At 50.3% G+C, this 276,765-nt stretch overlaps 12 protein-coding genes, 3 non-coding genes and 3 pseudogenes across 40 annotated transcripts; 6 read left to right on the forward strand and 12 right to left on the reverse strand.

The window, feature by feature from the left end:
* Positions 1 to 1,149: 1,149 nt before the first annotated feature.
* On the forward strand, positions 1,150 to 15,057 carry RGS14 (regulator of G protein signaling 14). 2 transcript variants are annotated; one of them, XM_030846910.2, is made up of 15 exons: positions 1,150 to 1,380; positions 8,215 to 8,236; positions 8,425 to 8,603; positions 8,964 to 9,056; positions 9,142 to 9,285; positions 9,645 to 9,788; positions 9,905 to 10,016; positions 10,318 to 10,430; positions 10,891 to 11,094; positions 13,024 to 13,100; positions 13,348 to 13,474; positions 13,552 to 13,633; positions 13,736 to 13,782; positions 13,861 to 13,975; positions 14,257 to 15,001. In XM_030846910.2, the coding sequence occupies exons 1-15, from the start codon at positions 1,336 to 1,338 to the stop codon at positions 14,457 to 14,459; spliced, it is 1,707 nt and encodes a 568-aa protein (XP_030702770.2). In that variant the 5' UTR covers positions 1,150 to 1,335; the 3' UTR covers positions 14,460 to 15,001. The 2 variants fall into 2 exon arrangements, with proteins under 2 accessions (XP_030702770.2, XP_060151547.1); XM_060295564.2 differs by lacking the exon at positions 9,645 to 9,788 and having other exon boundaries at positions 14,257 to 15,057.
* A 9,817-nt stretch (positions 15,058 to 24,874) lies between these two features.
* On the forward strand, positions 24,875 to 36,122 carry SLC34A1 (solute carrier family 34 member 1). The gene is made up of 12 exons (XM_030846819.2): positions 24,875 to 24,983; positions 25,132 to 25,281; positions 25,367 to 25,495; positions 25,749 to 25,892; positions 26,829 to 26,940; positions 27,064 to 27,259; positions 27,343 to 27,438; positions 32,857 to 32,926; positions 33,208 to 33,375; positions 34,619 to 34,735; positions 34,836 to 34,960; positions 35,619 to 36,122. Exons 1-12 carry the CDS (start codon positions 24,875 to 24,877, stop codon positions 36,120 to 36,122), a joined length of 1,920 nt encoding a protein of 639 aa, XP_030702679.1.
* A 1,679-nt stretch (positions 36,123 to 37,801) lies between these two features.
* Positions 37,802 to 38,215, reverse strand: PFN3 (profilin 3). The gene has a single exon (XM_060295565.1). The coding sequence runs from the start codon at positions 38,213 to 38,215 to the stop codon at positions 37,802 to 37,804; it is 414 nt and encodes a 137-aa protein (XP_060151548.1).
* Positions 38,216 to 39,056: 841 nt separating this feature from the next.
* Positions 39,057 to 39,609, forward strand: LOC115847218 (mediator of RNA polymerase II transcription subunit 28 pseudogene; annotated as a pseudogene).
* Positions 39,610 to 42,058: 2,449 nt separating this feature from the next.
* F12 (coagulation factor XII) lies at positions 42,059 to 55,342 on the reverse strand. Its single transcript, XM_060295534.1, is given in 18 exon segments — positions 42,059 to 42,362; positions 42,454 to 42,504; positions 42,506 to 42,603; positions 43,167 to 43,316; positions 43,412 to 43,436; positions 43,438 to 43,549; positions 43,812 to 44,043; positions 44,141 to 44,370; positions 44,456 to 44,627; positions 44,774 to 44,878; positions 45,041 to 45,172; positions 45,312 to 45,422; positions 45,706 to 45,739; positions 45,742 to 45,778; positions 46,471 to 46,588; positions 54,648 to 54,671; positions 54,886 to 54,919; positions 55,286 to 55,342. Coding segments are annotated over 18 exon segments (1,890 nt in total). The 3' UTR covers positions 42,059 to 42,194.
* Positions 55,343 to 68,487: 13,145 nt separating this feature from the next.
* GRK6 (G protein-coupled receptor kinase 6) lies at positions 68,488 to 87,617 on the forward strand. 6 transcript variants are annotated; one of them, XR_009563516.1, is made up of 17 exons: positions 68,914 to 69,043; positions 72,708 to 72,803; positions 73,735 to 73,847; positions 73,966 to 74,043; positions 74,392 to 74,492; positions 74,828 to 74,920; positions 75,031 to 75,094; positions 75,234 to 75,374; positions 75,660 to 75,850; positions 76,641 to 76,678; positions 76,770 to 76,859; positions 77,860 to 78,068; positions 78,159 to 78,296; positions 82,405 to 82,542; positions 82,625 to 82,759; positions 83,411 to 83,682; positions 86,814 to 87,617. XR_009563516.1 is itself a non-coding variant. In XM_060296685.2 (17 exons), exons 1-17 carry the CDS (start codon positions 68,992 to 68,994, stop codon positions 83,517 to 83,519), a joined length of 1,788 nt encoding a protein of 595 aa, XP_060152668.1. In that variant the 5' UTR covers positions 68,914 to 68,991; the 3' UTR covers positions 83,520 to 84,649. The 6 variants fall into 6 exon arrangements, 5 of the variants coding, with proteins under 5 accessions (XP_060152666.1, XP_060152668.1, XP_030702640.1 ...); XM_060296685.2 differs by lacking the exon at positions 86,814 to 87,617 and adding an exon at positions 82,873 to 82,874 and having other exon boundaries at positions 83,411 to 84,649; XM_060296683.2 differs by lacking the exons at positions 68,914 to 69,043; positions 86,814 to 87,617 and adding an exon at positions 68,488 to 68,641 and having other exon boundaries at positions 83,411 to 84,647.
* Positions 87,618 to 88,459: 842 nt separating this feature from the next.
* PRR7 (proline rich 7, synaptic) lies at positions 88,460 to 97,454 on the forward strand. Of its 4 annotated transcripts, none has more exons than XM_030846870.2 (3): positions 88,460 to 88,612; positions 96,096 to 96,749; positions 96,973 to 97,454. In XM_030846870.2, the coding sequence occupies exons 2-3, from the start codon at positions 96,338 to 96,340 to the stop codon at positions 97,368 to 97,370; spliced, it is 810 nt and encodes a 269-aa protein (XP_030702730.1). In that variant the 5' UTR covers positions 88,460 to 88,612; positions 96,096 to 96,337; the 3' UTR covers positions 97,371 to 97,454. The 4 variants fall into 4 exon arrangements, with proteins under 4 accessions (XP_030702730.1, XP_060152670.1, XP_030702734.1 ...); XM_060296687.1 differs by lacking the exon at positions 88,460 to 88,612 and adding an exon at positions 88,695 to 95,626; XM_030846874.2 differs by lacking the exon at positions 88,460 to 88,612 and adding an exon at positions 88,695 to 91,385.
* Positions 97,455 to 98,211: 757 nt separating this feature from the next.
* DBN1 (drebrin 1) lies at positions 98,212 to 112,089 on the reverse strand. 2 transcript variants are annotated; one of them, XM_030846868.3, is made up of 15 exons: positions 111,851 to 112,089; positions 107,262 to 107,317; positions 106,570 to 106,682; positions 106,315 to 106,389; positions 106,089 to 106,235; positions 105,872 to 105,949; positions 105,483 to 105,634; positions 105,334 to 105,397; positions 102,032 to 102,091; positions 101,820 to 101,943; positions 100,898 to 101,035; positions 100,384 to 100,554; positions 99,320 to 99,999; positions 98,905 to 99,007; positions 98,212 to 98,726 (listed from the first exon to the last, which is right to left on the reverse strand). In XM_030846868.3, the coding sequence occupies exons 1-15, from the start codon at positions 111,934 to 111,936 to the stop codon at positions 98,656 to 98,658; spliced, it is 2,118 nt and encodes a 705-aa protein (XP_030702728.2). In that variant the 5' UTR covers positions 111,937 to 112,089; the 3' UTR covers positions 98,212 to 98,655. The 2 variants fall into 2 exon arrangements, with proteins under 2 accessions (XP_030702728.2, XP_030702723.2); XM_030846863.2 differs by lacking the exon at positions 100,898 to 101,035 and having other exon boundaries at positions 111,851 to 112,074.
* Positions 112,090 to 116,001: 3,912 nt separating this feature from the next.
* LOC115847269 (small nucleolar RNA SNORD97) lies at positions 116,002 to 116,119 on the reverse strand. Its single transcript, XR_004037240.1, has one exon. It is a non-coding gene; the product is annotated as a small nucleolar RNA SNORD97 (small nucleolar RNA).
* Positions 116,120 to 120,063: 3,944 nt separating this feature from the next.
* PDLIM7 (PDZ and LIM domain 7) lies at positions 120,064 to 135,816 on the reverse strand. 3 transcript variants are annotated; one of them, XM_030846899.3, is made up of 13 exons: positions 135,703 to 135,816; positions 134,644 to 134,749; positions 130,750 to 130,901; positions 130,639 to 130,669; positions 130,065 to 130,183; positions 129,246 to 129,382; positions 129,048 to 129,084; positions 128,028 to 128,089; positions 127,644 to 127,881; positions 126,467 to 126,647; positions 120,756 to 120,876; positions 120,544 to 120,659; positions 120,064 to 120,388 (listed from the first exon to the last, which is right to left on the reverse strand). In XM_030846899.3, exons 2-13 carry the CDS (start codon positions 134,737 to 134,739, stop codon positions 120,302 to 120,304), a joined length of 1,377 nt encoding a protein of 458 aa, XP_030702759.1. In that variant the 5' UTR covers positions 134,740 to 134,749; positions 135,703 to 135,816; the 3' UTR covers positions 120,064 to 120,301. The 3 variants fall into 3 exon arrangements, with proteins under 3 accessions (XP_030702759.1, XP_069901384.1, XP_030702763.1); XM_070045283.1 differs by lacking the exon at positions 130,065 to 130,183 and adding an exon at positions 129,645 to 129,661 and having other exon boundaries at positions 120,069 to 120,388; XM_030846903.2 differs by lacking the exons at positions 120,064 to 120,388; positions 120,544 to 120,659; positions 120,756 to 120,876; ... (1 more) ...; positions 127,644 to 127,881; positions 128,028 to 128,089 and adding an exon at positions 128,484 to 128,849.
* Positions 135,817 to 147,542: 11,726 nt separating this feature from the next.
* On the reverse strand, positions 147,543 to 152,051 carry DOK3 (docking protein 3). Of its 4 annotated transcripts, none has more exons than XM_030846806.3 (5): positions 151,866 to 152,051; positions 150,602 to 150,907; positions 148,826 to 148,925; positions 148,541 to 148,713; positions 147,543 to 148,442 (listed from the first exon to the last, which is right to left on the reverse strand). In XM_030846806.3, exons 1-5 carry the CDS (start codon positions 151,935 to 151,937, stop codon positions 147,744 to 147,746), a joined length of 1,350 nt encoding a protein of 449 aa, XP_030702666.1. In that variant the 5' UTR covers positions 151,938 to 152,051; the 3' UTR covers positions 147,543 to 147,743. The 4 variants fall into 4 exon arrangements, with proteins under 4 accessions (XP_030702666.1, XP_069901203.1, XP_069901202.1 ...); XM_070045102.1 differs by having other exon boundaries at positions 150,602 to 150,967; positions 151,866 to 151,954; XM_070045101.1 differs by lacking the exons at positions 150,602 to 150,907; positions 151,866 to 152,051 and having other exon boundaries at positions 148,541 to 148,627; positions 148,826 to 149,322.
* A 1,889-nt stretch (positions 152,052 to 153,940) lies between these two features.
* DDX41 (DEAD-box helicase 41) lies at positions 153,941 to 159,574 on the reverse strand. The gene is made up of 17 exons (XM_030846804.3): positions 159,212 to 159,574; positions 159,014 to 159,124; positions 158,577 to 158,736; positions 158,422 to 158,496; positions 158,233 to 158,293; positions 157,971 to 158,107; positions 157,467 to 157,539; positions 157,211 to 157,364; positions 156,997 to 157,133; positions 155,995 to 156,157; positions 155,702 to 155,833; positions 155,353 to 155,424; positions 155,152 to 155,248; positions 154,863 to 155,012; positions 154,707 to 154,778; positions 154,480 to 154,590; positions 153,941 to 154,300 (listed from the first exon to the last, which is right to left on the reverse strand). The coding sequence occupies exons 1-17, from the start codon at positions 159,236 to 159,238 to the stop codon at positions 154,164 to 154,166; spliced, it is 1,869 nt and encodes a 622-aa protein (XP_030702664.1). The 5' UTR covers positions 159,239 to 159,574; the 3' UTR covers positions 153,941 to 154,163.
* Positions 159,575 to 161,830: 2,256 nt separating this feature from the next.
* FAM193B (family with sequence similarity 193 member B) lies at positions 161,831 to 193,321 on the reverse strand. 11 transcript variants are annotated; one of them, XM_060296688.1, is made up of 12 exons: positions 193,031 to 193,152; positions 191,950 to 192,413; positions 186,799 to 186,859; positions 179,101 to 179,343; positions 178,051 to 178,282; positions 176,458 to 176,845; positions 173,641 to 173,842; positions 172,490 to 172,729; positions 165,202 to 166,225; positions 164,976 to 165,051; positions 164,030 to 164,127; positions 161,831 to 162,202 (listed from the first exon to the last, which is right to left on the reverse strand). In XM_060296688.1, the coding sequence occupies exons 4-11, from the start codon at positions 179,212 to 179,214 to the stop codon at positions 164,031 to 164,033; spliced, it is 2,373 nt and encodes a 790-aa protein (XP_060152671.1). In that variant the 5' UTR covers positions 179,215 to 179,343; positions 186,799 to 186,859; positions 191,950 to 192,413; positions 193,031 to 193,152; the 3' UTR covers positions 161,831 to 162,202; position 164,030. The 11 variants fall into 11 exon arrangements, with proteins under 11 accessions (XP_060152671.1, XP_060152673.1, XP_060152672.1 ...); XM_060296690.2 differs by having other exon boundaries at positions 191,950 to 192,141; positions 193,031 to 193,125; XM_060296689.2 differs by lacking the exon at positions 193,031 to 193,152 and having other exon boundaries at positions 191,950 to 192,141; positions 192,279 to 193,024.
* TRNAA-UGC (transfer RNA alanine (anticodon UGC)) lies at positions 174,404 to 174,476 on the reverse strand. Its single transcript has one exon. It is a non-coding gene; the product is annotated as a tRNA-Ala (tRNA).
* Positions 193,322 to 193,333: 12 nt separating the features above from the next.
* On the forward strand, positions 193,334 to 216,574 carry LOC115847245 (small ribosomal subunit protein eS8-like; annotated as a pseudogene).
* An 11,194-nt stretch (positions 216,575 to 227,768) lies between these two features.
* On the reverse strand, positions 227,769 to 228,856 carry LOC115847246 (leucine-rich repeat-containing protein 75B pseudogene; annotated as a pseudogene).
* A 1,177-nt stretch (positions 228,857 to 230,033) lies between these two features.
* TRNAK-UUU (transfer RNA lysine (anticodon UUU)) lies at positions 230,034 to 230,105 on the reverse strand. Its single transcript has one exon. It is a non-coding gene; the product is annotated as a tRNA-Lys (tRNA).
* A 26,141-nt stretch (positions 230,106 to 256,246) lies between these two features.
* LOC115847211 (transmembrane emp24 domain-containing protein 9-like) lies at positions 256,247 to 258,698 on the reverse strand. The gene is made up of 5 exons (XM_030846813.3): positions 258,567 to 258,698; positions 258,043 to 258,143; positions 257,584 to 257,709; positions 256,869 to 257,015; positions 256,247 to 256,743 (listed from the first exon to the last, which is right to left on the reverse strand). The coding sequence occupies exons 2-5, from the start codon at positions 258,109 to 258,111 to the stop codon at positions 256,594 to 256,596; spliced, it is 492 nt and encodes a 163-aa protein (XP_030702673.1). The 5' UTR covers positions 258,112 to 258,143; positions 258,567 to 258,698; the 3' UTR covers positions 256,247 to 256,593.
* Positions 258,699 to 276,765: the final 18,067 nt, after the last annotated feature.

Below are 276,765 nucleotides of genomic sequence, written 5' to 3' on the forward strand. Positions count from 1 at the left end.
GAGAGCCTGGGAAATTAAAGTTTAGCTGTGTGCCCAGGAGGACTAGGACATGAATTTGTGGTGAAGAATCACTCAGTTTCCACCTCTGAAGGTTTTGGGTCATGGCCCTAGAAGGGGGCAGTGGAGTAGAGGGTAGAATATGAAAGAGGGATGTCACCTTATCCTTGTAGAAAGAGGGGTCCAAACTGGAGTGGTGGGTGACTTGAGGGCTCTAAGTAAGCCCATACTTAGGTAAAATACAAGTCCCATAGTGGGTACGTGCACATGTAAGAAAGAGGCCAACTGAGGACTGGGCCAGGCTGAGGAAGCAGGGTGTCCCTCTTCAGTCGACAGTACTACACCAAGGTAGGACTTTTATGTGAATGACTATAAACGCACACGTGTCTTTGGGCACAGATGCACCTTATTTGTTCCCTGCCCAGGTGGGCGAGCGTGTGCATACTTGGTTGCACATGTCACTGGGGTGTCTGAGTTCATATGTGCCTGTGTTCATATGTGACAGGCAGATGTGCCTGTCACATGCACATGTCCGAAGGGCTGTGCATACATATGACCGAACGCTCAGGTGTTCCTGACGAGGGAGAACCTGTGTGTTTCTAACCTGTACACCTGAAGGGTCTGTGTGTGCATGACCATGCATGCAATGTATCTGTCCACACCCAGGAACAGGCCTGCAAAGGACAGCCTGGAGATGTCTCAGGACAGAGGTAGTAACTGCATGTGCACAACTGCCGGGGGAGGGGTGCTGAGTGTGCACATGCCAAGCACACAGCCGGTGTGGGATAGGTATGTGCTAAGTAAAGTACGTAAGTGGACACTTACATCACAGTACACATGTCCCTGTGTCTATGGTAGCCCCTGCAGGGTGTATGAAGTTGCCTAGGTGTGTGAATGTGTACTTCTGTGTGCCCAGATGTGCCCTTGGAACTCCCCAGGCTGGGCCAGACCAGGCTGGGCTCCTTGTTGGGCACACAGAGGCCTCTGCTGTGTGTTGGTGACTGCATGGGGCACTGCCAAGGGTGCATTGGCAGCATGTGTATGTGCGTGTGAATGTGTGTGTGCGCGCGCGCGTGCGTGCGTGTGTGTGTGTGTGTGTAGGAAGAAACATTCGCTCTCTTAGACCTTGCTTCTTTCTGTGGTTCGGTTTCTATAGAGACACTTCCTGTGGAAGAGAAAAGAGGTAGTGAGCTGGTGTTTCAGGATGTGAGGGCCCGCAGGAGCGGAGCTGGGCTCTCTCTCTGCTACCTGCCCTTCGCCGTGCAGGCTCTGGCCAGAGCTGCCTACAGTCCCCATGGTGGGCGCCCCCCGCAGTGGGGACCCGTGAACAGCAGCGGCATGCCAGGGAAGCCCAAGCACCTGGGCGTCCCCAACGGACGCATGGTGAGTGCGGGCTCCAGGCCAGGCCCACAGGGAGGGGGTGGGCACACCCAGGGTGGAGCCCAACAGGCACACCCGGCAGGGCTGGGCTAGAGCCTGCATGCTGCCATCGGGCGGGAGAAGTTGGGGAGAGGCAGCAGCAGGTGGTAGAACCTGGCACCCTCATCCCAGGACCTTCCAGATGGTTCTGATGGGGACCTGGGGCCACTCCGGTGATGAGGCCAGAGGAGAGCAGGCATAGGCTTCTGGCCCAGTCCCCACTGCTCTCTTACCTACTACTTTGGCACCATCTGGGGCTGACTGCATCCTAGGGTAGCAGGGAGTCCCGGCATGCCCTTTGCCCCCTGTATACCCCTACGGGGACCCAAGCCCCCATACCTCACTTAACCTCAGCCCCCTCCCTCACCCAGTGTCCTGATGCCCAAGGTCAGGTAAGGGGCAGCCTTTAATGGGTCACTGACCTCCACCTAGACCTACTCCAGAGGCTTCCTGCCAGAACTAGCCGTCCTTGGGCAGCCTGGGATGGGTCAGCAGGGTCAGGCCCGGTTGGCACAGCTTCTGTCTGTTCTATTCCTGGGCTACTAGGACGGGTGGGGGGAGCTGAGCACTAGGGTGCCCCTGGCTGCTGCTAAATCCTCTCCCTGGCTGCTTGGCATCCAGGTGAGAGCTGCCCTTGAAGAGACCTGCTTCAGCAGATGGAACTGGCTGTGTCGGTCTTCTCTTCTCTCCCTAGGACACCAGGCCACTTGGCAGAGTCCCAGCCCCTCCTAAAAACTCCAGAAAGTCCAGTGTCCTAGTCGCCTACCCAGCCCCAGCCTAGTACTGTGGGACAAAGCCAATGGGTCCAGAGAGACCTGGGTTCTAATCTCAGCTCTGCTGTCCTTTACTAGAGGGTCCTCTCTGACCCTCAGTTTCTTCATCTATAAAAGGAGGAGTTTGAAAGGGATTTCAAAGGCTTGCTGAGACGATTAAGTGGAATAATGAATATGAGCCCCCTGACCCACCATGGGGGTTCCATAAATGTCAGCCCAATGCCCCCCTTCATTCTCAGCCCCTTTTCAAGGATCCCCTGCCTCACCAAGAAGCTGAGCCACTCCCCACCCTTACTCCTCCTAATTCCCAAGACCTGTCTCCATACCTCTTCCTCCAGCATCTCTTTATTGGGCAGGAGAGAGGCAAATCCCTCCAAGCTGGCCATGTCCCCCACCTCACTATCTCTACCATCAAAATGACTTTGGAAGTTCGAGCATCCATGGGCCTCGCACTCCCTGGAGGCATGATGCTTGGCTCACCCCTCCCAAAGCATCCAGGCCAAGGAGGAACACACCCACTCCCGCGCCCACCCCAGAGGGCAACTGGGTTGCTGCTTCTGGGCAGTGCCCAGAACTGCAGGGCAGCTGAGGGGGCCCAGAGACAGACCCAGCCTCTGCCCATCCCACATCAACCTATAGCTTCTCTACTCAAGAGTCATTCAGAGCAGGGAAGGCCCCCAAGCTCTACCCCCAGCCCTGCAAGCCCATGGACTTGCTTTTCTCAGCGACGTTCACACACAGGTTTATCTTTGCCCTTTCCGGGCCCATTCTGAACTCTGTGCCACCTCTTGGAATCCCGAGGGTCACAGATTGGCCACTTGCTGGCCATCGGGCAGCCTTCTGAGGCCACACTCAGCTGAGACAGGGAGGGACAGACCAGCATCAAATGTGCATAGATGTAGGCCAGCTGTCAGCCTCCTTCCATGAGTCACCTCCTAAGGGAGGTTCAAAGGAGTACATGACATGCTAAGGGCAGCTGGCAAGAGAGGGACCCGCTTTTGAACCAGGCCAATCTGACTCAACGCCAGGTCTCCTCCACCTCCCAGAACTGCCTGGCTTCGTCCTCCCCCATCTCCTCCTGCCACCAACCCCACCCACCACCACCGTCATTCCCTGCTGAGGCAACTTCATTTGTCAGCCTCGTCTTTCTGCCACTCAGCTTGTCAGGGGGTTGCAATGAAACCTGTCACTTACAGATGGCTCCCAGCCTCCCTCCCAGAGATGCCTTCACAGAGTCCCAACTCCCACTTCATTTGTTCACTCATGCATTCATTCAACAATCCCTCCTTCGGGCCTGCTCAGTGCTGGCCCTGTCCCAGGCATCAAGACCAAGGCCCATCGCCCTAGGCCCTGCCCTCAAACAGCTCCTGGTCTGGCAAGGCACAAAAGGCACGAGCGCAAATACCAGAATAAAATTAAGGTTTGGATAAGAGCAGTAAGTCAGGAATAGAGAAAGCTTGAGGAAGACCGGGAGGGAGAACAAAATTCTCCACTCACTTCATGCATTGTTGGTGTGGAAGATGTCCTGAAAGGATGTGCCAGCTGGAGGAGGGAACAGCATGGGGAAAGGCCTACACGCAGGGAAACATGATGTGTGTACAGGGACAAGGCCCAAGGGCTGGCGAGCCTAAAGCCTGGAGAGGAGCAGTTATTGCATCCTGTCACTCTCAGGGTGCCCAGTTAGTCTCCCTGCACAGGAAGACCTGGAAAGCAGAGCCCACTGTACCTTGGCCTACATTCCTGGAGTCTAGCTCAGGGCCATAGGCCAGCTCCACAAAGCTGACTCAGGCTGAAGAGCCAGGCAGCCAGGGTTCTCAGTGGGTCTACCCAGAGAGGATCTCTGGGCCTCAGTCACCCCAAGCCAGGATGAAATAAGATGATGATATAGAGGGCCAAGCCCAGAAGACGCTCAGTAAATCAGCCCTCCCTTTGAAGTCACCCCTCCAGGGGGCAGAATTCATCCAGGAGCCCCTGAGCCCTTTACCCCAATCGACCTTGCCCATCTATGCCACAAGGGCTGAGGCCCTGGGGCTCCCAGGTCCCCGGTACGTCTGCTGTTCACCCAGGAAGGCAGTTCAGTGGAGGGGAGACCTTAGGTTTCCAGAGTCAGGCACACTTTGGCCCTAATTTCAGCTCAGGCACTTCCCAGCTGTGTGATTTCTTTGGGCCAAGGTTTCCATATCTGTAAAATGGGCGTAATAATACCTGCCACATAGGATAAGGATGTGAGGTTGGATGTGTGACATGGATGTGTGCCGTCCATGTTCTCTCTCTGTCGGAGAGCTCAGGAAATGTCGGGTCACCCTCATCTTTGTATTCTCAGATACCAGTGGCTCCCCCAGGGCCCATTTCCAAGGAAAAATGTTTGGCAAACTGAGTCCAGACCATGGGTTGGGGTTGCCACTTGGCCACCACACCCTTCCTCCTCCTTTCTTCCCCTTTTCTCCCATTCACTCACCACTTCTCCTCAGGCAAGCCAGGGTGGGGCAAGGCCAGCCCTGCTCAGCACAACTTCCCCAGACCCAGGAGCCTGGGCAGATCAGAGCCCCAGGCAGCGGCAGCAGCAGCATCCCACTCTCCCTGCTGCACACCTGCCACATTCACAAATGGGGCCTCGCTGACTCACCCTTCCTGGCAGCTCCAGGAGGTTGGGAATGCTGAGCCCTATGCTACCCAGGGGGAAATTGAGCCCCAGAGAAGGGAAGTTACTTGCCTCAGAATGGTCAATCTGGAATTGGACCCCATCCCCGCTCCCTGCCACTTCTGGATCTCCGTCCTGTCTCAGACCAGGTTATTAATATCTAGAGGGGCCCAGGAAGAACTGCATGGGGCATTCGGAGTCAAAGCATCCCTGGCAAAGGGGGTGCCAGCGCCTCCTGTGAGGGCAGGGGAGGGCAACTTGGGCCCTTGTGGCTGCTTGGGAGCACCTGGGCAAAGAGGGTGCTCTTTGAGGAGGGAGTTCAGGCTGATTCTCTCCTACGGTATAGGCCTGCCCTCCAGGAGCTACAGGCTGGTAGGGGAGAGGCCTACAAATAGGTGGGCAGCAGTGTGGTGGGCAGGGGGATTCGGGGCAACTGGAGTTTAGGGAAGACTGATGTCAACAGGCAGAGACTGGAGAGCTGTAAGGTGGGGGAAGCAGGAGCAGATACCAGGCAGAGGAAATAGTAAAGCAGGAAGCAGGAGTGTGAAGGGGTGTGGGGAAAATAGAAGTTTGATGAAGTGTAGGGTGGAGGTGAGGGGGAGGGCAATGGGGGAGGCTGAAGGGGTTTATTAGTCAGGCTCAGGCAGAGCTTCAGCGGTAACCCAGCAACTGCTCTGCCTCCCAGAGTGAGGAGTGGGGCCGGAAGAGGGCCTGGGAGCCAGTCCCACATAAAGACACAATCCATTCAACAGGATGTAAAGAACAAAACGAAATAGGAGTGAAGCCAAGCCCAGAGCCCTCTGCCTTCCCTGGGGTCCTGGGCTGCCCAAGAGCATCCCGTGCCCCACCCCCTGACACACGAAAAGTGCCGTGGAGAGCCCTGAGCAAGGGAGAAGCTGAGTCCTGGGTTGGAGGGTGGGCCAGCGAGAGGCCCGGTGTGTGCTGGGTGCGGGGAAGAGGGAGGGCCAGGTGGCCACCGCAGAGTGGGAGGGGAAAGTCAGGATGGTTCCCGGAGACCTGGACGGAGGGCAGTAACCAAGGCTGGGAACAGCCACAGAGCAGCCTGGGGAGGAAGAACGTGGGACAGGCAGGTGCAGGCATGAGGGCAGCGGCCAGGAAAGGGAAAGAACAGCTGGAAGGGACCTTGGGCTTCAACTTGTCCCCTTCACACACCCCAGGAGTTGAGACTTTGTCCTGCAGCCCCGGGAGAGAATTCCTATGAAGCTGTGAGATGGGCAAGTGCAAAGGCAGGAAGGCGAAGGCTGGGGCAGCCAGGGGAGGACGTGCAGGGTAGTTCCACGTCCAGCCTCCCTCTGCACAAGCTTTCCCTCCTCCTCCATAATGTCTTAGCCCTGTGCTCCAGCTTGGAGGCAGGCTCAGGGAGGGGCCCAAGGTTATAAAACTAGAAAAGGACAGGGCTAGGATTTGAATCCGTGTCTGACAGACCCGATCCCTGTGTTCTTCCCTCTACCACAGGGCTTGGCAAAATTGAAAGCTGAAGCAGGGCCAGACACCAATACTAATGCGACAACAATAATAGTAATGTTCCTTAAATATTTACCACATGCCAGACAGTGTTATGAGTTCTCTTTCTATGTATATTTAACTTATTTAATCACAGCAAGCCTTTGAAGTCCTGACCATTATTTGCCCCATCTGTATAGAGGGAGAAACTAAGGCACAGAGAGGTAAAGTACTCTGCCCAAGGTCACACAGCACAAATGTGAACTCAGGTAGTGTGGGGTCTGCCTCCATAAATAACATAAATGCATCAAACTGGCCCCAGAGACCTCTGAGGAGAGTGTGAAACCCTTCTAGGGAAAGCGATTGCTACTCAGGGCCAGCCAAGGTTGCCATGCTGGGAAGAAGCTCAAGGTAGCTGGGGTTTCATGTAAAACTCCTGACTTTCATATGTGGGAAACCCCTTTAAAGTTTAAAAAAACCAAAAACATTCTGATATTAATAATGTCCTACTTATTTGCAGGCCAGCTCTGGCCCACAGATGTGTGACCCGGGTGCTCCCAGGTTGGGGAACAGAGAGGGAGATTCCAGCTGGGAGGGCAGGGAGAAGCTTCCTGGGGAGGAGATGTTTGCAGACTTGTTTCCAGTAGGGATGGAACGAAGGGACAGGTGGCAGAAGCTCCTGTGACAGGACCTAGTGAAAATGTAGGAGGTGAGAGGGAGGAAGGAACTGGGGATCAGTCAAGCCCTGGTGTTAGGAGCCCAGGTGATGGGAGGAAAACCAGATTCAGGGAAGTTGGTTCCGTGCCCTGCTTTGGTGGTGGCAGACGTGGTTTCCAATTGGGACTGGCTGAGTTGGAAGGGCTTGTGGGGCATTTGGGTGGAGATGTCAGCAGGAAGTTGGCTATGTGTGTTTGAAGCTGGGGAGATGTGGGAGGGAGAAAGGGCCCAGAACAGAGTCAGAGAGGGGTAGAGACCACCTTGTGTGTATGAGGAAGCTGGAGGATTTGCTAGGAAGGTAGGAAGACCGAGGGAAACCACTGCAAGAGTCATTTTGAAAGGAGGGTTTTTCTGTTTCACTAATGGTTGGGATTCCCAGAGAAGCCAGAGTTGTGCATGTGGGGGAAGGGGGGATGCGCAGAGGAAGGGATTGGCCTCTACAGCTACTCACAGGGTAGTCCATAACCAGCAGCATCAGTGCTTGGAATCTTGTCAGAAACAGAGAGTCTTAGGCTCTCCTGAAACTGAATCTCTGGAGGTTCCCCCCCGCCATCATTCTAATGCACACTAAAGTTTGAGAACCACTGCTCTCTACTATAAAATAGCATCCTATGCCCTGCCCATGGTGGGGTGTTTCCAAGAGGAGGCAGTTGCAATAAGGAGATCATCAGTTACAGAGACACCTCTCCTTCCTCAAAGACAACAGCAAACATTGCTATAACACCTGCCACATGCTGGCCACTATTCTAGACGCTGGAAATATATTAAACTGATTTGATCCTCACAGCAGGCCCAGGAAGTAAGTTAACTATTATTATCATCATCCCTCACTTACAGATGGAGACAAACAAGTTACTTGCCCAAAGTCATACAACTAGTTAGTGGCAGAGACAAGATTAAAAGTTTGTGTTCCTACCCACCATGCTCTACACCGAGGCTCACCCAGTGGGTGCTGGGGGTCAACAGGGGTGACTGGGATGTACCTGGTGTAAGTCCCAGTGCACACAGTGGTTGGCACATGATGGAAGGGGAGCCAGGGGCAGCCTGAGCAAAACCCTGAGCAAGCAGTGACCTGGCTGAGAATGCCCAGTGTGGCCCTGCAGGCAGAGAACACAGCTCCAGTCCTGGGGGCTGGGCCTAGAACTATCCCTTGAGAATCCACCCTGGGCTCTACTCTGACTTTCTACCTCGGGTTTCTTGTAGGTTGTGGCTGTCTCAGATGGAGGTAAGTGACAGAGTATGTGGAGGAAGCCTGGCTGGGGTGGGGGTGGGGGCTGAGGGGGGTGTATGTGGAAACAGCGTGGGGATACCCCTGCCATTTGCTGTCTTTCCAGGAAAAGTACCTGAGATGGGATTGGGCCAGGGGCTGGGGAAGGCTGCAAGGCTCAGCTGCACTTGTCCATCCCCCTGCAGAGCTGAGCAGCACGGCGGGGCCCCAGGGCCAGGGAGAGGGCCGAGGCAGCTCCCTCAGCATCCACAGCCTTCCCAGTGGCCCCAGCAGCCCCTTGCCCACCGAGGAGCAGCCTGTGGCCAGCTGGGGCCTGTCCTTCGAGAGGCTGCTGCAGGACCCGCTGGGCCTGGCTTACTTCACTGTAAGCCCTGGGGTGGGATAGGGAGGGCAGATGGCAGTGGCCACCATGGGGGGAAGGGTGGGGGGCATGGGAGAGGGCATGGATGGAGTTTCAGGCTGGCCAGAGTGGGACTCCTCTGTCAGCTGCCTCATCTGGCCTTTCTTTGGCACTCTCTTACTCTTCTCCCAGCTGGGATGTTTCCTTCTCTCTGCCTCTTATTTTCTCTCTGTGCCTCCGGATCTCATCCCATCTGTCTGTCTGACCCTATCTGTCTGGCTTGGCCTCTTGGCCCTCTCTCTATACCAATCTCTTGGACCACATCCCCTGACTGGGTCTCTGTGTCTCGCCTCTGTGTCTGTGCCCCCTTCTCCCCACCCCCAGGAGTTCCTGAAGAAGGAGTTCAGTGCTGAGAACGTGACATTCTGGAAGGCCTGCGAGCGCTTCCAGCAGATCCCCGCCAGCGACACCCAGCAGGTGGGGAGAAGGGGGAACTGAGGTGGCGAGATGAGACCAGGGCCTGAGCCATGCCCCTGACCTTCTCCTGTCCGTCCTGCCCCAGTTAGCTCAGGAGGCCCGGAACATCTACCAGGAGTTTCTGTCCAGCCAGGCACTGAGCCCTGTGAACATCGACAGGCAGGCCTGGCTCAGCGAGGAGGTGCTGGCAGAGCCCCGACCAGACATGTTCCGGGCACAGCAGCTTCAGGTGAGCGGTCCCGGAGGCGCGGCCTGAGATAAGGGGCAGCGCCTTGGAAGGGAGCTCGGTGGAGCAGAGGCAGGGCCAGATCCAGCGGCGGACCTTGAGCGGCAGAGATGGTGGGGATGGGGTGGGGAAGAGTGCAAATCTGGATGCTGGGACCCAGCTAAACGTTGGGCAGGGCGCGGGTCAGAGGTAAGACTAGAGGAGACAGTGAAGGAGGGACTAGGGGCGGGACCTGGAGCAAGGAAGGGCTAGGGGCTCGCTCCCTAGGTTGCGGACGCCGCCAAGCCCCAGGGCCGGGTCTGGGACTCTGGCGGCTCGCAGAGCGCCCACTCCAGCTCACCGCCCCGGCGCCGGTTCCGCAGATCTTCAACTTGATGAAGTTTGACAGCTATGCACGCTTCGTTAAATCCCCGCTGTACCGCGAGTGCCTCCTTGCGGAGGCCGAGGGTCGCCCCCTGCGGGAACCTGGCTCTTCGCGCCTTGGCAGCCCTGACGCCACGAGAAAGGTGCGGACGACGGCCTGTGGGGGCAGGCGACCGGGTGCAGATCTGCGAGGGTGTGCCCACGGTCTGCCTGCGGGTGGGGCCCGGCCCAGTGCCAGTGGCTTCCTTGTATCTTGCAGAAGCCGAAGCTGAAGCCCGGAAAGTCGCTGCCGCTGGGCGTGGAGGAGTTGGGGCAGCTGCCTCCTGCTGAGGGCCCTGGGGGCCGCCCACTCCGCTCGTCCTTCCGCAGAGGTGAGGGCAGGAGCGGGCCGCAGAGATGAGCGGGGTCGGGAGTCTGGGCAAGCCTGGAGAACACCCCCTTCCTCCTACTGGTCCCGCAGTCTCTAAGACTGTGAAAATCGAAATGCAGGTCCGTGTGCCCCCCATGTTCCCCTGGTGGTTCGGTTCCCACGCTAGACCCCAGAAGTTTGGGAAGCCCCCCTCAGCAGCGAAGCTTCCAGGAACCCAAACCACGTTAGACCCCTGTAAAGGGCTCCAACAGGGTCCGCCTGGCTGGGGAGAGGCCATCCTGCTCATTCTCCCTCTCCCCTAGAACTAGGGGGCGGCGCGTCAAACTCAGCCTTGCGCCGAGAGTCCCAGGGGTCCCTCAACTCCTCTGCCAGTCTGGACCTCGGCTTTCTTGCCTTTGTCAGCAGCAAATCTGAGGTGAGCCCACTGCTGGGGGAGACGTGGTGTGGGCTCGGGCCACTACTCAGGCCCCTTTGTGTGACCACCCTCATTCCAAGTCACCGGCCCCACTTCATCCTCCACTTGATCCACATGGCCAACCACTCAGCCTCCTCACTTTCTTCCTGTCCTCACCACATTGGGCCCCATGCATGTTATGGGTGCACATCCTCTTCAGCTGATGTGTGTGCACATGTGGGTGCCCAGGTGTGTACAACACGTGTGTAGCAGTCAGTGGGTGGACCTGTCTCTGGGTGCCCATACGTTTGGGTGAGCATACATGTATTCCTGTAGGAGGATGTATCCTGCCTGCCTACAAGTGTGCCCTTGGGCATGTGTATGCCTGTGTGTGCCCCAGTGAGCTTACGTTGTCTGTGTACCTGTCTGTGTGTCCTTGCGTGTGTACACATCACCTCCCTTGACACCTGCTCTGAATCAGAGCCACCGGAAGAGCCTTGGGAGCTCAGAAGGCGAGAGTGAAAGCCGACCAGGGAAGTATTGCTGCGTGTACCTGCCTGATGGCACAGCCTCCTTGGCCCTAGCCCGACCTGGCCTCACCATCCGTGACATGCTGGAAGGCATCTGTGAGAAACGAGGACTCTCTCTACCTGACATCAAGGTCTACCTGGTGGGCAATGAGCAGGTGCGAACCTGGCCTGTTCCCCAACTCTAACTCCCTTTCTGATCCTGAACCCACCCCCATTCCTGTCTCTGCTCAGCCATGACCCCAACACCAATTCCACTTCTAATTCCAACCCCATCCCCTATCCCCACCCCCTTCCTAACTCCAGCCCCCTGCCCCATGCCCAACTCCAAATCAACCCAGCACCAACTCCTCACTCAAACTCAGATATCCACTCTCATCCCATGAAAATCCTGTCCCCACCCCATTCCCATCCTGGTTTCTAGCTTCAGCCATCATCCTCACTGTGATAGTCTCTGGGAGGAAGAGTAGGGGAAAACCACTGCTGGAGCTGAGTTTTTCCCTGTCACTCCCAGAGTTCAGACTGCCCATCCCTGAAATGGCCATTTGGGGATCCCTTACTTCCTCTGCCACCAGGGGCACCCAACTGCACCCAACCTATGAAAAACTTTCCTTTAGGTACAAACTAGCATAGCTTTAAAGAGGAGGCTAGGGCAAAATTCACTTAAACTAAACCATCCAATAAGGGGAAATCTAAAGGAAGGATGCTGTATCCCAGGGAGACGCGTCAGGATTTCATTCACCCAGTAACAGTCCTAAGCCCCTGCCAGGTGGGGGCAGAGGGAGCCAGGCTGAGTTCTGTCCTCCAGGTCCAAAGGCTGGAGGTGAGCTAGGCAGGAGGTGATCAGGAGGAGGAGTTGAAGTTCCAGAGAGTTTCTGGGTCAAGGAAGGCATTTCTGGTTGGTCCCAGGAGGCTTCATGGGAGAGGTGGCCGTTGATGAGGATGAGGACAAATTTGCCTGGCAGAGCTGTGGGGGGAGGACATTCCAGGCACAGGTGGGAAGAAGTGCAGTACAGGTTCAGGGGCCTGGAGCATGGGAGTATGAGGGCCACAGTAAGAGAAGCTCTGCCCACTTTCTTGGGCCACCCAGGCAGCCTCTGCAGCCCTGATGGGTTTTCATGTCTGCTAAATATAACTTCACCACCCACACTCCACCTGTCCCTGCAGCACAGCACAGGCCTATTGCCTGGAAGAGGCTGCCTCCCAGCCCCGGGCTGGTGCAGGCAGCAGGGCCTCCAGGGGTGGTAATTACTACAGCTACTTTTATGTACCTACTGTGTGCCAGGCACTGTGCCAGATACTTCGTATCCTTCTGGCCTCACAGCTGTCTTGCGGGGAAAAGCCCTTTTTGCAGTGAGGAGACAAGAAGTGTCCTTAGTAGGTGGGAATGGAGAGAAGTGGACAAGTGTAAAAAAAAGGGACAAGGCCTGGGTGGCTGACCAAAGGTAGGTGGTGAGGGAGGAAATGCGTCCAGCTGGTCCAGTTGGTTTTCCCATGCCTGAGGGACAAGGGGCAGCTGTCCAGGAGGCAGATCCTGACCTGGCTCAGGAAGAGGTGGCCCCCATGTTCCAGGACTTAAGCCTACCCCTTAACCAAGCAGCCCCATTACCATTTCGTGCCCACCCCACCTCCATGTTTCTCATAACTCTGTTCCTTTTCCAAGTCTGTCCAGCATTCTTTTTTTTTTGCGGTACACGGGCCTCTCACTGGCCTCTCCCGTTACGGAGCACAGGCTCCGGACGCGCAGGCTCAGCGGCCATGGCTCACGGGCCTAGCCACTCTGCGGCATGTGGGATCTTCCCGGGCGAGGGCACGAACCCGTGTCCCCTGCATCGGCAGGCGGACTCTCAACCACTGCGCCACCAGAGAAGCCCCATGTCCAGCGTTCTTGCCACTAGGCTCTGATCCAGCCCGGTCTTGTATTCTGTCGGCATCTCTATGGCTTACCCGACCACCGGCCCTTCCCTCTGGCCCTTAGGGAGCCTCAGTGGAGGCCCTGGGAGGAAGTGATGATTATTCCCTCAGACCCCGGGGATGGGGGACAAGGGAAGGAGAAGGAATTTTGAGACCCTGCCTGGCTCCTGCAGAAGGCCCTGGTCCTGGATCAGGACTGCACCGTGCTGGCGGACCAGGAAGTGCGGCTGGAGAACAGAATCACTTTCGAGTAAGTGTCTGTCGCTCCAGTCTAGGGTCCGGGGGTCCCAGCACTCGTTTGGGTCCCAGTTCTGGCTGCTGTTCTCCCTCCAAGTCCTGCCCCTGGTGCTAACCCCGCCCCTTAGGCTAAGGCCCCACCCCCAAGAGGTCCCACCTCCCCAGTTCAGGCTCCACCCTCTCTCCGGCCAGTCCCAGGTGGGTTGGGGGAGAGGCGCGGCGGGCTCTCCGACCTTCCGCAGCGCCAGGGTCCCGCGCAGGCTCGAGTTGGCGCCGCTGGAGCGCGTGGTGCGGATCTCCGCCAAGCCCACCAAGCGGCTGCAGGAGGCGCTGCAGCCCATCCTGGCGAAGCACGGCCTGAGCCCGCAACAGGTGTCGCTTCGTCGGGTGAGCCGTGTAGCCGAGGGGCAGGGGCGGAGCGGGGCGGACTGCCTGTCCCGCGGGCTGCTGACCTGTCCCCTCAGCCAGGCGAGAAGCAGCCACTAGATCTGAGGAAGCTAGTGAGTTCGGTGGCGGCCGAGAGATTGGTTTTGGACGCTCTCCCAGGTAAGGGACGTTGGCCCAGGGGCTCGTAAGGGACAGCTCTGGCCCAAGAGGAAGGGGGTCCAGGCGAGAGGCAGACAGGAACGGTGGCCCTCTCTGCCACAGGTGTGAAGATCACTGAAGCTGGCGACATATCGCCCTGCCTCAGCCAGGTGAGCGAGGGACTGGGCACCCTCTTTTGCCCGCCAGCCTCCCCTTCCGGTTGTGGCTCTAACCCCACATTCTCACAGGGTGGCCCGCCTACAATCCAGGACAAGGCCGCCCACCTCCCTCCACTGTCCCTGAACTCGCTGGCCCAGGCACCCAGTAGTATCACTGGGAAGCGGCAGACCTGTGACATTGAAGGTACATTGGGGATGATGGTGGCTAGGGACCAGAAGGTTGGGGACCGTTGAGGGTGGGTGGCCTTAGAGAGCCTTGAGCTGAGGCAGGGGCCTGGATGTCACTGGGGCTGGAACAGGGTCCACTGGGGTTGAGGGACCAGAAAGGCTGGGACAGGGGGTGGGATGGGGGCATTGGTGCTGGGGTCAGGGAGGCTGTGGCCATATTAAGAGCAGCAGGACTGTGGTAGGCTAGCATAGGTGGGTCTGCACCCATGGTCCCCTTGACTCTGTGGCCATCCCCAGGCCTGGTGGAGCTGCTGAACCGGGTGCAGAGCAGTGGAGCCCATGACCAGAGGGGCCTTCTGCGCAAAGAGGACCTGGTGCTTCCAGAATTTCTGCAGCTGCCTGCCCAAGGAGCCAACTCCCAGGAAGCCCCACCACAGACTGAATCAGCGGCCCAGCCCAAGGGGAGCCCCTCAGACTCCACTGCGCACTCGGCCCTCTGACAGCTGCCCAACCGTCCAGGCCGGCTGCATGGCACCTGGCGGGCCAAGCATGCCATGGGCCCGCTCTGCATGCCCTGTCTGTGCCATGAGTGTCCCTGGCCCCTTCCTGCCACGGGCAGGCCCGCAGGAAGAGCTGGGAGGGGATGGAGAGGCGAATCAGAGGAGTGACACTCCACAGCTGCCACCACTTGGTCCATTACAGGCTTGCTCATCCATCCCTTGCTGCCAGGCCACCAGGGGGAAGTGGGCCTAGCCCCCAGTGCAGGTGTGCCCAACACGGAGGGGCGGCGTTGGCAGTGCCAGCCTCCCCACCATGTGCCAGGCCTCAGCAATGAGTAGGAAGAGGGGCCGGCTCTTCCTCGGGGAGCTGGTATGAGTAAGGCCCGGGGGTGCAGGCAGGCAGGCAGCCCCTCCTTCTACCCACAGAGATGCTACTGAACTTTTGGATTTTGCAGTTGGCTTGGGGCAGCTGGGTTTGTCCTGGATGTATGATATTGTTATAATAATAATTATTATTCTGCCATAGGGCGTGTTCCTTGTGTGCCAGTCTACCCTGTGTGCCACCCCCACCCCCAAACTGTGTTGCCTCTGTCACCAGGGTCAACGCCAGGAAGCCCTTGGGGACCTCAGGATGTACCCCCTGACTTCCTGTTGTCAGAACCTGTCTTCCTGACTGCACAGAGTATGGGGTGTGAGTGTGAGAGACAGACAGAGACAGCCAGAGAGAAGGAGGGAGGGAAGGAGGAAGCAGGGGAGGGAGGGAGGAAGAGGAGGGAGGGGTAGACCCCTCTGGGCAGCTGTGCCTCTGCTGGTGTCATTGTGCTATTCTCTGAATCTGAGTACAGTGTCTGGTCACTGTCCTGTTTCTACTGGGGACTGAAAGTGTTTCTGTAGACATGGCAGTGGGCTACTTTGGATTCATCGAAGGCCTCGAGGAGGACACTGGTTTTTGTGGTGGGGGCAGGTTCTGCCCCCTGCCTGCTTTGGCTGGGTGGTCTTCTCTGTCCCCCAGTGGCCAGAGAAGCCCACAGCCCACACAGGGAGGAGGAACAGGGAGAACCCCAGAAGGAGAGCCCCAGCCTGGGGGCAGAGAAGCTAGACTCAGTCCCGGTGCTGCTGTGACAGAGGAAACAAGGGGACGCAGGAGCCTTGAGAAGGCACTGGGGGAGTGAGGGGCCCTCTTGACCACCTCCAACAGGTTGAGCTCTCTTCCCCACTCTAGCTCTTTGTACTTTCTGTCCCCTCTGCCAGGGGCTCCCCATACCTGCCCCCTATCTTGTAACTGGCTCCTCACCCTTGAAGTTCCTGGGAGAGATCAGTGCGGTTTGCTGGCCTTTCTCTAGAAGTCAAGCGCAAGCCTTCCTCAGGGGGCCTTCATGGCTTGTAAACAAGAAAAATTTATTTCTCACAGTTCTAGAGGTCAGAACTCCAAGATCAGGTGCAAACATGGTGGGGTTCTGGTGAGGACCTTGTTCCAGGTTGTAACAACCAACTTCTGTGTCCTCACATGGTGGAAGGGGTCAGGGAGCTCTCTGGGGTCTCTTTGTAAGGGCACTAATCTCACTACATCCTCATTACCTAATCACCTCCCAAAGGCCCACCTCCACATACCATCACCTTGGGCATTGGGATTTCAACATATGAATTCAGAGGGACACAAATATTTAGACCATAGCACAAGGTGACCAGGAAAGCTCTCCTGAGCTGTGTAAGCTGAGACCTTCAATGAAGCGGGACTTCTGTGTTTGTAAGTCTTAGAAATCCCACTCAGAGTCACAAGCACACACACTGAAAGAATGCATTGGCTTATCTAATGAAGAAGTCTAGGAGTGGCTGGGTAAATTTAGGAGTTTAGATCATTTTAGTCAGGAATCTCTGTCCATCTCAGTCCTGCTTTCTTGTGTTGGCTTCATTTGCACGCGTGTTCTCTCCCTGCATGTCCTTTCTGCAAATCCCCAAAGGACGGTAGAAAATGACCAGGATTGGGATTCTGACTGGGGTCAGAGGGTCATTCCTGAACCACACTGAGTAGCCAAGCCTGACTCATGAGATGACCTCAACAGCCAGAGGGCTGGGCCAAGCCAGCCAAACAAAATGGGCTAAGGGGGCAGAGGGCTGAAGCCTAGGTAGAAGAGCCTCCGTAGAGGTCAGCCCCTACAGGAGGAGGAATTCACATCTCCCGAGGTCCCCAAGTTAGGCATCCTCCATCCTTTATCTCATTTTGTCCTCACAACAAAACAGCCTGGTGGGGATGAAATCAAGGCTGCAGGGGGGTAAGTGACTAGTCCAGGATCATGCAGGGGATTGCCGCTGGGGTGTCACCAGCACTCAGGCTGTCTGACGCAGGGACACACACCAAGGAGGGCCTGGATGCTGTAGAAACCCCCACTGGGGAGCCAGGGCCCTCTCAGAGGAGGGCACATTGATGTGGCTACTCTGGGTTGGGGGGAGTTTGGGAATTTCTGCTAAAAATTAAAAACACACGGCATGTGACTCCAGCAGTGCCACTAGAGAATCACTCACTTCTGGGCACGTGGAGGCCCATCGCTGCAGGGTTGTCTATTGCCTGAAAACTGGCAAAAGTGGATAGGGGCGGGGGGTAGGGTAACACACACATGCTCTGCAATACCACACAGCAGATAAAGAATTGGGTACAGCATGTCCTGCCATGGAAGGTTCTCCAAGACAGTTTGGTAAGAGAATGCAGAGCAATGAACATGGCATGATACCTTTATATAAACCACAAACACACAGGCACTTATAAATGTACAGAAAAGAGAGAGAATGTTCTACAAGGATACATACCAAACTGACAGGGAGGTGGGAAGCAGAAGGGGTAGTGGCCAAAGGAGACTTTCACCTTTGCTTTAATTTTTTTTAAAGGATGCAATTAAAAATAATTATAATATCACAAAGAACTCCCCAAAGCCACTTCTTTGTCACTGCTGGCCTGCCATCCCTTTCTCCAGAAGTGGTACCCAACTCTTCCATTAGGGGCTTCAGCCCACTGCCCCCTCAGCCCATTTTGACTGGCTGGGTGTGTCCCTCTGCCACAATCCCCTTGTGATCTCCTCCCCATCATGCCCCCTGAAGCAGCCCTGAGCCCTCACTGTCCCAGCCTGGCCAGGCCCCAGCTACAAGGAAGGGGGCCAGGAGCACCAGCTGGTTAACCCCTGAGGCCATGTTTCAAAGTCACTGCACAGAGGTGGACTCCTGGGTGGTCGGGAAAGGTAGCAGAGCTGCTTCCCCTCATCCCACCAGGTGGGAAGCCCGGAGAGGAGTTGGCCTGTTCACCCAGCACCCAGTGTGAAGGAAGGGAGCGAACACACATCTGCTGACCACTCTGCAGCCTCCAACACCCCCATCCTACAGAGTTCACAGGCTGAGAGAGGAGGCGTGACTTCCTCAAGGACACCCGTGGGGCCCAACCCCATGTGGCTCCAAGCCTCTAAGAATCTGTCTCTTGTCCCCCCACCCACCTTAATAGCCTTGGGGTACAGGATGGGCGCAGGGCAAGAACAGGGCACACAGTGACCTTGGCTCTGGGCCAGCGTGGGGGCAGTTACGGGCATTGGCTGCTCACCTGGAGCTGGGCTGCAAGTGCTGATGCACTGTTCTCTGGGGACAGCCACCCCACCCCCAAGGGCGAGCACAGAGTGCACCCGGTAGGGGGCCTGGTCTGGTGATCAGGTGACTCAGACTTCTGGGGGATTAGAGGCTGGAATTCAGCTTCCACAGGGAAATGAAGGCCCAGATGGGGAGGAACACATATGGTTGGTTACAGTGAGTCAAATGTAGCCAGAGCTGGGCACAGGCCCGTACCACTGTACAACCACAGGGGTCGCCATTCATGTCCACCATGGTCCTGGGGGTGTCCAAGAAGAGCTAGGGACATGAACATGTGCATGTGTCCTGACTCCTGCAGGGAGGGACTGAGTGAGTGGTGCTCTGTGACCATCTCAACTCCTGTCTCCAGAGAACTGGCTTGGGGGTAAAGCGGAGACAGAAAGCCAAGGAGGTGAATGAGCGTCCTACCTGCAGTCCAGCCCAGAGTGCCAGCTGCTAGGACGAAGTGGCCAGCTAAGATTGGTGGACCGGGGTAACCCTACAAGCCGAGGAGGCCCCCATCTTCCTGCCCCATTGCCAAAGCACTGAAGGAACCCAGAACCCAGACCAAAAACCTGAAGCTTGGAGTGTGGAACTGGAGCTTGGAATCTGGAGAACAAAGCCTGGATCTGGGGCCTGAAGCACAGACCCAGAACCTGGAGGCAAGAGTCAGAAGCCCAACCTGGTGTCTGGAATCTGAAATTGAAGATTAGGGCTCAGAACCCAGAGCCCAGTGCCAAGAACCAGAGCTCCGAGCTTGACATCTGATGTCTAAAACTGAAGCCCGAGACTGGAACTCAGATACTGGAGCCCACTTGAGGCCAGAACCAGAGTGGGGACCCCAGAAATTGGAGACAAGCTCCAGGCCCAGAGCATGAAGGCCAGGACCTGAAGTCTGAAGCCAACCTCCGAGCTTCAGGTCTGGAACTCAGAAGCCAGAGCCTGGGACAACCAACTGGGAGTCCACAGTCTCCCGTTCAGGCCTGGTCCCTGAGGCCAGCAGGAAGGGCATAGGGCTGGGGCCATGTAAGGAAGGGAACTGCGGGGGAAGAGGTGATTTCTGAGAAAAGCCCAAAGCAGCCTCAGCTCTTTTGGCCACAGACTTTGGCCTTGTCAGTCAATGAGTGACCGGCACTTGGGCCACCAGGATTAATCATTACATGGGGCACTTATCCCCCAAACAAGGACAGGGCATCCTCAGGTCAGCCGCCCCTGCCCTGGACCCAGAGGATCTAATGTAGCCTTGGGCTACCCCTCTGGAAAGTGGGGCTCAGATGGGACAATGTCTCAGGGCCCTGCCTGATCTGTGCCAGGCAGCTCAGATCAAAATCCAGGCTCTCTAAGAGAGGACAGTCAAGAGGGCCAGGGGAGGGACTGCTCTGTTCCCAGAGGGAGGTGACAGGTGACCCCTACCGTGTCACTCAGCCTGCTGGTGAGAGTGGATGCTTTGACCACAGACACAGAGAGGATGCACCCATGTGTGCAATGCACACTCATGCTGTGTTGGTGTGCAGTTGTGCTGGCTGCATGCCGGGCAGGAATGTTGATGCCCATATTTCCGGTGTACAGCACCGTGCCGCCTCCGTGGGGCTTATATGTTGGTTGAATATTAAATAAACATATTGATGAGAAGAGGCACAAGTTTCTCAAACTGTGCTGATGGGAAACCCTGTTGTCATTAACCAGATCCCCTCAAAAAATCCAGGTCATGAACAGATGGTCTGGAATGTCAATTTTTCCTCCTTTGATTGTCGTTAAACTTTAGGTCCTGCAGAAAACTTACGTGCAGCAAATTGTGTGTATTTAAGGAGCAAATGGATCTTAACAGAGAATTGTAGAAAAGGAGAATAACTGGAGCTGGTTGTTCTCCCAGATTGCTGGTCCAGATTGTGGTCCAGATTGCTCCCTTTCTGGACCACACACTTGCTCTTGGGACCATTCTCTACTCCATTCAGCAATCATGCCGCTCCTGGAGAAATCCTTGTCGTCGGTGTGACGAAATTCAGTGTCTGTCAGCCTGTCCCATGCACGTTAGCCATGCTATCTCTGCTCCCACCTCCTTTTCCTTCCCCTCCTACAGCACTGCCCCGACTAGGCTCTCGAGGGCCACTAAATCCACTCTGTTCTCACGTTTCCTGACACCTCAGCAGCATTTGATCTTGCTGACCAGGGTATCTCTTTCAAAACATGGGCAACCCTGGCTTCTGGGGCATCTGCTTTTCTGCTCTTCCTCCCTATCCCTGCTGTGCCTCTTCCTGTGTCCTCCCTCAAATGTGGGTGCTCCTCTGGGCTTGGCTGGGTCTCTCCTCACTGTGCACACTCTCCCTGGGGGCACCTTCACCTGAGCCCACTCAGGCAGGAAGCCAAGTCACGCTGCGCCCTGAGGCTGTGACAGGATGCTGGTCTTTGGGCTAGCAGGGGTAGGATTTAAAAGGAAGAGGGGTGACATGGTGAGGTTTGCATTTTGGAAGGCTGGCTGGCTGCTTTTTTGGAGACTAGATTGAGGGGAGCCATCAGAGAGAAAGGCTACTACAATAACCCAGCTGAGAGATGGTGGCCAGACCGGGGAGGGGGCAAAAGGATTAGGGAGCTCCCAGAAAAGGAAAATTGGGAGAATTGGGGGATGAATTTGAGACCAAGAGGTAGAGAAGAAGCGTGTGTCAAAGATGCCTCCTCCATGTCTGGCTCCGTGTCTGGACCACATGCTGCTCACTGAGGTTGGAACATGCAAGAGGCCCCATTTGGGGAAAGGAGAACATCGCGTGCTTCAGACCCGCAGCTCCAACTGCTCGCGCCAGAGACACCTCAGACACAGTGGTACAGTTCAGTACAGACGGATCTTTGCATCTTCCCTCCAAAACTGCTCCTCCTCCTGGGTGCCTTTCTCAGTGTGAGACACCACCAGCCACCCAGGCTCCGGGCCCAGAGGTCTGGGGGAAGCCGTGGCCAGAGTGCAGGTGAGCAGACAGGGCAGGACTTACCATTCAGGGGAACACAGGGTCTGTCACAGACAGAGAGGAGGCAGGCCATGAGCAGGAGTGGGCTGAGATGAGCAGAGGGGCTGAAATGCTTGGGGTCTGGGGTGTGGCCACCTTCTCCACTGCTCTCAAGAGTCCCAAAGGCAGCTCTGGTCAGCTCCCAAGTCTCCATGCTTTTGCTAGGGCTGTGGCAGCCCCACTCCCCACAAAATATTTTTGCAAGTGGTGGAGATCCATAGCATTACATAATTGTTTCTCTTGCGATGCATTTGATTAATAACTGCCTCTCCCGCTAAACCCTGAGCTCCACGAGGGCAGGGAAGGTAGGCTTCAAAGCTGTCAAAGATCCAAACCTTATTAAAAAGGAGACACACCCCCAGCCCATAAGGAGTGCCTTGGATACCTCTGCTCCCGCCCGGGGTCTGACTGGAGCAGGCAGGGGAGAGGACGTACCCAGACAATCTCTGAGCCCATCAGCTCAAGGATGAATCCAACACAAGAACTCAGTAATAATTGCATTTCCCTGGATCAGCAATGCCCCTCCCACCCGTGCATGAATGCCAGTCTTACCCAAATCACTCCCTCCAGGTAGGAGAGGTTCTAGGACACCCAAGGGTTCACCATATAAATTAGGGTTCATGACAGAACGTGATGCAACCATTAAAAACAACATCTGTGCTGAGTGTAAAGACACAGGAAAAGGCTTATGTTATAATGTTAGATGAAAAAAAGCAAGATGCAATCTTCCAGAGACAATAAAATCCAAAGTAGATAGAAAAGGCACAGGGAAAAGGACAAAAGGCGGTGTTTTAAACAACACGGTGATGTTTTTGAGAAGCAGGATTGTCTTTATTTTCCTTTTTGATATGAATGGAGACCTTTCTAGCAAGCACTGCGTAGCTGATTCCCTGCCTTATTTCCCCAGAATCTTCCAGAACAAGCCATAAGACTATATGGCTTATTGTCCAAACCAGGGCACTTTGCAGAGTGAAAGGGGACTCTGGGCCAACAGTCATAAACCCGGACTTGGCCAGGCAAACCAGGACTTACAGTCACTCTCCTCAAAACCAATCCCAGCCGCACCTCCGCCCCCCCAACCCCTCTCTCCCCTGTGGGTTCTGTGGCCTAAACTACCACGGCCACAATGTGGTGGCGCTGGGATCCAAACCCAGGCTGGCCTGTTCTCTGCTCTTAGCCACTTCGACAGAGTCTGTTGTCTGTGTCGCCCTAAGATGTGTAAGATGTTGAGTAAGATTTGTAGCTCAGGGGACCCTGAGCAAACAGAGTAGCTGGTGAGCCAAGAGTTGTTGACCTGAAACAGGGCTGAGAATCTAGAGGAGATGGGGCCATTTCTTTGGCAGGGACACTTCAGCCATCCTGGAGACAGTGAAAAGGGCATGAGGGCATGAAGAGAACAAACATGCTGAGGGACTTTGTTCTAGGCACTGAGATGGGTCATTTATCTCATTGAATCCTACAACTCACTGAAAAATTCATGCTCATTGCCATTTTATAAGGGAAGGGACTAGGGCTCAGGGAGGTGAGTACTTAGAATCCCAGGCCGACTCAGGGACTGGACCATTTCTTGGATCAGGAGAGAAGCTGGCCTTGCAATCTTGGCTCAGCATGGAATAGGAACTCAACTACTGTGCTTAGAAATGGATGGATAGACACAAGGCTGGCTGGCTGGCTGGCTGGCTAGGTGGATGGATGGAAGGATGGATGGATGGATGGATGGATGGATGGATGGATGGATGGATGGGCCGATGGATGTTAGGTCACTCAGACAGTTGCCCAAGCTAGATCTTGAATGGAACTCACCACTCCTGGATCTGAGAAAATCTTAGTCCCTTAGAAGGGAAGCTCCCTTCTCATCTCTCTGTGAATATGGGCCCCAACTCAGGCTCCAAGGTCCTGTAAAGAGAAATAAGCTTCTCAAAGACTCCCTAAGACCCCTGTCTGGGTTTCAGGGACTCTACAACAGACCTCATGTTATCATCAACTTCCTGATCCAGAAGCCCAACTGTGATATATTTCCTCTCCCTCCCACCCTCCCAACACCAATTGTCCTGCCCAAGTATCCTTGGGATGCATCTTCTCCTCTCCATCCCTCTTCTTCCCACTTAGATTCAGACCTCATCCTCTCTCACCTGGACCATCTCATCACCCTTTTAACCGGTCTCTCTGCTTCCAGACTCACTCCCTTTGACACATCCGAACCCCACACACCTGGGACCATTCTAAAATGCAGACCAGGCCCTGCCCCATCTGGCCAGGGGCAGATTCTCTCAGGCTCACATCCTGGATCTGTGGTCTTGGACCCTCCACAATTCAGCGCTACATAGCTTCTCTGGGTTTGTCTTCTGTTGCTTCCTCCATCACACACTTCCTCTCCTCTAAATGCCCCTCAAGACACACAGAGAGACCCATAGACACTCAGATGCAAGGCAAGGCTGAAGGGTGTTTGTGTTACTCCTTGCAGAGTACTGTCAGGCCAAGAAGGAGGGAAAGGGGCCAGAGCCATGGAATCTCTGGGGACCCTGGGAATGAGGTGCCTGAGTGGCATCAGGGTCTCTGCCTGGGGGCATGGGATGCATCTGTGCCCTCCTTGCTGGGTCTGGGTCATGGTTCTAGCTGAGTATCTGTGTGGGGGAGGGGAGAGCCTGTCCACAGACTCCCCCTGCAGAGCTGACGATTAGCAATTAACCGGGAGGAATCTACGGGGGTGAGGTTAATTGGGGAACAGAGGGAGGGCAGCTAGGGTTCCAGGGACTTTGCCCTTGACCCGAGGGTATAAAGAAGAGGATCCCAGGTTCTCCTCAGGCCCCTAGGGCTTCCCTGAGCATCTGAGCAGGAGCTGAAACACAGAACACCAAGGTGAGTCCAGGGTCCCCACACCCCAACCCCATCCCCAACCCTTAGTAGGAAACAGGCACCTCACCTCTGTCCTTACTGTGCCTCTGTTTCCTGTCCCGTATAACATCTCAGTCCCAGCCCAGCCTGGCTCACTGCCCCAGAGTAAAACGGACTCATGCTCTTCCAGAGCTTGGAATTCAGCTCTGCATGCCCCACAACGTCACAGCCAGAGCCCTTGGAATAAGGTTGGGGGTGAAGGGTGGGGTGCTGAAGCAGACTGGGGCACTCCCACCCCAACAGCCGGGAACTCCTGTGGCAATTCAGGGGCAGCTAAAGCAAGTCAAGGGCTTCCCAGACTTGGGGACAGGATGGGGGCCCTCCTTAACTAAACAAGTCCTGGTCTGAGCCTCATTCATGACAGAAAGGCCCATCAGTGCTTGTTTATTGCTGGGGGCTAAGGGTGGATGGGGAAAGAAGTTCATTTGTGAGGATGAACCCCTGTGCCCCAGGGGCACTCTCGTGACACCTGTATCTGTCATTAGAACACTTGCTCCCATTGCCATGTTCCATCTATTTGAGGGATTATTTCATTGACATCTGATTCTCCACTAGACTTTGAGCTTCCTGGGGGAAGGAGCTGCATCTGTACTTAGCCAGCTGTACCCCAGCATCAAGCTCAGTGCCTTAGATAGAGTAGATGCTCAATAAATACTTGCTGAATGAATGAGTGAATGAATCCCCAAATCTGTGCTGAGATCTGAGTGTGCAGCTCTGGGGGTGTGTGTGTGGGGTTGGAGGGTGAGCTTCGCTGGAGGTATGTTTGTGATCACACACCATGGGTGTTTGCGCACGTGAGTGTATGGGTGTGGGTGTGGAGGGATGGGTGTGTGAGTGTGTGTGAGTTTCCAGGACACAGCAGTTCTCACTCAGTGTTGCTGTGCCCCTGATGTGCAGGGCCCACAGTGTGTACCCAGGATGATGTCCTACGGAGAGAGGCTGGAGAGCCGGGCTGTCTCCCCACTCCCAGTCTGTGGGGGGCACATGACGTGTGGGGCGGCGTTTGCCTATGTGCCCAGCCCACAGGGTGAGTGCTGCTCCCACCCCTGGACGCTGCTTGCCCTCAGTTGCCCACGTCCTGCCCCGGTGGGGAGGCCTCCACCCCTCTGCCCACCCCTCCCAACCTCCCCAGGACCTGGGGCCTCAGGGAACTGCTGACCAGCCTCGCTCCCCAGTCCTGCACAGGATTCCAGGGACCTCAGCCTATGCCTTCCCCAGCCTGGGCCCCATGGCCCTCGCCGAGCAAGGCTGCCCCTACGGAGAGGTTCTGGAGCACCATGACCCGCTGCCTGCCAAGCTGGCCCAGGAGGATGAGCAGAAGCCAGGTGGGCCTGGGTCGGGGTGGCAGGGGTGTCGGCAGTCACTGGCAGAGCCCTCCAGCCACTGTGCTCATGACTGGCCCCTCTCCAGAGCCTGGGTTGGCCCAGAAGCTGTGCCGGGCTGGCTTGACGCTCCTCAAGGTACCACTGATGCTCGTCTTCCTCTACCTCTTCGTCTGCTCCCTGGACGTGCTCAGCTCAGCCTTCCAGCTGGCCGGAGGTAGGGGAACAGAACCAGAGGAATTATAGAAACAGAACCTGCAGGAGATATATAGAGATCTATGATTTATTGCAAGGAATTGGCTTACGTGATTGTGAAGCACGCTGGGCCTCTTGGGCAGAAGCCAATACTGCAGTGCACAGGTGGAATTTCTCCTTCCCCAGGGAAGCCTCAGGGGAGAGGTAGGGCGGAGGGGAGGGGACCAGGGAAGGGTTTTGAAGGGTCTCGGACAACGCTGGCTCATGCTCCCCAGGGAAGGTGGCTGGCGACATCTTCAAGGACAATGCCATCCTGTCCAACCCGGTGGCGGCGCTGGTGGTGGGGATCCTCGTGACCGTGCTGGTGCAGAGCTCCAGCACCTCCACATCCATCGTGGTCAGCATGGTCTCCTCCGGCTGTGAGTAAGCCCACCAGGGCCAGGGAAGGAGTTGGGGGCTGGGATGCTGGACGCGCGGCTGGGGTGGGAAGAGCAGGAGTGGGGGCAGGGGCCGCGGGCAATGGGCAGCTCTGGTGTCTCCCACTTTGTTCTCCAAAGCATGGCCTGGAGTCTCAGCCAGGAGGGTCGCCCCAGGAGCTGGGAAGGGTGGCAACTAGGGAGTACAGCCTCAGGAAGGCTTCATGTCACCACACAGTCACTCATTCCATCAATCAAGGGAACAGAACCAGAGGAATTAGAGAAACAGAACCTGCGTGAGATATATAGAGATCTATAATTTATTGCAAAGAATTGGCTTACGTGATTGTGAGGCAGGCTGGGCCTCTTGGGCAGAAGCCAATACTGCAGTGCATAGGTGGAATTTCTTCTTCCCCAGGGAAGCTTCAGTTTTGCTCTTAGGGCCTTTAATCTCATGAGATGAGGCCCACCCAGATTATTGAGGTTAATCTTTTCTCAAGGTCAATTGATGGTTGAGGCAAATCCATCCACAAAACACCTTCACAGCAACATCTAGGTTAGTGTTGGACTGAATAACTGGGTACTAGCCAAGCTGACACATGAAAGTGACATCACACTTGTGTACACATGTGCACACACAAGCACAGAGACACATTTGAATTTAGGACCCGTGCCCTCGTGGACATGCACCCACACACTCGTTCACATATACACAGGTGCAGTACACATATGTGAACATCAGTTCACATGTACGCACACATGTAAACACACAGCATGTGCCCCCATGTACCTGTGATGCTGAGGCCGAGCAGAGTCAGCAGCATGGCAGGAATGCCTGCTGGGGGCTGGGATGAGGGCAGTGGGTCTGACAGGAGAGGTTGTGGGGCAGGAGCTGGGTGGCCCTTAACCAGTTAGTTAAGAGGCGCCCTCTTCTACCAGTGCTGGAGGTAAGCTCTGCCATCCCCATCATCATGGGCTCCAACATCGGCACCTCCGTCACCAACACCATCGTGGCCCTGATGCAGGCGGGGGACAGGACTGACTTCCGGCGGTGAGGGGGTGGAGCAGTGAGGGGCCTGTCCTTGTCGGGGGAGGGTGGTCCCAGACACCAGGAGCCCCCAGTCTGAGTGCATCCTGGCTCCAGCCTGCCCTGCAACGTGGCCTCCCTGCCCAGGGCTTTCGCGGGGGCCACAGTGCACGACTGCTTTAACTGGCTGTCAGTTCTGGTCCTGCTACCCCTGGAGGCTGCCACCGGGTACCTGCACCACATCACTCGACTTGTGGTGGCCTCCTTCAACATCCGCGGCGGCCACGATGCCCCTGACCTGCTCAAGATCATCACAGAGCCCTTCACTAAGCTCATCATTCAGGTGGAGGCAGGGCTGTCATGGGGTGGGGGCTGGGGGACTGTAGGACCCCACCCTCACTCCCCCCTCCCACACCTTACCCACAGCTGGACAAGTCCGTGATTACCAGCATTGCCACGGGGGATGAGTCCCTGAGAAATCACAGTCTCATCCGGATCTGGTGCCACCCAAACCCCATGGAGGTGAGTCCCAGGTCTGGCTTCAGTGAGAAGACTCCTTCTCCAGACAGCTGACTGCCAGTGTCGTCTGTTCAAAAGCTCTATGTAGACCTAGGGGATCATTTACCCTGGGAGGACAAACATGGGGCACTTTTGCGGTGATACTGTGCCTAGGGCAGATGTTGCTACACCCTGCCAGCCTCACACCAGCTTCAGGCAGCCATTGCCAATCAATTAGAGCTAGCATGTCATCGATCCAGCCCAGAGATTGGTTCTCAAAGTGTGGACCAGTGGCACACATACCACCTGGGAACCCATTAGAGATGCAAACTATCCGGCCCTTTCCTAGACCCACTAAATCAGAAAAAATCAGGTGGAGCCCAGCAGCCTACATTTCAACAAGCCCTCTAGGCCTGTTCCATGCTCAAGTTGAAGAACCACTGATATGGCTCAACCCTGTCATTTCATAAGTAGAGAAATTGGCTCCAAGGGGCTAAGAAACTCTCCAGAGCTTGTCCTACCGCTTCAGGGCCCCAAGCGCAGGTCTTGCAATCTAGGGCTCTCTCTTCTCCCGGGTGCCAGGGGGGTTAACGACTCACTTCTGCCGTGTTTGGGGGCCCAGGTAATGTGCGGAGATGGGCGGGGAGGGAGTGCTATAAGGATGCCTGGGAAAAATAGGACCAACAGGAAACTGGTCCAGGAGCAGGACAAGTGGGCCATGGAGACCTCACTGGAGACACAACAGCCACTTGTACTGATATTGGGCTCCTTCCCCTGGAGACTCCCACAGGCCGGTGTCTCTTTGTCCTGCTGCACTCTTCCTGCTGCTTTCTGGCTTCTAATGCCTGGAATGAGGCTCCGTTTGGATCAGTTGGACACTCATGGACCAGCCATTACACCAGGCTAACATGGAAGCTAACTATTAGCACACTTTCTCACTCAGCCATAAAAAGGAAAATGCTTCATCAAAACCATAATCCACAGTATTTGCTCCCCCTTGATTATGACATACAAGAAGTAACACCATTTAGAATGAAAGACAAGGAAACCGGAAGCCCAGCACACCCTCTTCACTTGCTACTTGATGTTCCCAGACTTTATCCCAGTGTGAACAGAGAACATTCTTTCAACTGGCCCTGCAATGTTCCTTTGCATCTGAGTGGCACACAGCTCCAGCTCAGTCCTTCTGAGTGTTCAAGGCAGTTTGACATCAAAAAGCCCATGCAGACAGCTTTCACGCTGGCTTTGTGACCCCTCTAACACATCTCTCCTTCTCATGAGCACTCTGGGCCCTCTCCAAGCTCTCTGAATGGCCAAAATCCCCTCTGCTTCACAGCAAAACCTGAAAGAGACCAAAGTCACACACTTTGAACTTCACAGAAAGCAAGCTGTGGAAGGGAGCTCCTCAGCCGTGGCGATTCTCGAGTCCTCTGAAATCCCTGCTGCCTGCCTGCAGCTGCATTCACCTGGTCTCCCCTTGAAGGATGCACCGGCAAATGTAGCTCTCACCCAATGGAATCCTCAGTGATGCTGGTCCTGAGGCCAAGGGACTGGAAGCAACCCACCCAAGTTCACTGGGCTGGGGCTGTCCTCACTGGTGCCTCCGCTGAGCCTGCTACCACTCGCCTGAGCACTGTTTTCTCGTCCCAGCTCTCCCGGGAAACCTTCCCTTGAGAGCAGGGTCCAGACTGGATTTCCTTGGCTTGGAGAGTAGCTGGGGGTGGGATGTGAGCTCCCTGTTCTGGCCCTCTCTCTGGGACAGTCCCCTTTGGAAAGTGGCTCACTCAGCCACGTGCACTGGCAGCTCCTGCACTGAAGACTCACGTTTTTCCTCTGGCCACCGAGTCTCCTGTGGCCCCTTCCAACCTGTTCTCATTGCTTCCAGCTTTCACCAAGCTAGGCCCAACCTCGCCTAAGCCAGCCTCCAGGGCACCTATGTGACTGACAGTCTGGGGTTTTCCAGATGGTGAAAGAAAAACCAGAGGCAGTGTTTGTTAGCATCCTAACAATTCTTGATGTTCCAGGGTCCTGACACTGTCCTGGGAATTACCTTCTTGTGTGGTCACAGTGTGGATTGTCAACCCTATGTACCTGGTTTAAACCAGCTTCTTTTGAGGACTTGCATCCTGGGAGACAGGGATTGTCACAACCCCATTTTAAACAGGTTCAGACAGGCTTGTCCAAGTCTATGTGATTGAGGTAGGACAAAAATCCTGGTGGAATCTGGAGCCCACACTCTTGACTCTCCATTTCGCTGTCCCTTCCAGATGTATATCCCACCATAGGTATCCATTTCCCACTCTGCCTATCAGGCGTGAATGCCACCAGGTGACCACAGCCACTTGAGAACCTCCAGGGGTGGTAGGTGTGGCCGTAAAAAAAATCAATTCTCCTCTTTGCCACCAGATGGCGCTGCTAGCAGAGCACTCACGCTCTGCTTCCAGAAAAGCAAAGACCCTAAAACACCTCTTCTCCTGGAGGGGAGACTACTGCGCACACCCACATCCTGCACGGTTTTCCCCAGGGGAAGGATTCTTGGAGCCCACATCCCTCTGTGAGCTTAATCATATGCTTCAGTTCCCAGAGGTGTCTCCTGAATTTGGGTTGTCTCTGCAAGCACATAAATCCCAAACTCTTTCTTCCCAGATTCCTCACAACTAGCCCCTGGGGAGAAGTGGGCAGCCTTATGGACCTCATGCTTCAGACAAAGAAACTGAGGCTTAGAGAGGTTATGTGTTTTGTCCAGTGTCACACAGCAGGGAGTGCTCAGCTGGGGTTGAGCCCAGGGCTAAGGCACCCCCTCCACATGCCCCTCCCTCTCCTCCACCCCCACCTACCCCAGGCCCAGGAGGGATGGGCATATCCTGGGGCTATGCCCCAGACCCTGGGCCTGGCAGCTCTTTATCTAGGCTGGAGCTCCCACCTTCCCCTCTGCTGGCCAGGGAAACCCCAGGGCCTGCTCCTTTCCCTCCCGTCTCTGCCCACCCAGCCTGGCAATGCAGTTGACCCCCTCTCTGCCACTCTTGCTGCCTCCACACTCCTCTCTTGCACTTTAGGGTCTCTGGACTGGCCCTTTGAGCTCAGCCAGGGCCACATAACCCCAGGCAGGAAGGTCAAGTTTCCAAACCTCAGAAGTCCTAGCCCCCAGCCTTGCCCTGCCCCGACATTGTCAGCACTGAGTGGGACCCCAGTGGAGCTCCTCTCCTCCTCTTCCAGCCTCCCCAGGTCCCAGAGAACCCTCCCCCAAGAGACCCCTAGACCCAGTGCAGTGCAGGATGGTCCACCAAGTTCCTTCCCAGCAGGGCCAGGATCTTCAGGCATGTCTGCAGGAGCCATTGATCCTGACCTAGGAAGTCAACCCGTACTCATACACCATGTGATACTAGATAGGCCCAGGGAAGGAGGGGGTCTAATCCTTATTTGGAGGCACAATTTATTGAAGGCTTGTCATGATCTAAGCCCTGTCGTGAGTGCTTCACACATATTTCCTCCTGTAACCTTTGCAACAGCTCTTTTCTTTTCCTGCTTTAGAGAAAACAGGCTCAGTGAGGCGGCATGACTTGCACAAGGTAGCTGAGATAAAAGCAGGATTTGAACTCAGATCTGCCAGACAGCAAACACCCGGCTGTCTCCCAGTTACCACCACTTTCCCAGCCGGCTTTTCCAATCAAGCCCATCAGAGACTATTTTCTCCTGGTTTCTCGGCCTGCAATTCTGGCCCAGGCTTGAGGATGCCCCAGGGCCCTGGTATGGCCAACTGGGTACACAGAGGAGCACGCTGCCCCCCTCAAGGGAGTACATGCCATTAAAATAAACCCCGATTTAAAGTCAGGTGCCATAAATGGTTCTTATCTCTAACACACATTTTTTTTTAAATGACACAGATTAGAATAAAACATAAAGGAGCTGTAAATCCAAGTGCCAGCACCACGCCTGAGCCCTTACCCTCAGCACCCAGGAAGGTCAGAGGGGTGTGAGATGGAGACCCCACAGGGGGAATGGGACCAGGGTCCATATCAGCTCCCAGAGGAGGCAGATGGTGGTGACGGGGAGAAGCTGTGACTCTTTCATTTTGCCTGGGGCCCAAGGAGTAAGGGCCCCTTTCTGCCGCTCAAGTCCTCCTTTGTGACATGGCTTCTTCCTAGCCAAGCCTGGCCCACTCTCTACTTTCACTGATGGGACCCTGGGGGAAAGGTAAGGAGCCCAGGTTGCATTTTTAAAAAGAACTCCTTAGGGAATTCCCTGGCAGTCCAGTGGTTAGGACCCCGCGCTTTCACTGCTAGGGGCCTGGGTTTGATCCCTGGTCGGGGAACTGAGATCCCACAGGCTGTGCCAAGGAAAAGAAAAAAACTCCTTAACCCAAGAAGGCTACGAATGAGCGGTTCCAGACTGGCCAGACTGGCCTTCACAGAATTGTAAAGTATGTCTTAAAGTGGTTGCCAACATTTACAGATTGGGAGATTTTATCTAAACCTTCAGAGTTGTGGTTTCTCTTGTAGAATCAGGCTCTTTGGCTAAGCTGGGCTAAATCCCTGGACAGTGACAGTGTCCTGGAGCTGAGTAGCTGCTGTCCCTTTAGGCCCAGGACACTCCCCACCACCCCCACACAAGGCTGAGCCCCTCACTTAGGCTACCTGCTTGTCCTGGGCCTTCTGATTTAAGGGCCCTCTCCAGGAACCCCCTCCTCTTCACCGATAGTAGGTGGGGCCCTCTGCTCCACCCCCTCCAGATAAGGAATTGAGCAAGAGGAAAACAGAACGTGGACTACGTGCCTGAGGGGAGAGGACAGGGCAAGGATGCTGGTGAAGAGGAGGCCCTGAGACAGGGATTGATAATAAAAGATGGGGAAGGGAGAGTTTTCAGAAGAAGTGGGCCATGGTCAGCAGCCTCCAATGCCAAGGAGAGGTAGAAGAAAACATGGACAAGACACCATCAGATCAGGAGGCCCCTGCGGGCCCCCGTGAGAGCCAGATCAGTGGGTTGATGGGGCTGAATATTCTGAGGGCCGACTACAGCCAGATTCTCCTGTGGCAGATATTTTCAACTCCATTTCATCATTGGAGGAAACAGACTCAGAGAGGGCAAGCAAAGCATTCAGGGGCATGTAGTCAAGAGGACCATCTGGGGCTTCCCTGGTGGCGCAGTGGTTGAGAGTCCGCCTGCCAATGCAGGGGACACAGGTTTGTGCCCCGGTCCGGGAAGATCCCACATGCCACGGAGCGGCTGGGCCCGTGAGCCATGGCCGCTGAGCCTGTGTGTCTGGAGCCTGTGCTCCGCAATGGGAGAGGCCACAACAGTGAGCAGCCCGCGTACCGCAAAAAAAAAAAAAAAAGAGGACCATCTGTATCCCCTCCATCCCCCATCTCTCCCTAACCCCTACCTTAGCCCCCATCCCAGGCTGCATTTTCCTGAATTCTCTAAGTCACTCTCCTCTTAATCTAGGTTCCCTCCCGCAGGCCCAGGGCAGAGGCCAGTACCAGCCAGATGCTCGGAAATGCCACCATGGAGAAATGTGAGTACCTGCAGCGTGGGAGATGTCTGGCATGGCAGGGCAGAGTCTGGCAGAGGCAGAGCCATCTCCCACCTGGCCACTGCTGCTTCCAGCCCCAGAAGGACAGCTGTCAGCCAGCCCAGCTCTTGGGCTTGGGTCTGGCCCTGCTCTAGAGGTTGAAGAGACATGAGGCAAGGCCTTTGGCTCTGAGCCCAAGAGGGTGGCAAAGGTTGGGGGCTAGGAGCTGGATTGAGGGGGTCAGCTCTCAGAAGCTTGATACCACTACCACCACCCTCCCGCAGGCAGCCACATTTTCGTGGACACAGGCCTGCCTGACCTGGCTGTGGGGCTTATTCTGCTGGCTGGCTCCCTGGTGCTCCTGTGCACCTGCCTCATCCTCCTCGTCAAGATGCTCAACTCTCTGCTCAAGGGCCAGGTGGCCAAGGTCATTCAGATGATTATCAACACTGGTGAGCCTCGAGCAGTGGGTGGGCAGGCCCCAGGATGGGCCCTTCTGGATCTTGCTGAGTCCTGCCACTGCCTTGGTGTATGATCTGGGTAAAGCCCTACCATCTCTGAGCCTCAGTTTCCCCATGTGAACAAAGAAGAGATTGGACGAGGTGATTTTTGAGGCCCCTGAGGTGCTGACAGCTGGGGATCTGTGGCTGCTTCCAGCTGTGGTTCCATTCTAGCAGGTGGCTCCAAAGAGATTCTCAGAGGCCATTGTTTGATTCAGTTAATAGTCATTAAGCCCCTACTGTATGCCAAGCATGGCCTGGTGCCAGGGATACAGAGGTGAGCCACACAGAGATGGCTCCTGCCCTCAGGGGGCTCACAGCCCAGAGGGAGAGACAAGCAATAAAAAAGTGATCGAGGGGGGATAAATTCAGACAGAGCAGTAACTGCCAAGGAGAAAGCAAAACACAGCAAATAGAATATGGAAGAGGCTGCTTTTGATGGGTGGTCAGTGGCTTCTGTGCAGAGGTGACATTTGAGCAGGGACCTAAATGTGGAGCAGTCAGATGTGGCTGAAGAGCTTTTTGGGTAGAGGGAACCTACCCGAAAGTGCAAAGGCTCCAAGGCAGGACTCAGCTGGGCAGGACTGTGGCACAAAAAGGTGGCCAGCAGTGTGGTGGGAGCTCAGTGAGGTGGAGAGAGGTAGGGAGAGGTCAGCGAGGTAACAGGGACAGAGCAGGTCCCAGGCTGCACTCAGAGCCTAGACTTTATCCAGGCTAATAGGGGCACTTGGGGGTTTGGGCAGGGCAGTGATACCATCTGACTTTCATTTAAGCCTCATTTTGAGCTTTTGGGACACTGCCTGGCACTGGCAAAGGCAGCATGACAAACGCCGGAATAAGGGGCATCCATGGATCTATGGGAGCTCAGAGGAGGGAGAAGCAAAGTCTGCCCAGGGGCTGGGGTCAGGGAGAGCTTTCCAGTGGCAGTGATATCCACGCTGAGTCCCGAGGATGAATATTTAGGAGTGAGGAGAATGTCCCAGGCAGAGGGAACAAGGGAGCAAAAGCATGATAGAAGCAGGCTGAGAAGGGCCTTTAATCCAAGATCAAAGAGGACCAGGAAAAGCCACCGCAGTCGAGCAGGGGACTGACAAGGTCCCACTTGGAAGCTGACATGGATTCCTCCTCCCAAAGGAAAGTCCCCGCCCCCTCCCAATGCCCTCCCACTGACCCTACTGGGACCGTTTGCTCGCAGACTTTCCCACCCCCTTCACCTGGGCCACAGGCTACTTTGCCATGGTGGTGGGCGCTGGCATGACCTTCGTTGTCCAAAGCAGTTCTGTATTCACCTCGGCCATCACCCCACTCATCGGTAAGTCCCTACGCCGAGGCAGGGTCAGGTGGGGCAGGGCTGACAGGAAAAGGGCTAAAGGAAGGAGCTGGGGAGACCATGTCCTCTCCTCTACCCCCAGGCCTGGGTGTGATCAGCCTTGAGCGCGCCTACCCACTCACACTGGGCGCCAACATCGGCACCACCACCACGGCCATCCTGGCTGCACTGGCCAGCCCCCGGGAGAAGCTGTCCAGTGCTTTCCAGGTGCGCTTGGGAGAGTAACCCTGGCCAGAGGCAGGACAGGGCTAGGACTGGTGCCTGGAGCCTGACCCAACGTAGGACAACACGTGCAAATTAGTTTTTGACTGCCTACTACGGGCCACCTGCTATGCCAGACTCTATGGGAACCATACGGGCAAAGTATACCTGGTGCTGCCCTCAAGACCTTAGTGTCTAACAGGGGAGAGACATTACTGAGAGCCACACCAATCAAACAAGAGTGAGAGGGATTTGTACTCTGAGGAAGGGGTGCTGGCTCAGTTTGGGGATCAAGGACTGGGGGGGCAGACAGCAAAGGGGTTGCTGTTCTAGGAGCAAAGGAGTAACTGATAAGCCAGGATGTTGCCCACTCAGAAGGCCAGAGCTCCTGAGCCAGAAACTGATGTGAATCTTTTAGCTACTGGATCTGGGCAGGATCTGCTGGGGAATTCCTGAGAGGGAGATCAGTGGGGGAAATGTGGAGAGTTCAGGGCAGCAGTTATTTACCTACTGGTCCAGAAGTGTTTCAGTATTTTACTGGGGGAATGTCAGCCCTAAGTGCTGACTTTCCTGCTGCCCAGACCCTGTAGGGCCACTGTTATCTATCCTGACTCAGGAGCTGGCACCCCTGCCCACCTCCACCCCTCCGCCCTCTCCCCTGCAGATTGCCCTCTGCCACTTCTTCTTCAACATCTCAGGCATCCTGCTGTGGTACCCAGTGCCCTGCACGCGCCTGCCCATCCGCATGGCCAAGGCGTTGGGCAAACGCACTGCGAAGTACCGCTGGTTCGCCGTCCTCTACCTCCTCCTGTGCTTCCTGCTGCTGCCGTCGCTGGTGTTTGGCATCTCCATGGCAGGCTGGCAGGCCATGGTAGGTGTGGGCACACCCTTTGGGGCCCTGCTGGCCTTCGTGGTACTTGTCAGCATGCTGCAGAGTCGCAGCCCCGGGCGCCTGCCCAAGTGGCTGCAGACATGGGACTTCCTGCCCCACTGGATGCACTCCCTGCAGCCCCTGGACCACCTCATCACCCGCGCTACCTTGTGCTGTGCCAGGCCCGAGCCCCGCTCACCCCCGCTGCCTGCCAGGGTCTTCCTGGAGGAGCTGCCCCCTGCCACACCCTCCCCCCGCCTCGCGATGCCCAATCACCACAACGCCACCCGTCTCTAGGCTCCAGCCCAGACTGCTGCCTGGAGTCAGGAAATGCCTGTGCCTGGTGCCCGGGGTAGAAGGGCAGAGGGGTGTGTCTGTGTACTCTGGGCATGCACCTGTCCTTGCACAGGTCCTCAGAGGTCTGGGCTTTTGTAACTGAGAGACAGTGTTATGTGCACATGTGGGCATGTTGGGGTGAGCCTGTGTGACAGCCTGCATATGCGTACTGATGCACCTGGGGGTGGAGTGAGGGGGTGCGTGCCAACTGCATGTTACTTGGGTATGGTTTGAGTCCTTTGCACATGTGTTTGGAGACCTGCACTGTGTCCTTGTGCACACACAACTCTGACTGGGCTGGGTGGGAGTAAGGGTGAGTCTGAGTTCATGACCTACAGCTGTTTGCTCGCGCACAGATGTGGGAGCCTGAGTCGCTGGCTGAATTCTCGCCCCCTCCCTGCCACCTTCCTTCCTCCATGATATCATTCTCCTCATCCTCACCCAGGTTTTCTGTATCATTGTTACAACCCTCTTCCCCAACACTGTTTGATTTAAAAAAAAAAAAAGAAATGAAATTCTCATTGTGCACTTGGAAGTCTGCTTGCTCTCCATCTAGGGGGGAGGAGAGACCATGGTTTGGGGTTCAGCAGTACTATCTCCCCTCCCAAAGAGAGCCTGTTGTGCCCTATCTGCCTCTTGCTCACCCACCTCATTGCCTCCCTCCCTCCCTCTCTCTGGGATAAAAATCAGTTCTCCAGAAAACAAGTGATAAATGGGGGCCTGTCAGGGCCACTCGGGGAAGGAGAGGCAGGGTGGAGATGGGCAAGAGAGGTCATGCCCTGGACCCCAGTGCACAGGGCGCAGAAACTAGCCACTCTCCCTCCCACCTTTATCCTCTACTTTTGGGCAATAAACCAGCCTTCATTTAAACCCACCCAAGTTTTTCAATTCCTCCTCCTCCATAGGGCCCCCTGAGCTGAGGCCTGCAGAGGGAGGGTCAAGGGGTGGGGGGGGTGCTAAAGTTCCTCCCTCTAGTCCAGGGACATATCCAGGGCCTTTGGACCCCAAGGAGGCAGGAACGCTGTGGGGCCCCAGACCTAGTTGTGATGGTCTGCAACATGTGCCTCCCCACCCCCACCTCTGTCCCCTATGAAGTATGTGCAGGGAGATGCAAGGGCCTGCAAGCCCTAGAGCTGCTCTCCAGGCTACCAGCCCCACCATCACCCACTCACAACCCTCACTAGTGCTTCCTCTTGCCATGTGGAGGGGGTGAGAAGTATCCTGGCCTCCAACTTAGTGAGTGTTGTGGGAGGGTGGGGATGGGACTTCCTTTGCAGTATGTCCCACACAGATCTGTGGAAAGTTTTGTGGGAGAGGATGCTCAGGCCTGAGTTAGAGGGTTTGAGAACTCCCTCCTCGGGTTGGCCGTCCTTAGGACCCTGAGAAGGGACCAAGGCCCTTGGACTCTGGCCTAGGGAGTTAGGCCACAGGCAGGGCACCCATGGGAGGGCCTGATGTAGGGCTCAGGAGGCTGGGAAGCCTCTGGACTCATAATACCAACCTCACCAGATACCCTTTCTGCAAGGATCTTCTAGTAAAGTACTTTCCGCATCTGCAACCCTCCCCGTCCCCCTCACGACCGGAGGGTGAGTCTGCCATGCCCAGGTCAGACTTTATTTTGGCGCTGTCTGGCTGTCCTGCTAGGTGCCCTGCGACCGCAGCCCATGGATCAGCTCGTGCATCGTCTTGTTGAGAACGCCCCCATGCACGCCCCGCCGGCCCATGAGCACGAGGAGTGCACGCGGCGTGTGGCCCACGCAGATGGCGCGCCCGTCCTTCCCCTTAGTGCGCGCGTCCAGCACTCCATCGCCCTCGGCCAGCAGGTGGTCTCGGATGACGCAGCAGCGGCGGCCCGCCACACTCAGGCCCGCCTGCAGGAAGGTGCGCCGGTCCGGCCCGGTGAGTACACCCACCTCCTGCGGTGAGATGGCCGCCAGCAGGCCACCGGGCCGCGATGCCCACACGCAGCGATTGTCCGAGTGGCCCACGATGGCCACGTCGTCGATGCGCTGGTCCCGCAGCACCGCACTGATGTAGCCTTTCCAGTCGCCCATTCCAGCTCAGAGTGCGTCCCTCGCCTCTCACTTTCGAGGGTTGTCCTGCTGCGCCGCGCACCTGGAACGCCCGGGGCACTATGACGTATTGGGGGGGGGCGGGGTTGTGACGTAGAGATGGCTGCAAGGTCACAGAACGGATACCTACGCTGGAGAATGGGGTGCGGGTGGGGCGGTGTTCATATCTTACACCTGATGAAGTTCTAACGTTAGTAGATAATGGCAGTTATTTCTAGATGGTAAGATACAGGTGATTTTCATTTCTTCGTACTTTTATCCTATATTTTTCAAATTTTCTACAATAAAAGTGTGATAAGCAGAAAAAAAAAATAAAGTTAGCCTGAAGGAGGGAATCGCACGAGTCAAAATAACTCTCAAAACAAACAAGCGAACACTTAAATGGCCCATCAAGCACAGCACACGAGTTTAAGAATAAAAAGAAAGGTGCCATGTCTAAACTGCCTGACCTCTCAGCCTGATAACCATTCAACTCCCAGAATGTGGTTCTCAAACATTAGGAGTATCAGAATCTCCTGGAAAGCTGATAAACAGATTGCTGGGCCCCAAGTCAGAGTTTCTCATTCTGCAGTATGGGATGCAGCCAGAGAATATGCATTTCTAACAAGTTCCCTGGCGATGCTGCTGCTGGTCCAGGAACCACACTTTGAGACCCACTGCCCTAGTGACAGTTGGGGCAGGGGTGAGGGTCTTCCACGCCATCAGTCTTAAGGGTCCACACCACTGATTTAATGTTAAGTACTTCTAACCATGGTTCTCAACCTCCGCTGCAGATAGAATCACCTGGGGAGGTTTTAAAACAAATGGCTAGGCCATTTTAGAAATGGCGGCTCCGCTGGGAGGCATGTTCTCCGGACAGCCACATGGACCCCCGCCACCCCCGCCGGGGTTATTGGGCTAGGCTTCGCTTCTTCAGGCCATACCCGGCATTCTGAGAACTTCTAACAGTACCTTGGTGGACGAGTCGGAGTCATTGTTCGAGGCCTGCTTTGCTTCTCTGGTGAGTCAGGATTATGTCAATGGTACAGATCAGGAAGAAATTCGAACTGGTGTTGATCAGTGTATCCAGAAATTTCTAGATATTGTGAGACAGACAGAATGTTTTTTCCTCCAAAAAAGATTGCAGTTATCTGTCCAGAAACCAGAGCAAGTTATCAAAGAGGATGTCTCGGAACTGAGGAACGAATTACAGCGGAAGGGTGCTCTGGTCCAGAAGCACTTAACAAAACTGAGACATTGGCAGCAGGTGCTGGAGGACATCAACAGGCAGCACAAAAAGCCAGCCAACATCCCTCAGGGTTCCCTGGCCTACCTCAAGCAGGCATCTGCAAATACCCTTTCACCGATGAAGCAAACCTGAGGAAAAGCCACCTGAACATGAGCTGGTGGCTGAGTCAGCCAACACAGTTTTGTCAAACATCACTTCTTGTAGACATGCCATTTTGGGAGAACTCTTTGCCAGAGAATATGATTTTAGTTTTGTGCTCTCATCTAAAATTTCCCCCCTATTTTTATAAGTGTTATTTCTGGAGTACTTTATAAAATGCTTATTGCTTTGGTAAACCAAGTATATTGTCTTTAGCAAAGTTTAAGACTGTTAGTGTGATGCCATTTACAGATTCCTTTTTATGTTTTTGGTTTTTGCTGCTTGTTATTATTTTTATTTTTGAATGAGTGTTAATCTCTCTGTTTCCAATTTTACATTACTTTGTATGATCTGAGGGGAAAAGCTTGTATGATCTGATCTGCATATCAAAGGATGAGGATTTCGGTTGTAGGCCTTTTATGATAATTTACCCATCAGTGGCAGTATATAAAAATATGTAAATTTGCTGTTTTTCAAGACTTTGAACTACCTCAAGAAGAGGAGTCTAATGCAACAGTGTAACACTTCCAGAACCTCAGAATAAGGATATTTTGTAAATAGGTTGGAAGAGGATTATAATATCGTAGGTTAGCGTAGTAACTTATTGTACTGCAGTAACCTAGTGCTATAGGAATCCAGTAGTATCCTTAAGTTAATGTTGACTTTTATTTGGGGTAAGTTTATATTTTGTGTAGTGTTTATTTACTTTTGGGGGTGGTAGGAGCAGTGATATGCTAGTGATATTCGTTTCCTCAATAATCAGTTTAAGTAACAGAGCGGACCCTGATCTCAATAGGGGCATAGGTGAAGTATGAGGGTTAAAGTTTGCTGTAATCATCTCTGAGTTTTGAGTTTTGTTTGTTTGTTCTGCTATTTGGAGCAGATTTTTCCATTAATGAATTTCTTGCTAATGGGTGGTGTTGATTCCAAGGGACTGGGGCCTCGAGGTGGGAGGCTGGCTGCAGGGTGCATGGGAGACCCGGTGTTTGGGAAGATATTTTACCCTCTGCCAGCCGCAGAGGCCACCTCAGATTCTCTGTTGAACCGCTGTTGAGAAATACAAACCAGCATTGTGCCTGGTCTCCTTGGATGAGGCTTTCCTTTCTCTGTTGTTCACATTCCCTCATTAGATTACACCCCTTCTCTCTCACCAAGTGCTGCACTGTCTCTTGAACAGGCAGTAATTCTGTGACTCGGTGTCTTGGCTCGCTTTTTCTCCAGCCTTGAAGGCCCTGTCCCACCCACCTTGACATCCACTCAAGTTCCCCTCTGGCCTGGACGCCACCTGGTCTCTGCAGCCTCCAAAGGCCCTCTCCGTCGTATCCACAGGACACAGGACTTCTTGTCTCTTCTGCCAGCCTTGCTTGATTCTCCCTCTGGAGTTAGTAATCTGTCTCCTTGTTCCTCATGAGAAGTAGGCATTATTCCGCTCTGAATATGCAGGGACCGTTTATTATCTTTTATATATAATAACTTAGTACTTATTTTTGTTTGTGTATGTGTGTGTATGGTACACAGCCGGAGGCAACGAATTCTCTCATTCGGAGTATATAGTTAAACAAAGCTTTTTTTTTTTTTTTTTTTTTTGCGGTATGTGGGCCTCTAGCTGTTGTGGCCTCTCCCGGTGCGGAGCACAGGCTCCAGACGTGCAGGCTCAGCAGCCATGGCTCACGGGCCCAGCTGCTCCGCGGCATGTGGGATCTTCCCGGACCAGGGCATGAACCCTGGCATCGGCAGGTGGACTCTCAACCACTGCGCCACCAGGGAAGCCCTAAACAAAGCTTTTAAAAGTTGTTTTTAATCACATTATCTGATTTCAAGGTTGTTAACCTGGTCATCTCATGCCAATTAGAAGCTCTGATTGGCAGCTTTAGATTTCTTGATTAAAAACCTAACTAAATTGATTACATTTTAGCATTCTTTCAGTAATGAAAGAGGTTCTTAGTGAAAAGTTCAGGAACTATTCTATTTGGTGCTTAGTAGAAATATTTTGAATTAATGTGTGTACCAGTTATTGTCATTTCTTTATTAACTTCAAAAGTTTTCTGCCAAATAAACATTTCACTTTTTTCTGTTTGTAAAAAAACAAAACAAAACAAATGGCTACCCACCCACCCCCCTTCCCTAGAAATATTGATTTAATTGGCCTGAGGTGGATGTTGGGCATAGGTTCCAAAAGCTCCCCATGGTGATTCCAATGTACAGTCGAGGTTGAGAACTCCTGTTCTATAAACTTAAAATATGAGTTTCATACATGTGGAGTCACCTTGCACAGGTTTGGTACACAGTGTGGCTTAGTAAATGTCAGCTGGACATGAATCTAAACCTTGCATCAGATCTCAATAGATTCTGTTCTCTGAAGGGGTGTGGAGAAGTTGAGCACCGGTATACTATCTTGGCATTTCCCGACGGGACACCTGAAGAGCTGTGCCTTTCAAGCATCTTCAAAAGCACTTTACTGATTTCTATGCCATGCCTGGAGCCGGGCTGGCAGCGCTGGGGGGAATGGAACACATTCCTTGCTATCCATGATCAAGCCTCAGCCACACTTCCATTCCAGAATTGCCCAGGAGGGAAAGACGAGTCCCGGGGCGGTCAGGAAGCGGTGTGCTCCCGGATCCAGGCTAGGTAGTTGGCCACGTCGGTGTATACACCTGGCATGTGGTGGTCGCCGCAACCTGAACCCCAGCTGACGATGCCTCGCAGGATGAGCTGGCGCTCTGCGGTCTCATCCTCACACACCAGAGGGCCCCTGGAGTTACCCTGGGTCGGGGACACGCGGCTCAGCGCCCTTGGCTTGAGGTCTGCACTTGACCGGGTTGGAGGAGGGCACCAAGTGGATCCAAGGGCTCACCTGGCACGCGTCAGTGCCACCCTCGAGGAAGCCAGCGCAGAGCATGCCGGGGGATGAAGGCGGCTCCGTGCACGTCGGGGGCGGAGCAACGCTCCGGATGGATGAGCGGCACCTGAGTCTACTGCAGGAAGCTGGAGTATTACCCTGGCCCTGCGAACCGAGAGCGCCTTCCTCACACCCCTCCCAACTCCTCTCCGCCCAAGCCATGGACCTGGCTGCGCCAGGCTCTTCCAAACCCGCTAATCTCCTGCCTCCCTCGCAACAAGCCCGAGAGAGAGTGAGTTGCCTTTAACACTATTTCATAGACGAGAAAACTGAGGCCAGAGAGGAGCGGTTATGTGAATGAACCAGGAGGAAGCAGGACTGCTTCGGAACCCCACCCCAACTTCCCATCCAGTGTCTCAAAACCTTGGTCCCCATCCAGCCCACCTACTGCTCCAGCGCGGGCCAGCGTCCTAGTAGCCCTTGCAGCCCTGTGCCCAGAGGGAATCAAGAGAAAGTGCGATTCTCCCGATACGCCTCAGATTTGGGGACGCCCCCCAACAGTGAATACCAAGCTCTTGGAGAAGCAGACTGCAGAGACAAGGGCCCTGCACGTCCTCACAACCCACCAGGTCGGCCCCACCTGTCCCTGGCGGTACCAAACCTGCGGCCTTCTCTTGCCTACACCGGTGGCCAGAGGTTTCCCTCCCACCCCTAGCGGTTCTGCCTACCTTCTAACTGGTGACCCCAGCCGGCCACTTCGCAGAGCGCGGCTTCAGATTCGGCCGGGAGGGCGGCGCTACTTGGCAGGCACACTGGCTGAACGAAAGGCGACGGGTGCGCGCAGCAGCCTTCAGCGCTCTCCTGCAGGCGCACCAGAGCTAACCCAAGCGGGGAGGAGCATGAGACCGGGACGCTAGGACTTCGAGCCCCGCCCACCCTTTCCCCTGATCCCCGCTGGGGCGCCCCCACGCACCCAGGTCGTGCTGGTAGGTGATAACGCGAGAAGGCCTCGTGCAGGGGGTAGGCACGCACGGCCAGCGTCTGGCACTGCTCATAGCTCTGGTTATGGCGGTCCTGGCCGAGCACCACTGTCAGCTCCTCTGGCGCAGGTCTGGGGGCAGGGTCGGGAAAAGGAAGCGTGCTCAGAGCCGGCCACAGGCATCCTGCGGGACCCTCCTCTTTCCGAGCCCCTTCTTGGGTTTCAGCTTCCTCCTGGGGAGCTCTGAAAGGGAGAAGGGGGAAAGGTGGGCGGGGACGCGTAGAGGTAGGGGACGCGTAGAGGTAGGGCACGTGTTCAGGTGTCGCGCGGAAGCTGGGCACAGGAGAGAGGAGCTAGGGATCCAGGGCCGGGAGCTGAGCGCTCAGGCACTCGCCGGTTCTGCAGGCAGTGAGCCGCGGTCAGCACTCAACAGGGGGCGATGAGGCTGCCGGTGCAGAAATTTTGGCCCTGTTACAGCGCGGCGATGTAGGGGTGCGCCCCGGGGAGCGCCATCAGTCCCCCGACGACGCGGCTCAGCGAGGACAGCCGTTTGTGGAGCCACCGTCCACAGCCCGCCGGGCCCGCGCTGGGCAGGGGAGTCCGCTGCTCGGGCGGCGAGCACCAGCCTGTGGGAGAAGCCCAGGCTGAGGGCCGGGAGACCCACGATCTTGGAATGTAGCTCGTCCCGTGCTTTCTCTGCTCGGATTCTTAACTTTTCCCAACAACCTGAGGTCAGGGGTCGAAGCGGGGTCTGGGTCGTGGACTGAGGTTTCTGCAAAGCCGAAAGCGAGGGCAAAGGGAAGTACTGGTGCCCAGATGAGATCCGGATCGGAGGAGGGATTTGGGGCGCCGCCGGGGCTGGGGCCTGGCACAGTGCCAGGCGGCAATAATTCGAGCTTAGTCGGTCGCCTCTCCAAACAAAGCACCACGGGCGGGTGTCGTTGTCCTGGTTCCTGCAACCACGGGGTGGGGGTGGTTGAGAAGCCCTAGAGGGCCCTGGGGCGGAAAGAGACGCCCAGCCCTGCCCCACCCGCGCACCGGCAGAAGGCGTGGTCGCCCAGTCTCCCGTTCAGCGCTTGCTCTGCGGTCACATTCCAGTAGGTGGCCTCGGAGGCCCACGGCTGACAGGGTGCACCCCAGAGCTTAGTCCGGGCCACGCCGCGGTAGCTGAGCCCGTAGTCGCGGTCGTCGTAACAGTTCGCCTTGTGGTCTGGGGAGAGAGAAGGTTCCCTACAGCTAGGGTATGGAACGGTCTCCTGCCGCTCTCTCACCCACTTCTCCACTCTCCCTCCTCCCTCTCTGCAAGCCCTTCCCACGTGGGGGCGGGGCTTCTGCTTCCCAGACACCCTAACTCACCCACTTCGCACAAGCGTCCAGCGTAGCCCGTGGGGCAACTGCACAGGCGGTGGCCCTCCGCCTGTAGGCAGCTGCCCCCATTGAGACATGGGTTGGTACGGCAGACTGGGAGAAGGAGCATGTTGAGCCACCCCTAGGCTCAAAGACCCCCGCCCCCCCCTACCCAGAGAGCTCCCTCTTACGCTGGCACACCACCTGACCTCCTGCCAGCCTTTCTTTCCCACCTTCTGCCCTCCTCCCTGGCCAGCTCCCCACCGATCTACTCACCCTGGCTGGCCAGTGGCTTGCACTGGGCATTCGGACCATTGCACTGGCACTTGGCTACACCTGCCAGCTCAAGCCTGTGCCATATTTCATTCTCCTGGAAGAACCAAAGAAGCTGGGGCTCAAAGCACTTCTCTGGGGACAAAGGGGTAGGGTAGTCTCAGGAGAGTGTGGGACCATGCCAAATCTCTGGGAATCCACAGGACCTCTTCAGTAGGCCCGTGGCTGCCCCTGTTCCCCAGCAGCCCCTCCCCTGGCCTCAGCATCTCCTTACCTCTCTGGCCGTGCTTCCCAGTGAAGTGATCTGGACAGATGCAGTGTGGGCCATTTGGCATGTTCACACAGGTCTCTCCTTTCTGGCAGGGTTTGTGTTTGCTGCAGTGATCTGAGAGATGAACACAGGGGGAGAAAGAGTGGGGAGCCTGAATCAAACAAATGGGGCCAAGTCCCTACCCAAACCTGCTTGTCTTTTGACCTTGGCCCTCCAAATTTCCAAGCCTTAGTTTACCCACCTGAAAAATGGGGCTACCCCCTCTTAGAACTTCTCCCTCTGGGAGGGAAGGAGATAGGTGGGCCCAGAGTCCCATATGTTTTAGATCTGATGATACCCAGGAGAGTAGCTAGGGTCGGGGAGAGGGCCCTGTGCCACGCCAAAGGTTGTGTGGCACCTTTCACTTTCTTTGGCTCCAGGCAGTATGCCCACATCGCTGATCCTTCTTGAAGTTGGGGGTGGTAGCACACCTGTAGACAGAGATAAGGCTTAAGACATGGAAGTGACCCAAGTGCCCATCAATGGATGATTGGTTTAAGAAGATGTGGTATATACACAACGGAATATTATTCAGCCATTAAAAAAGAATGAAATATTGCCATTTTCAGTAACATGGTTGGACCTAGGGAATACCATACTAAGTGAAGTAAGTCAGATGGAGAAAGACAAATATTATGTGATAGCATTTATATGTGGAATCTAAACAATAACACAAATGAATCTATATACAAAATAGAAACAGACTTACAGACATAGAAAACAAACTTACAATTACCAAAGGGGAAAACGGGGGTGGGGGTGATAAATTAGGAATATGAGATTAACAGATACACACTACTATACATAAAATAGATAAGCAACAAGGATTTACTGTATAATACAGGGAACTATATTCAATATCTTGTAATAACTTATAATGGAAAATAATCTGAAAAAATATATATACATAACTGAATCATTTTGCTGTACACCTGAAACCAACACAATATTGTAAATCAACTATACTTCAATAAATAAAAAAAAAAGAAAGAAAGAGATGAAGCTTCCTAGCTCTGCCCAAGAGGCTGGGCTGCCCTTCCCTATCACAGCCCCTTCTCTCCAAGCAGGGTTCCTTGGACAGAAGGATGGGCAGAGTCTACCTCCCCCAGACCCCTGCTCCAACCCTTCCAGGGTAGTCTTACCAGGGTCGGGGCCAGGCCAGCCTCTGTGGATAAATTTGTGATACAGCTACCAGTGGTACTGAAAGGGGAAGTGGCAGGGCTCCCCAGTGACAGTGAGAACTGCAGGGGTAACACACTCCTTAATGACTTTCCCCATGCCCCATTGCCCAGGTACCACCCCTCAGAGTCTGGTTGGAAAAAGGATAGACCTTTGAAAAGATCATTGTGCCTTCAAGACCACATCCTGCTTAAGAGTTGGGTTTCTGGAGTCAGTTGGTGGACTCCTGACTCCACCAACTACTAACTGCGTGACTTTAGACAAGTCTGCAGCCTCCAGGCCTAGAAGAGTGCTTGCTACAAAGTAGGCACTTAATAAATACTTGTTGAATGTTGAAGTCACTTGACCACTCTGAGCCTTAGTTTTCTCATCTGTTAAAAATGGCAAAAATCATACATAGTACAGATGAAGGGTTTCAGTTTTGCAAGATGCAAAGAATTCTGGAGATAGATGGTGGTAATGATTGCACAACAATACGAGTGTACTTAATATCACTGAACTGTACACTTAAAAATGGTTGAGACGGGGATTCCCTGGTGGCGCAGTGAATAGGAATCCACCTGCCAATGCCCGGGACACGGGTTCAAGCCCTGGTCCGGGAAGATCCCACATGCCGCAGAGAAGCTAAGCCTGTACGCCACAACTACTCAGCCTGCGCTCTACAGCCCGTGAGCCACAACTACTGAAGCACGCATGCCTAGAGCCCATGCTCTGCAACAAGAGAAGCCACCGCAATGAGAAGCCTGCGCACCGCAATGAAGAGTAGCCCCCACTCGCGGCAACTAGTGATAAACCCCGCGCGCAGCAACAAAGACCCAACTCCGACAAAAATAAATAAATAAATTTATTTATTTATTTAAAAACCCAGCATGTCAGTATGGTCCTATTTTTGTAAAAATATGTTTACATATGCATAAAAAGTAAATCTAGAAAGAAATCTCCAAAATTTGTAACAGTGGTTTTTGGAAGATAGTGGATTATGGGTGACTTTTCCTTCTTTTCTATTTCCGTAATTTATAAAGTTTTTACAATAAAAATATTGCTATTGTAATTTTTAAAAATAGTACAATTGAGCCTCATTCAGATTCTGTATTTGCTTATCTGCACTTCTTGCTAAAATTTATCTGTAACCCCAAACCAATACTCAAGGGGCTTTCACTGTCATTTGTGGACATGCACAGAGCGGTGAAAAATTTGAGTCACCTGAAGTGCACATTCCCAGCTGAGGTCAAACAAGGTGATGCTCTGCATCTTGTTTCAACTCCTACTGTAAACAAGTGTCTTTTTTTTTTTAATTTTATTTATTTTTTTATACAGCAGGTTCTCATAACTCATCCATTTTATACATATTAGTGTATATATGTCAATCCCAATCCCCCAATGCATCACACCACACCACCCCTGCCACTTTCCCCCCTTGTTGTCCATACGTTTGTTCTCTACATCTGTGTCTCAATTTCTGCCCTGCAAACTGGTTCATCTGTACCATTTTTCTAGGTTCCATATATGCATTAATATATGATATTTGTTTTTCTCTTTCTGACTTACTTCACTCTGTATGACAGACTCTAGATCCATCCACGTCTCAACAAATGACCCAATTTCATTCCTTTTTTATGGCTGAGTAATATTCCATTGTTTATATGTACCACATCATTATCCATTCGTCTGTCGATGGGCATTTACATTGCTTCCATGTCCTGGCTATTGTAAATAGTGCTGCAATGAACATTGGGGTGCATATGTCTTTTTGAATTATGGTTTCCTCTGGGTATATGCCCAGTAGTGGGATTGCTGGGTCATATGGTAATTCTATTTTTAGTTTGTTAAGGAAACTCCATACTGTTCTCCATAGTGGCTGTATCAATTTACATTCCCATCAACAGTGCCAAGAGGGTTCCCTTTTCTCCACACCCTCTCCAGCATTTGTTGTTTGTAGATTTTCTGATGATGCCCATTCTAACTGGTGTGAGGTGATACCTCACTGTAGTTTTGATTTGCATTTCTCTAATAATTAGTGATGTTGAGCAGCTTTTCATGTGCTTCTTGGCCATCTGTATGTCTTCTTTGGAGAGATGTCTATTTAGGTCTTCTGCCCATTTTTGGATTGGGTTGTTTGTTTTTTTAATATTGAGCTCCATGAGCTGTCTATATATTTTGGATATATTTGGAGATCCTTTGTCCGTTGATTCGTTTGCAAATATTTTCTCCCATTCTGAGGGTTGTATTTTCATCTTGTTTGTAGTTTCCTTTGCTGTGCAAAAGCTTTTAAGTTTCATTATGTCCCATTTGTTTATTTTTGTTTTTATTTCCATTACTCTAGGAGGTGGATCAAAAAAGATCTTGCTGAGATTTATGTCAAAGAGTGTTCTTCCTATGTTTTCCTCTAAGAGTTTTATAGTGTCCAGTCTTACATTTAGGTCTCTAATCCATTTTGAGTTTATTTTTGTGATGGTGTTAGGTAATGTTCTAATTTCATTCTTTTACATGTAGCTGTCCAGTTTTCCCAGCACCACTTACTGAAGAGACTGTCTTTTCTCCATTGTATATCCTTGCCTCCATTGTCAAATATACGGTGACCATATGTCCGTGGGTTTATCTCTGGGCTTTCTATCCTGTTCCATTGATCTATATTTCTGTTCTTGTGCCAGTACCATATTGTCTTGATTACTGTAGCTTTGTAGTATAGTCTGAAGTCAGGGAGGCTGATTCCTCCAGCTCCGTTTTTTTCCCCTCAAGACTGCTTTGGCTATTCGGGGTCTTTTTTGTCTCCAAACAAATTTTAAGATTTTTTTGTTCTAGTTCTGTAAAAAAATGTCATTGGTAATTTGATAGAGATTGCATCGAATCTGTAGATTGCTTTGGGTAGTATAGTCATTTTCACAATATTGATTCTTCCAATGCAAGAACATGGTGTATCTCTCCATCTGTTTGTATCATCTTTAATTTCTTTCATCAGTTTCTTATAGTTTTCTGCATACAGGTCTTTTGTCTCCCTAGGTAGGTTTATTCCTAGGTATTTTATGCTTTTTGTTGCAATGGTAAATGGAAGTGTTTCCTTAATTTCTCTTTCAGATTTTTCATCATTAGTGTATAGGAATGCAAGAGATTTCTGTGCCTTAATTTTATATCCTGCAACTTTATCAAATTCATTGATTAGCTCTAGTAGTTTTCTGGTGGCATCTTTAGGATTCTCTATGTATAGTATCACGTCATCTGCAAATAGTGACAGTTTTACTTCTTCTTTTCCAATTTGTATTCCTTTTATTTCTTTTTCTTCTCTGACTGATGTGGCTAGGACTTCCAAAACTATGTTGTAATAGTGGTGAGAGTAGACATCCTTGCCCTTGCTTGTTCCTGATCTTTCAGTTTTTCACCATTGAGAATGATGTGTGCTGTGGGTTTGTCGTATATGGCCTTATTATGTTGAGGTAGGTTCCCTCTATGTGCACTTTCTGGAGAGTTTTTATCATAAATGGGTGTTGAATTTTGTCAAAAGCTTTTTCTGCATCTATTGAGATGATCATATGGTTTTTCTTCTTCAGTTTGTTAATATGGTGTATCACATTGATTGACTTGTGTATATTGAAGAATCCTTGCATCCCTGGGATAAATCCCACTTGATCATGGTGTATGATCCTTTTAATGTGTTGTTGGATTCTGTTTGCTAGTATTTTGTTGAGGATTTTTGCATCTATATTCATGAGTGATATTGGTCTGTAATTTTCTTTTCTTGTAGTGTCTTTGTCTGGTTTTGGTATGAGGGTGATGGTGGCCTCATAGAATGAGTTTGGGAGTGTTCCTTTCTCTGCAATTGTTTGGAAGAGTTTGAGAAGGATGGGTGTTAGCTCTTCTCTAAATGTTTGATAGAATTCACCTGTGAAGCCATCTGGTCCTGGACTTTTGTTTGCTGGAAGATTTTTAATCACAGTTTCAATTTCATTATTTGTGATTAGTCTGTTCATATTTTCTAGTTCTTCCTGCTTCAGTCTTGAAAGGCTATACCTTTCTAAGAATTTGTCCATTTCTTCCAGGTTGTCCATTTTATTGGCATAGAGTTGCTTTTATTGGCATAGTAGTCTCTTAGGATGCTTTGTATTTCTGCGGTGTTTGTTGTAACTTCTTTTCATTTCTAATTTTACTGATTTCAGTCTTCTGCTTGTTTTTCTTGATGACTCTGGCTAATGGTTTATCAATTTTGTTTATCTTCTCAAAAAACCAGCTTTTAGTTTTATTGATCTTTGCTATTGTTTTCTTTGTTTCTATTTCATTAATTTTTGCTCTGATCTTTATGATTTCTTTCCTTCTACTAACTTTAGGTTTTGTTTGTTCTTCTTTCTCTAGTTCCTTTAGGTGTAAGGTTAGATTGTTTATTTGAGATGTCTGTTGTTTCTTAAGGTAGGATTGTATTGCTATAAACTTCCCTCTTAGAACTGCTTTTGCTGCATCCCGTAGGTTTTGGATCATCGTGTTTTCATTGTCATTTGTCTCTAGGTATTTTTTGATTTCCTCTTAGATTTCTTCAGTGATCTCTTGGTTATTTAGTAACGTACTGTTTAGCCTCCATGTGTTTGTGTTTTTTACATTTTTTTCCCTGTAATTGATTTCTAATTTCATAGCGTCGTGGTCAGAAAAGATGCTTGATATGATTTCAATTTTCTGAAATTTACTGAGGCTTGATTTGTGACCCAAGATGTGATCTATCCTGGAGAATGTTCTGTGCACACTTGAGAAGAAAGTGTAATCTGCTGTTTTTGGATGGAATGTCCTATAAATATCAAGTAAATCTCTCTGGTCTATTGTGTCACTTAAAGCTTGTGTTTCCTTATTAATTTGCCGTTTGGATGATCTGTCCACTGGTATAAGTGAGGTGTTAAAGTCCCCCACTATTGTTGTGTTACTGTTGATTTCCTCTTTTATAGCTGTTAGCAGTTGCCTTATGTATTGAGGTGCTCCTATGTTGGGTGCATATATATTCATAATTGTTATATCTTCTTCTTGGATTGATCCCTTGATCATTATGTCGTTTCCTTCCTTGTCTCTTGTACCATTCTTTATTTTAACGTCTATTTTATCTGATATGAGTATTGCTACTCCAGATTTTTTTTGATTTCCATTTGCATGGAATATCTTTTTCCATACCCTCACTTTCAGTCTGTATGTGTCCCTAGGTCTGACGTGGGTCTCTTGTAGACAGCATATATATGGGTCTTGTTTTTGTATCCATTCAGCAATCCTGTGTCTTTTGGTTGGAGCATTTAATCCATTCACGTTTAAGGTAATTATTGATATGTATGTTCCTATTACCACTTTCTTCATTGTCTGGGGTTTGTTTTTGTAGGTCCTTTTCTTCTCTTGTGTTTCCCACTTAGAGAAGTTCCTTTAGCATTTGTTGTAGAGCTGGTTTTGTGGTGCTGAATTCTCTTAGCTTTTGCTTGTCTGTAAAGCTTTTGATTTCTCCAACGAATCTGAATGAGATCCTTGCCAGGTAGAGTAATCATGGTTGTAGGTTCTTCCCTTTCATCACTTTAAATATGTCATGCCACTGCCTTCTGGCTTGTAGAGTTTCTGCTGAGAAATCAGCTGTTAACTTTATGGGAGTTCCCTTGTATGTTATTTGTCGTTTTTCCCTTGCTGCTTTCAATAACTTTTCTTTGTCTTTAATTTTTGCCAAGTTGATTACTATGTGTCTCAGTGTGTTTCTCCTTGGGTTTATCCTGTATGGGACTCTCTGCCCTCCCTGGACTTGGGTGGCTATTTCCTTTCCCATGTTAGGGAATTTTTTGACTATAATCTCTTCAAATATTTTCTTGGGTCCTTTCTCTCTCTCTTCTCCTTCTGGGACCCCTATAAAGTGAATGTTGTTGCGTTTAATGTTGTCCCAGAGGTCTCTTAGGCTGTCTTCATTTCTTGTCATTCTTTTTCTTTATTCTGTTCCGCAGCAGTGAATTCCACCATTCTGTCTTCCAGGTAACTTATTTGTTCTTCTACCTCACTTATTCTGGTATTGATTCCTTCTAGTGTATTTTTCATTTCAGTTATTATATTGTTCATCTCTGTTTGTTCTTTAATTCTTCTAGATCTTTGTTAAACATTTCTTGCATCTTCTCAATCTTTGCCTCTATTCTTTTTCCGAGGTCCTGGATCATCTTCACTATCATTATCCTGAATTCTTTTTCTGGAAGGTTACCTATCTCCACTTCACTTAGTTGTTTTTCTGGGGGTTTATCTTGTTCCTTCATCTGGTACATAGCCCTCTGCCTTTTCATCTTATCTATCTTTCTCTGAATGTGGTTTTTGTTCCACAGGCTGCAGGACTGTAGTTCTTCTTACTTCTCAAGAAGTGTACTTTTCATGCTCTATTTAGTGCCATGTTTTTCAAATTTTGTGCTTTTTTTTTTTTTTTTTTGTGGTACGCGGGCCTCTCACTGTTGTGGCTTCTCCCATTGTGGAGCACAGGGCGCGTATGCGCAGGCTCAGCAGCCATGGCTCACGGGCCCAGCCGCTCCATGGCATGTGGGATCTTCCTGGACCGGGGCACGAACCCATGTCCCCTGCATCGGCAGGCGGACTCTCAACCACTGCGCCACCAGGGAAGCCCTCAAATTTTGTGCTTTTGATACCTGATTTTGCTGTTGAAAATGGCCCCCAAATAGAGTGCTGAAGTGCTGTCCAGTGTTCCGAAGTGCAAAAGGGCTGTGATGTACATTATGTAGAACACTTGTGGGTTAGATAAGCTTCGTCCAGGCATGAGCTATAGTGCTGCTGGCCATGAATTCAATATCAATGAATCAACAATATATATTAAGTAAGGTGTCTTTAAACAGAATCACACATAAAACAAGGTTATATGTTGATGAAAATGTTGTGACCAGAGCTAACAGAAACCTAACCCTATATTTCCTCTAGGAGCAATGGTTCAGTTTTTGCTAATTCAGTGTTCATGGTGACTTTATAGAACATGACTACCACGAATAATGAGAATTGACTCTATTTCAGAGGAGTGTTGTGAAACTTAAATGAGATTGTGTCTATAAAACACTTACACAGAGTCTGGCACATAGTACATTAGCTGCTATTTTGTTATTAGAGGCCCAATGACGCTTGTGCTGAGGGCCAAATCAGGGACAGGACATTAAAGGAAGAGAGAGGGGTCTGAGACGGACCTTTAAGATGCAAATGGAATGGACACGGAAGAGTAGAACCCTAAGTAGGTGATTAGGCAAGGGCAGAGCAGCTAGGTTGAGTCAGGCTAGAGGGAGGAGAGCAGTTTGGCTAGGTGTGGAGTGCTGAGGAGAGGAGGTGAGGTACTCAGGATTGCCTCAGTGTCATGCTAAGGGGCTGGGCCTGATCCCATCAGGGCAGGCTTGCCAGGGCAGGCTCAATCTAGTTTACAATTCTAGGTAAATATTTAGTGCCTGGAAGAATACGGGAAATGAGGAGTTATGGCAGGGGGAAGATGGCAGATATCTACCATCTAAAAGGGAGCTTGATAACAAAAGCCAATATATTTTAAGCATTTACCATGTACCAAACTGTGGGCTGAGCGCCTCACTGGGATTAATGACTCATTTCCCCTTCTCCACAACCCTAAGAGTTTTACCATTACCAGCCTCGTTTTACAGGTGGGGATTTAAGCTTGGAGAAGTCAAGTCATTGGTGCAGAGCCATCCAGCACGTAAGTGATGAAGCTGGGATTCAGAGGAATTTGGGCTCCAGAGCCCTGCTCTTGATCCTTCCTTGTCCGCCAAGGGCCCTGGCCTCTGTGTGGCATGACTGATACCTGCGAGATGTATTGAGGAGAGGAAAGGAAGGGGGAGGCTGGGGAAACCGAGGAAGACTGGCAGGTACTGGACCAGACACTCAGATACAGCCCTAGCCTTGCCCTCAAGGAGCACATAGTTCACTATCACTCTGGATCCCCGGCACCCATGCGCACAAGACCTGGCATATAGTAGGCTCTCAGGTCTGAATGCCAGCCAGACAACTCTGGGGATAAGAGTGAAGAGTGCCCAGGATCCTTCCCCTCACCCCAAGGGCCAGAGACTAACAATCTGCACACTCCCTGCCATACTCATCCCTGTTCAAGGGTCTCTCAGGAGGTGGATCCAGGCTACTTACCCACTGTGCGCTCACTCTCTATGAACTTAGAGAGTTCATAGAGAGTGGCTTTCCAAGGTGGAGATCTGGGCTTGGAAGTCAAACACAATCATTTCTGCTGTATTCTATTGGACACACAGAACAGCTCTGAATCAGTTTTAGAAGAGACTATTCAAGGTCATGAATCCCAGGAGGTGAGGATCAATGGGGACCATCTAGGAGGTTGCCTCCTACAGCATTCCTCCATCCTTCCTTCCCTGTTTGCTCTGCATGGGGGCTTTCCAAGGTGGAGTCTATGGGAGAGAGAAGAAAGCCGGGAATTTTCCCAGAAAGTCGTTGCCTGCCCCGATCCCATGCTAGTCCCCAGCTTCCTTTCACAGTCCAGAAATGCAGAGATTTCCTCAGAAGGCCTGGACCCCTCCTTCCTCCTCTCATTGTCTCCTCAAGGTCCCCCTCCCCCAGTAATGCAGGCCATGTCCTCATATCCACCAGCACTGTCTGTCTTTCTCTCCTCTACTTTGGCCTTATAGGCTTGCCTAGTCTTTCCAAACAGGCCTTCCAATCACCTAGACTAAAAGGTCATGGGCAGAGGCCAAGGCTGTGATAGGGACCCCCCAGGGCCATCCCAGTACAACCCTCCTGGTTCCCACAGCCTTCACCAAAACTGCTGACTCCAGGCTCACCAGCAGGACCCCCAGGAGCAGCAGAGCCCTCATGGGGTCTGTCTGTTGGTCCAACCACTTGTCCAGGAGTCCAGATCAATAGAACTGGTCGGGCTTCCCAGGTGGCGCAGTGGTTGAGAATCCGCCTGCCATTGCAGAGGACACGGGTTCAAGCCCTGATCCAGGAAGATCCCACATGCTGCGGAGCAACTAAGCCTGTGCGCCACAACTACTGAGCCTGAGCTCTAGAGCCTGTGAGCCACAACTACTGGAGCCCACATGCCACAACTACTGAAGTCTGCATGCCTAGAGCCCATGCTCCACAACAAGAGAAGCCACCACAATGAGAAGCCCACACACCACAACCAAGAGTAGCCCCCACTCGCCACAACTAGAGAAAGCCTGTGTGCAGCAACGAAGACCCAACACAGCCAAAAATAAATAAATAAATAATAACTTTTTTAAAAAATAGAACTGGTCAAAGGTCCCTGAGGCCTGGGAAGCAGAGATTGGTCGAGCTGCCCTCCTGGGCTGTTTATGGAAAGCCAAGCAGAGAGTTTCCTTGGTGGGCCCCCAAGGATGGGAAAGTTGGGAGCTGGTGTGTGGGAGTAGCATAATAAGGAGTGGGGCTCCTCCTCTCTTTCCCAGATAGTGGAACTGGAAGCAGGAAGAGGGACCATCTTTGTTTTGGGTCCTATTGGGGATGAGGAGTTTAAGGAGATCCAAGAGAAGCTCCCTACTTTAGGAATCTTAGAGTCCATGGAGAAGTATATTCATTTTCTATTGCTGCCTAAAATTAACCACAAACTTTGCAGCTTAAAATAATACCCATTAATTACTTCGTAAATCTGTGGGTCAGAAGTCCAGCACTGCGTGACTCAGTTTTCTGCTCAGGGTCTCACAAAACTGAGATCAAGGCTAAGTTTTCTGGAGGCTCTGGGGGAAATTCCCTTCCAAGGTCATTCAGGTCATTGGCAGAATTCAGTTCCTTGTGTTTGTAGGACTGAGGTCCCTTTTTCTTTGCAAGCCAGGGGCTGCCCTCAGCTGCTAGAAGCTACCTGCATTTCTTGCCATAGAGACCCTTCGATCTTCCAAGCCAACAACAGAGAATCTCCCCCACGTTGACTCTCTTACCCTTTGAATTTCTTTTGCCAGGAAGAACCCTGTCACTTTTAAGGGCGCATCTGATTAGGTCAGGCCCACTAAGGAGCATCTCCCTGTCTTAAGGTCAACTGATTTGGGACCTTACTTACATTTGCAGCATTCTTCTACAGAAGCATCTAGATTAGTGTTTGATTAAATGACTGGGAGAAGGTATGTTTACACCAGGGAACTTGGGGGCCATCTTAGAGTTCTACCTACAAAGAAAGTAAATTATCCCATGGAAAAAATACTAAAAATACTAAACCAAGGGGTGCTAAAATATGCAACTGGAGTACAAAGGAGGGAGATAGGTTGGGCATGTATTATTTTTCCTGCCCAACAACCATCCTCCTTGGTTCAGTAAGGACACCCTGATTTTTCCTTTGGGAACCACTCCTCCTTCATCCGCTCCATGAGTCTCTAGTGCTGCCCACTCTACCCTCAGTTCTAGTGCTGGGGGTGTGGCCTAGGTCTGGCCAATCAGAGCATGGTATCTCTAGACCACAGTGATTGGTTCAGGGATAAGCTATACGCAAGTTTGGCCAATCAGAGTCAGCCTTGGGACTTTCACCAGAACTTTTATAAAGTATAAAGTATAAAGGTACTTTCTTCCCACTGGGGTCCCTAAGAATGCAAGCCTGGAGATGTTGATGGCCATCTCTGTCACTGCCTGGGGAAGGCCTGCCTGAGAATGAAGCACACATATAGGAATAGCAGAGCCAACAGGGAAGGAAGGATGGAGGAATGCTGTAGGAGGCAACCTCCTAGATGGTCCCCATTGATCCTCACCTCCTGGGATTCATGACCTTGAATAGTCTCTTCTAAAACTGATTCAGAGCTGTTCTGTGTGTCCAATAGAATACAGCAGAAATGATTGTGTTTGACTTCCAAGCCCAGATCATAAAAGGCATTGCAATTTTTGCCTTGGTCTCATGGATCACTCACTCCGGGGGAGGCCAGCTGCCACGCTGTGAGGACACTTAAGCAGCCCTGCAGAGAGGCCCATGAGGGAAGAAAGTAAAGCCTCCTGCCAACAGCCAGCACCAACTGTACAGCCATGTGAATGAACCACTTTTGATATGGATACTGCAGGCCCGACCATCTGGCCTGCAACCTCATTAGAGACCTCAAGCCAGACCATCCCGCTAAGCTGCTCCTGAATTCTTGAACCTCTGAATTTGAGAAAATCCTAATTGATTTTTGTTGTTTTAGGCCATAAATTTTAGGATGATTTGTTACCCAGCATTTGATAACTAATACAGATAAATTGATTACTGATTCTTTTATTTGCAAACCTGGATCCTAAAACTAGAGATACCCTCAAGAATTCTCAGTTACATTCACCAATTAAAACCAATTTGAATGGACTTCCATCGCTTTCAAAGAAGTCCTGACTGATACAAAGTAATTTGTGGGAAATGAAGTGAAGACAGAATGCAGCGATTCCTTAATTCTGCTGGAAGAAAGGTAGGCCATGGAAGACTTCCTGGAACAGAAACACAGCAACAGGTCGGCAGGAGTAGAGGCACCACTTCAACAATTGTTTTCAAAAGTTGATGTGACAGCTATTGGGACTTCCCTGGTGGTCCAGTGGTAAAGAATCCGCCTTGCAATGCAGGGGGCACTGGTTCGACCCCTGGTTGGGGAACTAAGATCCCACATGCCGCGGGGCAACTAAGCCCGTGCGCCACAACAACTGAAGCTCGCGCGCCTCAACTAGAGAGCCTGCGTGCTGCAAACTACAGAGCCCACACACCCTGTAGCCTGCATGCCACAACTAGGGAGTGAAAACCCACACGCCACCACTAGAGAGAAGCCTTCACACTGCAACGGAGAGCCTGCTCGCTGCGAGGAAATATCCCGCATGCCATCACTAAGAACTGACACAGCTAAAAAGAAAATTTTTTAAATTTAAAAACTGATTTGGGCTTCCCTGGTGGCGCAGTGGTTGAGAGTCCGCCTGCCAATGCAGGGGACACGGGTTCGTGCCCCGTCCGGCAAGATCCCACATGCCGCGGAGCGGCTAGGCCCGTGAGCCATGGCTGCTGAGCCTGCACATCCAGATCCTGTGCTCTGCAACGGGAGAGGCCACAAAAGTGAGAGGCCCACGTACCAAAAAAAAAAAAAAAAAATTAAAAAACGGATTAAACAAAAAAAGTTGATGAGACAGCTACTAAGACTATGATGAGGGCCATGGTAAGGGACCTCCCTGGTGGTCCAGTGGTTAAGACTCCACACTCCCAGTGCAGGGGGCCCAGGTTCGATCCCTGGTCGGGGAACTAGATCCCACATGCCACAACTAAAAGATCCTGCATGCTGCAACTTAAAAAAAAAAAAAAGATCCCACACGCTGCAATGAAGATCCTGTGTGCCACAACTAAGACCCAGTGCAGCCAAATAAATAAATAAATATTAAAAAAAAGACTGTGATGAAACTGAAACTGTGAGCTGTATAGATGAGATCATTAAAATGAAAGCATCTTCGTCAGTTCTTTTTTTTTTATATAGCATTTTTAAATTTATTCATTTATCTTTGGCTGCGTTAGGTCTTTGTTGCTGCGCATGGGCTTTCTCTAGTTGCGGTGAGTGGGGGTTACTCTTCGTTATGGTGCATGGGCTTCTTTTTTTTTTTTTTAATTTATTTATTTATTTTTGGCTGTGTTGGGTCTTCGTTTCTGTGAGAGGGCTTTCTCTACTTGTGGCAAGCAGGGGCCACTCTTCATCGCAGTGCGGGGGCCTCTCATTGTCGTGGCCTCTCGTTGCGGAGCACAGGCTCCAGACGCACAGGCTCAGTAGCTGTGGCTCGCGGGCCCAGTTGCTCCGCGGCATGTGGGATCCTCCCAGACCAGGGCTTGAACCCGTGTCCCCTGCATTGGCAGGCAGACTCTCAACTACTGCGCCACCAGGGAAGCCCGCATGGGCTTCTTGTTGTGGTGGCTTCTCTTGTTGTGGAGCAGGGGCTCTAGGTGCACGGGCTTCAGTAGTTGTGACTTGCGGGCTCAGTAGTTGTGGCTCGCGGGCTCCAGAGCACAGGCTCAGTAGCTGTGGTGCATGGGCCTAGTTGCTCCGCGGCATGTGGGATCTTCCCAGACCAGGGCTTGAACCTGCATCCCCTGCATTGGCAGGCGGATTCTCAACCACTGCACCACCAGGGAAGCCCCCTTTGTCAGTTCTTGATTGAAGTTCTTGAATACAGTCCATGGCCCAGAGCTGCTCCCACATTGGCTCCTTCCTCCTGATGAGAAGCCAGCTCTCCCTCCAAATGGAAGGGGCCTTTTAATTTATTTTATTTATATTTATTTTGGGCCGCGTTGGGTCTTCGTTGCTGCGCGTGGTCTTTCTCTAGTTGTGGTTAGCGGGGCTACTCTTCATTGCGGTGCGCAGGCTTCTCATTGTGGCAGCTTCACTTGTTGTGGAGCACGGGCTCTAGGCGCATGGGCTTCAGTAGTTGTGGCTCGCGGGCTCTAGAGCACAGGCTCAGTAGTTGTGGTGCATGGGCTTATTTGCTCCACGGCATGTGGGATCTTCCCAGACCAGGGCTTGAACCCGTGTCCCCTGCACTGGCAGGCATATTCTTAACCACTGCGCCACCAGGGAAGCCTGGAAGGGGCCTTTTAAACAGGTCTTCACAATGAATAGGGCTTTGTAGGTGGGAAAGGGAGAGAACAGCTTCCAGGCAGAGTGAGTACTACAACTTCACAGAAACCTGAATGTAGCATGTCAAATGAAGAATGTGATGAGCACAGGGTGCTTTGTAGGGAATGTGAGATGAGGCATCCAGTCTGTTGGGACTGGAGATGGACATTCATGGGTATTTGGATGTTCAACATCTATTCCCCCTTCCTCTTCCTCTAGTCTCCCAGTTTCTATTTGGGGTCACCCCTCCCCCATTGTGTGGGGGAAGGGAAATTTCTAGTGATCACCTCCCACTCTGGAAGCCTAATGGACCAGATCACCCTCTCCCTATATTAACATAGTCAGAGGGGCCTAAACGTGGCCAATGGGCACTCTCTCCCAGGACTCTGAATCCTGAACAGGCCACCCAAGGATGGTGAAAAGAGCTGGGGTTGGAAGTCTGCCATTGCACCAACTGTGCCCCGACCAGATTGTCCCTGCTACATGGCATAAGTCAGGATGCCTTCCAAAAGCCAAGCTTAAGTAGCAAGGAAATTCAAATGCATCATTTCATATCATAAGAGATCTAGAGTGGAGGGGCTCCAGGAACAGTGCTTTCAGTGGTTTAACAATGTCATCAAGAACCCATGTTCCTTCTTCTTTTTGTTTACTATGGTCCTCAGTGTGTATACTTTCAGGCTGATTCCCTCATGGTCACAAGATGGCTGCCACAGCTCCAAGAATCACGTCTAAACTCCAGTGAAGAGGAACCTTCCCTTCCAGTAGATCTTTCTTAGAAATGAGGAAACCTTCCTCCCCCCAAAATCCCAAGAAGACCTCCCCTCATGGCTCAATGGCCACAACTGGGTTACCAGACACTCCTAAACCAATCTCTGGCAAGGGTAAGGGGATCTTCTGTCTTAGGCCAATCAACCCTGGAGCCAAGTCAGGCTGTGAGGTAAAGTAGCCACAGAAACAGAATTGGGACTCTGCAAAAGAGGAAGGGGAGTGGATATTAGGTAAACAACCAAAGTGTCTGCTGTAATTCCTGCTTCCTTATCCTCTAGTGGCCCTTAATTCCTTCTTATTTCCAAGCCTGTTCCTTCTAGTTGATGCTATGAACCGCTGAGGGCATTCCCATAAAGTAAATTCCCTTTTGTTTAAGTAGCTAGAGCCATTTTCTGTTGCTTGCAGCCAAGGCCTTTCACTCTCCCTTATCCCTCAAGTCTAACCAGCCTCCAAGTTCTGTTCATTACACTGCCCACATATTTCTCAATTCCCTCCACTTCTCTCCATTCCCACTGCCTCTTTCTTTGACTTCCGTAAAATTAGAGGTATATACAGTGGCGGAACATAATTTGAGAACCGCTGGTGGACATCTGTCATTTCCCTTCTTTAGCATTCATTCTCCCTTTATCTAGTAAGAGCCCTCAATGTTCCTTTGGGGAGGGGCCCATTCCCCCTTCCATCAAGTGGATATAAGAAAGATTACCCCATCCCTCAGCTGAGGGTGGAGTGGGCATGTGATCCAGACCTGGTCAATTAGAACACTGCCTCTTTAGGAAAACTCAGGGTGCTAGATCCCTTATTCAAAGAGGAACATTTCTCATATTTGTTATTCTAGTTTATTTTCATTTAAAATCTTTTAGGTTAAGTTTAAACTTTTTAAGAGTTAGTTTTGGAAATTGAAACACATTACTAATACTGTAGGAATTGGTGAGGACTTGACTTAAAACTTTCTTTGTATTGTGATTTCCTTTTGGGTGTATTTTGCTAAATGAAACTTGTTAAATTTTTTGTTAACTAAATTTTTTTCTTAAAATAAAGAGACTTTTTCACAATAAAAAAAAAAAAACCTGCCTCTTTCTGTCCTCAGTGACTGGTTCAAAATGAACACCTGACCCAAATCAAACCAATGAGAGGCAACCCCGGGATTTTTGCTGGAATCAAGATAGAGCCTTTCTCTTTCTATAAAAGTTGCCATGTTGGTAGGAAGTGACCTTGAAGCTGCTGGCAGCCGTGTTTAGCATCTCAGAAACTGCCTGAGAATAAACACAACACTTTAAAAGCCAAGTCAGAATATGGGAAAGACAAATTTTGAGTGACACCATTTGAGACCTGGGATGCAATGACACTTGAAATCAGAACCACCACCTATACTTTTCAGTTACTTAAACCAATAAATTCTGGTTTTTTACTTAAGCCGGTTTTAGTTGCAACCAAAAGTCTTAACTGATGCAAGCAAGAATTCATGCATCGTTACCAGGAAGTTCCTAAAACAAAACAAAACTGCTAGTGATCAGCTCTGTAAGTCAGTAGCTTAAAGAATAGGAAAACAATGACCTTAGAAGCAGGGACTGGAGGGAAAAAAACAGCAATGAACTTCAATCAGGAAACCTTCAAATCCCGTCTTGAACCTCAAATCACTACCAAAACCTCAAATCACTACCAACCCCTGGTGTGACCATGGGTCAGGGGCTAAGTTTTTCTGAACCTAAAGAGGCCACGCCTCTTTAGGGAGGGGATGGCAGTCACACCATCTGGCAGGCTTGTAGAGATGCTTGAATGGGAATGCATGTGAAAGGGCAGAGCCTGGCATATGGTTGGGGCTCAGTCTATAGGAGTTTACAAAGAAACTTTCCCATGTGGACACCCCCCCACCTCAGCAATTTCTACATGCGTGCCCAGTTCCCCCTGAACATCTGGGTCCCTTCCATCAACTGCTTTGGATCAGAGCAGAAAGGCACCATCTCCTCACCCTGGTTTCTGTCTTTCCATACCTGGGGTGTCAGTCTGTGGGATGAGAAGGGAGAAACCATCAAGTTCCTGCTCACAGGTTCCTGGATCCACAGACACACACAGACCCCACTCCTCTGTAGCAGAGACTTGGGGGCGTACATTTCAAGAGGTGGCAGAACTGCCTATTCAAAGACAAGTTTAGGGGGTCAGAAGGTACCCAGCCCATCATCCTTCATTCCTCTCAGTCAGTGGCACCATTTTTATCCCAGTCATTCAGGCCACCACCATGGAACATTTGTACAAATGGAAGCCACTCCTTCCTCCAGACCAGTGCTGCCTGTCAGAACTTCGGCAATGATGGAAATATTCTCTACCTGTGTTTTCCAATACAGTAGCCATTAGTCACATGTGGCTATTAAGCACTTGAAAAGTGGCTAGTATGACTGAGGAACTGAATTTTCATTTTATTTAATTTTAATTTAAATAGCCACACGTGGCCAGTGGCTACTGTACTGGACAGTGCAGCTCCACAGTGTGACAAGAGGGAGAGGTGTATGAAATACTGTTGGAGAGCTACACAGGCCCAGATCGAGTTGGGCCCTGGTAGGCCAAGGGGAAGAGTTTGGGTTTTATTTTTAAGTGTAATGGGAAGTTAATTATCTACTACAGCTAATAAGAGATGACAAATTGCTCCCAAATTTAGCGGCTTAAACTACAAACATTTACAGGCATACCTCATTTTATTTCACTTCAAAAATAGTGCGACTGGGGTAAGGTCCACTTCCAAGTTCATTCACAAGGCTGTTGGCCTCAGGTCCTTCTTGACTGTTGGCCAGAGACCTCAGTTCTGGCCATGTAGGCCTCTGCATAGAGCAACTCCCTTGAGGGTGAGCCAGCAAGGGGGTGAGAAGGCACCTAAAACAGAAGCCACAGCCTTTTAGTAACCTGATCTATGAAGTGACATTTCAACACTTTGGCTGCATTCTTTTCACTAGAAGTAAGTCATTAGGTCCAATCCATGCTTGAGGAAAGGGGATCACATCAGGGGGTGAATATCAGGAGGAGGGATCATTGGGGTCATCTGAGGCTGCCCACCCCAGGAAGCCACCAGGGGGTTCTGAGCAGGAGAGTGACAGGACCCGGTTGATTGTTTCTAAAATAAGCAATAGAGTCACATGATACAAGATTAAAGTTCCAAAAGCCTATAAGGGGACTTCCCTGGTGGTCCAATGGTAAAGAATCTGCCTGCCAATGCAGGGGACGCGGGTTCGATCCCTGGTCAGGGAACTAAGATCCCACATGCTGCGGGGCTACTGAGCCCTTGCACCTCAACTAGAGAGCACGTGCGCCACAACTAAAGAGCCCACCTGCCCTGGAGCCCGCACGCCACAACTAGAGAGAAGCCCACGCACCACAACAGAAAAAAGATCCCGCATGCTACAACAAAGACCTGACACAGCCAAAAATAAAAATAAATAAATAAATACAAATCATTTAAAAAAACAAAACAAAACAAAAAACCGAAACAAAGGGTATAAGATGAAAAGCCCCCCTCCAGCCCTGTCCCCAGCCACTTAACTCCCCCTTCCTATAGGCAACCAATGTTCCCATACCTCATGTAGCCTTCCAGAGGGGGGTCCATGCGTACAGAAGCAGATTCATCTGTAGGAGTTAGTGTTGTTCACTAAATATTTCCAATTCTATTCTCCTTCCAGGCGTACAGTCGTTATTCCAGAATCTATTTCTCTGTAGCAAACCACTCACAACTTAGTGGCATAAAACACCAACTTATTAGGCTGATGGATTTTGTGGGTTGGGAATTCAGACAGGACACAGCAGGGATGGCTGTCTGCACCACAATGCCAGGGGCCTCAGCTGGGGCCGATGGGAATGCCCGGGAGCTGGAATCACCCAGGGGCTTCTTTGCTCAACTGTCTTGTGCTCTACGTGGGACAACTGGAAGGCTGGGCTCAGCTGGAACTGTCAACCATAGCAGAGCAATGACCAATCTACACGTGAACAATCTATTCAGTGTGGGCTTATCACATCACAGCACAGCTGATGAGCCTGAAGGAACATCCTGAGAGAACAAGCATTGCAAGAAACCCAGGCTCCATGGCCTTTTGTGACCTGGCCTCAGATCTCATGTGTATCACTTCCACCATATTCTACTGATGACAAGAGTCACTAAAGCCAGGCCAGAAGTAAGGACAGGGAAATGAGAGCCCACCTCTTGCTGTGTGGGTGGCAAGGTCACACTGCAGAAATGCCTGTGGGATGGGAGTGTATTGCTACATTCATCTTTGGAAAATACAATCTCCCACAGTAGTGTCGGACCTCCACACCCTTCTCAACTTAGTTGTGGCCATGTGGTTGCCTTAACCAATGAAATGTGAGCAGAAGTGACTTGTGTCACTTTCAGATGCAAGCTTTAAGGGCCATCATATGATTCCCCACATTTCCTTTTACTGCCTGACATTGCAGAAGCGCAGATTGACAGGGAGTCTCTAGTGTCCTGGGTCCCTGAGTGACTACTCCTAGTGGAGCCTCCCAACTTCCCAACAACCTGCACTGGACACAAGGTGTACCTGAGAAGTTAACTTTTGTTGCTTTAAGTCACTGAAATTTGGGGATTGTTTGTTACTGCAGCATAACCTAGCCTATCCTGACCTTTTGTATACAACTACTAGCAAACCCTACCCACTGTTCTGTACTTTGCTTTTTTCAATTTTTTTAAGATTTATAAAATATTTATTTAATTTATTTATTTGGCTGTGCCAGGTCTTAGTTGCGGCATGCAGGATCTTTTAGTTGAGGCATGCGGGATCTAGTTCCCTGACCAGGGATTGAACCCAGGCCCCCTGCATTGGGAGCATGGAGTCTTAGCCACTGGACCACCAGGGAAGTCCCACTTTTTTTATTTAACAATATATCTTGGAGATTGTTTATATCAGTACATGAAGAGCACCCCGACAGTTTTTTTTTTAAAGCTACATAGTATTCCTGTACAGGAAAGGACCAAATTTTACTTAACTAGTCCCTATTAAGGACAATTAGTACATTTGGTGTTTTTGGACAATGCTGCAGTGAACAACCTTGAACATTCATTTCTTATTTTGCTTGAGTGCAATTATATTTGTAGGATAAACCCTAGAAGTGCATATGTCAGACGAATGGTGGCAGACTTCCCTTTTAAAAAGGATCACTTTGGTCATAGCTAGAGAACGGGTTGAAGAGTCAGAACCCAAGAGTTGTGTGTGATACCATCCCCTCCTCACCCCATATCAATCACCAAGTCTTATTCATTCGAGCTCTGTGATAGCTCTCAACCTGGCCACTTGTCTGCACCCACTGGCCACTGCCCCAGCACAGTGCATCATTCCTCTCTCCAGTGATTCCTATTAAAAGGGCCTCCCACCTGTCTTACTCAGGATACTTGGCTCTAAACAATGAAGCTGATTCTGGGTAACTTAGGCAGACAAGGAACTGATTGGATGCTCTTGGGTGCTTGCTGAATTTCCCTACCCCAGGAAGGGCCTGGCTCGACCACCTCCCCCTCTTCTTCCACTGCCACCATAATGAACCCTAAATGGTCCTCTGATGTCTTATGTTAATCACTTGCTTTGGATTTCAAAGACCTGCTTGCAAACATTGGAAACGCTCCAGGTACCAGGGACCTTAGAGAGGAAATTCTGCCTCCTCTCTGATTTCCCTAGTGGAAAGCAGGGCCTGCCTCTGCATTTTATAGGTTTCCTCCCAAAGGGGAGGGGTGTTCAGATGCTGGGCGTCAAAACAATCGGTGTTTACAAGTCAGCCTAGGCCCCTCTCTCCCCACCCTTCACCTCACCCCTAGCACAGTGTGGCTGAGTCAGCAAATATGATCAAACTACTCCCTGGTTTAGCACACCCTGGACAGCTCCCCACTACTCTCAAAATGAAGTCCAGACTCCTTACCTAGCTTCCAAGGACCTCCCTGATCCAGGCCTCTTCAAGGCCTCCCCATGCACACCCCAATGTGTACCTGAAAGTCTAGTTCAATGCTCTGCCCTCAGGTGCCAAATGCATGAGCCCTTAACCACCTTCCTCTACAGAACTCTGAACATGTGCTAGCCCTCTAGCCAGAGGCTCTTTCCCTCCCACTCCAGTTACCTCTGAAACCTGCACATTCTCACTTAACTCTCAGGTCTCACTTAGACACAACACCCTTCACTGGGTGAGGTCCCTGCCCTTTGTCCTACTGACCACTGGGTTTCCTTCCTTCAAAGTACTTTTCTTTATTCCCCAAAGTATCCTAGATCCATGCACTTTTCTCCATGTCCACTGCCACCTTCTCAGTCCAAGCAACCATCCTCTCGCTCCTGGAATTCAGTAGGCTCCCAACTGCTCACTCTGCTTCCACTCTTGGCCCCCTGAAAGTCTACTAGCTAGAGTGATCTTTTAAAAGTATAAGTCAGGAACTTCCCTGGCGGTCCAGTGGTTAAGACTCCGTGCTCCCAATGCAGGGGGTGTGGGTTCAATCCCTGGTCGGGAACTAAGATCCCACATGCCACATGGCCTAAAAATAAAATAAATAAAAGTATAAATCATCCTTTCAAAGGCTCCACATTTCATTTAAGAAAAACAAACAAACTCCTCTCCATGGTTTACAAAGCCTTTCAGGATCTATCTAGAATCCCTGCTCCTTCAACTCATCTCAGACTTTGGGCCCTGAAGCTACACAGGCCTTCTTCCTGTTCCTTGAACATACCAAACTTACTCTAGGCTCAAAGCTTTGCACTTGCTGTTGCCTCTGCTTGACACTGTTCCCCCAGATCTTTGTGTGGTTGGATCTGCTCAAATGTCACACCCTGAGACCATTTCCCCTATTTTGTCTTAATGTCTTAATAGCACTTGTCACTCCCTCAGACCATACCATTTATTTGTTTACACATAGGATTACCACATTTATCCCCCTTCTAGCAGGTAGGCAGAGAGATTGACTATCTTGCTGGCACCACTGTATTCCCTAGCACCTGGCCCAGTGCCTGGCACAAAGTGCATGCTCTGTATTTTTGGATGAATGAATGGATAGGAATCAGAGAAGCCTAGTTGAATAGGACTCTGCCTTACCCGCAAGTTTGGGCAAGCCTCCGTTTCCTGGTGTGTGAAGTGAGGGTGGAGGGAGTAGGATGTTTAGCTAGAAGGTGTTGATTAGCTGTAAAATTTCGGCGTTGTTTTCTCCCTAGTCCTAGGCCCGCAGCCCTCCACTGGACCTCAGTTCCCCACCTATATAATGGGTGTGAGCTCATTCCCTACGTCTTGGGGTGGTAGCGCTGCCTTATAAGGCAGCAGAGGCCGAGGGCGGACAAGGCCGTGTGGGTGGAGAGAAATCACAACATCCGGCTGTGGGGGCGGGGTGGGGCGGGGCTGGGGCGCCCGCGGTGGCCGGCCTGGAGGCCTGGGAGCAGCTCGGAAAGCCGGCACCCTCCTGTGGGCCTCTCCCTGCTAACGATGTGCGCCCTCCAGAATGGGCCGGCCCAAAGGAATACGGCTGGATACACGGCCCGAACTTGCTTGAGGCTGGCCTGCAAGAGGCCCAAGATACCAAGCGCATCCCCTACAAACCCTGGACAAGCCAAGGCGAGCCAAAAGGACCTGGCCCACACCCACATCTAATGGCCCAATCAGAGTGCAAAGCTGAGAATGACTGACGCTTCTTTCATCCAATCAAATACAAGAGATCCGGGGCGTGACCCAGAGGACCCACCTCTTTTGTCCCAGCGGAGGGCTCGGCCCTAATTGGCAGTTTGGTATCCTACGAAGGCCCAGAAATTCGAACGTAGAGGCTGAACCCCACCGCAGACCAACCAGGAAGAGGTGACGTTTTAAGTCCCGCCCCCCTGTTCCTTTGAACGAATTCCTGGCTCTGGGGGCGGGGGATGATGAAGAGGCTGTCTAATGGGAAGACGGCGCGGCGAGCGCTCTCCCGGTTATTGGCTGAGTAAAGTAAACAGTGGGCGGGCCGGGGCGGGGCGTGCCGGCGCAGGGGTGGCCCCCGGGAGGGGGCGCAGAGTGCTCGGCGGGCGGCGGCGGCCGGGGAGGCCCGGGAGGCCGCGGCGCGGTCACTGCGAGCCGAGCCGAGCCGCGCCGATCGCCATCCGGCCCCGGCTCCCTCGCGCAATCCCGGCCGGTGGCGCGGCCCGGCGGGCCCGGCGGCGCCGCAGCCCATGGAGCTCGAGAACATCGTAGCGAACACGGTGCTACTCAAGGCCCGGGAAGGTGAGGCTGTTGGGTGAGGAGAACGCGGGCGCGCGGCCTCAGAGCTCGACCGGGTGCCTCAGCCGCCCGATCCGCTAGGGCAGCTCGCTCCGTGCCCCGCACCTCGCGCAGACACGAGCCCTTCCGGCCTGTGGTCCTCTTTCTCCGCACCTGCCCCCCGGGAGCTGGAGCCCAGCAAGGGGTGGGTCAGGCCGCCGCCCGCGCGGCGAGGAGGTGGGGTCGTGGTGAGGGAGTGAGAAGAGGAGAGAGGAAGGAAGAGGGAAGGGTGGGACCCCAGCCCCGGGAGAGCCTCTCTGAGCCCTCTCCCAGGTAAGAGGTAAGAAGATGCCCCAGGAAGGGAAAGGGGCAGCCCACACCCCACGTGCCCGGGCCCAGACTCCGGCGCCCAGCCTGGGCCGGCACAAAGTTGGTGCAGGGTAAAAGGTTTGGAAAATAAATTAACCGAGGCTCTGCCGTAGCACAGCCTTTGCGAGGTGGGGAAACTGCTGGTCATATATGCTACCAGCATGACTGCCATTTGCTCGGTGCCTCAGGACACTGGGGACAGAGGTGAATGGGTCACAGTTTTTGCCCTCGGGAGTAGTGGGGCAGATGGGCACAGAAAAAACTGGAAGCTGAGTTTTGAAGGAAGGGAGGCATGCCAGGCTGGTAGGACTGTTAAGTGCAAGGCCTGGCAGAGGGAGCCTGTCTTGTGAACCTAGTGTTGCTGAGCTCCTCAGACATTACCAGGCACCTGCTCTATGAGGATCCTGGGGATGCATAGGGACCAGACTTGGTCCTCATTGCCTTGCGGTCAGTCTGCCCCTCACCTGCCACTGTTCACCTCAGTAACATAATCACCGAACACCTACTCTGTGCCCTATCCTGTCCAGGGTGCCAGGGACCAGCAGAGAAGACACTTCTTTTTGGAACTCTAGGGCAGGGAGGTCAGGACTCTTTGCTGGGGTTTCAGGCTGAAAAAGACATCTGCTTCGCCTTTCTGACCTATTTTACAGGTGGGAAACTGAGGCTTAGATCAGTGACTAGCCCCAAGGACACACAATGAGACTGGTTGACTCACGCCTAGGACACAGGATGTCCCCAATGCAGTCTGTAGGAAACCCAGAGGAACCCCCAGCTGGCACAGCATCTGGTGCCCCCTGCCTGCCCAGTGCATGTTGACCCTGGGGAAGTGCTGCCTGGAAATGGGCATGGCAGTCTGGGTCCTCAGTGCCCAGAGCCTTCCTTATCTCCTGTCCATTATCGAGTCCTGGGGCTAGGCCTTCCTCCCAGCCTCTGGGGGCATCTGCCGATTCTGTTCTGCCTCGTCATCCAGCCATCCAGGGAGGAGGGGTGGGGAGAGCCTGGCCAGGCCTCCCTCCCTAGGGCTGTAGCCAGTTCAGGCCTCAGGCCTGCTGAGAACACTGCCTTGCCTAACTAGAGAGTGTGGGCACCTTCTGATAGGCTTCCTCAGGAGGCATAGGGGGTTATGGCCAGACTGAGACCAATGCCTTCAATGGAGAATCCTTACTCCAACCTGGCTCTGTCCCTCTCACCTGGGTGGCTCTAGACAAGTCTCTTCTCTCTGAACTTCAGTAACTCTTTTTGTGGGATGGTTGAGGGTGGGACCTGAAAACTAAAGGAAATCCCAGTTGTCACTGAGTTTTGAACCCTGGTCTGTAGATTGAGTGCATTGGAATCACTTCATGAGCTGGCTGACAGCTTGGACCCCAGGCCTTTGCCAGCTTCCCAAGTGATCTGAGGCCCTGAGTGATTTGGGATTGCATGTATTCAGTTGACACCTGATGCCAGGCATGTTTGCGGTGGGAGAAGAGCTTGGGTTGTGGTCCTAGGGAGCTGGGTTCAAGTGCTGACTCTGGGACCTCCAGCCTTTGTAATCTTGGACCAATTGACTCCTCATTTCAGGGCCTCGGTTTTCTCATAAAATTGGGCCAGGTCTGGAAGGATTGCTATGAGGATGAAGTGGGACAGCACTGGAGGTGTGAACCCTCACTTAGTCCTCCTTCCTTTCCCAGGCCCCCAGAGGCACGGGGAGGGGACCAGGCTGGGGTGGGGAGGAGCCCCACTGACTCTGGTGGCAGTTCCAGGACAGGATATTTGCATGTGACTCTGCTGCTGCCTTGATGTGGCTGGGAGGAGGGAGAGGAGGAAGTAAGTGATGGGGGTAGCAGGCGGATGGAGAGGTGGGGGAGGAGTTCCCCTTCTGGGGAGGCCTTGCCCTGGGTTGGGGGGTGGGGGTCTGTTGCTCACTCACAGTGGAGCAATGACTGTGGGGTATGCTGGGTGCAGGCTGCAGGAGGGCTGCTAGCAGGTTTCCCAATGGGTACCCTACAACACTTCCTCTTCCAGGCAGCTTAGGTCAGGGAGCCTATTGGAGGACCCAGCCTTGCCCTCTCCCTAGACGGTGGCTCCTCCTGCACCACCTGCCTTCAGCCAGGCCAGATGGAAACAAGGCTGGGGAAACTGAGGCCAGGCAAGGGATAGTGGTGGCCTGAGGTTGCCACTGAGTTGTTGGAGCTGGGACCCACCTCTTGCCACAGCTCTACTGGGTACTGGACAGAGACTCTCCTGGTCACCATCACAATACCTCTGGAGATGGCTCTGGACCTGAAGTACACATGGAGAAATTGAGGTTCCTAGAGAGCAAGTGATGGGCCTGAAGTGTAAAGTGGAGATTCAAACCCAGGTCTGTAAGATTCCAAGACTCAGGCTCCTTCCACCATTTTCAACCTCATGGCCCACAGGCCACATCTAGCTAGATCTCTAACATGTTTTATTTATTGGGCTGCAGTGGGTTTTTTAAAATATAGGGACCAATATTTCATGGAACAGTCCAGAGTCTCAGCTGATTTTGAAAAGTCAAAAGAGCTGGCCACACTGGGCCAGCATTCCTGCCTAGTAACAATCAAGCAGTCAGCCGTGGTTGTGCTGCAGCTGCCCCTGTTTGAAGCGGCATGCCGGGTCCAGTTCCCACACTCCTCACCACTCCCTGTTGTCTACCATCTGGCCCACATTTACTGTACCTGTCTGGCTCTGTAGGCATTTGAGCTGCTACCCTGGTCTCAGCAGCTACAGATGAGGGGTCAGCTAGGTAAAATGAGGCAGGTAGCAGGACCAGGAAAGCAGGGGTAGGGATCCTGAGTGTCAACCCTCCTGCCACCACTTTGTTTGCGTCTCTGATAGCTCTGATGCAGGGCCTCGTAATAGGGGCCTGGAGCCTACCTGGTGACCCAGGCTGCCCTCTGCCTCTGGCATCTCTCAGGCATGTCCCACATGTCCTGGAACATCTCCCTTCTGGGCCTTGACTTACACAGTTCCCACCACTATCGTGTCCTTCTCTTTCTTCACCTGGGAAACTCCTACCTGGTAGGAAGAAGCTGAGGCCTGCCAAAGCTACCTGGAAACCCCACTCTCCCCCAGTGGCTGGCCTCATGCCCCTCTTGGCTCTTCCAGCCCAGAAGCCCCTAGCAGGTGGGCCTAGGGGCCCATGTTTGTCCTGGAACCCAGCGAGGGCATGTTGCAGCACACGGAAGGAAGGCCCGAGGTGCCTCCCAGAGTGGACTGGGCCTAGGCTGGACCCTGAAGGCCTCTGGATTGCACTGAGGGTGGAGGGGAGGCACGGCAGTGGCGGGACTCGAGACCCAGCACCTGTTTGCTTCCACAGGTGGTGGCGGGAATCGCAAAGGCAAAAGCAAGAAATGGCGTCAGATGCTGCAGTTCCCTCATATCAGCCAGTGCGAAGAGCTGCGGCTCAACATTGGTGAGACCTGGGTAGAGACGGGGGCTGGGGTGAAGAGGTGAGAGGGCCTTGCTGGTGCCACGGGGCCTCCCCCAAGACCTTGCCTCAGGGTGGAGGGGCAGGGTTGGGGGTTTTGGGGAGCAGAGAAATTGAGGCCGCACCACCAACCCAGTTTCAGTTCCTGGGCTTGGGCTGGGTGGAGGGCAGAGAGCACATAGGACAGCAGCGGGTGGTTGGGGTAGGCGTGGGGAGGAGGACGGGGTCAGATTGGGGGCGATCTGAGGGAAGCAGCGGAAGGGAGGGCCTCAGGCGAGCAGGGCTCGCAGGATGGAGCGGAGGGTGCTTCAGGGGCTGGAGTCAGCCCTCACCGACTGCCCGGGGAGCCCCAGGCCTGTGCTCAGCCCCACCCAGCCTGGCCCTGCAGGTGCCCCGCAAAACCTTAACGAGAAGGGCCAGGCCCCCTCTGAAGGCCTGCACGTGGGCTAGGAGTACACCATGGCTGCTTCCACCGCCGGGAAGGAGGCCTAGCCTCGAGCTCGCCGGAAGCCACAGCTTCCTCCCACACTTTCGCCAGGCAGTCAGCAGGTGTGGGCCGGGCCCAAGCCGGGCCGGAACCTCACAGACCACACCCAACCCCAACTGTGACGTATGCAAGTGGTGTGAACCAGGAGACAGCGGCTGGAAGTGAGGACCCCGGCTCTGGAGCCACACTCCTGGCTGTGTGACCTTGGGCTAATTACTTATCCTCTCTGGGCCTCGGAGTCCCAAGCTATGATGGCAGTAACAGTAGTGCCACCTCATTGCTGTGGTGAGGGTTCTAAAGGAGACAATGGCTGCCATACTGCAGGGCTGGAAGCTGTTGTTAGGGCCCCGGGCCTGGTGGTGTGGACAGGAGTGCCCTGCCGGTGGGCTCCAGGTCCAGAAATCCAACAGCTCCCACCCCTGCCTGCAGAGTGTGACTACCACAGCCTGTGCAAGCGGCAGCCCATTGGGCGCCTGCTGTTCCGAGAGTTCTGCGCCACGAGGCCCGAGCTGACCCGCTGCATTGCCTTCCTGGACGGGGTGGTGAGTGCAGCCCAGCCCAACACCAAGGGTGGGCAGAGGTCCCGGGCCACATGTGCCCCATCTCCCCACACCTGTTGCTGTACCCAAACCCCAAGCTTCTCTGCCTCCCACCCCGCAGGCTGACTATGAAGTGACCCCTGATGAGAAGCGGAAGGAGTGTGGGTGGCGGCTAATGCAGAATTTTCTGAGCCACACGGTAAGTGAGCACTGATGGAGGGATGATGGCAGCGGGTAGAGCTCACTGATGGGGAGAGGATTGACCACAGCTCAGGCAGAGAGTGCCCTGGAGCCGCTCCAGGCTCACCAGGCAGCATTGCAGGCATGGAGCCCAGGAGGGTGGGCTGGGGCTCTGGACCCTGCAGCCTGCCAGCAGCTCTGCTTCACCCTGCCTCAAGGGGAACAGCAGAAACCAAATTCAGCAACTGGGCAGGCTGGCGCACCTCCAGCCCATAGCCACCCCAGCACAGTCCCGAGGTCTCTGCCCTGGGAGTGGGTGGCTGGCCAAGGGAGCCCCTGCACTGACCTGTCTGTGGCTTGTCCCTAGGGTCCCGACCTCATCCCTGACGTCCCCCGGCAACTGGTGACTAACTGTGCCCAGCGGCTGGAGCAGGGGCCCTGCAAAGACCTCTTCCAGGAGCTCACCCGGTAAGCCTCTCCCTGCCCATAGGCTGAGAATCGTGTCCTGACGGGTGGGTTTCTGTGGACCCAGAAGGCTGTGAACAGTTCAGCAGGTGGTGAGGAAGCTCAGCCCCTCACCCCAGCCTTGCGCCAGCTCTGTGACCTTGGGCAGGTTGCCTCCCCTCTCTGTAGCCTCTTGGGCTTCAGCCAGGATGCATGTCTCCCACCTAGGTGGGTTAGCAAGAGGGCTGGCTGAGGATGCTGCGTTTCAGGCTGAGCATACACACAACAGGGGGCCTGGCCCATCAAGCCAAGAACTTGGGGTGTCAGGGGCTGACCAGTGGGCTGGGTCTTCTCGATAGGCTGACCCACGAGTACCTGAGTGTGGCCCCTTATACCGACTACCTCGACAGCATCTACTTCAACCGTTTCCTGCAGTGGAAGTGGCTGGAAAGGTGAGCTCCTTGAAGGCTGGGCTGGGCTGGGCCAGGCCAGGTTGTGGGGGCTCTCATGGGCGTCAGGCCCCTGATCAGCTAGTGTTTGATCCCCAACCCCTTGTCCACAGGCAGCCAGTGACCAAAAACACCTTCAGGCAGTACCGAGTCCTGGGCAAAGGTGGCTTTGGGGAGGTGAGTGGCCAGGCCAGAGCCCAGCAGAGTGCAGAGGTGGGGTAGGGTGGACCCTGACAAGCCCCTTCCCCCTTTGAGCCCCTGTACCCCCAGGAAGGGCACAGCTGGTCCCCATTTGCCCCATCTACCCTGGCTACAGGTATGTGCCTGCCAGGTGCGGGCAACAGGCAAGATGTACGCCTGCAAGAAGCTGGAGAAGAAGCGGATCAAGAAGAGGAAAGGGGAGGCCATGGCCCTCAATGAGAAGCAGATCCTGGAGAAAGTGAACAGTAGGTTTGTAGTAAGTACAGACAGGAGACCCTTCCCTTTCCCCTGGCCACGCCTGCTCTCCCCACTCGCTGGACTAAGATCTCTTCCCTGCCACAGGCCCCCTCTAGGCACAACTGCCTCCCTTGTCCTCAGAGATGCCTGGGAAGGGTGGGTTTGGGGAATTGACACCTGGCCTAGGGAGCAGGCTGGGCCCCAGGGAGTGGTACTAAGAAGGATTTTTCGGGCGGCTGGCACCAGCCCCCCCACCAGGTGGCCCACGGCCCCTGCTTCAGGGCTCGGACCCTCTTGGTCACAGGTGAGCTTGGCCTACGCCTATGAGACCAAGGACGCGCTGTGCCTGGTGCTGACGCTGATGAACGGAGGCGACCTCAAGTTCCACATCTACCACATGGGCCAGGCTGGCTTCCCCGAGGCTCGGGCCGTCTTCTACGCGGCAGAGATCTGCTGCGGCCTGGAGGACCTGCACCGGGAACGCATCGTGTACAGGTGCAGGGGTGTGGCCCTCCTGGCCAGGGGCCGCAACTGGGCTTGGGTGGAGGCTGCAGAGAGATGTTGGTGTGCTGGGGCTGTCACTGCAGGCGCAAGTCTGTCTGGGCTCTGGCTGGGGACTCCACACTCACCCACACTAGGCAGACTTGAGAGGCTCAGAACCCAGGCTCTGGGGTCTGGTTGACCACGTGTGAATCCCGGCATTGTCGCCCCTCTCTCACTCTGTGACCTTGGCCACTCAGCTCCCTGCTCACAACACCATTTTCTTTCCTGGGAAGCAAAGACTATATATAACTCCTGCTTCTCAGGTTGTTGTAGGGAATGAATGAGATAATGCTGTAAAGTACATAGAACTCGGTAGTGGAGAGCTCCTCTTACTACTATTACTGGTGATGATTTCATTTGAGCCTCACAACAGCTCCATGAGGAGATGGATGAGTAGCCTCATTTGACAGATGGAAAAGGTAGAGTTAGCCACCAGAGTGGAGGGAGAGCACTAGAGGTGAACAAAGCTGCTGGTGATGTCTGGGAAGCTTCCCTCTGAGTGGGAACTGCCTTCCACTTGCCTAGCGAGTCCCAGGAGTCCTGGCTGCATAGGTCCTTCATCTGCTCCCTCAGGTTGGGGCTGCTGCCAGGGAAGGCAGGGCTGTCTGTCTTCTGGCAACAAAAGGCTCCCACACCTTGCTGCACATCCCATCCTAGGGGGTGAGCGAGCTAGGAGGGGGTGGCCCTGTCTGGCTGCTGGGCAAACTGAGCAGCATCTGATCCTGCTCTTCTCTCCCCACAGGGACCTAAAGCCAGAGAACATCCTACTAGATGACCACGGTGGGTGAGGGGCCACAAAGGGTGGGAGAGGCATGGGGGAGGTCTGGCCCACCTGCCTAACGGGCCTCCCTGCTTCTCCATCCACATTCAGGTCACATCCGCATCTCCGACCTGGGGCTGGCAGTGCACGTACCTGAGGGCCAGACGATCAAAGGCCGTGTGGGCACTGTGGGCTACATGGGTGAGTCTCCCTTCCCCCTGGCCCGCCAGCCTCCTGGGTCCTCTATCTGTCTTGGGCCCAGTCCCACCACCCCTGTTGGGAAGTCTCCTGTACCTCAGGAAATAGAAAGAGCTGATGTTCTTCTTTTATAGATGAGGAGACCAAGACTCAGCCAGGGCCCCACACACTGTGAATCCACAGCATTCACTCACTACATATTCATTGAGCTACTCCTACTGGCCGGGCCTACAGGTGGCTACCAGTGAAAGACAAGGGCCTCATACCTGTTTCCATGGCCCCGGCTCTCCACTCCCGAGACCTGCCCATGCTAGAAGTGGGAGTGCCCATCTGTGGCGGAGGCCAAGATGTGGCCCCAAATTCCCCTTGGGACCATGTGACACAATAGACAGAGCTCCAGCTATGGGCTCCACCTCTTCCTTGTTATGTGTCCTCGGGCCGGACATTCTGCTTCTCCCAGCCTCACTTTCCCTGACTGTAAAGTGATCATCACCTACTCCCAGGGTTGCCTTGAAGATGAAAAGAGGTAGTAGAGGCAAAAATCCCTACCTGCCTGTCCTGGCAGGCAGTAGCTATCCAGCAAATCAGTTGCTGTCTTCTTTCCTCTCTTTGATATTAAATCTAGAGGTTGCAAACTGGCAGCCACACTAGGCCTAATTTGGCCTCCATCTGTGTTTAAATCAAATTGTTGTTCAAACAATCTGAATTGATTGCCAACATTTGATAACCCAGACAGCTTCATGTTAAAAATACGGATTTCTGACTTCTCTTGAAAAGTCAGAAGACGTGGCCCCCTGCAGGGCCATACCAGCGCACTTTGATGGGATGTGTGCTCTCCAACTCACCTCAGTCCCCACCGGGCTGCTGATGTTGCCTGCCTGGGTGGTGCCAGTGGGTGTCTGAGCTGGTTACCCCACCTTGACATGCATGCTGGGCATTCCTGGGGCCCCGGGGCACAATTCCGCCTCCTGCCCCGTCTTAACTCCTGTGCTGTCCCTCCCAGCCCCAGAGGTGGTGAAGAACGAACGGTACACATTCAGCCCGGACTGGTGGGCGCTAGGCTGCCTCCTGTACGAGATGATCGCAGGCCAGTCACCTTTCCAGCAGAGAAAAAAGAAGATCAAGCGGGAGGAGGTGGAGCGGCTGGTAAAGGAGGTGCCCGAGGAGTACTCAGAGCACTTTTCCCCGCAGGCCCGCTCGCTCTGTTCCCAGGTACAGCAGCCAGCAGGAGGCCCAACCGGCCAGGGCTGGGGCTGGGGGCGCCTCTCCCGGGGCTACCCTGACCACCCTGCCTTGCTGTAGCTCCTCTGCAAGGACCCTGCTGAGCGCCTGGGGTGTGGGGGGGGCGGTGCCCGCGAGGTGAAGGAGCACCCCCTCTTCAAGAAGCTGAACTTCAAGCGGCTGGGAGCCGGCATGCTAGAACCACCCTTCAAGCCTGATGTGAGTGCTGCCCCCTCCTGCCGAGGGCAGGGCCAAGCCCTGGCTGGGGGGCAGGGGTGAGCGGGAAGGGTTGGGGGCTCTTGGAGGATTGGTTGGGACACCCTCATTGCAAGTGTTAGAAAACTCAAGTGTGTTAACCAGCAAAACAGAATTCACCAGGCTCAGAAAAATGAAAAGCTGTGGGAGAGGCCTTGCTTTTGGCCCACCCGATCCAGGGCTCCAACAATGTTGCAGGAATTCCGTCTTCCTCTCTCTGACCACTACTGGTCAGTGTGCAGGCTTCTCTTTCAGGCAGCTGTCCCCAGGGTGTGGCAGGCCTACATCTTAACAGCTCAGCCACCCTAGAAGACAGAGAGTGCCTCTTGCCCAATAATTTCAAAAGAAGTCCGAAAAGGAAAAACAAGGCCTGAGGCTGATGCTCATTGCCTGATTGCCCAGAGGCCCCTCAGCAGCCACACCTGGATCCTATACCCACCTGAGCCACTGCCAGTGGTGGGAGATCGGTTTCCCAAAGGAAAACTAAGATGCCTTGCCAGCAGGGGAAAGGCCCATTGGGCTGGCAAAATATCTGCTGCCCACTACACCTGGCAACGCTGACCTCCTGTCTGGGAGCAGGACACTCCCCTCTGCAGAGTCTCACTCATTTACTGAGCATCTCAGTGGGTCAGGCATCCTCCTGGCAGAAACATCCTCGAGTCATCAAATTCTAAGTGGCAGAAGCCCAACTCAAACTTACGCCCAACATGGAGCTTATTGGTTCATTTGGCCAGAAAGTCCCAGAGTAGGGCCAATGTCAGGGTTTCATACCATGTTGTCAGGACTCCATCTCTTGGCTCTGCTGCAGCCTGTTGACTGTTCTCCCACTGAATTCAGGCTTCTCTGTATAAAGTCATAGGGAAGGTTCTGATTGGCCAAGATTAGATCACGTGCTTGCCCCCCCTCTCATGTGTAAAAGGACTGGGACCTGTGATTGACAGTTCACCAGGAACACGGGGGAGGAAGGTAGGTGATGGGCAGGCCAGGTTGGTGGCTGTCAACCATGCACGTGATTGTTTACACATTCAACAAATATTCTGAGTGCCCATATGTACCAGACCTCAGAATTAATAGAGTCAACAGGACCCAGTCCTCCCTTCATGTTCTAGTGGGAAGACACAGCAAAATAAACCAGTAAGTGAAAAAAGAGTTGTGGGGAGGTGGGAGTATTTCTAGACAGGATGGTCTCTGAGGAGCTGTTGGTTAAGTAGAAGCCTAAAATACATGAAGGACAGAGCTGTACCAGGATTTGGGGCATGAGCATTCCAGGGAGAAGGAGCAGCCAGGCATTAAGATCCTAGTACAGGGACCAGCCTTGAGAGGTGGAACAGCAGTGAAGGCCAGTGTAGCTGGCATGAGCATGTGCAGGGAACGTGGAGCAAGAATGTGAGGTGGGGGTGTGGGCCACAGAGCAGGGGAGCAGGATCGGGAGTGGGAGGCCACCTAGTGGGCTGCTGCCTCTGCAGAACTGCATCTTGTAGGTGGGTCTCACCAGCAACCCACGGTTTTAGCCTTGCTGTGGGCAGTTGAACTGAGAGCCTGACTTCCGGCAGCCTGCCTCAGGGCTGGCCCTGCCACTCGAGTTTACTCCTCCTTCCCTGCACACCAACCTTGAAAATCAGTGCCCTGGAGTTTAACTTTTTTTAGAAGCAGCAGATGAAAAATGTGCTTGATGATGATATAGTTTTTAACAGCTTTATTGAGTTCATATACCATACAACTCACTCCTTGAAAGGATATAATTAAATGGCTTTTAGCATAGTCAGGTTGTGCAACCATCACCGCAATCAATTTTAGAACGTTTTCATCACCCCTCCCCGCAAAGTACCCCATACTCATTAGCAGTCATTCCCCATTCTCCCCTCCCCTGGCCCTTGGCATCCACTCTTCGACCTTTTGTGTGTGTGTGTGTGTGTGTGTCTGCGTTGTGTCTTCGTTGCTGTGCGCGGGCTTTCTCTAGTTGCGACGAGCAGGGGCTACTCTTTGATGTGGTGCACGGGCTTCTCATTGCGGTGGCTTCTCTTGTTGCAGAGCACAGGCTCTAGGCATGCAGGCTTCAGTAGTTGTGGCTCACGGACTCTAGAGTGTAGTCTCAGTAGTTGTGGTGCATGGGCTTAGTTGTTTCACGGCGTGTGGGATCTTCCCGGAACAGGGCTCGAGCCCGTGTCCCCTGCATTGGCAGGCAGATTCTTAACTGCGGCGCCACCAGGGACATCCCTACTAATCTACTTTATGTCTCTCTATATTTGCCTATTCTGGACATTTCATATTAATGGGATTATATAATATGTGGTCCTTTGTGACTGGCTTTTTGCACTTTGCATACTGTTTTCAGGGTTCACCAATGTTGTAGCATTTATTGGTCCTGCATTCCTTTTTTATGACTGAATAATATTCCATTGTATGAATATGACACATTTTGTTTGTTCATCAGTTGATTGACATTAGGGTTGTTTCCACTTTGGGGCTATGATGAATAATGCTGTTTTGAGCATTCACATACAAGTTTTTGTGGGGACATATGTTTTCATTTCTCTGGGACATACACCTAGAAGTTGAATGCTGGCTCATATGGTAACGCTATGTTTAACCTTTTGGGGAACTGCCAGACTTTTCCAAAAAGCGGCTGTATGATTTTACATGATAATATTTTGACATCCTTAACAGTAGGACTTAGAAAAAAATGTAACGATGAAAAAAGAAGTGGCCTTCTGGAGTGAGGTGGGCTCCTGGCAGAGGGCTGGGGGTGCAGAGAGGTGGGAGGAATGTTCTAATCCTTTTGTTGGCTGTGAAGCAGAAGGGGATGGAATATGCCATTGGACATCCCAGGACAGAGGACCTATCAGCTCCAGGCCCCGCATGGAGTACCCAGCTGAGATTCAGTCTGCGCTGCCCTCACCAGTTGCACCTAGACAGCTGTATACAGGTGGAGGGGGGTGCCTGTTGCTGATTCCGTATGGCACTGTGGGGGCTGTTTGGCCACCGTGGGTCAGCTCTGCAGCCTTGTCAGGCAGTGAGCAGTGAGGGATAATGAGCCCCAGTTTAGAGGGGAACTTGGGCCTCAGAGAGAAGGGACTGCCATGCTCAGGAAGTGCATGGGGCACTTGTGTTTTGTTTTGTTTTGGAAGTGTAGTAGATTTACAATGTTGTGTATTAGTTTCTGGTGTACAGCAAAGTGATTCATATATATATATGTACAGATGTATATATGTGTATATGTGTGTGTATACATATTCTTTTTCAGATTCTTTTCCATTGTAGTTTATTACAAGGGATTGAATATGGTTCCCCACGCTATACAGTAAGACTGTGATGTTTATCTATTTTATATATTGTAAAATATATCTGCTAATCCCAAACTCCTTATTTATCCTCCCCCCTTCCTCTTTGATAACCATGAGTTTGTTTTCTATGTCTGTGAGTCTGTTTCTGTTTTGTAAATAAGTTCATTTGTATCATTTTTTTAGATTCCACATATAAGTGATGTCATGTTAAATATATTTGTCTTTTTTTTTTTTTTTTTTTGGCGGTACGCGGGCCTCTCACTGCTGTGGCCTCTCCCATTGTGGAGCACAGGCTCCGGACGCACAGGCTCAGCGGCCATGACTCACGGGCCCAGCCGCTCTGCGGCACGTGGGATCCTCCCGGACCGGGGCACGGACCCGTGTCCCCTGCATCGGCAGGCAGACTGTCAACCACTGAGCCACCAGGGAAGCCCAATATATTTGTCTTTGTACGACTTACTTCACTTGGTATGATAATCTCTGGGTCCATCCATGTTGCTGCACATGGCATTATTTCATTCTTTTTTATGTCTGAGTAATATTCCACTGTACATTATTTATATACATATGCCACATCTTCTTTACCCACTCATCTGTGGATGGACACTTAGGTTGCTTCCATGTCATGGCCATTGTTAATAGTGCTGCTGTAAACACTGGGGGCACCTGCAAACCAGGAAGCTGCAAGGGTCAGGGCAAACCCAGCCCCAGCTCAGGGTTGAGCTGCCCTCCTGTCGAGGAGGGGTGTGTGTGGTGTTCCTGTCTAACCACTGCCTCTGTCCCCCCAGCCCCAGGCCATTTACTGCAAGGATGTTCTGGATATCGAACAGTTCTCCACAGTTAAGGGTGTGGAGCTGGAAGCCACTGACCAGGACTTCTACCAGAAATTTGCCACGGGCAGTGTGTCCATCCCCTGGCAGAATGAGGTGGGGACCTGCCCAGCTGATGGGGTGGGCTCCAGAGGGGCACCCTTGGGGTCAGTACTCACAGCTACCTGTTCTGTGGCAGATGGTGGAGACCGAGTGCTTCCAGGAGCTGAATGTCTTCGGGCTGGATGGCTCGGTTCCCCCAGACCTGGACTGGAAGGGCCAGCCACCTGCACCCCCAAAGAAGGGACTGCTGCAGAGGCTCTTCAGTCGCCAGGTAACCCCAGCAGTGTCCTACCTGGGTCCCCCACCTGGCTCCAGGGGACGGTGGGTGGGAGGCAGAGCCGGTGCCTGCATGCGCGGGGAGTAGGCATCCTCCAGCCATGTCAGCGGTGCCCAGGGTCTCTGGCCTCATTCCCGCCTGTCCCCCACCCCCGGCTGGGCTCACGGCCTCTTTTCTCTTTCCAGAGGTGAGCAGTGTGGGCTCCCCATGGGTTGGCCTTGCTGCCCGGCCTTGGGGAGCCACAGACAGCCCTTCCATGGCAGAGGCGAGATGTGGGCGAAAGAAGTCTGGTGCCCGCTCCCTACCTCCCCCTCCCCACTGCTTCCGTGCCCAGCACCTGCAAGCTGCTAGCCTTGCTTAGCCATCTGTCTCCCCATGCCCTGCCTCCACCGGCCCCAGGGGAGAGGGCCCTGGCAGAGCCTGGGATCCACCTGGTCCTCCTCACTTCAGCCTGTTGCCAGCAGCCTCTGCACTGATGTCCACACATGTCTGGCCTGAGCTGCTGCTCTGGGCTCCTCGTGGGGAGCCCCCTCCTTGGAGCACGGAGCTCCTGGTCTGCCCTGGCAGGGCCGGCCCAGGTGACGGCCCTGGTAGCTAACTGCGCCTGCTCTGCCTCTCTCCCTCCGTGTCTTCCCCGCCCTCCAGGACTGCTGTGGGAACTGCAGCGACAGTGAGGAAGAGCTTCCCGCCCGCCTTGAGCTCCCCACCCGCCTCTAGCCCCCAACCTGAGGCCCCGCCGGGCGGTTGGCGGTAGCAGCTACTCCAAGCGCTGTTTACAGTTTTGCACAGTGGTCTTCCCCATTGTCCATTCAAGTTGTGGCCTGGGGAACACAGCCGGAGCTGTCCCCAGTGCCCTCTGCCCCTCAGCCCCTGGTCTGGCTGAGTTTGGCAAGGCCTGGACTGTCCCTGGGACAAAGGTGCGTCCCTTCAGCTCTTGTCTGTGGAGCTCGGGGCTTTCTGTATTTATGTCTTTGTACGAATGTATATAGCAACCAGAGCGTTCTTAAGACCCACGCTGGAGCCGGCAGAGGGGCTGCTGCCACACTCCAGGCACCTCAGGCCCAGCTCAGACGGGCGAGGTTGGGCCAGGCCAGGCCCCTGGGCCCCCAGCACTGTGCTTGCCACCGCCGACCTCCGAGTGAGACTCGTGCCTGCCCCTGCCGCCCTGGGCTTAGGCCGCCACCTCTGGGGCCCAATACTGTCCCTTCTCAGCACCTGTCAGAGCTGGATCTGGGACCTTTCTGTCCCCTAGGCCTGTGCCAAAGTGTGACCAGAGATTGGGCTGACCCTGGGACCCCTCAGTCCACTGCCCAGGCTGTCCCAGATGGGTCTGCCTCTGCCTTCCAGCTCCCAGGTCACCTTGTCCCTTGTGCTGGGCCCTGTCCTGAAGACACCTCGTGCAGAAACACCCCAGCCCAGGCCAGGGGAAGGGTAGGGGTGGGGGTGTCCCTGACCAACCCTCAAACATTCCAGACTCCCCTCATAACAGACACATGTGCCCAGCAATAATCCACCCCTCCCAGTGTGTGCCTGTGGTGTGTGTGTGTGTGTGTGTGTGTGTGTGTGTGTGAGAGAGAGAGAGAGAGAGAGAGAGAGAGAAGGGGGCAGGCGAGGCTGTGGGCCTGCACCCTAGGCCCCAGCCCTGGCCCCTCCCGGACTGTGATGGCCATCCTGGTCCCAGTGTTAGGGTAGCGTGGGATTACAGGGTCCCAGTTTTTCCATATTTAAAGCCAATTTTTATTACCCATTTTGTCCAATATAAGCTGCCACATGTCTCTGTGTGAATACAGTCCGAGCACAAACCTGGCCAGCTGCCCCTGCCTGCCTCTTTCTTGCCCCTGGTGGTCCAGGGGTCTTCCTGCTTCCCTGGCCCTGCTGGAAGTGGAAAGAGATTGGAAGTGGGGATAGTGGCGGCTGCCCTTCCAGCAAGGCCCAAGGGCCCCCAGGGCCGATCTTGGGGTAGCCTCTCCAGGCAGCCAGGCTTTGGTGGCCTCTGGGCCCAGCAGCTTCCTCAGCAGGTTGAGGCCTCAGAAAAGAAGCCTTGGGTCCCCGCTAGTATGGGTCTGGCTCTGGAACCACTAGGGTGTGGGCCTGTGCTGGAGAGGTGGGCTCAGCTGGCAGTATCCCCTCCGAGGCCAAGGTGGCCTGGCTGCCGCTCGTGGGTTTGGAGCGGCCTGGGGAGTAAGGTGGGAGCTGCTGTTAGGAACACCTGCCCAGTCTGTCTTACCTGGACACCTGCCAGCTAGGAGCACCTGTCCAGTCTGTCTTACCTGGACACCTGCCAGTTAGGAGCACCTGCCCAGTCTGTCTTACCTGGACACCTGCTGTGTGATTTGCCCAGGGCCAGTACACATGTGTTAGAGCCATTCCTCTGCTTTGCCTTTGAAGCAGGAAATGTGGCTGGGCAGAGACAGACACTGGTGATGCTGGAAGTTAGGCTGTGGCAGAGGTGGGTGGAGACCAGCCATGTGGCCATCAGGGAAGATTCTCTGAAGGTAGCAGTTGAGCCAGGTCTTGAAGGAGACATTCACCTGGGGGACAGAGGAAGTTGGGGAGCATTCCACCTGTGCAGAGACTTGGGAGTGGCAGCCTGTTGACCACAAGTCTGTCCCAGACTTCACAAGTCTTTTCCTGGTCTGTAGCATCCCAGTGGCCCCAGCCCCCCAGGGATGCTCTGTAACCACCATAAGTGTTTGTTCCTTGCCTCTGGGCTGGGTACCCAGTGCCACAGAGGCCACATGAGCTTTGCAGTTGGATAGCTCTGGGTTCAAGTACCAGCCTGGCCACTTGCCAAGCTGCCTTTGCATAGGCCCTTCCCTCGTCTGGAAAGCTGGGTGTGATACCCATCGCCTCACTGGGCATCTATGAGAATCCAACTAAGTAGCCAGTCACCCCCTTGAGCCCCTGGGTCACTGGCAGGACTCTTGCCTGTTGGGGGTATGTGGGTGCTGGGGGTCAGGCTGATGGCTATCTTAAGGACAAGTCAAGGTTCCAAGTACCAACTTTGAAGGGGCCTCTGGTGGCGGCCTAGCTCTTGGTATGTGGAGTGCACACCGCTGCTTCTATTGACTTGAGGGAAATGGAGTAGGGAGAGGGCCTTACCTAGGTCTTCCAGCTGGTGAGCGGCCATTGCAGTTTGGAGAGGAAGCCAGCTGAAGATGAAGAAGCTGGAGGTGAGAGGTTGGGGCCTGAGGTGCTCCAGGCTTTCTTGTGGGTGGTGGGGGGAGATAGGTATTAGTGTGCAGAAGCCACAGCCCAGCTCTGGGCAGGTGTGCGAGGGTAAATGAGTGCCAGGTAGCCGGGTGGGTCCAGACCTCCCACCAGACTCCCCTTAGGCTAGGTAGGAACTTCTTGGTTAGGGTTCAACCCACCCTAAAGTTCTTACCACAGTGGATGCTTGGCAGAGAAAACTCCCAGAATTCACTTCTTAACAAGCCTTGCCCAAGTTCACCTCCTCCATCCAGCCCTATGGTAAGAGCTGGGGGACCCAGATGGAAATGAGGCCCCTGCCAGCTTCGAGCTCTGTCTGGTAGGCAAGCAGACGTGGGGACAGTGGGACCCAGTGTGATCAGCACTGTAGCAGAGATGATGCTGGGACTGGGGGCCAACACCAAACAGGGGAGGAGACGGATGGTCTAGCGCCTCTAGTGGTTTAGGATGGCTGAACGTGGGGTAGTGGCTGGAGCGGAGGTCAGCGAGACTCTGCCATCCTGGGCTTTGAAAGCTGTGTTAAGATGCGGGGTCTCATCTGGAGGGTGGGGCAGTCCTGAAGGGTTGTAGGTGGTTGTGTTAGGGTGTCTCCCTAGCATGTACAAAAGCACCCCATGTTTCCTTTGGGTAGACTCCCCTCAGTCCTTTTGGTTTATATGAGACTGGGCTTGCACCCCCTGCATACACATACACCCAGAGCATGTGACCCAGGTTGGGCTGTTAGGAATCTTTGGTTGCAAGTGACAGAGCTGTCCTATAGCTAACTTAGAAAGTGTTAAAGGGATATGGAGGGGCTTCCCTGGTGGTGCAGTGGTTAAGAATCCGCCTACCAATGCAGGAAACACGGATTCGAGGCCTGGTCTGGGAACATCCCACATGCCGCAGAGCAACTGAGCCTGTGCTCTAGAGCCCGCAAGCTACAACTACTGAGCCCGCGTGCCACAATTACTGAAGCCCGTGAGCCTAGAGCCCATGCTCCGCAGCAAGAGAAGCCACCACAATGAGAAGTTCATGCACCACAATGAAGAGTAGCCCACGCTCGCCTCAACTAGAGAAAAGCCCGCGCGCAGCAACGATGACCCAATGCAGCCAAAAGTTAATTAATTAAAAAAAAAAAGATATGGAGGAGCTGAGTGGGGAAGAATCAGAACTGAGGCAGCTCATCAAGGCACAACCTCCAGAAGCAATATGCTACAGCCATGTTTATGTCTCTGCACCACTGAGCTCCAGATCCAAGGAATCCAAATGACCAGGCTGGGAACCTGCCCACTGTACATCGGGGGCAACTAATGGGGTGAAATGAGTCCCCCAATGAAATCAGGGTGCTCAAAGAAAAGGTAACATACTGGGTGGCTGAACACATATCCCTTCCCCCATACCTCGATTGGATCACCTATGGGCACTTGGCCAAAATGAATCCAAAAAGAACCTAGGGGGTTGCTAGAACTGTTGGGGAAGAATTGGGGTTCTCAGTTCCTCCGGGGATGGGTGACTTGTGCCTAGAGCTATGGGGTCATCCTCGCCACCATTTGGCGGCAAATTTGCTTGAAAATAATGCAAACAGAAGAGAACCGAGTGGAGAGAACAGATAAATGCCTCATTCCATTGCTGGAACACAATTGTGATCACAGCTAAAATCTACCCCTGGACTTCGCAGTTACATGTGCCAAATGCCTTTGAGCTCAAGCCTATTTGTTTTGAGGTTCTGTCACTTGGAACTCAAAATGCCCCAGCCAACATGATGGTGGAGGATGTTTTAGAAGACCACCCTAAGCATGGTGGAGAATTTGGACTGGAAACAAAGAACCCAATTAAGAGGCTGATGGACAGTCAGGTTCAGACTCAGCCTAGGTAGCGGGGCCCTCACTAGAGCTCACCTCTGTTCCCTGGGGATGAGCAGGGTCCATGAAAGCCAGGGCTATGGATCCAGCACTAGGTTTTCCCTGTGCTACTTCTTACTAGACATGTGATAGTGTGTGCTGGGAACACAGTGGGAAGGGCCGTGAGTTGGGAGTGGGCTATGTATTTGTGAGTTGGAGCCACATTGGGGTGCCTGCCTGCTCCAGCCCCTGCCCACTGCGTGTGTGCGGTGCCCGTCAGGATGTGGCCAGGGCCTGGACATGTGTGCGTTCTCCGGGTGGAGGTAGGTAGGTAGGTAGGTTCGTTCTCCATCTCAGCTCCTTGGCTGAGCATCCTGTGTGCTCAGCCGACGACGGTGTGCACCGGGTCTGCTAGCGTCTGCCGGGTCCGGACAGCCTGTTGCCAGGAGCTGTGCGGCGTGGCGTGGGCATTCCCTGTGCAGGGTGAACCCGGCGCCCTGCCTGCCGAGTCTCGGTGCGGCAGGTGGGTGCCGGGTCCTCAGCCTTTCGCTCCCGGGACAGCATCCTCGGCGGCGACTGACTGGGGGTGGGGGCCCTCTGCCGGCGGCCGCGCGCGCGCACGCCGGGCTCGGTACGCGCCGTGTACGCGCCCGTGCGCGCGCCCCGCGGCTCCAGCCCAGCTCTCGGAGCCGCCTTCGCTGCCACAGTCCGTTCCCTGGGGCCGCCGCCGCCTCCCCCGGGTCGCGGGCTCTGTCCGCGGGGCCCGTGCCGCTCGCCCCGAGCCAGGAGGACGAGCTCGAGGAGGATGCCTGGGCCCGTGAGTACCGCGGTGGCGGGCCGGTCGGGTCCGGAGCGCGGGCGGAAGATGATCCCGGGGCTAAGCCCCTCCCCGCGGGCGGCTCCGCGCCCTGGCCCCGGGTCGCCGCCCCGGACCCCCGCCCCGGCCGGCCCCTCCCCCAGCCCACACCGGAGGAAGGGAGGGAGGCAGGGAGAGAGAGGGAAGGCGCCAGTGAGCCAAGAAGCGGGAGCAGGGCGCAAGCCGCCGCCGGTTCGCTTGGAAACGGTTGCCACAGCAACCGGGTTGCGCTCCCCGGCAACGCGGCTGCAGGGCGGCGACCCCCTATCCCCGCCCCCACGAGGGGCCGAAGCCCCGGGGGACTCTCCCTCTCGCGGTGGGGGGAACTTCGACCCTCTGGCCCGTCTGGGTGTTCCTGCCTCCACAGCCGTCGAGGGTGGGGGTGGGGGGCGAGCGGCCCCGTGGGCAGGAGCTGGCTCCCACGTGGCTGCAGTCGTCGCAGCAGGGCTCCTGGGGTGGCAGCAAACGTGGGGGCGGGCCAGCCCCTGGGCCAGCCACGGGAGGAGGAGGCATGGGTCCGGGGTCTGTGCCCGTCATCCCAAACCCAAACCCCACCACCACCACCCCCCGCCAGCGAAATGGCCTGACCCGAGTTGAGTGCCCCAAAGGTGATGGTCCCTACCAGGGGAGATGAAAGACGCTCGCATCCCTCCTCCTCACGGCCAGAGCATGTGCCAAACCGTGGCTTGGGCCCGCGGTGGGTCTCTGCTCCTCTTCTCAAGCCACCATTCTCCGGGAAGGGGTGGAAGGAGCGTGGGCAGTAGCAGAGGAAAGGACACTGCTGACCCAGGGAAGCTGAATCCCAGGCCAAATAGAAGCACCCGACCCCCTGTCTGGATCACAAGTGTCCCTTTCTTGTCTGAGCACAAAGCCCAGACTGTGCTGGGTGGCATGCAGGTTGGCCGGCAGGCAGGCCAGCGCCACATGGAGATGTCCTATCTTCCAGGGGAGCTCCTCTGAGAGGAGAATGGCCGCTGAGTCAGAGGAAATGACCTCTGGCTCCCCTCCCAACCTCCCCTCAGTGGATAGCTTGCTGGGGGAGAGAAATGGCCCTCCTGCCATCTCTCCCGGGCCTGACTCAGCAGATGCCAGCCCCAACCGCAGGCCTTGGACCCAACATCCCAGTGACCACAACCACCCTTGGGTTTCCTTTCCCATCCAGGGAGGTCTCCTGGGTACCAGAGGTGACCATTACCTGGGCATGTGAGGCCTTGACATAGATGCCCTTAGATGGGTGGTATCCTAAGTCAGGCCTGAGTCTCCCACAGGCAGGAGTGCCTTTGGAATTACTCACAGGCTCCTTTCATTCTGTTCCTGCTGTGTGAGACCTGTGCTGAGCACTCTGCATCCATGATCTCCTAGTCCTTACAACATTGTGCAAGGTAAGTTTATTATCCCCATTTTAGAGATGATGACTCCAAGGCTCAGGGAGGTAAAATGACTTGCCCAAGGTTGCACAACTAATAAGTGGTGGAGCTAGGTTTCCAGTGCAGGTTTCTCTGCTGGCATGGCGCCTCTTTGCTATGGTATTGCTACATACTATCTCTTGTGAGCCAGGCAGAAAAGAACTGTAGAGCCTTCTAGAGGAGCATTCTTAACCTTCTTCTGCATTCCTCCAGTGAGGAAATTCCCTATGTCTTTTAGGCCTTGGCACACCTTTCCTTCTTCCAGCAAAATCAGCCAGATTCTTGCCCCCAGATGCTCTGTAGGACCGTGCTATGGCTGGGTTGCCTCCTTTCCTCCCTCCTTCCATTTTCTCTCTCTGAGGGAAGCTGAGCAGTGAGGGCTACCTCAGTCCCCTGGGAAACCCCCAAGGCCCTATTCCTTGGTTTGTGGGCTCTGTGGCCTGGTCAGCTTGCAGCCCTGGCTGTAGCAGAAGGAATTTAGCAATGATGGGCCCATGCACTGCTGGCCCCTGTGGGTGCTCAGTCTAGCTCAGGGGTTAGAAACCCAAATGCCTCCAAGGCCCAGGTGGACTAGGGCACTAATCAGCTGCAGTCTGTGTCACCATCTGAGAATGTGGACTTGGTATGACAAGGTTGTCCAGTTTTCAAGTTGACCCAGAAATGTATGTAAAATCTCCTGGTTTTTAAATCTTGGCAACTAATCATATTTTTAAAAAATGATTATGGGCCAACAAAACATGTCCATGAACTGTGTCAAGGCTGAGAGTCACAAGGCTGAGATCTCTAGTCCAAGGGAAAGTGATGGCAATTTTTGCTAGACCATCTCCAGGCTTGTGTAGATGTAGTTCCATGGGCCAGTTTCCACAGTTGAGCCTCTTGAGGCTGCAAGGTGCTGGCATTTGGTTTGTCAAGTGCAGCTGTATATGCTGGTGTATTTTCACATCCCCCATCAGTTCTGCTCCTACCTTGGCACTGCCAGGCAGGTCTCATCGTCTCTGTCATACAGGTGAAGAAACTTCAGCTCAGGCGTGGGAATAGCTGGGATGGGATTACACAGCCTGGGCAGGGTATAAGCAGGATTTGAACCCAGGGCTCCCTGCTCAGTGCTCTGCGTGTTCACCAGGCTGCCCCTCAAAAGAGGGTACAATCACCTCCGCTCCCCCCCCCCACAACCCCCGAGGTGTGGCCAACTCCCTTGGAGGGGCAGATCTGAGTACAGTAGACACCAACCCACTAGGGCCCCAATCTCTGTTGTCCTGTTTGCAGTTTCGCAAGCCCTGGGTTCCTGGCATTGTGCTGAGGTTGGATCACAGAGATGCTGCCTGCAGGTGAGGGTGTCAAGCCAGTACCTTGGCCTCGCTGGAAATGAGGTTCTGGCCAGCTCCGCGCCTGGCCGACTGTGGCAGCTGGGACAGTTGCCATCATCTCTCTCTGGTTTCAGTTCATTTGTCTTGGTGTGGGAGGAGTGTAAAAATGTCACCAATGCCTCCCTAAAATGGCCTTCCTGCCAGGACAGTGGGCTTTACAGTCCCCTGGATTTCATAAGCCCACAGGCTATGTGGGCCTGTACTGGCCCCAGCTCCCTGCCTGTAGAGTGGGGATGGCAGCAGCTCCCTCCTCGCTGAGGTAATGAATCTAGAGAGGTTAGCAGGGGGCTTGGCACGTGCAGGGCACGCAGGACAGGTGAGCGGTCACCTTTCCTACCCCACCCTCATTCCACACACCATACTCTCCTCCTTCTCTCCTCTGTCCCCCGGCCTGAATGCCTATTCCTTCACTTGACCAGCAACTCTGGTGTCACATCCACGGCTTCCCCTTGTAACCCAGAGCCCCTGTTGCCTGGGATTCCTTCTTTCCACTCCAGAGCCCCTGGTACACATCTCCACGTAGACTTTTCCTTTTATTCACATAGACGTATGCATCCTCAGCTTGCTTACAAACCTCCCTGTGAGGGCTGAGAGCTGCTTTCTCAGTGACATTTTGGTGAATGGCCAACATTTCCCAGGAATGAACTAGATGCAGACCTAGCTCTTGAGGTATTCCTTGTCAGACAGCTAAAAGACCAAACAGGTAACTGGACACCTCCAGTTACTCCTTCAACAAGTGGTTTTTGAGCTACCGTATGCCAGATGATCAAGGCAGATGTAGCCCTCGTGTTGGACACAGGCCACTACAGAACACTGTGATTGATATCGTTGGACTTCTCATCCAGCCCTGCAGGGTGAGGTAGCTGGAGGCTGACACGTCCAGGGAGGTAACAGGTGAGGCTGAGGAGCACGCGCTGGGGTGAGAGCAGCGAGGCTGTGTAGCAGCTGGGTTCAGGAGCAGGCCAGGGGGAAATGGACAGTGTGGAGAGTGGCAGGCCAGGCAGAAGCACAGCGTGGAAGTAGAGAGAGTGGTGGCAAGCACGGTAATGGGGGCCCAGGTGAGAGATGACAGTGACCTGACCCAGCCAGCTGCGGTGGGGGGACAAAAGGAAGTGGACAGATGAAGACACACTATACTGAGGGTTAAAAACAACAGGATTTGGCAGATGGTGAAAACGGTGGGCCCTTTGCTGAGATAAAAGAGCCAGCAGCAGATCTTTGGGGTCTAAGGTTAGGGGGCCGGGGTTCTCCATACAGAGGAGTAATGTGGGAGGTGCCCACAGCAGTGCACCAGGCCCTAGAGTAAGAGATCTGTGTGACCTTGGGGGTCATTTAATCTCTCTGAGCCAAGTGTTCTCATCTGTCAAATGGGCAGAATGCTCACCTAGTTTATAGGGTGACTGAGAACTCTCTGTGGCATCCAGCCCGGGGGCACACACCTCTGCACCCCCAGCTCTGAAACTGTGGACAGCAGTGCTCATGTTTGTTGGGCATCTCCAAGCCCTTTGTATTGATTAGCTCACTCTTCTCCACGGCCACTGACGAGGAAACTGAGACAACATGTCACCCTCCAGCTCTCACTCCCATCCCCTGCTGTGCTCCCAGTGAGTGTGTGGCCTAAGAAAACCCTACAAAATGATATACTCACAAACTCCACAAATAAACCAAGATGGAATCCTGAAAAACGTCCAAATAACCCGCAAAAAGGTAAGAAAAGAGAATAAGGAAACAGAAAACAAATCATAAAACGGCAGACTTAAGGATGAGTCTGGCCAAAGGCTCCGCTCCCAGCACACAGTTGGAGTTGGTATTTACTAGGGACCAGGCATGCGTTTGAAGGGGATGGGGAAGGTGAGTGGCTGTGAGCAAGAGGCAGGGTCTGAGTTTGAAGGGCGCCCCAGACCCAGACAGGAGCATGCACAGGTGTGAAGGGATAAAGGAACAGCCCTTTGGAAAGGCTTTGAGAAGCTTGGCTTGGTCAGGAAGAGCACTTGGAAAAGCCTGAATTAATTCCTTGACATTTATATATTGGGCAACTACTGTGGATTAGATGAGATATTACTGAGCAACTCCTATGGACCAGCCCTGTGTGGGGGTCAGAGGGCCAGCTCAGCTGTGAGACCTTAAGCAGACTTCCTCTCTCAGACCCACAGAGGCCAAGTCTGTAAAATTCAGCAATAGTTCCTGCCTCTCAGCTGGAGTTTAGCTAAATTAGAAATAAAAATACCCACCAAGGCTTGTCTACTGTGTGTCAGGCCTTGTTCTGGGCCCCTTCCACACAGAATCTTATGTGATCTTCAACACTGCCTTCTCACTGGGGGTCATGCCCATTTGATAGATGAGACAGGCTGAGAGGCGACAGTGGCACCCAGTGGGTCTTGGGTGTGGCCTGTCCCAATCCTCCTAATGCCCAGCGAGCTGAGCTGGACCCCTCAGGGCACAGTCCCTGTCCTTTGTTCCTTGTTAACCCTAGAGCTGCCATTCCATCTCTCCTTCACCCTGTAGCCTTTCCCACTGTTGGGCTGAGGACTGGTTGCCAGAAGCACCAAGTTTTGGTGGGAAGGAGTAGGAAGGCGCGTTTTGGCTACAGGCTGGCCAGCCTGGCCAGTGTCCCCACGACTGCCAAATCTCCTGTACTGAGTGCTCACGTGCATTTATTTACATCTCACTCATCACTTAGGGGAAAGTGTTTCAACACAGACTTTGGATTCACACTCAGGCTAAATCCTAGCTCTTCCCTTTATTAGCTGTGTGACCCAGGGCAAGTCACTTCCTTCTCTAAGACTGTCTCATCCATCAAATGGGCATGACCCCCAGTGAGAAGGTGGTGTTGAAGATTGCATTAGATTACTCTGCATGGAAGGGGCCTAGAATGAGGCTTCACACAGTAGACAATCCTTGGCAGGTATTTTTATTTCTAATTCAGCTAAACTCCATCACCTCCAGCCCCAGAAGTGCTTTCCTGACCCAGAGCTGTTCCTACTTTGCAGGCCAAGGAGCCCCCTAGTTAGGGCCAGCTTCCTCAGAGCACTCCTGAAAATTCCTGTGGGCTCAGGAAAAGGAGAATAACAGATTTAATTAACTCCCAGTGACTGGCAGCATCGTGTTTTTATCTGGGCTGCGTCACCATGGCAGCCTCATGGTGGGGTTGTCGAGGGGGCGGGTGGAGCTATTGTTCCTGCCATTGTGTGTTCTGGAACACAGGCCCAGGAGAAAGGGACTGGCACGGGCACCAATGGCACATGGCACAAAGCAGTCACGGAGTCAGAAAGGAGCCATCTGGGGGAGAAGTGTGGGGTGGCCTGTGTGGCCTGGCTTCCCCCCAGCTTGCTCTCAGACCAGTCTAAGTCAACTTAATGTGGGGTCCCCAGCTTGGGGCTCAGGCTCACTGTGGCCCCCAGAGCTGAATGCATGTGTGCCTTGGTTGGGCATGCTGAGGATGGGGGGTCCATGGGGCTCCTGGAAGAGACCCACAAAGTAGCTCAAGCAGCAGCACTTTCCCACCCCAGGCTAGGGTTTTGTGGCCAGGCTTGGGTTCAAATTATGGAACCGTCAACTGCCATCCACACAGCTAATTGTGTAAAATCTGTAAAACAGGAATAATTTGTTACCCCAAAGGGTTGTATGGGAAAGCCCCTGGGTATAAGGCAGTCAGGAAGGGGTCATTCCTGTTCTGAGGGGGTGGTGAACAGTCGCCTGTCCCTCCTCAGTTAGGGCTCCCTCCTACATACCTCTTAGGATGCAAGGTTCCCCTCTCAACCCTGGCTGTGGAGAGGAAATGGAACTAGAGGTGCCCATCTGGAGTGATGTGGAACCAGGTGGTACCGATTACTTGAGCTAATTTTCCTACCCTCTGCAGAGAGGGAAAGGAATTGGGGGAAGAGACATGGCGGCCTGGAGCTAGAAGGGCCGGGCCAAGTGGGGCTGCGCATGGGTAGGAGGCTGAGGAAGCGGAGACGGAGCTGGGATTCAGCGAGCGGAGGCGCCTAGAGTAAAGGAAAAGAGGGAACGGCCCACGCTCGGCGGCGCGTTGGGCTCAGACAAAGGCTGGTAGCACGCAGTAGCCGCGGGAACCACCCGCCCGATCGCCCCCTACAAGAGCTGAGACAAGCAGGAAGCCGCGGTGCGGTCCGGAATGTTACACGCTTTGGACATCCAGGGTTGGGAGCGGATACAAGGCCTAGGGCGCCCGGGGCTGCCAGGTGTGTATGCATAGGGCTGAAGCTGGGCACCGGCGGGCTGCTTGTGGGGCCTAGGAGGTGGACCACCTTTTCTCCGCCGCAAAACAACTGCGCCATGGCTCCCCTTCGGCGCCCTGGGAGTCTGCCTATGGGCCTCTCGAGCCCTTTCGGAGCTGGGGTACCCTGCACCCCGGGGATGCAGATGGCGAACTCCGTTCGCAGAGGTCGAACCTGGCATTCGCGCGCCCCCTGCTGGCCTGCCTGGAGTCACCTCGGCTGGGAGGCGGCGGCGGCCGGGTCTCAGATACGGGAAAGCCCTACGGGGGAAACCTCTGAGCGTGACGTCATCCAGGTGACGTCATCGGGCCCCCGCGGAGTGCGGAGGTTCCGTGGAGGAGGCTTCCCCGGGATTGCGCAGGGCACCGGCGCGGGCAGGGAAGTCGTCCGGGGCTACAGCACGCCTTCACCGCGCCCTGTGTCTGTCCCACAGGTCCTGCGCGGCCCCGGGTGAGGCCCGCCAGCGTGCCTGTCGGCGCCATGGGAAGGAGCGGGCGCCGCTGCTGCTGCCCCCTGCGTGCGCGCGCACGACTTGAACCCAGCTGCGGGCAGCCCCCGGCCGCGGGTCCCCGAGTGACGCTGGAGGCATCTGGGAGCTTGGCGCGGGCCCGGGGCCACGTCGAGGAGCCCATTGTCCAGTGAAGCAGCCGAGGACCCGCCGCCCGCGCCGCAGCCATGGTTATGTCCCAGGGCACCTACACGTTCCTCACGTGCTTTGCCGGTTTCTGGCTCATCTGGGGTCTCATCGTCCTACTCTGCTGCTTCTGCAGCTTCCTGCGCCGCCGCCTCAAACGGCGCCAGGAGGAGCGGCTGCGTGAGCAGAATCTGCGCGCGCTTGAGCTGGAGCCCCTTGAGCTCGAGGGCAGCCAGGCCGGGAGCCCCCCCGGCCTGGCGCCCCCGCCACCACCTCACCGCGGCCGTCTCGAGGCGCCGGCGCACGCCCACCAGCACGTGCACGTGCACCCGATGCTGCACCACGGGCCCGCGCAGCCGCACGCGCACCCGCACGCACACCACCACGCGCTTCCGCACCCACCGCCGCAGCACCTATCAGTACCGCCGCGGCCGTGGAGCTACCCGCGCCAAGGTAAGTACCGACCTCCGCCAGAGGGCAGCCTGGGTCACTAGGGTGGGCGAGGCCTCGTCAGGGGGCGGGCTCGCTGCTTACCCGCGGGGCTTCCACAGGACAGCCTCCTTGAGAAGCTAGGAGGAGGGAGCGGGCTGGGTCTGGGGTTGGCGGCTGGCCAAGGCCTCTGCGGGAGGCTGAGGACGGAGAGCCTCACGTCCTCGGACCGCTTCCCACTTCGCAGCGGAATCGGACACGTCCAAACCACCGTGCTACGAAGAGGCGGTGCTGATGGCCGAGCCGCCGCCGCCCTACAGCGAGGTGCTCACGGACACGCGCGGCCTGTATCGGAAGATTGTCACGCCCTTTCTGAGCCGCCGCGACAGCGCGGAGAAACAGGAGCAGCCACCGCCCAGCTACAAGCCGCTCTTCCTGGACCGGGGCTACACGTCGGCGCTGCACCTGCCCAGTGCCCCGCGGCCCGCGCCGCCCTGCCCTGCGCTCTGCCTGCAGGCGGACCGCAGCCGTCGGGTCTTCCCCAGCTGGACCGACTCAGAGCTCAGCAGCCGAGAGCCACTGGAGCACGGAGCTTGGCGCCTGCCGGTCTCCATCCCCTTGTTCGGGAGGACTACAGCCGTATAGAGGGCGCCCGGCGTCCCGGGCCCCACCCGCGGACTCCTGGCCTGATTGCGGGGCTTTTTAAACGCTTCCCTTGGACTGCGGAGGTGGGGGTGGGGGGCGGGGCGGGAGGGAGGGATTTCTTACCCCGTTTGTTACATTTTGAGGATAATAAAGGTGTGTGATCTGGTTTGGTACAAGCGGAGGGGGCACCCACTGCTTGCACCCAAGGTTCTGGCGGCCAGGTGTGCCCGGCCTTATCGGGACCGAACCTTGTTGCGCCTTTCAGCTACAAACCGGCCTGAGGGTGTAGAACTAAACCTGAGGTCTGCCTGCTTCAAACCACTGGCCGGTTCCCCAGGGAGCCTCATACCCCACCTTCCTTGCCCTTGAGGTCTTGGCGAGGGCGCCCCCTGCTGCCTTGGAAGTGGGAAGAGTTGGGAATGGGGTCGTGGCAGGCAGTCCACCCCAGATCAGCCCCTGGAGGCCCGGAGCAGCAGGCCCGAAGGGATCTGGATTTCTTTATTAACAGACATGAGCACGACCTGTTACAGAAGTTTGTGCTTTCCAAAAAACAGTTACTGAACGTGAAAAAGGAACCCAAGCAAAGAGGGAGGAGATGGAAAGGGGCCACCCATAGCCCTGACCTGAATCACGCCTAGGGCCTCCAGCCTGGGACCTGCCCAGCAGGAGGGGGCAGGAAAGGGCCAGGAAGCTGAGAGGCCCCAGCTGGGCCTGCTACTTCCTTCGGACCAGGTTGGGAGGGGTCAAGAGAAGGGGGGAGGGGGGCGGGTCCCAGGGAACCAGAGCCCACGAGCCATTTATTGCCATGTTTTAAAATTCGTGCAAAATATCTGAAGCCCTGGACAGAGAATACAAAGTGATATTTTTCCAAGAAACAGAAAACTAGGAAAAGAGGTGGGGGGAACATTTTCCCACCAGAACTTCCCCCCACGCCAGGCCCCAAGCAGGGTGAGGCCTCCACCCCGGCCAGCTGAGTGAGCAGGGAGGACTAAGAGCTACAATCTGGACCGGGTGGGAAGGGGGTGGAATTTGCAACAGCATCTCAACTACCAACGGGAGGAAAACCAGTCAACTGTACAAGTCTCCTATCAACTTTAAAAAAGAGAGAAAAGCTGTAAAAGTAGGGCCCTGTGGGTAGGGAAGCGGCCAAGTCCCCGGCCAGGGCCGGAATCCAGAGTGGGTGCCAGGCGGAGCTGCTGCAAGTGCAGGCACTGCGGGCCGTCTGGCCAGAGGCCAGCGCAGGTGGGCGGCCTTGGCGAGGGCAGCCTGAGGGCAAGCATCACCGCTAGTCGCCACCCTCGAAGCCCTCCTCCTCTTCTGGTACCGGGTCTGCATCCCAGCAGGTGATGTCGATTTCTATGGTGTAGGGAAGGGAGGGGAGTTAAGGAGATGGCCCAGCAGATCCATGCCTGTGTCCCTCCCAACCCTGGGGAGCTGTGCCAGCTGTGTGGGGGGGGGAGGGGGGCACTGCCTGTCCACACTTGAACACAGCACCGCCACCCAAATTCTTCTCCATCACCCATCCCAGTACTACCTGGAGGCTTGTTGTAGAACATAGGAGGTGGAGCCTTTGCACACAGCTCTTCCGATTGGGCAAACTCCTCCTCCTGTGATTGGCTGAAATACCCCTCACTGGCCTGTAGGAGAAAAGGTCCATGTCACTGGGTCCCACCCAGCAGGACTAGGGCTGACCTACCAGGCCTGAGCACGTTTCCCCTGCAACCAGCGATTCTATCAGCGGTTGCCAGGCAAACACAGATGCCCGCCTTGGGAATAAAAGCAGAGCTGGCCCAGGGAGGGGGAATGAAATACAGCTTCCCCCCCACCCCCGAACAATGTGGGTCACAGAGAAAGGGGGCAGGGTACTGCTGCAAGCCTAAGGAAGGCAGGGTCAGCCCCCTGCTCCAGCCCTGACCACTTCCCCTCCCATTAGGCAGCCCCAGCCCCACCTGGGTCCCCTCCTTCTGGGTGGTCTCGCCATTGGTCAGCAGCTGGGGCTCTGGCTCCAGCTCCGGCTCCGGCTCCTGATCCAGCTCCTCTAGAGCTGAGGGCAGAGTTGGAGCCTGGGGGGCAGCCAGGGGCTCCCCTTCTACTTCCTCCCCTGGGTCACAGAAGGTGGCTGGTGGCTCAGGCAGCTCATCAAAATTGAGAAGGTTGGCACTGCCTTCACCAGCCGGCGGCAGTGGCTCCTGAGCCACCTCGTCCAGCAGGGGCACTTCTGCCAGAGTGACTTCGGCACCTGAGGGTGGTGTGGGGGCCCTAGGCTCAGCCTGGGGTACGGAGGCCCCTTCCCCATTGCCAGGCCATAGGTCAATGAGGCTGGCAGTGGCAGGGGTGACGGTGTTGGCAACACTGGTGTCAGCAGCGGCAGCGTCGGTTTCAATGGCATCAGCTGCTGGGGTGTCAGCTGCAGAGGCTCCAGCCATGGCAGGCTCTAGAGAGGCAGCCAGGACTGCCTGCTCTGTAGACGCCATGAACATCAAGTCCTCTGTGGGGCTGCCTTGGCCCTGGGGAGGCTCTGGTGCCTGAGGGGACTCCTCCAGGGGGCTGGCCCAGGCCTGAGGGTCTGCTGCTCTGGCTTCCTTGCTGGTCTCTTCACTATCCAGGCCGGGGCTGGGTTCCTGGGTCTCTGTCAAAGCACAGATGGAGGAGACATGTGATCAGCTCCCAGGAAAGGATGCAGGCCCTGGGCAGGCACCCTACAGTACCCTGCCCACCCACTGAGGAGTCCAGGAAAGAAGGCCTCCACTAAGACTTCCATGCAGAGTGCCTTCTAGCACCCACTGGTCCCCACTGCCCCTTTACCTAGTGTCTTTCAACCTCTCAGCAGCCCTGGGAGGAACGCGCAATCCCCACTCCAGGGAGACACTGAGGTTCAGAGAGGGCAGGTCTGACCAGGGCTCCTCGCTGCCCCAGCCACTTCCAGGGCAGTACAGTCTGGCCCAGATCCCTGGGGGGTTGTTACCATGGCCATTTGGCGTTCCCAGCCCAGGGGCTAGGGTCGTTCACACACCTTGGGCTGCTGGGGGTGGTGGTGGCAGTGGTGGAGGCTGCGAGGACGTGACCTCATCCAGGGCCCGCTCGATCTGCTCAGTGACAGGGGTAGAGGCCATGCTGGAGTCAGATGGGCTCCGGGCAGGGATGGGGGTAGGCACCATCCTCCGGTGGCTGTCCAGGTGGCTGCCTGTGGAACAAAAACCCCTAGGCTGGTCAGTAAGGGCCAGGGAGCCAGGTGGAACCAGGATTGTCCACCTTGGGGCCTGACCAGCCCCTCCTCTCTAGAGTCTGGGTCGGGGCTGGGAGCTCCCCAGGCCCCCCAGGGGCCAGACCACAGCTCCAGACCCTATAAGCCAGGCCCCTAAGGGCCAGTGTCCCTTCAGGGCCAGGGGAAAGAGGCAGGCGGTACCTGCTCTGGGGACAAACACCAGAGGTCAGCAGTCAGGCTGGGGGAGTGAGGGCAGGGGGGCTGCTGGGAAGCGGGGGGCCCTCCTTACCCCCCCCACGGAGGCCTGGGGTCTGCTACCTACATGGGAGGGAGGAAGAGAGGTTTGGGGTGCGGTGACAGGTGATATAGGGAAAGGGAGTCCGTGGAGGGGAGGAGGAGGAAGAGGAGGAGGAGGAAGGCCCACTGTCCGATGCCTTTATGAAAGGGCAGTACGGACGACCTGCCAAGAGAGACAGACAGAGAGAGAGACAGAGGACAAGAGAGGATCAGTCTCCCCCACCCCCACCCCGAGGCCTCATCCACCCCCAAGCTGGCCCTGGATGTCCAAGCTGCCTTCAGCCAGGGCGCACATTCAGCCAGGCTGGGCCAGAGCCTCAAGCCAACAGATGACTCCACCACACCAGCCACACACAGCAAAGAGCCTGATACGCCACAGTGCAACCAGCCTCAGGGCAGCCCACGCCTCGGAACAGCCTGCCCCACCCCTCGGATCAGCCTGCCCCACCCCTGGAACCCTAGCCCAGAGCCAAGCACACAGAAGGGGCAAACAGACCAGCAGACGGGGAGCGGAAGGGGGCTTCAAGGAGAGGTGGAAGCTGCACAAGGAGAATCCAAACAGGGAACCCTGGGTACAGGCTCCAGGCTGCTCAAACTCAGGACCAGGGAAAGAGCCCACTCCCCATGCACCCACAGGCCTTCAGATAAGACCTAGTTCAACCCCAGCAGGGCTACTCCTTGAAGCCAGGGGGATGCCTTAGCCCTTGTGTGAAATGCCCAGATGGCTCGAGCACAGCCCATTGCTCAGCCCAGGCCCAACACTGACCCTGCCCGAGCCCTTCTCAGCCCTGCCACCTGGAGGTGGCGGGTGGAAGCACACTCAATGACTGGCCTTGCCTTCTCCAAGGGGTCCTTGGGCAAGGTTTCCCTTCCAAGAAAGGTCCCAAAGAGGCTCAAGGCCAAAACCTGAGGAGTGGGGATTGGGTGGGGGTGGGAGCTGGGACTACCTGGTCGGTGGTTGAAGGGTGAGGGCACATCACAGCTGCCTGCGGAGGCCGATGCAACTCTTTCCTGCTGCTTAAAGAACTCCCGTGGGTTATCAGGTCGCTGGGCAATAATGGCTGCTGCCTCCTGGGGGCACATGGAAAGGGTCAGGCCAGGCGGGGCCCGACTGAGGCAGCCCTACCAAACTCAGATGTCTGGTCCCCCTGGCTCTCACCTCTACCTCCGATTCTGACTTCTTCATCTGGGTCTCTTCCTCCTCATCCCGCTGGTCACCCTGGAAACCAAAAGGGAAAGTGTTCTGAGCACCCCACTCCCACAAGAGCTCTTGGCTTTCTTACAGCCCCTATGTTTCCTCCACTATCTGGAACCACTTTCACGACCCAGTCACACAGCACCTTCTATCTGCAAGGTCCTCAGCCACCTCATCTCCAGTCCAGACAGGCCCCTGGGCACCCCAGGACACCCAGGAGCACTCCCTGATTTGCAGCTAACTTTTCTCGAACCTCCTACCCCAGCACCTAGCCAACCACACTCCATCACTGCTGCGTGGATCTTGGTATCACGACTGAGGTTTCTTCATTAGTCCCCTGCCTCCTTGTTCTCTTTCCCCCCATTTCTTCTCTACAAACCTGAAAGGATCTTTTCAAAATGTTAATTAGTCGCCATCACTTAAAAATCAGGTTTTCTTACTGAGATCAGGGTCTCCAGTTTCTCTTGAAATGCCAGAAGCCCTGGCAACACAGGCCAGCGTGTCCCAAAGCAGCCATCGACTAGAGCTGCACTGTAGCAGCCCACAGGGTGTGTGTTGTCCAGTTCACCACAGTCCCCACCACTCCCTACTGCCCTTCACATGCCCACTTCACTCGCTGTTTTGAGATTGCAACCACAGGAATAAAGGTAGATGGGGCCCCTTTGCTTGGCCCATGTTCCCTTCTCCCTGCCTGATCTAGTCCATCACCTCTCACAACGCTCCCCTCCCACCCTGACTCGCCCACACCCTGTGAGATGTAGGCATAAAGTCCTCAGCATGATGTAGTTGCAGTTCCTGGAACATGCATACAACTTCCCACCTCCGTGCCTTGGCATGGGAGACGAATATCTCTCCCCAAGTACCCGACCCCCACCCCAGGTCCAGCTCTTCCTGCTTCCGGCCTCAGCTTGGGCACTGCCTCCTTGGGAAGGGGTCCCTGGCCTATTCAGGTCATTTCCTTCCCTGGGTCCCCATGAGGTGTTCCAGGCATACACCACAGATTACACTGCGTCATAATTTCCTGTTTCTGGATCATCTCCCCACCCTCTGTGTGTAATACAGGATAAGAACTCACTTATGTGTGTGAGTGGCCAGCCCAAGGTTCAGTTCATACCTGTTTCCTCAGTTGAACTCATCACACCAAAAGCCTCAAGAGGGTTGTCACCCCAACTGCCACTTTGTGTCTTCCAGAATGAAGTCTAAACTCCTCCTCTGACCTTGCTCTCTCCTCCCAAATTTCCCAGCGGGCTCCAGTCATTGGGGAAGGCTCCTTGCCTTCCCCCCAAAATGTACATCCCACCAGCCTTTGCTGTTACGCTGCCCCTGCCTAGTATAACCTTGCTAGGTTCCTCTGCCTTGTTCAAAAAAAGGACCAGAGGCAGCTTACCACAAAAACCTTAACTACATAACACTGTGAAAAAAACACTGAAACAAATTAGAGCTTGGGGTTGGAGAGAGACATCAATGCACTAACCATAAAGGTCAATAGCATTGCTATGCCTGAGCATCTTCAGATAAATGGAAGCTCCCCGGCATCCCAGGCAAAAAGGGAACTCACATAAGGAATGCAATTCTTATCAGAAGAGAGAAAGCAGAATAGCTCCTTAAGCCAATATAAAGCACTTCTAAATTCCAAAGTTTCTCATGTGGGAATTCCCTCAGAGGACCTGAAGTTGCAGGGTAACCACAGTGACCTGCTAAAACACCTACTGTCACTGTCACATGAGCCACACTTGAAGGGCCAGATGAGACTATAAAATAATGATGTGACACTGTAAGCCTTTGCCTGAAACACTGGTAATTGGTGAAGATGAGCAATCAGTTCAGTGGGTTCACTATACTATTCTTTCTACTTTTGTGTACGTATGTGAAATTTTCCATAAAAATAAGCTTTTTCGAAAAGAAGTTGCTCTGAATGGATGAACAAAATCTGGTATACATATACAGTGGAATATTAACAGCTTTCAAAAGAAAAGACATTCTGACACATGGATAAACCTTGAAGATGTTATGCTAAATGAAATAAGCCAGTCACAAAAGGTAAAATAACGGCGTGATTCCATTCATACAAGGTACTTTGAGTAGTCACATTCTTAAACACAGAAAGCAGAAAGCAGTTGCCAGGGGCTGGGGGAGGGGGCAGTGGGGAGTTAGTGTTTAATGGGTACAGAGATTCAGTATGGGAAGATGAAGAAAATTCCGGAGATAAACAGTGGTGATGGCTGTACAATATAAATACACTTAACACCACGGAACTGTACACTGAAAAATGGTAAAGATGGTACGTTTTATGTTATGTACACTTTGCCACAATTAAAAATAAACTAATTAATCAATTAATTGTAAAAAAGCCTTGTTCATCTTGTTCTCCACCATGTTTCTCACACTGGCACATGGCAGGTGGCAAGGGTTTGCTGAATGAATGAGGCTGCAGCTTACTAACCACACGTCCTCTCCACCCCCAGGGGCTAACGTGAGTGGAATGACCTATGACAGCCATTAATGCCAGTGCCGGCAGGGCTGTCCTGCCAGCTCCCTCCCAGCCTCCTGTGGGTGTGACCTTGGAGTCTGTCTGAGTCCCCATGGCCCAACGGCTACCCAACACAGTCCCAGTCCAGATGACTACTGCCCACCTCCTGTCCTAAACTCTACCATGCTCAGCTTTGAATGATCTTAACTATTTCTCAAGTATAAAATTCAATTCAAAGCATGAAGATTTGACTCCACTGTGATTTTGAAGGGGTCAATCATGATGACCCTACGGGCCATCCCAGTGTTTGGAGGTTCAGCCAGCACCCCTGGAACAAGTACCTGTTCTCAAAGAGACACTACACACACTTGTATGTAGATGCTCAGAACTCCAGCCCAGATCCATTCAATGGCTCTGCAGTATTCTTGCCGTGGGGACCAGGCCTCGAGCCCCATATAAGTGCAGGAAGCATGTCTAATCCACCTCGAGCCCCTCAGGCCCTGCTGGGCGGGGGCAGGAGGAGCCTGGTCAGTGAGGGTCTGGGTCAAGGTAGATTTTCTCTTTCGGTCTAGAGTATTAGCTTCTCCAAGGAGGTCTCTTTCCACAGCCAGGGAACAGAGCCTCACATGATCGGGTACCAGGCCTGACACTGCATGCTACCCCATGCCCATGCAGCGGTACCCAGAATGCCCAGCACTGTCCCCAAGACACTTACTCCCCACGCAAGAGGCGCAGGAACACGAGGACCATCCTCGCTTCCCTGGGCAGGAGACAGGAACCCCGACTAAGAACTTACAAAGATAGACTGCTCCTTCAACCGCCTCTTGGCCTCCTCTGCTTCTAAAGTCTGTTGTTTCCTCCTGGAATGAGAGGTGCAGGCAAGCCTTCAGGATGGGCCCACGTGGGGCCCACGGCCCAGCACCCCGGGGGCGGGGCGGGGCGCACCTGTGCTCCTCGATCTGCTGCTCCCGCTCCCGGTAGCGCCGCTCCCGCTCCTCCTGCTCCTGCCGCTCCTGCTCCATCCGCTCTTGCTCAAACCGGAGTCTCTCATCCAGAGCCTTCTTCCGCTCCTCCTCCTTCCTCAGCTCTTCCTCCTTCTGCAGCACCCCGTGCCAAGGCAGTGCAGGCCCTGAGCCTGGGGCCCGCCCCAGCCCTCCAGCCCATCCCCAACCCAGGGTTCTGAGAACTCAGGGGCTCGCTCTTTCAGTAGGGGAAGCACGTAGGATGGCCCATGCTGTGCAAGGGAGGCCCTTAGGGAGAGAAGGCAAAGCTACCCCATGGGGTTAGGACAGGGAGTGGCAGCTCAGCCTGCAGGCCGGGGTCAGGGTCCACACCTTGGCCTGCTCCCAGAACTGCTCGCGGTTAATCCGCTTCATCTCCACAGCTGCGTCGGTCTTCTGATAGGTGGTGCCCTGCAGAGTCAAGCGGCCTGGCGTGAGCGCAGCCCACAGGCCGAGTGCTCAGGAGCCCCCACACGCAAAGGGTGAGGACTGAGAGGAACCGGACGGCGGAGCCCTGGGCAGGGCCAGCCTGCCCGGGGCGCACACTGACCACCGGCTCGGCGTTCTCATCCTCACGCAGCCGCAGTCGGTGCAGCACGGGGCTGGAAAGCCGTGCCAGCCCGTTGGAGAGCCGCTGCCCGATGGCGCCCGCATCTATGTCTTCCACACTGCTGGCGTTCACGATCACATCAACGCCCTGCAGCAGGAAGAAGGCGTGTTCAGGCGGCAGGGCTCCCTCCCATCACCGCCCCCATAAGCCCTGACCCTGCTCGCACCTGGAAGAACTCGGCCACCTTAGCCACGTGGCTGGCACAAGCACATTTGCGGGCATCAGGCACATCTTCGCCAACCTGCAAAGTACCCAGCGAAAGGGGGTGTCGGGAAAGGACAAGAGTTGGCGGCAGGCTGAGGCCCAGGGCTCTCTTCCCGGGACTAGTGGGGTTCTCTCCAGCAGTGTCAGTGAGTGGAGTGGGATGGAGGATAACCGTTCTTGGGCCTTCGGCTCCCTTCCCCAGCCCATAGCTGCATACCCAGTTGATGAGCACGTATTTCGGCAGAGCAGCCTGGGAGTCCTTGACGCTGCAGAAGCCATACATCACCTTCTGGTTCTCAAAGTGGCCAGAGAGCTCCTGCAAGCCCCCATCTGGGGGAATCAGGAGGGTGTCAGGCGCCATCTCCTGAATCCCTCCCCCACAAAGGGCCTGGAACCCAAAGCAAAGACTCTTCTTGTGGGCTCTGCAGGCACCGCCACAGATCTGGAAGTCCCAGAGTTCTGTGTTGGTGTGAAAGAGGCAGCAGGCAGGTGTGAGCTTTGCCTCTGAATCCCCCAGGACCTTGGGGAAGAACTGAGGAAGTGTTCTTCACACATCAAGTCTCACGCGGGGCTGGCACCCACTGAGGTAAAATAAAACCTTTTAGGGCTCTCAAGAAAGTGGGGTGATCTGGGCCATCCCTGCCAGGCCCATTCCCGTCTAGCTGTGTGACTTCGGGCAAGTCACTCTCCCTCTCTGAGGCTCAGTCTTCTCATAATCAAACAGGAAACAAGTCTCCCTCCCTCCCCACCCTGGGGATCTTAGGGATAACCACAGGAAGGACACTTGGCCAGACAAGTGTGGGTCTGCTGGATGAAGGCAGCGAGGTGGCCTGGAGCCAGGCGGGTGGGGAAGAAAACAACCGGAGGGGCGAGCGGAGAGGAAGGCAAAGGAATGGCTGGAATTCTTACCTCCTGACGCTGCAAGCTTGAGGTCATCTGAGCCATCCTCATATGTGTACAGAGCCCTGGGGAGAGGGAGGGGTGGCTGGGAGAACTGGCAGGGCCCAGGCAGCCAATTTTGGGTGGAGACGGCTCTCGGGGATAGGAGGGATACAGAGGGGGCAGGACAGGAGGGGGGTTCCAGCCCAGCACTTAAGCCTTGTCACCACGACAACAATGGCTAAGCACCATTTCAGGCTGGAACCCAGTGGGGGACAGTCTGGGATCTGTTGGAGGGAGGCCTGGGTCAGGTGGGGAGCAGGCAGTGGGGAAGAAATCGCTGCCCAGTCGCTTGCTTCCAGTGAGCCAGTGTGTTGCGTCCTCGGAGCCCTGGCCCTAGCAGCCTGCAACTCAGCCAGCGGTGTGAGATGGAGATTCCAAGGCGACGGTTCCTTGGTTACCGTTCCCTGGCTACCGCTCCTCATCCCCATTGGCCGTTGCCAGGAACCTACCTGGCGCGTGCCTCGGTACCCACTGCCCCTCCCCCCACACCGAGGGGGATGGGGAGAGAGAACCTGGTGCTGTTCAGCTCTGGGCATCCCCTGGTAACTATGGCAACCCAGCAATTGGCACGCGACTGGCCCACCCCAGCTGCATTCTCCTGAACACAAAGGACCCCAAGGGGACACGCCCTCAGTCTCAATCTCAGTCTCTCTGCAATGGGGATGAGGTCACCATGGTCACTCCTGCCTGGACTCTGGCCCCTGGGTGAATGTGCTCTCCTGGCCTTCCAGCCCTAGGCCTCCTCCGCCCTAGCTGAGGCTCTGGCCTCTTGGGACTGCTGGCCTTGCCTTCCCTCTCAGCTTTGGCAGAAAGCTGACCTAGCAGCCTTCCTCCTTCCTCCTCCTCCCTAGTTTTTTCTTCACAGGTAGCAGTGGCACAGCATCCATTTCACAGAAGGGAAGACAGAGATAGCTCCTCCCCAGGACCCACTTGGAGGACAGGCTTGGGGCCAGGAATAAAGGTCATGTACCGGAGGTGCAGGAGGCTCAGCCCCTCCCCCAAGCTCCCCTTTCCTTACTGCCAAGGTAGGGGGCTAGGAGGGGAGGAAGCAGGAGCATCAGGGAGATGCAGAAGAGAAAGCGAGCAGGGAGAGGAGGCAGACAGAGAAGACAAGAGAAGGGAGGGAAGTGAAGGGATAAAGAGAAAATGAAGGAGCAAGGGAAATGGGAGGGAAGGAAAGAGGGAGGAGAGAAGAGGGAGGAAGGGAGAGAGGGAGGAGGGTGGAGGGCGGAGCAAGGAGGGAGCAGGGAGGGCCTGGTCCAGGCCCAGCCCCATGAGGTCAGCACAAGTCACTGCCAGAGCCAAATGGGCCCCCAGCCCCCTGCTTCTCGGGATCCCTCCCTCCTGAAAGGGACACAGGTGGGCTGTGGGGCCGGGAGCTCCTGGTCCAACTGTTGCCCAGGCTACAGTCCTGGCAGCTGCTTCTCAACACAGCTGTCCCACCACCTGTCTGGCTGCCCTAAACCCACCACTGGGAACAAAAGGCCCTTAGAGAAGCAGGGTCTTCCCTTCTCCATTCCGCAGATGAGAAACTGAGGCAGAACTCCAAGACCCTGGTTCCCAGACACTGCTCTGGCCATCACACCTCCCTGGGGTGACTTGTCAGCCTCTCCTAGGCTCTCTGAGGGACCCTGGCTCCTCCCAGGAACCTGCCCCTTCCATTCTTTACTCCTTGCCTACCCACCTGCAGCCACCTTTCCTGCTGCAGCCCTGGCCCTTACCTGGTGGAAACCATAGCTAAGTTCAAAGGTTTCAGCAGGCCTTCAACCCTGAGCTCCGCCCACCTGCCTTTCTAGCCAGACCTCCGTATCCATACCATACACTCGGGTCACATTGGATGGCTCCCTGATTCCCAGCACAGTTCTGGATATTTCCCAACCTGGAGCCTCTGCATATGTGGTTCCCTTCACAGGGAGGCCAGACCTGTTTCTCCACCCATGCCCATCCCTGACTGAAATCTCTCAGGGACCCAATGCCAGCTCCCATGAAGCCCTGCCCTGCACCTCCCCAAAGCGCTTACCACACTCCAGCAGGGACAGGAAGAGGCACCTGAGCCTGCCCCAGATCTCACTAGACCACCAGTGCTTCTCAAACACATTCGAGGTGGCCTGAGCCTTGGGTGGGTGGGAGCTGGTGAAACTGCAAGGAATCAGGATGGAGGGGGGCAGGAATCTACACCACCTCCAACCCCTGGAGACAGACACTGTCCTGAACTATAAGCTTCGTGAAGGTGGGACCATCTCGGCCAGAGAAAGTGGACTGGGGTGAGGTGGGAGCTGAATGTAGCAGCTCCAGGGAGATCCTGGGGTCAGCTGAGGATGGGGGGCTCAGGGCATGTGGATTCTTCAGGACAATCACACTCTCAGGATATCAGAACTGGAAGGGCCTTGGGTATCCCAGGTATGGTTGAGCCCAATCCCCTTTTCCTCTTTTCAAGAGGACCAGAGAGGAGCAGAGACTTGGTGTGGCTATGTATAGCGAGTCGGATCACATCCAGGACAACACTAGTTCTTTTCACTACACAGTCTGACTTCCTGGGTCCCCTGCTGCCAGCATCAGGGCAGCGGTCCATTTCAGAGTGAGCCACCTAGGAGTGAACTCCCCCACCCCTACTCCCCACTCAGAGGCAAGGTAAGGGAGGGAAGTGCCAAGCCCCGTTTGCCCAGACAGCAATTTTACCCAAGACGCCCTCCTCCAGCCTCTGAGTACAGGGTCTGCCCCTGAGTCTTGAGACTCCACTGTACCCCTGGTTCTGTGCTAGGTGCTGGGGGCCCTCATGTCCCCTTCTGCAGGTTGATCCTCACATCCTTTCTACCAAATGTTTATCTGGGCCCTTGGGAGTAAGCAAATGTATGTATGTATGTGCATGTGTACATCTGTGTGTGTCCCACACACAACGCAGATTGGGGTGGGGGAGGGGTGAGGCACGCCAGTGATGAATAACTCACTTTGGCCACATGGATGCTGCTGGGTGGTGGGAGCCCAGGCCTCTGCTGAGCAGGATGTGGGCCAGCAGTGGCTGTGGGAGCTCTGCCTTTGGGAAGGTAGGGGTAAACGGGGTGGTGGCAGGCAGCACCCCCGGACTGGAGGGCAAGGGTTCCAAGGTGGGCTGTGCCTCTCTCCAGGCATGGCCCATATCCCAAGGCCAGCTCCTCCACCAGGCCAAGCCGGCCACTTGCCCTGAACTCCTCCCATGATCTCAGTCCCCATGGGGCAGGGCTGGGACAACCGATGGGCCGCTTGCCCGCTTAGCCTGTGCTGGCCTCTCCTATGACTGACCCGCAGGACACGAGAGCTTGCTTGTCTCCCGCGTCCATCCCTCCAGGCCTGGCCGCCCGCCAGTGCTGCAGTACTGTGGCATGGATGCCTGGCCATCTTGTCCCCTCCTCCAGCCCCCAGGTCAGTGTCCTCCCAGCATGAGGGTGAGGCCATCCCAAGTGAGGTCCCTCAGACCTGCCTTCACTTTGTGTTTCCTGCCTGCCAAGGGGAGAAGAGCCCTAGGGAACAGAATGGGCATCTGCCCCAGGAGAAGAGTATCTTGGAAGGATGATGATTCCTGAATGGGGCAGTGTGAAACCCCCTGGCTTTCCTGCCACCCTGGGGACTCCAGTCCCAGAGCAGGTGGTCCAACCCCTCCCACAGCCTAGGGGGAGACAACAGCTGGGGAGGGAGGAGAGGGCAGCCCAGCTCCTCCCCCACAGAGGAGCTGAGAGCCCCTTGCCCCTGGGCCACCGGGCTAGGGGCTCAGTGGATCCACTCACCCCCTCATCCTTCTCTGGGAACTCCCGGCAGAGTGGTGCGCCTGGGGGCTTCCTCCCAGGGACCCCACCTGGCTCCCTAGGCAGGCAGTTCAGTTCCTTTGGCATGTCCCAGCCCAGCTGCCTACTCCCTGCAATCCCCTTGGCATCGAGGAGAGCACTTATCCTTGCCTCCTCCTCGACCCCTCAGGGGAACAGGAGTCACTTGGCGGTGGCCCTGTGGCAATGAACGTCTTTCCATCACACCCCAACTCCGAGAGGCCCCCCGGTGGGCGGGGCGCCCCGGCCCCCAGCCCGTCTGCTCCTCCCCCGCCCTAGCTTTCCTTTGTGCTGTGGCCGGGGCCGGGTTCGGCCGGGTAGGCTGCGCTGGCTCTGCTAGCTCGGTCCCTGCCCCGTCCTCGCCCGCTCAAAGGTGGCAAAGGTGCCCTTGGCCGCCCATGCACACCTGTCCGCCCGGCCCGAGGCAAAGGGGAGGGGGCGGGCGATGGGCTTCCACAAGGCCGGGAGGCCCCGGGCCACACATCTGGACCCTGCGTCTCTCCAGCCCGCGTCCGGCCACCGTTCCCACCGCGCGGCTGGGGCCGCCTCCGGGCGCTTGGGGCCCGCCGGTGCCCCGCCTGGCCCGGCCCGGCCCCTCCCCCGGCGCGCACAAAAGCAGCCCCTCCCTGGCCCTCCCGGGCCGCTGCACCATTTCGGGGTCTCCCCCTCCCTCCCGGCTGCGGGGCGACTGGGCCGGGTGGAAACAAAGGCGCGGCAGCGCGGGGACAAAGGGGCTGGGGGGCGGGGGCGGGGGCTCACCAGTCGGCCGCGCTCTCCTCCCGAATCACCTCCTCGTACGCCGCCAGCAGCTCCAGGCGGTGGCCGCTGAAGCTGACGCCGGCCATGCTGCGGGCCGGACCGAGGCCGAACGGACAGACGCACGGACGGACGGAGAAGGAGGGAGGGAAAGAGGGAGTCGCCGCGCCGCCGCCGCCTCGGAGCCTCTGCAGCGTTGCGAGCCGAGCGAGCCAGCGGCCGGGGGAGGGGAGCCGGCCGGCGGGGGGCGGGGGGCGCTGGCTCCGCCCGGCTCGCTCACTCCGCGCGCTCGGTCCTAGCGCCGCCCCGACCCGGCCGGGGGGAGGCCCGCCCCCCCTTCCCGGCCTGCCCCGGGGCGCCCCCACGCCCCTCGCCGTCAGTCCCTGCACCCCGCGCCCGGGCGGGTATACCCATCTGCACGGGTCCATTCTTCCCGTGTCCCAAATTCTCACCTGTGGTGTCCCCAGCCACAAACCTAGCCCCGTCCCCACCTCTCCAATCCCTATCCAGGCCCAGCTTCATCCCTCTCCTTCCCAGCTCCCGGTCCCAATCCCAAATCCACTCCATTCCAATCCGGCCCAGCCCCACTCCGTCCTTAATTTATCTCCACCCAGCTTCACCCCTATCACTGGTCCATCCCAACCTCCAGCCCCAACCCAATTCCCGTGCCAGCCACCCCTGGCCCATCTGCAGCCCATCCCCACCTCTGAAAGGCCCATTCCTAGTCCATCCCCATCACTGTCCACTGCTGTCTTCATCTCCAAATCCAGCCCATTTCTTTCCCCTCCCAGCTCCAGCCCCACTCCCAACCCCATGCTTAGCACACACCCACTACCCATTCATCAGACCCCATCCCTAGCTGCACCCTCCTCTTTCCAACCTACCCTATTCCCATTCTGATCCCTGTTCCCAACCACACCCCTCCATCCCTGCCTCCTAGACCATTCTCAGCTCCTTACCCCAACATTGCCAACCTCTACCCCATCCCTGCCCTACCCTATGCTGAGCACCCCTCCCTTACCAGCTGCCCCCTGAGTCCTCTCAGGTGGGGCTAGACTAGGAGATCCTTTGCCTTCTCTCCCAAGCCTCAGGCCTCCCAGAGGAATCTAACCCCAGACTCTCAGGGCAGGGCTCCTCCAAGGACACTCCAGGGCCAGCTTCCTGTCACCTTAATTTCCCAAAGCTCTGAACACAGAAAACACTGGGGCCTAAGAGGAGTCCCTCGAGAGGAAGTGGACACCACTGCCAGGGCCTCCTGGAGCATCTCTGCTCCTGTCTGAGCTGGAATCCTGAAACCCTCTGCAGCTCTCAGAAGCCTTTACCACCACCTACAAAGCCTCCCACCCCTGTCTTCCCAGAGGAGGTGACAGAACCTGAGCAAACTTTACCTGGTCCAATCTGGGAGGTGGTGGGGCCTCTGAGTTCTGAGTTGGGTAACCAGCTGGGCCAAGAGGAGGAGAGCAGTGTGTGCACTGATCTCCAGCAGTGGGTCCCAGCACTTTGGGGTGGGAAGAACCTCTTAAAACTCAATACATTTCATGGGAACTCTCTGCGTCCACTATGCCCATGGACCCCTGGTTTCTCCACGGCCCCCACTTGGAGCAAGTCCCATGCAGAGTCAGTAGGATTTCCGGGGAGGGAGGAAGACCCCACAGCAGGGCTGAGGGGTGCCTGGGAGCGGTAGGTAGAGGGATCTCCAGCCTCATCCCTTCCTGCTTCCTTTGACTTTTCCCAGCCCAGAATGCCTTTCATCTCCCCATCCCGAAGCCCCCTCCCCAGCCTCCTGCTCACTCAATTTCACATCCAAAAAACAGAAGCCCTACCTGCATGCTCTCCCTTCCTCAAATTCCTACTTCCCCCCAGCCACCTACAAACTCCAGCCACACCCACTCTTACCTCTTTGCCATCTATATTTTTAAACAAACTTAATTTTAGAACAGTTTGAAATTCACAGAAAAATTACAAAGATAGTACAGAGTCCCCATATGCCCCATGCCCAGTTTTCTCTATTTTCAGGGGAGCAAGAAGTTTCCCTGCTCACCCTCCTTGGAGCCTACCCTTCACCCCTCCACATCATTATCATCCTATAATTTGTACATCTGTAGTCTGTCTCCTTCCCGCATTTCCCTGGCACTGCTCTGGCCAAGGTCACCAGAGACCACTAAATTGCCAAGTTCAGTGGCCCTGTTGTAGTCCTCAGTTTCCTCAACCGGTGGGAGCAGGGTGACCAATGATCACTACCTCTTCTGCAAATCTGCCTCCCATCAGCTACCTGCTGCCCCTGAAACCCACACACTCAGCCTTGGTGGGTGGGTGCTGGGTGCCTCCTTGGAGGCCCTCCCACCAGGCTTTCATGTCTACCACTCCCAGCACTGATCACCCTTCAAGTCTCTCCCACTCCTAGATCTCCAGCTCCTCCCTGCCCCTCACCCCCTCAGCACTGGGAGCCTAGTCCAATGGCTTCTGGGTCCCCAGAGTGGAAAAGCCAAGAAAGAGAGAGGATTCAGATCCAGAAGCTGGTCACTTGCTGTGTGACCTTGAGGAAAATGCTTTCCCTCTCTGAGTTTCCTCTTTGACAACATGTTGTGAGGATAAGATATGACTGGATGAAGGCTTAGGAAGCAAGAACCTCTTCCCCTTCCTCCTTGCAGCCCCGCCCTCCCACGCCCACCTTCCTGCTCTGCACTCCCCCATACCTCTCAGAGAAGGCTTCAAGGCTGACATGTAGGTTTCAGGACTTTTTCAGCACCAGCTGGTGGAGCCTTCTCTGCCCTCACCCTCCCTCTGCAAGTTCCTACCAAGCACACCTTCAGAATTTGCCCTCTCATCATTACAATGCTCCCAGCACTTTCCAGGTCTTGCCCCTGGCATGGGGCCAGCCACTTTCACCACTTAGCTCTGCTCCTGAGCTGCACAGACTACCGTGTGACTTTAGACTCTGCTTGGCCTTTCTTGTCTCACTATAAAATGGGGATGATAATGATGGTACCCACCTCATAAGGTCTGTTTGAGGAGGTTTTTTTTTTAATTTGTTTATTTTATTTATTTATTTTTGGATGTGCTGGGTCTTTGTTGCTGCGCAAGGGCTTTCTCTAGTTGCGGTGAGCGGGGGGGGGGGGGCTACTCTTTGTTGCAGTTCGCGGGCTTCTCATTGTGGTGGCTTCTCTCATTGTGGAGCACAGGCTCTAGGCGTGCGAGCTTCAGTAGTTGTGGCACACAGGCTCAGTAGTTGTGGCTCACGGGCTCTAGAGTGCAGATTCAGTAGTTGTGGAGTATGGGCTTAGTTGCTCCGTGGCATGTGGGATCGTCCCAGACCGGGGCTCGAACCCATGTCCCTGCATTGGCAGGTGGATTCTCAACCACTGCGCCACCAGGGAAGACCCTGTTTGAGGATTTTTAAAAAGTATCTAGAAAATGCTTAAAATGGCAACTGCACATAGTAGGTGCTATTGACACGTTGGCCATTATTACTATTTCACGGCTGGGAAAACCGAGGTTCAGAGAGGGGCAGTTACTCGCCCTGTAATACACAGCTGGTGAGTGGCAAAATCTGTTTGGGAACCCCAGTCTGTCCTGCATCATTTCAGCATAGCACACACCCTCCCTGCTTCCCCTTCTAGCACCCCCATTTTTGCATCCAGGGGCTGGCCTGGAATTTGGTAGTAGCTCCTGAGGCTACAGCTGTGGGGTCTAGGGAAGGAGTCAGGGGGCAGGGATCCTAGGCGTGGAGAGCAGGATGTCTGCCCAGTGCAGTGGATGTCCATGGTCAGGCATCCCTGCCCGTCTTCCAGTTGATTTTCCACTGCAGGCTCCAGAGGGGAGCATGTGATTCAGGCCAGTGGGTCAGAACCAGTGACTGCTTCAGGAATGGACACATGACCCAAGTCAGTCCAATGGGAGCCAGCCCTGAGCTGGCCCCACTGGATGTGGGCCTGGAGCTGGCTGAGGGGCGTCTTTGCTAATAATGGGGAGAGTTGCCTGAGAATAAAGCCAGCACTGAGAAAAGCAGAACTGAGAAATGGAGGTGGGGGGAGATCTGGGGGTGGGGGGTGCGGACAGCGACCCGGGGGCTCAGAGACTCCTGATATACATCCATGGGTACTGGATCCTGCTATGTCTGAAGCCATTAACCTTTTAAGTTAAATGAGACAGATTATCCCTTTTTTTTTTTTTTCTTTGACTGGCGAACATAGAAGTACAGAAAAGAAAGAAGGTAAAGAATTCCAGCATTGAGTCCTCTTAATAACGTGTCTCTTTATAATCATTGGGCTATCCCTGTTTTTGCTTAAACTAGTTTGAAATGCAGCTGAGGGTCCTTCCTAGTTGACCTAGTCTCCAAGTAGTAGTCATTTTTGTCAGTGGCAAGGGACATGGGTGAAAGCTGAGTTGACCTTCTACTGCTCCCAGGCCCTGAGTGGGAGAACCTAGGCTGGTCTTGGGACTCTCCCTGGCCACTCTGTAGTGACCCCACTGCACAGTCTCCCAGGGCTGACCCCAGCCTCCTGAGTTCTCCGCAGGCTCCCAGCAAGCTTCTTCTTGCCCCACCATAGCTCCTGGAACCCTAGGGTCACCCCCACATGCCCTACCCTGCTCCACTTTAGGTCCCAGTTGGGGAGGAGCCCTTCCTCCACTCTCAGGTTTGGCTTTGGACTCAGGCCAACTCAGGTTCGAATCCCAGCCCTGGCTGCTGCCCCTGTGTGCCATGGGGCAGGGGCCTTTAGCCCGTAGCCTCAGCTCCCTTCCTATAGCAGGACTCTGTGTACCCTGTGAGTGTTCCAAGGCCCAGGTGGGGCCCAGCACCAAGAAGGCAGCACCAGAATCATCAGTTCCTGCCTGTGTACCCTGTACTCCACCACCTGTCTCCCTGCTGACTTCCAATGAGCTCAAGCTGCTCAGGGCTGGAAAATGCCCCTCCCTGGCCTGCTGTCTCTCCAGTTGCCCACTCAGCCCCCCGCCAAGGGCTCTGCCCCCTCGGCTGGGGGGACTGCACTCTCCAAGGGTGCTAATGGCCTCCCATGCCCGGTACAAAGACATTTCCCAGTACCCTTGGCCTCCACCTGCATAGCCTCACACCCAAGCTTGAGAACACCGTGATCCCTGCAGTTCTGTGTTGGGGAGGGCGGGTGCTTGGAGGTGCCGTGGGGGAGCACCTTGGCCTTTGATCCATGGAGCAGCAGACCCGGGCCATTCAGGCTGGGTGGCTCTGGACAGGTCACTTTCCCTCTCTGAGGGAAAAGTCCCTCAGATGTTCAGGTCCCTCATCTGAACATCTTTAATGATATCTCTCTTAAGCATGTTTTGATGATTAAATGACATCTAAGAGATTGCTCTGTGGTTCCGGCAGAGAGAGAGGTGGCTGTTCAGAGCAGGTGCCCATGCTTGTTTTTACTTCCATCCAGACCAGCTCTGCTTTCCTGAGGTTCAGTCCCCAGCTCTCTGCTCTTTGCTCTACTCTCCCTTTACATCTGCCCTCCAATTTCTTCAACCACCTTCCCTTGGCAGGAGCCTCCAAGCTGCCTCCTCCACCCCTCTTGGCTACTCAGCTGACCACGACTGCTAGTGGTCCTCTGGGCCCACCACAGCCAAGCCTCTTAAGACAGCCGTCTACACTCTCATCTACACCCTCCCCCTTGATCTTCCAACCCTGGCATCGGCCCCAGCTCTCTGCTAAACTGATCTGGCAAACTTCACCCTGTTGCAAAAGGCCATGGGGACTCCTCGGCCTTACCTGCCTGGTTGACACCCTTGGCGACTTCTGGAAACACTCCTTTCCCGCCTGGGCTTCCCTGCCTCAAGCTCCCTCCCTCCAGAGGCTGTGGTCCTCCACTTCTGGCAGCTGCTTCTGCTTTCTCTGCCCTGTGCTGTGATGTTGCTACTCCCCCATCTCTCATATCTTCTCTATGCTGCGGCCCTGGCCATCCTCACACTGGATTTGGTCCACGTTTTTTTTTTTTTATAGGATTTTTAAAAAATCTAACTTAGTTGCCAACATTGAAAAACCAAATTTCACATAGAAGTCTGAATCTCTGGACGCTGTTGGTAAACTGGCAGATCTGGCTACAGCTCAGCATTCCCACAGGGCTGCCCCCAGAAGGCCCCCCACAGACGGCTTCCAGCAGCACTCACCATCCACCCCTCTCCATGGAAACCAAGGATGGACTGAGAGAGCTTCATGGTTCAAGAGAAGTGGGAGGGAGTATATTTCTTTGTGGAAGTGAAAGATACTCTGCATTTAATATGCCAAGGATGTCTAGGGACTTCCCTGGTGGTCCAGTGGTAAAGAATCCGCCTTCTAATGCAGGGGACATGGGTTTGATCCCTGGTCAGGGAACTAAAATCCCACATGCCATGGGGCAACTAAGCCTGAGTGCCACAACTACTGAGCTCACGTGCCTCAACGAGAGAGCCCGTGTGCCGCAAACTACAGAGCCCACGCGCCCTGGAGCCCGCGTGCCACAACTAGAGAGAGAAAACCTGCACGCCACAACTAGAGAGAAGTCCGTGCGCCACAACGAAGAGCCCACGCCGCAATGAAAGATCCCGCATGCCTCAATGAAGACCCTGCATGCCTCAACTAAAGACCCGACGCAGCCAAAAAAAATAAAATAAATATTTTTAAAAAGGCAACAAGAAATTCTTAAAAAAAAATAAGCCAGGGATAACTATGTTGAAAGAAAATGACATCTTACCTGCCTTACTCCTGTTGTGACCTGCCTGGGCCCCTCTCTGGGCATCAAAGACAAGTATCTGTGATAACTACCCCAAACTCACTGCCAAATTGAATCCAAGGTGAATCTAGACTTGAATATTCTGCTGCTCCCTGAATTGGTCTCCTAAATGTCCCATAGGCACCTCATTCAGTCATTCAGCAAACATTCACTGGGCATCCACTGTGTGCTAGGCACTGTTCTAGGCTCTGGCAAGACATCATGAAATTGGAAAAACCCGAATGAACTTTTTGGCCAATCCAACAACACAGGAAGCCCTGCACTCATGCTCCAGGGGTCCTCGAGAGAACACAACAGAGAGGCCCTTCTCTTCTCTTAAAGAGGACAGGCCCAAGCATCTGTTGAGAATGACAACAACTTTAGATGTGCTGAGGTTCCTCATGCCAAGGGAGCCCTGGAGGACAGGTGGCCATGGGCGCACTGAATTGTCTTGGCCTAGTTTGGGGCCTCTCCTCAGTCCTTCTCCAGTCCAAACCTGGAACAGGAGAAATGACAGTCTCCCTGGGGTAGTGGAGGGCACCAGTGGGAAGCAAGAGACCCCAGGGAAAGATGGGGCCACCACCATAGCCTCCAGGTTTTGAGGCAGCAGACAGAAGTAAGCTTCCGAAGGATCCTCCCTGGAGCATGGCACTCAGTGCCGGCCAGTCCCAGGGCAGTGCAGCCAGCTTCGTGCCTGCCTTCTAGTCTGGCTCATGGCTCAGCATCTGTGCGACTTTGGTCAGGTTTCCTAGGCTTTCATCTATAAAATGAGAATAACTGCAGGCACCTCACAGTGTTGCCAGGAGGATCATGTAAGATGATGTGAGGAATGACTGGTATACTCCAGATGTCTAGCAAACCTGCCTTCCTTCCTCTCCTCACCTCTCATCCCAGGTCTCCACTCTGGGCTCCCTGGGACCTGTCACTGGATCCCATCTCTGCCTTTTGGCTTGTTGCTCTTCTCTTCCCCTGAGTCCTGCCCCTCCTCCCAGTCTCTCTCCTTCTGTTCACCCCACTCACGGCTCTCGGGGCTTTTTCTACAACACAGATCTGAGCACTTCTGTGCCCTGATCTCCCCACCGCCACCTTGCCCTCAGGAAGCAGTCCTGGCTCCTTGTCCTGGCACTTGTGGCTTCCCAGGACCAGAGGGCTGCCCTCTCCAGCCCCACCTTCTTTGCCTGCAGCATACAGATGGCAGCGGTCCCTCTAGGCCCTCACTCTGGCGTACTGTTTTCCATGTCCCATCCCTGAGGATGCCCCTCAACTCCTCTTCTCTGACCTCCACGCCAGGCCAGCCCAGGTGCCCCCCACTTCTGCGGGTGCTGGGCCCAGCACATGCGATTCCCCTTTGCCTCCTCCTGCTGACTGAGCGTCCTCCGTGTCCCCATCACAGGACCACCAGAACAGTAAGGCCTGGAAAACTTAATCTCCACCCTGCTACGTGCCTCAGACCCCACCTTTCTTGATGCGTAGGGGGAAGTGCACGCTGGACACAGCTGGATATAGGTTTATTGTGGCACTGGACGTGAAGAGGGGCCGGTGAGGCCAGCACCAGTGTGCGGAGGTGGTGGAGGGAGTGAGGGGAGGTGAAGCGGGTGGGCAGGGGCTCGGGGAACCGCAGGCTCAGGCCAAGAGTCGGGGTTGGGCAACTTTTGCTGGCCCTACCCAGAAATCTGGGGCGATGACTCCAGAACCAGCAACCCCTCCAGCTGGACAGGGCAGGGTGGCAGCAGTGGGTGGGAGGGGCTCACACGTGGGAGAAGGCGTGGCTCTTGCAAAGGGGCTTGTCCTTCTTGGAGTAGAAAGTTTTTCCTTCCAGGTTGATCTGACATATCTGGGAACAGCCAAGGTCCAGTTACATGGGGTTGGAGGTGGCAAGAGAGGCCCCTTCCCAACCTCTTCGGAATCCCAGAGGCAGGGGTGGGAGGGAGGCTGGTGAAGAACACAGGGCTCTGGGGGCGGGGCCTGAGTCGGAGGAGGGGCACTCACCGCGCACACGAAGCATGTATCGTGCCAGCTGAAGCCCAGCGCCTCCAGGAAGCGGTCCCCGGCATCGATCTTGAAGTCACAGCCTCGGCATTTTGTGCCAAACATCTTCTCATAGTCTGGAGACACACAGAGAGGAAGGGGCCCCTGGGTTCTCCCCTGCCGCGCCCCGCCCCCTCACCCAGCCCCGCCTCCTTGCCTGTTCCACCCGATACCTCGCTCGCAGTAGGGGGCCCCCTCCTCCATATAGAAGGCCCTATTCCGAATGGGTGTCTTGCAGGCCGCACAGGTGAAGCAATGCACGTGCCAGGTCATCTTCAGGGCGTGCATGATCTCCTGGGAGGAAGCGACAGTCACTTGGCAGCTCAGCACCCTCCTCTCCAGAGCCGGGGACACAGGAAAGCAGGCTTGGGTCCTCTTTCTTTCAGGGTAAATGTTACGTCTGCACACGCATTGCTGCTACTTTCTTTCTCCAACCCTGAGGTCTCCCCGTGGCTGTCCACCACGCCACGTCTAAAGCTCAGCTCCCCATCTCTGCACCCCATACCTCTCGCATTCCCACAGCTGTCTCCATCTCAGTTGATGGCAACTCCATCCACGTGGACCAAATTCCCTGCTTTCTCCCACACCTCACTTCAGGTCCACCAGGAAATCCTGCTGGGTCCACCTTCAAGATGCGTCCAGATTCTGAGCACTTCTCACAGCCTCCCTGATGTGAGATGTGAGCCTTGGGCACCTCTGACCTGGATGACTGCATGAAACTGGCTTCTGTGCTCCTCCCTCTGCCCTTACAGACTGATATCAACCTGTGCCAGGCCACATCCTTCTCTGCCCCAATTCCTGCCTAGTCCACATTTCTCTGAGCAAAAGCCAAAGCCCTGGCAAGGGCCCAGAGGCCAGCAAGTCTGGCCTCTGTCCCTCTGCTCTCCCCATATGGCCTCTCATCCCTGGTTGACACACCAGGCACACCGTCTTGGGGCTTCACACCAGCTGTCCCCTCTACCTGGACTGCTCTGCACCAGATACCTGCAAGGCCCACCCCTCACCTCCTTCAAGTTTCTGCTCAAAGGTCACCTTCTCCATGAGGCCCACTCTGACACCACCAGTTCATAGGCCAACCCGCCTTCCCAAAGCCACACTCCCAATAGCGCTTTCCTTTTTTCCATAACATACTACCAGGTAATTTACCTATTTTGTCATTGCTTATTGTCTACTCCCCACCCCCCTCTTCTTCCTGATCCAGTGTAAGGTCCAGAAGGGCATGAAATACCAACTGTCCTGTTAGTAGGTATATCCCAACAGTGCCTGGTCCATGGGTATGCATCACAAGTGCTCGTGAGTTGAGTTAACCTGCTCCAATGGAGGCCTGCCAAAGCAGAGGCTGCTGGTGGGCTGAGCTCTCCCTGGGGCTGGGACCCCCGGGCCAACCAGGGCAGCAGCATTCCTATCCGGAGCAGGCAGAAGGCAATGTGGAGCCCGGAGGGGGGATCAGATCTTTGAGTTCAGCCAGACCTTAGCTGTGTGGCTTGCCCAACAGCTTTACCTTCTCTTTACATTTGGCTCCTTCCCTTTTGAACTGAGAGCCTAATCCCAGCTTTGCGGGGGTGTTGTAACGATGGTCCCACATCTAAAGCCAGGGGTCCCAGACCCAGTACCTGCCAAGGCCAGGTGGGGACTGTGCTGCAGGAGAGCACCTGTTCTCCCTGCGGGGGTGGTGCTGACCACTTCATTCAGGAACGCCTGGAAGGCTCAGGTGGAAATCTAGGTGTTAAAGTCAAATCCAGTTTTTCAATGTTGGCCATTAATTTAAAAATGAAGTGTGGACCAAGTAAGACAAGACATAAGCGTGGGAAGCACCTAACTCTCAGCTGGCCCGTGTGACCTCTATAAAATCTGTCACAGGAATTCCCTGGCAGTCCAGTGGTTAGGACTCCATGCTCTCACTGCTGAGGGCCCAGGTTCGATCCCTGGTCGGGGAACTAAAATCCCACAAGCTGTGTGGAGTGGCCAAAAAAAAAAAAAAAATTTGTCACATCTCACATATACCTCTCAACCACCCTGGCCAGGAAGTTACTGCCACCCCCATTTTAGTGAGGCCCAGAGAAAGTGACTTGCCCCAGGTCATACAGCCAATAGATGGTGGAAATGTGTTTTGAGCCCAAGTCTGGCTCGCTACAAAGCTCGCCCTTCCCACTGCCTGGTGTTGCCTCTTTGCAAGGAAAAGACAAAGGGTTGGGGGAAGGAACTTGGCTGTGAGCCCACAGAACAGGGTCTTGGCAGGAGCATGGGGAGCCCAGAGCTGGGCCCAGTGGGAACATGGGCAGGGAGGCAGGTCTCTGCCAGTATCCAGAAGAACCCGTGAGCCAGTGTTCCCTGTCTCATGCCCAAAGCTTCCTAAATCTATCTGCCTCTCCCATCCCACCATGCTGACCCAGGGCCAGCAGCTCAGTTCTCCTCCTCTAGCTGTCTCCCTCTGCCCCAGGGAAGCTTGCCAGGCACACCTGACCTCAGAAGTCCCCAGCTCTGAACTTCTAACACGGCCCCTGCCCCCCTCTTCCGCCTCATCTTACACCCTCCCTGTGTGTTGCCTTGTGACACAGCTCTTCCCTCCTCTTGGAGCACTTTCCCCTGATCCTTCTCCAAGCTAATTCCTACTCATGTTTTAAGTTCAGCTTAGAGGCCACTTCCATCCACTCCTTCAAGTGTTAATTGACCACTTCCTATATATTGGGCACAGCATAATGTGTGAGCAAAACAGCCCTGGTCCCAACCCATGAAGTGCACCCTGCGGAAGAGATGGGACAACAGGACTGGAAGGTAGTGAGCAAACAGTGGGGAGCCTGGGCTGGTGGGGAGGGTGGGTATCAGGGAAAGTACCCCTGAGGAAGTGCTATTTGAGTCCCGGATGAGAAAAAATGAGGTAAAGAGAGTGCTAAAGAGTATTCCTAGCAGAGAACAGCCTGTGCAAAGGTCCTGTGGTGAAGGGAACAGCACACTGGCAAAATGGAGAAGCGCATGTGGCTGGAGCATAGAGTGAGGGGGGCTGGTGGTGAGTGGTGAGCCTTGAGAGCATAGTGTTCCAGAGGGTCCCCAGACCAGGGGACAGGTCCCCTCTAATGTGTCCCCTCCAACTCTGCTGAAACAACCTGATTGTCCTGTGTTTCTCTCCCCACGCTCCACTCTGAGCTCCGAGAGCAGGCATAGTCCCAAGCACCAGGCACAGGGAGAGCCCAAAGCGCGTGGTAAATTGGGAAGGTTAGCTTTCTGCCCCATGCGAGGGTGAGGTAGGAGCTTCCTGGGGTCTGTCAGGCCCTGGAGTCCCTGCAAGAGGGGAAGCTGAGGGCCCTTGGGCCACACTGTGGAACCACTGGCCTGGGCTGGGGCAGGAGCAGGGCTTGCCACCTTACTCTGGGCTTACTCTAGGACCCAGGAGCCAGTCAGGCTCTGTGAGCCTTGCCTCCTCATCTGTGGCCTGGGTGATAACCCTGCCCACCCAAAACTGGGGCAGGGAGGGACAAGAGTGCTGTGCAACACAGGCAGGGCCATCAGCGAACAGCAGGGCCTTGATCTGTGGGAAACAAACCCAGATGCCAGCTTAAGAAAGGTCCTGGGATCCAACCCGTTCCGCTAGAACAGTCCAACAGGGTATGGCCTAGGCTGGTGGAGAAATTACTGTGATCTTGGGCAAAATTTCCTCATCTGTAAGATGAGAATAATCAAACTGACTTCGTAGTACGATTAGTTGGATGCCTACGTGTAGTAAATTACCCACAACACAAGACTGTGATAATATCCTTTCTTCCCTTCCAGTCTACTGATGGAACCCCCATTTTTTGCTGGGCACATATCTATACCAGACTATATTTCTCAGCCTCCCTTGCAGCTCAGTGTGGTTATGCGATTGAGTTCTGGGCAATGGGATGGAAGCGGAAGGGTTGGGTGGCAGCATCTTCTAAAGATGGCTCCCAAAAGCCTTCTTCTCATTCCAACATCCTGCTGATTGGAACGTGGAAATTTTGCCTGAAGCTCAAGCGGCATCTTGGACTACAAGTGGTAAGTAAGCCAATGTTGAGAATGTCCGAGAAACAAGATCCAGGAGCCTGGATCTGCCTACAAGTCCCAGATTGCCCACCTCTGGACTTTCTTAGGTAAGTAAGAGCCGCCATTATTTTTTCTATCACTTGCGGTCAAGGTAATCGTCACTAACATGACCATCACTACAGAGCTCTCTAGCCACATCTGGAAGCTCTGCCTATGAATCCAGAAATGGGGAGAAGCGTGAACGGCAAGAAGAGCCCAAGCTGAAAGTCAGCAGTGCCTGGGGCTGCTCTGGCTCGGCCCTCATGCTCGGCAGCCTTGGGCAATTTCTGCCTCTCTCTGGACTTCAGTTTCCATACAGGTACAACTGAAACCCCCTCAACTTGTTACCCTGCCTGTTATGCTCCCCTTTCCTCAGGCTGCTGAGCCCCTGACACCCTCAGAGTCCCCTTCCTCTGTGTGAGCTCCTGGGGGCAGGGCCACGCCTGTCTCTTCACGAGGTGTCCCTAGCGTGGGGCATACTGCCCACACTCAGTAAAGAGAACGAATGGGAGAAGGTAGATAGTGCATCACTCTTAACCCATGACCTGTGCTGACTCAAGTCCCAAGCCCAGCTCTGGGTGGCAGCTAGGTTGCCCTGCCGGAGACCAGGCCAGGCTATGCTGCATATTTAGCCTCAGCGAGGAGAACAGGATTTTGAATCACAAGTTTTTGAGCCTAAATTTCTGGCTTTGCAAATCAATAGTCCTGTGTCCTTCAAGCCCATCAAGTCATCTTTCAGAGTTTCCGTTTTCATATGTACTAGGGGCGGCAGACACGGTGCATTAGCCTCCCAAAAGCCTGTCACAACCCCCTTCTCTTTTGCCTTTCTCCCTTACAGAGGACAGAAGCTAAAATACTGGATTTGCCAGCTTCCCCCATGGTCCAGGTGCTCACAGGATAACAATTCCAACAACTGAGATAAGGATTCAAGTTCCTGGTTTTTCTTCCAGAGTCAAAAGGCAAAACCTCATTAAAAGAAAGCATCTGCCCCAACCATGACACAATACACTTGAGGACAAAGATCTACATGCTAAGGGTTTCGGAACTTAAAAAGAGGAAAAGCCTCAAGGCATCCTTGAGCTGCTATTCCACCCCTGGAATTCTTGTGATTGAAGTAAATATTACTCCTTCTGTTTCAACCTCTGTAGTGGGGTTTTCTATTACCGAAGCTGAATGCAATCCCCACACAGCAGCCATCTCTTGTTTTGGCCTGACTAGCACTTACCTCCCTTCTTTGGGTAATGTCATCCTGGTTTTATTTTCAAGGAACCAGTCCTGTGGTTCAGGCAAGGCCACCAGACCCCACTCCAGGAGGGGGTGTCACCCAGGCCTGGCCAATTAGAGTCATGGGGCTTGGTTCAGAGATGAGTATCAGCACTGGGACTCTTTATACATCAACTGGCACAGAGATGCTCTCTTTCACTTTGTGGTGCTAACCTGGGGAGATGTAACCCTGGAGCCACTGTGGCACCATCTTTGCCGCTTTCTAGGGAAAAGCATGCTGGGAACTAAGCCAACAAAGATGAAACCAGAGGCAAGTAGTAGAAAGACTCCTGATGACCCTGGGATACGCATTCAGCTGGGCCTGAAGTTAGCACCCCTCAGCCTTTCTGATTATTTGCGCCAACACTCTCTTGCTTGAGCCCTTTTGAGTGGGATTTAGGTCATTTTTAAGAGGATCCTGATTAATGAAAAGTAAGGTCAATATAGCAGCCCGACTGTTAGGCTGGTAAGGTTCCAATAGGCTCCTGCAGGGAGAGCTCCCAGGCTCAGGAGTTGCTCAACAACACTCCTCAACACTCAAGGGTCAGACTTGCCTTCCCAGCCACCCACCAGCCCCACTCACGCCAGTGATCTTCTTCTTGCATTTGGCACAGCTGGGTGCATAGCGCACGTCATAGCAGGGCGGGCAGAAGATGGCGCCCTTTTCCTCGAAGAAGCCACCCTCTTCCAGGACCTTCCCACACTGACTGCACACAAACTCCTCGGGGTGGTATGCGTGGCCCAGCGCCACCAGGTAGCGGCCCCTGGCGGGAGGCAAGGGCAGTGAGCAGGAATGGATGCAAACGAAGTCGGGGTTCCTGGCTAGAACCCCATGGGGTTTACCCAAAACCTACTATGAAGCCTTGAAGGGAAAGTTCATTCTCTCCATCTCCAAATAGGGGAGAAACAGACTTGGGAGGTGACTTGCCCAAGGTCACACAGCAAGAGAGACAAAGCTGCACTGTTTTGATGACAGGAGATGAGGGAGAGGGGCAGTGTTGGAAAAGGAGGAAGGTTACACTGGGTGAGAGCTGCTGATTTGGGCCTAATAAGTTGAACCCAGGGAATTGGTGCCCTGGGAGGGGGGGCAGGACGCCTGGAGTGCCCGTGAGCCCTGAAGACCAGTGGGCACTTGAGCTGAGCCTGGTGCCCACCCTGTCCTGCTTGCCTGTTCCATCTGGCCTGGGGAGGGCCCTGCAGGTCCCAGAGAAATGGGGATGTCTGAAGGAGGGGGTGCTTCACAGAGCCTAAGAGCTGACAGGAATCTAGAGCAGTGCAGGGCCTGGGATGAGAACTACGAAGGCACACTGTCACACTGATTCTGGGGGGCTGTGTGACTCTGCTGGGCCCCGGGGAGCAGTGCAGAGAGGGAGGGACTTCAGAGGCTTAGCGGAGAGAGACCGAGTGAGCAGGAAGGAGAGAGGCAGAGGGACTGGGAAGGGGAGGCCCTTCCTTGCCCAGAGAGCAGCAAGTCTAGGGCTGCAGCTTGGCTGTGTCATTGGCACTTCCTCCATTTCACCAGGGCAAATGCTGAACAGAGGCTAATGACGGGTGGGCTGCGGGTAAGGAGTGCGGGATTCAGAACCTGAGGAACCAGCCCAGGTCCTTACCCTCACTCCAATAGGGAACCGAATCCTCATCCTCCCGCAGGGGCGGCTGAGATGAGTGGGGAGATATATGGGGAGCAGAGATCAGAAAGACACCAGGGCTGGACTTGAGGTCAGGAAAGACCACGGTAGGAAAGGAACAGGGCCACCCACCGGATGACCTTGTGGCACTGGTGGCACACGGGAGTCTTGCCATTGCTGCCACCGCCGCCTCCAGGGCCCCCTCCAGCGGCAGCTTGCACAATGGAGGTGCGGTTCTGCATGGGCGTGGGTGTGGCTGGCTGGGTGTGCCGGGTCAGCACCGTGCTAGTCTTGTCCGGGGCGTAGCGCTCGGCGAATGCAGGGTCCACAGCCCAGGGCGGGCGGCTGGTGGGGCTGGGGGTGGTAGGGCCTGCCAAGGCCAGGAAAGTGACTCCAGGGGGGTGCCCAGGGACGCCACAGGACCGTGGGGAGACCCCGGGGCAGCTTGGAGGGGCCCACCCCCATGCCTCTGGAGGCTACCCACCCTTCCCCAGGCCCGAGCCCACTCTCTCTCACCAGGCCAGGGTTCCTGGGGTGTAGCTGAAGCTGGGGCTGGGGCTTCTGTCCTGGGCACCTGGCTGTAAGATCTGCCATTCAAGGCCCTGCACGGCTAAGGCTCCTGGCATGGCTCCACCCCCCAACCTTGGTCCTGCTGGCCCCATGGGAGATGTGTGGGTGCATGAGAGCTGCTGGGTTGGACTCCAGGTCCCACTGGGGTAGGGATGGGTAGGGCAGCTTCTCCTAGCCAGGTTCCAGCTGGCTGGTCTGTGGCACAGGGCTGGGAGGTGGAGCAAGGCTCTCACTTCTGGGGCAACTCTTGGGTCTCCTTCTGATGGCAAGGCCCCCTTTTCTGGGTACCCCCACCCACTGAGACCCAAACTGGCAGGGCCTATACTGGATCTTATCCATCTAACACCCCCTTACCCCAAATGCAAACCAAGCCTACAAAGATAGAAGACAGAGGCAGAAAAAGCAGGGCCGAGCATGTTTATTTTCATGCCTAAGCCAGCACAGACCTGGCAGACAGCAGTACCATAGGGCAAAGAGTGAAGACAGTGTCAGATGGAGCCGGGCCCTGTGCCAGGAGGGCAGCCGAGGCCAGGCCAGTAGGAGGCTCAGTCCAGGGGCAGGAAAGGGAGGGGTGAGGTAGGCAGAAGCTGGAGGCACCAAGGGGGGGGGGTGCCTGGGAGGAGGAACAGAAAGAGAGAGGCAGAGAGGGCAGCCAGCCGGCGAGGGCCAGGCTACGACTGCACGTTGAGCACGTGGGCAGAGCGCTGGTGGTGCCAGTCCCGGAGGCGGGTGTAGCGTGGGCTCTGCAGCTCCAGGACATACTTTTCCCTGAGGGGCAGAGAGAGAAGGAGGAGAAAGTGGAAGGAAGGAGAGATGGAAGGGAGGAAGGGAGGAAGGGAAGGAGGACTGAAGAAAGGAAGGAGAATGGAGAAGCCTGGCTAGGGATGGCCAGGAGCAGACACAGGATGGTGGGTGGAATGGGAGAGGCAGGAAGTGAGAAAGAGGGGCTGGAGCTCGTCCTGTTACCTTGATTTCTTCAGATGCTCCTCATCCGGGTCTTGCACTGAGAGGGCAGAGGCAGGCATTGACCAAGAGCAGACAGAAGGCCACCCCAGCCCTGAGCCCTGGCAGAGGGTCACGGGGTGCCGGAGCAGGCTCCAGCTAAGCCCAGGCCCGGGTTGGGGGCCAGGAAGAGAGTCTGCCCTGCCCTGGGATGGCACTTACTGAACTCGGTGCCCGTGAGGTGGGCGAGAATGCGGAAGGAACGGGACTGGCCTGTCCCAGGCCTCGGCCGCCAGTCCTCCGTGTCCTCCATCAGCCGCTGCTTGCTGGCGTCTGGGACCAGCGGTCGGAGCGGCTGTCTGTGGGGAGGGTGTGGCTCAGAACCTCATGCTGGGGTGGGCAGTGGGGGCAGCCCCTCCCCAGATTTGGTACATGTGGGCTATGGTGATGGCAGAGTGGGGAAGGGCAAGGCCAGGGCCCTGCTGGGTGGGAGGTTCGATAGGTAAGTGAGAGGGGAGGAGGGCAATCAAGGTGAGAGTAGGGCAGCCAGGGTGGGGAGGGGCCACCACCCAGAGTGCCAAAAGGAAGAAAGAGAGGGACAGGCAGAGGGGGCTCACTGACTTGTCAGGGGTCTGCACCTGTGAAGGAAATAGACACACGGACAGATAAAGGGACAAAGAAATAGACAAGGGGAGGAAGAAAGACGGCATGGGGTCAGAATAGCTTGAGGCAAGGCTGCACTGAGCGTCTAGGGCTCAGACGGCCCGACACTAAACCCCAACCCCAGGCCACCAGCGAGGGGGCGCTGCCTCGTTCAGAGCCTCCAGGAGGACAGTGCCCAGGCAGGAGCCACACCCTCGGTGGGGCCCTGTGCCTGCAGTCCCCGCCCTGGCCGCCAGGGGTCGCTGCCGCACGGTTCCGGCCGGGCTGGGGCACAGCGCAGACTGAGCAGCAGCGGGCAACGGGCGGGCGTGGGGTTGTGGACAGATGGCGTGGGCGGTGGGCGGGCAGGAGGGATGTGGGCGGGCAGGGTGGACGTACCCATTCTGCTGCGGGGCGCTGTCAGCGGGCTGGGGGGCCCCGAAGGGCCGGGCCGTCTTGTTGAGGGAGGCGCTGGGTGCAAAGGTGTACCGCGGGGGGTCCGCGGCTGGGGCCAGGGCCTGGGCGGAGACAGAGCGGGCAGGGCGGGCAGGGGCGGGGACCTGGCTAGAGTGGGGTGCCCCCCTGGCGCGGAGAGGACTGCGGCGCTCCAGCCCCACCCCCACACATCTGGCCTGAGGCTACGGGGAAGGGGCGACTCGGGTTTCAAGGGGCCCATTTGGGAGCGATGATCTCAGCCCACGCGGCCCGAGGGCTAGGGCGGACTAGTGCAGCTTGCAGCACAGGCCGGCGGGAGGCAGACAGGCAGACGGACAGACAGGCAGATACGCGTGGTACCCTGACCGTGCGGCAGCCCCCGGCCCAACTCCCAGTCCCCAGACTCCCCAGCTCTGGCCTCCACCCTCTACTCCCAGCCAGGGATGGGGATACCAAGGCTGCACCAGGGAGGGCAGTTCAGCCCGGACGTCCAATCCCACCCCGCCTGCCACCCAGATGTCCCAAGCCCCTCACATACCTTCTGCGGTTTGCTCTGAGGCGGCTGGGCCCTAAAAGAGAAGGGAAAGGGGTGTTGATGGGCAGCCCCAATGGCATGCCCACCTGCCAGGCCTGCTCAGCGCCCGCATACCTGCTGAGACCCAGGCTGAGGCGCTCCCCACAGGCACGGATCTTGTTCTGGGCTTCGATGTGTGTGAGGCCCCCCGCATTCTCACCATCGATACTCAGCACCCAGTCGCCCACGGCCACGCCGGCCTGCGCAGCTTTACCTCCAGGAGTGAGCTATGGAGAGACAGAGGATCGTGGAGGCCCAAGGCTCTGCAGGCCAAACTCAGGCCAACAGCAGCCAACCCTGCCTTTCCTTAGCTGCCCCACGTGCAGAACCCAGAGGCCTCTTCATTCAACATATTTCTGGGCAGCTGCTGCATACTAAAGCCATCTGGAAGGGGGTGGGGCTCACCTGAGCTTCACCACCGCCCCAATCACCCTGCTTATTTATTCGTTCACCTCCAGGGACCCTCCCCACAGTCCAGAAACTGCTGACATCAACAAGCAGCCACCTTCAGGCTAAAACCCAAGCTTCTCAGCTCCAGCCGCAGCCTTTTGAGGCCCCTGCTGGCCTCTCGCCCAGGCCATTCCACCCACCAGACATGCCCTCTGGCTTGTGCGTGTGGCATGTACCTCCCTGAGCACTGTTGGGTGCTCTCATTGACCTCTTACATTCCTAGCACCCTGTCCTGGAGCCATCGTCAGGGATCTACTGGAACACTTCAAGCACCAGGAATAGGCCCCCTCACCTCTAGGTTCCCGGTGATCAGTGTGACTGAATGGGGTCCAAAATGTCAGCTGGGGCTTCATAGGTTGTAAATAAATATGGATGTCATCCCCAAGCCCTCAACTGCCACATCACCCTCTGCCCTCAATCCTTCAGGCTCTGAGTTGTGAATCCCTGGTTCCCATGGCAAATGAGAAGCAATACTAGGCTGGAAGGAATGGTCACCACCAACATGAGCTGAAACCATCAGGATGACTTCTGGGAAGTGGTGGGCTTTGGCGAAAGGAGAGTGGGATGGGCTGCCTATGGTGTGAGAGAGTCCAGCTATTTACGACGGCCTCAAATGCTGGAAGGAACCAGGATTTGGCCTTGAGATTGGGAGGAACCAACAGCAGTTTTAAGGCCCAGGGTGGGGTATTTGCCAGGGTCCAGATAGAGGTGACTCTGAAGAACCCCACTGGGCCCTCCCAGCCCTCTAGCCTAGTGGCAGCAACACAGGCAGGAGTGGCACTGCTGTTCATAAGTCTAAGCCCACAGGGCTGCCTGGCCATCTGGCAAGGGGCCTGGCATTGAGCAGGCTTGTGGGGAAGTGCTGGGAGGCAAATTCACAGTGAGATTTGAGGGGTACAGGCTGTCTGTGGCCCCATGAGGCTCATCAGGTAGGCTGATGCTCAGACTCAGTTGAGGCAGAGAGAGGAGATAAGGGGTTCCAGAGAGATGGCAGAGGGACCAGATGCAGAGACTAATGGCACTAGGGAAAGAAGGGAGAACTGGGTTTGATGGCTCTATTTCATGCTTGGGAAGTTAGAAGGGTAAGACAGCTGGGTGGCCCTTTCTTCACCTGCTAAATGGTAATAGCAGCTTACGCTTATTGAGTACCTAGTACTGCCACACACTGAATCCTTCAACAACCCTGTGGAGTAGAGTCTGGGAATATACCTATTTTACACATGGAAAAACAGAGAGGTTAAGTAACTTGCTTCAAGTTACCCAGCTAGCAACTCAAGAGGCAAGGCCAGGACCCTGACCCTAAGGCCCCACCCTACCAGGCCATCTCTGCTGAGAGCTGGGGCCCAACTCAGAGGTCAGCCCTCTGGCTGGAAAGACCCCCTGACCTCCTAGCTGGGTTTAGGGCTTGGATCCCCTACTTACCTCTAGTCCAATCCAACCCCTTATAATGGGCATGGGGAAGTGATGCCCTTGCAAGGAAGTGACTTACTCAAGGTCGTGGTGAGTCAGTAGACGGGAAACCTGGTCTGGCCACTCCCTACCCACACTGGCTGGCTCCTGGGAGGTGTGGGCTAAGCCTGAGGTGGGGGTCTCAGGTTGAGCAGGAGCAGTTGGCTCCCAGAGAGGAGATGGGGAACTGGGGACTACTTCCTTCTCTCGAGTGAGGAGGATAGGAAGCACAGGAGGGATAGGGGAGTGATCAGAAAGGTGGAGACAGAAGCAGAATGGGGGGGGCAGGGGGGGCGGGGTGTGTCTGGAGAGAGAAGCAAGAGGGCCCAAGGGACCAAGGAGGGGAAAAGCCAGGGGGCTGGACACTGCATGGAGTAGGGGGTGAGTCAGCCTGAGGGCTCCACTGAGCAGCCCAACCCCCAAGTCCCAGACATTACCTCATCTCCCAGGCCCGGGCCTACAGCCAGCCCTAGCCCCTCCCTGCCCCACTCCATGCTGGGGTCAGGGGAGAGAAAGGGTGCCAGCCCAGCTCAGAAAAGACCACCCCACACACCCACCCACCAGGGCCTAGGTCCAAATCCAGGGATGGGCTCGGCTAGTGGCCCCACCCACATGCTGGGGCTGCTGACAAGGAAGCCTGGGCTCAGACTGCCCCCAACAGGCCACATCTGAAAGTCCACCCCTTAGGCTACTTTGTTGCCCATCCTCACCAATGAAGAAACTGAGACTCAGAGGTCAGCCAAGGCCCCAGCCACACTGGCCAGCACTTTCCCAGGGAGGGGAGTATAGGGTAGGTTTCCAGGGCTGGCAAGGCTTGAGAACTGGGTGTGGGATAGGTGTATGTGGTAGGGACACCACTGCCCTTGGCTACCTTGCTGGTAGGGCAGCTTCCAGGGAACCCTGTGGAAGGGTCCCTGGGAACAGTGACTGCCTGCCTGCCCTGGCCACCAAGCCCAACTCTGACAGACTGCCTTGGGGCCCCCTCTAGCTGGGCCCTCTGGCCCCCTCCAGGCTGTGCTTGCCCTGGGCTTTCTGCCAATAGCTGCCTGCCCACCAGGAGCCTGGGTGGGCCTCTCTGGACAAGCGGATATGGTGACAGGAAGTCCCCACCCCCTCCTGACCCCCAGGCCACAGTCAGAGACACCAACCCAAGGGCTGGCCTCGTGCTCTCAGTGCAGGCAGTTTGTTCTATGTCCCACAACTGACCCCACAGCTGGAGCCACAGCCTGGTGGTGATCAGCTGAGGGGCCCACTCATGCGGTTCAGGGGTCCAAGCCTAGGCCAGCTTTTTTCCAGCTCTGCAGACTCCAGCCACCAGTTGGCCATCCCAGCATGGGACTGCATTCTTGGGCTTATAAGGCAATCCCCCTGCCATAGGGAGGAGCCAGCCCTCAGCTCCACCCCCACCAGAACAGGCTCTTGGGAGCTGAAGTCACAGCCCTAGAGCCCGGTCCTAACCCCTGCTTGGGGTCAAAGGCCACTGCATCCTGAATGGGACCAGTGGCTGGGATAAAGGTCCTCACATAGGCTGGGGAGAGGCAACCCACCCACCCACAAAAACTACAGGCCATCCCTGTGCCTGAATTCCAATCCCTGCTTTGCCATGGAATCGCTGAAGGAGCCCCTTCACCTCTCCAAGTTATCTCAACTGGATAAACAGGATGACAGTTGCTATTCCTTGGGTGGCAATGAGGATGGAGTGAGATCCTGCAGTCAGAGTGCCCTGCCTGGGGTCCAGCTCCAAGCATTGCTCCCTGAAGCAGCTTAGGCCCTTCCTGGAGAACTGAGGCTCCCCTCCTCCAGAAATGGCATCTCCCTGAGCCTCGAAGGTGGCCCCAGGAGCTTCGTGGACTGGCATCAGGTACAGTGCAGTGCTGTGGAAGTGTGGGAGCTCCTTTCCTAGTATCTGCCTAGTTGGCAGTCCTTGTGGCAGGAGCCCACATCTCTGGACCTGGACACCTCCTGGCCTACTGGCCTCAGCTCACTCCTGCTCAGACGCCTCCCATCACTCACTGGAGATCTGAGCACCCAAAGATTCCTGAAGGAGCCCCTGCCTCAACCTAGGCTCACCCGGGAGATGGAGAGGGGCACATTGAAGTCCTTGCCCCCCTGCAGCCGGAAGCCCCAAGGTGCTGGCCCCTCTAGCACCACCTTGAAGGAATCCATGGTGCCGCTCCTGAGAGGAGAGAAAAGGTGAGTGATGCATAGTGGGTGCACAGGCAGGCCCATCACAGGACACCAGCCTCGGACTAGTGCCAGGCAGGCACGGGCAGACGCTGAGCACACCCAGGGGGAGGGTAGGCGGGCACCTTGTTAGGTTTGGCTGGGCTACTAGCTGGCAGACCTCACTTTAGAAAGACAGGGGCAACCCCCCTTCCCTAAGGAACTGGGAGGGTGAGGGGAGCCCGCATCCAGTCTTGAGGTTCCTCTCATCCAGGAGTGGATCGCAGGGCTAATTTGGCACGGCCTCCTCCCAAGCCAACCTTGAGCCTCGGACTGGACGGCAAGGCCAGTCCGGGGCCGGCGCTCCTCTCCCCCGCCCCCAGGTCCCGGCAGGCAGGCCTCGACTGGAGCCTGCTCGGACTATATAAGGCATGTAAGCTGACACTGTGCGGAGAGCCAGCGGAGGGAGCACACAGGGGCTTCGGACGCGAGGGGGAGGGGTGGGGAGGGAGGCGGCTGGAGCGGGTCCTAGCCATTCCAGGCCCAGTCGAAGCTGCTGGGAGCCAGGGCGGGACCCCTGGGCGCTGGGGGGGACTGCGCGGGGGCGCGGCCCCTGCGGAGGCTGGTGGGGGTTGGGACTCCAAAGCGTGGCCAGGAAGGGGATTCATCGTGGAGCTCAGTGGGGGTGGTGCCTCCCACACAGGCCTGCTACCATCCAGACGTGACTCAGTTTCTCCCGCCCGGGCCCCATGCACTGGCCGAGTCCGGGGAGTAGGGAGCGGCGCAGGCGCCAATCAGCCCCGCCGCAGCCGGCTTTGCCGCAGGAAGGCGAGGGCGGGGGTAGGGGCTCCGGCCCACTGGAGGAAGCGCAGAGCTGGCTAAGACCCCCAGTACCCTCTGTGGTCCCCAGTAGGCCTCTGCTACCCGCCTGGTCCTGCCCGAGACGCCCCGCGCTGTCGCATGTACCTGCCCGGCCCCGCCGGGGCGCTGCTCGCCGGCGATCTCCAAAGAGCAGCGTTGGGATCCGCCGCCCGAGTTCTGACCCCGCCCCCGTGGCCGTCGTCCGCTTTGAGCCCGCGTAAGGGGGCGGAGCCAGATACCACGCCCCTGTCAGAGTCACGGCCTCTCGGGCGGTGGGAAGCCCCACCCAATCCTTCCGCTCCGCCCAATCACGAAGTCCCATCTCGCTTTGAGCTGTAAGACACGGTCCTCGGGGCTTGGACGGGGCCTGGGCGGGGACTGGGCTGCTGGACACCTTCCTCGCCCCGGAGCCCGACCCGCCGTTCTCCTGGCCCCTTGCGCCTCCCGTTGGAGGAATGAAAGGAAAGCCGCCTTGGAAACCAGACAGATCTGGACCTCAGTCATCTCTGAACCTTAGTTTCCAACTCGGAAAAATGGGACAATAATACTCGCCTCTCAGGGCCGCCGTGAAGATAGGCACAGTTTGGCGTAAGGCACAGCCATTGGCGGTTCCAGAATTTCTAAATCGGACGGATTTGGTAGAGAGTTGTGGGGGGGGGGTACCTCGAGGTGGGGTTAGTGGAGGAGGACACAGGGGAGCTTGAAGTTAAGTTTGCAGAACACTCCACTGAAGGCAGAAAATAATGGCAGCGGACGGAGGTGGAAGGGCCCTTGGCTCGGCCCCGATCCTGACCTGTGGGCCCTGCCCTTACTCCTACCCCCGACCCCCGGCAGTCAGCAGCCTGTGGCCCTGCAACCACGGCTCAGCGCTGACTGTCGCGATGGGCTGTGTCCTGGTATCCCGCTCCAGAGCGTGCAGCGCCTCCAATGGTGGTGTCAGCGTCCCCACTTTGCCCCAGTGCTCAGCCCCGGCAGCTAAGCTCAGGCGGCGGGGGAAATTGAGCAGGGACCGAAGTGTGTGGGTGGACGAATAGGCGTTCACCCCTCAACTCTTTTTAGGGCATGGCCCATGCTATTCTCCCCCCTCCACCATCATCTTCTGCATCACCCCCTCACTACAGAAACCGATGTAAGCGTTCTCATCTTTAAAGAAATTCTCTCTTGATCCCACATCCCTCTCCAGCTATCTCTCTTTTATTCTACTCCCCTTGAGAGTAAAATTCCTCTTGAGTTGTCTATCGCCCTGCCACCGTTGCTTTCCTCCCGTTCTCTCTTGAACCCACTCCAGTCAGGCTCTTGTCCCCACCAGTCCTCTGAATTAATTCCCTCTTCAAAAGGTCTATAATGATTTCCAGGTTATCAAATCAATGGTGGTTTCTCAGCTTTCCTCTTACCCTGTCTAGGAGCAGCTCTGGTCCAGGTGCACTCCCTCTTCCCCATGGCTTCATGCCTTCCTCCTGCCCCACTGACTGCTCCTTCTCCACCTCCTTTGGCAGCGTCTCATTTACTTCCCAAAGTGGCCATCAGATGTTTCCTCTCTACATTCACTCTCTGGGATCCCATCCTGTTCTGTGGCTATCAATAACACCTACATGCCAAAGACTCCCAACTTACCTGTCCAGCTCTGGCCTTCCCCCAGGAGCCCCAGACTCTAGTATCCAACAGCTTGTCAAACCTTGGATATCTACTAGGTATCTCAAATCATCATGTCCCAATTTAAACTTGCAATTTCCCCAGCTCCCTAACTCCTTCCTCACCTCGGTTAAACAAAACAAAAAACAAAACAAAAAACCCCCGCAATACTATTCATCTGCCTGGTCCAGTAAAAATTATGGTTTTCCTTCCTTTATCTTCTGTGTCATACATCAGATTCTGCAAATTCCACCTTCAGAATCTGTTCCACACCTGGCTTCCATGGTTGTCCCTGACACTTGTCTCATGCCTGGACGTCTTAACAGTCTCCTGATAGAGCTCCCTGCTTCTACCCTTACCCAGTCCAGAGTCTTCTCCATGCAGCAGCCAAAGTGGTATTTTTATTTTTATTTATTTTCTTAAAAGATGTGTTTATTATTTTATTCATTTATTTTATTTATTTTTGGCTGCATCGGGTCTTAGTTGCAGCACGCAGGATCTTCATTGAGGCATGCAGGGTCTTTAGTTGCAGTGCGCGGGCTTCTCTCTAGTTGTGGTGCAGAGGCTCCAGGGCGTGTGGGCTCTGTAATTTGTGGCACACAGGCTCTCTAGCTGAGGCGCACGAGCTCAGTAGTTGTGGCACACGGGCCTAGTTGCTCCGCGGCATGTGGGATCCCAGTTCCCTGACCAGGGATCAAACCCGCGTCCCCTGCATTGTAAGGTGGATTCTTTACCACTGGACCACCAGGGAAGTCCCCAAAGTGGTATTTTTAAAGCAGAAATCACACTACATCACCCACAGCTTTTAGCATTCCAGGGGGCTGGCATTGTGCTTAAAACTAAAGTCTTTCAGACATACATGACACTGATAAACTGTGTCCACCCCCCATCACTCTGCTCCTCGCTCACTCCACTCTAGCCACTCCGGCCTCCTCACTAATCCTCCAACACAGCAAATGTATTCTTGCCTCAGGGCCTTTGCACTTGTGACTCCTGCTTGAAACACCTTCTCCCAGATATCTAAACAACAGGCTGTCTCATTGTGTTCAGGTCTCTTGCTCAGATGTTGCCTCCTCCTTCCTTGATTGTCCTATCTAAAACAGCAGCCCCCTGACACCTCACCTGCATAATGCACTAGTCCCTTATCCTGCTTTATTTTTCCCTATAGCACTTACCACCATTTGACATTATATTAAGTGTTTGTTTCTTCATTGCCCTTTGTCCCCATTAGAAAGTCATTCCTATGAGAGCAGGGGCTTGTCTGTCTTGTTCAGCATCTCCCCAGTGCCTGCACACAGTGGATATGAATGAACAGATGAAGGAAGGACTGAGAAAGTGAAACAGCAAATGAGCAAAGGAAGAAGTGGCAGCCTGGGGCCCTGGGCAGTCCTCCAACAGAGAGGGCCCTGGGATCCCAGTCCTTGGGTCCTTGCAGGGCTCACCTAGATGGTGCCACTAAGAGCTCCCTGCACAGACAGCCCCTGGGTAGAAACAGGCCTTGGGCTAGGACACAGTGCCCCCTGGTGGTCAGGACACCTGCAGCTCCAGGGCCAGTTCCCTAGATGTTTCCAAAGACTTTCTCTTCCACAGTCTGGTTGGAACCTCACAAAAATAGCCATGAAACAAAAAGGTTTACATTTGTAATAAAAAAAAGTATGCCAAAACAAAAAGAATCTACTGTATAAAACAGGAAACTATATTCAATATCTTGTAATAACCTATAATAGAAAATAATTTGAAAAAGAATGTATATATGTAACTGAATCACTTTGCTGTACATTTGTTTTTTGTTTTTTTTTTTTAACATCTTTATTGGAGTATAATTGCTTTACAATGGTATGTTAGTTTCAGCTTCACAACAAAATGAATCAGTTATATATATACATATATTCCCATATCTCTTCCCGCTTGCGTCTCCCTCCCTCCCACCCTCCCTATCCCACCCCTCCAGGCGGTCACAAAGCACCGAGCTGATCTCCCTGTGCTATGCGGCTGCTTCCCACTAGCTATCTACCTTACGTTTGGTAGTGTATATATGTCCATGCCTCTTTATCGCTTTGTCACCGTTTACCCTTCCCCCTCCCCATAGCCTCAAGTCCATTCTCTAGTGAGTCTGTGTCTTTATTCCTGTTTCACCCCTAGGTTTTTCATGACATTTTTTTTTCTTAAATTCCATATATATGTGTTAGCATACGGTATTTGTCTCTCTCTTTCTGACTTACTTCACTCTGTATGACAGACTCTAGGTCTATCCACCTCATTACAAATAGCTCAATTTCGTCTCTTTTTATGGCTGAGTAATATTCCATTGTATATATGTGCCACATCTTCTTTATCCATTCATCCGATGATGGACACTTAGGTTGTTTCCATCTCTGGGCTATTGTAAATAGAGCTGCAATGAACGTTTTGGTACATGACTCTTTTTGAATTATGGTTTTCTCAGGGTATATGCCCAGTAGTGGGATTGCTGGGTCATATGGTAGTTCTATTTGTAGCTTTTTAAGGAACCTCCATACTGTTCTCCACAGTGGCTGTATCAATTTACATTCCCACCAACAGTGTAAGAGGGTTCCCTTTTCTCCACACCCTCTCCAGCATTTATTGTTTCTAGATTTTTTGATGATGGCCATTCTGACTGGTGTGAGATGATATCTCATTGTAGTTTTGATTTGCATTTCTCTAATGATTAGTGATGTTGAGCATTCTTTCATGTGTTTGTTGGCACTCTGTATATCTTCTTTGGAGAAATGTCTATTTAGGTCTTCTGCCCATTTTTGGATTGGGTTGTTTGTTTTTTTGTTATTAAGCTGCATGAGCTGCTTATAAATTTTGGAGATTAATCCTTTGTCAGTTGCTTCATTTGCAAATATTTTCTCCCATTCTGAGGGTTGTCTTTTGGTCTTCTTTATGGTTTCCTTTGCTGCGCAAAAGCTTTTAAGTTTCATTAGGTCCCATTTGTTTACTTTTGTTTTTATTTCCATTTCTCTAGGAGGTGGGTCAAAAAGGACCTTGCTGTGATTTATGTCATAGAGTGTTCTGCCTATGTTTTCCTCTAAGAGTTTGATAGTTTCTGGCCTTACATTGAGGTCTTTAATCCATTTTGAGCTTATTTTTGTGTATGGTGTTAGGGAGTGATCTAATCTCATACTTTTACATGTACCTGTCCAGTTTTCCCAGCACCACTTATTGAAGAGGCTGTCCTTTCTCCACTGTACATTTCTGCCTCCTTTGTCAAAGATAAGGTGACCATATGTGCGTGGGTTTATCTCTGGGCTTTCTATCCTGTTCCATTGATCTATATTTCTGTTTTTGTGCCAGTACCATACTGTCTTGATTACTGTAGCTTTGTAGTATAGTCTGAAGTCAGGAAGCCTGAATCCTCCAGCTCCATTTTTCGTTCTCAAGATTGCTTTGGCTATTCGGGGTCTTTTGTGTTTCCATACAAATTGTGAAATTTTTTGTTCTAGTTCCGTGAAAAATGCCAGTGGTAGTTTCATAGGGATTGCATTGAATCTGTAGATTGCTTTGGGTAGTAGAGTCATTTTCACAATGTTGATTCTTCCAATCCAAGAACATGGTATATCTCTCCATCTATTTGTATCAACTTTAATTTCTTTCATCAGTGTCTTATAATTTTCTGCATACAGGTCTTTTGTCTCCTTAGGTAGGTTTATTCCTAGGTATTTTATTCTTTTTGTTGCAATGGTAAATGGGAGTTTTTTCTTGATTTCACTTTCAGATTTTTCATCCTTAGTGTATAGGAATGCCAGAGATTTCTGTGCATTAATTTTGTATCCTGCTACTTTACCAAATTCATTGATTAGCTCTAGTAGTTTTCTGGTAGCATCTTTAGGATTCTCTATGTATAGTATCATGTCATCTGCAAACAGTGACAGCTTTACTTCTTCTTTTCCGATTTGGATTCCTTTTATTTCCTTTTCTTCTCTGATTGCTGTGGCTAAAACTTCCAAAACTATGTTGAATAAGAGTGGTGAGAGTGGGCAACCTTGTCTTGTTCCTGATCTTAGTGGAAATGCTTTCAGTTTTTCACCATTGAGGACGATGTTGGCTGTGAGTTTGTCATATATGGCCTTTATTATGTTGAGGAAAGTTCCCTCTATGCCTACTTTCTGCAGGGTTTTTATCATAAATTGGTGTTGAATTTTGTCAAAAGCTTTCTCTGCATCTATTGAGATGATCATATGGTTTTTCTCATTCAGTTTGTTAATATGGTGTATCACGTTGATTGATTTGCGTATATTGAAGAATCCTTGCATTCCTGGAATAAACCCCACTTGATCATGGTGTATGATCCGTTTAATGTGCTGTTGGATTCTGTTTGCTAGTATTTTGTTGAGGATCTTTGCATCTATGTTCATCAGTGATATTGGCCTGTAGTTTTCTTTCTTTGTGACATCCTTGTCTGATTTTGGTATCAGGGTGATGGTGGCCTCGTAGAATGAGTTGGGGAGTGTTCCTCCCTCTGCTATATTTTGGAAGAGTCTGAGAAGGATAGGTGATAGCTCTTCTCTAAATGTTTGGTAGAATTCGCCTGTGAAGCCATCTGGTCCTGGACTTTTGCTTGTTGGAAGGTTTTTAATCACAGTTTCAATTTCAGTGCTTGTGATTGGTCTGTTCATATTTTCTATTTCTTCCTGATTCAGTCTTGGCAGGTTGTGCCTTTCTAAGAATTTGTCCATTTCTTCCAGGTTGTCCATTTTATTGGCATAGAGTTGCTTGTAGTAATCTCTCATGATCTTTTGTATTTCTGCAGTGTCAGTTGTTACTTCTCCTTTTTCATTTCTAATTCTATTGATTTGAGTCTTCTCCCTTTTTTTCTTGATGAGTCTGGCTAATGGTTTATCAATTTTGTTTATCCTTTCAAAGAACCAGCTTTTAGTTTTATTGATCTTTGCTATCGTTTCCTTCATTTCTTTTTCATTTATTTCTGATCTGATTTTTATGATTTCTTTCCTCCTGCTAACTTTGGGGTTTTTTTGTTCTTCTTTCTCTAATTGCTTTAGGTGCAAGGTTAGGTTGTTTATTCGAGATGTTTCCTGTTTCTTAAGGTAAGATTGTATTGCTATAAACTTCCCTCTTAGAACTGCTTTTGCTGCATCCCATAGATTTTGAGTCGTCGTGTCTCCATTGTCATTTGTTTCTAGGTATTTTTTGATTTCCTCTTTGATTTCTTCAGTGATCACTTCGTTATTAAGTAGTGTATTGTTTAGCCTCCATGTGTTTGTATTTCTCCTGTAATTGATATTGAGTCTCATAGCGTTGTGGTCAGAAAAGATACTTGATACAATTTCAATTTTCTTAAATTTACCAAGGCTTGATTTGTGACCCAAGATATGATCTATCCTGGAGAATGTTCCATGAGCACTTGAGAAAAATGTGTATTCTGTTGTTTTGGATGGAATGTCCTATAAATATCAATTAACTCCATCTCGTTTAATGTATCATTTAAAGCTTGTGTTTCCTTATTTATTTTCATTTTGGATGATCTGTCCATCGGTGAAAGTGGGGTGTTAAAGTCCCCTACTATGAATGTGTTACTGTCGATTTCCCCTTTTATGGTTGTCAGTATTTGCCTTATGTATTGAGGTGCACCTATGTTGGGTGCATAAATATTTACAATTGTTATATCTTCCTCTTGGATCAATCCCTTGATCATTATGTAGTGTCCTTCTTTGTCTCTTGTAATAGTCTTTGTTTTAAAGTCTATTTTGTCTGATATGAGAATTGCTACTCCAGCTTTCTTTTGGTTTCCATTTGCATGAAATACCTTTTTCCATCCCCTTACTTTCAGTCTGTATGTGTCTCTAGGTCTGAAGTGGGTCTCTTGTAGACAGCAAATATATGGGTCTTGTTTTTGTATCCATTCAGCCAATCTGTGTCTTTTGGTGGGAGCATTTAGTCCATTTACATTTAAGGTAATTATCGATATGTGTGTTCCCATTCCCATTTTCTTAATTGTTTTGGGTTCGTTATTGTAGGTCTTTTCCTTCTTTTGTGTTTCTTGCCTAGAGAAGTTCCTTTAGCAGTTGTTGTAGAGCTGGTTTGGTGGTGCTGAACTCTCTCAGCTTTTGCTTGTCTGTAAAGGTTTTAATTTCTCCATCAAATCTGAATGAGATCCTTGCTGGGTAGAGTAATCTTGGTTGCAGGTTTTTCTCCTTCAACACTTTCAATATGTCCTGCCACTCCCTTCTGGCTTGCAGAGTTTCTGCTGAAAGATCAGCTGTTAACCTTATGGGTATTCCCTTGGGTGTTATTTGTTGTTTTTCCCTTGCTGCTTTTAATATGTTTTCTTTGTATTTAATTTTTGACAGTTTGATTAATATGTGTCTTGGCGTATTTCTCCTTGGATTTATCCTGTATGGGACTCTCTGTGCTTCCTGGACTTGATTAACTATTTCCTTTCCCATATTAGGGAAGTTTTCAACTATAATCTCTTCAAATATTTTCTCAGTCCCTTTCTTTTTCTCTTCTTCTTCTGGAACCCCTATAATTCGAATGTTGGTGCGTTTAATGTTGTCCCAGAGGTCTCTGAGACTGTCCTCAGTTCTTTTCATTCTTTTTTCTTTATTCTGCTCTGCAGTAGTTATTTCCACTATTTTACCTTCCAGGTCACTTATCCGTTCTTCTGCCTCAGTTATTCTGCTATTGATCCCATCTAGAGTACTTTTAATTTCATTTATTGTGTTGTTCATCGTTGCTTGTTTCATCTTTAGTTCTTCTAGGTCCTTGTTAACTGATTCTTGCATTTTGTCCATTCTATTGTCCATTCTATCTCCAAGATTTCGGATCAACCTTACTATCATTATTCTGAATTCTTTTTCAGGTAGACTGCCTATTTCCTCTTCATTTGTTAGGTCTGGTGGGTTTTTATCTTGCTCCTTCATCTGCTGTGTGTTTTTCTGTCTTCTCATTTTGCTTATCTTACTGTGTTTGGGGTCTCCTTTTTTGCAGGCTGAAGGTTCGTAGTTCCTGTTGTTTTTTGTGTCTGTCCCCAGTGGCTAAGGTTGGTTCAGTGGGTTGTGTAGGCTTCCTGGTGGAGGGTACTAGTGCCTGTGTTCTGGTGGATGAGGCTGGATCTTGTCTTTCTGGTGGGCAGGTCCACGTCTGGTGGTGTGTTTTGGAGTGTCTGTAGACTTATTATGATTTTGGGCAGCCTCTCTGCTAATGGGTGGGGTTGTGTTCCTGTCTTGCTAGTTGTTTGGCATAGGATGTCCCGCACTGTAGCTTGCTGGTCGTTGAGTGAAGCTGGGTGCTGGCGTTGAGATGGAGATCTCTGGGAGATTTTCGCTGTTTGATATTATATGCAGCTGGGAGGCCTCTTGTGGACCAGTGTCCTGAAGTTGGCTCTCCCACCTCAGAGGCACAGCACTAACTCCTGGCTGCAGCACCAAGAGCCTTTCATCCACAGGGCTCCTTAATTTGGGATGATTCGTTGTCTATTCAGGTATTCCACAGATGCAGGGTATATCAAGTTGATTGTGGAGCTTTAATCCGCTGCTTCTGAGGCTGCTGGGAGAGATTTCCCTTTCTCTTCTTTGTTCTCACAGTTCCCAGGGGCTCAGCTTTGGATTTGGCCCCGCCTGTGCGTGTAGGTCGCCGGAGGGCGTCTGTTCTTTGCTCAGACAGGACGGGGTTAAAGGAGCCGCTGATTCGGAGGCTCTGGCTCACTCAGGCCGGGGGGTAGGGAGGGTGACGGAGTGTGGGGCGGGCCTGCGGCGGCAGAGGCCGGAGTGACGTTGCAGCCTGAGGCGTGCCGTTCGTTCTCCCGGGGGAGTTGTCCCTGGATCCCGGGACCCTGGCAGTGGCGGGCTGCACAGGTTCCCCGGAAGGGCGTGTGGCTAGTGACCTGTGTTCGCACACAGGCCTCCTGGTGGCGGCAGCAGCGGCCTTAGCGTCTCATGTCTGTCTCTGGGCTCCGCACTTTTAGCCGCGGGTCGCGCCCGTCCCTGGAGCTCTCTCAAGCAGCGTTCCTAATCCCCTCTCCTCGCGCACCAGGAAACAAAGAGGGACGTAAAAGTCTCTTGCCTCTTCGGCAGGTCCAGACTTTTCCCCGGACTCTCTCCCGGCCAGCCGCGGTGCACTAACGCCCTGCAGGCTGTGTTCACGCCGCCAACCTCAGTCCTCTCCCGGCGCTCCGACAAAAGCCGGAGCCTCAGCTCCCAGTCCCGCCCGCCCCGGCGGGCGAGCAGACAAGCCTCTCGGCTGGTGAGTGCCGGTCGGCCCGATCCTCTGCGCTGGAATCTGTCCGCTTTGCCCTCTGCACCCCTGTTGCTGTGCTCTCCTCCGCGGCTCCCAAGCTCCCCTACTCCGCCTCCCGAAGTCTCCAGCCGCGAAGGGGCTTCCTAGTGTGTGGACACTTTTCCTCCTTCACAGCTCTCTCCCGCTGGTGCAGGACCCGTCCCTATCCTTTTGTCTCTGTTTAGTTTTTTCTTTTGCCCTAACCAGGTACGTGGGGGGTTCCTTGCCTTTTGGGAGGTCTGAGGTCTTCTGCCAGCGTTCAGTAGGTGCTCCGTAGGAGTTGTTCCACGCGTAGATGTATTTCTGGTGTATCTGTGGGGAGGAAGGTGATCTCCGCGTCTTACTCTTCCGCCATCTTCCTGCTGTACATTTGAAACATTGTAAATCAACTATACTTCAATTTAAAAATGAATATAGGGTTTCCCTGGTGGCGCAGTGGTTGAGAGTCCGCCTGCCGATGCAGGGGACACGGGTTCGTGCCCCAGTCTGGGAGGATCCCACATGCTGCGGAGTGGTTGGACCCGTGAGCCATGGCCGCTGGGCCTGCACATCTGGAGCCTGTGCTCCGCAACGGGAGAGGTGACAACAGTGAGAGGCCCGCGTACCGCAAAAAAATAAATAAATAAAAATGAATATAAATGGGCTTCCCTGGTGGCAGAGTGGTTAAGAATCTGCCTGCCAATGCAGGGGACACAGGTTTGAGCCCTGGTCTGGGAAGATCCCGCATGCTGCGGAGCAACTAAGCCCGTGTACCACAACTACTGAGCCTGTGCTCTAGAGCCCTAGAGCTACAACTACTGAGCCATGTGCCACAACTACTGGAGCCTACGCGCCTAGAGCTCATGCTCCGCTACAAGAGAAGTCACCACAATGAGTAGCCCCTGCTTGCTGCAACTAGAGAAAGCCTGCGTGTGCAGCAATGAAGACCCAACGCAGCCAAAAATAAAATAAATAAATAAATTTATTAAAAAAAAAAAAGACTGTATCATTGTGAAGTGACAGTGGAGTGTCACTGTCATAAAGATGAGGCTTGGGATGTACCAAGGGTGTTAGCAGCTGAGGTGGAGTTGAGGTCAAGGGGCCAGGAGGCCGGATCTTTGGGGGCACAATCCTTGAGTGCATGGTGGCCCAGCGTTGGTGACAGGAACAGCAATAAGGGGAGGACAGTAAGGCAGGCACTAAAGTCTTCAAGAGACTCCTTATTTCCCTCTGGAGTGAGGACTCCTTGAGAACAGGACTGTGGCTGTAATGAACATGGCCGTGACCTCAGTGCCTGGCACAGAGTAGGCACCTGATCAAACTCGAATGAATGTATGCTTGGTATGCAATTTGATCTTTATCCTTGACAGTTGAGGAAGACTGAGGCCAGGGGTTCCACAGAAGTGTCTGTGCATTTTTGAGTCTCAGTGGGGAGTGTTTTGGGTGTGCGCACATTTGAACTCCCTTCCACCTGCCCGTCTCCCCCCCGCCCCCAACTCCTCCCCAGCCCAGGCTTTCTGGTCCCTCAAAATCAGCCTCCACACTGCTTCCCTGGCTGACTATGTCCCTCTACTGAGGATGAGACCAAGCTCATTGTAGGATGGTGAGGTCTCTCATGTGCGGCCAACTCTCCCTCAGCCCCTTGGAGCCTTCCAGGTCCATGGTCTTCCCTTGCTCTCTGCACCCACCATGCCCACCTTCATCCTGGAAAGCTCCAGGGCTCACTGCCAGCCTGGTGAAGCCCTGCCTGCCCTTCACACTCAATTCAGGGGGCACCTCTCCCATCAGCAAGCCTTATTTCTCCCTCTGCCCTACTGTCGGAGTTATTTCTGCTGAACAGGACCACGTGGAGCCGTAATTACCTGCATCTCACCCTTCTGCTCCAGGAGACTTGAGCCTACTGGTGGCAGAGGTCAGGTCCAGGTCACGTGTGTCCCTGGAACCCAGCACAGGGCACTGGTGTTTGCTGCAATGCCTGTGTTTGAGGGTCTGTGTGGACCCGGGCAAGCCACTGCAAGGAGCCGTAGGGAGGAGGTATGGACTGTGGGCCACAAGGTGGGATGGAGAGGAGAACTAAAAGGCTTTATTACCAGCAAATCTGTACACTGTACACTGGGGTCCAGCAGGGCACCTGAGGGGTCCTCCCCAGGCTGTCTGCCTTGTCCCTCCAGGCTAGAGTGAGTGTGGGGGTGTGTCTGCAGATGTCCATTGTTCCCCCGCCCTCTTGTCCCAGGGAGAGAGCCTTCCTCTCCTCCGGCCGCCACGATACTCGGTCAGGGCCTGTCGCAGGGAGCCGGTCCCTTCCTGCGCTCGCGGCTCAGCAGCGTCACCAGCTTGGCCTTGAAGCCCAAGTGGGCGCCGGCGCGGGCGCAGCCCCCCGCCTCGTCGCCGTCGTCGGCCAGCTCCAGCTCCAGCAGCCGCCGGTACTGGGCCTCCAGGCTGCTGTCATGGGCCGCGCCGGGCCAGCCCAGGTCCTGGCTATTGTGGTAGATGTGGCTGGCCAGGGGGCTGCGGCCGCCCGGGCCCTCCTGCTCCGGACAGCCGACGTCGGGCGCTGGGCCGGCGTCCAGCACGCACAGGTTCTCGTACAGGTGCTCGGCGGCGTCCGGAAGCCGGCTGGCCCGCTTGCACACCGACGCGTAGAGCGCGGGCGCCGGCTCGTCCGGGGCTGCGGGGCCCAGCAGAGGGGGCAGGCTCTGGGGCCCGGGCTCGGCTGCGCGCGCCCTCCGGGAGCCGGGCGCCTCGGGCCCCGGGGGCACCTCCCGCAGCTCCCCCGGAGGCTCCAGCAAGGGCAGGGAGGTGGCCCGCGGCAGGGGGCAGGGCTGGGGCCCCGCCGTCTCCGGGAGCCGCTCCCGCTGGCGGGCGATGGCGGCGGCTACGGCCCCGCATAGGTCGCGGGAGCGGGGGCTGATGAAGGCGAAGAGGCCCTCGCCCGAGTCGCAGCGGCGGCCGGCTTCAAAGGAGAACACGCCCTGGGCACGGGCGGCACGGGGAGTTAGCGGCTGAGGGGCCGCCCGCCAACCGCTACCCTTCCCTGCGGGACCAGTGGAGCGGCCGCCCAGCACCTCACCTTGTCGGAGCCGAACTTGCGCAGGAATCGGTAGGGCCAGGTGTAGAGCGCCTGGGGGCTGGCGGGCTCGTTCAGCTGGATGGAGTCCTGGCCCAGCAGCAGGAGGTAGGGCCCCTTCAGCTGGCAGCGGGCGGCTGCCTCCGTCCTCTGTACCACCACTGGAAACTCGCCCACTGCAGGCACGGCGCCGTGAGGGCCACAAGCACAGCCCCCCGGGGGGTCCCGGAAAGATCCCAGCCCTGTTTGTGCTAGGGCTGAGGCTGCCCCTGTACCTCCCCGACTCACCTTCCTGCCAGGAGGAGTAGATGGAGTTCTCCTCCATCTGGACCAGGCCCTTCTTGGGAGCCTCTGCTTCCCCTGGTCCTTGGGAGCTCTCCCCTGTGCCCTGGGGAATGGGACAAGGTCAGAGGTTAGTGTCCCATCCACTCCTCTTCCCACATCCTTTCTCTGGGGTTCATGACAAGCAAGGGCACCCAGAGACTTGAGTGCCAGTCCCAGTTCTGCCCCTGACACACTGCAAGACCTTGGACACCCTTCTGAGCCTATTTCCCCACCTGCAATCCCCACCGGCTCCCCCTTGAGGGTGCTGAGTGCTATAAAGCAGAGGGCACAAACGAGGCTGTCCATTGCCCTTGAGGTTGGCCAGCGACTGGGCCGGCCTGTGTGTGTCCCTGACAGCTTGGAGCAGTAAAGGGGTGGGAGCTTCAAGGGTGGGACCCACAAGTGAATGGCCACTTGTTCCTCCCATCTCTGGCCTCTTTCCCCATCTCCCACCATGTCCTTTGGGCTCTGACCCTGAGCTCTCCATCATGACCACCTTGGCCCATGGTACCATGGCCAGGGTCAAATGCAATGGCTTTCCACTGGTCTCCTTGCTCCTGTTTATTTCCCTTTTTTTTTTTAATTATAAGAATTGTGGTAAAATATACAACATAAAATTTACCATTTTAACCATTTTAAAGTGTATGATTCAGAATTTTATCATCATTCCAAATGGAAGCCCCGTACCCATTAACTGTCACTTCCCATTCCCCCCTCTCCCCATTCCCTGGCAACCCCTAAGCTGCTTTCTGTCACTATAGATTTGTCTCTTCTGTATTTCACATTAATGGAATCATAAAATGTGTGGCCCTTAGTGTCTAGCTTCTCTGACTTAGCGTGTTTTCAAGGTCCATCCATGTTGTAGCATGTATCAGTGCTTCATTCCTTTTTATGGCCAAGTAATGTTCTGTTGTATGGATAGACTGCATTTGGTTTATCCATTCATCAGTTGATGGACATTTGCGTTGTTTGCATCTTTGGGCTATTGTGAACAATGCTGCTCTAAAGATTCTCGTACAAGTTTTATTTTGACACCTGTTTCAGTTCTCTTGGGTATACACCTAGGAGAATTGCTGGGTCATATGTTAACTCTATGTTTAGTTTTTGAGGAACCGCCACTCATTCCCTTTTGGTCCATCACGGATCCTGTAAAGCTTTAAAACTCTCAGCTTCTGTGTCCAACTCCCCAAAGGCTTCTCCTCACACTCAGAATAAAATCCCAAACTCCACATGTGGCCCAAGGCAGTTTCAGTTGGCTCCCACCGGACTCTCCACTGTTGCCTCTTCCTGGGCCCCCTCTCACTCCTTACCTTCCAGCCACACTGGCCTTTCTGCTGCTTGAACATCAAGCTTTTCCCTGGGCCCTTGCCCATGCTGCTCCCTTAGTTCAGGGGACTCCTCAGACCTGTGTTTAGGACACTCTTTCCTCAGATCTTTGCCTGGTGGGTTATTTTTCCTCAAGGATTCAGGCGCACTCTCCTCTCCTGAGAAGCCTTCCTGGACCATCCTAACATCCCCCTACTCACTCCTGCTCCCACCCAGCCTCTCATTTTCTCCATAGCATGCATGGCCATCTGAGATTTGTTCTGTGGGCTTCTGGGCTGTTTCCCAGGCTTCTAGGTGCTTGGCAGGTGCTTGCTGAGTGATGAGATGTGAATGAGCATGGAGATGAACAAGGTGTGAGTGAACTGGTCTCCCCGGCTGGCCCCTGGATGCCTTACCCGCCCACTCTGTGCTCACCGGGAAGGCCAGCTGGCAAATGGGGGCCATCCAAGACTGGCGGTGCTGTGCGGCCAGCAGGTGGCTTCGCTCCGTGGTGGTGAGCAGGAAGGCACCAGTGTCCCGCGGGCAGCTCTCACCGTCAGCCGGCAGCACGGATACGCAGTCAGCCAGGCGGATGACCCGCCGCTCTCCTCTCCGGCCAGGCCCCACAGACCTGTCACCTGTTGGCCCCAGGCCACCATCCCGGACCTCCCAGCTCTCTAGCCGTGCCACGCCTGATGGGCCTCCTGCATACAGTAGACCCCATACCTTCCTCCAGGACTTCTGCAGGAGATGAAGATGGGGGAGATGACCCTCGGGTGGCAGTTCTCCCTGCAGCTCAGCCTAGCACAAGCCACTTAGCAAACACTCCTGGCGACCTAGGCTGGCCTCTGCCTCGCAGCTCTTCAGGCCACAGAGGATGCCTTGCCAGAGCCAGCCCGGCAGCAGGAAGCGTCTGTGCTTGGAGTCGGTCAGCCCTAGCTTCAAATCCACCCCACGCTTTCCTAACTGTGACCCCCCCATAAGCACTAGGATCCTCGTCTCTCAAAAGATTATGAGAACACGGGGCTGGGGCTTCTACTGGGCAATGTCTGTAAAGTATCTAGTGGCCAGAGCAGACCACCTGACACTACTGCTTTGTTGGTGCACCCACCCCCTGTAAAGAAAAGGTCAATTGGGCCACGGAACAAGGGCTGGGGCGGGAGGGAGGCCTCAGTCTCATGATGGCAAGGAAGGAAACATGCAAATAGCGTCGAGCAAAGGAAACAGACGGTTTATCTGCCTGGGCAGCAGCTGCAGCTGAGCTGTGTGTGTGCAGGGCCTGCTACCCCAGGACAGGGCTGGGAGGAGCTGAGCCCTCTTCTGCAGGATGGAGCTCCACTTTTGGGGGCTCCTCCAGCTCAGCCTCCAGCCCTCTCGAGGGGCCACAGTGCCACTAGTAGATGGGATGGAAGGCGGTTGGATTAACCAGCCTCTCAGCTCTGCCCTGCCCCAAGGGTTCCATTCTTGGCTCCCCCCGCTCTTGGCTTCCCATCTGTAAATGAGGCAGGGTCTCGAAAAGGCCCACTCAGCCCAACCTGCTCAGGCTGAGAATGGGGCTCTGTTCCACTTCCCCACACCTGGGTTGGATTCCCCACCTGGACTCCTACCCCCATTCTCCCAGGTTCTGGTGGGCTGTCCAAGGCTGGGGCAGAGGCCCACCATCTGTCCCAGGCAGCTGCCTGGCAGCCAGGGTCCCCACCTTGCCAAACTTGATGTGCTGCTGGTAGAGGATGCCGTCCTTGATGGGTGTCTCCAGAGGCTCCATGGCCATGGCCGCCGCTCCGAGGGCCTGAGGAGACTGGTGACGGGCCGGAGGGGAACTCCTCACACTTCCCCTTCTGGCCACTTCCCCCTCCCTCTGTCCAGAGAGGCAGCTGCAGGGTTGGGGGAGGGGAGCCCTGTCTTCGGAAAAGGAGCTAGGATGGGGGTGAAGGGCATCACATATTTCTTCCTTGGGGTTCCAGCTGGCCCAAGGTACCCACTAGTGCCAGGCAGGGGCCTTGGACCACCAGATGACCCGTGCCTGCCTGGGTCAGCTGGGTGTGAGCCTCTGACCGCAGGCTGGCTCCCGAATCAGGAGCTCCTACCCCTCCCCCATCCTGGGGCTGTTGTGTACCCTGGGGCCTGTCATTCCCACAGCCTGGTCCCTACCCCAGGACCTTTCTCTAGCCAGACTGGCAAATTCCTTGTTTTCCCCCTTGGAGTCCTGGTTGGTCTGCTTGTCTTTATTCTGGAAATAGTTCTAATGTTCACTTGCTCCTCTCCGTCTTCACAGCCCCTATCCATTGCCAGCTTTGGCATCTCCCCTTTGAACCACATCCCCACCTGGGCCCACCGGGCCCTCTCTAACCCCAAACCAACCTGTCTCTTCCCTCCCTAAATGCTTCCTGGCTCCCAAGTGCCCTGAGGTTTAGCTTGGACTCCTTGGCCCAGCATTCAGGGTGCTGGGTATTCTGGCCTCCACCTCCCCCAGCCTGGCCCCTTCAGGGCACCTCTCACCGTGCTGCTCAGGGCTCTGGGACTTCTTCCTCTGGGAGGCCTCCCCAGACCACCCCACGTTGTCTGAGAGCACAAAGGCCCCAGCCCTCATGGCACGGCCCCAGCCACGTGAGCATGGGTGGCACGCCCCCAGCGGGTTCCCTGGAGAGCTCACAGGCTTTTTAAGCTCTGCTTCTTGCTAGAGTCCTGTTTCAGTCTTGTCTTCCTGGAGGCCAGTATGGGAGCTCTGCATATGAATCTGAATCCTGAGAACAGCCTCATTTCATTTATTCAGTGCCACCTCTGGGAAGGAATGTGTAAACAGGCTGAATACTGTTTGGTGGTCACATGTGGGGTGTGTAGCTTCTCGGGCAGGAAATCTTTTCCAAGGGCCTCATTCACCTGGCTTTGTGCCCACTGTGGCCCAAGTAGCCCTGAGCTCTGGCAGCCTCAGACACCATGTCCTTTGCATTCTCATTGCCATTTCAGCGATGAGGAAATCAAGGCTCAGAAACATTAAGTAACTTGCCCTAGGCCACACACCAAGTGACAAACATGGCTTGAGCAACTGCTGTCCTGCTGGGATAAGCATGTGGCTTTGCACATGAAGTGCCTGGACAGAGGAGCTATCACCAATGCTTTTTCTGTCTACCCTTTGCAAGATGCTGAAATCCTGGCCCATTTGCCAGCAGTCCCGTGACCGCTGCCCACATTTATTCATGGCTGATCTGTCTGTCCCACTCACCTGTGAACTCCTCAGAGGGCAACTGCCTGGCTCATTTGTGTCCTGAGCCCAGCAGATACCTGGGCACAGAGCTGGGTCAGTGGGTGCTTGTGGCCTGAGTGGCAGTCCTGTGGCATCTGCTGCCCCCTTGGCAAACAGAGCACAGGGTTCCCTACTGGGAGCCTGTGTGGGCAAGGGGCCTGAGGCAGGAAGTCTCCTCCTAAAGGGCCTTAGGAGAAGCCCCAGGACCTTTACACAGTGACAGGAAGAGGGAGGCTGGGGCAGGGCTGGAGATTATAACAGCCAATCAGAAAGACCAGTAGACCCAACCAACCATTTCCCCTTGGTCCATCAGTGTGGTTCTTCTCTGAGTCATAAATCCAGGTAGACTAGAGGAAATACCCTAAGCCCCCAGAGGGGAACCTGGGTAGGCAGCTCCTTCCACAACTGAGTACCAGCAGGTATGGCAGTAGTGGTGGGAGATGCCAAGGCCCTACCTGAGAGGGGCTCTGGAGGTCAGAGGGTGAGGCCTGCCCAGGAAGCACAGGGCAGAGAAGGCAAAACACAGAGGCTGAGACCAAAAAGGCTGGTGTTTTAATGGCAGCTGGGATAAAGAGGAGCAAAAATAGTAATTCTGGGGGGCACAGGGAACAGGCAGCCAGGTCCAGCCTGGCCCAACCCAGGCCAGCTGGGCCGAGGATGCTGGCTTCTTGCCCACGGGGCAGGGGTGTGTGGGAGGTGGCTGGAGCCCCAGGGACGGAGGCCCCTTGGAGAGAAAGAGGGATGACAGCCAGCTCAGAAGTCCATGGAGCTGTGGGCCAGGTAGTCCTTGCGGCCGATGTTGCTAACCTGCTTCGTCTGCATAGCCTCGAGTTTGGGGCAGTCGGTGATCCGATGGCCCAGGCCCCCACAGAAGGCACAGCCACGCTCTCCTGGGGGAATGGGGTAGCGGTGGGTGGGGGAGGAGGGTCAGCATGGTGATGGGGCCAGGCTCTGTGCCCCAGACCCTGGGCCCCCATCAGACCCCCAGGCCACTGAGGGGCAGAATGGACTTGTTCCGTGGTGTTCCCATCACGCCCCCATTGGACTAGTGTCTCCCACTCCGTGTCACCTCCAATGTCCAGCATGGACTCGTCCCCGCAGTGCAGTACTTGCAGCACGGGTGGAACCTTCTGCTTGGCCTCCAGCAGCAGGGCTTTGAGATCCATCAGCACCGACTCATCTGTGGGGGTGGCGGGGAACCATCAGGTCCAGCCCTGGGCCCTGTAGCCAGGACCTGGCTGGTCATAGGTGGAGGACCCAGGGGACAGCCAAAGGTGGCCCTGGTGGCAGACTCACCACAGGCCTTGTTGATGAAGGTAGTGGCAATGCCTGTGTTTCCTGAGCGCCCAGTGCGGCCGATGCGGTGCACTGCAGAGAGAGGGAACAGAGCATCTGGCCCACTGCCCAGGGGCTGGGACCTAGGCCGCAACCCCAGCCCCCCGAACAGCCCACCATAGTTCTCGATCTCCTCAGGCATGTCATAATTGATGACGTGCTGGATGGCAGGGAAGTCCAAGCCTTTGGAGGCTACGTCTGTGGCCACTAGGACATCCTTCTTGCCCTCCCGGAATGCCTCGATGGCCTTGGTTCGTTCCTCTTGGTCTGGGAAGGGTCAGGTAGGAGCTATTAGAGCGACAGCAAGAGTCTGGGGAGTAGTGGCAGGCCGGCCAGGTAGGGGAAGGGATAAGATGAGGGGCTGCTATGGCAGCGGGGTCCATGCCTATGCACGTGCCACGCTAACCTTTGCCCCCATGGATGGCCACAGCCTCAACCCCCTTGAGGAGCAGGTACTCATGGATGGCGTCCACATCTGCTTTCTTCTCTGCAAAGATGAGCACCTGTCCAGGAAAGCCAACTCCAGTCACAGGGGCTGACTCCTGGGCACCCCCGCAACCTTCCGCCAGCATGCTGCCCCTGGGCTAGCCTGGCTGGCAGCACTCACGGGCGGCGGTGTCTTCTGCAGGCACTCAAGCAGGTACACCATCTTGGCTTCCTCCTTCACATATTCCACTTCCTGCCACCACCAGGATCAGGTTAGGTGGTCCTGAGAACAGGCTCACCAGCCATGGCCCTGCCACAGAGGATGGGCCCCCAGTCCTGGCTAGGAGGTGACCAGAGAGCCTCTTGCCAAGGGCTGGGTAGCATGAGAAGGCTTCCTGCTAAGGGCTGTGGCTGTGAATGAAACCCCTAGTGCCCACAAGGTGGCCCCCCACCCGGCTCCGATCAGCTAAGGGAGCCTCGCCAGATCCAGCCCTCACAGGTGAGACTGCCCATCAGGAGTGCTTGCCCACCTGGATGACATCCAGGCTGGCAGCCCCGGCACGCCCCACATTGATCGTGACAGGCTTTACCAGGGCGCTCTTGGCAAAGTTCTGAATCTTCTTAGGCATGGTGGCACTAAAGAGTAGAGTCTGTCGCTGGCCCTAAGGAAGAAGAAGGCTGGGGCTGAGGGCACGTGGGGCCTGGGGAGCCTGAGGGGCTGGGACAGTGGGTGGGCAGCACAGGGCCTTAGGGCCCTCCAGAGTTGAATGTGGTGTGTAGGGGGAAGGTGGCAGGAGCGTCCCGGCCAGGTGGGGAAGGGCACCTTGAAGTAGGAGAAGATGGTACGGATGTCACCCTCGAAACCCATGTCGATCATGCGGTCAGCCTCGTCCAGGGCCAGGTAACGACAGATATCCAGGCTGACCATCTTCTTCTGTAGCAGATCCATGAGGCGCCCAGGGGTGGCCACCATCATGTGCACACCACTGGGGACCAAGGAGGGACACTGACAGCAGGGCCACCTGCTAAGCCCTACCTAGAGGCCGGCACTCCACCTTGTTCTGCCCTCCAGCCTCTTTCCTATCTCTCCTCACCTGACGCTCCTTGTCACTGTCACCACCTTGCTCTATGGACGGCACAAGGCTCTCCTGGAGAGCGCTGCAACCTTCTCGACCACCACTCTGTTCCACTGCTCTACCCGAGCCATGTGGTCACCTCGGCCCCACACACCCTTCCCCCAGGTCACTCCTCTTGCCCCCAGGAGGACGGTCCTAAATCTTCAGATAGGGCTCAGCCTGTGCTCCCACAGCTCCCTTTGTAGACCTCAAAGGCTCACTTTCGTAGTACAATGAGCTCATCTTTTCCATGTCTGCAACCTCCCTGACTAGCAATGCCTATGAAACAGGAACTGGGTTTGGTCTGTCTGTAACCCTGGACATCTAGTGATGTCTGTTGGGAACTGCACTGTGTGGAAAGGGCACAGGTCCAGCCATGCCCCAGAGCCTCAGCCTCCTCAATGGGTCACACTGAACAACCCTGACCTTCCTGGACACCCCGGGGCCCCCACCTCTTTGCCTTCTGCCTGGAATGCTCCAGCTCTTTGACCTCCCAGATGCCCCCGTTCCATCTGCTGTGTTCCCACAGTACCTCACCACATCCCTCTGTCCCACCCCAACCAACCTCCCCATTAGACTGGGGCTCATTGAGGGCTGGGCCCATGAGAGGCCTCTGCAAGGATCTGTCGAGTGGCTAAAGCAAAGTGTCCTTTAGCTTGTCTAGGCAGCGACTTTGGGGAAGCCCTTGGGGCGGGGGTGCCTATACTCACTGTCGGATGGTCTCCATCTGCTCTTTGACGGACATGCCCCCGATGCAGAGAGCACAGCGCAGGAGTGGAGAGCTGTCCTCCTGCAGCAGGCGGCAGTAATACTCCAGGATGCCGTGGGTCTGCCGGGCCAGCTCCCGCTGCAGGTACAGGGGCAGTGGCTGGCACCAGAAGGTGGCCCCATCTGCACCCTGTCCTCCAGGCCAGGCTTTCTTACCGAGGGGCAGATAATGAGTCCATAGGGCCCTTCACGCTTAGAGAAAGGTAACCTCTTCTCTTGCTCCAGGCAGAACATGATGACCGGCAAAGTGAACACCAGTGTCTTGCCTGAACCCGTGAAGGCTATGCCTATCATGTCACGGCCAGACAGACTGGTGAGAGAAGAGAGGCCTGAGGGTCAGGTTCACTGGAATACAGGGACTACTTCTCATCTAGCAACCACTCCTCCCCAGGGCCACCAGGTTCACACTCACATGGTGGGAATTCCCTGGATCTGAATGGGTGTTGGGTGGTGGATGCCCTTCTTCTTCAGGCCTCTCAGGATGGCTACAGAAAACAACACTGGCATCATCCTTGTGTCTCATAGGTACTCCAACAAGCCCCCAAAGCCAAAAAGTTGGCACTATGTCCTTCACGTTACAAATGATGAAACTAAGACCCAGAAAGAAAAAAAAGAAAGAAAAACAAACACGCAGACTTGTCCAAGGCCTCTAGGTTAGGCAGAGGCAGGATTCACACCCAGGTCTGTTTAAGGCCGTCATCACTTGCCCACCAAAGCTCCCTAATGACAGAAATTGGTAAATATGAACAGTTGCAACAACTGAAAAAGGAGAATAAAGATAAATCTCTCCTTCTTAAATCCCTCATCCCCACTGACTAGACCCAATGCTGCAGTTGCTGGGCTTGGTGAGGGCTAGGCTGCAACCTTGCAGATATTTCCCTATCAAAATGTGGTGTTGCTCCCAGCTCCCAGGCACCTGCAGGAAATTTCATTTCCTTGAAGCTCTTGATGGGTGGTGGGATACCATCTCCTTCCACCAAGATGTGGTACTTCTTCCGTACACGCTCATGCCGCTCTTCAGACATGCTCAGGACGTAACGGGGTGGTGTCCAACTGTGGGTGGGTGGCAAGAGTCAAGAGAGCCCCTGGGCACAGCTGGCTTTGGGGTGTTCCCGCCAGTCTCCACCACATACTGTCTGAAGTAAGAGTGACTGACTTTCCAGACTGGAAAGACATACCTAGTTTTGATTGGATCGTCATACGTGATTCCCTTAGCCATCTCCTTCACTGACATCAAGGCTGAGGAAACAGATGTGGCTCAGGGCTGGTTCCTGCTTCCCAGAGGCCAGGCCCTTTGAAATATAACATGCCTAGGACTGGGGGAGGAGGCTCAGTCCACTTCCTCTCGGCCCTAGCTACAGCCATACCTCGACCCTCAGCCACACTCTCCAGGATCTTCTCCTCTTCCTTCAGTTGCTTCTCTTTGGCAGACTCCTTGCGGGCTGACCAAACAAGCAGAAGATGTCAGAGAGACACCAAAGCAGTGCACCAAGCTGAGCCTCCCGCCTGCTGCCCAGCCCACCTTCAGCCTTCTCTTTGAGGTGCTGGTGCTGATCCAGGAGGCTGACGTTGGACTGAGGGCCCAACGGGATGTCGTCCTCATCTCCCCGCGCCTCGCTGCCGCTGTCCTGCTGCTCCTCTTCCGCAGCTCCCTTGCGTCTTCGCTGCAGCAGCTTCTGGAGCTGAGGTTCCACCAGCGCCCCACAGAGCCGAGCCCAACGCACAGTGGGGCATCGGGCCCAGGGGCCTGAGTCAGGATCCTGGCTTTTGGGACTGGGTTCTGTGCCCCGAGGCGCACAGCTGCCCCACCCCTCAGATCAGGTCGCCAGTTCCTCGTTTGCCTGGGGACCACGCTCCCGTGTACTTGACACTTTACTCCGCAGACCGGGGACCACCCCCCATCCCACCGCCAAACCCCCATCTCCTGCCCTCGTTCCACCCTCGAGCCGGGGCCCTCACCAGCAGTTGCCGGCGCTGTCGCAACGGCACGTACGGCACGTAGTCCTCGTCGTCCTCATCGTCTGCCTCGGAGCGGCTTCCTGTGGCAGTCGCCTCGTCGGTGCGAGCCCGCTGCAGATACACACGAGTCAGACCCGGACCCCCGCCCCCCACTTCACGATCGCTCGCCACCCGCGCGGACCCCCACCTGGCTCCCACCTTCCGCTCGGGTTCCGATTCCTCCATCCTCTGCTGCACGCATGCGCACCGCGGTAAAACCCCCGCCTCGCCTATGATGAGATCCAATCAGATGTGAAGAAACGGACGTCGGCGCCTAGCAACGACCTCTAAGTGCCGGATCGCGCAGAGGGACAAATTTTCTCCTGAGCCCCTGTCTTGCGGTGTGGCGTCTCCGCCCCCTGTGGGCGGCTACGCAGCTGTTGCCAGGGCTGAGGGCGAAAGCGTCAGGCAAGGCATTGTGGGACGCTGGAGGACTTGGAGCACGCGCTGAAGGCGCAAAGCGAGTCGGGTTGAGTCGTGGGGACCGCTGATCCCGAAGACGGCGGTGTGCTGGGTCCCCAGCCTCGCCCAGGGCGTGACGTCACCCGGCACGCCCCCGCCAGCGGACACTGCGCCCTCTCGTGGCCGGGGTGCGGTGGGACCCAGCCAGCTGGGATCCCGACCCGCTCTCTATCCCGCCCCCATTAACCGGCGCGGGCCAAGGAGGGCAGGGCGGGGCTTGAAGAGAAAGTGACTCAACACACGCTGCCGCTCTGACTGGTGTTCTCATCTGTGTGAGACGCCTATGTTCAGAGTGGTGAGGGATAAACAAAATGATGACGGTGGGTTTTAACTGAGGGCCTGTATATGTATGTAAACGATTATTTAATGTAAATGCTGTAACAGAGCTCAGAGTGTGACTGGGGAACCAGAGAAGGCTTCGAGGAGACCTGCATCTGAAGTTACAAGGAAGTGTGGAATCTCAGAGCTGGGAATGCAAGAGAGGGAGAGGCTTCCTGATAGAGGGTCTAGCAGGAGTGAAGTTCTGGCCATGTGCAAATTCCCAGGGAACAAAGTGATCACGTGGCCCGTGTGGGGTTGGGTAGTCAGAGCTAAGGCTTTAAGGTAGACCCAGAGCATGCAGGGCCAAGACTGTCAGGGTGATTTCAACTTCACTGGGAACTTTTAAAGACGAGTGATGGGTCAGTGCTGTTTTCTTCCTTCATATATTAAACATGAGTATGTGCTGGGCATTGTGCGTAGTGTCGAAGCAGATAAAAGATGAACAAGACACAAACCTGGCTTGTGAGGACCTTACAGATTAGGTGAGGAGACAAACACAGATAACCGGTTTTGAGATTAAGAAATCTCTAAGACACAAAAGGTACCACTTTTGGAATTAGCATAAACGCAGGGCAAACTTGATTCTCACAGTAAAAGTGGCTTCTCAGTTGAAAGAAAGGGATGTGAAAGTTATGGTGGAATTCATGAACAAAGTGTTAACTGGGAAGAGGGAAACAAGTGAGCAAAAGTCAGAAGCCCCGAGGGTGCCAGGCCTAGCTGGAGACTGAGGTCATCAGGTGTGGAGAGAGTGTGCCAGAGGCAGGGGCCGGGCTTAGAGGGCCCTCAATGCCATTCTCAAAAGTCTTCTTTCTCTGTATGTAAAGTGGCTGCTTGATCAGACCTGCAACTTTGAAATGATGAAGCAGAATTTTAGATAGTTGTGAGAATTCAATTGCAAGGCAGGAGCCTAGTGTAAGAGCTGAAGGGAGAGAGGAGCACAGGTAATAAATACACAGAGAAAAGTTTCACAGAAGTGTCCACACTTCCTTGCGGCTTGGCCAAGGGACCAGGAACTGTGAGCCCATGGTTAATGCTGTTTTACCTCTTTGGAAAAGGAAGCGCTTGTATTGGGGCGGGGGGGGGGAGAGAGAGAGAGAGAGAGAGAGAGAGAGAGAGACAGAGACAGAGACAGAGACAGAGACAGAGAGAGAGAGAGAGAGAATATATGTGTCCAACCTTGGAGGAGGGAGGGACTGGTTTCCGATTCTGCTCCCAACACTCCACAAAGGGCTCTTAGTGACTGCGTCGCCACTACCACTGTCGCTCCACACATTGAGCTCAGGCTAAGAGTTGGTTATAGTAGGAAAATGGAGAGGATTCGGGACAAAAGTGTGTGTGAGGCATTTCTAGCAAACTATTATATTAAAATCTGAATTCACTAACCAGATCCACGGTGGGGAGGGGGGGATGAGATAGTTCATTACTCTCCTAACTCTCAACTACTTAGGCTGCACGTCCATTCCCATTGTAAAGTCAAATCCAATTTATAAAAACTCCATTTACCACCAACTTCCCCTGACAACTCCAATCGTCCAGGCTATAGATGCACAGTTCACAAAGTCCTCAAGGCTTCCCCTGATACCTTCTCAAATCAGCTGCACAGAGATCAAGTTGCACCCCTCCAACTCATCCATCTTGGAGGGAGGGAAACTAAGACAGTGTGGGGAAGGGGTTGCTCAGGGTTTCCATACCAGAGTCCTCCCAATGGGTGAAATGGCACAGATGCTGCTGGCATACAGGCCTATGCTCTAATCCTAGTTGGTCAAACTGAACTCAGTAGAGTCACCTTCTTGTCTGAGCTTTAATTTCCACATCTGTAAAATGGAATAACAGTCCCACTTAGCATTGCTTCGAGAATTAAGCAGAAACGATGCCAACCTGTTGACAGGTAGCACATGCTCAAGAAGGTTAATGACTAAGAAGAACTCCAATGCTTCTGAGTACATCCTTCACCCTCACTCCCCACCCAGACAAGCGAACCACCAACATACCAACTCTGTGTCCAAATGTTGCTTTATCTTTCGGCAGGAAAGATCTTCACAGTATCAAAAAGAATTGAAAAAACAAGTAAAACAAAATACCAAACACAAAGAAAGCAGTGTTGGGCCAGCAGTACCATCAGCCCCCAAACCCAAAGGCCAGCCCAGCCCCCGGGCTCTGAATGTGGAGGCTGTGTAGCACCAGGAAGCGGTTCTGCAGAGGTCCTGAGGGGCCCCAGCACACACGGCATCTATTCAGCTTTTGGTTGGTCCGGGATGGCAGGGAGGGTCTTGGGCAGGTGGGTGGCGATGTGAAGGAAAAAGGTGTAGACCTTCAGCTGGCAGTCAGGGTCTCAGGACACCCTGAAGAAGCTTGATCTGGCAGGGGCTGAGAAAACAGAAGAGCATGGCCACACGGTGAGCAATGGCTCCCACCCTAGCCTCCTCATGCTGGCTCTGAGTCTCCACAGGTGCCCATGGAGGCAGGAACAGCTGCCTACTATTTTTGTCCCCTGGGCTGAAAACACTGAACAGACGATCACCTCCAGCAGGGGATGAAGGTTAAGTCACAGTTGGGGGACAGAGCCCCGGCCCCAGTGAACATCATCCTAAATCTCAAGGAAAGTGGACAACACTCGAGGAGCCCACAATGCTCTGCTGTAGGCCAGGGTGGAATAAGAGGCCAGCCTCTGGCATTGCGCTCCTGTTGACAGTGAAGAGGCCACCTATGCACTCAGACTCCTGCCTCAGGCTCCAGGTACATGGCCCGGGCTGGGTCCCGAGTCTGTGCCAGCACTGCTTTCTTAACGCACTTGGGGCTCACAATCACGCTATGAGGAGGGTGGAGAAGGTCAGAGGAGAGCATTCACTGGAGGGGAGCATCCCCTGTCTTAAGAAAGAGATCAGCCAAGAGGGAGTGGGAGAAAATTATGGCTGGATGAGGTTTCCTAGATGACAGGGGCACTGGGCTGTAGGAGGAGGTGTGACCCGTTTTCTCTCATAAAGGGCAACAGATGAAGGTGCCTGGGGTCCTTGTAGCTCCTGGTTCTTGTAGAAGTGGTGAAGAAAGGCAGGAGGGCAACCCAGCCCTAGCAGAAGCTCCCGGGGGCATGGATGTATCAGTCTGGCAAAGGATCAGGAAGCCCAGGCCCACAGAGCAGAGGGGATGAGGTGAGTCTGAGGACAGTCCTGACTCTGGGGTAGTACAAAGGTGCCATAGGGAGCCCAGCCCTGAAGGCTGCCCCTGGGAAGCTGAGGTCAGTGTCAAGGGTGGGGGGATCCTCACCCAAAACGGGACTCAGGGACTCAGCCCAGGGTCCAGAAGTCTGTTTCCCTGGCACTGGAAAGAGGAGGAAGAGGACAGGTGAGGACATCCTCCTGGGGGGTTCCTGAGCTCAGCCCACTTGCCCCAGCTTCCTGTTGCCTTGAAGGCAGCTGTGTGGTTGCCAGCCAGAAAAGGCCTGACCCCAGGGACGCATCTTAGGGTGAACTATGGCACTGCATAGCCATTAAGCCCCAAGCCCAGGACCAAGGCCTGCCAGACAGCCATCTCTTTTGCCCTTGGTTCCCAGCCCACCACTGCCTTCTCAGTTTTCAGCCTGGAACATCATCTGATATGTCAATATTTCAGACAAAAGGACCCTTGCAGGTGACTGGGAGAGGAGGCCAGAGCCCAGGTCGGGGCCAAGCTCTTCTTCCAGGAGGCGGTTTCACTACCAATTTCCTCGTGGAATCTGTCCTGTTTGGGGAAGAGGGCCCACCTATTCCTCTATGCCTAAATGACTTCCAAGGCCTTGGTCTAGCGTGGCTGCCCTGTCACTGTTCCCTTGGGGCTGTGTCCTTTTCGCATGGCTTCAACTCGGAAGCACCTTGGTAGCCTGCGTGGAGAAGCCAGGCCAGGCAAACGAGATTCAACCCTCAGGCTGATAATGTCAGGCATGGGGGCAGCCCTCTGAGGCCCATGGCCTCCTGGACACTTTGGGAGGCAGCTGGTGAGGGAAGTAGAGGCCTGGCAGTGATACCCCAGGAGATGGTAGGGCTGGAAGGGCCCTTCAGGAACACAAGCAGGAGGGCTCTCAGGAGAAGAGATGTGGCCAGCCGAGCACCTAGTCCAACTCTCTATGCCCCAGAGCATGAAATGGCCTGGCAGGGGCACAAAAGGTGGCACAGCATGGGAAGAGAGGGTGCATGCAACACTTGAAGGGGGTCTCTATACCTCACTGAGCTGTGCTGGGAGTGGTTTTCTTGAGGCTGAAGTTGGTCCAGTTCACGGCAACTTTCTGACGCGTTTGCTTTGCAGAATCCAAACAGAACCTGTTAGGTTCGGGAGATGCCAGAGAAGCACAATCAGAGGTTCCCTCCTCTCTCCATTGGACCCTCTTCTAGACCTGTGTGTCATGGTCACTAAAGAAACCAGGTCAGCTCTGCACAACCCCTCTGGCTCCCAGGTGTTGGGGTCTAGCAGTATGGGGCTTCCTGGATGAGATGCCCACAGGCCCAGGGGACAATGTGTAAAGAGAGTGACAATGCCTTAGGATACAGCCTCCCTCCTCACCCTGTATTTTACTCTAGCTATACTGAGATGCCTTCTGTTCCTTCAAGGATGATGTGTTTCTTCTGCCCTCAAACTCTTTTCATTTTACTTGGCCCACTCATTCCTATTCCTCAGGTTTCAGCCTGGTTACCACCTTTTTTGGGAGGGCTGCCCTGGCCACCCCACCTCTCAGCTTGGCCATTCCTAGGCCCTAGCCCCATGCCCTTACTCCTCGGACAGCACTTATCACTGGATTGTATGTCTATGGCTCTCTCTCCCCACCTAGATGGACTGTGTTTGATTTGCCTCTGCCCCTCAAACTCATCCCCGGCAGAGCAGAGGAAGTGCAGGTGAATAAAACTGGAGAAAGCCCTTGTTCTTGGGGTCTGACATGCCTCCTGCTCCCTGTCCCTTGCACCTTCCCAGATGACCTGTCCTGCCAAATCATCCTGGCTACCTGTGTCCCAGCAGATAGGCTGGTGGGAGAGAGCCAGGAGGGGCTGGACAAGTTCTCCCTCCAAGGGCACATGGCTGAGGGTGAGGCCTTTCTGAGGCTTGAGTGTGTATGTGTGTCGGGGGGGGCCCTGGAGTCCACCGTGAGCGGGAAAGCAGGCAGCCTCATACCTACCTCTTGAAATACTCCACCTCCCGGTCAGTCTCATCCATCTCCACCCCATCCATGTCCTTGGGCAGGAACACATCGTCTAGGAAGACACAGCCAGGAGGGCTCAGTGCTCACAGCCAGGCGTCTGGGTCATGCTTTTGGGGCAATGCTGCTCACATGTGAGGACTGCCCTCCACCCCATGGCCTGGCTGGGTGGGGGGGTCAGCCACTCAGTTCCTGGTGCACTCACCCAAGGAGGAGGCTGACTTCTCCTGCTTGTTGCGGCTCCGGCGGCTGCGGGCCTTGCCCTGTGGCAAGCTCTGTGGCCTTGCTGGGCCTGGGGGCTGCACAGACTCCTGCTCCAGAGGCTGTGCCTTGGCTTCACCTGGCCAGTTCTGCCAGGAGCTGCCCTTCTCCTTGTCAGCTTTGGGGCTGCTAGCCCAGCCTGGTCCCGGTCGGGTCCCCTGGCTCCCTTCTCCAGCCTCGGCACAGCTGTCCACTCTGGGAGGCTCTGGGGCCTTGCTTGGCTGCTTGGGGCTGGGGGTCTGGCCCTTGGCACTGGGAGTCTCAAGGCAGGCTGGGGACTGGGGAGCTGGGCTCACCTTGCTCTTCTTGGCCTGACTACCCTGTCTCTTGCCCTTCCGTGGCTTGCCACCTGAGGCCACAGGCTCAGGCAGCTCCTGCTTGCAACCAGGGACCTCCTTTACACTTAGCTCCTCAGAGCTAGGGTTACCTGGCTTGGGTGTCTTGACCCAGATCACCCGGGACAGGTTGGGCACGGTGTTGAGTCTCCTCACTAGCCCATTCTCAGGGATGATACCAGGAGGGGGGCCCCTCACCTCTGTCCATGGTGGGTGGAGACTTCTCATTTCTGCCCATGGTGGGGCTGGCTCGCCTGGAGCATGTAACATATGGTTCTGAGGGGAGCCCAAAGTCAAAGGGGACAGGTCAAGGTTAACGTCAGGCCGTTGCTCTGAGGAGCCATTGAGGTTTGAGGGGGCTAGACTCTGAGGCTCTGGCTCAGCAGCCCCCTCTTTAGTGAAGCCATTGCTGTTCATGCTGAGCTCACACACACTGAAGCTGGCGCAGATGGAGTCCTTGACAGTGTTCTTGATCTCCTGTAGACGGCTGCTCAGAAAGCTGTTGACCCGATCCAGCTCCTGATCGGGCCACTCCAAGAGCCTCTCCCTGGTAGGCCTCAGCTCCCGGCTTCCAGAAACACTACGATTTGCCTGCTTTAGAGCTTCTGCTGCCAACTGGGCCTTCTCCTTTTCCTGCCAATACAAGAGGCAGTTTCCGCAGGGCCTTGGCAGCTGCCAGGCACAATGCGACACCTGACATGTCTGCCTCTGGCCCAGCTTTGCCACTAACTGGCTAGAGGCAGGGCCTGGCAATCCTGGCCTGCTCACCCTGCAGTAATGAGGATGAAATGCAATCAGATAGGTACATATCCTGGGGATGGAGGCAGTTATACCCACAGAGGATAGGGTTTTTACATCTTGTTCATCCAGGGCCCCAGTAGCAGTTCTAGGGCCTAAAAAAGCTAAGGCGGCTAGGACTCAAAAGGGATAGGATCTGCCTCCCAGGCATAAGCTTAAACAACTCACTCACTTGCTGAGTCTCAGTGGACTCATCTGCAAAATGGGGACAATAATTCTGGAGTGAAGACCAGCGTGGGGATGCATTAAGGAAGATGGCTGCTACAGAGGCATTCTCTCCAATTCTGCAGGTGGTAGGGGAAAAAAAGCCATGACATCAGGTAGGTCTTTCAAAAAGGAAAATGTGGGGTTGTGAGACTACCATGGTAGATCAGACTGCTCTGGGTGGCTGGGAATGTGTGTGCCCTCCTGATGGCGCATAAGGGAGGCTATTGGAGAGGGCCAAGTTCCCACAGGAAGGCCACTCAGTGCTTAGTTGGCCTCGGGCAATCAAGGCCATGCCTAAAGCATGCCCAGTGGCATACAACAGACAGCTACATGTGGCCCCCACAGCAAGATGTAAAAGCAGTCCCTTTGCCCAGGTGAGGACCAGGAGGCTGAGGAAGGCTGGACCCTGCCATTCAGCATTGACAGAGTCAGATCTGGAGAGCGAAAACATGTCTGTGGGCTCTGAGTCAGCTCACCCCTCTGCCTAACCTCAAGGCACCAGCAGGCTATGGAGGCCTTTAGAGGGAGATGGGAGACAGTTGTCAAAAGCCAACGGGGGGCTTCCCTGGTGGCGCAGTGGTTGAGAGTCCACCTGCCGATGCAGGGGACACGGGTTCGTGTCCCGGTCCGGGAAGATCCCACTTGCCGTGGAGCGGCTGGGCCCGTGAGCCATGGCCACTGAGCCTGCGCGTCCGGAGCCTGTGCTCCGCAACGGGAGAGGCCACAACAGTGAGAGGCCTGCGTACCGCAAAAAAAAAAAAAAAAAAAAGCCAACGGGGACAAAGTGGTAGTCATGTGCTAGGAGCCAGATGATTTCACCATTTCACCTATTTCAGGCTGATTTGGGAATGGAGAGGGAGAAACAGGATGAGTGAAGCGAGAAAAGAGGTCTTGCGACCACCTCAATGTCAACTTAACAGGTGACCCTGTGCCCCAGGGTTATTTATTCTCTTAAAATACTAGCTCCACAACTGTGGGACCTTGGACAAATCACTTATTCTCCCTGAACCTTAAAATCTCCATTTGCAAATTTGGGAGAAAAACTGCCAACCTATATACGTCAGAGGGTCATTATGAGGACACCTGAGTGGGTGTGTGCCCCTTTCCCTGGGCACTAATAAGGCTGTGCCTTGGCAATGTGGTACTCAGGTGAGGAAGAGAAACAGTCTAGAGCAGCTGTGTGCCGTGGAGTTCAATGCTACAGAGCTCTGAGGCCATGGGGGTGGACAAAGGACTGGAAGGCCCTTCACTCTGCTCCTCCTCTGCACCAGAACAGCTTTGCTTTTATTTGTTAGGAATTGAGGTTCCATGGAAGATTTCAATTGCAGAAAAGAGTTTTGCTGCTCTACAAAAGACTGAAAACTACTGGTGTAGAGGGAGTGACGTGGAATCATGTATAATTTGGTAGTGAGAGAAGGAGAAAGCACAGAACCACGCATTTTCTGCTATGTACCATGAGCCTGGTACTTCCCCATGTTGTCTCACTTAATCCTCACAACTGCCCTTGCTGTGTCGTTATCCTCAATTTACAGATGAGGAAACTCATCTTTGGAAAGAATAAGGAACTGGCCCTAGATTACATGCTAATTAAGAGGCAGAGTTGGGAAAGCACACCCAGGGGTGATCTTCAGAAGTTCTTATGTTTTTCAATATCCTTTGACGATCATTTTTTGACTTGTGATTCTATGAGGCACTAGGAATTCAGCCATGCGTGAGACAGTCTCTGCTCACTGACTTGAATCTGCCAGGGGAGACGGACATGCAAACAGGCTGTTTAATTCTGAGTGCCAGTGACAAGAGGTACAGGGAAAAAAGCACAGAGTGCTCTGGGAACCCAGACTGGGCCATCAGGAGGTGGTTGCCAGAGAAGGCAGGATCTCACTGAGCACTGAAGGGTGAACAGGATTATCCTGGGAAGTGTGAGACAAGCACTTTCTAGACAAAAGGAAATAGAAAGGCTGGGAAATGGGAACAGGCGAAATATTTAGGGAATGCAAACATTCAGAGGGACAGCTGGAGCACAGATTTCTTCTGGTGGGGGGGAGTGGGCAGGAAGGCAATAGGGGCAGACTGAGAGATGAAGCTGGAAAGCTAAGCAGGGGCTGGATCCTCAAGAGCCCTGCAGGCCATGCTTGAGCCTGGATTTGACCCTAAGGGCAATGTTCAGCCACGGAAGGCTTTTTAAGCAGTGGCAGTAGGGTGTGAGCTACTTGGGAGGTAGCACAGCCAGGACTTTTGGTTACGGGGCGGGGAGAGAGAATGAGATGAGTCATGAAATCAACATCAACAACCACTACTGCTGCTGCAGCAGCTACACTGACCAAGCGTTCACTCTGCCCAACCTTTCTGTGCATCACTCCATTTTATTCTTGCAAAAGCCTTGAATCAGGTTCTACGGTTATTCTCATTTTATGGAGGAAGAAACTGAGGCTTAGAAGTTAAGTGATTTGCCCAAGGTCATACAGCAAATATGGCAGAGCCAGGTTTCAAACTGGGGTCCAATTCCAAGGCCCGCTGCTCTCCATCACCATGATGTAGTCCTCCCAGATGGCACCTGGGGTTCTGGTTCAGGCAACTGGGTGGATGGTAGTGCCGTTAACTAGACAGACAACGGAGAAGGAAAAGCGGGCTCTTTGGACAAAGATGACAAGCTCAGTTTGGTATATGCTGAGTTTGGGTACCTGCAGGACATGTGTGAGGAGGTGCCCAGCAGCAGATGTCACCATGAAGCACAGGGAAGAAATAGGTGGACATAATGACCTGGGAGGCAACACTATCTAGATGGCTCTTTCCCAGGGACCTGTCCTCAAGGGGGAGGGCCAGGCAGAGGAAGAGGCGCTCACAAAGGAGACAGGACAGAGGGCAGAGAAGAAGAGAGAAATGTGGAGAATGTGGCCTCCCCATTGCCCTTTCCCCACCCCCACTTGGCTGAAGTTGGAGGAGCCAAAGAAAACAGTGTTTGAAAAGGAGAACAAAGTGTGAGATGTTGCCTAGTGGAAAAGAAGATGGAACAGGAGAGAATGATTTGGCAACGAAGAACTCATTGGTGGCTCTGTGGAGCAGTGGAGGTGGAAGACAATTTGCAGTGAGCTGACAATTGCAGAGTAAATGCAGATGACGTTTTTCTGTGAAGAGGGAAGAGACTGGGGTAGTGTGAGGTTGTATGCTCAAAGGACAGTCTTCTTTCAAAAAAGAGAGTACTGGGCACAGTGAACTGCTGACGGGAAACAGCCCAGAGAGGCTGGAGCCACACAGCAGGAAGCCGGTGTTAGACTGAGGAGGAGGAAGGACTGCACAGGCCTTAGGTAGGAAAAGGGCTAACTCTTCCCTCATGACAAGGAAGTCTGCAGGTGGGGTGGTAAGACATTGAAAGAGTGCCTGTCCACTTGGCTTTTAATCCTTGTTGAAACAGTAAGTAAGGTTATCTGCCAAAAAATAAGGTGGGGGTGGGGAGAGCCTGGCAGTCGGAGCAGAATGGAGGTCTGACAAAGGGACTGGGGAGAATGGAAGTGACGAGGAGCCAGAAGACTAGAGAGCAGCAAAGTGGGGGCTCAGGCACTCGGGAGACCACTCGGCCTGGGTGCCACAGATAGATTCAATCCAGTGCCTTCCTCAAGGTATAGAAGGGGAGAGGCAGGCTGGGGTCGAACCCAGGACTGGTTTTTCTGAGCGGGTGTAAAGGAAGGGCAACGGCGCAAGGAACTAAGAGGACTGGTAGGAGAGTGAATGAATGATGGTCAAGGTAAGGGAAGAAGGACAGGAGACAGTCTTCAGTGGATGAAGAGGAGTGGTGGTGGGAGGTTGCAGATGACACAGCCAGGGGTTGGTTTCAAAGGAGCAAGGGTTAGGACATGAGAGAGAGAGAGAGTCATGGTCCAGAAATTGTATGAGGGAGCAAAAAAATACCCAGCTTTACCTGTCTCCCCAGGTGGGTAGTGGGTGGATGGTTCTTGGTGGAAGCTGTGTTTTTGATGGACTGTAGTTAAGTCTGGGAGGTGGAGGAGGGGTACTGGGGAGGAGGTTGATGTATAAACAGATAATGACCATGATCGCTAGTTATAGGATATCAGAACTACCCGCTTCTGTGTTTGTGTTGTATCTTGGCCTCTAGACTGGGCAGGGCAGACAGTAGCTGTGCAGGAAGTTTCTGAACGAGTAGAGAATGATAAAAGGCAGACTAGAGAGACGTGCGAGGTGCAGCCGTAGCACAGCGGAAGATAATACCTGAGGAAGACTGCAAAGAATGAAACACGTGAATTGGGCTTGGGAGGAGGTTTTCAGAAGGAAAACGAGGGGGCAGACATGAAGGAGAAAGGATATCCAGGCATAGCGATTTATGAAAAGCACACCAGGCCTGGGAACTGTGAAGCGTACTTGCTGGGACCTAACTAGGAACCACTGCCTTGGGAGGCCAGGAAAGGCCAAAGAGACCACTGTTGCCCACTGCACACTTCTGGCCAGGCAATGCTGGCCAGGAGACAGAAAATGCTGACCATTTTCTGAAGGCAGTGGTGGGACCCTTTGGCTTACTACTTCAGGCTGCAGAGAAGGGGTCCTGGTTTGTCCTTTGGTTTGGAAAAAGATGGAGAATCATTGCTGCTTTCCAGAGCACCAGGGCTGTTTGACCACCCAGGACCTGGAGCTAGCTAGTTGTCAAACCCATTCTCTTCGGCTGAGCTCCTGAGTGTGGCACTGTGCAGACAAAGCTGAGGGCAGGCAGGCCAAGAGGTGATGGGGTGGCAGGGGTTGAGCCATCAAACTGTGGTGCTTGCCTGGCAGCAGGGTTGCCCAGGAATAGCTCCCCTGGTTCTATCCTCAGCCTTCTGGGAGGAGCTCACTCAGCCCTCAGGCTGGGTCATTCCCATAGCTTCAATTACATCCCCATGCCAGCAACTCCCAGACCCACACCTCCATCTCCACTTGGACGTCTCATGAGAATCTCTGAGTCACGGTGTCCCAACTGAATTCCCAGTCTTCTGCCAATTCCACCCTTGCTCATTAAAGGTACGCCATCCTGACAGTCACCCTAGCAAACACCTGGGAGATAATCCCAAACTCCATCATCTCCTTGTCCTGCAATCAGATCACCTGCCTCCTCTGAAAAACCCATCTCTCTTGCTCCAGGCCCATTATCAATCATTCCTCTCCTGGTTCTTGGTTCTCCAGCCTGGAGTATTACCCCTCCAGGCTACCTTCCATACAGTCACACCGTAATCTTGGGATGCAGATCTGGCGAGTGCATTCTGTGATTAAAGCCCTCCAGCGACCACCCCACCCCCCTGCAGCTGCAGGATCAAGTCAAAGCCCAAGAGGCCCTTCCCTCACCTCCACTATCTCTCCTACCTCTCTTGGGTTTGAGCTCTGGCTTCACAAAGGTGCTGTGGACGTGCTATTCCTGCTGCCAGGAGGGCCCTCCTGATGAATCTGTACTCACCCCCTACAACTCAGCTCCCAAGGCAGCCTCGTTGTACAGCCATTTCCAGCACGCCCAGGCAGGACGGGGGGCTTCCCTCATCCCAGCACTTGTCACACACTAACGTGCTTGTCCAGTTTTGTGTCAGTCTCTCCACTGGACTGAGTTTCTCCAGGGTGAGAACTTAACTGCATCATATTTTAGCGCCCAGTATTTGCAGAAGTGTTTGCTGAATGAATACCTGACTGAAGCAAGTCCTGGGCTTTGAGGAATCCAGCAAGCGGCTTCTGACGCTATGACTTGTTTTTCCTCCAATCACTGGCCCCCAGGCTCCCTCACCCTGATGCCTCCCAAACTTATTCAGACCTTCCCAGAGCAGAGAGCCGCCAGCACCATTCATGCCCCAAAAGTCCTGGGGGTTGGGGCGAGGGATTCCTCGGGGAGAAGAGGTGGTAGAGCTGGGCTCCCGCCACACCCACCTTCTTTTTCAGTTTGTGCCGGGCCCGCTTGGCGGCCCTGGCGCTGTTGGGGACTTTGGGCTCCGTGCTGTTGATGAATTCCAGCAGCTCATCCACATCTCGGTGGTCCACGGCAGGCTCCCCAGGGATCCCGCCCAGGGCGCCCCCCTTCATGGGCAGCTCCTCTTTCCGCCTGGTCAGCCTTGAGCGGAGCTTCTCTCGGATCTCGGTATAATTCCGACTCGTCGGGGCAGCGGGTGGCTGGGGGAGGGGGAGGTGCTGACGTTACACCCTGGGCCTGTGAAGCCCGTAGCACTCCCACCCGCCGGCACCAAACGTGGTGAGAAGCGAGACAATTGTTCTTTCTACCACAGCCACTAAGGCCAAATGGCTTCACCCTCAGCCAGGCCCGGAGCCAAGGCAGTGGTGGGTGGAGGGAGTGAGAGGTACGCAGCAGTGTTGGGAGCACAGTAACTTGGGAGCCAAGAAAGCAGGTTTGAGCCCAGGCTTTGTCACTCAGAAGCTGTATGACCTTGGGCAGGTTCACTGAGCCTTTGTGAGCCTCAATTTTGTCATCTCTAAAATGAGGATAACAACCGCTAGCTCAAAGGTGACTAGCCATGTAATTACTTTCATTTCTTCTGTCCTCAACTGCTCTCCCTTAGCCAGCAGCCCTTCCCTCTTCACCTTATGAGACTTCTGAACTGCTTTCTCCCCGTCCAGAGACAGCATGTACTCTGCTCTGAGCCTCCTTCCTGGCACCGCCTGTGTTCACTACCTGTCCCTCGGCTGGCTCTCACACTGGGGACTGAGAGCTTTTGCTTCCACTCTGCCTTCATCATGCACAAGCCTTCACTTCTCTGTGATTACACACGTATACATACTCATCAGAATCATAGCTTTCCTCTGCCACCTCCTTTCTTTTTGCCTAAGGAACAAAAGTGAATCTTAAGAGAAACCATGAGAAGAGCAAAGGCAGCAAAATGTTGAGAAATCTCTACCTCACCAATGTGCTGTGAGGATCAAGCGACTGGACGCTGGTGGGAGGACTCACAGGGTCCAAGCACAATTATTAGCCCCATGAGCAAGGGGGCCTTGGGGAGAGCAGGGTGCTCCTCTGGCTCCCCTCAGCTGGCCACAAGCCCGCTCTGGCCTGGGCGGGGCTCACTCACCGCATTGTGGCCGAAGAACTCACAGTAGCAGCAGTCACAGAACTTCCCATCTCTCTGGTGGGTGGAGGATGAGGTGCAGGAGCTACGCTCTGAGCTGCTGTCCTCTTCCTCGCCCAGCCCCTCGTCTGCCTCGCAGGGCTGGGGTAGCTGGCAGGTCAGGCCACTATGGGTAAACTTGTGCCCCTTGCACCCAGGGTCCCTGCTGATGGGGAAGAAAGACAGGCCCAAAGGTGAGGAAGGGAAGGGCAGGAGCAGGCCACAAGGAGCCCAGGAAGCATCCCCACCATCACCTTCAACTGCCTCATCCCACAAAAGCCAAGGCAGTCAGACCAAATCAGAACCTCACAAAAACAGGGCAAACACTCTCTCTGTCCCTCAGGGCCCAGCTCAATGGCGATATTCTGGAAAGGTTCCCTGTGCCTCCTGCCCACGCCTACCATGTGAGCCTCCTGGACTCTGAGGACACCAGGTATACCTCTATCCTACAATCACGCTTTATAGCAATGGTCTGTTTACCCATCTTTCTTTCAGATCAGATTGTGTATTCCTCAAGAATAGGGACTATGCCACTTCTATTTTTGGGCCCCAGTGTGTAGCATAACAACCTTGTACACAGTAGGTGCTCAGTAAGTATGTGTCTGAACAGATTAGTGGACTGATGGCTCCCTGGAACATCCAAAGGAGGTCAATGTCCTTTTACTAAGGCCCTTTTTTCCCCATTTTGTTTGTTTTTGGCCATGCCACGCGGCTTGTGGGATCTTAGTTCCCTGACCAGGAACTGAACCTGGGACCCTGGCAGTGCAAGTGCCGAGTCCTAACCACTGGACCACCAGGGAATTCCCTCTAAGGTTCTTATGATTGAGTCTGAATCACTGGACAGAGCTGCCTTAGCCATGGGCCTTGAAGTTAAGAAAGCAAATGTGCCTTGTGGGCCACAGACTCTAAGAGCTACTACTTGCGCCAGATACTGTATACAGCATATTATTTCTAACAATCCCCCAAATCCTGCAAAATAGGTGCTGCCATCCCCACATTGCAGTGGAGGAGGTCGAGGCTCAGAGTGCTTCACTGCTTTGCCCAAGGATCAGCTAGGACTCAGTCTGTGTACACAGCTCATGCTCTCTCACTGCACTGCTCTGCCTGTGGATTTCTGGAAGCACCCTGTAATATAGACTATTTTCCCAGGGTAAGGAAGAGACAGGCCTGCAAGGTCGCAGAATTGGAGCCAGAAGAGTCAGAGCCCTGGGTTGGCCATCAGCAGTAGGAGTGCCCCAGGGCTAGGGCCAAGGGAGGCAGGAGGAAGGGTGGGGCAAGGAGCAGGGGTGGGTCAACAGTCCTACTCAGCCTTGAAGCAGTTACAGAAGACGGACCAACCATTGCCCTTCTGCTTCCCATAAGAATGTGGGAGTAAAATCTTTGAGGGGGGGATGAAACAGGAGGGAAAGGGGCAGGGCACAGCCTTTGAAAGAATGACATAGCCCAAGGACATGACATAAACTGATTAGAATCAAATGGGTCCAAGATGGCACACTAGTTAACTTCCACTAGACCTTGAGCCTCTGTATATGCTTACTGTAACACATCAGCAAGCTAAATGACACACCCACAGGCACCATAACAGTTCCAAGATGGACCAAAAGGATCAAAAAGTGGGCTCTGGCCCAATTCCTGGAAATCCCCACCCCTTCCCAGAAGAGCTGGAACACTCCTCCCACTCATTAGCCTATGAAATTACCCACCCCTATAAAAACTGACAACCCCCATACTCTGGGGCCTTTCTCACCTTCTGAGATGGGAGAAGGTGAGGGAGGTTCCACGGGGAAGGAATCATTATCAAGGTGCTTAGAGGACTTTCCTGGCAGTCCTGTGCTTAAGACCCGAGCTTCCACTACAGGGGGCATAGGTTCAATCCCTAGTAAGGGAATTAAGATCCCACATGCCACCAGGCATGGCCAAAAATCACACACATGTGATTTACAATATAAAAAGATAAATCTATCTTCTCCAAAAAATTGTATCTTTCATATATATATTAATATAAACTTTCTCAGTACTTAAGAGTTACTTCTAGGAATCTATCTTAAGGACAGAACTCCTGACTCAAACAGATTTGTGTGCAAGGATGCTTATTACAGCCTAGTCTATAACAGTTAAAAACTAGAAATGCCTAAATATCCAGGAATAGGGGAATGATAAACTATGCGAGAGCTGTACAATTAGACACTATATGGCCACTGAAAAGTTTTCTGAAGAATTTTAACTGGGGAAATGATCATGGTATACTGTTAAAAAATAAACACACAAAAATATATAGAATGTGGACCTCGTTTTGTTATTTATATATATTATTTATATATAGAAACATCACGGGACTTCCCTAGTGGTCCAGTAGCTAAGACTCCGCACTCCCAATGCAGGGGGCCTGGGTTCGAATCCTGGTCAGGGAACTAGATCCCACATGCCACAACTAAGAGTTCACATGCTGCAATTAAAGACCCTGCATGCCACAACTAAAGATCTCGCATGCTGCAACTAAGACTCAGCGAAGCCAAATACATAAAAAAATATTAAAAAAAAAAAAAAAAGAACATCAAGAAAAAATGTACTGCAGTGTTAAAGTTTAGGTTGCCAGGAATTTTATACATTTCTAAATTTTTCCAAGTTTTTAAATAATAAACACATATTTCTTTTATAATTGAACAAACTATGGAAAAAACATAAACACATTAATTTCTATCCCAAAGGTACCCTTTGCAAAGTTTCCCAAAACTCTTTTAAGTTCAAGCTGTCAGGGAGTTTGCTCTTTGCGCCACTCACCTGTGAGTGCTAGTGAGCTGCTGAGAGCTGGGCGGTGGGAGGAGGGGCCCGCTGCAGTGCCCGCTGCAATGCCCACTACAGGGGTGGCTGCAACCCGAGAATGGTGGAGGCATCTTCAGGAGCGGCATGCTAGTGGAGGGAAGGTGGGGGCTCTGACATGGCCCTGGGGTGTGGGGGGCAGCAGCCATGGCAATAGGGCATTCTGAAACCTGGGCAGGGAAAGGTGCTGCCGGGGTGGTGGGCAGCAGGTGCGGGTGGGGTGGTGAGCCAAAGGATCCGGGGTGAGATGGGATCAGCAGCGCTGGCTGGGGGTGGTGGCCGGTGGGGCTGTTAGGTGGAGCAGTGAGGTCTGAGTGCCGGTGGTGCTCCGAGATGGGGAAAACCTCACCTGTGGGCGGACGGGGGAGAGAGGTGTCAGTGGGAGCCCAGATCTTGGGAAGGAAGCCCAATGACTCGTTGCTGCAGCATCCTGCTTACTGTGACCATAGGGAACATGCCTGGGAACAGCCTTTCAGCATGGTGGACTTGTGAGCTTTCGGAAAAGCCCAGCAGTAGCTTGGGCTGGAGAGATTTCTCTTTAGGCAGCAGCTGGACAGGCTGAAGTCCAGGCCTGAGAGAGAAGGCACCAGGAATGCCAGCCCCATGCAAGGCCACAACACCTCTGCTGGCATAAACAGGGGATATATGTTCTGTCTCTCAGTGCCTCTTTAGGACCTGCCTGTCAACAGGCATTCCTCAGGCCCAGGGCAGGATCTACAGAAGCCAGTGGAGCAGCAGGTTGAGGCTCTGCCTCTGGGCCATGTGGACTGAGGCAGCCAGGGTATGCCAGACTCCCGGGTGGCCCCAGATTTCAGAGGACAAGTGGGAAAAGGCTTTGATGACTCTCTCTGGCTTATGCACCAAAATAACTGGAATTATGCATTACTCAACTCACAATTCTGGGGGCAGCACCCCTTTGAAGAATTCAGGTCCTCCATTTAGAAGCAGACAGTAATTCATATTTACACAGTACATCAAAAACCCAAGATTTTTTCTTTGGGTCACTAAGTGTTATCTCAGGGTCTAGAAAAGGCTTACATAGCTGCAAAACTGGCTAATAATCAAGGCAGCTCACACTGCCTATCTCTTGTGGATGGAAGTGCAGTGCTTTTATAAAAGCACCCATGCCCTAGATGGAGAAAAGGAGGCACCCAGGCCCTCTGTGCTGCTGCAGGAGTCAGGTGATCTGATTCCTAATTCCCTAAAGGCCCTTTCAGACTTCACTTTCTGTTCAGCCAGTGCTTACCAGGTCCCCTCTTGGATCCAATGGGAACAGCTATCAGAGCCAGTCCTGGGGAAAGGATTCCCACCAAGACAGTCAAGGGCTAGATTCCCTGCTTGGCTTCCACCAGAACAGCTCCACTTTTACTTATTGGGTTGGCCAAAAGAGTTTGTTCAGGTTGTTCCATAAGATGTTATGGAAAAACCCAAACGAACTTTTCGGCCAGCTCAATATTTTAATAACCGATCTTCTGATTGTTTGAACAAGCAGTTAGGAAAACAGAGCTCTCTCCACTTATGGGGCCTGGCTGTCTTCCGAGCTTGAAGACTCACCAGGGATGGAAGGAGGACTCCCGAGAGAGCTGCCTGGCATGGCCCCACTGGAGTGCGGGGAGTTCCAGAGGCCCGAGAGCTTATGTGCTGACAGGAACGAGCTGGGATCCCAGTCCCCTGAGTTCCCATGGCAGGAGGACGACGAGGATGAGGACGATGAAGAGGAGGACGAAGAGGAATGAGAGTCACCCCCACAAGACTGCGATTCGCAGGATGTGTGTGACAAGGAGATCTGGGGAAGGGGGAAGAAAAAGGCTCATGGTAAAAGGGGAAACATCAGAGCTAACCCTCTGCTGCCTCAGCTTCCCCAGGGACACCTCCTCCTCCAGGCCCCCATGCCATGGCCAAAGCACAGTTCCCACAACTAAAGGTTCAAGGGCAAATGCGGGCCAGGCCTTTGCCAAGAGGGGCTGTGGTGCTCCCAGTGAAGTATGTGGATATGATGAGAGAGATTCTGGTAATGGCAGAGACTGCCTGTTAACTGTGGGCCTTTGGGGAGTCCTGAGAGCTGGCAAGGAGAGGAACAGTCTTTAAATTAGGAGTCCTGAAGCTGAACTGATTCTGGGTAAAAGAGAGGGGCTGGGGGGAATAAGAAACAAGGAGTCGGACCTCTGTGATTCAGGAGATAGCACTTGGACAGCTTCTAGGCATCTTGGAAGCCTTCTAATGGAGGCACATTGCAGACCCTCAAACTGACCTTTGCCCTCCATATCATATTGGTTGGCTTTTGAGCTGCCAGAGAGCTGAAGGCAGCACAGTCACAGGGAAGGGTCAGGATCTCAATCTACCAGTACATCTGAGCCGGCCCTCACACTGTGCACTGTCCTCAGGGGCTGGTGGGCTGCCTGAAACCTCTCTTTTCTTCCCCCAAATGTGAACCCAAGCTGCTAATGCTGTGTGGATGCAGCCCAGCAGCCTCTTGGCACTTGGGCATAGGTGCTGCCTGAGGAGAGCCACCTGAGAGGACAAGGCAGCAACGGCTCAGCAGCCTGACTTCTTTGGGCAGGCAGCGCTCCTGCATTCAGGGACCCCTTCTCAGCGGTTACCTACCGCCACTGCATGTTCTCGACCTGTCTGCCTTTCATCTTCCTCCATGCTCTTTCGGCAACTCTGGCAGACCCATAGAGGCATCTCGCCTAGGAGATTCTTGACGAGCTTTGGCATGAAGTCAGGGGGCAGCTTCTCACCCTGCAACACCAGTCCATTTTGGGAAGGGCCTTCTTCCCAGCCTTTGCGTTCCCGGTGACACAGCAGGCAGCAAGTCTGCACAGACTGGCTGGAGGTGGGGGGAACCTGTCCAACAGACAGAAACAGGGTTTCCCAGAAGGGGAAGGGCTCTGCTTAGAAATAATATTAACAATACTAATGACATCACTTATTACGTGCCAGGCACTGGGTTAGGCACTTTATTTACCAAATTTTAGTCCTTGTAACAGCTCTGCAAACTAGGTGTTATCATTCTTCTCTTTTTTTTAAAAGAAGAAACAAATTTCAAGAAGTTAAATAAGTTGCCCAAGGTTATAGAGTTAGTGAGTGGTTGAACTAGGATTTGAACCCTAGTGAGGCTGACTCCAAAGCTCATGCTCAAATGCCCTAATGCCCCGATGTCCCCAAATCTTGAAGGTTAATGAGAAGATGGCCCTTCCTTCTCTGGCATGTCTGGGAGACGCCACAAACCTTGGGAGTCTGTGAAGTCTACAGACCAATCCCCACCTGAAAGAAAAAATGTTTCAGTTAATGCAGTTTGGGGGAACATGTGGGTTTCCTGAAGAGCTGCACAATTCCATTAGGATCACAGCAGCATTTTGGAGGAGCCAGTCAAAGAGTTATCAACTCAGTTGAAAACTGAGTTGGAGGGTAAGGCAAATCCTGGTGCTTCTGAGAGGCAGTGAGGTATGGTGGAAAAACCCTGGGCTTCGGGGGTCAGACTGACACACATTCTAATCCTTCCCTGACCACAAATTAGCTGGGTGACCTTGAGCAAGTTATTGAACTTCCTGAGCTCTGACTTCCTACCTACCTTGCAGAGTTGTGAGGGTTCGTGCCTAGATAGGGAAAGTGCCTAGCCCTGTGTGTGCCGATAGCATGGTCCCAGTACACGGTAATTATTATTTGGATTTTGTTTTTCCCTTCTAGGACAAACTTTACCTAGAAATATAAGTCTACAGGTTTTCTGTCACATTGAGGGGTACTGACTGGGAGACTGATTGTGTCTAATGACCCCAATTAATGGCTTTCCTATATCCTGCAACTTTGTACTATAGTCCCTTCTCACTCTGACAGTCACGTCACTTTCTTCAGCCAACGGGATGTTAGCAAACATGCTGCCAGCATAAGCTTGAAAAGTGTGTATGCATTTCTACTTGCCTCCTTGCATGGCTGGGCTTGCTCGCTCTCGCACCCGTCATGCCATGTAAGCATGACCAGGCTAGCTGCTGGAGGGATGTGAGAGACATGTGGGGAAAACTGAGTCTTCCCAGCTGATTGGCCAGCAGATCAGATACGCGAGTGAGCACAGCTGAGATCAGCCAAGTAGGCCGCGATCAGCAGAAACACCCAGTCAACCCAGAGACTCATGACAAATAATAAATAGTATTGTTTTAACCCACTAAGTTTTGGGGTGGTTTGTTACACACAGTAGTTAACTGATATACCTTCCAAACTTACCCACCACTAGGTAACAGGTATTTGCAGAGGCCTAAGCAAAGGAATTAATAAGAGTATTATTTTCATCCTACCAATAAAATAAATGGCATCATGTTTTTCGAATAAAATCACCTTCTCACAATAAGTTGGCATCAGGGTATCCTTAAATCTGTAATGTTACAATTACACTGACCTGGGTCCCTGGTTTCTAGAAAAAGAAAGGAATCAAACAGTAATACCAGAAGCATACTGAAACATTTACAGAAGTACAAGGACCTTGGAAAAGAGTACCAGAGAGAGAGAGAAAGAAAGGAATCTTACATATGGAACTCATGTGAGATGCTGCCTAAACAGTCCGTGCCAAGGGGACATTTCAGTGAGCAAGTCGGCTGCTTAATGGCAGTTGCAAAAGAATATAGGCTTCTAGAACCCACTGGTGATGAGTATCTCATGGAAAGAGTGGAAGGCTGATGGAGAAGGATGGTGTTCAGATAAGTTATGGCAAGAGAAGCCTTTCTGAGATGTGTACCCAGGAAACTTTCCATAGCTACAAAATGCCACAGTAACTCCAGAAGGAGGAGATGAGGTCAATGCCCAAGTCCCTTTCCCTGTGAGAAATAGAAAAGTAACCATATTTTTAAGGCAAACACCAGGACATGTAATTTTACTACAATGGAGTTTCATTTCATTTCAGTGTTAGGTTCTATAGTTATTACATAAGATGAAAATCTTGTATGAGTAAAATTATTCTCGAAATTTTTTATATGGCCTGTAAGGTACAGTATATATGGTTTTGTAGGTACAACCAAGAATTCAAATATATAATGTAAATGACAAGGTGTAATAAGTGATTTTTTCTGTTTTCTTTTAAAAGTGAAAACAGAATTCTTATAAATTAAATATGTAATCAATGTGACTGTACTTAGTGCCAAAGTACTTGTGGGAGGTGCTGGGGTGTAGCAGAAACAACACTCACTTTGGCATTAATCCTGGGCCTCCATCACTTACCAGCTGTATAATGCTGGGCAAGTTCTACTTATTCTACGTCTCTCCATCTATAAAATGGGATTAAGTCCTGACTTGCAGAGTTGGCTGTGAGCATTGTGATAAAGCACCTAGTGCCAGGCATATATGTTGCTCAACATATGGCACTAATTATGAACGTGATGGGGGCAATGGGAAACAGTATTTAAAATCAGGATTACGATTGAAAATATAGAATATACAATCACTGTATTTTAAGAGAATGCAAGAGTCTCTCACATGCAATGAACTGAAGGTGATTTTTAGGCATCTTAATCTGTCCTCACTCCATGAAGTCATTCCTTAAGTTCCCCAAATACTCCCTGTACTCTTATGTCATGCCTTTGCTAAAGGGGATCCTCTGCCTAAAACCCCCTTCCTCCCCACATTTACCACTAAGTAGAAGGGCAAGGCTTAAATAAGGCCCAGCTTAGATCCAATCTCACCCAAGCTTTCCTAGAGACTCCCTCTTATAATTCACCTCTCCTTCCCATATCCCCACAGCACATTGTGCCTTTGTTACAACATCTGTGCCTTCCACTTAACTTATTTATCTGTCCCTTCTACTAGATTGTGCTCTTAGAAGGCAAGTACCAGATCTGATTCTTGTCTGGATCCCTCACAGTACAGCACAGGGCACAGGCTCAGCTGGGCACATAGTGGCTAAATCAGATTTGTTAAGTGTCCCCATGGCAATACAGCTGGCAGGCAGTTTGGTGAGACATTGCTTGAAATTACTGTTTCCCACAGAAAAAGGCCATCTCCCCACCCTGGACCTCCACCCAAATGGTTACAATCTCAAGTGTGGAAGAGTGGAAGATTGCATTCCTTGGGGATTACAATGAGATTCCACATTCATGGAAATAACATGACTTTCCCTAGAGCCAAAATGGTACACATGATAAATAAGAATAGCCATCAATGGAAGTGAATTTACAGGGCAGGCTCTTTCTGGTTAAAGGAAGAAACACAGGGCCTAGAAAGCTAATTAAGTACAATCTGAAGCAGGGATATACCACCTACATTGCATAAGGTTGCCCAGAGGATTAAGTGACATTAGAGATGCAAAGCACTTAGCTCAAGGGATCCATACAGGAGGTATTCAATCTATCATCTATGCCCCTTGGCTGGTCTGTTCTTAATAAGTCTACACTGGAAACTAGCTTATCCACTGTCTTGAGTTTGGTATACTAGATTCTTTCTTTCTAGGCCCAGGTAGTTCTGGGGGCCACCCTCAGAGCTGTCTTAACTCTAATCTTTGGTGCCTGCCCCTGGGTAAAACTCCCAGTGGAGCCTGGGGACTTTTCCCTCTGACATTTTCATCTCTACTTTAATTGCCAGAGGGTTGTTTGAATTCCAATCCCTGGAGATATTATATACAGTTAATACTACCAGATTTTTCAAATTTTTGCTTTGGCAGAGAAAAGCTCTTGGTTCACAGTTCCCTTTGACTGCAATCTCCTGCCATTTTCCAAATTCCTGGCAATCATGACTTCTTATCCTCTGTAGTCAATTCAGGCTTTCAAGTAGCTGTTCTCAAGCTGTACTTTTTAGCACCTGGCACAGTATTCCCACATGAATAACATAATCAATAAATGTTTATCGAATGAATGAAAATTCCAACCATGTTTCTTCATCATAAAGGCTGATGGAACTGATTCTTAAATCCAGAAACCCTGGGCAACAGCTAACTATTACTTCTTACCTCAGTTTAAATTCAGAGCCTCTCCAGATTCCAGTCTAGCCTTAGGTAAAACATGGAGGAGAAAAAGGAAAGGTTCTAGTGGTTCTCTAGATTTGGGATCTGCTCAAAAAAGCTCCAAGATAATTCTGCTTCATTCTCTGAGCAAACCCCAAATCTCTGGACAGTGTGGGGTTACTCACACAGGGGATCAGTGTTGTAGCACGCACAACCCCAGAGCAGTCAATGAGCCAGGGGAACCCTAGACTGTGGCCACTCTCAGCCCAGGAGGCTGGCATGTGCAGCCATTAAAACCAGTGCCTGCTCCCTCGCCTGGCCAGGCCCAAGACTTTTCTTCTTTGTCTGAGAAGCATTATGCTAAGACATTCTAGTTTTCCTGTGAAAAAAGAGATAAAATCAAAGAAAGGGGAAGACAGTTTTTTCATGGAACACCATTTTTACTTCAAAGAATGACTGACAAACTATGGTTATTCAAACCTGGGTTACTGGCAGACATTTTCTCAAAAAATGACCAAAACGAGCCTGTCACTTCAAGGAAAACAACTCTGTATTTATGGTCAATGATAAAATTCAAGTTTTAGGAGAAAATTAGAATTTTAGAAAAGTTGTATCCACAACAATGAGCTTGACAGCTTCCCAATACTTAAAGACTTTATGATGAAACTGATGGTGATATTAACAAATGTTATCTTTTGATATTATAAAATGAAACAGGAAAACATTTGGAAGATCTACATAACTCAGTGAACCTACTTTCCAAATGATCAAAGCATAATGTTACAGAATCATGCACTGGTATAAAGTCCACTCAAAGTGTCAGGTGAACCAACAGATTTTTTTTTTTTTTTGAACCAACAGATTTTAATGTAAATGAGTATAAAGACTTTATTGATATGGTCTCAGATTCCATATTGCAAAGAAGAATACCAACAATCGTCTGGACAGGCTATCAAAATACTTTTCTCTTTCCAACTATGTATCTGTGTGAGGTTGAATTTTTTTTTTAACATACTTCAATCAAAATGTATTGCAACAGACTGAATACAGAAGCATATATGAGAATCTAACTTCTTTCTATTAAGGTAGACATAAATTTGCAAAAGTGAAAACAAGACCATTTTTCTAATTTGTTTGGAAAATTATTATTTTTAATTTAGAAGTTGTTATTTATGTTAATGTGATAGGTTTAATATTGTTATTCTGCAATGAATTAGTAACTAAATATTTTTAAACTTTCTCAGTTTTAATACTTAATTTGGTAAATATCAATAGTTTAACCAACAAAAGCTCTTTCGGTCCTCAAAATGTAAAAGGGTCCCAAGACCAAACCCTTTGAGAACTGCTGATGTAAAGCATCTAACAGTGCCTGTCACCCAGTGAGTACACTATAAGCAATAGTGATTATTAACAACCATATAGCAGTTCATGGCATATCTGGATAGCTCTTTGGGGGCATGAGTAAACTTTGCACTTCAGACTTTCTGGCCACAACTTGGGAATTATGTGTCACTAGGCCAGATGGCTGTCAAGGACTGCTCTTGAAGCTGGATCTAATTTCCAGAACCAAACCTGCTCTCATTCCTTTCATGGATTCTTTTTACTCCCAAGAGTTTGTGTATGTTTGAGAGGATTCCCCCAAGACACATGCTGTATCTAACCAGCAGCCCTGCAATAGTTTCCAAATTCTATTCTGAAGTGGCCCAGTAGAGCACTCTACTCTCAAGTCACCCAACTCCAAAAGCCTCCTTGTCACTGAGGCAGGCAGAGGACAACAGTTAAAATTCCCTTCCAAAAGCAGAGAAAATGATTAATCCCCAGCCTAGAAAAACTTATCAGCCCAGTCATTACCACTCACTCTTCCGTTCACCCATTCATTCCCTCATTCAACGAACATTCTCAGGGCCCCTACCTGGTGCCAACCATTGTGCTAGGTGCTGTGAACCATAGAGTTCCTGCCTTAAGAACACATGCATAAACCAGGCAGGTTCATGCACGGGGTTGTCAATGCTCCCAAACTCCCAGGATGCCTCATATTCATTTTGGAGAATCAGGCAGGAACACATTAAAATAACATACAATTATAATAAACAAAATAATACATAAATTAAAAACTGATTAGGACATTGGGCTTCTCTACTTAATATAAGCTTATTATGTGCCTTCTCACATACCTATCCAGTTTGAGGATCTCTTTCCTTTACCTCCTCTTTCCTACCTTAGTCTCTCTTTGATCTCTAGGCTCCTTTCTGGTGGAGCTCGCTACCAGGGCACCCTTTGGCCCCTGGCATTTATAACTTGGCCCCAGCTGACCTCTCCATACTCCATTTCCACGCTTAACACCTGAGAGCCATAGGTTCTATTCATACTGTTCCTCAGATACACCTTGCCCCTTCAAACCCCAGCACCTCAGCTTTACTCCTCAGGAAATTCCTACTTATCCCCTAAAATCTTGGTCAAAGGTCGTTGAAGCTTTTGCTGGACCAGGCTGAGTAGAATTATTTCAGTATAGCACCTATCACATTGTGCCATAGACATATCTTCTGCCTACTCCAAATCCTGGTAGAATGGGAGCTCTTTGGGGGCAGGGAGTAGACTGCGGCCATTTAAGTGTATCCAGGAACTAGGCTTGGCTTGGGTCTGGCACATAGTAGGCATTCACTGAATAAATGAACGAATCCTTAAAGCCCATCTGGCTCATGTCTCAGCTGCTCTACACAAAGGATAGAAACTAAAACACAGCCAAACCAGCCCCTTTCCCGACATACCATGTTGAAAAGGCATGGCTGCGTCACTCCAGGCCACTAATGGGTAAGAATCTCAGACCATTCTACTGCTGGCCATCAGAGGTGTAGTTAATTCTTAGGGAGCTGATACAACCTCAGTGCCCTGGAGCTTTCACCCGAACTCCCACTCAGGCTGTTGGCTCAGGTCCTTCCAAGAGGTAGGACAATAGTTTCACAACATAAAGCCATTTTGTGGAGAATTCTCTTCGGTTGTACAAGCTGAGTCAAGGATAGGGCAGTGAGTCTTTCTGACCCCAGGGGCCCTCTACCCGCCAAGGCTAGTTCATCTGTCAAACCTGCCTCCTGGGTGTAATCAGCCACAGGAAGGCCTAAGCTGCTTCTTATTTACCTGGAACCTTGGGCAAACCTTATTACCGACTACTCTGTAATGGCAACACAGAGTTCTCATGGGTGGAAGAGTATGAACTTTGGAGACAGACTGTTGTGAGTTCAAATCCCAGTTCTGCCATTTTCAGTATGATCTTGGATTATTACTGAATTTCTTTGAGCCTCAATTTCCTCATTTATGAAATGAGAATAAAACCATACTTCACAGAGTGGTGAGGACAGAAGGAAATAAATTATATAAAGTACCTGGCCTGGGCCTGGCACACAGTAGGTGCTCAATACCCGTTAGTTTCTTTCCTCTTCTGTCCTGGAAGAAATGACAGGGAAACTTACTAAGTGAGACTTGCCCAATCCAAAGTTATTACTTGAAGCACAGGACAGAAGACTAGACAGGTGACCTTCAAGGTCTCTTTGACCCCCGCCCCCCCCCCCACCCAGCCCACATTCTCTGGCTGCAACTTCCTAATAAGAACCTTCAATATTTCCGGGCCCTTCTTTCTGCCTTAGTTTCCCTATATCTATTCACTTCAGAATGGAGGGGGAAACCACAAAGGGATCTGGATAGCTAAGAGCCTTGGGTAGGAAATAAAGGACAGGTGGCCTATAGGACTGCACCATGTTCATCCACCTAGAGTCTGAAGGATGAGGGTGGGAACATGGGCACAGAACTGAAGGGTGCAAACACTGGGCCTTTCCCGGGACACAAGCATGCCTCTCCTCAGTCCTTCTCTGCTCTGCATATTCTGCCACGAAGAACCATTAACCACTCCTTTCCACAATATCCATTCCCCTTCTCCAATACATAAGCACTCACATCTTCACTCACACTGTTCCCTCTGCCTCTTCCTTTTTAGGCTCAATTTGGGTGTTACATTCTCCTAAGTCCACAGGCAAAATAAACTGTGCTTTGCTCTGGGATGCCCTAACACTTTTTTACATGTCTCTTGTAGAGAGCTTATCACGTGTATCATGATTATTAAAATCTGTCTTCTCCGCAGAAGACAGCTTTTCAAGGGCAGGGCCTGTGTCTCATGAATCAGTGCATCCCAATCATTCAGTAGAGGTGGCAGCACGTGTTTCCATACACGAAGAAAGATTAGCAGTTGGAGAATATGGGCAACAACTGGAGAACTAGGAAAAGTTTGTTTTTTTAAAAAAACTAAGGCTGTTTCTTCTCCTGCTTATGGAAAAGCTCTCTCCTCCCCCAGGAAGCCCCATTCTTTAAAGAATAGCCTAGGCCTCCGCAAAGATCCCCATGGCACCCTCAGTTCAGCAATTCCCAGACCCAGCCACACATCAGAATCACCTGGGGCAATTTAATAACAATAGATGCTGGGCTTCAGACCTAAAGACTCTAGGTCTGGGATACGGTCCAGCAAAGCACAAGGGATCTGATTATTAGTTAGGCTGGGGTGAGGGAGAGGTAGAGGTAGAATCAAGCAATCACAGCTGCCTCTCCCACTGAGAATTACTTCCATGCTATCAGAGAGAATTTAATGAAGCACATCACATTCACTTTCCTACTTAAAACCTTTCATTGATTCCTCATTGCCTACAGGATAAAGCCCAAACCTTTTGGTTTTCAAGAACCTGCTAAACTCTCCAGCCAGACCTCTCACCACTCTCCATAAGCTGGGCAGTTCTAGCCTCTGGGTCTTTGTCTATGCTGTTTGCTTTGGTTAGACACTTTCTCTCACCTTCTCTGGAGGACCTTCTACTTGACCTTGAAGCCTCAGCTCTGAGAAGCTTTTTCTAGGCTATCATGTCTGTGCATCCTCAGAACAAAGCATCTATAATAATCACAGCTACCACTTGTGCTCAGTGCTTGACATGCAGTACTTGCTGAACCCTAGTGTGAGCCCAGCATCACTGTCATTTTATACATAAAAAAAACCTAAAAGGCTGAAATACTTCTAAAAGCATGTACTAGGATCTAGGATTTGACTCAACTCAGAGGAAGCGATGCTCTTCTAGCCTAATTGCAATTATTATATGTATGTTCTTTAGACCATGAGCCCCTGTGGGCAGGGACCATGTCTGATTCACTTCTGCTTTCCCAGCTAGCCCAGGGCCTGGCACAGATCAGGTGTCCATTAGTGTTGGTAGAATAAATGAACGCCAGGTCAGGTGAGAGGAAGGCTGGGCATGGTGTGTGTGCAATGTGCCTGAATGAATGACTGCCAGCCTGGCCTAGCAGTGCGGGCAGATAAGAAAAAAGTGCTAGAAACCTAACATCTCTTTTATAATAATTTAGTTTAACAGCCATTCATTGAACACATAAGGACCATGCGTAATAAATACACCAGAAATGAATTAAAACATAGCCCATGCTCTCAAAAATTCTAGGTTTAGTAAGTAAAGGTGTTAGGACCTTAATAGTACATCTGATATCATTTATTAAGCTTATAGCTCTGGGACATTTTAAGGAAATATAAAATTTTAATTATTATTTTTTTTTGCGCTGTACCGCATGGCATGTGGGATCTTAGTTCCCTGACCGGGAATTGAACCCATGCTCCCTGCATTGGAAGCTCAGAATCTTAACTGCTGGACCAACCAGGGAAGTCCGGAAATTTAAAATTTTAAAATCTTAGTAGGTAAGTCTTCATCTTCAAAAGACTTTTGGCATTTCTACATAGTGAATCTCTACTGGCTTACAAAGAACCAGAGGAGACAAGGATCTCTCCTCAGTACCATTTCTTCCTACCTGCAATGAAAATGGCTGGGTGGGCAGTGATTTTAAGGGGGAAGTCCCAGGGTATAGGGATTATCTCATTCATCTGTGTGCCCCGAATAAAGGCCTTGGCACAGGGATCGTTAATACTTGCTGAGTGGATTAAACATAATGAGACGATTTTAATAAAGATACTGGCTGATCATCTGCTCCAGTCCCATGAGGGAGCAGGTTTAACTCTGAGCAGTGGGGGAGCCAGGTCTCTAGAGTTCCTTTAAACTAGGCTGGGCAAAGTCCCAGGTGATGCTGTAGAGATGAGAAATGGGAAGGGCAGGATGAGCTCAACCCCCACCAAATGCCAGTTTACAGTCTAGCAAGTCTCCTGGGGGTTTACTGAGTGTGCACCTGGACTACAAGCTGAGTGGTCCAAGAGAACTAGAGACAGCCAGCAGAGCTGGCAGGTGAGAACACTCAGGCTTTGGATGGCCAAATGGCTCCCTGCCACACGTCACGTCCAATTCTAGCTCTGGCGTGAGGAGCACTAGGTGCTATGTGGGTTGCTCCACATTCTCTGGTGAAGCTCTAGAAGAGGCTTAAAGAAGGGAAGAAACATGCCCACAGCAACAAAGCTAAGAGAATGAGCAGGAAGCTCACCCCAAGTCTGCAACATTAAATACTATGTCTCACTGCCTCCTCCAGCTGCTTTGTAAGTTGGGTGTTTTTTTTTTTCTTTGCTAAGAAGGCTGTAACTGTTTTAGTCTTCTTGTGAAATAAATGAGGATTTGGGTTTTTAGTGAATGTATCAATGTAGTTTAGTGGCCTAATCAATTAGCAGTAAGGACTTTTGGGATTCCAATTAAGCTCAAAGTCCTGCATTTAAATGTGTACAGGTTATGAAAATGAGCAAAGGAAACTGGATGCAACCAGTGGCCTATAAGCCTTAACTCAGAGGAAGTAATGATCTTCTAAGCCTTACCGCAAACTACTATAAACCAAACTCATTTACTCATTTGGTTTCTAGACCAAATAAGCCCCTTGTGAGGAGGGACCACGGCTGATTCACTTCTGCATTTCCAGCTGGTCCAGGGCCTGGCACAGATCAGGTGTCCTTCATATGATAAAGAGGGCAGACACTTCTCAGAGACTGCAGATTACTGCCTCCTGGAAATGTGGGCCCAGGAGCACCAGATTTTAAGAGATGGCACAAATCCAGTTTTGCAGGAAACCTTTGATTTTTAAAAATACTGGCTCAAATCAAAACAAAAACAGAAACAAAACTACATGTGACTTGAGGCATTTAAACCTGTATGTGGACTGAAAGTGATCTCATTTGCCATCTTTGGCTTCGGTTTGGCATATGACACTGAATTTCACCTTACTTACCCACTCTAAGTATTTAAGATAGGGTTCTAAGTGGTGGTGGGAGCCAGTGATCCTCACCAAAGGTATGCCTGTGGGTAGAGCAATGACTGATCCCAATTCTTTCAGCAGGTGCTTTTCACCAAGGCACAAAGGCCTGCTTCTGGCACACAGAACCCCCTTCCCCAACAAAAATGGGGCACAATCAGAGGAGTTTGTCAGTTTGTTTCACCTATTGTGGCTAGAGTAAAAAAATGCCTTGTTAAATACCCCACAGTACACAGAGTGTCCTGTTTTTGGTGGTAGTGGGGGCACCTATAGTAGGAGTTATTTGGGCAAATATTTAGTTTCTCTGAGTTTCTGTTTCTTCATCTGAAAAACGGGGTTAATAGTATTTATATCCTTCAGTTCATTCATTAAAATTTGTTAACCACCAGGCATAGGGGTACAATGGTGACTGACTTGGTTCCTGCACTCTCAGAGTTTACATAGCAAAAGCAAACCAATAATTACACCAATAGCTAACTCATCACATTTGTGCTAAATGCTGAGAGAACACGGGTGGTGGGAAGGTATGTAAAGTGCCTAGTATGAATAAATGAATGAATTGGCAGGTCAAGCAGTGCAGTAGGTAGGAACCTACATGTTAAAGTTGTGTCCTATATAAAAACTAAATGGTTAAGCCATCAACCAAACTTTCTGGCCATGAATACTATAGGCTGGTTAAGTGGCAGGGGACCCTGAATGGGAAAGAGAGAAGACAACAGCTCCCTGGTTCTCTCCTCCCCCACTATCCCCTTCTGGAGAACAGCACTCCCAGGGGGCCCAGAGAAGGGAAAGAGAAAGCTAGAGGAGAAAGCAGCTTCAGGGTGGGATGTCAGACCAGGCAAGGGTGGGGTCCAACCTGAGGAGTCAAATCCTTTGGAACCAGTCTCAGCCCAGGGTAGGGGTGGGGATGAAGGTGGGGCTTCTGACACTCAATAAGTGGTGACATCTTCATTAATTAAAAATCTGATTGTGATCTGAGACACAAAGGAGACCAGTATCAAAACTGGGTTACAATAAGTACAGCTTCTCAACGGATTCATTCTCTCTCATTCACCTAGTTATTCCTACTCTGTGTCAGCAAGGCCCAGGGCTAGGTGTGGAGGACCAGAGATAGATGGCATGATCTGTGCCCTGGTGGAGTTCAAAGTTCGGGGGGCGGGGGGCACAGACACATCAACAGACTATCTCATTGTAGAATGGGGAGTGCTACCAGAGGGGAGCACAGGGGGCTGTGGGACAGAGGGGGCACCTCACGCAACTGGGGAGGTTAGGGAAGGCTTTCTGGGAATGGTACCCCAAACAGCATCCCCACTCACATGCACAATTCCAGAGATTCTACTAGAAAGCTGTCAAGAGCCATGCCTTCTGGCTGCACCAGCCTCCCAGAGTCCCCTGCTGCCCGATGCAGTGTCTGCAGAGCCAAACGCATCTTCTGCCACGCCTCATCCTCATCCGGCGCTGCATCCGACCCTCCAAGACTCCTGCAGGAGCCTGCCTTCCTTGGCAGGCTCATCCAAAAAACCAACTCAAAACTCTTTTGTCAGAGCAAGCTTAGGGCGAGCCACCCAGCCCCAGGTGCCATAACCCTCCCAGAGCAACTGTGGCTCATGCCACCCCAGCTTCGCAGTGAACACCGGCAGGGTACCTCCTATTATCTCCTTTGCTCAAATGAAAGTGACCTTCTCCCAGGTGGCAAACTGGAAGCTTTGGAGAGTCCTTCTACTGCTCACTCTCAGCAAGATTCGCCAAACCCAGGGATTTGAGGGTCTGGGTGGGCCGCCTTGTAGGTCGGGGGTATACAGGGGAGAAAGAGCAGGCTTTGCTGGGTTTCCACCTCGGTGCAGGAGACCCACCAAATAGTCTTCTGGGCAGCCTGGCTGTCTGCTGCAACTGCTCCGCTGGGCAAGGAGAGGAGGGAGGCCCCGGGAGACATATGCTGGGGGCACAGCTGCTGAGGGGGCAGCGAGGGGAAGGGGTGGAGCCGCTCCCGGGGGGAGAGAGAAGAGGCTGCAGCCTTCCAGGCCCCAGCGCCCCGAGGTGGCCTATGGGTGGGTGGGGAAGCAGGTGGGCCCAGGGGAGGTAAAGGGCACAGACCTAAGCTGTAGCCTCAAGATTGGTGCGCAGTCCCAGTGTGGGTGTGCGACCAGAACGTTTCCCGGAGGCGACGGGAGAGGGCAGGAAGCCTGGTCTCAGGAGAACCGGACGTGCCGTGCCTCGGCTTTGGACCAAAGGATCCAGACTCCACTCCCGCCTTGGGGGAGAAAGCCTCAGCCCTGGCCCAGGGGGTAAGGCTCTGGCCCCAGCCGGGGGAGGATGGTCCATCCCCAAACCCGTCCCGGCCCCGCTCCGGGGAGGTAAAAGAGCCCGAGCAGCCAGACTTGCCTCGCTCGCTCCTACCTGGGGACCGGGAGCCAGATTGGGGTCGTCCTCCTCCCTGGGGCCGTCGCGGTAGGGCTCCGCCGGCGCCTCCGGGGGCCCTGCACCCGCTCCTGCTTCCAGGCTCGGCGGCGGCGGGGGCTCCGGCGCCTGGGGCTTCTGCGGCCCCGCGGCCCGCGCCCGCTCGCGCCGGCCCGCGCCGCCACTCGGCCTGCTCCGCCTCCGAGTCATGCTGCTGCTCGCGCCGCTCCCTCGCTTCACTCGCGCCGCCGCCTCCGCCTCCGCCGCCGCAGCCGCCGCTCCCCTCGCAGGACAACAGCCAATATGGCGGCGCCCGGCTCCCCCTCTGTCGCTGCCAGCAGGTCAGAGGGCACGCGGAGTCCGCGCCGCCGCACTAGCCCCCGAGGCTGCCTGCGCCATTTTGAGTAAGGTCACCACCCGGAGTTCCGCGGAAGAGTGAACCTGGTGAGGAAACGCCCTCCCCATCCCAGGATCCAAGGGATGAGACCTGCGCGAGGGGAGGGTGTGCGCTGTAGTAATCGTGCTGCACGGCCCTTGGCGCTTAATAACTGTTAAATGGATGCGTGAATTCGTAATTTCTGTAGTGCTACGCTACTTTCACAGCCATGACCTGACTCCTTGTACCTACACTGAGTGGCAGGTACAGTAGTTCCCATTTTGCAGCGGAGAAAACCGAGGCTGCAAAAGGCGAAATGGTTGCTCAACATCAGCCAGCCAGAACTCATGGGCTCGTGGACAGCCTGAGCTGAAAGGGACAAAGGGATTGTCTAGATTCGTATTTTCAGTGTATGGTACACGGGGAGTCTAGCGTTTGGTGCTTGGGACAGCGAGACTCACCGTCTCAGTCTGGTGGGGAGAGTGGACACTTAAATACACAATTACAAGTGTGATAAAGATGAGATGACTGGGGCATGTACTAGGTCAGTGTTTCCAAAAAAGTGGTATGTGTGCGAGAGGATTTTGAGTGGTACACAAAGGAACATTTAAAAAAAGTAATGATTATGTATTTCATTGTTAAAACTGGGATATTTTCCCTCCCTTTCTTTTTTGAATATATGACATGCGTATAGTACAAATTTTTAAAAATAGTTTTGAGTGCAACTTGTGTCATGCCAGGGCCAGTGGTGTCCTGAAACCATATGGTGGTTATATGTAGAGTTGCTGTTGATCCATCAACAAGGGCAGAATTCTGACATTGGCCCAACCCAAGGGAGCAAGGACTATTTTGAGAGGAAGGGCTAAATGGAAGGCCCTGGAGCTCTCCCTAACTGCCAAATGAAAAAATAATACTTCATCTCATTACAGGGATTAGCACCGCCATCAAAGATTTGAAAGATTCAGGGTGATTCCCACTATATCAACATTACCTCTTCAGTTTGTCCAGAACAGAGGATAGATGGTATTTTTTCCCATTCATTTATTTTCTTTGTGGTAAAATTTAAGTAACATAAAACTTATTGTCTTAACCATTTCTAAGTGTACAGTTCATTGGTATTAAGTACATTCATATTGTTGTGCAACCATCACCACCATCTATCTCCAGAACACTTTTCTTCTTGTAAAACTGAAACTCTGTACTCATTAAATAATAACTCCCCATTCTCCTGTCCCTTCAGCCCTTTGCAACCACCATTCTACTTAAGAAAACCTCCCCCTTTTCCCTACACCCCAGCCTCTGGTAGCCACTATTCTACTCTCTGTTATTATGAGTTTACCTTTTTTTTTTAATATTCCACATATAAGTGAGATCATGCAATATTTATCTTTTTGCGACTGGCTTGTTTCACTTAAAATGTCCTCTAGTTTCATCCATGTTGTTGCAAATGGCAGGATTTCCTTCTTTTTTAAAGCTGAATAATATTCATTTATATTTTATATATATATACTTTTTGTATATTCCTCATATATATTCCTATATATATTGTAGATATTTATATATTCCTTTATATACATATACACATATACAGATATCTATCCATCTATATCACATTTTCTTTATCCATTCATACATCAACAGAGAAGATCTATCTATCTATCCATCTATCTATCTGTCTATATCACATTTTCTTTATCCATTCATACATCAACAGAGAAGATAGGGCTTCCCTGGTGGCACAGTGGTTAAGAATCCACCTGCCAATGCAGGGGACACAGGTTTGAGCCCTGGTCCGGGAAGATCCCACATGCTGTGTAGCAACTAAGCCCATGCACCACAACTACTGAGCCTGTGTTCTAGTGCCCACAAGCCACAACTACTGTGCCCGCGTGCAACAACTACTGAAGCCCTTGCGCCTAGAGCCCGTGCTTCGCAGCAAGAGAAGACACTGCAATGAGAAGCCCGTGCACCGCAACAAAGAGTAGCCCGTGCTCGCCGCAACTAGAGAAAGCCTGCGTGCTGCAACGAAGACCCAATGCAGCCAAAAATAAATAAATAAAATAAATAAATTTATAAAAGCAATAGTAAAAAAACCCCAAAAAACAAAACCAGAGAAGATGGATGGTCTTAAATCATGACCGAGCATTATGATAAACTCATTCTGGTAGGCCAGTGCAATTGTTGGCCCACAATTATAGGTCTGATCAATGCTTTTTTTTTTTTTTTTTTTACGGCACGTGGGCCTCTCACTGTTGTGGCCTCTCCCGTTGCAGAGCATAGGCTTCGGACGCGCAGGCTCAGCAGCCATGGCTCACAGGCCCAGCCGCTCCGCGGCATGTGGCATCTTCCCGGACCGGGGCACGAACCCGTGTCCCCTGCATCAGCAGGCGGACTCTCAACCACTGCTCCACCAGGGAAGCCCTGATCAATGCTTTTTTAAAAAAATATATTTATTTGTTTATTTGGCTATGCCAGGTCTTAGCTGCAGCACGTGGGATCTTTGTTGCAGCATGTGGGATCTAGTTCCCTGACAAGGGATTGAACCTGGGCACCCTGCATTGGGAGCATGGAGTCTTAACCACTGGACCACCAGGGAAGACCCTAGTCAATGCTATTTATTCTATACCAAACCTCAGAAAAAGTTTGTGTTCCTCTGGCAGGGGCAGCAGTAGACCTTTACTGTCTTGCTTCAGGGGTATGTCACTCTCTGGACATACTCAGTTTATTGGAATTTTTGACCAAATCACCATTTCAGTGGATATCAGGCTAATCTACTGTGATGCTGATGACAATATCCTGAAGGACCTTGAGAACAGGAAGTAGCAGATACCCTAGATGATTTGGTAAGCATGATGTGTGTGCCAGAGAGCAGATAATAAATCCCACGAATATATAGTGGCCTATCTACTCAGTGAACTATCTAGGGTTCTGGGGTGTGTTTTGATATTCTGCACCAAATAAAGGACAAGCTGCTGAACATCACACTCCTGACCACTAAGAAAGCAGTACTGTACTTGGTGGGCTTCTTTACTTGGTTATAAAATATACCATATTTAGGTATATTATTTTTACCTATTACTGGGTCACTTGAAAGCTATCAACTTTAAGGGGGACCATACAAGGAGAGAAGGTTTTCTTACTGGATCAGGCTGCAAAGTAGGTAGTTCTGCCTTTGGCCCTTATATTCAGGCATTGGCTTTTGGAGCAAAGTTATGACCTTGTTCAGCAGTTGTTTTCCTTCTGAGAAACATCTCCTGGCTTGCTTCCCGGGTATGTGGAAATTGGATGCCTGACCATGGCATAGCAGGTGACCACGTGACCTGAGCTACCATGTTATCTGATCTACCTAGTCATAGAATTAGGGGTAGCCAGCAGTACTCCATCATGAAGAAGAAGTGACATATATGGCCTCGGTCCAGCAGGCCATAAAAGCACAAGTAGGTTGCCTGAGCAAGTTGTTTACATTCCTCTCCTACTGATGTTCATGGTCTCCTGGAGAGTTGTTTGTGATGGGTTGACTAAGGAAGAATAATCTAAAGCCCTGTTTATAAACGGCTTTGCACATTATGTTGGCTCCAGCCGGAAATGGATTGTTGGGGTCTTCCAGTCTTCCTCCGAGAAGGCCTGAGGGACCTGGAAAAGGGAAGTGTGCCCAGAGGCCCCAAAGTAAAGATGCACTGATTCCTAGCCGTTGGATAATGGTTTAGTCTGTTGGTCAGGGACTTGGAAGGAACCAGACTGAAGGCTTAGTGACAAGAAGTTTTGAGGAAGATAAATGTGGATAGACTGCCCAGAATGGCTTCAGAGCATAGAGTTATTAGTGTGCCAGATGAACATTCACCAAAGGGTTTCACTACAGAAGAACTTCTTAAGAGCCTGGTGAGCAGCTTGACTCCTTCTGTGGCTATCAGGCAGTCTCCTTCCCTAGCCATCTCAGGACTTGCTCCGTGGGTTTATGAGAAAACTGGCCCAGTATTACGGACTGCTCCCTCCCACGGCTGGCCTACTCTTTGTGCTGAACCCAATTTGCAAGCCTCAGGGAACCAGCCTGAGCCCCCAGGTGGAGCCTTACTTTGAGGGAAACAGCCAGCTATCTCATGGCAGGGAGATTACATTGGGCTCTGTATTAGTCAGGGTTGGCTAACTGCTGTAACAACTGACCCCGACATGTCAGGGGGTTAAAACCATAAAAGTTTAGTTCTTGTTCATGTCACAATTCAATGCTGGATGAAGGGGACTTTGCTTCATGCAGTCATTCAGGGGTCCACTCCCTCTCTGTCTTGTGGCTCTGCCCTCATCCAGGTTCTCTCCATTCAACGAGAGGATGGTAAAGATAGAGCGAGGGTTGCCTGGGCTGTTTTTATGAGCAATACCTAGTAATGACTATACATCACTTTCACTCACATTCTGTTGGGGAGATTTCAGCCACATGGCTCCACCTGACTGTAATCTTTCCTTCCCACTCCTTCCCCTCTCCCCAGGCAAACACTGATCTGCTTTCTGTCTCTATGAATGTTCTATATTTTCATACAGTATGCACTCTGTTTTGCCTGACTTCTTTCCCTCAGCGTAATTACTTTGCAATTTATCCATTTCGTAGTGTGTATCCATAGCTCATTCCTTCTTAGTACCGAGTGGTATTCCATTGTATGGAAGTACCACAGTTTGTTTATCCATTCAATATTGATGAATAGTCATGACAGACCTTTCTCATACATTTAATTAACTTATTATACTGCTCTGAGAACTGGAAGAAAATATTTTTAAAGCATGTATGCAAGGTACTAAAATCACATCTTTTGCCACTGCTTACATTTATATATTTTTTTAATATGCTAACCTTAAAATGTGTGAGAGCAGGGCCAGCTTCATGGATGTACAACCTGCACAGCCACTCAGGGTCCCTTATTCGGAAGGGCTCTGAGCTTGGCTTAACTTTCTGCCATCACCTTCTTGAAATTCTCTCTCTCTTTTTTTTTTTGGCCATGCTGTGCAGCATGGAGGATCGACCCTGTGCCCCCTGCAGTGGAAGCGCAGAGTCTTAACCACTGGACCGCCAGGGAAGTCCTTTGTAATTCTTAGTAATGTTTGAACAAGGGGCTCACATTCTCATTTTGTACCAGGCACTCCAGTTTATGTAGCTGGTCCTGAATGAGAGGGTGTGTAGTTTTTGAAACTGTTTTTTGGGGGCATGAAGCAAAAGTTTGAAGGCCACTGGCCTTGACTGTCAAGTCTGTAAGAGCTTGGGCTTTTGAAACACAGCATCCAGGATGGTTTGCAAGTTCTCCTACCTTCCACTCTGTGATCTACCTTACTCCTACTGCAAGGCAACAGTTACAGAACTAACTGCTTGAGTGGTGAGGAGGGAAGGGGAAACTATAAGGGTGATGCAAACCACATTACCAGATCAGCATAGTGTCCCATCTGCACAGGTGAGGTTGGGCACCATGGGCCTCACACAGCTAACTGAGGGTTTTACCCTTTCCCTGGGGTTGTGTTTAAGGCCCTGGAGTCTTATCTAGTACTCAACTGTGAGTGTGTGTGTATGTGTGTGTGAGAGAGAGACAGTGACAGTGAGTGTGTGTGTGTACAGGTGTATCTAGTTCTCAAGGTCATCCATCCACACAGGCATTCATGGAGATGTCATTTGTCCCCAGTGGCTGCTGCTGAGAACTGGCTGTTCTCACTCACATGTCTACTAGAGACCCCAGCTCTCTTCCTGCCTCATGAGAATCTTGGTGAGGTTACCTAAGGTTCTTTTTGCCTAGATGTGCCCCAGAGCCATCTCCATGCCCGGTTTTGCTGTTTCCCCAGGCAACCTTCCCCTCTATTCTTGGATTCTTTGCTTTTCCTCCGGCCTCTCTCTGTGCTTTCATCGCTTCCCTCCATCCTCCTCTTCTTTACTTCTGTGACAGGGGAGAACCAAATCTGACTACATGTTGGATCTGTTTCTTTTACTTTAACCTTTGCTTTCCACTGCTTTTGTTCACTAAAAGGATACTGTCTATACGTAATGGCCTAATAATGCCTCGGGGAACCCTGCCCCTCTGCCTGAATGCTAAACTAAAGTGCCTTTGTTCAGGGAAGCATCCTCACCCTGTCCACCTGTGGATGGCTGCAAGTAAGAAGAAATTAACACATCCCCTCCCAGAGGCTGGCCATTCCAGGGGATATTTACAAAACGTATAGTTTTTACTTTACTTCCTCATCTCCTCCCCCAGCCCCACCCCACCCCCGCACCCCTACCTCCTTCTATAAAAGAAATGGGCATCCAAACCCCGATAAGATGGTTTTTTGGAGAATTTAGTTGGCCATCTTCTCAGTCTGCCGGCTTTCCGAATAAAGTTGTACTCCTTGCCTCAACACCTTGTCTCCCGATTTATTGGCCTGTCTTCTGTCATGCGGCGAGCAGAGTGAGCTTGGACTCGGTAACACTTCCATTTCTCCAGACCCCTGAAGTCCTCCTTTTGGAGTATCTGGAGGAAGCCCCAGTAGATAACACTGTCTTCTTCTTTTTTTTAAAATATGTATTTATTTATTTATTTGGTTGCACCGGGCCTTAGTTGTGGCAGGCGGGCTCCTTAGTTGCGGCTCTCCGGCTCCTTAGTTGTGACTTGCAGGCCCCTTAGTTGTGGCACATGGGCTCCTTAATTGCAGCAGACAGGCTCCTTAGTTGTGGCATGCATGTGGGATCTAGCTCTCTGACCAGGGATGGAACCCGGGCCCTCTGCATTGGGAGTGTGGAGTCTTAACCACTGCACCACCAGGGAAGTCCCAATGGCACTGTCTTCTTGACTAGAGTTCTCTACATACTGGAAAATGAAGCAAAGGAGAGGCAGGTGGAGGCTGAATATTACCATATTACTGACAAAGACCAGGGCAGAGCATTTGCTCAATGTGGGCAACTGAACCCCCAGCCCCCAGTCATGGCAGTGTTAGAATGGGTGGACCTCCCTTCCAGAGCCCCTGGAGGGGTGGTGGATGTGGCAGATCCTAAGAGGAAGAAGGGCAGAACTGAGCAGAGCATGTACCATGTTCTTCCCAAGTACACAAGTACACTACTCAGATGAGTTCTCTCTCCTAAGAGCAGAAGTTTCCTGTCAGTGGAACCTCTTCACCCTGGGCCAGTTCTTCCTCTCCTCCCCTCCCCTCCCCTCCCCTCCCCTCCCCTCCCCTCCCCTCCCCTCTCCCTCATGAAGTTTCTTAAAACTTTTCAGGGACTTCCCTGGTGGTGCAGTGGTTAAGAATCCTCCTGCCAATGCAGGGGACACGGGTTCGATCCCTGGTCCAGGAAGATTCCACATGCTGCGGAGCAACTAAGCCCATGCGCCACAACTACTGAGCCTGAGCTCTAGAGCCCGCGAGCCACAACTACTGAGCCCGTGTGCCACAACTACTGAAGCCCGTGTGCCTAGAGCCCATGCTCCGCAACAAGAGAAGCCACCGCCATGAGAAACCCACGCACCACAACGAAGAGTATTTCCCGCTCACCGCAACTAGAGAAAAGCCTGCGCACAGAAACGAAGACCCAATGCAGTCAAATATAAATAAATTAATTAATTAAAAAAAAAACTTTTCAGCTGTGGCTGACACTTCTCTCCTTTGCCCTGAGTCCTTGTTGAAACTGAATCCAGAAATACTTAAAAAAAATCTTTTTAGGGCTTCCCTGGTGGCGCAGTGGTTGAGAGTCCGCCTGCCGATGCAGGGGACATGGGTTCGTGCCCCGGTCCGGGAGGATCCCACATGCTGTGGAGCGGCTGGGCCCGTGAGCCATGGCTGCTGAGCCTGCGCATCCGGAGCCTGTGCTCCGCAATGGGAGAGGCCACAACAGTGAGAGGCCCGCGTACCGCAAAAAAAAAGAGAAAAATCTTTTTAAAATAAAAATTTAAAACATAGACAAATGTAGACAGAATTCTATAATGAGTCCCCTTACAGTCATCACCCAGCTTCCACAATAATCAACTCATGGCCAATCTTGATTTATCTATAAATTTTACCTTCTCCCCCCCATCCCAACTCCTGTGTTGTTTGAAACAAGTCCAACGTATCACACTGAAAAGACTCTTATTTTCTGCCTTGTCACATTCCACCCATGAGGAGCAATGAGCACAGAATGGACTAGCTGTTGGAAACGGGGTTGGAGTGAATTACTAGGGGAAAAAAAGTGGTAACATTATAAAGATATTATCCTGCCATAGTAGTTAGGCTGTTTCCATTTTCCTTGCCACAGTTGAGGTTCAAGGACTTATCATTTGTCTCTGGCAACAACCTTGTTCTTAGTTTCCTTGCTTTTCTCCCTCTGGATTACTAGTGTTTCTTCATGTGACCACCTGCATCAGAATCCCTCGGAAAACTTGTTAAAATGCAGACCCTGGGCCCCTCTCCAGCCCTGCTGAATCAGATTTTTTTATTTTATTTTATTTTATTTATTTATTTTTGGCTGTGTCGGATCTTCATTGCTGCGCACAGGCTTTCTCTAGTTGCAGCGAGCGGGGGCTACTCTTCCTTGTGGTGTGCCGGCTTCTCATTGCGGTGGCTTCTCTTGTTGCAGAGCACGGGCTCTAGGCGGGTGGGCTTCAGTAGTTGTGTCACGCGGGCTCTGTAGTTGTGACTCACGGGCTCTAGAGCACAGGTCAGTAGTTGTGGCGCACGAGCTTAGTTGCTCCGCAGCATGTGGCATCTTCCTGGAGCAGGGATCGAGCCCGTGTCCCCTGCATTGGCAGGCGGATTCTCAACCACTGTGCCATGAGGGAAGTCCCTGAATCAGACTTTTGAGTGTGGTTCCAGATGTTTTTTACAGGGAGCCCAGAATGATTCTGATGCACACTGATGTTGAGAACTGCTGTCCCAATCTAGCCTCCATGCTGTCCCCAGATAGTCTTCAAACACCAAATCTGACCATGTCACCCCCCACTTTGGACAACCAGGAGGCCCCCCAGACACACAGGATAAGTTCCAGGTTAAGGCCTGGTACTTAGGGCCCTTCAAGAGCTGGCCTTTGTGTGCAGCAGCCTCGCTCCCCACCACTCTCTCCCTTGAACCCTGGGTTTCAGCCCTATCATACAACCTTGATGCGCTCAACACTGCATTCTCTCCCTTACCCCTCCAGGGTTTAATAAACGTGTTCTGATTATTCAAGGGCTGGGCCAGGCCAGTGTCTCTTCTTCTTGGAAGCCATCTGTGACTCATTCCTATGTACATTGTGGTAGAAAAGCTGGGGGTTCAGATAGACTCAGGTGTCCATCTAAGCTCTACCACTTTATGGCTATGTGACCTTAGGAATGTCCTCGATTGCTTTGGGTCTCAGTCTCACCATCTAGAGAATGGGGATGAAAGCAGTATCTCATGGGACTGTGAGACATAAATGGAGACCTTGGCACAGTAGGGAGGCAAAACTTAACCTCTGTCCTCTTAGAATCTCTGGCTGGTTCCAAGAATTAAATTGACATGGGACAGATTAAAAGAAGAAAATCATATAGATCTTTACATGGGAGCCCCCACAGGAAAAACAAAGATCCAGAGAAGTGGCCAGGCCTAAGTGTTTATATAGTAGGCTGGACAAAGAGAGACAGTTGTGGAAAAGTAACTAAAATACATGGAGAGGGACTTCCCTGGCGGTCAAGTGGTTAAGACTCCACACTTCCACTGCAGGGGGCAAGGGTTTGATCCCTGGTTGGGAAACTAAGATCCTGCATGCCGTGTGGCGTGGCCAAAAAAGAAAAAATGGGGAGACTAAAGATGAATTATTTTAATAAGGTCTGTTTGTGCAGATTTCTCTTGGTCTCGACTTCCCATCTCTGGTGATAAGAATCTTTCCTTCTGGTACAGAGAGAGCATCTTTCACAAATTTTGTCTCCTGTTTTCAGGAAGAAAAGCGGAGGTCAGAGTACCCTTCACATACCTGCTATTTCTTCAAGAGCCTTTAGCTCAATAATTCTTATGCCAAAGTGGCATATTTGGGATGGCATATTCTGCCACTTTTCAGCACAGTGCCTGGCACATACAGTAGGGTGTTCATAAACAAGAGCTCCCAAACAAGGCCCTGGCCAAGAGAGAGTTAAAGGCCAGAGCATCTCAGATCACTCTGATATCTAATGGAGCCCATGCTGTCAGAATTCACCTAATACAATGATTTATCATGACAATAACTATGAGGGCATCATAACAATGAGATCATCACTGCTCATTGGCCAATATTAGCTCCATCACAGGGCACTCTGACTCCAGTTTTGTCCCCTTTGGCCCCCTGCCACCTTAGAGTGACTTTTCTAGTAAGTGTTATAATGTTGTAACCCAGGGTTTTAGTAATTTCCCATTCCAAAATAGCATTCCAGATCTGTCCTTAGACTTACACCCTTTTCCAGTTTTCCCCAAAATAGTCAAACAGAAGTAATAGGAAAAATTCTTCTATATCACTGGAAATTAAGAAGGGTCTCACGTATACCCTGAGAATATATAGTCATGGCAGAGTATGGATGGGGAGTCTGCTGGTGACACCCCACTCCCCCACTTCCCAGTCCCACTGATATCTCTTGGTTTTAAGTGGGGCCAGGAGATGAGAGCTCTAGTAGTCTGCAAAGGACGTGAACTCCAATGGGCTTGGAGCCCACACCCAGGGACCCAAGTCTGTGGGCAGTGGGGATCTTGCACTGCTCACATCCAGAATGCCATTATGGGGATGGGGGCGTTCTGGACGAAGGTGAGGAGGTGGCTTCTTGAAGAGTAGTAAACTGGGGAGGTGGACTGTTTTAGCAACAAATTATACCAAAACTTAGTAGCTTAAAACAAAAATAGACATATATTCCTTAGTTTCTGGGGGTCAGGAATTTGGGAGCAGCTTAGGTGGGTGGTTCTGGCTCAGGGTCTCTCACAAAGTCAAGATGTTACTCAAGGCTGCATCATCTGAAGGCTTGGTGGGACTGGAGGATCTCTTCCCAAGGTGGCTCACTCACATGGCTATTGGCAGGAGGCCTCAGTTCCTCACCACAAGGGCCTCTCCACAGGGGGACTGGAGTGTCCTTGTGCACTGGTGGCTGGCTTCCCTCAAGTGAGAGAATCAAGAGAGCAAGGTGGAAGCATAATGCCTTTATGACTCAGCCTTAGAAGCCACATGTTGTCATTTCTGCAGCATCCTATTGGTTACATAGGTCAACACCATTCAGTGTGAGAGGGGACCACATAGGACCATGGATACCTGTAAAGAAAAATCATTAGGGACTGTCTGGGATGCTGACTACCACAGGGATGCTGTCTCAGACATACTTGTGTTGCCAAGACGTGGGGGAGGAGGAGAGGTCCCCCCACTCTCAGCATAAAATATTACACAAAATTTAGATACATTGTTCAGCTAGAAAAGAAGGAAGGGGCATTTTCAGAGCTAGGAGAAAGAGGAACACTGCAGTGAGTGAGCCTTGAAGGCCTGTGGCCAATGATGAGTGAATAAACCTTAGGGGTTGGGGTTCTCTGGCTCTAGGCAAGTCAGTGCACAGCAACCTTGACCTACAGGACATCATGTTGGTCTACTGCATGGATGATATCATGCTGACAGGAACAGCTTGGATTCCCCCTCATCAAAAAAAAAAAAAGTTACATGTCTTTTAATATTCCTATTAATTGGCTTGGGGCCCTACTCACATTCCCAAGGATGTCCTCCTTCCTGTGGTAGGTCTGCAACTCAGTTGCCCTGGCAAGTTTGGCGTGCAGATGTTTATTGGATAGGACCCCAGAAAGCTTGGGGCATCTCCAGAAGCACCCCATTTTCTCTGGCTACTGTTGCTGCCAAGCCCCACTCTGTAGCCAGAGGTCCAGCAGGGGTGGGGTACCCTGTTCTGGTGCAGCTGGAGTGTCCTTAGGAAGCTGGGGTTCTGCTCCCATCGGTCTGCCAGTTACCACTTCTGCCACCATCAGTGGCTCCAGGAGAGAGAAAGTGATGGAAGGTTCAGGTTCTGGCTCACTCTGGCCATCTTCTCGAAGAAAGAAGCAGTTCTGCTGCTTTAGAGCCTCCAGAGACTCTCTGATGTTGGGCTGGACCACACTGGTAGCCTTAAATTTGGGAGGAGACTTCCTTTCCTCTATTCCAAAGCCTACCCTCATTTCCTATCCCAGAAGAGGGACATCACTTGGGGAGATGAGAGGAAACTAACCTGGCTATTTTCTCCTCTGCAGGTAAACCTTCGCAGTTAGTTACATGGGTGATGACCTCCCTCCAAAAGTCCTTTCTTGGAGGTCACCTTGTGGTAGAGATGTCTTGTACTTCTAGCCTGGTCCTCCAGGGCTGAAGATTTCCGCATACAAAATACCCCTTCACAGAGCTTGTGCATGGGATCAGTAGTTGTGCCTCGCGGGCTGTAGGGCGCAGTCTCAGTAGTTGTAGCGCACGGGCTTAGTTGCTCCACGGCATGTGGGATCTTCCCAGCCCAGAGCTCCAACCCGTGTCCCCTGCATTGGCAGGCGGATTCTTAACCACTGCGCCACCAGGAAAGTCCCAATAACCTAATGATTTTAAAGACAGAGAAATAGAATTTGAGTTACTTCATTTCTGTCATTCTACATGTGACCACATTTATTTCTGTTTAACATGTAAAACAGTGAGAGAGGAAAAAATGCAAACTGTGAGGTGTAATAATCTTGTTAGATTTTCGTTCATATATGAAGTATTTTATTAAGTTTGACCCATATCATTACAATTGATAGTTGTTTTAAATTGTTATTTTTTTACTAAAAAATGAATCAAGAAGATAAAATATTTCATCAGTGGTATGATCTAGTAGTTGCCTCAAACCTTTTGTAGATGTTTTTATTTATTTTATATTTAAAATTGTGGCAAAATATAAATAACACAATTTACCATTTAGACCACTTTAAAGTGTACAGTTCAGTGGCATAAAGTACGTTCATAGTGTTGTGCAACCATCACCATTATCCATCTCCAGAACTCTGTTCATCTTGCAAAACTGAAACTCTGTACTCACTAAACAATAACCTCCCTCTTCCCTCTCCCCCTAGCCATTGGGAACCACCATTCTACTTTCTGTCTCTATGAATTTGACTGCTATAAGTGGAATCGTACAACAGAGATTTTGGGTTTATTCAAATTCATGTATCAGTTAATTTACTAACTAGTCATAGTAATAACTAGACATTTATTTACATATGATATTACTAAATCAGACTACAAGAAAGAGGAAAACCGCCCCTGACATCTAGGGCTGGCCTGGCACTCACAAGTAGGCCTTGGTGTTCTGTTGAACATGACCAATTTCATAGGACCTCAACATCAGATGAGGTCACTATGTGACTGTGATGGATCAAGAAACAGGATTCCACTCAGTAATCAGGTCTGACCACAGACAAAAACTTGACCATTGTCCCAACCTCCCAGAATGACCAGGCATCCTCTGGTCCTGGCACGTACGAGGGCTGCTTCTTTACCAATCACACCTTTAGCCTTCATTCATTCCTCCTGCCTTACAGATTGGATTTATTATACATCCTCTGGTCGTAAAATTACCCCCACTTCTTGACAGCATCCAATCCAGAGGAAAACCCACTGCCTTGAGCCCTCCTCCAAAATGCCTACAGGAGCCCTAATCCCATAACAAATTCTTTCCAACACCCTCTTGCTGAGTTGCCTCAGGGTTCCCCTGTGATGTGCATCCAACTTTGCTGAAATGAAAAACAAACCCCACTTGTTCAGTTGCGGGTGAGCTCTTGCTGGTCTTTGGCTGGAGGATGTTGACAGAATTGGAGGTTCACCAAGATTCAGCAGAAGCCCTCCCAACCTTGGACCAGGACCCTTGAATCAGTAATACTGTGTGCATCTGATACTCCTCCCAGTCTCTACCTATTTGAGGTGTCCATGGTCAGGAGACAAGCTCATGCTGAACTGAGATCTGATGTTTTGTTGAAATCCCTCAGCACTGAGTTTCTTTTTTTTTTTTTTCCAGGAATAAGGCCTCTTGAGGTTGTTTTGGTTACTTGTTTCTAGCCTTCTAACACTTGTTCTATGGTCTATCTGCCTGCCCAGTGTCTTGAGCGTTTTTTTATAAGATGAAAACTGTTTTTTTAATTGAGATGTAATTGACATATAACATCGTATTTGTTTTTTTTTAATATTTATTTATTTGGTTGCACCAGGTCTTAGTTGCGGCAGGCGGGCTCCTTAGTTGTGGCTTGCTGGCTCCTTAGTTTTAGCATGTGGGCTCCTTAGTTGTGGCATGTGAGCTCTTAGTTGCGGCATGCATGTGGGATCTAGTTCCCTGACCAGAGATTGAACCCGGGCTCCCTGCACTGGGAGCGTGGAGTCTTATCCACTGTGCCACCAGGGAAGTCCCAACATTGTATTAGTTTTAGGTGTACAACATAATGATTTGAAATATGTATATATTGAGAAATGATCATCACACACCAGGATAAATTTAATAAACATCCACGAATCTGTTCTCTGTATTTACGAGTTTGTTTGTTTGTTTAGAATCCACATGTAAATGAGATAATATGGTATTTGTCTTCTCTGACTTATTTCACTTAGCATAATGTCCCCTAGGTCCACCCATGTTGTCACTATTGGCAGGATCTCCTTCTTTTTTATGGCTGAAAAATGCTCCTCTGTGTGTGTGTGTGTGTGTGTGTGTGTGTGTGTGTGTTTGTTACCATGTCCTGGATTTACTGTAAATAATGCTGCAATAAACATGGGGGGGTGCAGATATCTTTTTAAGATAGTGATCTTGTTTGCTTCGGATGAATACCTAGAAGTGGGATTGCTGGATCATATGGTAATTCTATTTTTAATTTTCTGAGGAACCTCCATGATGTTTTCTGTAGTGGGTACACCAACTTACATTCCCACCAACAATGCACAAGGGTTTCCTTTTCTCCACATCCTCTCCAGCATTTGCTGCTTCTTGAGAATGAAAATTCTATGGGAGAGATGGGCATAACCCTGATAAGTTCATTCTCTAGTTGGACATTCTTTGTCTTGGGTCATCATTTCAAAACCTTGTAAAGATTTCCTCCTTGATCTTGTCCTTGTATCCCTGAGAACTATTTTGTTTAGCTTAGTTTGCCTAGAATTAGGAGGTTGTATCTGGCTCTGATGGGTGCTGATTGATTGGCCTTTGGCCAAGCTTCAGAGAAATAAAGTTACACATGAACCATCCTTATGGACCATTCGGTTCCATGGGCTCTTTTAAAAAAGGGCTTCTTCCTGGTCGAACACTTACCTGCTGCATGCTTTCTAACCACAACACCACCAACTTGTACTTAGTTTTCTGACTGCTCCAATTTCACCAGTGACAATTTGGAATTGCAGTAGCCACTTTGGGGGGCTTTTAAAAAATTTTTAATTTTATTTATTTATTTATTGCGGTACGCGGGCCTCTCACTGTTGTGGCCTCTCCCGTTGCGGAGCACAGGCTCCGGACGCGCAGGCTCAGCTGCCATGGCTCACGGGCCCAGCCGCTCCGCGGCATGTGGGATCTTCCCGGACCGGGGCACAAACCTGTGCCGCCTGCATCGGCAGGCAGACTCTCAACCACTGCGCCACCAGGGAAGCCCACTTTGGGGGGCTTTTGACATTGAAAAGATTGTTCATTTAAGAGACACCTTCAAGCAAAAAACAAACTCTCATGAAGAGATTGTCTTGTTTGTTGAAAAGAGAGATCATTTTATTTAATGTAGGATGAACTCCATGCCTCCATTTCCATACCTCGGGGATTAGTAAATGTGGGCTTTCTAATTGTAAGGCTTGAGAAATTTGTCAAAGGCCCAAGTTACTCTCTAAACCAGCTGTAATGTGGTTTCTTCTGTTTTTCTGTTTCTAAAGTTCTTCCCTTCCCTTGCAGAGGAAACATAAGTAGTCTTTTAAAATAACAATTTCAGATTGGTCTAAAGCCAGCTGCTTCTCACTTTTTCTGTTCCTCTCTCTTATGCTCTCAGTAAACTTAAAGATTACCATTAAAATGGAAAACAAAACAAGACATTCGGTTGTTATGTGCACACTCTAGAACTATCTAGTCCAAATAAATAGTAAAAGTTGTCTAAAACAAAATTATTCAACTGTGTTTTTTATGTGTGTAGACACTCGAAAGTCTATGTGCATAATAGCCTTTGTTAAAAGACAAGAAGAAGCTTTAATTCCAAGATAAAAGAGCTTTGGGCATGGTTGAGAGTCTTGGAAAAGTAGTTTACCATATAAAAATAATGTCAACACAATATTCTGGTTTGTACATGACCAGGGTTAAATTTCTCATGATTTAAACTTTCTAAATTTCCTGATTCATTTTATGAGGTACGTAAGTTACCACTGTTTCCATAACCTGTTTAAAATGAAAGATATGTATATAGTTTTATGTCACTAAATGAAATTATAATGTTGGATGTCTTTTTTTATTGTGGTAAAATATACATAACATAAAATTTTACCACTGTAACCATTTTTAAGTGTACAGTTTCGTGGTACTTAGTACATTCACATTGTTGTGCAATCATCACCACCATCCATCTCCAGAACTTTTCTTCATCCCAAACTGAAACTCTGTACCCATTAAACACTAACCCATCATTCTCCCCTTCCCCCAGCCCCTGGGAATCATTGTCCTACCTTCTGTCTCTATGAATTTGGCTATTCTAGGTACCTCATGTAAGTGGAATTATACAATATTTGTCCTTTTGTGTCTGGCTTATTTCACTGAGCATAATGTCCTCAAGGTTCATCCATGTTGCAGTGAATGTCAGAATTTTCTTGTTTTTGAGGCTGAATAATATTCCATTGTATGTATATGCTACAGTTTGTATATTCATTCATCCACTGATGGACATTTGGGTTTTTTCCACCTTTTGGCTATTGTGAGTAATGCTGCTATGAACATTGGTGTACAAATATCTGCTCAAGTCCCTGCTTTCATTTCTTTTGTGTATATACCCAGAAGCAGAATTGTTGGGTCATAACGGTAATTCTACATTTAATTTTTTGAAGAACTGCCATACCATTTTCCACAGCAGTTGCATACATTCCCACCAGCAAAGCACAATAGTTCCAATTTCTCCGCTTATTGGCCATTTGTATATCTTCTTTGGAGAAATGTATATTCAAGTTCTTTGTATATTTAAAAATCAGGTTGTTTGTTTTTTTGTCATTGATTTGTAGGAGTTCCTTATATATTCTGGATGTTAATCCATTATCAGATATATATAATTTTAAAATATTTTCTCCCATTCCATGACTTGCCTCTTTACTCTGTTGATTTTGTCTATTGATGAAAAAAAAATTTTTAATTTTCAAGTAGTTCTATTTATATAGTTTTTCCTTTGTTGACTGTGCTTTTGGTGTCACATCAAGAAATCATTGCCAAATCCAAAGTTGTGAAGCTTTTCCCCACTGTTTTGTTCTAAGAGTTTTATGGTTTTAGCTCTTATATTTAGGTCTTTGATCCACTAAAAAATAATTAGCTTCGTTAATTTACGTTATTAAAATTTTACTTTATTTAGTTTTTAGTCATGATAAAAAAACATAAAATTTACCATCTTAATGATTTTTTTAAATATATCATTTTATTTTATTTTTTATTTTTTTGGCCATGCCGTGCAGCTGTGAGATCTTAGTTCCCCCACCAGGAATTGAACCCACGCCTTCAGCAGTGAAAGCGTGGAGTCCTAACCATGGGACTGCCAGGGAATTCCCCATCTTAATGATTTTTTTTTTAAAAAAGATTTATTTATTTAATTTATTAGTTTTGGCTGCGTCAGGACTTAGTTGCAGCTCATGGGCATTTCGTTTTGGTGCGCGGGCTTCTCTTTAGTTGTGGCGTGTGGGTTTTCTCTCCCCTAGTTGTGGCACGCAGGCTCCAGGGCATGTGGACTCTGTAGTTTGTGGCCCGCAGGCTTTCTAGTTGAGGCGCACAAGCTCAGTAGTCGTGGCACGTGGGCTTCGCTGCCCAGCGGCATGTGGGATCTTAGTTCCCTGACCAGGGATCGAAGCTGCGTCCCCTGCATTGTAAGGCAGATTCTTTACCACTGGACCACCAGGGAAGTCCCTCTTGATGATTTTTAAGTGTACTGTTTAGTAGTGTGAAGTACAGTGTATTCACATTGCTGTGCAACTGATCTCTAGAATTTTTCATCTTGCAAAACTGAAGCGCTATACCCATTAAACAGTAACTCCCCATTTTCTCCTCCCCACCAGCCCCTGGCAACTACCATTCTACTTTCTGCGCCTATGAATTTGACTACTCTAGATATCTCACACAAGTGGCATCACACAGTATTTGTCTTTTTGCGACTGGCTTATTTCACTTAGCCCAATGTCTTTAAGCTTCACCCATGTTGTAGCATGTGATATGATTTCCTTCCTTTTTTAAGGCTGAATAATATTCCATGGTATGTATACATTGTATTTTATTTATCCATCCATTCAATGAACACTTGTGTTGCTTCCACCCCTTGGCTATAGTGAATAATGCTGCTATTTTGAACATGGGTATGCAAATATCTCTTTGAGATTCTGCTTTCAATTATTTTTAATATACAGCAGTAGGATTGCCAAATCAATATGGTAATTCTATTTTTAGTTTTTGAGGAGCTGCCATACCATTTTCCATAGTGTTGTGCTGTTTTACATTCCCACCAACAATGCACAAGAGTTCTAATTTCTCCACATCCTTGTCAACCCTTGTTTTCTGTTTTGTTTTGATTGTAGCCATTCCAGTGGGTGTGAGATGATGTCTCATTATGGGTTTTTTTCCTTTTAAACAGACTTTATTTTTTAGAGGAGTTTTAGGTTCACACCAAAATTGAGCAGAAAATGCACTGAGTTCCTGTAAACCCTCTGTCCCCACACAGAGCAGCCTCATCCACTTTCAACATTCTGCACCAAAGTGGTACATTTGTGACAATCGATGAATCTTACATAATTATCACCCAAAGTCTATAGTTTCATTAGTGTTCATTCTTGGTGTTGTACATTGTATGGGTTTTGATAAATGTAGAATGACATGTACCTATCATTATATTATCATACAGAATAATTTCACTGCCCTGAATATCCTCTATGCTCAGCCTATTCATCCCTCCTACCCTCCCCTCCTAACCCCTGTAGCCACTAATCTTTTTACTGTTTCCATAGTTTTGCCTTTTTTAGAATGTCATATAGTTGGAATTGGAGAGCAGATTAGGCCACCCCAAGAAATCATCCTTATTGTCAGGGATAGGGAATTCAAGGCTGAGAAGGCTCTATAAACAAATTTTGTTTCTTTTCATTAATTTGCTACCCCAAGTCCAAACCCCCTTGTTTTGTCAAATCTTCACAAGTAATTGTTTCTTTGTCTAAAAGGTTAAGAAGCAGCCTGCTTTGGTAACTTCTCTGAGTCTCACATTCCTTCAAGCACTCATATGTACAAATTAAATTTTTCTCCTGTTAATGTCTTACGTCTAATTATTAAACCAGCCACGAAACCTAGAAGGGAAGAAAGGAAAAGTTTTCCTCCCCTAAAGAATAATACAGTATGCAGCCTTTTAAGATTGGCTTCTTTCACTTAGTAATACACTTTTAGAAAAAAAATTTTATTTATTTATTTTGGTTGCTCTGGGTCTTAGTTGCGGCATGCAGGATCTTCGTTGCGGCATGCACATGGGATCTAGTTCCCCAACCAGGGATTGAACCCAGGCCCTCTGCATTGGGAGCGCGGAGTCTTACCCACTGGACCACCAGGGAAGTCTCTTAGTAATATACTTTTAAGGATCCTCCATGTCTTTTCACGGCTTGATAGTTCTTTTTTTTAGTGCTGAATAATATTGCATAGTTTAGATATACCGCAGTTTTTTTTATTCATTCACCTACTGAAGGACATCTTGATTGCTTCCAAGTTTTGGTAATTATGAATAAGTCTGCTATAAACATTCATGTGCATGTTTTTGTGTGGACATAAATTTTCAACTCATTTGTGTAAATATTAAAGAGCATGATTGCTGAATTATATGCTAAGAGTATGTTTAGTTTCGTAAGAAGCTGCCAGTCTTCCAAAGTGACAGCATCATTTTGAATTTTCACCACCAATGAATGAGAACTCCTGTTGCTCTACATCCTCACCAGCATTTGGTGTTGTCAGTGTTCTGGATTTTGGCCAATCTAATAGGTGTGTAGTGGTATCTCATTGTTGCTTTAATTTGCATTTCCCTATGACATGATGTGGAACATCTTTTCATATGTGTGTTTACCATCTGTATATCTTCTTTGGCAAATTGTCTATTCAGGTCTTTGGCCCATTTTTAAGTTGGATTGTTAGTTTTCTGTTGTTGACTTTTAAGAATTCTTTGTATATTTTGGATAACAATCCTTTATCAATATGTCTTTTGCAAATATTCTCTCCCTGTCTGTGGCCTGTCTTTCCATTCTGACAGTGTCTTTTGCAGAGCAGAGGTTTTTAATATTAATTAAAATGAAATTATTATCTATTATTTATTTCATGGATCATGACTTTAGTGTTGTTTCTTATAAGTCATTGCCATATCCAAGGTCATCTAGTTTGTCTCCTGTGTTACCCTCTAGGAGTTTTATAGCTTTGTTGTTTTACATTTAGGTCTGCGATCCATTTTGAGTAAATTTTTTTTTTTTTTTTTTTTTTTTTGCAGTACGCGGGCCTCTCACTGTTGTGGCCTCTCCCATTGTGGAGCACAGGCTCCGGACGCTCAGGTTCAGCGGCCATGGCTCATGGGCCCAGCCGTTCCACGGCATGTGGGATCTTCCCAGACCAGGGCACGAACCCGTGCCCCCTGCATCGGCAGGCGGACTCTCAACCACTGCACCACCAGGGAAGCCCCCCCCATTTTGAGTAAATTTTTGTGGAGGGTGTAAAGTCTGTGTCTAGATTCATTTTTTTAAAATTTAATTTTACTTTTGGTTGCGTTGGGTCTTCGTTGCTGTGTGCAGACTTTCTCTAGTTGCAGCAAGCGGGGGTTACTCTTTGTTGCAGTGCATGGGCTTCTCATTGTGGTGGCTTCTCTTGTTGTGGAGCATGGGTCCTAGGTGCATGGGCTTCAGTTGTTGTGGCGCATGGGCTCAGTAGTTGTGGCTCACGGGGTCTAGAGCACAGACTCAGTAGTTGTGGCGCACGGGCTTAGTTGCTCCACAGCATGTGGGATCTTCCTGGACCAGGTATCGAACCTGTGTACCCTGCACTGGCAGGTGGATTCTTAACCACTGCACCACCAAGGAAGTCCCTAGATTCATTTATTTTGCATATGATGTCCAGCTGTTCCAGCACCATTTGTTGAAAAGACTCTTTTCTCCATTGTATTGTCTTTGCTCCTTTGTCAAAGATCAGTTGACTACATTTATGTGGGTCTATTTCTGGGCTTTCTACTCTCTTCTGTTACTCTATTTGTCTATTCTTCCACCAATACCACACTGTCTTGATGACTGTAGCTTTGTAGTAAATCTTGAAGTTGGGTAGTGTCAATCCTCTAACTTTATTCTCTTCCTTCAATATTGTGTTGGCTATTTTTCTTCCAGTTACTTCATTTTTACTAGTTCACATTTTCAGCAGACAAATCAAGGTGCAAACAGGGTCTTTTACCCTTCCATAGAAACTTTAGAATCAGTTTATTAAAGTCCATAAATTAATTTGTTGGGATTTTTATTGGGATTGTGTTGAATCACAATCCAGTTTGGAAGAACTGACATTGTGACAGTATTGTGTCTTCCTACCCATGAATATGGAATATCTTTCCATTTATTTAGTTCTTCTTTGATTTCTTTCATCAGAGTTTTGTAGATTTTTCTCATATAAATCTCGTACATATTTTGTTAGATTCATACCTATTTCATTTTTGGGAGTGCTAATGTAAATGATACTAGATTTTTTCTTTTCTTTTTATCGAACTATAGTTGATTTACAATGTTGTGTTAATTTCTGCTGTATGGCAAAGTGATTCAGTTATACATATAAATACATTCTTTTTTATATTCTTTTTCATTATGGTTTATCACAGGATATTGAATATAGTGCCCTGTGCTATAAAGTAAGACGTTGTTGTTTATCCATTCTATAAATACTAGTTTGTAGCTGCTAACCTGGAACTTCCACTCCCTCCCTCCCCCACACCCCTCTCCCCTTGGCAACCACGAGTCTATTCTCTATGTCTGTGAATCTGTTTCTATTTCATAGATAAGTTTATTTGTGCCATATTTTAGATTCCACGATGATATTATATTTTTAATTTCAAATTCCACTTTTTCATTGTAAGAAAACAGTTGACTTTTGAATATCCATCTTGTGTCCTGCAAACTTGTATCTTGCAACCAGGATCACTTATTAGTTCCAGGAGTTTTTTGTTGTTGTTGTTGTTGATTCTTTCAGATTTTCTACATAGATGATCAAAGTTTGTTTGATCATGGGGGAGCCAACCTTGGAGAGCTGAGCGTGAGGCAGGGTGCTGGGCTGGTGGGCTGGCCCCGGGCTCCCTGGCTCAGGCTCCTGACCCCACTTCCACACAGAGGCATTTCTCAGGACAACTGGCACAAGCGCTGCAAGACTGGGGGCAAGAGAAAGCCCTACCACAAGAAGTGGAAGTATGAGCTGGGACACCCTGTTGCCAACACCAGGAGTGGCCCCCGCCGCATACACACAGTCTGTGTGTGAGGAGGTGACAAGAAGTACTGGGCCTTGAGGCTGGACGTTGGGAACTTCTGCTGGGGCTCAGAGTGTTGTACACGCAAGACAAGGATCATTGATGTTGTCTATAATGCATCCAGCAATGAACTGGTCCACACTAAGACCCTGGTGAAGAACTGCATCGTGCTCATTGACAGCACACGTACCAACAGTGGTACGAGTCTCACTATACACTGCCCCTGGGCCGCAAGAAGGGGGCCAGGCTGACTCCTGAAGAGGAAGTGATTTTAAACAAAAAACGTTCAAAAAAGAAATTCAGAAGAAATATGATGAAAGGAAAAAGAATGCCCAAATCAGCAGTCTTCTAGAGGAGCAGTTCCAGCAGGGCAAGTTTCTTGCATGCATTGCTTCAAGACCAGGACAGTGTGGCAGAGCAGATGGTTATGTTTTAGAGGGAAAGGAGCTGGAGTTCTATCTGAGGAAAATCAAGGCCCGGAAAGGCAAATAAATCCTCTTCCCTCCTATCTTAGCTCATGTAATAAAGGTGTTTATTGTTCTAAAAAAAAACCCAAAACTGTTTGATCACAGAAAGTTTTATTTCTTCCTTCTCAATCTGAATATTTTTATTTCCTTTTCTTGTCTTATCATATTAGCTAGGCTTTCAGTATGATGTTGAAAAACAGCGGTGAGAGGGGACATCCTTGCCTCATTTCTGATCTTAACAGGAAATCTTCGAGTTTCTCACCACTAGGTATGATGTTAGCTGTAGGTTTTTTTGTAGATCGTCTTTATCAAGATGAGAAATTTCCTCTCTATTCTAGTTTGCTGAGAGTTTTTTAAAAAAATAAATTTATTTATTTATTTTTGGCTGCGTTGGGTCTTTGTTGCTGTGCGTGGGCTTTCTCTAGTTGCGATGAGTGGGGGCTACTCTTCATTGCAATGCACGGGCTTCTCATTGCGGTGGCTTCTCTTGTTGCAGAGCATGGGCTCTAGGCACGTGGGCTCTGTGGTTGTGGTGCACAGGCTTAGTTGCTCTACGGCATGTGGGATCTTCCCGGACCAGGGCTCGTACCCATGTCCCCTGCATTGGCAAGCAGATTCTTAACCACTGGGTCACCAGGGAAGCCCATCAAACATTTATTTATTTATTATTTTTTTTCGGTATGCGGGCCTCTCACTGTTGTGGCCTCTCCCATTGCGGAGCACAGGCTCCGGACGCGCAGGCTCAGCGGCCACGGCTCATGGGCCCAGCCGCTCCGCGGCATGTGGGATCTTCCTGGACTGGGGCACGAACCCGCGTCCCCTGCATCGGCAGGCAGACTCTCAACCACCGCGCCACCAGGGAAGCCCCCAAACATTTATTAATAGTTCTAAACCTTTTGTTTCTCTGTAAAAGGAAGCCAGTGTTCAGTAATTAATGTTTCAGTATCTTATTTTATTTGGAAACGACCTAGTTATTTAATAAACTTCCATCATTTAACTTAATTTAGCACAACTCTAAATTTTCATGTTGTTGAATATCTGGAGAGAATTTTTTTTTTTTAGCTTCAACCCCATGCGGCATGAAGGATCTTAGTTCCCAGACCAGGGATCGAGCCTGTGACCACTGCAGTGGAAGTGTGAAGTCTTAACCACTGAACCACCAGGGAAGTCCCTGGAGAGATTATTTTTAGATGGACATTCCTAAAACATAATTATTCCTAAAAAGTTCACCCAAAACTCTTATCTCATTTGCATTTTCTTTCCTTAAAAGTTTCCTCACATTGAGTTTCTCCAGCAGTCAGCCACAAAGGGCTTATGGACTGATGAGATCCTGATCTCCTTAGCTCTCACCCATGGTGAAGTCGAGCCTGAGGCAGCCAGAACCCCTGGGCCACTGGTCTTCAGTAGCAAGCATCCTCATCCATTTACCCCAGGGTGCTGAAAACTATTTCATTTTCTACACATGCAGTGAGTGAAAATGGCTGAAAAGTGGTGAGAAGAGCTAGTTTCTCCATTTCCCTGGCCCTGAACCAGATGGCGGAGTAGAAGGACGTGCTGTCACTCCCTCTTGTGAGAACACCAGAATCACAACTAGCTGCTGGACAATCATCGACAGGAAGACACTGGAACTCACCAAAAAAGATACCCCACATCCAAAGACAAAGGAGAAGCCACAATGAGATGGTAGGAGGCGCACAATCACAGTGCAATCAAATCCCATAACTGCTGGGTGGGTGACTCACAGACTGGAGAACACTTATACCACAGAAGTCCACCCAGTGGGGTGAATGCTCTGAGCCCCACGTCAGGCTTCCAAACCTGGGGGTCCGGCAATGGGAGGAGGAATCCCTAGAGAATCAGACTTTGAAGGTTAATGGGATTTGATTACAGGACTTTGAAAGGACTGGGGGAAACAGAGACTCCACTCTTGGAGGTCACACACAAAGTAGTGTGTGCATCGGGACCCAGGGGAAGGAGCAGTGACCCCAGGGGAGACTGAACCAGACCTACCTGCTAGTGTTGGAGGGCCTCCTGCAGAGGTGGGGGGTGGCTGTGGCTCACCATGGGGACAAGGACACTGACAGCAGAAGTTCTGGGAAGAACTCCTTGGCGTGAGCCCTCCCAGAGTCCTCCATTAGCCCCACCAAAGAGCCCAGGTAGTCTCCAGTGTTGGGTTGCCTCAGGTAAAACAACCAACAGGGAGGGAACCCAGCTCCACCCATCAGCAGTCAAGTGAATTAAAGTTTTACTGAGCTCTGCCCACCAGAGCAACAGTCAGCTCTACCCACCACCAGTCCCTCCCATCAGGAAACTTGCAAAAGGCTCGTACATAGCTTCATCAACAAGAGAGGGCAGACAGCAGAAGCAAGAAGAACTACAATCCTGCAGCCTGTGGAACAAAAACCACATTCACAGAAAGGTAGACAAGATGAAAAGGCTACGTACCAGATGAAGGAACAAGATAAAACCCCAGAAAAACAACTAAATGAAATGGAGATAGGCAACCTTCCAGAAAAAGAATTCAGAATAATGATAGTGAAGATGATCCAGGACCTCGGAAAAAGAATGGAGGCAAAGATGGAGAAGACACAAGAAATGTTTAACAAAGACCTAGAAGAATTAAAGAACAAACAAACAGAGATGAACAATACAATAACTGAAATGAAACTACACTAGAAGGCATCAATAGCAGAATAACTGAGGCAGAAGAACGGATAAGTGGCCTGGAAGACAGAATGGTGGAATTCACTGCAGCGGAACAGAATAAAGAAAAAAGAATGAAAAGAAATGAAGACAGCCTAAGAGACCTCTGGGTCTTAAACACATTAAACACAAAAGCATTTGCATTATAGGGGTCCCAGAAGGAGAAGAGAGAGAGCAAGGACCCAAGAAAATATTTGAAGAGATTATAGTCGAAAACTTCCCTAACATGGGAAAGGAAATAGCCACCAAAGTCCAGGAAGTGCAGAGAGTCCCATACAGGATAAACCCAAGGAGAAACACACCGATACACATAGTAATCAAATTGGCAAAAATTAAAGACAAAGAAAAGTTATTGAAAGCAGCAAGGTAAAAACAACAAATAACTTACAAGGGAACTACCGTAAGGTTAACAGGTTATTTCTCAGCAGAAACTCTACAAGCCAGAAGGGAGTGTCATAATATACTTAAAGTGATGAAAGGGAAGAACCTACAACCAAGATTACTCTACCCGGCAAGGATCTCCTTCAGATTTGATGGAGAAATCAAAAGGTTTACAGACAAGCAAAAACTAAGAGAATTCAGCACCACCAAACCAGCTCTACAACAAATGCTAAAGGAACTTCTCTAAGTGGGAAACACAAGAGAAGAAAAAGACCTACAAAAACAAACCCCAAACAATTAAGAAAATGGTCATAGGAACACACGTATCGATAATTACCTTAAACGTGAATGGATTATATGCTCCAACCAAAAGACACAGGATTGCTGAATGGATACAAAAACAAGACCCATATATATGCTGTCTACAAGAGACCCACTTCAGACCTAGGGACACATGCAGACTGAAAGTGAGGGGATGGAAAAAGATATTCCATGCAAATGGAAATCAAAAGAAATCTGGAGTAGCAATACCCATATCAGATAAAATAGACGTTAAAATAAAGAATGGTACAAGAGACAAGGAAGGAAACGACATAATGATCAAGGGATCAATCCAAGAAGAAGATATAACAATTATAAATATATATGCACCCAACATAGGAGCACCTCAATACATAAGGCAACTGCTAACAGCTATAAAACAGGAAATTGACAGTAACACAATAATACTGGGGGACTTTAACAGCTCACTTACACCAATGGACAGATCATCCAAAATGAAAATAAATAAGGAAACAGAAACTTTAAATGACACAAAAGACCAGATAGATTTAATTGATATTTATAGGATATTCCATCCAAAAATAGCAGATTACACTTTCTTCTCAAGTGCGCACGGAACATTCTCCAGGATAGATCACATCTTGGGTCACAAATCAAGCCTCAGTAAATTTAAGAAAATTGAAATCATATCAAGTGTCTTTTCTGACCACAATGCTATGAGATTAGAAATGAATTAAAGGGAAAAAAACGTAAAAACACAAACACATGGAGGCTAAACAATATGTTAGTAAATAACCAAGAGATCACTGAAGAAATCAAAGAGAAAATTTAAAAAAACCTAGAGACAAATGACAATGAAAACACATGATCCAAAACCTATGGGATGCAGCAAAAGCAGTTCTAAGAGGGAAGTTTATAGCTATACAAGCCTACCTCAAGAAACAAGAAAAATCTCAAATAAACAATCTAACCTTACACCTAAAGGAACTAGAGAAAGAACAAACAAAACCCAAAGTTAGCAGAAGGAAAGAAATCATAAAGATCAGAGCAGAAATAAATGAAATAGAAACAAAGAAAACAATAGCAAAGATCAATAAAACTAAAAGCTGGTTCTTTGAGAAGATAAACAAAATTGATAAACCATTAGCCAGACGCATCAAGAAAAAGAGGGAGAGGACTTAAATCAATAAAATTAGAAATGAAAAAGGGGAAGTTACAACAGACACTGCAGAAATACAAAGCATCCTAAGAGACTACTACAAGCAACTCTATGCCAATAAAATAGACAACCTGGAAGAAATGGACAAGTTCTTAGAAAGATATAACCTTCCAAGACTGAACCAGGAAGAAATAGAAAATATGAACAGACAAATCACAAGTAATGAAATTGAAACTGTGATTAAAAATCTTCCAACAAACAGAAGTCCAGGACCAGATGGCTTCACAGGTGAATTCTATCAAACATTTAGAGAAGAGCTAACACCCATCCTCCTCACACTCTTCCAAAAAATTGCAGAGGAAGAAACACTCCGAAACTCATTCTATGAGGCCACCATCACCCTGATACCAAAAGCAGATAAAGATACTACAAAAAAAGAAAATTACAGACCGATATCACTGATGAATATAGATGCAAAAATCCTCAACAAAATACTAGCAAACAGAATCCAACAACACATTAAAAGAATCATACACCATGAATAAGTGGGATTTATCCCAGGGATGCAAGGATTCTTCAATATACACAAATCAATCAATATGATACACCATATTAACAAACTGAAGAAGAAAAACCATATGATCATCTCAATAGATGCAGAAAAAGCTTTTTTTTTTTTTTTTTTTTTGCATTACACGGGCCTCTCACTGTTGTGGCCTCTCTCATTGCGGAGCACAGGGTCCGGACGTGCAGGCTCAGCAGTCATGGCTCACGGGCCCAGCCTCTCTGTGGCATGTGGGATCTTCCTGGACCAGGGCACGAACCCGTGTCCCCTGCATCGGCAGGTGGACTCTCAACCACTGCGCTACCAGGGAAGCCCCAGAAAAAGCTTTTGAAAAAATTCAACACCCATTTATGATAAAAACTCTCTAGAAACTGTGCATAGAGGGAACCTACCTCAACATAATAAAGACCATATATGACAACCCACAGCAAACATTCTCAATGGTGAAAAACTGAAAGCACTTCCTCTAAGATCAGGAACAAGACATGGATGTCCCCTCACACCACTATTATTCAACACAGTTTTGGAAGTCCTAGCCATGGCAATCAGAGAAGAAAAATAAATAAAAGGAATGCAAATTGGAAAAGAAGAAGTAAAACTGTCACTGTTTGCAGATGACATGATACTATACATAGAGAAGCCTAAAGATGCCACCAGAAAATGACTAGAGCTAATCAATGAAATTGGTAAAGTTGCAGGATACAAAATTAATGCACAGAAATCTCTTGCATTCCTATACACTAATGATGAAAAATCTGAAAGAGAAATTAAGGAAAAACTTCCATTTACCATTGCAACAAAAAGAATAAAATGCCTAGGAATAAACCTACCTAGGGGAAAAAAAGGCCTGTATGCAGAAAACCATAAGACATTGATGAAAGAAATTAAAAATGATACCAACAGATGGAGAGATATACCATATTCTTGGATTGGAAGAATCAATATTGTGAAAATGACTATACTACCCAAAGCAATCTACAGATTCAATGCAATCCCTATCAAATTACCAATGGCATTTTTTACGGAACTAGAACAAAAAATCTTAAAATTTGTATGGAAACACAAAAGACCCCGAATAGCCAAAGCAGTCTTGAGGGAAAAAAATGGAGCTGGAGGAATCAGCCTCCCTGACTTCAGACTATACTACAAAGCTACAGTAATCAAGACAATATGGTACTGGCACAAAAACAGAAACACAGATCAATGGAACAAGATAGAAAGCCCAGAGATAAACCCACGCACCTATGGTCAACTAATCTATGACAAAGGAGGCAAGGATAAACAATGGAGAAAAGACAGTCTCTTCAATAAGTGGTGCTGGGAAAACTGGACAGCTACATGTAAAAGAATGAAATTATAACACTCCCTAACACCATATACAAAAATAAACTCAAAATGGATTAGAGACCTAAATGCAAGACCGGACACTATAAAACTCTTAGAGGAAAGCATAGGAAGAACACTCTTTGACATAAATCACAGCAAGATCTTTTTTGATCCACCTCCTAGAGTAATGGAAATAAAAACAAAAATAAACAACTGGGACCTAATGAAACTTAAAAGCTTTTGCACAGCAAAGGAAACCATAAACAAGACGAAAAGACAACCCTCAGAATGGGAGAAAATATTTGCAAATGAATCAATGGACAAAGGATTAATCTCCAAAATATATATGCAGCTCAATATTTTTTGTTTGTTTATTTGTTTGTTTTTTATGGTACGTGGGCCTCTAACTGTTGTGGCCTCTCCCATTGTGGAGCACAGGCTCCGGACACACCGGCTCAGCGTCCATGGCTCACGGGCCCAGCCGCTCCGTGGCATGTGGGATCTTCCTGGACCAGGGCACAAACCCGTGTCCCCTGCATCGGCAGGCGGACTCTCAACCACTGCGCCACCAGGGAAGCCCCAATGCAGCTCAATATTAAAAAAACAAACAACTGAATCCAAAAATGGGCAGAAGACCTAAATAGACATTTCTCCAAAGAAAACATACAGATGGCCAAGAAGCACATGAGAAGCTGCTCAACATCACTAATTATTAGAGAAATGCAAATCAAAAGTACAGTGAGGTATCACCTCACACCAGTTAGAATGGGCATCATCAGAAAGTCTACAAACAACAAATGCTGGAGAGGGTGTGGAGAAAATGGAACCCTTTTGCACTGTTGGTGGGAATGTAAATTGATACAGCCACTATGGAGAACAGTATGGAGGTTCCTTAAAAAACTAAAAATAGAATTACCATATGATCCAGCAATCCCACTACTGGGCATATACCCAGAGAAAACCATAATTCAAAAAGACACATGCACCCTAATGTTCATTGCAGCACTATTTACAATAGCCAGGTCATGGAAGCAGCCTAAATGCCCATTGACAGACGAATGGATAAAGAAGATGTGGTACTTATATACAATAGAATATTAGCCATAAAAAGGAACGAAACTGGGTCATTTATTGAGACATGGATGGATCTAGAGACTGTCATACAGAGTGAAGTAAGTCATAAAGAGAAAAACAAATATCATATATTAACGTGTATATGTGGAAACTAGAAAAATGGTACAGATGAACCAGTTTGCAGGGCAGAAACTGAGACACAGATGTAGAGAACAAATGTATGGACACCAAGGGGGGAAAGCGGTGGGGGGGTTGGGGTGGTGGTGTGATCAATTGGGCGATTGGGATTGACATGTATACACTGATGTGTATAAAACTGATGACTAGGGCTTCCCTGGTGGCGCAGTGGTTGAAGAGTCCGCCTGCTGATGCAGGGGACATCGGTTCATGCCCTGGTCCGGGAAGATCCCACGTGCCGCGGAGCGGCTGGGCCCGTGAGCCATGGCCGCTGAGCCTGCACGTCTCGAGCCTGTGCTCCGCAACGGGAGAGGCCACAACAGTGAGAGGCCCGCGTACCGCAAAAACAAAACAAAACAAAACAAAACTGATGACTAATAAGAACCTGCTGTATAAAATAATAAATAAAATTTAAAAATTAAAAAACGTTTCTTCACATTGAGTTATATTCCTTGCTGACAAATTTGTAACAGATATAACAAGATTTTATTTAGCTTATATTAAACCTAGGCACAATAAAAGTATCATACTTAATGTTGATGACTCTAAAAAAAACAAAAAACAAAGAAACAATACTATATCACTTCATGGGTAGTGCAAGTATCTTATAACAACAAAATATTTCTAATTCCTCTTTCCTATCCCTGTATCACTGCTATCATTCAGTTAACTTACCTCTAAGCTATAATCATTGAGTATCTTGTTGCTTTATTATCTTGAATGAACTGTTATCTATTAAATCAATTAAGAACAAAAAATTTAAGGTTTTCATTTTACCTTCACTTATTTCTTCTCTAATGGAGATCTCTTTATGTAGATCCAAGTTTCTGACCTATGTTGCTTTCCCTGTTTCTGAAGAATTCTATTAACTCTTTTTTGTTTGTTTTTGGCTGTGTAAGATCTTAGTTCCCTGACCAGGGATGGAACCCATGCCCCATACAATGGAAACACGTAGTCTTAACTACTGGACCGCCAGGGAAGTTCCAATTAACATTTCTTGCAAGGCAGGTCTACTGTCCACAAATTCCTTCAAGTTTTGTTTGTTTGAGGAAGTCTCTATTTATGCTTCATTTTTGAAGGATAGTTTCACAGAATTATGAAAATATAATATAGAATTCTAGGTTGGTGTTTATTTTCTCTCAATACGTTAAATATTTCACTTCACTCTCTTCTCACTTACATAGTTTCTGAGGAGTAGTTGGGTATAATTCTTATCTTTGCTTCTCTATAGGTAAGAAGTCCCCCTTCCCCCAGTTTTTTCAAAATTTTTCTTTATCTTTGATATTCTGCAGTTTGATTATGATATAACAAAGTATAGTTTTTGTTTCTTTTGTTTTTGTTTTCAGCATTTATTCTGCTTGCTGTTCTCTGAACTTCCTGGATCTGTGGTTTGGTGTCTGACATTAATTTGGGGGAAATTCTCATTCATTAATGTTTGAAATATTGCTTCTGTTCTTTTCTGTCTTTCTTTTCCTTCTGGTATTCCTGTTACACCTATATTATACTTTTGGTTGTTATCCCACAGTTCTTGGATAGTCTATTTCATTTTTTTCAGTCTTTTCTCTCTTCTCTTTCCAGTTTTGGAAGCTTCTATTGACATATCCTCAAGCTCAGAGATTCTTTCCTCAGATGTGTCCAGTCTACTAATGACCCATCAAAGGGATTCTTCATTCTGCTACAGCGTTTTGGATCTCTAGTATTTCCCTTTGATTCTTTCTTAGAATTTCCACCTGTCTGCTTACCTTATGCATGTGTTCTCTTATGTCATCTACTTTTTCCGTTAGAGTTCTTAGCATATTAGTCATAGTTATTTTAAATTCATGATTTGATAATTCCAGCATCCCTGCCATATCTGACTCTGATGCTTGCTTTGTCTCTTCAAATGGCATTTTTTTGTCTTGTAATATGCATTGTAATTTTTTTGTTGTTGAAAACCAGACATAATGTACTGGGTGAAAGTAACTCTGGTGAATAGTCTTTTAGGAATGTGGTGGTAAGGTGTCAGAGTAGGAGAAGCATTCTGTAGTCCTATGATTTGGTCTCAGTCTTTCAATGAGCCTGTGCTCCTGGGCTGTGAAGTTTACAAATGCCTCTTAGTACCCACCCACCCCCACCCCCCAATGGTTGAAGTTAGGTATTTTCCTTCTCCCAGTGTTAAACACTGATAAAATCTCAGTAGGTTAGGCTCTGGTAAAATAGTTTTTCTTGAGGGCAGGCCTTGTTAAGAAGAAAAGAATGCTTTGGCATATGTCAAAATGGTTACTTTTCCACTCCCCCTGATGGGAGCCCAAGGAGATTTTCCCTGATATTCAGGGGGATTCATAGACACTTAACCTGGTTGAGCTCCTGTGGATTAAATTCACAGAAGTGAGGGCCCCCTCTGGAGTTTTTAATTTTCAGACTTATCCACACTGAGCATCTAGCAATTTGTAAATTACAGTTCAGACTTTCCTACCCTGGTACTGGTTCCTGAGGAGGTTTCTGCTTGTGGGTTTCTGCTACAGTAAGTTGTGATTATTTGTATCCACTTTTCTGTCTCTCCAATTTTGGGGGCTGTGGTTTGCCCTGTGACCTTGCTTCTTTGACAGATCTAAGAAAAGTTGCTGATATTCCAGTGTTTTTTTCTTTCTTTCTTATTCTTAGAATGGAGTGTTGATTTCTAAGCTCCCTACATGCCAGACTGGAATCACTGTGATTTTCATTTGCATTTTCCTAATTATTAGTGTGTTGAGCATCTATTCATGTGCTTGTGCACCATTTGTATATCATCTCTGAAAAAATGTCCGTTCAAGTCCTTTGCCTATTAAAAAATTGGATTATTTGGGTTTTTGTTGTTAAATTGTAGGAGTATATATATTCTATATATTTTATATAGATTGTAAATATTTTATCCCATTCCTTAAGTTTCTTTTTCACTCTGTGGATTGTGTCTTTTGATGTACAGAAGTTTTAATTTTCATATAGTCTCATTTATCTATTTTTTCTTTTACTGTCTTGTCACATCCAAGAAATCATTGCCAAATTCAAAGTCATGAATATTTTCCCCAATGTATGCCTCTAGGAGTTTTATAGTATTAGATTGTATATTTGGGCCTTTGATTTGATCCATTTTGAGTTAATTTTTGTATATGGTGTAAGGTAAGGGTCCAACTTTATTCTTTTGCATGTGGATATCCAATTTTCCCAGCACCATTTGTTAAAGACTATCTTTCCCCCAGTGAATAGTCTTGACACCCTAGCTGAAATTCATTTAACCATATGTGCAAGAGTTTATTTCTGAGCTCTCTATTCTATTCCACTGGTCTATATGTCTGTGTTTATGCCAGTACCACATTGTTTAGCTTTGTAGTAAGGTGTTTTTTGTTTTGTTTTGTTTTTTGGAGGTGGCATCAGCCTTTATTGTGGGGTCTGCACAGTAGGTGCCAGGCCCCTTCTGCTGAGGGAAGGCTGAGACTCCAGCCTGGACCGACCATCCAGTCTCCAATGAGCCCATCCTCCTGTGCACGGGGATCTGGGTCCTGTGGGGTAACTCTGCCTCCATCACCCCCTCCCACGTGCTCGGGTGCGTTGCTAGTCAGGAAGCAGGAGCCAGGGCGGGTGGCGGGTCACCTGGTGCAGCAGGCCTGGGGCTCGGGCCCTGGCCCGGCAGCTGCAGAGCCCCAGCTGGAAGCAAGGGCCGTGGCCCCGGCCATGCCACCCTCAGGCTCTGGGTCCAGGCTCTCGTAGATGGTGGGCAGCGAGGTGCGCTGGCTTAGCCTACGGCTAAGGCCAACCAGCAGGGGCTGGGGCAGGGAGGCCACATCTACGTTGTTGCCCAGGCCCACCCGGGCCAGCACCGGGAACTTGGTGGTGTCCTTGATCGCCTCAGTGAGCTCACGGGCGGTAGCCCGCGGCAGCCGGTTGCTGTTGAGCAGAAGCTGGGTGAGGCGGGGCAGCGTCCAGAGGCTGGGCAGCAGCCGGTGCAGCAGCTCATCACTCAGCCCCGTGAAGCTCAGGTCCAGCACTGCCAGCCTGGCGCCCTGGCTGCCCAGGTAGCGCATGATATGCTGCACGTCCCGCACCGACAGTTGTATCCCCGATAGGTTCACGGTCTCCCCTGCCAGCAGAGTCTTCTGGAGGTTGTTCTTGAGGCAGCTCTGGGTCTTCCTTCGGGGCAGGCTGGACCCCTGCTGCCGCTTGGAGTGAGGGGTGAGGTGGTAGATGAGCTGCCGGCAGGTCTTGTCTGAGGACTTCCAGAGCTCATAGTCCTGCGGGGGCAGCGCGACTTGGGGCACTGCAGGTCCCGGGCCAGGTTCACAAGCAGGTCGTGGGAGATGGGGTCCACCAGATTGAGGAAGGCCACATTCCTGTAGAGGATGTCTGTGAGGAGGGTCCCCTCGAGGCCCAGGTCCTGGCGCAGGAGGCGCAGCAGCTGCCGGGCGCGCGCCGGGCGCCGCTCGCGGAGCGTCGACTGGATCTCGCGGAGCCAGCGCACCCGGCGCTCATAGGGCGCCGGCCCGCACCCCGCCTCCGCCCCAGCCTCCGAGCCCGCTTCGGGCCCGGGCCGCCGGCCCAGCCGCGCCCCCAGGGCCGCCGCGCGGCGGGCGCCGAGCCGGCCTGTAATAAGTTTTGAAACCAGAAAGAGTGAGTCCTCCAACTTGTTCTTCTTTTTCAAGATTGTTTTGTCTTTTTGGAAGTTCCCTTGAACTTCCATATGAACTTTAGGATGGATTTTTCTACCGTGCATAAAATGCCATTGGGATTTTGATGGAGATTGGGTTAAAAATGTAGATCACTGAGTATTGTGGAAATCTTAACAATACTGTTTTCTAATCTATGAACATGGGTTGTCTCTCCATTTATCTATGTTTTCTTTCATTTATTTCAGCAATGTTTTGTAGTTTTCAGTGTGGAAATCTTTTACCCCCTTGAATAAGCTAATTCCTAGGTATTTTATTCTTTTTGATGTTATTGTAAATGGAATTGTTTATTAATTTCCTTTTGCGGTTGTTCATTGTTAGTGTATAGAAATGCAACTAATTTTTTAGTGTTGATTTTATACCTTGCAATTTTGCTGATTTCATTTATTAGTTCTAAGAGGTCCCCCCCACTCCCCGCTTTGGTGTGTGTGTGGAGTTTTCTACATATAGTATAATGTCATCTGTGAATGGAGATAATTTTACTTTCTCTTTCCCAATTGGGATGCCTTTTATTTCTTTTTCTTGATTGACTGCTCTGGTTAGAACTTCCAATTATATGTTGAATAGAAGTGGCAAAACCAGGTATCCTTGTCTTATTCCCCATCTTAGAGGAAAAGTCTCTCACCACTGAATAGGATGTTAGCTGTGGGTTTTTCATATACGACTTTTATTATGTTGAGAGAGTTTCTTTCTATTCCTAGTTTCTATAGTGTTTTTATCATGAGAGGGTGTTGAATTTTGTCAAATGCTTTTTCTGCAACAATTGAGATGATCATGTGTTTTTACCCTTCATTTTGTTAATATGTGTTCTACATTGATTGATTTTCATATGTTGAGCTATCCTTTATTCCAGGAATAAATCCCACTTGGCCATTGTGTATAATCTTTTAATATGCAGCTGAATTCAGTTTGCTAGTATAGGCATACTTCGTTTTACTGTGCTTCATTTTATTGTGCTTTGCAGATATTGTGCTTTTTACAAATAGAAGGTTTGTGGCAACCCTACATCAGGCAAGTCTGTTGGCCCCATTTTTCCAACAGCATTTGCTCACTTCATGTCTCTGTGTCACATTTTGGTCATTCTCACAATATTTCAAAAATTTCATTATTATTATATTTATTATGGTGATCTATAGGAGTGGTTTTGTTTTTTTTTTTTCTGGCTGCTCCGCGCAGCTTGTGGGATCTTAGTTCCCCAACCAGGGATTGAACCTGGGCCCCAGAAGTAAAAGTCCTGAGTCCTAACCACTGGACCGCCAGGGAATTCCTGATGATGAGTGATCTTTTTTTTTTTTTTTTTTTTGTGGTACGCGGGCCTCTCACTGCTGTGGCCTCTCCCTTTGTGGAGCACAGGCTCCGGACGTGCAGGCTCAGCGGCCATGGCTCACGGGCCCAGCCGCTCTGCAGCATGTGGGATCCTCCCGGACCGGGGCACGAACCTGCGTCCCCTGCATCAACAGGCGGACTCTCAACCACTGTGCCACCAGGGAAGCCCCGATGAGTGATATTTGATGTTACTACTACAACCAGCTGAAGGCTTGGATGATGATTAGCCTTGTTTAGCAATGACATATTTTAAAATTAAGTTGTGTACAATTTTTTTTAGACATAATGCTATTGCATACTTAATAGACTACAGGATAGTATAAACATAACTTTTATATGTACCAAGAAACCAAAAAATTTGTGTGACTCCATTTATTGTGACATTTGCTTTATTGTGGTGGTCTGGAACCAAACTTGCTTTATCTCCAGTTCTGCCTGTATATGTTGAGAACTTTTGCATTAATGTTCATAAGGGATATTGGTCTGTAGTTTTCTTTTCTTGTAGTATCTGTGCCTGGCTTTGATATAAAGGCAGTCTTGGCTTTATATTGTCATTCTATGCGTTAAGAAGTAATCCCTCTTCTTCACTTTTTTGGTGTTAGTTCTTCTTTAAATGTTTGATAGAATTTTTCAGTAGAAGTTTTCAGTGAAGCCATCTGGCCTATCATCTTTATTTGTCAGGAGATTTTTGGTTACTGATTCAATCTCTTCATTAGTTATGAGTCTATTCAGATTTTTTATTTCTTTGTAATTCTGTCTTGGTAGATCTTTGGTTTCTAAGATTTCATCTAGGTTATCTAGTTGTTGGTACAACTATTCATAGCATTCTCATAATTCTTTTGTTGATTATCAAGAGCAATGTCCCCATTTTCATATCATTTCTTGTTATTACTGAATAATATTTCATTATATGGCAGTATCACAGTTCATTTACCCATTTACCTATTAAAGTACATCTTATGTTCCTCCAAATTTGGGGCTATTATGAATAAAGCTGCTATAAACATCTATGTGTAAATTTCTGCGTGGACATAAGTTTTCAACTTATTTCAGTAAACAACAAGGAGCGTCATTGCTGAATGAAATGGTAAGAATACATTTAGTGTCTGTAAGATACTGCAAACTGTCTTCCAGTTAAATCACTTTTTAGGTAGATATAAAAACCATGGTTTTCCACCCTTTTTGGGTACTGTGACATTTGTTTATTAACTTTATTATATATATAACGTTCAATAGAAGAAAGTTTTCACTTTCTGCATTTCTTTTCTAACTACCATAATTATTCATCATGATTGTTCTTGAAAATATTTTTCTTATGGAGGAGAGGGGTGTTAAAATATTATCTATTCCAGGTGTGAAATATGCTAGGTTCCTCACTGAAGGAATGAGAGCTCCTTCAACTGCCTTCAAATATGTGTTCAAAAGTCATTTCCTCGTTCTGAGGCGCACCCTATTTAGAAATTGCTTTCTCACAAATTTAGATAATATTCATGGTTTATATAAAAGTCAAGAATGTTAATAAAATATTCCAGGAAACATTTTAAAGAATCCAAGACTTAATTTTTTTAAAATTGCTTTCTCATACACCTGCCAACCCTCTAGCACTCTTGTTGCCCTTACTCTGGTCTACTTTTTATTTTTCAATCTTTCTTATCGCTTCCAAGCTCTCATATAATGTATTTATTTTTTATGCTCATTGTCTATTTGTACTACTGGAAGGTAAACCCATGAGGACAGGGATTTTTGTTTGGTTCCATGATCCTTCCCAAGTGCCCAGAAGTGTCTGGCACATGATATATGCCCCATAAATATTTGTTAAAAGAATGACTTCATGAATCTCCCTGGGTGGATTGCACAGTGGTTGCAACCTAAGGATATGGCCTGACAGACCTTTCAGAGTGAAGTGTCAAACAGCTCCATTATTCCATTATTGGTTGGTCCTCCACACTCTTTCCCTGATCTTTGAGGAGTCAGATTCTGTTTGGCGAACTGTCTTCTTGGAATGTGCTGGAGGTGGCTTTACCTATCAGATCTCTTTTGTGGATCACCTTGATTTTTCCTATCCCACTGTCAGCCTGCACATCGTACACATGTAGGATTCTCAGTTTCCGATAGAATGGGACAGCCTGTCTACGAGTCAGCCATTTGGAGCTTACTGGAATAGCAGGAGGCCACAGCTATGCAGGGCTCACGGAAGGAATTCCTCCTTCAGGACTTGTCAGACCACAAGGGACCTTTTGGATCTCAAGACATCAACTCCTTTTGGAGCTTGGCATTAGGTCCTCCATCTCAGGAAGGAGACTCAAAACAAGGCCTGGCCCAAAGCCAGTCCCCTCTCCCATACTTCAGTTCTGCTCCCAGGATGGGGAACAATATCATTCTTCCTTCCTCCTACAGCATTTACATCAAAGTGTTCACCTTCCTGGGACCCTTGCTTGCCTTCACATCAACTTGGCCCCTAGCAAGGGAGGACACCCAATTAAGCAAATGAAAGTTCCCTTCTTCAGATTGATCCCACTTGTTTTCAGAGTGAACTGTGTGTCATGCTATGTTAAGACAGCTCATGTGTCCAATTGCTGATGTCCACTTAGTGACACTGCTATGCCTAAGATGTTACAACTTCAGTCCAAGTAAAATGGATCAGCTCTACAGCACAGGGATTGGTGGCTGCAAATTTTCTCTGGCACCTTTTGCATAGTAGTGTGGGTTTCTTCCATGGACTTGGGCTGGCTTGATCTCAGGATGGGTTTTCAGGGTACACTTGATATTGTGAAATAAAATTCATATTTTATGGCAAGACAAGAAAAATTTAAATATAAAAATTTTATCTGCCCTTTGGCCTACTCTGTGCATTGTGTATCTGCATTATACATCAACCAAAGCTTCCCCATTGGCAGAAATACCTGCTCAACAATGAAGAACAATATTCTCCTAGCATCAACAAGACAACTCCTTAAAGATGACATTCCTTCCTGATCTTGTAAGGGGCCACGATGATGCTTTGATCTGGACTGTGTAAACTGTCATTTAATGTACAGCCCGCTGTCTCAAAAAACTTATATAATTCTGCCTTGACTTCTAACAGGAGGAACAGTTCTCAGAGCTTTCTGAGATGTTTTTCCTGGATTATAATCGTCAATTTAGCTTGAATTAAATTTTCCATTTTTTTCTTAGATTGACTGATTAATTTTTTTGTTGACAATATGACCTGATGAGGTTAAAACCCCAGGTGTGGTACTGTTCCTCCTTTCTGCCTTCATATGTATTGCTTTCTAAGATGGGACTGTGTGTGTGTGTCTGTGTGTGTGTGTGTGTGTGTGTGTGTGTGTGTGTGGTGTTTGTTCCCCTACCAGTGAAGAAAACCTTATTTTCTTTAGTAATGTACCTCATAAGGAAGCTCGCCTTGCCAAGGAAGCGTTCATTTTCTTGCAGATGACAAAACTGTCTCCCTGGAGGAAAGAATATTCTTCCTGGCAACATAATATTGCCCTTTAGGAAGCCATAGCCCTAGAACCATCACATAAGGAGTGTTTGACACTTCCTGGGCCTGGCTCATCTATAGAACTGGCTTCACCAGGGATCTTAGGTCTCCCATGAAGTTACTTCTAGCTCCTACTTGATTTTCTTTGATTTAAAAAGATCATTCAGATGATAGAGTGTCTGTGTGTTTCCAGTTTGTCCCATTGCAAAAGAATGCCATTTATTCATTCAGTAGGCCTTTGTTAGCACTCCCTCCATGTCACAGCTCAGCTTGGTGATGGGTAAACATTTAGAAGAAAAAGATACTGTTCTTGGCTGAGGAGCTCCTGATCTAGAAAAGGGAGCACAGAGTGACAAGCCATTGAGTGCAGTGTGATAGGGGCTCACATTAGGGACGCACGGTGGTGTGGGAGCCCAGAGGCTCTGGGAAGGTTTTATAAGGGAGAGAACTTTGAGGTGAGCCTTCAAGGGTGTGTAGGATTTTGTTATGCTGGGGGCGGGGGGGCGCGTGGCAGGATAACTCTGCAGTCAGAGGGAATCACCAGTGAAAAGTTCAAAGTGTGAAAGGGTATTTGATGTTCCTTGAATAATACAGTGAGAAACCCCATGAGATTTGAGTGTGGAGATGAGAGTGGCTTTGAATGAGAGGTGTGTACTTTCTTCTATTGTTTATGGTGAGCAGCTGAGGGCTGTGAGTCTAGCTGGCAGGTAGAATGAGAGTACGGGCCCAATCTGTATTGGGAGGTGTTGTGGTAGAATTGATCCTGGCCCAGTTTCTTGCTGCCATTTCACCAGGGAATGCAAACTCAACATCCAGGGGCTTGGGCTCTTATTCTTTTTGAGCTCCAATCTCCCCATCAACTGCGACAGGCACTTATATTTGAAAGTTAACAGTGATGTCTGTTTGCTTACTTGCATAGCATTTTGCAAAGAAACAGCAACTACCATCTGCCAGGTGACCTTTGTTTTTTAAAGAAGATGTTGGGGGTAGGAGTTTAGTAATTTATTTATTTATTTTTGCTGTGTTGGGTCTTTTTTTCTGTGCTAGGGCTTTCTCTAGTTGTGGCAAGCGGGGGCCAGTCTTCATTGTGTTGCGTGGGCCTCTCACAATCGTGGCCTCTCGTTGCGGAGCACAGGCTCCAGATGTGCAGGCTCAGTAGTTGTGGCTCACAGGCCTAGTTGCTCCGCAGCACGTGGGATCCTCCCAGACCAGGGCTCGAACCCATGTCCTCTGCAGTAGCAGGCAGATTCTCAACCACTGCGCCACCAGGGAAACGCAGGTGACTTTTTTTTTCAGTTAGAATTTTGGGGCAAAAAAATATGCATGGAATATCTGCATACGTGTATGTAAAAAATCAAACAATCTTTATTCTGAAATATAACATACATAGAGAAAATGTATATTTACAGTTGAAAGAGGAAATAATAAAGTGAATAGCTGCATACTCATCTCTCAGGTTGGGAAACAGACTGTTACCAGAACCATAACTAATCTATTTGTCCCTCCCCCACAAACCACTCAATGTCCCTAACCTCCCCCAGATAACCACTAGCCTCACTTATGTATGTCTTCTTTGCTTTTCTTTGTGGTTTTACTTCTATGTATGTACTCCTAAAGAATACACTGTATAGCTTTGAAAACCCGAGTAGTAAACCCATCTGTGTAAGGAAAGGGCAGTATGGCCACTGTTAAATGAAGCTCCAGAGGTTACACTGAACAGAGGTTCTGAGGCATACCTCAGAACTTCCCTCTCAGGGAAGGTGGTGGGCAAGATCGTGAGTGAGTCTTGGAGGGTCTCATCACAGTTGGGAAATCCCACAGGGTTCCGGAGTTTCCAGGTGCTGCACATCTGGCAGCATTATGATAGGAGGAAGGGGCTATTTCTATGTGGTGGGCTGAGCGTTCTCAGCTGATGCAGGCAGCAGGGCATGGAACAGAGCAGGAACTTTTCCTGTATAACCAAGTACAGATGAAAATCAGGACCAGGCTCAGTAGGCCGTGTGTATTCCGGTTATAAAGACGGTGCAATGAAAGTCAGCACCAAGAGATTCTCCTTCAACGTTCTCCTGGGGATTTTCATCACTTCTTTCCATGTTGGGTCTTCTGGTTCTTCTAACCCATCTCTTCCCCTTTCTTGTTTATCTCTTTTGTTTTTGTGGAGAACATCACAGTAACCTTTCAAGAAAAGATGCTTGGGAGGTCAATTTTTAGACTTTGAATGCCTGAAAATATCCTTATTCAACCTTCCCCCTTGACTGCTGGTTTGTCTTGGATATGAAATTCTAGGATGGAAATAATTTTCTTTCAATATTTTGAAATGATTACTCCTTTGTCTTCTTCCCTCCAGAGTTGTTGTTGATAAATCTAAAGCCATTGTGATTCTTGATGTTTTTGTGTATGACTTGGTTTTTTCCTCTTTTCAAGTTTTTGGAATCTTCTATTTGTCCCCAGTGTTCTGGAATTTCACAGTAACTTTCCTTGGTGTGGGTCTGTAGGTTTTTGAAGCTTTCTTCCAACCTTCAAGTCAAGATCTTCAGTTCTGGCAACATTTCTAAAATTATTATTATTTTTTGTGGTTGTTGATTATCTTCTCCCCTCCATTTTCTCATTTAGGTGGTTGAGCTCCTGGAGAGTTTCTCTCATTTTTCTCATCTTTTCCAGCCCTTTTTTTTTTGCCCTCCTTATTGAGAGAGTTTCTCAAATTATCTTCCAACTTTTACATTGCATATTTTCCATTTATGCTTTCAGATTTTGAATTTCCGAGACCTTTTTTTCTTTTTCTGAATCTTCATTCCTTCCTTCCTTTCCCCCTCCATCCCTCTCTCCCTCTTTTCCTTCTATCCTCCTTTCTTTTTTTAAAAATAGCATTGTTGGTCTTCCCTGGTGGCGCAGTGGTTGAGAGTCTGCCGGCCGATGCATGGGACACGGGTTCGTACCCTGGTCCGGGAAGATCCCACATGCCGCGGAGCGCCTGGGCCCGTGAGCCATGGCCGCTGAGCCTGCACCTCCGAAGCCTGTGCTCCGCAACGGGAGAGGTCACAACAGTGAGAGGCCCGCGTACCGCCAAAAACAAGAAAAAAAAAATAGCATTGTTATTGTTTTAAGGATATTTATTTTTTTTAAGCATGACATTTAAAAATTTTTATTTAGTTAGTTATTTTTGGCTGTATTGGGTCTTCGTTGCTGTGCATGGGCTTTCTCTAGTTGCGGTGAGCCGGGGCCACTCTTCGTTGCAGTGCGAGGGCTTCTCATTGCGGTGGCTTCTCTTGTTGCAGAGCACGGGCTCTAGACGTGCGGGTTGCAACACTTGTGGCTCGCGGGCTCTAGAGTGCAGGCTCAGTAATTGTGGCGCACGGGCTCAGGTGCCCCCTGGCATGTGGGATCCTCCCAGACGAGGGCTTGAACCCATGTCCCCTGCATTGGTAGGGGGATTCTTAACCACTGCACCACCAGGGAAGTCCCAAGAATATTTAATTTTTTAAAGATTTCAATGATAGTTTTTTAAAATCTTAATTAAAAATTTACATACAGTAGTATTCACTATTTTTGGTGTATAATTTGAAGAGTTTTAACCCGTGTATAAAATATTCTCCCTGCATAGTGTCTATTTCCTCTAGGTTGCTTCTTTTCTCTTTTGTTTAAATGTGTTCGACATTTTTCTCAGATGTCTAGCAATTCCTGGCTCCCTGCTCATGATTAAGAATGGGACCTAAGATACTAACTGGGGACTTTTTGAAAACATGGTGGGCCTTGTCAACTGGGAGCTTCACAGTGGGTAATGATGTGGGCCAATTGTTTGGGGTCAGATTCCCCAGTGAGGAGCCCTCCAGACTCTTGGATTCAGCATTTAGTATGTTTTTGGTATTTCCACCCTGTCTTATTCCTTTAAATATATTTTTATTACTTATTAGCTAATGACAGTATCTAGTTACTATTCTGCTGGGAAAGATGAGAAAATCAACATATTTATACTATCTTCCACCATTTCTGCCTCTCCTTTACTGACTTTACTGAAGATGGTTTCTTTGATTATTTCGAAGTCTATTTCCTGGAACCAAAGTCACTGCAGTCATTTTTGGCTCCCCAGGTAAGGCTGATGCTGCAGATCACACTGCAAGTGGCAAGATTCTAACAGGCTCTTCATGAGTTCTGAAACTTTGAAAACATCTCTCTGATGCCTTGATACTTGTGTGAAATTTGGGCATGACATTTTTGGTCACATTTTTTTCCTCAATGACTTTGCAGACATTGCTGCACTATCTGCTGATGGTGAAAGTTTTTTGGAGATTCTGAAGGTAGCTTGATCTACCCCTTGCAGGTGGCTTGATTTTTGTGTGCTTGTTTCTTTTTGGCCTGGAAGCCACAAGATTGTTGCTTTGCTTTATCTTTGAAATTCAGTGTCTTTGCAGGTGATGTCTCAGTGCTGACTGATGGGTGAGCATCTTTTCTGGGATGTGGTGTGATGCTCTTTTAAATCCGTGGACTCAAAGTTTCTTCTGTTTTGCAAGAGTTACCTGAATCTTTTTGTTTTATTTTCATCTAAATCATTTTTTTAAAAATTGAGATATAGGACTTCCCTGGTGGCACAGTGGTTAAGAACCTGCCTGCCAGTGCAGGGGACACGAGTTCGAGCCCTGGTCCGGGAAGATCCCACATGCCATGGAGCAACTAAGCCCGTGTACCACAACTACTGAGCCTGTGCTCTAGATTCCACAAGCCACAACTACTGAACCCACATACCACAACTACTGAAGCCTGCGCACCTGGAGCCCGTGCTCCGCAATAACAGAAGCCACCGCAATGAGAAACCCACACACCTCAACAAAGAGTAACCCCCGCTCATGGCAACTAGAGAAAGCCCATGGACAGCAACGAAGACCCAACGCAACCAAAAAATAAATAAACTTAAATTTAAAAAAATTGAGATATAATTCGCACACTATTTTAGTATATTTATCCTTTTAAAGTATACAATTCAATGGTTTTAAAGTATAGTCACAAAATTGTAAAATCATCACTACTATCTAATTCCACAACATTTTCAACACCCCAGAAAAAACCCCATTCTCCTTATTGGTCACTCCCCATTCCCTCCACCCCCACCACTGGCAAGCACTAATCTACTTCTGTCTCTGTGGATTTGCCTATTCTGCACATTTCACATAATTGGGATCATATAAGATGTGACCTTTCATGTCTGGCTTCTATGGTCTGCATAATGTTTTCAAGGTTCATCCATGTTGTAGCATATATCAGAATTTCATTCCTTTTTATGGCTGAACAGTGTTCTGTTGTATGGATAGATCACATTTTGTTTACCTGTTTATCAGCTGATGGACAAGGGTTCCTGCCACTATCTGAATCATTTTTGAATATTTCTTTTTTTCTCTTGCTTATCTTCTTCAGAGATTCCAACTATTTGTCTAGTGGGATCTCTTTTGTTCTATGTCTGCCATTTTTCTCTAATCTTTTTTTCTGATTTGCTCGTTTTCAATTCATCTTTCTTAATATTTTCTATCCTTTTCTCTCTGTCCCTGATTGTTATCCGTAATACCTCATCCCCTCTTCATGGCTTCATATGTGGCCTTTATTTCAGGGATAGTCAAATTCTCCTCTCCCTCTTTTTCCTGAGCTCTGGTAGAAAAAAAATGTTTTCATTTCTTTCTGCTGTCCTATCATTGCTTCACCAAGCACCTGCGATTCAGCTTTGAGACCTTGCATGATGGAGGTGATAGTTTTAGTATACTCTATGAGTTCTTGGGGGCGTATCTTTGCTTATGATGCTCATCTTTTCTACGACAAAATCTTTTGGAGAGATGTTCTTCACTTGTTGATTTTTCCTCTTTCTTTTTTTCCTGCAGTATAGATTCTTTGCCTATTAATTTTGTGGTTGAATTCTTCTCGGATGAGCTGTTTTCACAAGGATGGTGTGGGGAGGAGCCAGGGTATTTGCATTATTTCATGGAGACGCCTCATAAGACAGGTGTGTGTGATTGAGGCTGCTGATCTCTCCTCTGCTGAGCTAACCAAGAGCGGCAGCTGCTTCCCCTGGAGCCCCTCTCTACTCCCCATGTTAGCCAGGCAGCAGTTTGCCAGGTCCTGCATGTAACCGCTTATCTCTCTGAGCACCTTATCTCCTTCCACTCTACTGTATCAAATGTTCTTGTTTTGTCCCAACCCCCACCCCGGGTTGGCCACCCACTTGCATGGGTCTGTCCTGCACTGGTCCTGCCTTGAAGGTCTCTGTGGATGGCCCAGTGTTCCCTGCCCCTGGCAGTTTCTCTCATTTTATTTCAGAGTTTGGAGTTAGAGGTTTTCCCTCATTTAATCAAAGACAGAGAGTTGCTGTTTCTCATTTTCTTTTCTTTTCTTTTTCTTTTTTAATGGATATGGGTCCCTTAAAAAATCTTTTTTAATTTAATTTTTAAAATTTTTACTATTTTCATTTTTGGCTGTGTTGGGTCTTCGTTGCTGTGCGCAGGCTTTCTCTAGTTGTGGTGAGAAGGGGCTACTCTTCCTTGCAGTGTGTGGGCTTCATTATTGCGGTGGCTTCTCTTGTTGTGGAGCATGGGCTCTAGGAGTGAGGGCTTTAGAAATTGCAGCAGGCGGGCTCAGTAGTTGTGGTGTGTGGGCTCAGTAGTTGTGGCTTGCAGGTTCTAGAGTGCAGGCTCAGCAGTTGTGGCGCACAGGCTGAGTGGCTCCGAAGCATGTGGGATCTTCCCAGACCAGGGATCGAACCCGTGTCTTCTGCATTGGCAGGTGGATTCTTGACCACTGCACCACCAGGGAAGCACGTGTTTCTCATTTTCTTTGCTGCTTTTGATGGGTTTGGGAGAAGAGGCAGACAGGAAGTCATTAGGAATCCTTTCTCACATGTAATTCCAATAAAAAGAATGACGAAAAGCAAATTAAATACATGTAAATTTCTGAATTCCGTTAAAGATCTTTACAGGGATATCCCCCACCCACACACTCCAGTTTATGATAGTAAAAATAAACAAAATGCCCCAATGTCTCTAAAACCAAATTTCAACTGTATTATATAGTTCATGTTTTAAGTCAAACTATGCCAAACATTGCTTCTGAATTTGGAGGAAATTCAGACATCTCCATAACATGGTAGAAAACAGTTATCTTACAGAAAGGCAGAAATACTACTTGATATAAAGGAGCAATGGGTGTAAAACACTTGGCAAAGTGTTGCTCCCATTTGAAATCAACATTGGGTTTTTCTCTTTGCCTCATCTCCTTCCCGGTCACAATGGGGACCTGGCCAGGCTGGACCAGGTCCTGGGCAGATACTGTTTTGGAGGGAAATGGAGCTCTCCATCAGGATTGGGCCCTTAGGACAGTCACTGGGACAGCCATCTCCCACCTGGTGCTGTTTTTGGCCCTTGCAGGTCTGTGTCTAATTGCCTGTGGCTTGGGCCTCTCTCTCTGGAGCACTGTGACCTGGAGGGGCCCAGAGCTCTTTGCAGGGCTGATAAGAGACTGGTAATACCTGAAGTCACAATCTCAGGGCTCTCAGCCTTGTGTTTTCCAGCTCAGCCTCTAAAGCCAGTTCTCCAGGCCATCTGGCCTCTGTCACCACTTTGCTTGGTGTTCTCCACCTATGCCCACCCCCTGAAACGGCTACTGGAGTCCTCACGGCAGCTTTTTCACAGTCTTCCCCCCAGCTTAACTGAAATCTGGCTTCCCTCCCCCGTTGACCCTCATCCTCCCTTGTCCTGAGCCTCTTGGTGCAGAGCTTGCATTGGAGGGTCCAAATGCTGCTGCCCCTCCCTGCAATTCTGCTCTGCTGTCCTTCTGAAATCCTGTTTGGGCTCATCACCCTCCCCCGCACTACTCACCACCACTTTGGGAGTTCTGGGGCTGTGGCTCTTAGCTTCTGCTCTATGCCTGGGAGATTTCCAGGGCCCACCCTGCTGTGAAGGGTTACCTCTGTGGCTCCCCTGGCTCCCCACAGCACACCAGTCACCCCCAATATGGCCCTGACTCCTGGGCATAGTTCTCTTTATGTGATTGTTTCTACAAGCCCCCCTGGAAGCTCCTCTCCCAAGATAGAGTCTTAGTCATCTGTATCCCATTGTCAAAGTTAGGGGCAGCCTATTGACCAGCACAATCTGTTTTCAGAATAAACAAGACTGGAAGTTAGGAATGTAGAGAAAGAAGCACAGGCTCTGCTTCCCTCTGCTGTGGCTCAGCATGCCCCTTCCCCAGGCTGGAAGCTTTTCTCCATCTGGCAGTCTCAGGGGACACTTCCTTGCTCCTCCTTCCTCCCTCCATAGCCCTTAACTTCCAGGACAAGTCCTCGGGCCCTGCTTCCAGTTTTCCTTTCTGCCTAGGGAAGCAGACTGGAGGCCTGCGTGGCCTGTGGCCGGTAGTGGGCAGGCACCCTCCCAGCTGGCAGGGGATTGCTGCCTCCCCTCCGTGCCTGGGGCCGGTTTCGGAGGCTCAGGTGAGATTAAGTAAGGGTGCATTGGTGCTGATCCCTGAGCCCTGCTCTGCAGCCTCCAGCGAAGGATTTGACTACTGACTCAAGTAGGGTACCTGCCATGCAGAGGCAGCCTCACGCGGACAGGAAGGGATGAGGCTCCTGAGGTGGTGAGGTGTCTTGCCTCTCCTTTGGTGAGAGGCTCTTGGGGGCCAATGAGGAGGGAGGCCAAGCAGGGGCGTGGGAAGAGCTCGAGAGGGAGAGTTGGGAGCCCAGGTTGGGATCCCCTCTAGGCAGGTATTCATTGCTGCCTGCTGTCAGCTCTTCCAGTCCCAAGGTCACAGGTAGAGGGAGCAGATTGTCTGGGAACTTTCCTGGGACTAGAAAAGAGTGGGTGGTTAGTCAAAGAGTTGTGTTTCACCAGGTCTGATTCTTCCACCCATTTATCCCTGCAAATATACAGAAGTAAAGAAATACAACAATGGACTCACATGTACCCATTCTCTAGATTGAATAATTACCAAGATTGTGCTGTATTTACTTTGTTACTTTTTCTTTGCTGAAGTATTTTAAGGCAAAGCTCAGACATTTTGCCATGTCACTTCTAAATACTTGGTTATGCATCTTTCAAAAATATGACAGCTACTTTCATACCATAATGCCATTATCATACTTAACAAAATTAACAATGGTTCCTTGGTATAAACTAATATCAGTTCATAGTTGAATTTCTTTGGTGTAGTTTTACTACTGTTTGTCATGTAAGACCCAACATTTGGTTGTGATAGCTCTTAAGTCTGTTTTGATGGACAGCATTCTCCCTTTTATTCTGGGTCAATGACATGTTGCTGACACTGGTTATCCTGTATAATGGCTCTCAGACTCTCAATCTGTTTATCTGTATAGTAGATAGTGTTGCTGCCCTGCCAGATTCTCTTTACTGGCACACCCAACATTTTAAAAAAATTAATTAATTAATTAATTTTTATTTATTTTTGGCTGCGTCGGGTCTTAGCTGGGGCATGCGGGATCTTCGTTGAGGCATGTGGGATCTTCTGTTGCGGCGCACGGGCTCTTTGTTGTCGTGTGTGGGCGTCTCTCTAGTTGTGGCCTGCGGGTTTTCTCTCTCTAGTTGTGGCACACAGGTTCCAGAGCGCATGGGCTCTGTACTTTGCGGAACGTGGGCTCTAGGCTCTAGTTGAGGCGCACGAGCTCAGTAGTTGTGGCCCACAGGTTTAGTTGCCCCACGGCATGTGGGATCTTAATACCCCGAACAGAGATCAAACCCGTGTCCCCTGCACTGTAAGGTGAATTCTTTACCACTGGACCACCAGAGAAGTCCCTGGCACACCCAACTTTTGTCTGCAGTGAATGTTGGCTGTAAGGGCTCACAGCTGCCCTCTACTCAGGGCAATTGCTTGTAGAAAATTGCTCTTAGCCTACCTGAGCTCACCCTCTTCATGGCCCGCAGCCAGTGATTGACAGGGGTACTAAAGCCTAGCTTCCTTGACCTGAGGAGGGACAATACTGTAGTGGTGCTCATGCTCCAGAGCTTTCCAGGGGACTAGGCAGAGCCTAGACTTCAACTGAAAGCACTCATTTTCTCAGCTTCTTCCCCTGTCCTACTCTGCCTCCCTCAGTTCCTTGCAGGTTTCTTTTGAGAGCACTTGCATGAGAATCCTAGGGTCAAACTGTGCTTCTAGGAGACCTAAGTCTATTTTCTTCCTCAGAGTGTCACTTAACTTTTACTTTGATTTCTTGAATACCTACAAATGGAAATGAACTCTGGAGGCCTAGTCAGAAGCAGGTTCAACTCTTTATAGCAAGATTACTTCATCATATTGTAAGCCATCTGGAGGCATAGGGGATCAATGAATTCAGTCTGATCTCTCTGTTGTGAAGTTCTCTATCAACCTCTCATCTAGACACTCCACCCATTGATCATTCCCTGACTCAGTTACTGCACTAAGGGTGGGAAGGAGGATATTTTTCTAATTCTTTTTCTAACATCATTTCTTCCACATTTATCACCTGGAATATTTCCATAGGGAAGAATTTTCCCCGATCAATGAAAGCGATTTGGTTGTCCTGCAATGCAATTTATTCAGGAAAGGTTAGTTTCTTTCCTGTTAATTGACAATGCTCAGTAAAGAGGTGATGCCCTTTACTTCCTGGTTCTGTTACCATTATTACTCATGTCATCGTTTATTTCAGTATCAAAATATATGTGTATAAAAATTGAGATAAAACTCATGTAACATAAAATTCACCATTTTAACCTTTTAAAAGTGTACAATTCAGTGGTTTTTAGTATAATCACAATATTGTGCAACCATCATCACTATCTAATTCCAGAACATTTTATCACCCAAAAGGCAACCCCACCTTTAAGCAGTCACTCCTCATCACTCCCCAGCCCCAGCCCCTGGAAACCATTAATCTACTTCCTGTCTCTATGGATTTGCCTATTCTGGACATTTCATATAAATGGAATCATACAATACGTGGCTTTTTGTGTCGGGCTTCTGTCCCTTGGCTAAATGTTTTCAAGTTTCATCCGTGTTGTAACATGTATCGGTACTTCATTATTATTCATTCACTATTGACTGATATTCCACATTTTGTTTATCCATTAATTGGTTGATGGATATTTGGGTTGTTTCCATTTTTTGGCTATTAGGAATAATGCTACTATGAACATTGAGGTACAAGTTTTTGTGTGAACATATCTTTTAAAGTAGCTAGAGGTAGAATTGCTGGTCATATGGTAACTCTATGTTACCTTTTTTTTTTTTTTTTTTGGCTGCGTCTTTGTTGCTGCACGCGGGCTTTCTCTAGTTGCGGTGAGTGGGGGCTACTCTTTGTTGTGGTGCACAGGCTTCTCATTGTGGTGGCTTCTCTTGTTTCGGAGCATAGGCTCTAGGTGTGCAGGCTTCAGTAGTTGCAGCATGTGGGCTCAGTAGTTGTGGTTCACGGGTTCTAGAGCGCAGGCTCAGTAGTTGTGGCGCACGGGCTTAGTTGCTCCGCAGCATGTGGGATCTTCCCGGACCAGGGCTTGAACCTGTGTCCCCTGCATTGGCAGGCAGATTCTTAACCACTGCGCCACCAGGGAAGCCCTATGTTACCTTTTTAAGGAACTGCTAAACTGTTCTCCACAGCCTCTGTTCTGTTTACATTCCCACCAGCTATGTGTGAGGGTCCCAATTTCTCTACATCTTCATCAACACTTATTACTTAACGTTTAAAAAATTATGTCCAGTGCTTCCCTGGTGGCGCAGTGGTTGGGAGTCTGCCTGCCAATGCAGGGGACGCGGGTTTGTGCCCCGGTCCAGGAAGATCCCACATGCCGCGGAGCGGCTAGGCCCGTGAGCCATGGTCACTGAGCCTGCGCGTCCGGAGCCTGTGCTCCGCAACGGGAGAGGCCACAGCAGTGAGAGGCCTGCGTACCGCAAAAAACAAAACAAACAAACAAACAAAAAATTATGTCCACTCTGGTGAGTGTCAAGTGGTATCTCATGTGGTTATGACTTGCATGTTCCTAATGCTAATAATGTTGATCATCTTTTCATGTGCTTATAGGCTATTATATATCTTTGGAGAAATTTCTACTTGAATCCTTTGCCCATTTTAATTTTTATTGGATTGTTTCTCCTTTTGTTGTGGAGTTGTAAGAATTCTTTATAAGTTCTATCCAGACTAGACTCTAGGCTTTCTGCTGTCTTGATGCTATCCTTTGACGTACAAAAGTTTGAAACCCCCCCATTTATCGAGATATATTGACAAATAACATTGTGTAACATTGTATAAGTTTAAGGTGTACAATGTGGTGATTTGATATACATATATTTTGTGAAATGATAACCATATTAAAGTTAGTTAACACATCCATCACCTCATATATCTACCATTTGTGTGTGTGTGTGTGTGTGTGTGTGTGTGTGTGTTTGGTGAGAACATTTAAGGTCTATTCTCTTAGCAAATTTCAAGTATACAATACAGTATTGTAAACTATGGTCACCATGCTGTACATTAGGTCCCCAGAACTTCTTCTAATTGCAAATTTGTATCATTTGACAAACATGTCAAATCTCCCCATTCTCCCCACTCCGAAATCCCTGGCTACTCTCTGTTTCAATAAGTTCAGCTTTTTTAGATTCCACACATAAGTAAGATCATACAGTATTTCTTTCTCTGACTTACTTCACTTAGCATAACACCTCAAGGTTCATCCATGTTGTCACAAATGACAGGATTCCCTTATTTTTTATGGCTAAATAATATTTGTGTGTGTGTGCGTGTCCATATCATCTTCTTTATTCATTCATCTCTAGACGGACACTTAGATTGTTTCCACATGTTTGCTATTGTGAATAATGCTACAGTGAACATGGGGGTGCAGATATCTTTTCCAGATAGTAATTTTATTTCCTTTAAATATGTATCCAGAAGTGGAATTGCTTGATCATATGGTAGTTCTATTTTTAATTTTTTGAGGAACTCCATACTGTTTTTCTTTTTTAAAAAAATTTATTTATTATTTATTTTTGGCTGCTTTGGGTCTTCGTTGCTGAGTGCAGGCTTTTTCTAGTTGTGGCGAGTGGGGGCTACTCTTTGTTGTGGTGCACGGGCTTCTCATTGCCGTGGCTTCTCTTCTTGCGGAGCATGGGCTCTAGGCACGCGGGCTTCAGTAGTTGTGGCTTGCGGGCTCTAGGGCGCAGGCTCAGTTGTTGTGGCGCACAGGCTTAGTTGCTCCGCGGCATGTGGGATCTTCCTGGACTAGGGCTCGAACCCATGTCTCCTGCATTGGCAGGCAGATTCTTAACCACTGCGCCACCAGGGAGGTCCCTCCATACTGTTTTAAATAGTGACTGTGCCAGTTTACATTCCCACCAACTATGCATAAGGATCCCTTTTCTCCACATCCTCTCCAACACTTGTTATCTCTTATCTTTTTAATTATAGTCATTCTAACAGGTATCAGATAATATCTCATCATGGTTTTGATTTGCATTTCCATGATAATTAGTGATGTTGAGCATCTTTTCATGTACCTGTTGGTTATTTGTATGTCTTTGGAAAAGTGTCTTTTCAGGTCCTCTGCCCATTTTAAAATCCAGTTTTTTCTATTGAGCTGTTTGAGTTCCTTATATATTTTGGATATTAACTCCTTATCAGATACATGGCTTACAAATACTTTCTCCCATTCCACAAGTTGCCTTTTCATTTTATTGATTGGTTCTTTTGCTGTGCAGGAGATTTTTAGTTTTATACACTCCCACTTATTCATTTTTGTTTATGTTGCATGTGCTTTAGGTGTCATATTTAAAAAACTTGTTGTTAAGACCAATGTCAAGAAGTTTTCCCCTATGTTTTCTTCTGGGAGTTTTACAGTTTCAGGTCTTATGTTTAAATCTTTAATCCATTTCAATTTAATTTTTGTGTGTGGTGTAAAACAGTGTTGCAATTTTATTCTTCTGCTTGTGATTGTCCCGTTTCTCTAACTATTTATTGAAAAGACTATCCTTTTCCCACTGAGTATTCTTGGCTCTCTTGTCAAATATTAGATGAATGTATATGTGAAGGTTTATTTCTGAGCTCTTGATTATGTTCCATTGGTGTATGTCAGTACTATACCATTTTGATTACAATAGCTTCATAGTATAGTTTAAAATCAGGAAGTGTGATGCCTCTAACTTTGTTCTTCTTTCTCAGGATTGCTTTAATTATTCAGGGTCTTGTGTGGTTCCATATGAATTTTAGGATTTTTTTCCCATTTCTGTGATGTCTTTGGAATTTTGATAGACATTGTATTGAATCTATAGATGGCTTTGGGTAGTATGGAAATTTTGTGGGTTTTTGTTTTTTTGTTTTTTTGTTTTTGCAGTATGCAGGCCTCTCACTGTTGTGGCCTCTTCCGTTGCAGAACACAGGCTCCGGACGCGCAGGCTCAGTGGCCATGGCTCACAGTCCTAGCCGCTCCGCGGCATGTGGGATCTTCCTGGACCAGGGCACAAACCCGTGTCCCCTGCATTGGCAGGCGGACTCTCAACCACTGCGCCACCAGGGAAGCCCCAGTATGGAAATTTTAACAAAATTAATTTTTCTGATTAATGAATGTGGGACATTTTTCCATTTATTTGTGTCTTCTTCAATTTCTTTCACCAAAGTGTTATAGTTTTCAGTGTATAGATATTTAACTTCTTGGTTAAATTTATTCCTAAATGTTTTATTTTATTGTGAATGGGATTGTTTTCTTTATTTCTTTTTATATATTTCATTGTTAGTGTATAGAAACACAACTGATGTCTATATGTGGACTTTGTATCCTGCAACTGCACTGAAATCATTGATTAGTTCTAACAGTTTGTGTGTGTGTGTGTGTGTTTGTGAAATCTTTAGCATTTTCTATATATTCGATCATATCACCTGCAAAGACAATTTTACTTCTTCCTTTTCAGTTTGGATGCCTTTTATTTCTTTTTCCTGCCTAATTGTTCTGGCTACGACTTCCAGTACTATGTGGAATAGGAGTAGTGAGGGGGGCACCTTTGTCTTATTCCTGATCTTAGATGAAAAGCTTTCAGCCTTTGACCACTGAGTGTGATGTTGGCTATGGGCTTGTCCTATATGGCCTTTATTATGTTGAGATATGTTCCTTCTGTACCCAGTTTATTGTGAGTTTTTATCATGAAAGAATGTTGTATTTTGTCAAATTTTTTCTGCATCTATTGAGGTAATCATATGATTTTTTATCTTTCACTCTATTAATGTGGTGTATCATATTTATTGATTTGCATATGATGAACCAACCTTGCATCCTAGGGATAAATCCCACTTGAACTTGATGCATGATCCTTTTAATGAGCTGTTGAATTCAATTTTTTAATATTTTATTGGTAATTTTTGCATCTATATTCACCAGAGATATAGGCCTGTAGTTTTCTTGTAGTGTCCTTATCTGGTTTCGGTTAGAGTGTAATGCTGGCCTCATAAAATGAGTTTGGGAGTGCTCCCTCCTCTTCAAATTTTTGGAAGAGTTTGAGAAGGATTGGTGTCAATTCTTCCCTAAATGTATGGTAGAATTCACCAGGGAAACCATCTGGTCTTGAGATTTTCTTCATTGGAAGGTTTTTGATTACTGATTCAATCTCCTTAATTGTTATAAGTCTGTTCAGATTTTCTATTTTTCCATGATTCAATCTTGGTAGGTTGTATGCTTCTAGGTGTTTATCCATTTCTTCTAGGTTGTCCAATTTTTTGGCATATAATTGTTCATAGTAGTCTCTTTGATCCTCTGTATTTCTGTGGTATCAGTTGTAATGTCTCCTCTTTCATTACTGATTTCATTTATTTTTATCTTCTCTTTTTTTCTTGGTCTAGCTAAAGTTTGTTAATTTTGTTCATCTTTTAAAAACCAGTTCTTAGTTTTGTTGATCTTTTTTATTGTTGTTATGGTCTCTATTTCATTTAATTCTGCTCTGATCTCTGTTATTTCTAACTTCTGCTAACTTTAGGCTTAGTTTTTTCTTTTTCTAGATCCTTGAGGTGTAAAGTTAGGTGGTTTATTTGAGATTTTTCTTTTTTTTAATATAGGTGTTTATCACTATAGACATTCCTCTTAGAACTGCTTTTGCTGCATCCCCAAAGTTTCTGTATATTGTTTTTCCATTTTTGCTTACTTCAAAAATTTTTTAACCTTCCCTCTTGATTTCTTCTTTGATCCATTGGTTGTTCAGGAGTGTGTTGTTTCCTTTTTACATACTTGTGAATTTTCCAGTTTTCCTCCTGTTATTGATTTCTAGTTTCATGCCATTGTAATACAAAAAGATACTTGGTATAATTTCACTCTTTTTAAAATCGCTAAGACTTGTTTTGTGACCTATACTGATCTATCTTGAAGAAGGTTCTGTGTTCACTTGAGAAGAATGTGTATTCTGTTCTGTTGGATGGAATGTTCTGTATATGTCTGTTAGGTTCATATGATCTAAAGTGTAGTTCAAGTCCAATGTCTCCTTATTGATTTTGTCTGGATGATCTATCCATTGTTGAAAGTGGGGTATTGAAGCCCCCTATTATTATTGTATTGTTTTCTATCTCTCCCTTCAGATCTGTTAGTGTTTGCTTAATATATTTAGGTGCTTCAGTGATGGATGCATATATATTTACAATTGTTATATGTTCTTGATGAACTGACCCCTTTATCACTGTATAATGACCTTCTTCGTCTTTTGTACAGTTTTTGGTTTAAAGTGTATTTTGTCTGATATAAGTACAGCTACTTCTGCTCTCTTTTCATTTTCACTTGCATGGAGTATCTTTTTCCATTCCTTGACTTTGAGCCTATGTGTGTCCTTAAAGCTGACATAAGTCTCCTGTAGGAGGCTTGTATTAGAGCAGGGGTCCCCAACCCCTGGGCCATGGACTGGTACCAGTCCATGGCCTGTTAGGAACCAGGCTGCACAGCAAGAGGTGAGGGGCAGGCGAGCGAACGAAGCTTCATCTGCCACTCATCATCACTCCCCTTGCTCACATTACCACCTGAACCATTGCTCGCAATACTGCCTAAACCATTCTCCCACACCAAACCCCTCCATCCATGGAAAAATTGTCTTCCATGAAATCAGTCCCTGGCACCAAAAAGGTTGGGGACCACTGTATTAGAGTCTTGTTTTTTTAATCCATCCAGCCACTCTATGCCTTCTGATTGGAGAACTTAATCCATTTACACTTAGAGTAATTATTGATAGGTAAGGACATACTAATGCCAGCTCATTGTTTGCTAGATGTTTTGTTGTTCCTTTATTCCTCTCTTGCTGCCTTCCTTTGTGAATTAAATTTCTGTGCTGGTATGCTTTGATTCCCTTCTGCTTATCTTTCATATATCTACTATAGGTTTTGCTTTGTGGTTACCGTTAGCCTTACATAAAACATCTTATCGATATTACAGTCTGTTTTATGCTGATAACAACTTAAATCACGTACAACAAGTTTACTCTTTTTTCTCCCTTCCTTTTATGTTTTTGATGTCATAATTTACCTGTTTTTATGTTGTGTACTTATTAACAACTTATTATAGCTACAGTTATTTTAATACTTTTGTCCTTTAACCTGTATAGTAAAGTGGTTAATATACCACCATATTACAGTATTAGAGTATTCTGAGTTTGACTATATACTTACCTTTATCAGTATGTTGTGTATTTTCATGTTGCTAATTAGTGTCCTTTCATTTTAGCTTGAAGAACTCCTTTCAGCATTTCTTTCAAGACAGATCTAGTGGTGATAAACTCCCTCAGATAAACTCCCTCGGCTTTGTTTGTCTGGGAAAGTCTTTACCTCTCCTTCATCTCGGAAGGACAACTTTGCCATATAGAGTATTCTCACTTGGCAGTTTCATCCTTTCAGCACTTTGAAAATAACATCCCCCTCTCTCCTGACCTGTTAGGTTTCTACTGAGAAATCCTCTGATAGTCTTATGAGGGTTCCTTTGTAAGTTACAAGTTTCTTTTTTCTTGCTCCTTATAAGATTTTCTCTTTGTCTTTGTCTTTTGACAATTTTACTACAATACGTCCTGGAGAAGATCTCTTTAAATTGTTTGGTGACCATATGAGCTTCATGAACTTGGATAGCCAAATCTCTTCCCAGATTTGGGAAGTTCTCAGCCATTATTTCTCTAAGTAAGTTTTCTGCTTCCCGGCCCCCTTTTCATTCTGAGATTCCAATAATTTGCAGATTGTTTCTTTTGATATTATCCCCCACGGATCACATAGGCTTTCTTCACTCTTTTTCATTAGTTTTTCTTTGTTCTCCCTGACTGGATAATTTCAAAGGTCCTGTCTTCTAATTCCAGATTCCTTCTTCTGCTTGATCCATTCTGATGTTGATGCTCTCTATTGCACTTTTCGTTCACTCATTGTACTCTTAAGCTCCAGAATTTTGATTTGGTTCTTTTACATGATTTCTCTTTGTTAATGTTCTCATTTTATTTGTGTATCATTTTCCTGATTTTGTTCAATTGTCTTTCTATGTTTTCTTGCAGCTCATTGAGCTTCCTTAAAACAACTATTTTGGGGCTTCCCTGGTGGCGCAGTGGTTGAGGGTCTGCCTGCCGATGCAGGGGACGCGGGTTCGTGTCCCGGTCCGGGAAGATCCCACATGCCGCGGAGCGTCTGGGCTGGTGAGCCATGGCCGCTGAGCCTGCGTGTCCGGAGCCTGTGCTCCGCAACGGGAGAGGCCACAACAGTGAGAGGCCCGCATACCGCAAAACAAACAAACAAACAAAAAACCCAACTCTTTTGACTTTTTATCAGGAAAACTATAGATCTTCATGTCTTTGGTATTGGTTACCAGAAGATTATTGTGATCCTTTGGTGGTGTGACAGTTCCTTGATTTTTCATGTTCCTTGAAGTCTTGTGATGCTGTCTTCACATTTGAAGTAGCAGTTACCTCCTCCAGTCTTTACTTATTGACTTTGGGAGAGAAATACCTTCTGTCAGCCCTGCTAGGGATTCTGAGGTTTCTGGATATGCCTACTCTACATTCCTTGTTGCCTCTTGTGACAGAATTCTTAAGCTTATATGCCTTCTCTCCATCCTGCGATGCACCAGGCCAGAGGCTGACAGACTCCCTTTTGCTTTTCCAAGGATAGAGCTAAAGCTCGAGTTTGTGGTCTCTTCCTGGCCAGCAGATTTAGGCAACCTTTCTACACATGTTCACTACTGTCTGCCAGAGCTTGCTCTCACCACCATCAGGAGTGCATTCAGGGAGATAAGCCACAGGGAGGTGTGTAGATGAGGCACATGGAGCATCGGCAGTGCCTGTGGGCCATTTGGAAGGATTCAAAGGAAAGTGTCCCCAGCAGCTCTTGACAGTTAGTAGGACCCATGTCCCTTTAATGTCCTCTGAGGGTCCTATGTGCTCTCACCCAGCCTCTTCCCACCCCCATGTCATGTAGCTCACAACTCAGTACTCTGGATGGAGCAAGAGAGAAATGACCTCTTTGACAGGATCTCACACTGCTGGAGAAGCTGGGTGCTCACTCACACACTCTCACTTTACCCTGAAGGAGAAATCACTGACCAAGAAAATGATTTCTTAGCATTGAGCTGTGCCAGTTTGGGGGACAGGTAATGCAGGTAAAGTCAAACTGTTCCTCTTACCCTCTCCAATGTGTCCAAATGTGTATTTTTCTGCTCCAACTATGTGCTGGAATTTCTCTTCTGGAAACCTGGATTTCCACAAAGGCTCTCTTATTCATAAGTGATTGTCTAAGACAGTGTTCTCCAGGGAGAGAGGCCCACTCCTTCCTCATAATCTTTATCGTGCCTCCTGGATATGCACAACTGTCATTTTCTCACATTTATGTCAAGTCGAGTGTTGCAAAACAGCTCCAAGCTCTTTCATCCAACAAGTTTGCCTATCCAATATATCCCAAAATTTAAACTACAGAAACTATGGCACTGTTACTGTTGTCAAATAATTTGAAAAAAAATAACACACAAAAAGGACAAACAATATACTTGCAGGTCACCAGTCTTCAGCCTCTGATAACAGCCTACTTCTAGTTGTCCAACTTGCAGTAGGTATATTCACTTCCATCCGTTGTTTGATCTAACTTTCCTCCTGTCTTCATCTTACTCATGCTACACTTATTTTCCTGATTCCTTTCTTTTTCAAAGTCTCTGTCTTACAGTGTTATATATTCATGGGTATTGGATTATATTTTGAATTATATTGAAATCTTTTGTACATTTGCATCTCTACAGGCTCCATTTCCCCAAAATGGAATTCATTCCCTATTCTTCATATTTAAACCATTTCATCTTTCAATGTTCTACTCATGTACTCTCTCTTTTATAAAGACCTCCTTGGCATCCCTTTTCCCATTCATCAATCCATCCATCCATCCACCCAGGTCTCACCCCATTCCGAATTCTGAGAGCTCTGAGTACCCCATTTGTTAGATCACTTGGGACCTTATCAGGTGTACACTTCTTGCTCTTTGTCGTGGGTTGAATGATGGCTCCACAGAAGACATGCCTATGCCCTAACCCCTGGACCCTGTGAATATGAACTTATATGGAAAAAAAAGGTCTTTGTTGATGTAATTAATTTAAGGACCTTGAGATGAGGTCATCCTGGATTACCTGGTTAGGTCCTAAATCCAAATGACAAGTGTCATATGACACAGAAGAGGGGACACAAGAGGAGGAAATGGAGGCAGAGATTGGAGTGTTGTAGACAAAAGCCAAGTAATACCTGGAGCCACCAGTAGCTGGAAGAAGATGAAGGATTCTCTTCAAGAGCCTTTGGAAGGAGTGCAGCCCTGCTGACACCTTGATTTTGTACTTCTGGCCTCCAGAACTGTGAGAGAATAAACTTCAGTTGTTTTAATTTACCATGTTTTATGGTAATTTGTTATGGTAGCCACAAGAAACTAGAAATTCAAATGGCCAGTTCTTTAAAATCAGAGGCAGTGTGTTTTACCTCTTTGTATGAGGTCTTTCCCCCACCTGGAGAAAAGTAGCCAGAACAGAGAAAAGAACACCAAGAACTGAGTTGAATTGACCAGGTTTCAGCATGGCCCATCCATTATTAGCTGGCTCTCTTTTCTAAATTAGGGACATATGCCACTTCCTCTACAGAGTGACTGTGAAGGTTTCATGTGGAAATGGATGGGGAACTCTCTTCTACTGTGTGTGTGCAGCTCTCCCATATACTCACTGTTGCTCTTTTGTGACTTGTTTCCCTATTGAAGTGTCAGGATAAGGTCTCACCTCTGTGGGTAGAGGACAGGGTTCCTCTGAAAAGGATGGTCATTCTGGGGTTAATCACTGGGGAAGAGGCAAGTCCTAGACATGAAATCATAAATTAGAAAGCAGGCTGCAGGCAGCCTCTCTGGAGTTGGGATTTTGCTATAGTGGCCTTCTTTCAGCTTCCCCAAATAGCCATGTGCTTTTTTGTTTTAGGGCTTCTGTATGTGCTATTCCCTCTAGCCAGAACATTCTTCCCCCAGCTAACTCCTATCCTCTGTCTCAGTTCTAAAAAGCAGCCTTCCATTACTACCTAGATTAGGCCAGGATTCCTGACATATTGCCCTTAGCCCATGCCCTTCTCCTCAGAAGTATACATCACCCTACGTCTTGTTCAACATTCTGCCTCATTTGGTGTCATACCACAGGTTCCATGGGCAAGAATGTGCCCACCTGGGTCTTGTGCTTCTCCTGCAGCAGAGAGCAGAGCACCCTCCCCACCCCCACCCCCAGCTTCAGATAAGGGAAGTGACCCTAAGGTCACATTCTCTGGTTAGAGGTTACTCTCCAGTGGTCCCCGCCCCCAGCCTTCAGTTAAGTCTCACTTATACTTTCTGAGGCTAATTGTGGCCAGACACACCAGTGAGCAGCACCCCTGAGGCTTGCAGTCATCCCTCAGGAGTATCCTAGGGGAGGGTGCATCTATCTCAGGGGCCAGGGCTTTCACAGCTGCCCCACCCTATGGGGAGTCTCCCTCATTGATATTCCTGACATTGACGATTTGGACTTGATTTTATTGAGGGTGCCAACCAGTGAATTTCCTTATAACAGAAAATGTCAAATTCATGTGAGAGATGGCTATAATCCAACAGGGCAACCAACATAGGGCTTGGTAAAATGTGGACTAGATCAGGCAGAAGCAATGGGGGGTATCTACCCCTGTGTGCACTTGTGAAGGTTGAGTTACAGGAGATGCTGAATGTAATGGAAACATTGACTTGGAATCTTTAGGCATCTCCTGAAAGGATTAGCCAATGGCATCATAAAAAGAGAAAGAGGTCAACTGAAAAATAGCAGGACGACAGAGGTGCCCATCAGACTCCTTGAAGAACCCAGCAGTCCAGGTGATTGGAATAGGATAGCACATGAGCCTGACCAGAGCCCAGAGAGAGAGAAGGCGGGTTGGGCACAGGATCACCACCAGCATTCAGGTTACCCAAAAGATGGGCCCAAATTGGACTTTTCTGGAAAAGGTTCCACATGTTGCTTCTGGGGTAAAAGTATTCTTCACCTCATCCATTTTGAGATCAGTCCCCCACTAATGCATGCAGGGCCTCAAATATTAACATCTGATTGGACACATATAATGAATTGCAGAGTAGGAGGCAATAAATATTTAGGTCAGAAAATTTGACAGTTATAATTTATATTCACTCTTAGTTCACCCATCCTGTTTAATGTGGGGGTTGGGGTAACACTCACCCCACTCCTGCTCAGTCTCACAGAGCAGCAAAGGAGCCTACAGCTCCTCCCACCCATATGCCTCCAGCTTGAAACCCATCCTCTCCCAAGTCCTGGCTCAGAAACCAGTTTAAAGAGGTCCTCTGTCCCCCACCCCACACACACCAGTAACAGGGAAGTCCCTCAGGGTTGGGAGGGGTGGGAGAAGCCAGGAGACAGACCAGGCCAGGCCGCTTCCCATTATTCAGCAGAAGGGGAATGAGTGGGGGCTAAGCCTCTGGTCTCTGGGGCTCATCTACACCAACTTCTTGGCTTTAAAGAAGCTCTTGAGGTGCTGCATCTGCCAGATGCCAGTGGCCACAAGGATGAAGGTCTGCAGAATGAACCACCACAGCACCCGTTGGTTGGTGCTCTCGCTGGTCTGCCGGAAGCGCTCCTCTCGCCACTGTGGGAGGGGAGAACAGGAAGGTGTGGCTAAAACTGAATTGACCCCCAGGGGAAGAGCTGAAAGAGCCACTCCCTGGGAGGTTACACATCCACTGTCCCAACTGGCCCAGCCCAGCCCCTCACCCTCTGGTACTCCTGCTCCTTCTGGATCTTCTCCACTTGCTCCACCAGCTGCTGTATGCGCAGATGCAGCACGGTCAGCTTGTCATTGGCTGCAAGTTCCGTATAATCATTGGTGTGTTCACCCAACTGCATGTCCAAGTGAATGGCCTGGGGAGCAGAGGAGCCAAGGGTGGGGGTCAGGGAGCTCAGCTCCACGCACCTGCCAGAAACCCAGCTTCCGCACACCAGTCTGGGCCTGACTGAACTGAGCAGTTCAGTGCCTCACACTCATTGATGTGAGGACTAGCTCTGCTCCAGGTGCCAAAACACCAGATCAAGGCCCTGCTTGCATGGAGTACCATGTCCAAAAGACAGAAGGGACAGAACAAAATGTGCAGAACAAAATGTGTATGACTCAGTGTTTGAGACAAGCAGCTCCTAGGAGTTCCATGTCAGTGGGAGGTGGTAATGAAGAGCCTGGGAGCGTTCAGCTGCTGGACAGCTCTGAATTTTACGTTATGAAGCTTGGTCTTTATTCTAGGGATGGCAGGGAGCCGAGCGATGATTTCAAGTCAGAGTGACTCCTTCCTGGGTCCCCTCTCATTCTTCAGGACCTGTCCTCTGTATGCTTACTTCATGGAAAGCCCAGCCCTCCTCAAGAGGCACCGCCTACTGAACCCTTTTCACCCAAGGGACTGAGATGTTAAGGGTTGGTGACTTTCCCCTCCATACTCACCAGCTTGCCATCATAGAAGAGGGCGAACCGGATGGACTCGAGGTGAAGGCATATCTGGTGCTCTCCGGGAGACTGAGAAGTGAAGGTAAAGCTGCCCCGAGGGCCATACTGACGAGCCAGCAGATTCTAGAGGAAACAGCCTCTGTGAGCACAGAGAAGCTGACCAGAAACCTGCTTCTAGGAGAGGAACTCTGGGGGTATCCCAGGTTCTGATCCCCACAGGCCAGACCAGTAGGGAGGGTGTGAGGAAAATGGCATCAGTTTGGGCTTGAAAATCTCAGATCCCAGCACTGCTAGTACACAATACTCTACAGACTGCAAAGAGCATGGCCTTTCTTGAGCCCTCTTGCCTGTGAGGAGATGAGCCCTCCTCTGAGAAATGGAGGACTAGGGAGGACTAGACAATGACGCTGGAGACGTGGGGGTGGGAGGGCTGCAGGGAGTCAAGGCCTACCTCACCTTGTTCTCGGGGTCCTTCACAAACACGAACAAATTGATCCACTGCGGGGAGGGCTGGTACTTTTCCATAGCAGGGTCGTATAGCTCGGTCTTGTAGTTACCTAATGGGGAGGCAGCCTGAATGCATCCCCATCCACACTCACGACCAAGAGCCCGCCCAGGACCTCCAGGAGTCACGGGGGACGGGGGGAGGAACAGGAAGATCCGGGTGTCTGATTGCGGGGCTTGACCACAACCCTCTGCCTCTCTCCTTCCCTCTCCTGCCCCGCTTTTCTGCGGTCATCCGGGTCTGGATCAGACTTGCCTCCTCGGCGCCCCCCAACTCCGGCACAGGCAACGGAGAGCATGCTTTGCCCACACTGCTGTCCACCCATTTCCCACCCGTGCCTACCCCCGGCAGCAGAGGGGAGGTATGGGCCTGAGCTGATCCCGCGGGGCCTCATCCCCATTCCCTCTCAGGACTCTGGGTGCGGGGAGGGCAAGGCCGGGACTCTGGGTGCGGGGAGGGCATGGCTCGGGCGCACCTATGACCACTGTGCCATCGGGGATCTCCTGGATGAAGCACTTCTCCTCCAGCTCGCTGACTTCGAGGTAGAACGCGTCTCCGCCGCCTGTGAGCGCCAGCAGCTGCCCCAGCAGCAGCGGCAGGGCCAGTTCGGCTGCCCTCGCTCGGCCCCATCCCCGCCCGGGGCCGGCCCCGGGCCCAGCGCCTTGCGTCCCGCAGGCCCCCGCCACCTTCCCAGCCGAGCCCGAGGGTGTCTTTGCTGGGCCTGCGAGACTGCAACTCGGGCACGGACTACAAATCCCAGGAGTCCCCGCGCGGACTCGCGTTGCGGAGGGGCCACGCGAGCTCCCACCCCACTAGCGAGGCGCTGCCCAGCGGTTTCCTTGCCCCGCCTCGCTTAATGCGCGCAGAAACCCAAGGAGGCGGTTGCTCTTAGCCCCATCTTGCTGATGTGGTAACAGCCTCAGAGAGAAGAAGGAAGGGACTAGCCCTCTGAAACTTGCAGGAGCGGCTGCCTGAGATGGGTGTTGAGAGTGTGGGCATGTCCAGGCATGACCTGGACCTGAACCTCGAGGAGGTTAGAAGTGATGGTGAGACAGAATGAGAACTGCAGAGAAGCCCCGTGGGGTTCAGAGGGTGACGTAGTAGTTCAGGAAAGGAACGGAGAAATGTCCCTTTTATGGAAGGGGTAAGTTTGACTCAAGCTCTGAAGGATGGTTAAAATCTCCCTGAGCAGTGACGGAGCAAGACCAAATTAGGTAGAGAGACCTAGAATTGCCTAACAGCAGTAGGCCAGTTAAGGGAGTAGGGGAAGAAAGTTTATGGGCACAGGGAGGGAGGAGGTAAGTTGGGCCGAATCACTGAGGGGGCAGGAGCTGCCAGGCCAACTTGCACAGGTGGGACTCTTCATCCAGTGGGACCAAAAGAAAAGACTGTGAGTGAGCCTGGAGGGTGAAAGAAGTCGGCAGGAATGCAACTGGAAAAGGAAAGGGAATACACAACTGAAAGGTGTGGGAGGGTGGGGTCAACATGACAAGACAGGGACCCAGGAATAGCAAATCTCAGGAATTCCGGAGCTCACGGTGCTCTGAGTAGGGCAGTGTATACTCAAACGTCAATATAAAGCAGTAGCCCTTCCCAGGTGGTGGGATGAAGTCCTCCACCATCTAGAGCCTGATGATAATAGATGCTCATTGGTTTATTCAGTAATATAAAATGATGATGAAAATAATAATACTTTTTATTCTTCTGTGCCAGCCACTGTTCTAAGCACTTTTAAATGTATTAACTAAATTAATATTTTAAAAACTCTATAAGGTAGACTCTAATAGGATTCCAGTTTAACAGTTGGGGAAGCAGTGGCAAAGAGAGGTTGAGTAATAACTTGCCCAAGGTCATCCAGTGATAAGCGGCAGGCATTTGCTCACACAAACTCTGGGCATGACTTTACGATACATGTTGGACATGAATATGAGTAAAACCTGTCTCCTGTCCTCTAAGAGCCCACTGAAAAGCAAAGGAGCAATGTCAATACAGTGTTTTAAGATTAATAATATGTTTTAGCTACCAGAAATTGTCCCCTCACTTTATCAGTGTGGTCCATTGATAATTCTAGGGGAACGTTTTTATTCCTTCACTGGGAATGATCTTTAAACGAAAATGATAGATGCAGGTGTTAACAAAGGCAGACACTTTAGAAAGGTCAATTAAGACAACAGCTGAAAAGCATCTGTTGGATTTGGGAACTAGCTGTTCATCAAGGGCATTCACCAGGAGCTGGGAGCAGGGGTGATGACTCAGGGTTTGGGAGGCAGGATGAGGTGCTGTCCACGGTCCTGAATCGTGATTGCCTGTACCACCGCCTGCAATAAGGGACTGGTTTTGTTGTTGTTTTGCGGTACGCGGGCCTCTCACTGTTGTGGCCTCTCCCGTTGCGGAGCACAGGCTCCGGACGCACAGGCTCAGCAGCCATGGCTCACGGGCCCAGCCGCTCCGCGGCATGTGGGATCTTCCTGGACCGGGGCACGAACCCGCGTCCCCTGCATCGGCAGGCGGACTCTCAACCACTGCGCCACCAGGGAAGCCCTTGTTGTTGTTTTATATATAAATTTTCCAATCCCTCATGAACTAATACTTTTGTAAAAAAGAATAAAATATGAAACTGATTATGGGCTTGAATGTCACATCAATGTTAAATTTCTATAAAAGTTTCTAAGCGCTCAATTTCTGTGCTTATCTCATTGCAGACCTATAACAAACACTCATGGACCAGCACCGGCCCACAGTGAGTAGCACTGTTTCATAGCCAGTGATCAGACTGCCCACAGAAATCCCCTAAAGGGACAAAAGTGGAAAATTATTAGGGCCTGCAGTGACATGCATGTAAGGAGATAGTGCAGCAGTGACTTTACAGCAAGATTTCAAAGCCAAGAACCCAGATGTTGGGAAGGATGAGATGGTTCCCAAGTAGAAAAAGTACTGTGTTGATGATAAAATCTGATTCTGAGTGATGACAGGGCTGAGAATATAAGAGCAGAGAGCCCATCATTCTGGGATTCTCCCACTTGACAGTGATCTCATTCCACACTGTCTGCCAAGACCACTGAACCTGGGTGCCATTTGTGAGATTTAAAGAAGACATTGGGGAACTGCATCTACTTGCCCTATCTGAGGTTCCCCTAAGATCGAAGACTCTGTCAGGCCTCTACTACATGCTGTTCCCTTTCTAAGGCATGTCCTGAGCCCCCATTGCTGCCCTCTTCTCCACTTGCCTAATTCCTATTCACCCTCTCAAGACTCAAGTGCAGCATCCCTCTTTTAGGTGTTTCCTGCCCTGGGCTCCTTGGGACCTTGCATTAACCATGTTGAATTATAATTGTCCATTCACATGCAAGTCTCTTGGGGCTGATAGCTGGAAGAGATTAAGACAGGTTTCTGCCACATATATTTATCTCTGTGCTCCCCAAAGCCTAGCGAAAATCTAGGAACAGTATTATTGTGCAGTGGATGTTTGGTTAGAGAAAGGGAAGAGAGAGGAAGGAGAAAAAGTAGAGGGGAGTATGGAAGGAAAGGGGGGGACAGAGAGAGGAAAAAGAAAGAGAAGTTGGAAGAAAAAAGAGGGAGAAAGAAGAAAGCAAGGATGAAGGAGTTTGGAGAGAAAGAAGGAAGAAGAGTAATGATGAGTCATAAGCCAAAATCTCCATACCTTGTGCCTGGCCTTTCTTATGATGTCCCCTCCTCATTATTCCCATTAGGCATCTCGAACTAGGGATGGTGGGGGTGGAGATACCTCATGGTTAGAATGTTCTTGCACATAAAATCAGAGCTTCCATGTGCAATTCTGCTCTGGTGCTGGGTGGATTCTGTTGGTGTGCTGGTGACCTCCACATCATCCCCAGGACACCACCATGCCAGTGTTCCTTCCTCTGGTCCACTGGTCTCTGCATTCTTCCTCCTCCCTGGCATGTAGAAAAATATTCCTTGTGACCATCTCCACAAAGGAATTTCCTATGAAAGTTCTTTTCCCTGTGCTTTCTTTCCCAGAACACCTAGGCACTGAAGGGTGTGTATGTGCTGAATCCAGGGATATCAAGAACAGTATCACGCTGGACCTGGAACCAACCACTGTTCCTGCTTCATGCACCACCCACACCCCCCACCCCCCACACAGGCTCACACTTATCCCTCTGACAGAATTCTTCCACTCCTGGTGAGTTTTCTCAGAGTTTTCTCACTGTCTCTCTTTCCAGTCCATCTCTCTTCAGGGCTTCAGGCAGTCCATCCCACAGGTCTGTGCCTGGCTTGGTCCTCCAACCCTCCTTCATTGCAGGGGTTCCCATAAGGAGGGCAAATCAAAGGGAATGGCTGGGCTGTTACTCAGTCCCTGAGAATCAGGAAGCCATTGATCCCAGGACTCAGAGGACCTCTAGGGGTAATGTGGCCAAATGCAACATACCAGTGCACTTAAGACTCAGCTCTACCCCAGCCAAAATACCGTTATACTTTCCCACAGTAAAATGTTTGCAGCATCCTCAAAGGTCTCCACTGTCTTCCAAACATCTTTTCTGGATGAGTAAAGAAATGCACAGACTTGGTTGAGGCACCAGGACTCCTCTCTGGGCTCAGTTTTCACCAAAGGTGAATCCTCTCCCCTCATGCCTGAGGTTGTATAGATGAACCTGGATAAGGGATGCAGCTTTCTCAGACATCTTCTATTTATCATCACCCTTTCTATCAAGTTCCCGAACTGGTAACCACTTCTGCCCTTGAATGAAGACTTTCTCTCCAGTCTTCCATGCAAATGGGAAACCTCATTCTTTTGGTTCAAAGATCATTCATTGTATAGAATGAGATAGAACCCAGGGAAAAAGGAGGGTAGGGGACATGATGGGGAGACCAAGGTGGAGGGAAGAGAGAAGAGGAAGATGGCAAATCCAGACAGTGACACTTCCTTACTTCCCCTTTCTTCCCCTTTCCTCTCCACTATTTCCTCCCTTCTTTTCCATAGCGCCTCCCTCCTCCCTTTTTTCTCTCTGATTTTAAAAAGTAAGTTTTACTATTATTCAGGCATGGTGAGGCCAACAGATCAGGAGATGATTACTATTGAAAAGATAGTTTGGGGACTTCCCTGGTGGTCCAGTGGTTAATACTCTGCACTTCCACTGCAGGGGGTGCAAGTTTGATCCCTGGTTGGGGAACTAAGATCCCACATGCCGCAGGGCATGGCCGAAAAAGAAAGAAAGAAAAGATAGTTTTTTACTCACAGTTCCCAAGCAGACTGGGTACACCAAGTCATGCAGGGCCACATGGGGAAACACCAGTGTTGGTCAGGAGGCAGAGGAGTGAGGGGAAAGCATGGATAAAATCCTTTATTATGGTGTTCATGGGAAGGAGTGGGTGATTGGTTAGTTTGAATAATTTCAGCAGGCTCTGTGGTGTTGGGGCTGTCATGGGTTATCTGGTACCCGACCCTGAGGTGATTAGGGCAGGAGGAATATTGGCTTGTTGCGTGAGAGTTCAATAAAGATGGTGGTTGGGGGCAGGGGGGTATGGGCTTTGGATTGGTTGGTTTACATATGAAAGGTACCCTCTCAGGTGACTCCTTTGCTATCTCTAAGAACTAACCCTGGGAGGGGTAGTGAGGCCCCAGATGCCAGAGCATCAGGAACACAGAATATAAGAAAATATAGTTAATACACTCCTCAACCAGAGTCTGCACCACTGGGTCTCCAAAAGATCATGGCAGCATTCTCATCCCACCTACACTGAGGGTTTTACAAGTCAGGAGTTGGGGAACAGGGTGGAGCAGGTGAGGAGAAAGGTGGGTCACAGCCCTGCCTTCTCTTGGACTGGGGCAGAGCAGATTGGGGCCAAGGTTAAGAGGAAAGTAAGACAATTAGGTTTCTACTGCTGCCACTGCCAGGATACTGCTGCACTCAATCTGGCAAGTCCCAGCCATGTTTCTGGCTTTGAAGAACAGGTTCAAATGACCTAAGGTATGTCCATCCTTCCCCATCCCCATCCCCAAAACTAAGATTCAGGATTCTGTACTGGCTCTGTCATTAGTTGACTGTATGACCTTGTACCTTACTTCCCTTCTCTGGTCCTCATGTTTTCCTGCCCCTACAGCTGCTCTAGATGAGGGCTCAGCCCCCTTGCTCCTGGTCCATGTTGCTGAACTCTCTGCCTCTCAGGGGGTTGTGTCAATCACTCCAGCTTACAGGTGCCAACTGTGTGAATACTTGTTGGTTGAATGGGCACTGCCACCACTGGAGAGGAGGAAGAGAACACCAGGACTGCTCCCTGAGTGTGGGAGAGGTGGCGCTGGTGTTTGCTTCCTAAGATTGGAGTCTCTTCATGAGGGAGCTTCTGACTTAAGGATATGTGGATGGAATCAAAGTGAAGTAAGTTCTTCAGTTACCATCAACACTGTGATGTTATTTGATCTCCAATTTCCCTGTTCCCCTGAATGTATGTCAAGAATAAACTCCAGGGCTTCCCTGGTGGCACGGTGGTTGAGAATCTGCCTGCCATTGCAGGGGACACGGGTTCGAGCCCTGGTCTGGGAAGATCCCACATGCTGCGGAGCAACTAGGCCCGTGAGCCGCAACTACTGATCCTGCGCGTCTGGAGCCTGTGCTCTGCAACAAGAGAGGCCGCGATAGTGAGAGCCCTGCGCACCGCGATGAAGAGTGGCCCCCACTTGCTGCAACTAGAGAAAGCCCTCGCACAGAAACGAAGACCCAACACAGCCAAAAAAATATACAAAAATAAATAAATTAATTTTAAAAAAAGAATAAACTCCATACCTGTGTCCCAAATTACACACAAACACACACACATTGGGTATACATTCATATTCTCCTACTGCTGCCTTCTTTCCTTTCCCTGTATTATTTAATCCCTCATGAACTTTTCCCCTATTACTGTTCAGACTCCGATCTCTGAGTGTTCTCAAAGCTGTGGCCCTGGATTTAGGAAAACTGTTTGGGACATGGAACCCATCTTCTGCTTTGACTATGTCCAATGCTCAGTGGGGGAGATTTCCAACAAGACTGGTAAAGGTCTAGATAGAAATTATTCTCTTTTTCTCCACTGCCACAGAAAGAGAATGGGCCAACAGTTGTCTACTTCTTACCATTCCAGTTCTCAATGTGGAGATTCTGACTTAAAGAACTCAGAGGAAACGAATGGAACAGACAAGACAGTGTGTCAGACAAAAAGCACACAGCCTGGTGTCAGCATAGCTTGGGAAATATGACATGTGTGAGATGTAGAGATATCCCTTTCCTCATCTCACAAGATATAGGAAAGCAAAGAACTTCCTGTAAAAGGGCTTTAGCAAAACCCAAATTTTAAGGCAATGACACCATTTAAAAACATCTAACTGGGCTTCCCTGGTGGCGCAGTGGTTAGAGTCCGCCTGCCGATGCAGGGGACACAGGTTCGTGCCCCGGTCCGGAAGGATCCCACATGCCACGGAGCGGCTAGGCCCGTGAGCCATGGCCGCTGAGCCTGTGCTTCCAGAGCCTGTGCTCCGCAACAGGAGAGGCCACAACAGTGAGAGGCCCGCGTACCGCAAAAAACAAACAAACAAAAAACAAACAAACAAAAGTAAAAATTCAAATAGAAAATGGGCAAAAGACATGAAGAGACATCTAATTAAAGAGGATATAAAGATGCAAATGAATGCATGGAAAGGTTTTCAACATCAGCCATTAGAGAAATGCAAATTAAAACCAAAATGAAGATGAGACTCAAACCCAGCTGCACCTCAGATTGGGACTTGAACCCACAATCACTGACTTAGGAGGGGACTCAAACCCACTGTCTTTTAAATGAAACCACACATCTAGTCTCAGGACTTATTGAAGCTCATGTTGTTTTGTCTCGGCACAGAAAGAATTCAGCAGGAGGCAAAGAAACAGGCAAAGAGTGAGTTTATTAGCATAGGATGCTTGTGAGAGCTACAAGCTGGCAGGCAAGGGAAGGCAGCCCTGAGAACAAAGAGGGCTACATTTTTATAATGAAAGAAAAAGTGGGGAGGGGAGAAGACCACCTTCTTCCTCATTTTTGGGTAGACGTCAAGGCTTACATTATGAGTTCTTCCTTTAACCCTCTATCGTCTAACTGGGACTGTCATGGTGCTATTTAAATCTTATGTATATTAGCAAAAGGGTGGTGACATACTAAAATATGGTAATTCATCTCAGGTCTCTGCATAACGTTCCCTTTCCCCTAGTTTTTCACCTCTCACCTATATTGCTGTAGTAGCTATGTGCAGAAATGCTACTCTTCAAGGACCATTAACTCCCTGACTTCATGTAACAAGATTCAGACTCCATAACTATTGTCTTGTATTTTAACTATGAGTATTTGTGGCTTGAGTGGGTCTGGGGCTTGAATGCACCTGGTCTTCCTTCAAGGTAGAGTAGATTATTACTGGGTTACTTGATTCTTTTCTTGAGTGTTCATTAGCTTACAACAGTCTCCCAAACACCCTTAAAATTCCTTTTCTGTCTTTAATCCCCCAGTGGAATTTCTAAACTATTTAATTATCCTACTCTATCCTTATCAAAGTATCATTGCAAACATATCAGAATGGCTAAAGTAAAAAATAGTGACAACAACAAATGTCGGTGACAATGTGGAAAAACTGGATCACTTATACATTGCTGGTGGGAATGTAAAATAGTAGTCACTCTGGAAAAGAGTTTATCAGTTTCTTTAAAAACTTAGCATTCAACTACCATAAAACCCAGCAATTGCTCACCTAGGCATTTGTTCCAGAGAAATGAAGACTTATGTTCATACAAAAACCTGTACATCAGGTTTCTGTGGTGGTGCAGTGGTTAAGAATCTGCCTGCCAATGCAGGGGACACGGGTTCGAGCCCTGGTCTGGGAAGATCCCACATGCCGTGGAGAAACTAAGCCAGTGCGCCACAACTACTGAGCCTGCGCTCTGGAGCCCACAAGCCACAACTATTGAGGCCATGTGCTGCAACTACTGAAGCCCTTGTGGCCTAGAGCCTGTGCTCTGCAACAAGAGAAGCCGCTGCACTGAGTAGCCCACTCACCGCAACAAACAGTAGCCCCCGCTCGCCCAACTAGAGAAACCCGCCCGCAGCAACGAAGTTCCAACACAGCCAAAAATAAAATATAAACAAATAAATAAAGTTAGAAAAAAAAACTGTACATAAATGTTTATTGCATCTTTATTTGTAATGGAAATAAAAGTAAGCTGGAAACAACCCAAATGTTCGTCAGTGGCTAAACTGTGGAGCATCATAGGATGGCTACTACTTAATGGTTACTTTTTCCTTCCCTTTTTTAAAAAAATTTATTATTTTTAATTAAAAGTCAAATTGGGGTATAATTGACATATAACATGACATTATGCTATTTTTAAAATAATGAAATGAGAATACTTTTCATACATTCATGTAATAAATACTTATTGATCATCTATTAGGTACTAGACATTGTTTCATACCAGGATACACAGCACTAAGAAGACAAACTCTGTTCCATGGACTTATATTTTACCGCTAGAGTGGGGGAAGATAACTGATAAAAGTACATGAATAAAATAAGAAAATATCAGGGGGCAATACTTGCTTTAGTAAAAATAAAACAGAATGTTGTGACTGAGAGTGACTGGCATGGGGGGTCTCTGGGTTGGGAAAGCCTCTCTGAGATGGCATTTAAGCTGAGCTTTGAACATCAGGAAGAATTCATCACGTCAGGATCTGGGAAAAGAACATTCCAGAAGAGAGAGACAACCTACATTGTGTATCAAAGTTAGGAAAAAAAATTGAATTTTATTTTGTTTTTTTTTATACAGCAGATTCTTATTAGTCATCAATTTTATACACATCAGTGTATACGTGTCAATCCCAATCACCCAATTCATCACACCACCACACCAACGCCCCTGCTACCTTGCCCCCTTGGTGTCCATATGTTTGTTCTCTACATCTGTGTCTCAGTTTCTGCCCTGCAAACTGGTTCATCTGTACCATTTTTCTAGGTTCCACATGTATGCATTAATATATGGTATTTTTTTTTCTCTTTCTGACTTACTTCACTCTGTATGACAGTCTCTAGATCCATCCACGTCTCAACAAATGACCCAATTTTGTTCCTTTTTATGGCTGAGTAATATTCTATTTTATATATGTACCACATCTTCTTTATCCATTCGTCTGTCAATGGGCATTTAGGTTGCTTCCATGACCTGGCTATTGTAAATAGTGCTGCAATGAACATTGGGGTGCATGTGTCTTTTTGAATTATGGTTTTCTCTGGGTATATGCCCAGTAGTGGGATTGCTGGATCATATGGTAATTCTATTTTTAGTTTTTTAAGGAACCTCCATACTGTTCTCCATAGTGGCTGTATCAATTTACATTCCCACCAACAGTGCAAAAGGGTTCCCTTTTCTCCACACCCTCTCCAGCATTTGTTGTTTGTAGATTTTCTGATGATGCCCATTCTAACTGGTGTGAGGTGATACCTCATTGTAGTTTTGATTTGCATTTCTCTAATAATTAGTGATGTTGAGCAGCTTTTCATGCGCTTTTTGGCCATCTGTATGTCTTCTTTGGAGAAATGTATATTTAGGTCTTCTGCCCATTTTTTTTTTTTTAAGCGGTATGCGGGCCTCTCACTGCTGTGGCTTCTCCCGTTGCGGAGCACAGGCTCCGGACGCGCAGGCTCAGCGGCCATGGCTTACGGGTCCAGCCACTCCACGGCATGTGGGATCTTCCCGGACTGGGGCACGAACCCGTGTCCTCTGCATTGGCAGGTGGACTCTCAACCACTGCACCACCAGGGAAACCCTGCTGGAAGATTTTTAATCACAGTTTCAATTTCATTACTTGTGATTTGTCTGTTCATATTTTCTATTTCTTCCTGGTTCAGTCTTGGAAGGTTATACCTTTCTAAGAATTTGTCCATTTCTTCCAGGTTGTCCATTTTATTGGCATAGAGCTGCGTGTAGTAGTCTCTTAGGATGCTTTGTATTTCTGCGGTGTCTGTTGTAACTTCCCCTTTTTCATTTCTAATTTTATTGATTTAAGTCCTCTCCCTCTTTTTCTTGATGAATCTGGCTAATGATTTATCAATTTAGTTTATCTTCTCAAAGAACCAGCTTTTAGTTTTATTCATCTTTGCTATTTTTTTTGTTTCTATTTCATTTATTTCTGCTCTGATCTTTATGATTTCTTTCCTTCTGCTAACTTTGGGTTTTGTTTGTTCTTCTTCCTCTAGTTCCTTTAGGTGTAAGGTTAGATTGTTTATTTTGAGATTTTTCTTGTTTCTTGAGGTAGGCTTGTATAGCTATAAACTTCCCTCTTAGAACAGCTTTTGCTGCATCCCATAGGTTTTGGATCGTAGTGCTTTCTTTGTCATTTGTCTCTAGGTATTTTTTTATTTCCTCTTAGATTTCTTCAGTGATCTCTTGGTTATTTACTAACGTATTGTTTAGCCTCCATGTGTTTGTGTATTTTACATTTTTTTCCCTTTAATTCATTTCTAATCTCATAGCATTGTGGTCAGAAAAGATGGTTGATATGATTTCAATTTTCTTAAATTTACTGAGGCTTGATTTGTGACCCAAGATGTGATCTATCCTGGAGAATGTTCCGTGCGCACTTGAGAAGAAAGTGTAATCTGCAGTTTTTGGATGGAATGTCCTATAAATATCAGTTAAATCTATCTGGTTTATTGTGTCATTTAAAGCTTGTGTTTCCTTATTTATTTTCATTTTGGATAATCTGTTCATTGGTGTAAGTGAGGTGTTAACCTCTTCCAGTATTATTGTGTTACTGTCGATTTCCTGTTTTATAGCCGTTAGCAGTTGCCTTATGTATTGAGGTGCTCCTATGTTGGGTGCATATATATTTATAATTGTTATATCTTCTTCTTGGATTGATCCCTTGATCATTCTATTGTGTTCTTCCTTGTCTCTTGTACCATACTTTATTTTAACGTCTATTTTATCTGATATGAGTATTGCTACTCCAGATTTCTTTTGATTTCCATTTACATGGAATATCTTTTTCCATCCCCTCACTTTCAGTCTGCATGTGTCCCTAGGTATGAAGTGGGTCTCTTGTAGACAGCATATATATGGGTCTTGTTTTGTATCCATTCAGCAAGCCTGTGTCTTTTGGTTGGAGTATTTAATCCATTCACGTTTAAGGTAATTATTGATATGTATGTTCCTATGACCATTTTCTTAATTGTTTGGGGTTTGTTTTTGTAGGTCATTTTCTTCTCTTGTGTTTCCCACTTACAGAAGTTCCTTTAGCATTTGTTGTAGAGCTGGTTTGGTGGTACTGAATTCTCTTAGCTTTTGCTTGTCTGTAAAGCTTTTGATTTCTCCACTGAATCTGAATGAGATCTTTGCCAGGTAGAATAATCTTGGTTGTAGGTTCTTCCCTTTCAGCACTTTAAGTATATCATGCCACTCCCTTCTGGCTTGTAGAGTTTCTGCTGAGAAATAACCTGTTAACCTTATGGGAGTTCCCTTGTATATTATTTGTCATTTTTCCCTTGCTGCTTTCAATAATTTTTCTTTGTCTTTAATTTTTGCCCGTTTGATTACTATGTGTCTCGGCATGTTTCTCCTTGGCTTTATTCTGTATGGGACTCTCTGAGCTTCCTGGACTTGGGTGGCTATTTCCTTTCCATGTTAGGGAAATTTTCGATTATAATCTCTTCAAATATTTTCTTGGGTCCTTGCTCTCTCTCTTCTCCTTCTGGGACCCCTATAATGTGAATGTTGTTGTGTTTAATGTTGTCCCAGAGGTCTCTTAGGCTGTCTTCATTTCTTTCCATTCTTTTTTCTTTATTCTGTTTCACAGCAGTGAATTCCACCATTCTGTCTTCCAGGCCACTTATCCATTCTTCTGCCTCAGTTATTCTGCTATTGATTCCTTCTAGTGTAATTTTAATTTCAGTTATTGTATTGTTCATCTCTGTTTGTTTGTTCTTTAATTCTTCTCGGTCTTTTTTAATTTTTTTTTTTTTTTTTTTTTTTTTTTTTTGCAGTACACGGGCCTCTCACTGTTGTGCCTTCTCCCTTTGCGGAGCACAGGCTCCAGACACGCAGGTTCCGGACGCGCAGGCTCAGCGGCCATAGCTCATGGGCCCAGCTGCTCCGTGGCACGTGGGATCTTCCTGGACCAGGGCACAAACCCGTGTCCCCTGCATCGGCAGGTGGACTCTCAACCACTGCGCTACCAAGGAAACCCTTCTTGGTCTTTTTTAAACATTTCTTGTGTCTACTCGATCTTTGCCTCCATTCTTTTTCCGAGGCCCTGGATCATCTTCACTATTATTATTCTGAATTCTTTTTCTGGAAGGTTGCCTATCTCCACTTCGTTTAGTTGTTTTACTCAGGTTTTATCTTGTTCCTTCATTTGGTACATAGCCTTTTCATCTTGTCTATCTTTCTGTGAATGTGGTTTTTGTTCCACAGGCTGCAGAATTGTAGTTTTTCTTGCTTCTGCTCAGCATTGATTTTTAAAATCCAAGATTTATTTCTTCTGCTAGTGTTGGGGGGTCTCCTGCAGAGGCCAGGGGTGGCTGTGGCTCACTGTGAGGAAAGGGACAGTGGAAGCCCCCCTTTTTTCCCCCAATATAGTATGGTAAAATACACATAACATAAAAGTTAGTCTCACCCATTTCAAGGTGTACAGTTTAGTAGTGTTTAAGTACATTCATATTGTTATGAAACTATAACCACTATCTCCAGAACTCTTTTCATCTTACAAAACTGAAACCCTATACCCATTAAATAACAGCTTTCCATTCCCTGCCCCCCATAACCCTTCAGGGTTTCCATTCTACTTTCTGTCTCTATGAATTTGACTACTCTAGGAATCTTATGTTAATGACATAATACAGTATTTTGTCTTTGTGATTGGTTTATTTCACTTAGCATAACATCCTCAAGGTCTGTCCATGTTGTAGCATATGTCAGAATTTCCTTCCTCTTAAAGGCTGATTATTTCATTGTATGTATATACCACATTTTCTTATCCATCCATCTGTCAATGGACACTTGAATTTCCACATTAAAGCTATTGCTATTATGAATATGAGTGTAAAAAATATCTTTTTAAGACCCTGCTTTCAATTCTTTTGAGTATATACCCAGAAGTGGAATTGCTGGATCATATGGTAGTTCTGGTTTTTAGTTTTTTGAGTAACCACCATACTGTTCTCCACAACAGCTGTACCATTTTACATTCCCATCAGCAGTGCACAAGGGTTCCAATTTCTCTACATCCTTTCAACATTCATTTTCTGCTTTTTGGTACTAGTCATCCTAATGGATGTGAGGTACTATCTCACTGTAGTTTTGATTTGCATTTCCTTGTTAATTAGTTATGTTGAGAATCTTTTCATATGCTTATTGACTGTTGTATATCTTTTTGGAGAAATGTCTATTCAAGTCCTTTACTATTTTCGAATTGAGTTGTTTTTTTGTTGTTGTTGTTAAGTTTTAGGGGTTCTCTATATATTCTAGATATTAATCCCCTGTCTAATATATGATTTGCAAATATTTTCTCCCATTCCGTGGGTTGCCTTTTTACTTTGCTGATCGTTTCTTTTGATGCACATTTAAAAAATTTATTCATAAAGTCCAATTTGTCTATTTTTTCTTTTGTTTCTTGTGCCTTTGGTGTCATATCCAAAACACCATTGCCAAATCTAATGTCATGAAGTTTTTGCCCTATGTTTTCTTCTAAGGGTTTTATAGTTTTAGGCCTTATATTTAGGTCATGAGTCCATTTTGAGCTAATTTTGTATATGGTGGCAAGGGTTAAACTTCATTCTTTTGTATGTGGATAACCAATTTTCCCACCATTTTTTGAAGACTGAATGGTCTTGGCACCCTTGTTGAAAATCATTTGACCATATATGTGAGGGTTTATTTCTGCACTCTCTATTTGGTTCCATTGACCTACATGTCTGTACTTTATGCCAGTACCACACTGTTTTGATTACTGTAGCTTGTAGTTAAGTTTTGAAATCAAGAACTTGATTCTTCTTTTTCAAGATTGTTTTGCCTATTTTGGGTCCCTTGATATTCCATATGAATTTTAGGATGGGTTTCTCTATTTGTGCAAAAATAAATCATTGGGATTTTGATAGGAATTGCATTAAATCTGTAGCTTGCTTTGGGTAGTAACAACATCATAAAAATATTTATTCTTCCAATCCATGAACATAGGATGTCTTTCTATTTATTTATGTCTTCTACAATTTCTTTCAGAAATTTTTTGCAGTTTTCATAGTACAAGTCTTTCACCTCCGTGGTTGAGTTTATTCCTAAGGCTTTTTTTAATACTATTGTAAATGGAATTTATTATTAATTAATTAATTTAGTTTTTGCCTGCATTGGGTCTTCATTGCTGTGCATGGGCTTTGTCTAGTTGTGGTGAGCGGGACTACTCTTCGTTGTGGTGTGTGGGCTTCTCATTGTGCAGTCTTCTCTTGTTGCAGAGCACAGGCTCTAGGTGTGAGGGCTTCAATAGTTGCGGCACATGGGCTCAGTAGTTGTGGCACGTGGGCTCAGTAGCTGTGACTCACCGACTCTAGAGCGCAGGCTCAGTAGTTGTGGTGCAGGGGCTTAGTTGCTCTGTGATATGTGGGATCTTCCTGGACCAGGGATTGAACCCGTGTCTCCTGCATTAGCAGGTGGATTCTTAACCACTGCGCCACCAGAGAAGTCCCCTCCCCTTTGCTTTTATCTCTTCTGTCTGCCAGGAAGTTTTCAAATCATTTAGTTCAAATACCAAAATACTCAATAAGCAACTACTTGATTTTTAATGATGACGTCAGAGGAATGGTCATCACTAGGTGCTTTGTTTCTTTTGTATTATACTTGCACTTATCTCTTGGATTGGATGTAGCAATAACATTTTTTCATTGTTGAGAGCTCTTGAATTCAGTCATGATCCCCAAGAACTAAAAAGAATTGGTTCTGAATTCAATTCAGATTAAAATTATTGAAATTTACCCCAAACAATACAAAATTTGGTTTTATTTTTGTCCTTCAGTTACCTAATGTGAAGTTTGGATGAATAAAGCATGCACAACTACAGGCTTTCTACTTAACTTCTGGGTTTGCTATTAAAAATGCTGTTTACCCTCATAGCCTTCTCCTTAGCCCTTTGTATTTCTTTGCCTCTATTCTTCTATACTGCAGATTTTTCTCATCTATTGTACAAAGAAATTGCGACGTATATTTTCATGTAATTTGATTGTGGAATTCTGTCACCTTAAGTAGTGAGTTCTTCCAAAATATAATATGTTTCCAATAAAATAAAAAAGTAAAATAAAATAAAGTAAAATGAGTCTCTTGCAGATTGCATATAGTTGGATTGTGGGTTTTACCCAATTTTCCAATCTTTGTCTTTTTTGGGGTTTTTTGCGATATGCGGGCCTCTCACTGTTGTTGCCTCTCCCGTTGCAGAGCACAGGCTCTGGACACACAGGCTCTGGACACGCAGGCTCAACGGCCATGGCTCACGGGCCCAGCCGCTCCGTGGCATGTGGGATCTTCCCGGACCGAGGCATGAACCCGTGTCCCCTGCATCAGCAGGCGGACTCTCAACCACTGCGCCACCAGGGAAGCCCCAATCTTTGTCTTTTGACTGGAGAATTTAATCTATTTACATTTAATAAATTACATTTAAAATAATTACTTATAAGGAGGAACTTACTTCTGTCATTTTGCTATTTTTTTCCATTTCCCTTATAGGTTTTTGTCCCTAATTTCCTGCATTTATTTCTTTTGCATTAGTTTTTGTAGTGAAACATTTAAATTCCTTTCTCATTTCCTTTTGTGTATATTATTATTATTTTTAGCCATGCCTCACGGCATGCAGGATCTTAGTTACCCGACCAGGGATCGAACCCGTGCCCCCTACAGTGGCAGCACAGAGTCTTAACCACTGGACGGCCAGGGTAGTCCCTTGTGTATATTCTTTAGCTAATTTTTTTGTGATTACCATGGAGATTACATTTAACATACTAAAGTTAAAACACTCTAATTTGAATTTATATCAGTTTACCTTCAATAACACATAAAAACTCTGCTCCTTTCACAGATTTGTTCTCACCCCTTTCAATTGTTGATGTTACAAAATTATATCTTTATACATTGTGTGTAATGGTTATTTTTTTACTACAAAAAGAAACTAACAGTTGGAATAGGCAATAAAATGAATAAATCTCCAGAGAATTATGCTGAGTGAAAAAAGTCAATTGCAGAAGGTTACATACTGTATGATTCCGTTTATATAACATTCTTGAAATGACAAAGTTATAGAAATGGAAAACACAGATTAGTGGTTGTCTGGGGTTACAGAGGGGGTAAGGGAGTAGGGAAGTGGGTGTGGCTATAATAGGACAACATGAAGTATCCTTGTGGTGATGGAAGTGTTCTGTGTCTTAACTGTATCAATGTCAATATTCTGGTTGTGATATTGTATTATACTTGGGCAAGATGGTACCATTGGGGGAAACTGAATAATGGGCACTGTGGATCTCCTTTAGTTATTTCTTACAGCTTCATGTTAATCTATAATTATTGTGGTGCTCCAAGGACAATGGTGCTTCAAGGACAAAGGACAACCTTGCCTGAAAAAGTTTCAGGGTTACACCCCCTACCGGACTCTTAATCGCCCTCCCCACTATGTTGCTATGGTTACGAAATTCCTGAGCCCACCTGGGTGACGCCCACCTGGGCAATGGGACCTGTCCCAAATAAGGAAAGGCATATGCCCTGTCCCACTCCCACTCTATAGATGGAAGGTATATGTGCCTCGACCAATCAGTAAATGAAATTTTCACCTCGGACCATTCCTTTGTTTTCTGGCTATAAAAACTGATCAATAGCATGTTCGGGCTCAACTCTCCCAGACTACTAGGAAGTCGGCCCACTCTTCTGGCAGTGACCCTTCCCTCTAATAAATTCTATGTTCTTTACATTCTGCCTTGTGTCTGGAAATTCTTTTCCAACCCGCGTTTGGACCACGACAATTATCTCAGTATAAAATGTTTACTTTTAAAAATACCTGAAAGTATTATCATAAAATGTTATCATTTATTAATTCTGTAATTATTTGTTAATTCTGAGTGGTGGTTACAACAGCAGTAATATAGTATGTAGTTATAATAGCACAAAGAAAAACACAACCAGCAATTCATAGAAGAAAACAAATGACCAATAAAAAAATGTTCAGTCCTCAAGGAAATAGAAATTAAAGGATAGTGAAATACTATTTTTCATCCACTGATATTGCAAATATTTAAAAGGTTAAGAACATTTGACCAGGGTGTGAGGAAGTAAGCACTCCAACACACTGTTGGTGAGGTTGTAATATGGTACAAAGTTTTTGGGAGGACAATTTTGTGATCTCTTATCAACAAAACTATGTCCTACAGCAATGGTTTTTAGAAAATGAACAAGAAATTTTACTGCAGCGTTACTTGTAAGAGCAAATAATTAGGGGGATAGAAATCTTAACCACTTTCATCAGAGTTATGGTTAAAAAAATAAGGTACATTCATTTTATGGAATTTTATTACTGTCAAGAAAAATAAGGTAAAGACTTTCCAATGAGGGAGAAAGCTAAACACATTCCCACTAACCCCCCCTCCCTAGGGACAAATGAAACAACAAAGAGAACTCAAA

Source organism: Globicephala melas, chromosome 3 (assembly GCF_963455315.2).
Source record: "Globicephala melas chromosome 3, mGloMel1.2, whole genome shotgun sequence".
NCBI classification, from domain to species: domain Eukaryota; kingdom Metazoa; phylum Chordata; class Mammalia; order Artiodactyla; family Delphinidae; genus Globicephala; species Globicephala melas.

What these genes read in the sequence shown, in the direction of transcription:
- PFN3 (XM_060295565.1), bottom strand. Translation starts at nt 38,215, where the DNA reads ATGGGCGACTGGAAAGGCTACATCAGTGCGGTGCTGCGGGACCAGCGC.
- DDX41 (XM_030846804.3), bottom strand. Translation starts at nt 159,238, where the DNA reads ATGGAGGAATCGGAACCCGAGCGGAAG. An exon ending in CAGATGGAGACCATCCGACA is followed by an intron (nt 156,158 to 156,996) that starts GTGAGTATAGGC and finishes CTTGGTCCCCAG; the next exon opens with TGGTGTGCACATGATGGTGG. An exon ending in GTCCATGCTGGACATTGGAG is followed by an intron (nt 154,301 to 154,479) that starts GTGACACGGAGT and finishes CCATTCCCCCAG; the next exon opens with GAGAGCGTGGCTGTGCCTTC.
- GRK6 (XM_060296685.2), top strand. Translation starts at nt 68,992, where the DNA reads ATGGAGCTCGAGAACATCGTAGCGAACACGGTGCTACTCAAGGCCCGG. An exon ending in CAGTGGAAGTGGCTGGAAAG is followed by an intron (nt 74,921 to 75,030) that starts GTGAGCTCCTTG and finishes CCTTGTCCACAG; the next exon opens with GCAGCCAGTGACCAAAAACA. An exon ending in CATCCTACTAGATGACCACG is followed by an intron (nt 76,679 to 76,769) that starts GTGGGTGAGGGG and finishes ATCCACATTCAG; the next exon opens with GTCACATCCGCATCTCCGAC.
- FAM193B (XM_030846790.2), bottom strand. Translation starts at nt 193,240, where the DNA reads ATGACTCGGAGGCGGAGCAGGCCGAGTGGCGGCGCGGGCCGGCGCGAG. An exon ending in CAGCTCACTAGCACTCACAG is followed by an intron (nt 173,843 to 176,457) that starts GTGAGTGGCGCA and finishes CTTCCCCATCAG; the next exon opens with CAGGGACCCTGGGTGCAAGG. An exon ending in GAAGTCAGCCTCCTCCTTGG is followed by an intron (nt 165,052 to 165,201) that starts GTGAGTGCACCA and finishes GTGTCTTCCTAG; the next exon opens with ACGATGTGTTCCTGCCCAAG.
- DBN1 (XM_030846868.3), bottom strand. Translation starts at nt 111,936, where the DNA reads ATGGCCGGCGTCAGCTTCAGCGGCCACCGCCTGGAGCTGCTGGCGGCG. An exon ending in CAAGCTTGCAGCGTCAGGAG is followed by an intron (nt 106,683 to 107,261) that starts GTAAGAATTCCA and finishes TGATTCCCCCAG; the next exon opens with ATGGGGGCTTGCAGGAGCTC. An exon ending in AATACGTGCTCATCAACTGG is followed by an intron (nt 106,390 to 106,569) that starts GTATGCAGCTAT and finishes GGTACTTTGCAG; the next exon opens with GTTGGCGAAGATGTGCCTGA.
- PRR7 (XM_030846870.2), top strand. Translation starts at nt 96,338, where the DNA reads ATGGTTATGTCCCAGGGCACCTACACGTTCCTCACGTGCTTTGCCGGT. An exon ending in GTGGAGCTACCCGCGCCAAG is followed by an intron (nt 96,750 to 96,972) that starts GTAAGTACCGAC and finishes CCCACTTCGCAG; the next exon opens with CGGAATCGGACACGTCCAAA.
- SLC34A1 (XM_030846819.2), top strand. Translation starts at nt 24,875, where the DNA reads ATGATGTCCTACGGAGAGAGGCTGGAGAGCCGGGCTGTCTCCCCACTC. An exon ending in CTATGTGCCCAGCCCACAGG is followed by an intron (nt 24,984 to 25,131) that starts GTGAGTGCTGCT and finishes CTCGCTCCCCAG; the next exon opens with TCCTGCACAGGATTCCAGGG. An exon ending in TCAGATGATTATCAACACTG is followed by an intron (nt 33,376 to 34,618) that starts GTGAGCCTCGAG and finishes GTTTGCTCGCAG; the next exon opens with ACTTTCCCACCCCCTTCACC.
- LOC115847211 (XM_030846813.3), bottom strand. Translation starts at nt 258,111, where the DNA reads ATGGAAAAGTACCAGCCCTCCCCGCAGTGGATCAATTTGTTCGTGTTT. An exon ending in TGAAGGACCCCGAGAACAAG is followed by an intron (nt 257,710 to 258,042) that starts GTGAGGTAGGCC and finishes TGTTTCCTCTAG; the next exon opens with AATCTGCTGGCTCGTCAGTA. An exon ending in TCTTCTATGATGGCAAGCTG is followed by an intron (nt 257,016 to 257,583) that starts GTGAGTATGGAG and finishes TCTGCTCCCCAG; the next exon opens with GCCATTCACTTGGACATGCA.
- PDLIM7 (XM_030846899.3), bottom strand. Translation starts at nt 134,739, where the DNA reads ATGGATTCCTTCAAGGTGGTGCTAGAGGGGCCAGCACCTTGGGGCTTC. An exon ending in CAGTGCCACAAGGTCATCCG is followed by an intron (nt 126,648 to 127,643) that starts GTGGGTGGCCCT and finishes GCCTCCCGCCAG; the next exon opens with GGGCCGCTACCTGGTGGCGC. An exon ending in GCAAGAAGAAGATCACTGGC is followed by an intron (nt 120,877 to 126,466) that starts GTGAGTGGGGCT and finishes GCTTCCTCCCAG; the next exon opens with GAGATCATGCACGCCCTGAA.
- DOK3 (XM_060295566.1), bottom strand. Translation starts at nt 149,317, where the DNA reads ATGGTGGGAGATGGGGAAAGAGGCCAGAGATGGGAGGAACAAGTGGCC. An exon ending in GCAAGTTCGGCTCCGACAAG is followed by an intron (nt 148,443 to 148,540) that starts GTGAGGTGCTGG and finishes GCCCGTGCCCAG; the next exon opens with GGCGTGTTCTCCTTTGAAGC.
- RGS14 (XM_030846910.2), top strand. Translation starts at nt 1,336, where the DNA reads ATGCCAGGGAAGCCCAAGCACCTGGGCGTCCCCAACGGACGCATG. An exon ending in TGTGGCTGTCTCAGATGGAG is followed by an intron (nt 8,237 to 8,424) that starts GTAAGTGACAGA and finishes ATCCCCCTGCAG; the next exon opens with AGCTGAGCAGCACGGCGGGG. An exon ending in TCCGGGCACAGCAGCTTCAG is followed by an intron (nt 9,286 to 9,644) that starts GTGAGCGGTCCC and finishes CCGGTTCCGCAG; the next exon opens with ATCTTCAACTTGATGAAGTT.